This window comes from Tachypleus tridentatus, chromosome 12 (assembly GCF_004210375.1).
Source record: "Tachypleus tridentatus isolate NWPU-2018 chromosome 12, ASM421037v1, whole genome shotgun sequence".
NCBI classification, from domain to species: Eukaryota; Metazoa; Arthropoda; class Merostomata; order Xiphosura; family Limulidae; genus Tachypleus; species Tachypleus tridentatus.
In genome coordinates this window covers 6,063,640-6,291,372 of record NC_134836.1, presented here as the reverse complement: position 1 = coordinate 6,291,372, position 227,733 = coordinate 6,063,640, and the positions used below count along the sequence as shown (strand labels likewise).

At 33.6% G+C, this 227,733-nt stretch overlaps 4 protein-coding genes and 1 long non-coding RNA gene across 6 annotated transcripts; 2 read left to right on the top strand and 3 right to left on the bottom strand.

Annotated features, from left to right (window-relative positions):
• The first annotated feature begins 30,550 nt into the window (after positions 1-30,550).
• Positions 30,551-40,022, top strand: LOC143234594 (serine hydrolase-like protein). Its single transcript, XM_076472050.1, has 2 exons — positions 30,551-30,683; positions 38,929-40,022. Exons 1-2 carry the CDS (start codon positions 30,616-30,618, stop codon positions 39,893-39,895), a joined length of 1,035 nt encoding a protein of 344 aa, XP_076328165.1. The 5' UTR covers positions 30,551-30,615; the 3' UTR covers positions 39,896-40,022.
• Positions 40,023-47,007: 6,985 nt separating this feature from the next.
• mib2 (E3 ubiquitin-protein ligase mind bomb 2) lies at positions 47,008-152,865 on the bottom strand. Of its 2 annotated transcripts, none has more exons than XM_076469529.1 (18): positions 152,726-152,865; positions 115,595-115,900; positions 109,835-110,006; positions 108,235-108,341; positions 99,782-99,976; positions 96,611-96,759; positions 96,022-96,132; positions 94,456-94,560; positions 86,879-87,047; positions 77,311-77,444; positions 73,517-73,665; positions 72,922-73,078; positions 68,565-68,719; positions 64,693-64,819; positions 63,908-64,126; positions 61,062-61,240; positions 59,218-59,438; positions 47,008-52,591 (listed from the first exon to the last, which is right to left on the bottom strand). In XM_076469529.1, exons 2-18 carry the CDS (start codon positions 115,815-115,817, stop codon positions 52,362-52,364), a joined length of 2,802 nt encoding a protein of 933 aa, XP_076325644.1. In that variant the 5' UTR covers positions 115,818-115,900; positions 152,726-152,865; the 3' UTR covers positions 47,008-52,361. The 2 variants fall into 2 exon arrangements, with proteins under 2 accessions (XP_076325644.1, XP_076325646.1); XM_076469531.1 differs by lacking the exon at positions 152,726-152,865 and adding an exon at positions 152,515-152,635.
• Positions 152,866-168,871: 16,006 nt separating this feature from the next.
• On the bottom strand, positions 168,872-172,046 carry LOC143233337 (uncharacterized). The gene is made up of 2 exons (XR_013018104.1): positions 171,123-172,046; positions 168,872-170,247 (listed from the first exon to the last, which is right to left on the bottom strand). It is a non-coding gene; the product is annotated as an uncharacterized LOC143233337 (long non-coding RNA).
• Positions 172,047-182,440: 10,394 nt separating this feature from the next.
• On the bottom strand, positions 182,441-184,986 carry LOC143235452 (uncharacterized). The gene is made up of 2 exons (XM_076473645.1): positions 184,671-184,986; positions 182,441-182,678 (listed from the first exon to the last, which is right to left on the bottom strand). The coding sequence occupies exons 1-2, from the start codon at positions 184,900-184,902 to the stop codon at positions 182,476-182,478; spliced, it is 435 nt and encodes a 144-aa protein (XP_076329760.1). The 5' UTR covers positions 184,903-184,986; the 3' UTR covers positions 182,441-182,475.
• A 32,216-nt stretch (positions 184,987-217,202) lies between these two features.
• On the top strand, positions 217,203-226,933 carry LOC143234919 (uncharacterized). The gene is made up of 5 exons (XM_076472618.1): positions 217,203-217,358; positions 219,377-219,407; positions 220,675-220,774; positions 226,139-226,284; positions 226,606-226,933. The coding sequence occupies exons 1-5, from the start codon at positions 217,203-217,205 to the stop codon at positions 226,611-226,613; spliced, it is 441 nt and encodes a 146-aa protein (XP_076328733.1). The 3' UTR covers positions 226,614-226,933.
• The last annotated feature ends 800 nt before the right edge of the window (positions 226,934-227,733 follow it).

Below are 227,733 nucleotides of genomic sequence, written 5' to 3'. Positions count from 1 at the left end.
ACTTTATTTTTAGCCAATGAGCAGAGAGTATTGTGTATGATTACTAATATACCTCAACATTTAATCAGTAACGGTCACGTTACTTTGTAAAGTTTTCTGGCCATTCTTAAGATCACAATCATCCACAAATTGACATTTAAGCGATTGTCTCTTCCCAAGATTGATAAATATATAATTATTTTCATTCCATTATATTACGTTTCTTCTCTAATATTTTTTTATTATAACACTACGAGTTTTTCAACTGTGCAGTTTTAAAACATTATAAGACCGGAAGTTTTAGTATTATAATTAGGTCTGTAACTTGAACTCACAGGCGGCAACAATTTACGCTGACAGTTGATGGACGAGCACGTAGCAACATTATATTGTAAAAACTAGTTAAAGAAATATTGATAATGAATCATCAGTAAAAAATTACCCTGACAGAATTATTTTTGCTATATTGCATTTAAGTTACACGTTATTATTCCGGTCATCCCGATTTCTTTATTGTTTGTTCTTCAAAGCGGAGGAATATAACTAAAAATATTGCATTATACTACCATTTTCCTCTGAAAGTCTTTAAAATTTCATGGGGAAGAAATGGTTTGTTTTTTTTTTAATTTCGCGCAAAGCTACACGAGGGCTACCTGCGATAGCCGTCCCTAGTTTAGCAGTGTAAGACCAGCGGGAAGGCAGCTAGTCATCACCACCCACCGCCAACTCTTGGGCTACTCTTTTACCAACGAATAGTGGTATTGACCGTAACAGTATAACGCTTCCATGGCTGAAAGGGCTAGCATATTTGATGCGACACGGAATCGAAACCGCTTCCCTCAAATTAAGAGTCGAACGCCTTAACCCACCTGGCCATGCTGGACCCAAGAGAGATAGAATTTGATAATACATAGAAGTTATTGGCTGGTTAATTTTGTAATAGAAAGATATTTTTTGATAGAGAAATTGGTGATATGTTGGAATTTTAGAAAAGTTTGTAACATAAATAGTTTCGTTGGTAGAGAACTAGGTAAAAGTTTTATATTAGGTAGAGAACACCATAGTATGGAATGTTTACGTAAACATTTTGACAACAAATGTTTTAAAAAGAAGTTTCTCGACATACTTTTAAGCGCAAAACTACACATTAGGTAATCCGTGCTGAGCCCCCCGTGGGTATCGAAACATTGTTTTTAGTATTGGAAGTCAGCAGATATCCCGCTCTCCAACTGAGGTGATTTTTCAGATAACGAATTTCATGGTATAAAGGAAGTTCAAGTAGATATCTTACTAATTTTTAGTTAGAGAATTTCATAATGCATATAAGTGTTCAGTAAAGAGTTTATTGAAACAACGACCCCACGGCTGAAAGATCGAGTATGTCTGGTGTGACGGGTATTCGAACCCGCAACCCTCGGATTACGAGTCGAGTGCCTTAACCACCTGGCCATGCCCGGCCGTAAATAAATTGATTGCATAAACAAGTTTCTAAGTTTCAGGACAAGAACATTTCTCTAATGTGCAGAACGTAATAATAATATGGGGCCAGGCATGGCCAAGTGTGTTAAGGCGTTCGACTCGTAATCCGAGGGTCGCGGGTTTGAATCCCGGTCGCACCAAACATGCTCACCCTTTTAGTCGTGGGGGCGTTTTATGTGACGGTCAATCCCACTATTTGTTGTTTAAAAGAGTAGCCCAAGAGTTGACCGTGGGTTGTGATGACTAGCTGCCTTACACTGCAAAATTAGGGACGGCTAGCGCAGATAGCCCTCGAATAGCCTTGCGCGAAATTCAAAACAAACTAATAATAAAATGTTTTAACTACACAGTTTGATAACAGAAAGAATTTTTAAATAGAAAACTTAGAAATATATGTAATATTTTAGGTATAAAATTTGAAAACTTAATAATATGAAAATGTTTTTAACCAGAAACTATTCGATAACAGGAAGAAATGTTTTTATATAGGGAACTCGATAATATTCAACAAACTTAAGTGAGGAATTTGATAACAGTAAAACGTTTTAAGTACAGAATTCTGTGATGTAAATACATTTTTATAAACAGAACAAAATAAACTAAAAAATATTTTAGATAGAGAATTTAATAATATAAAAAAGTTAAAAAATAGAAAATCTTCACGTAAAAATATTTTTAGTTGGAGAATTTAATAGTGTAATGAAGTTTCTAACTAGAGAAAAATTATAAGAGGAAGAAATAACTTAGAAAAGGACATTGATAATAGACAGAAGTATTTAGATAGGAATTTTAATAATTAACTTCACAGTTTGATTAACAGAAATAATTTGTTTAGGTAGAGAACTTGATAATACACAGGAGGTCTTAGTTAGAAAATTTATTCAATTCAAGAAGGTTTTTTGGTAGAGGGTTTGACGGCACATAGAAATGAAAGAAAAACACGAAACGTATTAATTTCGTATTATTAAAACTAACATAAAGAGTCCGAAAATGCACCAAGAAATAATTACTGGAACAAAGACGATACTTAATGATAGAAAACATGTCAAAAGTTAAAGAAATCATGTTATACTAGTGTTATGTGTAAGAAACATAACAACACTCACATGTTATCATATTGTACCAGTGTTGTGTGTAAGAAACAGAAACAATGCACACGTGTTTGAATACACAAATATCGTTCTGCATCATATGTCCTTAGATTTCCATTACATTATATTAAAATCTAATGTCAAGAAATACAATAAGGCTATTCCTTATGTCTTAAGAATGTATAATTATAACCATTGTTTGCACATCATAACAATTGTTGTTGTTCCGAATGACTTAGAAAATTAAAGTTCGAAAACATGTAAACGGTAGCTAATCGTGTATGTATTTTCTTATAGCAAAGCCACATGAGACTAGCTGCTGAGCCTACCGAGTGGAATCGAACCCCTCATTTTAGGGTCGTAAATCCGTAAACATACTGTTGTAATAGCGGAGGGCATAGCTAATCGTATAAAACACATAAAAAACAATAGTTTCTTTTAGGAAACGTATCAATTTGTATGGAAAATACGTAAATACATAATTCAGTAGAGAGAGAAAAGAAAGCTCTGAATAACGAACAGAGTATTAAATACGAAGATAAAGGTTGAATCATGCATTAAACAGAAAGACGATAACTAACTTGACAAACAGAGTATTAAATACGAGGATAAAGGTTGAATCATGCATTAAACAGAAAGACGATAACTAACTTGACAAACAGAGTATTAAATACGAGGTTGAATCATGCATTAAACAGAAAGACGATAACTAACTTGACAAACAGAGTATTAAATACGAGGATAAAGGTTGAATCACGCATTAAACAGAAAGACGATAACTAACTTGACAAACAGAGTATTAAATACGAGGATAAAGGTTGAATCACGCATTAAACAGAAAGACGATAACTAACTTGACAAACAGAGTATTAAATACGAGGATAAAGGTTGAATCACGCATTAAACAGAAAGACGATAACTAACTTGACAAACAGAGTATTAAATACGAGGATAAAGGTTGAATCACGCATTAAACAGAAAGACGATAACTAACTTGAGAAATTACAAAACCCATTATAAAACTAGAATAAACGAAGTATAACACACAGAAAGCATGAAACTAATGTTTCTAATGCACTAATTTCTCTATTCATTTCTGATTCTCTGATTAATTGCCATTCTTCTTCAGTTAATAATCCTTGTAAATCAGGAGTCTTTAAGGAGAAGTATAATTAGTTTCACTTCTAAAACTGCCGACTGAAGATATTCCTTGTCCATGTTCTGAACATCTCCTAGCTAATTTCAAATATCAGCTAACCCTTAGTTTAATTATTACCGTCTGATAATCGAATTGATGAACATTAGGAAAACCTTTATTTAATTTCTTAACACTAGATTATTACTGTATTGCTTGGGAAATTTCAAGACTTACAAAATGCAGAATGATATTTTTGTGTAGAAACACGCGTGTGTTCTTCTTGTTTCTAACAGTTAACTCCAGCTTTGCATGATTTATGTAAATCTGGACGTGTTCCCTATCATTAAATATCGTTTATGTGTGTTTTTCACACTAACTTTTGATAGGTGAATTTTCCGACTCTTTTTTTTTTTTGCAGGTTTTCTACACCTAATTAACATTTTGTGTTTTTCTCTATGGTTTTGCATGAACAGTAAGGTTCTTCATGTTACGTTTATCCTTTGATAATTTTTATCTAACCTTTTACGAGTTTTTCTCACACTAATTCGTAATCTGAGGGCCGTGGGTTCGAATTCCCGTCGAACTAAACACCTTCGCCCTTTCAGCTGTAGGGGCGTTATAATGTGATGATGAATCTCGCTATTCGTTGGTAAAAGAGTAGCCCAAGAGTTGGCGGTGGGTGGTGATGACTAGCTGCCTTCCCTCTAGTCTTACACAGCTAAATTAGGGACGGCTAGCGCAGATAGTTCTCGTGTAGCGTTGCACGAAGTTCAAAACAAACCAAACCTTACGCTAATTATCTTGTTTTTTTCTGGATAGTTCAATATGTTTTCTGCTCGTGGCTATAGCAGAATATTCACAACCAACGTTTTTAATGTGTTTTCTGTATATAAGTATCTATTTACGTGTTTTCTATAAAAGTTGGTGTCTTTTCTATGGTTTTATGTCATTTCTTAATTATCTATTCTTTTACATTTATAACTCTGTTTCTCTTTCTTTCTGAAAGTTGTTTAGATGTAACATTAATTATTCCCAAGGTAAACAATGATCATCAGCTGTGGTCGAAGATAAAACAATACTCCTTCACCTGCTCGAGATTAAGGGCTAAGATTTTCTGAAGAGTTCTTGTTTTATTTGTATCGAATAAATGAATATTATCGTGCTTGTCATTATTTTCGAGCATTATTTATACAAGCCGTTTCGAACTCAACAGTTCTTATGGTGGTTATAATACTATTACCAATATACGAAGATAACTTACTATAACCAAAATTAAAAGAGTTTTATTCGTTTTCCCTCTGTTTCTCATTGTTTTCGAACACTACATATATAAGCCGTTCGGAAGAGCATCAGTTCTATTACCAACCTTCGAAGAACAGTTATAATTATACATGTTATAAGACATTATAAATAACTTTATTACTTTTTTAACACTAGATTATTTGTGTAGTGTTTGGGAAAGCTTAAGACTTACAATATTTATGTAGAGAAAGACATGAGCTTTTTACGTTTATCCCTAGTACTGCATGACATCTGTACCTCTTGACGCGTTCTCTATTGTTAAGTCTAGATTATGTGTGTGTCTTTCACAGATACTATCGTTAGATGCAATTTCAGATTTCTTTTGCAGAATTTTTTTTAAATCTCTGATTAACATTTGAAATATTTTTGTCTTGCATGTTCTTTGCATTTGGGTAATGCTTTCTAAATCGTTTGGTAGGTTTGATCTAGATAACTAAAGTTTTACGTGTTTTCTTAGGCTAATCTTTTTTTTCTTAATGACCATGACCATGACATTTGAGACCATGACCCGCAATTCAGTCCAGACAATGCACAATGACTAGATTTTGTGCATGAATTAAAGAAAACAGTCTTGCATAAAAATACTTTAAATATATTTATCGAAGAGAAGTTTTTGTTAGAGTTGCAAGACTGTTTAAATATAAGTTCGAGTATTAATTATGTTTAGAAGCAATAGTTTATTGGAGGTTTGCCTGCATAGCTGTGTACAAATAATACATTGTGTATGTATTTCCACTGTTGTGAATTGGCACTTTTATTACTCCATCATGTTACTAGAGCCTTCTGAGTTATCTCGTTCTGTTGATCGAGTATTGTTACATCATATTACCTTTTTGTGTGTAGAAAGTTGTAGGCTTCAGTTGAGTAATATATAAATATCCGTCCAAAATATAGCTCATGTTAAGGGAAAACAAGTATGTTAGCGAAATATATAGTCAAATAGATTTAGACTGCGTGTTTGTGAGTTTAGCTATAAAGAGCATATAATGGAGTTACTTAAAATGAAATTATCACAGACTGCATTGTAACAACAGAGTAGAAAAGAATAATTTGTCTGTCAAGTGTGTTCTAAAGCAATTGAATAAACCTGTATGAACTTCTGGCAAAGGCAATTATTTAAAGCTCTGGATACAATTGTGACAATCAACAGTATAACATAAGCAAACAAATTACTGATTGTGTTGTAATTTATTAATGTTAATTACTACACTTCTGACAGAAAATTGGCAGCCTTTACAGTATTCACGTATCTGCAGTTCAAGTGTTGTGAAAGTTATCAGAATAAGTTTGTTAAGCAACTTTATATGTCTAAAAGATATGCAACCTTAAACTTTATCGTTAAATAATGTATAACTATTATACTATTGATTAATTATTGATATTCTATCATGACGGGTCACGAGTCAAAGCCATACCATCGTGTTTGGGGACTTGCATTCAAAATGTTATTGAACTACTATTTTTATGAAGTTATGTCACTACGTTTAATATTAAAATGTATATTATAATTCAAGTTTTAATATTATACATTAGTTAATTTCCTAACTTAAAGGTAAATATTAAAAGAACACACCTAAATTTCAATTTTTGTGTCACATCAGTGTGTCTGTGGGGTATGTTGAATGGAACATTGGCTCAAATTATATGTTTGTGACGTCAAAATACAAAGTCTACAGTTTCGTACGAAACCGATATTAAGAATATCGAAAGTAAACTGCAAATTACCGATATTAACAAGCTATAATGTAAAATAAGAACCTCATATCTTTGCTATTTGTTGAAATATGTCTTATGTATTGAATCAAACACAGTAGACCTACTCACCTTTCTCTATTTTTGGAAACGGTTCCTTATATACACTTACTTCAATATATAGTCTTACACTGCTAAATTAGAGACGGCTAGCGCAGATAGCCCTCGAGTAGCTTTGCGCGAAATTTAAAAAACAAACAACAACTTCAATATATGGCATGTGAATAACTAATCGAAAGCTCAAAATTTCCTCCTAGTGTCTTTCTCAGCCATTTTAAAGTGTTAAGAGGTCACTGCGTTCTTTCGAACCAAGATTTCATGCAGGTAAATTGTGTCTTTAGGTTGCTATGAATTATATATTTGTTAATAGATAAAATACAGATTAGTTACTAAGCTTGAAAAAGTACGGTGGAATTCTGTGGTATCGATATAATTATTTATTTGAAATGTGTATATAAAACCTAAAAAAAATTACTTCGTTTTACGTGCAAATTTTAAAAAGGCTTAGCAAATTATGGGAAGCAGCAAATGTGTAAAAAACGTCGTCGTAACTAGAAGTTATAATTGTTTGCCATACTTATTCATTTAGTGTTCTATATTTAAGAAAAATAAATTTTAAAACATATTTATAAATGGCAATAACCTATATACATATATAATGTGTAATAAATAAAATATGACCGTATGTGAATAATTTAATATATTTTCTGTACGTGTATAATGTTTCGCGGGTTATAAACACACAGCTTTCTTTCAGCGTGATTCTCTTTTAATTTTTGAATTATGCGATTTTTATATAGCTTGGTGTGTTTCCTGCAATTTTACGTGTTTTCTCTCTGTCATTGTTTTCCAACAGTACATATGTAAGCCGTTCGAGAAAAACATCTGTTGTAAGGTTGCCGAATTTGGTAATTTTTTACCATTTGGTAAAACCTTCATGAAATTTGGTAAATTTTGTTAATTTAACTGTTGCATGGCCAATAAAAGATTTTCAAATTTAATGCCTCCTTTAGGTGAAATTTGACCTTGTGATAATGCTTTATAAGGGTGAGTTTTATGTCTGAATGTTTGAATATGCTTTATAAGGGCTCATTGCGCATGCGCAAGATAATTTCAGACAATTATGATCCATCAGTAGCTCTTTTAGTGTTTTTTTCATATACTGTAGCTATTGGTATGATTTCGTAAGTTGTAACTCGTAAGTATCAACGTTCGTTTACAGTGTAATGCATTGTTTAATTTTAAATTTGTGTTTGGCTTAATTTTTATAATTTTATTTAATTTACATTTAACCTAACCCACAGATCATAATGGCTGAGGAAAGGAGCGATAAGGATAGTAGAAAGTCCATACAAGAAAGTAAGCCTACATAGGCCTAGTTACGAACAGAAACGTGAGTTGTCACAAAAATGGCTTAATGATCCTACGTTTAGTTTTAGTCGAAGTTCGAAAACATAAATAAGTCATTTTGTAAAATATGGAGTTGTGACTTATCTGGGAGTGTTACCATACTTGAGAAACATCTTGACAGTGAAAAACATTTTAGAAATATTAAAGCAAGCGCCCAGACTTCTAAAGTAACTAAATGTTTACGGCCTTCTACTTCGTCATATACCATGTCTCAAGTGGCTTCCGCTGAACTGAAAATATTTACGTTTGTACCGTGTTTCTCCGATAATAAGACCTACCCATAAAATAAGACCTAGTGTGATTTTTGGGGATAGTTTTAATATAAGCCCTAGTTAAGAGTGGCAGGAAGAGGAAAGAAGTAAAAAATAATAATTTATTAATTAGTTTAATAGTTAGTTAATTAGTTTGTTTAAGTATTAATCAGTTAGTTTAATAATAGTTTATTTTAAATGGTTAGTTTAATAGTTTTGCTTTATAACTTCATTTTTTAATATATCAAAATAAGACATCCCCCGAAAATAAGCACTAGTGTCATATTTTGGAGTGAAAATTAATATAAGTCCTGTCTTATTTTCGGAGAAACACGGTAGCAGAACACAATCTCCCCATTTCAATACTAGATCATCTTCCAAGCTTTTTAATGCACGCCCTGATTCTAAAATTGCTAAGGGAATCAAATGTGCAAAAACAAAAGGAACAGCTATTTTTTGTTATGGCATTGGTTAGGAATACTTGAAAATTCTTATAGCACAATTAAAGAGTATTTTTCATTAATTATTGATGAAAGTACAGAAGTATCTACAAAAAAGTAACTTGTTCTAATAGCTAGATTTTATCATAGCCATATTAAAAAAAAACAGTTGACAAGTTTTAACTCTTGGAAATCAACTGCTGTACTGCCCAAGGCATTTACAATTCTATAGTAAATTTTTTTTATAAACATGGAATCCCATTTAAAAATCTGATAGACTTGGCAAGTATAATGATGGAGTCAAAAATTGGTGTTCAAAGTCTTCTAAGACAGAAAGTGTCATATCTCTTTGTACAAGGTTGTGTATGCCATTAAATGCATTTATGTGGATTCTATGCATGTTCTGAACTTTCAACTTCCTTAGAGGAGCTGACTAGAAATATTTATTCATATTTGTCAAACAGGCCAAAGAGATTGTCGGAATATACAGAATTTCAGGAATTTACCCAGACTGATTCTGAAAAGATTTTACAACATAGCTGTACTCGATGGTTATCACTTCAGAAAGTGGTAGAAAGACTACTGAATAAATAGCCAGCACTTGTCTTATGTTTTACTTCGGCGGCATTAGAAGATGGGATGACTTTAGCATCTACAATACTAGAAGGTTTACAGAATCCAACTGTAAAAATGTGTTTTGCATTTCTAACTTTTATTCTGCCATATGTAAATAAAATAAATTTAGAATTTCAACCTGAGAGCTTCAGAATTCATAGACTACATGCCTCCGTCAACAGTAGTATGAAAGATGTCCTTGGTAATTTTATTAAAATTAAAAAGTACTAAAGTACTTTTTTCAAGTACTAAAAGATGCAGATATATCGAAGGTTAACATCAATGATCCTTCAGTTTACCCCTCCTTAAGTGAAATATATCGTGGAGCAAGTACTGAAAGTATCTTTGTAGAATATTCTTCCAAAATCCAAACCAAAAAACTCGAAAAATTTCAGCTTAAGACATTGAATTTTTGTGTCAAACTAAGCAAGGAAATGTACAAACGGTTTGTATCATTTAGTACGTTCACGTATTTAAAGCTATTTGAAGCTTTAGATCTAGAAAATGTCTCAAGGACAGCCACATTCAATTATCCCATTGGCCATGAAATTTCCTAATATTATTGAGGAAAAGAGTATGAAGATATCAATAGAGAATGGAGAGAGTTAACTTTGTAAGAAAATGAAGTTTCAGAACCAAAGAAATACTGGTATTATATTTCTCAAGAAAAATGTGGAGATAGATTTCGTTTCCCAATTATCTCTAAATTAATGATAAACTTAATATCATTTCCTCTTCTTCAGCTGCAGCAGAAAGGTTGTTCTTTTTGGTAATCAATATAAAGGTAAAACATTGTTCCAGGCTAAGTACGGAAACAATAAATGCCTTATTATACGACAAAAATATCTTTTAGAAAACACGGCGTGTGAAAAATGTCAATCGTCTGAAAAACTGTGCCAAAAAAACGAAGAAAACTAAATTGAATACCAATGAAGAAAAAAAGAACACAAAGTTTTTAATAAAATAAGGTTAGTTATACTTTATTTAATCCAAGAATTTTCGGTAAATTTTAGAAAATTATTTGGTAAAATCCAAGAAAATCATCTGGCAACCCTGATCGGTTGTTACGGTGGGGACACTTCTATTACCATCCCGCGAAGATCTGTTCTAAGACATTAAAAATAACTTTATTCTATTTCTTAACACTACACTATTTGTGGAGTGTGTTGGAAACCTCGAGACTTACAAGATGCAGAACGGTACTTCTGTACATAAAAACGTGTCTTCTTTCTGTTTCTTGCAGTTAACCCTAGTATTAGGTGATTTCTTTAACTTTTGCGTGTCCTTCAAGTCACATTTATGCGTATTTTACATATTAAGTATAGTTTATTCGTGGTTTCACAGTTACTATCGCTAGGTGCATTTTTGTGGTTCTTTTGCACGTTTTCTACAATTTAAATGGTTTGTTTTTTGCTTTGCATGTTCTCTACAATTATGTAAAGTTTTTCGTGTTTTCTATATCATTTGGTGTAGTTATATAACCTTTTACACACACACTGACTTGAAGACGAAAGGCGGAAGACTTTAGAAACGTTGCCCTCTACACTTGTGTCTCCACAACAGGCAGTTGCTGTCCATTTTACAAAGTTTCATTATGAATACTCTGCCTAAACAATCTATCAAAGAAAACCTTTTACGTATTTCTGAGGCTAATTATAATTTTTGTCTGGATGGTTTAATGTGTTTTCTGTTCTTATCCAGTACGAGTAACTCACGTCAATTTTTCTTTTAGTGTTTCTTTTTTGTGTGTTTTATGTATCTAAGTATCATTTTACTCGTTTTCTATAAGATTTGGAGTTTTTTCCTACAGGTTTTGTTATTTCTGTAATTATACACTGTTTCACATGTTGTTGTTGTTATTTTCTTTGTTATTGTTATTTAAGCTAATTGAAACAACAACAATTGTTACGTAGCGTACGCAACTATTAACAATCCGCGAAGAACGTTTCTAATCATACGTAGTAAAACATTACATATAACGTTATTATATTCTTAAGATTACATTTTTTATATAACGTCTGCGAAATCGCAAGACTTACATGATACAGAACAGTATAGAAACACGTGTGTTCTTCCGGTTCATTAGAGTTAACACCAGTACTGCGTGTTTTCTCTAACTTTTGACATGTTCTTTATTGTTTTTTACCCAAACTATCGACAGATACATTTTCGAAGTCTGTTTTTAAGCTGCGTTAAACATCTGATTAACATTTCAAGGGTTTTCTCTATTCTTTTGAATGTATTTATTTTTTCTTGCATAATGGTAAGGTGTTTCTTGCTGCACAATACCTATCTTGCCTGAAGACATTTGAATACTGGTACAAATGTCATGGCTTTTTTCAACTTGCCAATCATCTCTCCATTGATGTTGACGTCTTTGTATGTCCACCCAGTGGTCATATGTGTATGGTTCTTAATCTTTTATGAAAAGTCCCTGTCTTATGAATCTGCTTTCCCCAGACAATGTTCCAAAGTTTCCACAGTGAAGAGTCTTTATCCTGTACCTCATTCAGTTAGTGTAGATCTACATTTGGGATGTCACGTTTTGAGACTTACAGGGGTTTAATGTCTTTCTTGATTTTCTTTTTCTAAGCTCGTGTGGTGAATGCTGTTACTTCATCAGTCTTTTTTCTGTCAGGTTTCTCCAAACTTCACTGCTTGGCATACTGTCAATCACCACAGACATAGATGGATGTCTTCATATACTTGGCATCAAGGTCTCTCGTGTAATATATAATGTCCATTTTTATTCTTGCTGTTGGAAACTTTATCACTGTTCCATCAATCAGTACACATGGATGTACTTGTCTGTCATCTGTTTATCAGATATTAGAATGGTTCTTACTGCTGCACCCATGTCTTAAAGGACTTTCACCTATTGGCATGTTATGGCTTGTTGGCATCTCTTGATGTTTCTCACATCTTTGAATCACTACTGGCACTGTTGACCCCTTTGCTAATTTGAACTTATAATCAGTCATGCATGGTTTAATCATGGTGATAGTACTTCCCTTTGTGATGAATGTGGTGAGTTGTTTATATTCTGCTTCTGATGACAGCAGTATCCATGGTGATAGTCGTTTTTTTTCTTGTTTCTTGCTAACACCATCTTGTAGGTAGCTCCAGCTAATTTATGTTGATATTTCTGCTGTTGCTTTTTGCCAACAGACTTCCAGTTACTCGTAATAAGCCCAATTTTATAACATGTATAGCATCTTTTCTCCTTTTTGTCTATTAGCCTCTTGTTTGTCACCATTGATGGCGTCCTGCTTCTTATCAACCACTCCTGGTTTCGACTTTATCTGCTGGTCGTACTCCCTCTATTTTCCATATACTGTTCTACCAACTTGATCACCGCTATCACGACTTTTGGTGTTCTATTTTCAGGAAAATTAACATTTCAGTATAGCACGTGATCAAAAATTGTTCGTGTGTTAGTAGATCTGCCAGTTCTTCAAAACTATCATCACACTTGACTAGGTCAGTCCACCTTATGAAGTATCATTGTACATGTGCCATACACTAAAATGCAGTTTCTCTATTGTCAAGTTTGATTACTCTGAAGTTATGGTTTGTTTACTTTTAACTTGTTATAGTCCATGATGTTATGCCCATACACACTTAAATGCCTTTTCTTGTGAGAAAGGGTCTGAGACAGTCAGTCTGTTCTGACTTTAGGGAAAAGCTTTGTACCTCTCCAGGAAAGCATCCATGTTGTCTTTGTGTTCCTCAAATATGGGCAACATGGGTCTGCTAGCCTTGACACCATTGTCACTACTGGGTCCTTCATATTTCTGTTGAGTGAGTGAGCTTAGTGATCTTATTATTTCTTTTTTTCTAATCCTTTCTCTCTCATTCTGTTCTTTATCAAATTGTGCTCTTACTCTCTTTATTTCCAGTCTCTCCTTTCTCTCTTTTCTTCTTTATCTAGTTGTGTTCTTACTCTCGCCATTTCTCTCCTTTCTTCTATCTCAGTTTGTTTTCTTATCTCTCTTCTTCTCTTCTCTGTTAACATACTTCTCTCTTTAGGTCTTGTCTTCGTTTAAAAAACTCTTGTAGATCACTATCTTAGAGCCTAAGTTTCTCGTCTCTACTCAGCTATCAAAATCAATCTACCTGGTTATATAATATGGTTGTGACCTGTTCAGTGCGAACTCATCAATTATAGTTGTGCGTATACAGGGGCGGTGTTAGTCATTCTGGAGCCCCAGGCAGAATTCAGTAAATGAAACCCTATGACGATAAAAAAAAACTCATAAGTGTGGGGCCCTGGGTAATTGCCCAGTTTGCCTAATAAGTAAGACTACATATGTGCAAATATAGGCCTATTTTACGGTTGTTTAAGTCTCTTTTACCGTCGTTTGCCCATGTAGATCCTGGTTGGCTTGCTAGTATCAGATTTTTAGGTATACACAGGTAGGATTTGTTACAGTATGTGTCTGTGATTTGTTGGCAGAAAGTTCAAAAATCAACAAACAGCACACACAATCCAGTTGTTTTAAAATAACATTAAAATAAATCAAATTTATATACAAATATTTGTTACACATTTAATTAGCACAGTTGTATCCAGTTTTAAATAATCGTCTCTTTTCGTCAAAGTCCACACATGCTGGTTAAGTTACCTTAGAACGCATCTGACAAAACGGGTTATTTTCCCTTGCTCTGTTATCGCAATATAGTAAGTGACACATATACTTAGGTTACACTTTTGATTACCACAGTAATATCTATAGTTGTAAATATTATCTAGTTTCGTTAAAATTCTACATACGCTTATTAAAATACTTTAGAACACAATTGATACGACAAATTAATCTTTTTACTCTCTTCTTACAATGCAATCTGCGATAATTTCATTAAAAAGTTTCACCATACGCTCTTTATGATTACTCTCTCAAACAAACAATCTAGGGCGAATTGAGTATATTATGTCACCAACTTTCTTTCCCTCAACTGAGGCCTACAAGTATCTACACTTTAGAGGATATTGTGAGATAGATATACTCTTATAAAATAACAAGAAAACATAAGTTTCTAGAAACGTGACGCAATAATAAACGTGCGAAATAATAACAATGGAAGTATATAACGTATTATTTGTACGCAGTTATGTGAACAAACTTGGAAGAAACTATCGCTTCTAAACCTAACTAACTTTAACATTCGCACTATACCTAAATTGAAACAGTTGTGTATATCTAACAGAGGAGAACCTGTGAAAAAGAAAATGTTCAGTTCTCTATGATGTTGCACCAGTGGAAAAGTGTTTTTAAATTATTATTTTTCGCTGTCTATAATATATTGGTGCTGTTAATCAATATGGCAGATCTCAGTAAAAACACATTACGTGATCTTATGATGTCATCCTGGAAATGTATTACAAGAAACGTTTTAATTATGAATATCCAGTTAGAATAAAATGTATATACAGAGAATGCGTTTTCCACTTTTGATGTTACATTGATATTGTTGAATTAAATATAATCAAAATGTGTATTATTTAATAAATGATATATCTTACATAAGACTTTTGTGAGTTTTGCTAGAAAGATGTATAGTTTATAAGAATTTTACACCCCAAACAAATAACACATAGGTATTAACATACAATTTCATTTGTTTAGAATCTGAGGATACATAGATCTCTCGTCCTTCCTTAAGCTGCCTCTTAATAAAATAAAGAATATAATATCTTTTATACATATTGATGGATACAATTTTGTATCCTCATATTAATATGTGGTCCAATCTGAAGGTCAACAAAAATTATAGGATTGTTTTTGAATTTCGAGCAAGGCTACTCGAGGACTATCTGCGATAGCCGTCCCTAATTTAGCGGTGTAAGACTAGAGGGAAGGCAGCTAGACATCACCACCCACCGCCAACTCTTGGGCTACTCTTTTACCAACGAATAGTGGGATTGACCGTCACATTATAACGCCCCCACGACTGGTAGGGCGAGCATGTTTAGTGCGACCGGAATTCAAACTCGCAACCCTCGGATTACATGTCGAACGCCTTAACACGCTTGGCCATGCCGTGCCAAAATTATAGGAAGTTTATTTGTTATATACAACAAGTACAATATCTGTAATGATAAATTTCCCATGACCGGTATTGTTGTAGGTTCACCCAAAAAGAAATCATAAAAGTATTATGATTAAAAGCAAATATTATTATAAGTGGAAAGCCTAATAACCCCTACAAACATTTTGCAGAAAAAACGACAAAAATGTAGGTGTTATTATTAATTTGGTTTATAATATAACTTGAAATTAACTCAGTGATATTATTGTGCCCATAATTAAATATCGCGACACACACGAAAAACAACAACATTATTTTGATACCGGCTGAGTTTTCTTGTGATTTACAGAACTTACAGTAGTGAATATATGAACATATACGAGTTCTGTTCAAAAATACGCGGACTGTTTGAATTGCGCGGCTCCAGTTGGTTCCAGGGGAATCCGCTTGGTTCGCACAGATCAGCTGATTACGACGCCATTTCTTGATTGCAGATATCTTTATTTGTGTATTAGCTACGCGGTTTTAAGTGAAGTGCGATTTTTTCGTTTGGCGGATTTCAGAATGAATGACCTGAAGGAGCAACCACTTGCTGTGAAATGTTGTATTAAACTTGGAAAATTTGCGACTGAAACCTTTGCTATGCTTAACACGGCTTACGGTGATGTTGCTATGAAGCGTACGGCATGTTTCAAGTGGCATGAACGTTTTAAGGATGGTCGACAGTCCATTGAAGATGGTGAGCGTCCTGGACGTCCTTCCACGTCAACTGACGACCCACACGTCGACAAAATCAACACCCTGGTGCGGGCAAATCGACGTCTGACTGTCAGGGAGCTTGCTGAAGAGTGTGGAATATCAGTTGGATCTTGTTATGAGATTTTGACCGAAAAATTGAAGATGCACCGCGTTGCTGCGAAATTTGTGCCTCAGAACTCGTGAGTTTTTGGCCAAACACTCGATCACGGTTCTTCCCCACCACCCCCTACTCACCTGACCTTGCTCCTTGCGATTTTTTCTTGTTCCCCAAACTCAAAAGACCCTTGAAAGGAAGAAGATTTGAGACGATTTTCGAGATTAAGGCAAATGCGACGAAGGAGCTGGAGGACATTACAAAAGAAGCGTACCAGGACTGTTTCAACAAGTGAAAACACCGTTGGGATAAGTGTGTGCGTTGGGGAGGAGAGTACTTTGAAGGGGTCCCAGACCTGTAACTTCTAAATAAAGTACGTTTTGTTTTATGACGTCAGTCCGCGTATTTTTTTAACAGCCCTCGAACGTATTTATGCACCAAGTGAGCTTCAAGATGGTCCCTAGTTAATAGTTGCTAATTACGACCTGATGTTTATACCCAACCAGTAACAGTAATTTTGAGTAATCATTCTAAGCCGACTGACTGTCAGTATCAAGTATAACCTTTCATAGTAAGTTTGAGATATGAAAAAATGAAAATTATATCTCAATTTCTCGATATCTCTTCAACCAAGAATACAAGAAATGGTCAATTTATATTAAATTAATTGACTAGTCAAGACATAAAGCTGAAAGAGTTAACTTTTGGGATGTAATGCGTACGTGACAAAGTGAAACGAGGTTGACCATGTAAAAATATAACCATGCTTAATAAAGAAAACTTTTCATATCTAAAAAAATAAGTTAAAAATAACTAGTTCGGTTTTTTGAATCTCTAGTGAACAATAAGGAGTTATCTTCAATCTAAACGTAATTTCCCAGATCATAAAATTCTAAACTAGCCTGAAGCAACAAGAACATAATAATTGTTTGTTTAAATTTCGCGTAAAACTACTCAATGGCTATCTGCGATAGCCGTCCCAAATTTAGAGTGAAATACTAAACAGAAGGCAGCTAATCATAACCTCTCACCATCAAATCTTGGGCTAGTATTTTACTAACGAATAGTGGGATTGATCGTCACATTCTAACGCTCCCACGGCTGAAAGGGCAAGCATGTTTGGTGCGACGGGGAGTCGAACACCGGGCCGAGCATAATAATATTACTTATTACATTAGACCATACGGCATCATTTTATCTATGAGGTTTTGAGTCCATTTTACTTCACCATGTAATACCTCAAATTATTTTATATATGAGAATGTTACAGCACTTTGTTACCGGCCCAGCTTGGCCAAGTGGTTAGGGTGCTCGGCTCGTAATCTGAGGGTCGCGGGTTCGAATTCCAGTTACACCAAACATGCTCATCCTATGAACCGTGAGGGTGTTATAATGGTAAAAGTGTAGTATAAGAGTTGGCAGTGGGTGGGGATGACTAACTGTCTTCCGTCTAGTCTTACACTGCTAAACTAGGGACTGTTAGCGCATAGAGACCTCGTGCAACTTAACGCGAAATTCAAAACGAAGAAGCATATCAGATAAAGATAAGAAAATACACTTCTTTTCTTTCCAATTTTATAAATCTAATATATTTATTGTGTATCATAACAGGATATACTTCACATTCATAAGAAGTTGTGATGTTCAATATACTTTACCTCTGGCAATGAAGAACGGATTTTGTATGTCACTGAACTAAAAAGTCACTAAAATAACATAATCTGTTCGTGTATTGTACATAACAATACAGAAAGCTGAACCTATATTAAGGAAATTTTAAAAATAACTTTACAAATACAACACACCAAGATTTGTAAATAGGCTAATTTCTTGAAGATGTAGTTTCTCAGACACGTAAAGCAATAACGGTATCGTCCATTATCTCATAACTTGGGCTTTATTCCTAAATTCCTCTGAGAAGTTGACAGCTCGATAACATCTGATATAATATGAACTGTAATATGCTTGTGTTATAAACGTTGAATTGCCAAAATTAAATTAACTTTCATACAAGTCTGGTATACAACAGTTAGTGTAACTATTTAAACACTCTTACTGACTTTTGTTCATTAGTCATATGACTGCTACTTGGAAAATAATTAATTATCTATCGCGTAATGAAAATAAAACATTTGTTTCATCTGATATATAACAACACAGAACAGTGATTGTGACTCTAGTATGATGTAAAGAACGGAAAATGTGTTAAATACTGTGTTATATCACTGGAAAACTAAGTACCATGGATATTAAAGTGGACGTTTTTCAGTATTGCAACATATGCCTGAATTTTTGATCTCACAACAAAAGATACTGTGTACAAGAAAAGACATATCTAACCTTTGCATTCTTGATGACGAGAAATCCACTTGAAATAAAAATGTATCTCAGAACGGCTGGTATGGGTATTAACATTTATTGATAAGGAGAGACCAACGTTACGACCTGCCTAGGTCATCTTCAGGTTAAAAACGAAAGAAAACCATGTCATTCACCAACATCATAACTTTATCTCTAGAGTCTTGTAATTAGCATAATGATACAGAAAACTATGTGTACACTTAGGAAATCATTAATATGTGATGGTAAGATATGAGACTATTTTCTGTTTCTTAGTTTCTACTTAAAACATTGCATGTTAAATACAAACGTGAAACTAATGAATTAGTGGTTACATAAAACAACAGTATTAATTTTAGATCACAACACTGTGTAACTAAATTTTTACTTTTCCTTGTTCCTGGGCAGAAAGTGTTACTTCCCAATTGCTTATGCCTAAAGTAAATGGAAAAGACCTATTTTTCTCTTCAAACTTTGCTTTTCTGACCTGGGTAATAAAACTTTCAAATTTACCCACCTTCCAGAACATTCCAGATTGATTCAGTTCTGAGTAGCTGATAGAGAATTTTCTCGAACTTACAAAAACTTTTTAGGATGTTGTAGAACTTACAAAAACTTTCTAGAATATTGTAGAACTTACAAGAATTTTCAAGAACCATTTAGAACTTTCCATAGTAATATATATATACATGAGTTCACCACTTCAGTTTAGTTCTAGCTGCCTAAGCGAGCACATAGACCTATTTAAGAAGGCTTTGCCATATTTCCCTGTTTTCTTTACTTTTGGGACAGTAGGGACACCGCAGCGCATTACAACAGGAAGCACTGGCCACAACGAACAGAGTTCTTTATTGGGAAGCACAATGTCAAGTGTAAGCCACTAGTGGACCTCCAGAAGTGTTGTTCTCACCAATGCACATAAAATTGGGTCTTATGAAACAATTTGTCACAGCTCTTGATAAGAGAAGCCTTCAAGTACCTTCGAGACTTCTTCCCTAAGTTGTGTGAGACAAAGGTCAAAGCTGGTGTCTTCGTTGGATCACAAATAAAGAAGATCCTGGCGTGCACAGAATTCCCCAAGAAACTCAGTAGCAAGGAAAACAAAACAGCTTTGTCGCAGTGGTTCGGGGCTTCTTGAGCAATCACAAGGCCGAAAATTATGTGGAACTGGTTGAGGCTCTGGTGAAAAACTACGGCAAAATGGGCTGCATGATGTCCCTGAAAATCCATGTCCTTGACGCTCATCTTGATAAATTCAAGGAGAACATGGGAGCATACTCAGAGGAGCAAGGCGAGCGCTTCCACCAAGGTATACTGGACTTTGAATGCCGCTACCAAGGAGCGTATAACTGAAACATGATGGGAGACTATATTTGGGGGTTAATACGTGAAAGTGATTTACATTACAGTCGCAAATTTCGAAAAACTACACACTTCTAAAAAAATTTGTATAACTTTAGTATAAACACATCTAAATCTTGATTCATATGTTGTTTTATTCATACCTTATGTAAATGAAAATGTGCAAATTTGCCCGTTTTTACATAGAAGATAGGTTAATTTATAAATTTCATTATCCAGGTCACAAAAGCAACGTTTGAAGGGAATAATAGCAATTTTCTGTATTTTTACAACATGAGAAATTAAGAAATAATACATGCTATACAGGAACAAAATTTGTGTTACAGAGTTTTATATTTAATATAGTATATATATGATTTTAAGCCAAAATAAAACACATTAAAATTAAACAAAATACGCTATATCTTTTTAAAAAGATCCTTAGGTGCAAGCTACCACGGGATTATAAGATGTATCCTAGGTTTTGAAGGTGATTGCGGAAGTAGAACCCACGTTTCGGTGGGTATACATCATCTGTCAGTCTCAACCTTCAATTCGCTAGTCTCACATAAGAAGATTAGATATTAGGAGAGCGAAATGTGGGTACTCAAGCCCACAACGTCCCACGTCTATATTACCCTTCACTGCCTGTAGACAGTTGTGGGAAGGTGACTGCTTTCCTAAGTTAAAATAATAATAATAAGAAAATAAACAAAACATAAAAAAATAAAATAAAAAATAAGAAAAATAAGGTACTACCATTTGGGGGTAAGTAACCTCTTGAAGTTAGCATTCCTTTCCCCAATACGGTAGAGGCACTAATTAATGCAACATTGAACCATATCAGTATACTGTTGATCGTGATGACGAGAAAACCCACTTGTAAAGAAAAATATATATGTAAAAACGGCTGGTATGGGTTGAGTAGCAACAGATGAGTAGCTACTATTCCTGTAACTTCCTATCATAGACTGTTGGTTTTTCTATTTGCCAATGCTGAATTAGTCAGCTGAACTCTGAAACTGGATTTGATAATATCATGGCTGTTGTAGTCCAGGAACCTCCTTCAGTAAAAGGTGGTTTCTCGTTAGAACTCTTTCGTTGATGCAAAAGAAGATCTGACCAATTTAGTTCGCATTTATTAATTTCATTCAGATATGTTATTTTGTCACTGATGCTGTTTTCTTCCTTTTAATGATGCTCTATCTCACTGATATATTTATTTACTTCATTCAATCTATTTTGTGTGATTCTCTTTTAATTTCTTCTAATTTGTTGCTGTATTGTTTGTTTTTAAATTTCGCGCAAAGCTACACGAGTGCTATCTGCGCTAGCCGTCCCTAATTTAGCAGAGTAAGACTAGAGGGAAGGCAGCTAGTCATCACCACCCACCGCCAACTCTTGGGCTACTCTTTTACCAACGAATAGTGGGATTGACCGTCACATTATAACGCCCCCACGGCTGAAAGGGCGAGTATGTTTGACGCGACCGGGATGCGAACCCGCGACCCTCAGATTACGAGTCGCACGCCTTAACACGCTTGGCCATGCCGGGCCAAGGCTAAGGTAAAATCAATCTTGTGTGCACAAAATAACCATGATAGTTAACACACAGACTGATTCATATTTACTGATACTATTTTGAAACAAGCTTAAATAAAGTTAGCAGATGGGTCGTTAGAATTTTCGGTTAATCTTTTAAGCATTTAAATATTTGAATGTATGATTCATTAAAACTCAAAGAGCAAAAAATAAAAGTTAATGTTTAGTTTGCGCTGGTACATTAGACACAGTTTTAATGTTGCTGGTTTATTCTATACTTATATTTAAAGCATAAATCTTGTCCTTTCACATTGGTGACAAACAAATATCGGAATAGAAGCACTTAAAATTATGAGCTACTTATAGAATATTCATGTGTGTGATTTCTCTTTTACAAGCCCCCCAGTGACTCAGCGGTATGTCTGCGAACTTACAACGCTAAAAGCTTGGTTTCGATACCCGTGGAGGGCAGAGCACAGATAGCCCATTGTGTAGCTTTGTGCTTAATTGAAAACAACAACTCTTTTTCAATTTTTAACACTCACAACCACTCAAACTTATAATCACACAAAAAATTCAATCATAAATATCTCATAAATGTGTTTATCATTTTCTAAAGTTTCCAAGTGCATAAAATTCAATTGAATAGCTGTGTGGATTCATAATCAGGTATTTAAGAAGTGTATATTAATGAACCATTTAGTGTATATTTGTCACTGTATAAATGCCCCAACAACTGTAAAAGTAGTTTTAAATTCTACTAAAGCATTTTGAAGATCTTGAAGATAATCGTTCACAGCCTGCTGTAATTAGCCAGTTACATTCACAAGACATCTCTCCAAGTAAATAAAACATTCATGTTTTGTTAGCCCTATTTATGATTCATAAACATTTGGGAACATTTTAAACTCTACATTACACTTCAAATTTACGTCTCAAACAAAGATCTATATGGACATTACAAATTTATACATATATTCATAACATAATTATTTCAGTTTTCAATTGCCTTTTCGAACGTAACTCTTACCTGATGATAACTCGATATTATGGGTCAAAGTGTTATAATTGTGAAAATCAGAATCTGCCTAGTGTAAAAGTTATTTTGTTTTAGAGTAGAGTTTATTGATTCAAACTTTATTTTGCACTGAGCTTTGTGTAGAATTTTGTCTCTCAAAAGGGTGTATTTGCTAAAATTTTTCATCATTATCATTCATACCAATTGGATAAAATTTGTATGTATATTTTTTCTGTTTGTTATTAAGCACCAAACTATACAATGGGCTGACTGCCTGTCCACTGGGAGTATCTCAGTTGAAGTCTTAACATTATAAGCTCTCAGAATGCTTGTAAAGCCAACATGGGTAAATTTCTATGATAGTGTTTTAAAGCTCAAAGCTACCCAACGGCTTATATATGTTGTGCCCATCATGGGTATCGAAACACGACTTTGAGTATTATAAGCTATAAGACTTACCGCTAAGCCACTGGTCATTATACGACATTATTAAGTAATAATATATGCAGGATTACTGAATGAGCAATCATTCGTTTAAACTGGAAGGTTCTAAAACTCAAGAGCAGAATAACCAAATTTTTATATCCTTAACACTATTCTATGTGGGTATACTCTATATATGTGAGTAGGAACAACCTCAACATTCATCTATATGGAAAAGTTCTCAATTCAAGAGTATGTCAACCTGGTTACTGTTAATAAAGTCCTCAATAATTATCTATATTTCCAATTCTAGTGGCTAATGTTGAATTAGCCTGCTGAATTCTGAAATTGGATTAGATAGTATTGTGACTGTTGTAGTCCAGGTAGGTCCTTCAGTAAAAGGACCCTTTAGATCCCTGTCTTTTTGTGGAAGAGTGAATTACCATTACAGTTCTTTCAAGAGTTCTGCTTGATTCTAAATGACCCTGGAGACACACTTCTATCGTGGAGTTGTTATATAATAAGGATAAGTTACTTTAAAGGGAAAATTCCATTTTAAATTCATATTAAAGTACATGATTTTTTTTTTTTTTTTTGATGTGCAGTAATGCAATGAAGTTGAAGAGAATCACAAACATGCTGGCATTCTTATAAGATATGACACTTAGTGATTAGTCTTTACTTAGTGACTAAGCTGATTTTGTATTTTTATGGTGTAAGCACTGGAGGACCTTGTATTTCAAATTGAATGGATACAGCAAATCACAAGAAGTCAGTATAAACTGGTATTTCTGGAATAATATAGAGAAAACTTGGCAAAAATTAAGACATATTTGTAGACCAAGTTTAACATATTTTGAGGTTATAAAAATTGTTACACTATCAGTAAAGTCAAAGTGAACTCTGAAGATAAGTGTTAAAAATAAGCTGATATTGTTATATTAAAGAAGTGAATTACACAGATCACGTCCCTGAATGTTAATTAGTTTAGTAGAGGTGTGGATCAGAGATACATTTATGCTGTTTTTATCCTTTAATACCTATTATGGCTATACGTAAAGCTCTCAGTGAAATTTTTCTTTTGAACTTTGAGCTTAATCTAATGGATAGCTCTGTTTTCTCTAAAATTCGACAACATCCATAACCCAGTACTAGATTTATGTTTTTGATAGAATCAGTCATTAAGTAATGTTCATCTAGCTATCTTCTCTCTAGTCAATCACTTTTTGAGTACTTCTAAACAGTCTCTTATAAAGCTCATTTATTTTTGGAATGGTTTTGAGGATTACACAGGTGTACCTCATGTAGCTATGTGGAAAATCGAACAAACAAGTAAGATCTACAACTGACGTTACTAGTCTAGATCTAGTAGCCTTGCTAGTTAACTAACACTAACATTTAACCTGAAATTTTGAACCTCTAAAGTGAAAGTCTTGGTTACAAAACTTTAGTGGCCCCTAGTTTCGATACCCATGGTGGGCAAACCACAGATAGCCAATAGTGTATCCTTGTGCTTAATTACAAACAACCAAACAACCGTTTAGTAGGTCTTGTATTGTCGAGCCCTGAAAATCATGTAACTAAAGTATCATGGGAGGCGGCTGCTTGATAAGACAGAAATAAATGTTCATGTTTGGTTAATATAGTATGTGTGATTAAATGTAAAGTATTCCACAAATGTGAAATGGTGAATGAGACATTAAGAGCATGGGATTGTAATTATAAACGTTAGCTTTAGAGGTAATGAAGAGAAACACGCGTATTTTGACGAAAAGTGTGCAGAAATTATACCTAGATATATTATAGTTGCTTAAATGGAAATGCAACTGTCAATCTTTGCAGAGAATAGGTTTTCCCTATACAATAAAAGAGATACAAAGAAGTTGAAGCAGACAAAAGAACTAACTCACATTGTATGACTTTTCCACAGAAACTAAATTTTCTTTTTGTGTAGGTAAAACTGGCCAACGATTCCTACAATACTTCCATATCTAGGATCCCGATGTCATAAATGAAATAAAAAGTGACAACATCCATTCTAAAACTGAATATTACATACACGTAGTGAAAGAATATTCTCTTCATTTATATGTATCTTAACAAATTTCATTAGAATGACGGTAATATTAATTGGTTGGAGTAGTGGTATCACTTACACTGCTTGATACACAGTGAATCTCAATCGGAGTCTGGTAGTTCGTGTGTCAAACAGAAACTCTGTATCATAAGAACCTTTATAGAAGCCTTGCATGTGATACTACAGAACCTTTTGTTTGATTCAGTAATATTCAATAATACTGCATGTCAAATATTTTATTCTAGCTTTCAACGAGAATCCATATTAATACAAGATTTGGTAACGGTTTACATCCTCTCAGTAGCATAAACATTGCTTTTGACTATTCGGTTTCTCAATATACCAACTTATACATATCATTATATAACGTAGAGCATCAGGTAACACTATACTAGAAAACTAATTTATCGTTTCACACATAAGTCAGTTATAAGCACTTAATGTCCAGTGTGACAGAGTAAACTATAGAAGATGTAACGTTTTGATTTTGTGTAAATCATCTATTCCTTTATGAAATATATGAAGCATCACCCAACCCTAACAGAGCAGGACTGAGTACAAAACCTTTTGGTTCAGGCTTTATGTTACATTTCTCAAATTGTTGGCGAAACCCGACTTGGACTTTGTTAATTTATTAAAGCTAAAGCAGTAACAACTACATATTTCTGATGACCTTCTGTCAGTTCTGCCTGTTTAGCTGTAAAGCAAGATATGGACAGTTTACTTTAGAGTTATCCAGTTGCCCACATCCACTGTGGTCCTAATGGTGAAATCATTATTAGCACGGCTTGTGGCACAAACATCAAAGTATCCAGTGGAGCTGTGTTGCAGCGTATTATATGTTTGGTATTAGTTAACTATTCAAAATTAGAGCCCCATATGATGTAGTAACTTTAGAACTGTGCTCTGGCATAGGTACAGAAAGGTAGGTGCCACTGTGCTCAGTTTCCTCTCATGTAACTTGTTCAAATTTACTGCTTCAAACCTTGTTGTTATTCGAGTGAAAATGTCTCTGACATCTAAGTAAATTTTTATCACTTCATTAAGTAGCCCTTCGACGAGCTTATTAATGAAGGTGTACAACTTTTCCAGTATATGCTTTCTCATACAACCAGTACAGTATCTGCATAAAGCTCTCAATGGTATCGCGCTTTGAGTTTTAAACTTAGCATAACGGGTAGCTCTGTTCTCTACAATTCGATCACATTTATATTCCAATTCCAGAGTTACACCTTCTTCGAGAGTTCTGCTTGAAATGCTTCAAAAGATGATTCATACTGTCTTTAGCTGCACCCTTAAATGTAAGGAAAGATATATTTTCATCTTATTCACAGAGACCTCTAGTTACAGCATAAGACTTTATAACATAGACGTTCAGCCAATATCAAGTTAGGATTTTCGAAATATCGATGGTACAGTTAATGAGACTACTTAAGAGCACCAACACTCAATTAATCTTTTGGCCCCTGTCTTTTTGTGGAAGAAGGAACTACCATTATAGTTCTTTCACGACTTCTGCATGATTCCATGTTTCCCTGGAGATACAGTTCTATCATAGAGAAAATTCTGATTGCCAATTTATGCTAGCTTTCTCACCTACTAGTGAAACAGATCAGACTGGAAAATATTATACACAAATAGCACCTCCAGTCGTTTTAGATGTTCCCCGCTGTTACAGTGGTAAGTCTACGAACTTACAACGCTAAAATCAGAGGTTCGATTTTCCTCGGTGGACTCAGCAGATAGCCAGATGTGGCTTTGCTATAAGAAAACACTCACTCGTTTTAGGTTGATCTCAGGTAGCATCTACCACTTGACTACTCTTTTTGGCGAAGGACTCACTTCATCATCAAGTTGATATGAGGATATCTGAGAGGTTACCGAAAAAATTTGGAGGAGCAATAAATGCCTCAGAACTGATGTGAGGCTCAGACAAATCCTGGATAATTGAGATCTGTTCAAAGCAGTCACAGGCTCATTCTGGGACTCCACGTTTCCAAAAGTAGATCAAGTCTTCGGAAGATTAAATATACGTCCTTCTGTTAGTTGTTAACGAAAGCAAACTGTTCCAACAAATCTGGGAGACAAGGTGTAATTACTTCCTTGCGTAACTGAGCAGCAAACCTCCGTGTATGAACAGCATATTAGATATTGGAGAAAAAAGTAAATATTTGCTCCCAGATCTTTCTGACATCAAGAAAGGAGTATACATAAGAGCAATCGGAGAAAGCCTCAGAATCTAACAAACATGATTGACTAACTGCAGAATGAGACAGGAGGTGACTTTTTCAAATTAACCTTTTGAAAAGCCAATCTAGTAAATGAAAGTACCAATAAAAGCCAAGCTAAATTATCTCCAGGAATCCCATAGAGACTTCTTAATTTTTTCTCAGACTTATCTCATTGCAACTCACCGCGACAATCTTAAGTTATCCATACTGAGTGTGCATTTTCGTTTTGAAATAACAGCACAAAACTTTAAAATATGTAGCAAAATGTTCACAAGAAACTGAAAACACAAAAGTGAGTTTTATTATCCTTAGACGGCAGCACGAGTGGAACAAGCAAAGCGACTTGGGATGAGCACGTGTGGAACAAGCAAAGTGACCTGGGATGATAGTTCTGTTATAAAAAGGTAATTAATTTTGCTATATTTTAGTATATACCTTTTAAATTGCACTTTGTAGCTGACGAAATAGGATTGGTATGGTTATTTTTTCCATTTCTGCTTACTTCTAACTTTGATTACTTTAATTTCATGAGATACTCTTTAAATGGCATAGTAAATAAGGAACTGATACTAGTTGACTCATTGATGCAGGAAAACACAGGGGAGTTTGCAGACAAAGCAAATTTACCTGTTTAAGAAAAACAGAGTTCAGCAGTTATATTACCAAAACAATTTGTGGTATCAAAGATAAACGCAAACTTCTGAAGACAACTATAAGTGCACTACAATGCACATCCCTATCATTGGGAAAGGGAGACAAGGAACAAACTAGAAAAGATTTATTGGTAGTTTTGGTAAGAATAGTTTTTCAAATTATAACACACAGAAGGTTACCAAGGCACTAAAAAAAACAAACGAACCAAAGCTAAGTCTACTATGGGAAGTAAAACAGATAAATAAATTTAAAAATAAATAAAAAAAACAACAACATGAAATTCCAAACGTTTGCTATGATAATGTGGTTGAATCAAATAGTATATCTGATAGTTTCAAAACAACTTTTGAACCAGGTCAACAGTTTCATGAATTATTGCAGGTCTCTGAAAATTCACAAATTTTACAGGCCACTGGAAAAGCATAGATCGATACAAATATTGTAAATGATTGGATAACAATAATAAATAGAAAAGAGAGCTGAACAGGACCTACAAAGGATATAAACACAAATATCAACAATATGTTAGAAACACGATAAACTTTATTTCAATTTGCAAAACGTATTGCAAAAAGAACTAACAGATGCTATCAAAGTAGTGAATCATCATTGAAGGTAGTTCACAGACATATGGAGAATCATCTCTCGCAAGGAAAATGCAAAACACAAGTCAAGCACCCAAGTTGCACCATTAAAACTTCTTGTCATATATATAAAAATATATATTAAAGAGGTTTTAGAGGTTATGCAAATAAAATATGAGATATTTTTTAGAAAAAGAAACATATTTTTAATCTTAAAATGAAAATCAAATTTCACTCGTAATAATTTTAAAATGAATAATCGATATTGTCATGGATAAATATTAGTAAAAATACTTAATCAAATAATATGATTTTTTCGTGTGCAAAATCCTTGTAATGTTTTATAAAAGTCTACCATGTTTTGTGAAAATACACTTAATATATTTAAGTTAGTAGTATATAAAGTGTAACGATTACAAAGAAGTCACATGGCCAATCCTACACTCCGATCCCTTAGTGAAAGGGTTTTAAGGAAAGTATGCCAGAAACTGAAACCCATTCTTATCACCAAGGGCAGGAACTACTTTCAGCCCCAGCAAACATAAACATACACATACCACATGCTTAATAATAAACCAATACGTTCGTTATTTTACATATTCATCACCACATCGCAGCGAAGACCCACCAAGACAACTTATTTTTAAAAGTCAATATATAATTTCACAACACTCAAACACACCTACAGATATCAGGAACCATATATTTCTATTTCGTATTGCTTTAATTGCCCACATTTTGGCATGTTGCAGTAACTTGCATATGTTTGAAACGCTGTATAGCAGATGGCTACATATGCAACACCTGTACATGTTCTAAAACACGTATAGAACCCATATGCTATAAGTGAAATTCAGTACGTGCAGCAACTTATCGAGGTTGAAAAATACAGAGAAACTAAACATTTTTATTTTCACAAAATTCACAAACAAGTTCTGCAATTTCAAAGGAAGAATACAATACTATCCTAACATATCACACATACACATCAAGTATAAGTCCGCCACTAACCAAAATTACATTAAACTTAATATGCTAGCATTGTCTATTGTAAATTATGCTGACGCCCTAATAGCCCAAGAAGAAACAAAAACACAGCTACGTCACCACCACTGAAAAATGACAGTTTGTTTGTTTTTCTTAATTTCGCTCAAAGCTACACTAGGGCTATCTGCGCTAGCCGTCCCTAATTTTGCAGTGTAAGACTAGAGGGAAGGCGGTTAGTCGTTACCATTCACCGCCAACTCTTGAGCTACTCTTTTACCAACGAACAGTGTAATTCACCGTAACATTAAAATTCCCTCACGGTTGAACATGTTTGGTGTAACAGGGATTTAAACCCACCACTCTCCGATTACGAGTCAAGCGCTCTAACCATCCGGCCATGACGGGCTGACTAACTTTAAGAACCAAGTATAATGTTTTATTCATAGTACAATAACAGTTTACTATTAATGATATAGATCTTTGAAATATAACGTTATTAGAAGTGACAGTATTTAGTCCTTGATATGTATACGTAATCACGATAATAGTTACAGGGTATTTAACTTGTTTTACGATTTTATATTAAGTTGGGATATACCTACACTGATGTATCATTACACGTACTAAACCTATTTTAAGGTTGTAATAAAATGTACACCACTGAAATATAAGTTAACACTTTAACCTTCTTATTTAACATTGCTATTATAATTTATATTAATTTAGGCTAAATAACACAAGAATATTTAATGATTTTCAAAAAATCTATGAGATTAACTCTTCAACGTCTGTTTTTTTCCGCGTCGCACGCCCTCTGCTGCCCATAGACCGTAAGTTACTCTATCTAAAAATATAATATGTTTGCAGTGGCAAATCAATGCATGTTAATCTATATACGTAAAAAAAATGAATTTACCTATTTTTTTATTTATTGTAATAATTTTAAATAAGAAACATTAGTACTATTATATCAGATACAGGATATTACGTATTAGGAACTAAAATATAATAACGCCACCTGATGACTACCGCTTACTTTCCGTAAAACGTTGACTGCTCAAGATTAGAGATCAGCATAATGTTAAAGATAGTACGACATATTGGAGAGGGTCGTTATTTTAAAAAGTGTTTAGAAAGAAAAATAGAGTAAGTACATACCACTTTGATTGCGTTTATATTTTGTTTATGCGAAACTAACAAAATATCTATATAATATTCAGCCGCATTTACTGCAGTGTAGCAAAAACATTTTAAGAGAGGACTAATTTGAAGTGTTTAAAATTATTAAGGGTATTGATAATACAGATCCATCAAACGCTTTGTGTTTAGTAGTGAAAACAATAGAACAATGGATCATAAATTCAAATTTTGGTAGCGTAGAAATCATCTGTAGTTTAGACTGTATTAAGTTTCATGTATTACTCTATTACTATTATAAATTTGTTTGATGTCAATGTTAGAGTAAATGAAGTATATGTTTAGAAATGTGCGTAACTTATACTGTTAAATCTGCATTGCAAATTTCCGAATATTCACTAAAGTTGTAAAATATTCTCGAGTGTAATAATCAACAATGTATATGTGTATGTAAGTACCAGTATTGTTATGCAAGCTGAAATTTCTAGAATCTCGCCTCACATCTATAAAATGTAGCCAACGAGAGGCGCAAGGAGACAGTATATATTATTTGTTTGCTACAGTTGGTATACTATATACTTCACAAGCTATAACTATGATTAGTGCTTATTAATCAGGAACTTTAGATATAGAACAGAAACGTTTATAGATTTCGAACGTTGCAAACCATTTAACTTCAACAGATTAACAGTAGATGTTGGTATTTTGACAAAGACATTATATAACTTTAGCTATGAGAAACTCACGTGTGATCAGCGAAGAACTAGTTAGCTCCCTAAGTGAATTGTACCGATATCAACTCGAAATTAATTCTCTCATCGTGAATCTTCGATAGAATATCAAGGACGTTTCAGATCAGATAGAAGATTCCATATTTGTTTGTATGTTTGTAAAACTTTTGGATATAAATCATTATTTCTAATTATTATTATTATAAATTATATTATTTGTTGTATATTAAAATGTACTTTTTAAAAATAAAACTGTGTGTATCAGTCTTGTTGACAAATATCTTAACTTTAATACGTATCAACATCTAATTAACTTTTAAATCCAAGTTAGAAATTAACTCAGTTTCAGGCTATATTATACCTAACATAATAACTTGGGATCTTGTGTCTGAGATTTGAATCAAAGACAACGTTTGTTCCAAATTAAAATTCAAATCACAATTCAATTTATATATATCTGTGCCAACAAGAGTTGACGATATCTCATTATCAAGATATTCTTCATATACCCTCTCGTGAACAACGAGAAAGATATAGCAAAACTGAGTCGCTCGAAACTGCCAAAGCTTTAGAACTAGAAGTTAAGAAATCAAGGAGAATAGATGAACTGAAAAGTGTATTATTGATATACTAGTTGATGATTATCTGTTATCTCAAAAGCATTATGTAAATACTCTAGTATTCCCACTAGCCAAATGGGGATGAATAACAAAGAAAAGCTAGAGATCCAGCTAAAATTCAAACAAATTGATCTTGAACAAGCTCATATCAAAGCCGAAAAAGAACAAGCTTGTATTGAAGCCAAAAAAGGAAAGAACAGGCTCGTATCGAAATTGAACAAGAAAATAAGTGTCTCCAGGCCGAAAAAGAAAGTAGGCTGAGAAAAATAGAAATTAGATTTAACTCTGATCGAGATACGTTGTTAAAGTACCACCATTTAATGAAGTTGATAAATGTTTCCAACATTTTGAGAAGGTTGCTCAAACCATGGAATGGCCCACCGAAAAATAGTCATTATTATTACAAAGTGTTTTGCCAAGTAAAGCAGAAGTTTATGTTACTCTCTCTCTATAAGATCTTACGGATTATGATAAGGTTAAAACAGATATTCTAAAAGCGTATGAGTTAGTATCAGAGGCTTATCGCAAGAAAGATGACACTGCAGAACAATTTTTTTGAAAAGTTTTGTTTTTTGAAATGTTTATGCTGATTGTGACAAGTACCTGGTGGGTATGCACAAATATAGTTTTGGTTTTGCTTCAACACGTAGGAACTCTGAGAAATAGACAGTTAACTGTTTACCGGCAATAATATTTAATTGCGTTTATGTTTCTAATATGCTATTAAGTTCAACATAATTAAAAGTGTTTTGCTCCTGATTTTCGTTTGTATTCAATGTCCGGTGCATCACGTTACAGTGTCCAACAGTAGTCAGCAAGCATTGACGGACTCTAGTTGCCCTGATATCGTTTTTTCATTGTAGCAAAACTGAATATTTTGATGAAACGGTACGTGATGGGCAAATTTGGATGTGATTTTCGTGATCAGCAGCCAAAAATCTTTCAGGAACACTCAACAGTGTTCAAGAAGCAAAAACTTTGTTGTGCAGTGTAATTAAAGTTACATGGAATTTGGACACGAAAAAGAGGTTTATTTTGATTTATGGAGTAATTCTACACATTCTTGGCAACTGTTTCGACAATCAAGTCTAACTTAGGAATTTAAACGTTGTGTACATTATTACCTCAAAACTTACTTGGATGAAAAGAAAGTTGAAACAGTGCAGGAAGAAGCTGCTTTTCATAAAAAGAATTTCCTACCATCTCAACAAATATGTGTTCAATTTTTTAAAGTTCAGGAATGTTGTCAAATATCTAACTCTTCTAGCATGAAATCTTCTGACAGTCGGAATAAAACTTTATCAAGGCCTCTCTGCCATTTTTGTAAAAAAAGCTGGTCATATTATGTTCGATAGTTGGTGTTTGCATAAAAAAAAAGAAAAGGAAGCAACACCAAGTGTGTAAACATATGGATGCAATTTCATCATATTACCTTATGTTTTTGATTTGGCCACTGATATAAAAGCTGGTATAGTTAGGGAGAAATTTAGAACTTTAGTGTTTGTTGGTTCTGTGTCTTTGACAAATGACACTGCTAACCCCATATTTATACATATTGTACATGATATTAGGGTAACTCAATCATTATTGTTAGAAGATATATAGCTGTTAGATTCGAGTTCTGCCACTGGTAAGTCTTTTATTGCTCAGGATTTTGAGGGTGACTTTATTAATGTTCATACCTCTTATTGGGCATCCGACCTAGTTTCAGGACCAGTTGTGCTTGAAATAAAACCTATTCTTTTAATTAAGAGACCCGACATGGCCAGGTGGGTTAAGGCGTTCGACTCGTAATCTGAGGGTCGCGGGTTCGAATCCCGTCACACCAAACATGCTCACCCTTTCAACCGTGAGGGAATTTTAATGTGACGGTCAATTCCACTATTCGTTGGTAAAAGAGTAGCCCAAGAGTTGGCGGTGGGTGGTGATGACTATCTGCCTTCCCTCTAGTCTTACACTGCTAAATTAGGTACGGCTAGCGCAGATAGCCCTCATGTAGCTTAGCGCGAAATTCAAAACAAACAAACAATCAATTAAGGGTGTATCATTATTGTTGAAAAACAGTTTGACTGGTGGAAAAGTTGTTGTCGAACTCAAGATGGTTAGCGAGTTGATCACTGTTTCATCTAAGGATGATGTTTTTGTTGTGGATAATCAAGACGTGCTGAGATTCAAGCTCAGGTGAAAAATTAAGCCAAAAAAACAAATGATAGACACTTGTCTCATTCAATTTTTTTTATTCGACATGGACCTTCTGCATAATTGTCCTACTGGCAATTTCTCAGTGAGTGGCAATAATGAAATTGAGGGATGTGGCTCACCTGGTGAAGTTTCATTTTCTACAAGAAAAACAGACACTGAGCAAGAAAAAAGATCCACAGATCTCTTTACTATTTAAATATGCACACTCGAAAGATGATCTAGAGAAAGTTCTGAATAGTTACTTTTTCAACGATGGTGTGCTTAAGAGAAATTGAATACTACGAGATGTGCCAGCTTCAGAGGACTGGCTCATAGTTTACCATATCGTTCTTCCCAAAGCATATCATTCTGAAATATTGAAAGTTGCCCATAAACTTCTTTGAGCGGTCATTTAAGTGTCAACAAGACATGTGACAAAATTATAAGACATTTCTTTTGGCCCAAAATTACTCAATATGTTGCACAGTTTTGTAAAACTTGTTATACTTGTTAGATGATTGAAAACCTAACTAGAAAATCCGTTGCTCCTTTGAAGCTTATCCCAGCTTTTGAAGAACCCTTCAGTCGTGTGATTATTGATTGTGTTGGACCTTTACCTAAAACTCGATCAAAGAACTAGTATTTGTTGACTATCATGTGCTCATCACTCGATTCCCTAAAAGTAAATTTCAGCCATTTGGGACGAAAAATTCTCAGGCAACTTTTCAGCGAATGATAAATCAATGTCTATTAATCTGTAAGAAGTTGGAATTTATGTTGATAATATTGTAATTTACAGTAACACTTGGGAAGAAGGTGGTGTTTTTGAGAGGTTTAAGAAAACCAATCTCATTGTAAGTTTGTCAAAAAGTGACTTTTGTAAAGCCAAAGTTGTTTACTTAGGTCATGTAGTAGGTTGTGGCCAAGTCTTTCCAGTTGAAGCCAAAAATGATTATATTGTGAATTACCCAACTTCTATAAATAAGAAAAGTTTGATTAGACTTTGGAGAATGACTGGTTATTACAAGAAGTTTTGAAAAAACTTTACTGACATCACTGTGCCATTGAAAAAATTTAATAAAGAAAAATCAGACGTTCAAGTGGGCTCAAACATGCCAATCTGGGTTTTAAACAGTTAAATCTTTATTGTGCACTCACCCTGTATTGATGGCACCTGACTTTGATAAGGCTTTCACATTAGCTGTTGATGTCAGAGATTGTGGCACTGGTGCCATTCAGTTATAATCAGATGACAGAGGTGTTGAGCACACTGTTTGTTATTTTTCTAAAAAAGTTTTATTGTCACCAAAAGAACTATTCAACTGTGGAAAAGGAAACTTGGCTTTAGAACATTTCAGTGTGTATGTATCGGCATCGCAACAACCTATTGTCATTTACGCTGATAACAGTCATTAACGCTTACGAACCAAATAAAGGGCAAGAACAGAATCTGTGAAATTGGATTTTAACATTACAAGAGTACGATTTAAAAATAATCTATGACAAACAGGTTGATAATATTTGTACTGATGCATTTTCATGTGCTATGTAATCTTATGATCGTTAGATTATTTGCATTGATTGTGTTATATACTGTCATGAGTTTTGTATTATATTTAATGTTTTGTTATCAATATATGTCCAATATGCAGCTAGTCATCACCACCCACTCTTGGGCTACTCTTTTACCAACGAATAGTGGGATTGACTGTTACATTATAACGCCCCCACGGCTGAAAGGGTGAGCATGTTTGGTGGGACGGGGATTCGAACCCGCGACCCTAAGATTACGAGTCGAATGCCTTAACCACCTGGCCATGCCGGGCTGTGTAATTTTATATAGAATAAGGTTTTCGTTCGTTCGTTCGAACAGGTCAGAGAGCCAAAGCATCAAACAAAGAAGACTGCGTACATACACATATGTATACATATGCAAATACACACACGCCATCAAATTTCAGGAACCAAACCTCTTACGATGTGAACCAGTGAATTGCAATATACAATAATTTTACTTAATTCATTTAAATCTCAGACTTTTAGAAAAAAAATTAATGAAACAAGATTATTTATTTTATTTTAATAACAGCCCGTTTATTTCTGTGTATATAGACTACGTATTTTTCATTTAAGAAGCCGATCTTTGAATCACTTAAAGAATTTATCACACTTGCAAACTATTTTCATAAAACAGTCAATTTTACTTGCGATTATTCGCCAACGCAGATTAACTTCCTTGATGTTACAGTTTTTCTAAAAAACGGAACTTTACAAACTGACTTGTAAAAGAAACTTACGGACAAACTATAATACGTTCATTATAAAGGCTGTAACCTCTCTCACACTAAACGAAACATTACCTACAGTCAAGCCTCTTAGAATAAAGAAAATATGCTCAAATGAAACAGACTACAGAAAACATACTATGTATCTAAAACAAACCATGTTGCAAAGAGGATATAAAGATACCGAAATCGACAAGCAAATTGAGAAGGCTAACAACACTTAGTGGAAAAACATCCTGAATCAGAGTAATACTAAACGTTCAATATAATTCTCCTTTGTTATTACCTATCAGTTTAAACTCAGAAATATGTCACGAATTTTGAAAAAAAAACAACAACAAACGTTTTCATCTACTTCAGCTAGACAGTCGTCTCAAATATATATCTCCTGAAGTTCCCATTGTTTCCTTCCGAAAAAGCAGAAATCTAAAACGTATCCTGTTCACACAAAAATAAACTACATTCCACTCCAAAATGGTTGTCGTCCATGCAATAAAGCCCATGGAGATGGGGACTACTTGTGTATAAATATAGATAAACCCAACAAGTCTTAAAAGTGTTATTGTTAATGAAGCATCAGTCTGTATGAAGTTTTTGGAAGTACGAAACGATGGAAGGAAAGTAATATGGTCATGCGGGATTTTGATGGGAGTGGAAAGGTGAATCCGTAAAGCTGCTGTGAGAGCATGACTTTCCAGAATCATAACACAATCTCATTGAGCGGAAAAGTCTGTTAACTATATAATATGATCACAAATAAGATATAGTTTTACTAAGGATTTATTGTTTGTTTGTTTTGTTTTTGAATTTCGCGCAAAAAAATCTACTCCACCATAATACAGTCAAAACCTGTCCTATAATTTACCAATAAGAATTTTCTTTATAATTAAACGCCCAAAATTGGAACTACCACAAAATAGTTAAAATCTGCACTAGGTGAAAATGGCATACTTAATAAAGTGAGCAAAAATCGGTACTTTAAAGTAAAGTATAAAATGATTTTTCTTTTGATACAGTTGCAACATTTCGGTATTTTTACAAAATTTTGTTTATTTTTGTTAAAAATACTCTGTGATTATTTATAAGTTTAAAAATGATATGAAAGAAATCATATCGAAAAAATTAAATATTATGAAGCTTATAAAATGTCTTGATGGTTATAAAGGATTTTCAGGATATTTGAAAAGTTTTAAAAAGAGTACTTAAAGAAAGTTTTGCAACAAATAATATTCCATGATTTTAAAATAGGATTAATATATCAGTAAATGCCTTCATTTATGATAAGGTATAAATTATTTGTTCTTCAAGTATAACTAGACACAAACAAAGTATGTTGATCTTTTTTATATATGATAAAACCAGTGCACACTGTTGTTTTCCAAACATTTATCTCGGTTAACTAAAAGTCATGTAATAAAGCATAAATTTAAAATATGCTCATGTAATAGATACCTATTATATTTTTATTCAGAAGTTAGACTTAAGAAACATCAAAAATACGGTTTGTTAGACAAAGGAAACTGTGAAAATTCGGCTATAAAATTCAATAATAAAAATAATTCACTAAAATTGTTTTCCTATATATATGTGTGTGTGTTGAAACTAAATTATTAAAAAATCAAAACCTGTAATACAGGCATAATTGAGAGTTATACAAATGCTTATCAAAATGATGAAGCTATGAATTTATGTTATAATATTCAGTATATTTATAGAAAAAAGTTTCTCTAGTTTATAGAGGGCCAAGTAAATGCTTAAATTTAATTCATGAAAATGCTTAAAGAAGGGTTGAAGAAATAAAAAAATATATAAAAACAACAGGATGGATAATTTAACTGATGAAGAAAAAGAATAATTAAAAAATAATGATATTTGTTATACTTGTGATATGGGAATCTTAGTGAATTTCAATATTGAAAAAAAAACAAAAAAAAAACAATAGGACATTTAAAAAGAATTTCACTACCACTATAATTTAACTAGAAAGAGTAGGGAGTCTATACATGAAAATTGTAGTCTGTTGTTTTGAAATTCTTTTTATGCCATTAATTATATGCAGTATGTATTACTACGTGGTTAGAGCGCTTGACTCGTACTTTGACAATAGTGGTTTCGAATCCCACTACTCCACTTAATGTGGTTCTATTTATTTTCCTAACAGAATGTTTTCCATCAGGAACAAATTGTCATCAGATGTGGTAGAGGCTGGAACTAAACGTTTAAAATAATTTATTTGAAAAATAATGGGTTTATAATTTTATTTATTGTGATTTTTGCCCAAGGGTGAGTGTGCAGGAACAACCTTAATGATCCAAGTGTCCATGTTTGTTTTAACTGTATGGATTAAACAGTACTTTTTATTTAGTTTCCAGTAAAGTTTTTAAGAGTTGTATTATTTAAGTTATATTTTTCTTTCTTCTATTCTATCCAAATACAGACCTGTTATACAGTTAACATTCCAAAATGATTTGAATAGTGGTATGAAACTTTGTACCACAATAATGGGTCCAGAAAAACAAAGGAAGGGTCCAAAAGAGGTACAGATACCTGTTCCATTTGGCCACATAGCAGCTCAAGAATGGGGACCCCCAGAAGGCTTTCCTGTTCTGGCTCTGCATGGTTGGTTGGATAATGGAGGAACATTTGACAGTTTGATCCCTTTATTGCTCCCAAATTTGAGGGTAGTAGCAATAGACTTCGTGGGACATGGTCTATCTTCTCATAAACCTCCTGGTGGAATTTATGAATTTGCTCATAATTTGATTGATGTTAAGAGAGTTGTTGATTTCTTTAGATGGAAGAAATTTATTATTTTGGGACATAGCATGGGTGGAGGATTAGGCTTACATTTTGCAAGTATTTATCCTTTTCTCGTTGAAAAGGTGATAAGTATTGACATTATAAAACCTGTGATTATACCCCATGATGCACTGACATCTCATGTTCTTCAAACCATTGATCAACAACTTGTCCTTGAAAAGAAACGTTTACAGCCTCCACGCGTTTACACTCATGACCAGGCTCTTCAGAAATTAATTAAAGGGTTGAAAAATCAAGTTACAGAAAAATCAGGCAAAATCCTCATGAAAAGAGGAACAAGTACGTCTACTAATGAAAATGGTGTCGTTTTTAACCACGATATATGTCTATATAACATACCTGCCTTTTCACTTGTAAAAGAATTACATAAACCCATTTTAGAAAACTTGAAATGTGAGCTCCTCATTATTAATACCAAGAAAAAACTTTTTTATGAAGATCCTGTGGAATGTGAAGAGTTCTTAGACATGTATAGAAGAAATTGTAAACACTTTCAATATGAAGAGGTTGAAGGATTACATTATGTTCACTTAAACACTCCAGAAAGGGTTGCTCCTTTAATTAATGATTTTATTTCAAAGTAGAACTTGAACACTGATGCAAAGTTATAGTTGTGTAACTTTGTATGTACTAAAAGTTCTTAGAAAAATAAGTATTACGAACTTGTGAATTTCTTATTTAAGGGATAATGGTAAATTTTTACTGTTAAATGTGTTTAATATTTATTTATTAATAGTATTGTGCATTAAAAATGGTGTGTGGGAATAACTGGGAGGTCCATACTTGCAGTTAGAAAAAATTGTATTTATTAGGGTAAAATATTCGTGAAATATATTGGTTATACTTGTGATTGATATTTATAGATGGTGTGTATGGTTGTCAAGGTAATAATAAAAATATATACAGGTTGGTTGTTTTTTTTTCTCTTTATCCTTTACTTTTGAATATTAATTTCAAACATTGGAGATACCATACATTTTTCTTTGAGGATGTAATATATATATATAACTAATTCACCATAATTATCTATGATCAGCTTTCATTGGGTAACAGCTGAGCTAATTATGTAATAATCAATCAACAGTAACATCTTTCATATTTGTGTATTAGTATAGTAAATACAAGCCTGGCTTTAGTACTTAGGCAAGGTACTCAACTGTCTAGGACAGCAAAATCAAAAAAGTGTTATATAAAATTGAAATATAATTGACTATCTTTTGCTTGCTCTAACTTTCTTCCCCATATCCTACTGGACCTAAACACTATAATATAATTAATTACAAACTAGACCTTAAAGAAATAATTCACATATTTGCAGCTAAATATAGAAAAATCAAATTCTCCAAATCTAAGCATAAGATATAAAATACAGATGTGTCTGCTAAAGTAAAGTTTACGAGAAATTGCAGCCGCTATTCATATAATGTTACTTATGATAATGGTACAGTGGTTGTACTAAGGATAGCATTTTCTAATCTTGTATAGGCCAGACAAATTCTAAAGCTAGTTTTGCATTGAGTGAAACTGTACAGATGAGTTTTTATTTTCACATAGTAAATATGGAAGAAACTATGTTAAAAATATTAGTGTAAGAGTATTAATGCAAAATCTTAGTCTTCACACATTAACGTTTTTTGTCTTTATTTGCTATTTATATGCAAAAGATCGATAAATGTGTAAGAAATATAGTAATTATTTCTTGTAAGAACTACCAAGTGTGATATATTTATATTGTGAATCATGAATCTGACAGAAAAGATCAAAACACAACAGATGTAAATATGAAAGCTACAAATAAAGTTATTTACACCATTACATGTATAAATAATTTTGAAGCAGTACTAACAAAACAGGATCACATATATTTGGATAGCAGTGCCACTGATAGATATGAACTTTTTCCTGATTACTGTTATTTTATAGGATAAATGTGTTATCTTGAACTTAAAATTTCTGTAATTTCTTCTCAGAACACATTTGGCACTTTTTTGTTATAATAAAAACTCAGCTGAAGGTTTAACTCATTTATCAATATATAACCACACTTCAATTATTATCTTTTCACACATCTTCTTTCACTCAAATAGTTGATAAATTTCTACATCCCAAGTGTATAGCTTTAATCTTGTCACTATTGAAACTACATTATAACATACTTGCTTAATACCAAAACTGACATTTCCTTTTGTACAAGAAAGAAATGTGTAGAATTAGCTTTTCATAAAACCTTTATATTGCTATATATTAGAAACTGACTTGAAATACTAGACATAAAGGGTAATAGAAAATAGTCACTTGATTAGAACACTAATAGTTGTAGTTACATAAGATAATTGTTTTTACTAGATATTCCATGTTTGACTGTTCAAACTGACTAGACTATACTGATCAAATAATGTTCCAGATGAGGCTAACGTGCAACATTCTTGGCATGCAAGAAACCTAGCATCTATCACGGGTGAATAGAGCTAACCATATGACTTTATTCTCATTACAACTTGTGTAATACCACCTGAACAGCCAACCACTGAAGGACAATCCTGGTGATTTTGTTATAGATGTTGTACTGAACAATATTTTGGAGGTAACATCTAATCTTAAAATAGCAAAGGAACAAACATTGCCTGAGAGAAAAATCAACTTAAGAAGATAAATATGCATGGTATATTCAAATAATACAGCATCAACAATGAATTTAAAAATTAAATTCAAACACTTGCCCTTTCAATTAATATGAAAAGTTACTGCCCCTTTAGTGGTTCAGCAATAACTTAAGAATTTACAGTATTTAAATTAGATTTCAGTAGCCATAGTAAGCACACTACAGATAGCTTGTGGTGCAGTTTTCTTGCTTAACGAACAAACGAAAGTTCTTAGATTTTTCATCAATTATATTTTGCCAATTAAAAACCATGTATCACTCTTTTGTTCACTTCTTGACTTTTCTATGAATTATATAAGCAACATACTTTGTAAATTTATTCTGATTTGCAAGCCTTTGGTATAAACAAATTTTTATTAATACCCTCATCAAAGAATTTTATCAAAAATATATGAATGAAAAGAGCAAAAAGTATACCTTTGAAATCATGCTAATTAAAAGTTCTTTATTAAGTGCTAACTTGTGTATACAGTGTAGTTTACTAAGCAAAAAATACTTTGAAGCATGATATAATAAAGGTTGGGAAATGTTAAAATCAAACCATGATGTAGACAGATGTTTAGAAACCACTCAGGAAACCTACTAGATACAATATAAGATTTATTGTTAACTTCTAATATAAATTGTTGAAAGGGTGGAGACTGGCAAATATCATGGTACAAATTATCATTGTTCACTTAGGTTTCATATTTTGCTGTGTATCAAGATCAGGAACAATGACATTTGTTTACAAGTTCCAAAAAGGATATTTTGAATGAAAGCAAAAATTACCAGTTGTAAATTAGGAAAGGAAAAATTGGAAATACCAATCAAATTTTATGTCAATTTTTTTAAATATTCGAGATATACTTGTTCCATATAGAAGAAAAATAAGTGGCTGCAAGTAAAAAATTCCAGGTTGGTTCACGAAGGAACAATATTAACAAAACTCATTATGAATTTAAGAAGTTTAAATTGATTGCTATGATAGAAGACTTAGTGGACAGAGTTTGTCAAAAAGGGTATATGAAATAAAGGGCAGCAGAAAATATGAAAATTAGCATAGAATTTTTTTTAAGACAAAGTAAGCAAAATATTAGAATGGAAATAGAACCTTTGAAAGGTGATAAAGGAAACATTGTACCTGATGGCTATGAAATGATTGAGTTTTCTACTTTTTTCCTCAGTTTTTTACTAAAGATGATTTCATTAATATTCTTTATCCTGAACAGTTTCTATAGGAAAAGATATTCACATTAACTTTTGGCTTACGAAATTAGGTAAAGTCCAAAAACTCATAAGTCTTACAGGTTTGATAATATTTCCTTGTGTTTTGAAGGAGGTTAAGGGCTGAATACGTGAGCTACTTGCTACTGTTTTGGTAGGTCTTTAAACAGTTGGAAGGTGTCAAAGGATTGGAATTTGGTTAGTGTTACCTTTCTTTACAAGGTAGGTGACAAAAACTGTCTGGAAATTATAATCCTCTTGGTCTCAAATTGGTGGTGAGAAATTTTTCTTTTCTGAAGTCTCATAAAAGATTCCTTGCAAAGTCATTTTACAAGTTTAATATTTATTGATAGTCAACATGGTTTTACAAGGGTAAAATCTTGCCTTCCAAATCTTTAACATCCTTTGAAAACATTACTGCTTATACAAGTGAGAGTAAGACTATGACTATATTCCATCTTAATATTTAGAAAGCAACTGAGAAGATGCCACATGAAATGCTTGTTACAAAAGTTATCCCAAAATGCATCAATTAACCCCCCATTGACTCATTAGATAGAAGGGTAGCTGAAAGAAATGAAACAGAGAGTTGTTATAAAAGTTATTATTCTGCACAAAGCTACATGAGGGCTACCTGTCCTTAATTTAGCAGTATAAGACCAGAGGGAAGGCAGTTATTCATCACCACCCACGGCCAACTCTTGGGCTACTCTTTTACCAATGAATAATAGAATTGACCATGCCATATAATGCCCACCACAGCTGAAAGGCTAAGTATGTTTGGCATGATGGGGATTCAAACCTGCAACCCACAAATTACTAGATGAGTGCCCAAACCACCTGTCCATGCCAGGCCCTGATTGAGATGTTCAAGGATGTTTATGTAATTGATGGATCATCTCTTTTGTACTTATTGGTGAGAATGGTGGGACTAGAGGACACAATTTAAAGAATAGGAACCATCTTTAGCCAAAATGGTTTTACTTTTCTAATAGTTAGAAAACTCATAAATTCAATAAATTAATTTAATACAAACATATTATACCCCATAACTTCAGAGATGGATCTTTCAAAAGAACCGAGTTTACAATTTATCACATGTTTGAGTTATTTTTCCAAGAAAGTAGTTAGTCTTTGGGGCATGGTGCCTTTAAGTGTGGTGCATGTTATAAATTAAATGGAATGCTTGATAAGTATTTTTTAAACTTTAGGGTAAAGAATGGAATGGCCAAGATGAACCAACTGCCTTCTTTCAAATTTCTGATTTTTAAAAAAATATATACTTTTTTTGCTAGTACCAATAAGAATGACAGCAAATGCATCTCATAGGTACATAATGAAGTATATTTACCAAAAGATTACTTAAAGGTTACACCTTAAACTTCTAAGGGCAGTGAAACACTAGAAACCAAATGGCTTAAACATAATGCAAACTACAGATTTGTTTTTCCACATTCCTCTTAAATTTGCACATTTCAGATTCAAAATCTGTGTGTGAAAATAGTATTTCAAATATATTTTTGTCTTCCACATATCATGGCCAAAGGGGCCTTTCATACTGTGCAGGACAGTGTGAGAGAGAAGTTTCTCTAAATATTTGAAACAAGAAACGCAAAAGGGATATTTTTTTTACTTTAAAGAGAAATATATGTAATAACGTTACAAGCTCAGAGTATGTGATGTTACATGTGTTAAGGCACTGATTGTCAGACCAAAATGACAATAAAAGTTGTGCACTTTGAAAACAGAGGAAAACATCGGATTTTTCGCCAAAACGCATTTGTGTCCAATAAATTTGAGAGATCTGCATGTTCTGCAAGTGCAACATGGGCAAAATCCCTATAAAAGTGACGGGTTCTCGGTTTCCATAGCTCAATGTTAAGCCACCGACACGCAATACAGTTACGCCAAGACTGACTGAAGCACAACGCAACAACGCCATTGGTCGCTTGGAAGCAGACGAATCTCGATCAGATGTTGCCAGAGCTGTGAATGTCCACCCAAGCACCATCACAAGGCTATGGAATCGTCACCAACAACATGGACCAACTCGTGACCGTCCACGATCTGGCAGACCTCGTGTGACCACGCCCGCACAAGATCGCTACATCCGGTTACGTCACCTTCGGGATAAGACCACCACTGCGACGTTTACTGCCTCAACCATACCAGGGCTACGTAGGATTTCCGATCAGACCGTACGTAACCGTCTACGAGATGCAGGAATCCGACCTCGACGTCCAGTCAGAGGCCTCATCCTCACACAGCAACATCGTCAAGCACGGCTGCAGTGGACTCGGGCACATCGGGTATGGCCTCATCGACGATGGAGGCATGTTTGGTTCAGAGATGAATCACGTTTTATGCTTCGTAGGCAGGATGGGAGGACCTGTGTTTACCGTCGCCGAGGTGAACGTTTTGCAGCAAACTGTGTGCAGGAAGTTGACAGATTAGGTGGTGGCAGCATCATGATGTGGGCTGCCATCGACTACGATGCCAGAACAGACCTTTTGCACATTCGAGGGAATCTTACGGCTCAATAATACGTCGACGAGATTCTTAGGCCCCATCATGGTGAACGTCAACGACGTTTTTCAACATGCCAACACCCGTCCTCACACACCCCGACTCACCACTGTCTTCTTGAGACACCACAACATCAACGTTCTTCCCTGGCCCTCCAGATCACCAGATTTAAACCCCATCGAACATCTTTGGGAGGAATTGGACCGACGTCTGCGACGGTGGCCACCTCAACCGCAGACTCTACCTCAGCTTGCAGCAGCTTTGCAGGCTGAGTGGACAGCCATTCCACAGGATGTGATTCGTCAACTCATCGTTTCCATGGGCAGGAGATGCCAAGCAGTTATTGATGCTCACGGGAGCATACTCGTTATTGACATTGAGTGACGTTAAACTTCAACTAGTGAGCGTGGACTTCGCCTTTGCATACTTTAGATGTTCAGCAGTGAATGTGCAAAGTTTCACGCACGTCATACAGAACTACCCGGAATAAACTTGTTAACAATATGTCTCAAATTTTGCCTTTTTGTGTTTCTTTTTTTGAAGAGTATATATACAGTATAATACTATAGGCCGAAAATAAAATACAGATATTTTTCTCTTCTTAATTTTTCCATTTCAGATTCAAAATCAGATCCATATAAAAATAGCTTTACATCTATCAACTCTTACAAATCACTAATTGAGAGGCTTTTCATTCAACATCAGAACTTGGGATGGATGATCAGGTGCATCTGGTTTGGAATCTGAAATTAACACATTGAAGTTCATTTTTATCACAAATTTTAGGCCAAAAAATTACTGCTAAAGTTTCTTTTCAATTTAAATTGTAAGGGAAATGTAATAACTATTATGTATAATAAATTATCTTTATTTGTAGTTTTTTTATTGAATTACAAATCGCATGTTTTAAGTTTTCTTAATAAGTCATTTTTGGTTTAATACATTGTAGCACTCATTTAATACTTTATTTTATACAGACTTGGACAAGAGCAACTATATTATTTCAAAATGGTTTATACATGGAATGCAATTTTTTTTATGAATATATTATACTATAATAAATTGATACTACCAGCATCAATACAAAAAAATGACTGTGGCCATGTTGTTAATGTATTTTCTGTATATTTATAGAAGAAATTCAACTGAACAAGTTTGTTGTTTTATCCATAACTTTTGTTCTCACAAGCTTCTCATCAAGAAAGCCACTGACCAAAACTACCTTTTGGATATGTTCTGGTAACTTTTCATCTCATCTCCTGCCATAATAATCCCTGGAAAGTCATTATTTGAACAATATAGTAAAACTGTACAAATCATTTATTTGGCTGATTTTGACAATACAGTTAAATATTACATAAACAAAAAATAACAAACACTATTTACAAAAAAAAAAAGACATGTATAGCAAATCATGGAATACAGTTAGGTGTCATATTAAAGAAATACAACTGAATATGTAAAGGAGGTGCTATTTTAGAATGTTTCTTAAGAGCAGATTGTAGTTCAAGTTTATATTAAATAACAAACTGTTTTCTGTTATTACTAATATTGCAATTTCAAAGCTTGGCAATATCTAATTCTTCCATACAGTTTTCTTTACAAATGCACTTTTAGAGCAAAAGAGTAACCTTTTGGCTGATATAAGTCAAAGTTCACAAGAACAAATATGACAAAAAAAAGTATAAATAATGCAAAGAACATCAATTATCTATTTTTATGGGTGTACATTTAACATAGCAATTGCAATCTTGCCTTCAAATAAACATACTTCAGAATATGTCTCACTATGTCATTATTAGTGTTGTACTAATATTTTTATTCTTTTATCACAGCATGAACATAGAATACAAGTTAATAAGCCCATAATATCTGTATTTTATAATTAAGTTTACCATGTCACCCAAATTTTCCAACTGAAATAAGCCTTAACACAGAATGTTTCCAGTAAGGTAGTTTTAATTACTGTTACCTCTGTATATCTGTGAACATTTAAAATCTGTGAACATTTAAAAAAATATTTTCTGGGTAACCTATCATGCTTATCTTTTATACTAACATACTGAAGAGAAATTACCGTGTAAAATAAACCTAATGATAACCTTATAAAAAAAAAGTCTAAAAATTTAAAAATATATAACTTGTTAGTCTAGTTATTTAAGTTCTTTCACAAGATTCATAATTAATTAATTTTATTCACATGTATGTACCATTCCACACTACAGCACAAGATTTAATTTTTAACTTGGCAACACAGTAATATATTTTATTCAAAAGGATTTCAAACGAATCATATTGACACTTCCCTTTATAAATTCTTTTGTCTTGAGGTTCAGAAATACATATGGAAATAAATCTTTAATTACAGTAATGTGCACTTCTATTCATATCAGTATCTTCAATATAAATTAAAAAGAATCATTATTACATAAGTGAACTACAATAAATCCATGCATCATCCCTCTAAAATATATTCAACAATTAAAATGATTCAAGCTGTGCTTGAAACATCTTACATTTTACTAATTCAGGTATACACTTATATCTTAGTCCTGAATTTTAACATGAGCAAATGTTTCTTTAAGTTTGTAGTGTCTTGCACAAACCCTCTTATCAGTGTTGGATAATGTTAAATGATGTAATATACAAATATTTCATTTGATTTCATAATTCAAAAAAGCATTAATAAAAAAATGTATTTGTGATAAATGAAATTAATAAGATAAAAATGTATTATGTGATTAAAAATCTTGCAGAAATATTGCTAGAATCACTACATAATTAAGTAGATCACCAAGTAGACTGTAACTTTATCATCATTTTCTTATTTTTAGAATATGGTTTAAAATACTGAATATGCTTCTTATCACCAAAAAGGAAGAATCAATGTTATTATACAAATGTTTTAGAGTATTTTACTATATGACAGATTTATCATAAGTGAAACATTTTACATTTATGTACGTATTTAAGTAATACACTTCACATAAAATGACACTTCTACCATAAATTATTTCTTCCAACTACTGGGCCCATCAGTTGTTTCAAGTTTGTGTTACTTAGTTTACCTATGTAATATATCACAGTGGTTAATAAACACAAATTTTAAATAAACCATTACTGATATAACACAGAAAAATTAAAATATAAAAGATTACCATAAACAATTAAATGTCATGCTTTCTAAGAGAAATCTTTCATGCAAATATGCTAAACTAGATTTCTATTAGGAAGTACCAAAGACCTTACTAGGAATACAGCATAAGTTACCAACACCAAAGCTTCATAGGTGGGAAAATTTGGCTAAAAAACAAATGTCCTTTCTCATACAATAATTAGGAATGTTACATACACAAATAGCAATGAATAAGTATAATTTTTTCATGATTACATTTGTACTACTTCATTTCAGTCTGGTCACTAAAAACAGTAAGGTATGGTCATCTCTGAATTTATAATTGAAAAAGTTAAAGGATCATATACCAAAAAGATGACTGACCATAATAAAACTGAAGCCCTACAAAATTCATAATTGCATACTAAAATAAAATGAAATAGATTTTTGGTGAAATAATTATAAAGTTAATTTTATGTAATTTAAAGGTTAGAATGAACAATGAACATCTGAGCTACTTTAGGGTATTTTATAAATTAAATTTTGAAACAAAGTACATAAAAGAAATACAATAGGTGACAACATTTTAGGTGCCTTGTTTCAGGTTGAAAGATTATGTTAGAGGTTCTTATTTTTGTCTCATTTATTTCCCAGAAATATAAATACCTGTCCCTAAGTATGTTTACTACTCAATCTCTGTACAGGTAATATGACTGAGTCGTGGAAAAGGGGTTTTAATAGTCTACATTTTTACTTTTTCAATCTCAATTATTCTCATTCTGGAGGTCTACAAAAAGTGTTTAGTTACCAATACATTTGTAAAACCAGAGATCTCATTTACAATTATTTTTTGCCTTTTTAAATGTTGGAATCTTTCTTTTTAAACATTAAAGTTTTCACTTACCTATAAAACAAGAAAAAGTTTGCTCTTGAAATAGATAAAAAAATAGTTTTCCTAGTTATACAAGTATCTTTCTTTTAGAACTTATACCAACTATAAATTACCAAGTCACAAACACAGAATCCACCTCATTATGGATTTCCTAAAACTAGACAAAATTTTTCAACAAGTTTATACCAAAACCATTTCTGAAACTTAGAGGTACTTTTTACACCTGTACACATTCTCACCCTTACAGACATAAACCTCATAATGTTTTTTATAATTTGTTTTTCAAAAATATACCAAAATCAAGCTAAGTTTACTTTGTTTTGTTAATGATTTTCCTTTTCCAATTGTATAATTTATAATGTACAAATGAGTCTATAAAGATGTTTTAACACCAAATTATAATGAATCTAAATTCCAGAAAGTTTTTCACATGCCTACCATTTCATCACTGCTTTTGCAATGAGCCTTCAAAGTACCCATCAGGATGAAACACTGGGCATGTGAAAATAATTTTTGGAGTTTATCATCACGTGATGCTTAATGTCAAAAAAATGTACAAGACAGCCAACTTTGTAATCATGCTAAGTAAATTAATTTATTTTTAAAACTGTTTTGTTTCTTTAAAATTCTAGTTGAGTTTGATCTCAAACACCCAGTTCCAATTGTTTTATATCACTAAATTGTTATTTCATTTATAAAGAATATATGCCAAGCTAATTGTTCAACAGAAGATACTACTTTAAATTTACTCTATTGGACAATTTATGTATCTTGTAACAAAATGTGTTAAAGAAAGATGAGCTACATTATACATAAACAGAGAAACATGAAATGAGTTTGAAAAATGTTAAGTAGTTTTTGCAAAATATTGTAAATAGATGACACATTCAAAACTTTACTGGGTGAAAGAAAAATTAATAATAAGTCCAAAGTCTCTCTCTCCATTCTAAATTATATTTAAGAACAACTTTGAGTAAGTGTGGAATGCTCGATATAACGAATATACACAATAAACAACACTTTAACACACTACGTTACTATAAAATCAAAATATAACAACATTCTAATATAGCTTAAAATAATCAGGTTTATTGCATAAAAAAAATCATATTTCTTGTTGGGGAAAAGTTCTAATTAGGTTACGAATGATAGAAACGTGGTTAATGATTCATGATTGAAAAGAAAAACATCTTTCATAGCAATATATGTCTAGGTGATATTTATATTAAATGAAACTAATGTTTGTACTAGAATTTGACAAAAAATAAATCAGTCATAAAATTAAATAATTTTTTTTACAATAACATATACACCAAGAGATTCAAACCTATATCAGAAGAAAAACTGAAGCAGCACATACATTTACTAATATTTTCAATCAAATATAGTTACTTAATGCTACAATTTTATATACAAATATTAGGAAAAGAAACAAAAAACTAAAAAAACAAACGAAATTCAATTCACTGGACCAAACGTTATCATTAATTAGATAAATCATAAATAATTCCCGTGTAGTCACTGAGCAAGTGTTCATGATAATTCCATAAGTTAATATTTGTACATTTCATATCATATTTTCATTGTGTTAGTTAATGTGAAACTATAATACAGAATAATTTGTTTTCAAATTTACATTGTTATAAAATATTGTATGTTATACATTTATTTAAAAAACACACCAATTCAACAGAAATTTTTCATAACTTTAACAACCAAGAAAGTCCAGTTTTAGTCATCCAAACAGAATAATTAGTAAGGAAAAAAAAAAAGTTTCCAATATTATTTGACACTTGTTATATCATTTTCTTCATCCAAGCAAAATCCAAAATATCAGGAAAGAAATCAGTACTGTTAAGAAGTAAGTTACTAGTGAGTTAGACATATTAGTTTTGAATATTAGAAAAATGTAACATAGACATATTAGAGTAAGGGAAAAACTTTAAAAGTAGGAATAAATGCATATCATGAAGCAAACAAGAGTATTTTTGAATTTGGAATTAATTAAAATGTTACAGTGGGGATTCTTTAAAAAAAAAATCTGCCTTTAAAACCATCTCCCTAATATTATGATTCACTTTTGCATATAAGTACCATGACACAGATTGCAGTTCAAATCTCTAGCTTGATCTGCCGAAGAATTACATGACTTTAAAAACTTAGTCAGTTCCTGATATAGGTATTCTTATACACACACACACACAGACAGAAATTTTTAAATTAAGAATTTGTGTGTTTATAACTATACTTCCAAGAAATTCTCTTGTAGGCTTAATTTTAAAAAATACACACACACATGTATATGTATATATATATATATTTCTTGTTTACAATAAAATCTACAATTTGACCACCAAAAATTCAAACAGTAATAATAATAAATAAAAAAAAAAAATGTGCTTAGACAATTTTCAAAACACAGAACAACTCATACTGCTAACTTCATTAAAATTACCATGAAACTGAAGATATGCATAAGTTAGAAAAAGATGTAATATGGGACAAAACATATTCACAGTATGAAATTATACGTGTTAATATCTAATAACCCTATGCTGAGGGCACAAGTTGTCAGGTTTCCCTGGTATTCTTCCAAAATGGTGACAAGAATATTTTCACAGATGGCACTTCTTAGCTGCTATACAGCTTTCAATACAAGTTGATTTTTTTTGTAATAGGCTTCCGACACATGTGACAAGTCTTCAAAGTCTGAGCGCATTTTACACAAGCTCCATGACCACAAAGAAATGCTACATTTCTTCTCCTTTCCATACAAATAGAACAACAGTGAGCCTCTTCGATCTCTTGAATTTTGGATTCAAGATACCGTAACCTCTCCACACTTGCTTGACGAGCTTTTGACGAAATTACCCGACCACCTGGAGTGAAAAAACATTTATTACATAATCCTATTTTATGAGAGAACATTTCATACACACACATTCATCAGAAGACACTGTAAGGTATAAAGTTACAGTGTAATGAAATATGACATCAATATACAGTTACTTTATTGGCACTAATTAAAAATTGATTGATTGAATGTTTAATGGCACAAAGCAGCTGGGCGATCTGTGCCAAACATCCAGTAAAAAGGTAAAAAAAAAAGAAATGTAGTAAAATATATAAAAGGAAATGAAGGTAAAACAAAACATCATTGAAAAACAGGAAAAGCATAAAACCAATGTTGACATCTAGTCTACAATGTTAAGAAAGAAAGCAGAGTAAAAGAATTTGTAAAGGACTTCCTGTAGCAGAATGGTAATGATCATAACCCGCCAGGAAGACTAACAGGTAAGTCAACCACCACCGTCAGTCACCTGAAGTTGGCCTTTCCAGTCCTGGTTTTGGGTTATGTGTCAAAACAGCCATTATCAAAAGGTAAAATAAGAAAAGTGTTAAAAGACATATAGCAAAATCGTAATAATAATTAGCGAAATGTCTGATAAAAGGTAAAAGTAAATGTAGTAAAATTCGTAAAAGGAAACAGACGTACAAACAAAACAGCAATTAAAAATAGAAAATGGCATAAAACCAATGTTGACATCGAGTCTACAAAGTTGTAAAGGACTTCTTGTAGCATAATGGTAATTATAATAACCCACCAGGAAGACTAACAGGTAAGTACAAGAACCACCGTCAGTCACCTGAAGTTGATCTTTCCAGTCCTGGTTCCGGGTTATGTGTCATTATGGCCAGTATCAAAAGGTAAAGTAATAAAAGTGTTAAAAGACATGCAGCAAAATTGTAATTTGAGTGTTACACAACCTACATACTGGTACAACAGTTCCAGATAAAACAAAGCAATGAGTTAAAAACTGTGACCAATGTGTAGTCTAGTTAGAACAACTTCCTCCTTCCGAACCTTATGGAAGCTAGACAGTCAAAGCTCAATACAGGGTTTTATTTGAAAAAGCTTGTTGTTGCATTGCTCACTCCAAGTGGACTGCCAGTTGGCACGGAGCTGAGCCTTGAATACAGGACCATAGTCCATGTACAGAATAGGCACAGTGGTGATAATGCCAGAGCAGAGAGATTTAGCTGTCGTGTCTGCAAGCTCATTCCCGCGAATACCAACATGGCCTGGTATCCAGAAAAACTGGACAAAAGTAGATGTTAATGAGAGAAATGGGCCAGTCGATTTGGAATACCAGCAAGAACAGGGTGTGAGCCAACGTGAAGCGATTCCAGGGCCAGTAGAGAACTAAGCGAATCAGTATAAATAGTACAGTTGGAGTACTGCTTAGCATCAATATGATCCAGTGCAAGAGATATGGCATACAGTTCAGCAGTGAACACAGAAGTTGCAGAGGGGATTCTACGTGCAACCACCGAACCGCAACAAACCATGGCAGAGCCCACAGAATTACCTGATTTGGAACCATCCGTATAAATTTTAATGGAATGATTGTTCGAAAGATGTTCAGTAAATAAAAGACGGTACTTCCAATTGGGAGTACCAGCCTTTTTTAAATGACTTAAAGAAAGGTCACATTTGGGGGCTGAAATAAGCCATGGTTGGATGGGCTGATCAGTGGATTCTGCAATGTTATCCACGGACAGACCCAATTCATCCAAGTGCACCTGGATGCAAAGGCCAAAGGGAGCAATGGCAGATCGTCTGTTCTGAAAAAGTATGGCCCACTGAGGAAGGAGAACATATCCCCAGGTGGTATGCTTTGGTAAGGAACGAAGTTTTGAAGAATATAATAAAGACAATTGCAAACGGCGAAAGTGCAGAGAAGGTTCATGAGATTCTACGTATAAGCTTTGAACTGGGGAGGTGTGGAAAGCCCCAGTGCAGAGTCAAGGTCCTTTATGATGAATGGGGTCCAGCATCTTTAAGGCTGAGGATCTGGTAGGGCATAGACCATTGATCCATAGTTGAGTTTCGATCGAATAAGAGCATGATATATCATTAACATAGAATATCGATCCGCTTCCCAACAGCTGTTAGAGAGGACACGAAGAATGTTCAGTGCTCTGGTGCATTTGACCCATAGCTGCTTTAAGTGTGGTATAAAGGTTAGCTTACGGTCAAAGATAAGCCCCAAGAACTTGGTCTCAGGGACCACTGACAGAAAAACTTCGCCGATACGGAGTTCAGGATCAGGGTGAGTACCCCGTTAGTGGCAAAAGTGCATGCAAACAGTTTAGAGAGAGAGAAATTAAAGCCGTTCCCTGTAGTCTACTTCAGTACAAGATTGAGGGCAGTTTGTAGTTGCCGCTCAATATATCTCATGTTCGACGACTGACACGAGATGTGAAAGTCGTCGATATACAGCCCATTCACAACGGTGAGAGGGAGTTGTTCAGTGATGGCATTTATCTTTATACTGAAAAGTGTGACACTCAAAACACAACCCTGAGGGACTCCAATTTCCTGTACAAAAGAACGGGAAAGTGTCGAACCCACACGAACTTGGAATCTCCTGTCCATTAAAACATTTTTAATAAAATGGGTAAATGGCCACGTAACCCATATATATGGAGGTGTCGCAAAATGCCATATCTCCATGTTGTGTCATAAGCCTTCTAAATGTCAAAGAATATCGACACAAGATGTTGGCATTTGAGAAAGGCTTCTCTGATTGATGTTTCAAGTCGAATTAGGTGGTCTGTGGTGGAGTGCTGTTGTCGGAACCCACACTGGGTGGGCGAGAGGAGGTTGTGTGATTCGAGGAACCAAACAAGACAAGCATTAACCATCCTCTCTAAGGTCTTACAGAGACAGCTCGTCAAAGCAATTGGATGGTAGTTTGAAGGAATCTTGGGATCTTTCCCAGGTTTAGAGAAAGGTAAGATAATAGCCTGATGCCAGGCATCAGGAAAAACATTCTCCTGTCAGATCCAGTTAAAAACAATTAGAAGAATATCAAGAGAAGCAGGGAGAGATAGCGCAGCATGTCATAGTGTACATCATCAGGTGCAACAGATGTACTGCCCGACCGATGAAGGGCCATTTTCAGTTCCACCAGTGTAAAGGGACAATTATAGTCAAAGAGACAGTCAGTTTGAAAGGAAAGAGGTGAACGCTCTGCCTGAGTCTTGATGGCCAAGAAAGTGGAGGAACAAGCAGAAGTGCTAAATACCTGGCAAAAGCTTTCACCTAGAGTATCGGTGATGCTCCGAACATCAGCTACCTCTTGGCCATCAGAGAGTAAGATCGAGAGAGGGACAGAATTGTAGTGCCCATTGACCTTTTCGAATCCTGTCCCATATGACCTTGGAACTGGTGATAGAAGATATGCTAGTTGTAAACTTCATCCAAAATTCCTTCTGGCTTTGACATCTTACCCACCTAGCATGTGCACGGGCCCATTGGAAAGCGATGAGGTTCAAAAGTGTGGGATATCTATGGAAAGTATCCAAGGCCCGTTTTTGAGCCTTCCGTAAAAGTGGCAAGCAGGATTCCATCAAGGACGAGGATATCGTGGAAAATGTGTCAAGGTTTTAGGAATACGCTGAGCAGCTGCTTGTATAATACAGTCAGTTACCACTGCCACACAGTCATCTATTGATGGCTAATTCATGATGGCAAGATCAAGTTTGCGAGGGCAGTGAAAGTGGACCAGTCTGTCTGATCCAGCTTCCGCTGGGGCACGCAGGTAGGGTGGCATCGACCACAGCCAGTCTCTCTCAAAAGTATAGGAAAATGATCACTGCCTAGTGGATTATTGTCAACCCTCTATAAAAAATGGGAGAATAATGAAGGGACCAAACCAAGAGATCAATAGCTGTAAAGGACTGACTAGGTGCATGAAAATAAGAGGAAGAACCAGTATTAAAATGAGAAAGATTGTGATCAGAGAGGATACGCTCTACAGAGCGACCCCTCCTATCAATAACAGCATTTCCCCAGAAGGGATGATGTCCATTATAGTCCCCCAAAATTAGAAAGTGAGACTTCAACTGTTCAATGAGTGCATCAAGGTCTGATTGACCATATGTCTCTCCAGGGGACAGGTAGAGAGAACAAACAGTGATGGTATGACCCAAGGAAACACAGATGGCTATGGCCTCCAAGGGTGTGTTGAGTAACAAAGACAGGGTGGGCACATGCTGATCAACCAATAGTGCCACCCCTCCATGTACTCGTCCATCACACAGCCTGTCATTTCTGTACAGAGAAAACTGCTGAATGGTGACTCTATCAGCAGGTTTTAGAAATGTTTCTTGTAAGGAAAGACATACAGGATGGTACAAAGCAGTGTTTAGACATCATCCAGATTAGAACGTAAACCTCAACAGTTCCATTGTATCAAGGTGGCCATTTTTTAATGATGGGTAGGCAAAGTGGCTGGAGAACCCTTCTGTTTATGACCATGTCATTTTGTCTTACCGTCCTTATTCGGAGGAGGTCTATCGACCTCCATGGATCCTGCCCTGGGTCGATTGGGCAGGTCTTTGTTGTTGGAAGGGGATTCCAGTGACTGAGGATGCAAACGAATGATTGTTTTGCATCTTGGGGTGGGAGAAAAAGATGTATCAGAAGAAATGCCTGTATTTGAAACCAAAGGATGTGGATCTTGAGGTTTTTGGAATGTATGGGAGGAACAGAGATGGGTGTATTAGTAGATTCATCAACCTTTTTAACCATGGAGGTCAAAAGGCTTTTCATTTGTTTTGAAAATGATTCCCTTGTAGGCACAGAGAGATCTGTTTGCACTCCCACTGTAGTTGTGGAATGAAGTGCAGCAGCATATGTCTGAGATGGAGTGACAGACAGCAATTTCAGAGCTTCAGGATAACTAATGTTATGAGTCGTTTTCAAATGCTGCACCTCTTTTTTCCTCCAACCATTTAGGGCAAGAACAAAAGTAGGAAGGGTGAGAACCATTGCAGTTGACACAATGTGGGTCCATTTCACACTCATAGGCATCGTGGTCCTTGCCACCACAACGAGCACATGATGTCTTTGAGTGGCCATACCTCTGACACTGGAAACATCGAAGAGGGTTTGGAATGTACGGTCGTACCCTGCAAATTAGATAACCTTCCTTGATGGTGGCAGGCGCACGTGGTGATGTAAATGTCAAAACGAGGATATTTGTCGGCAGTGTAACTCCATCTTTCCGAGAGGAGATGCGCCTCACTGCAGAAACTCCTTGAGTGGAGAGACCAATGAGAATCTCTGGCTCGGTGACGTTCTTCAAATCCCTCTCAACAATAACTCCTCATGATGAATTCAAGGTAGCATGAAAGGTAACCTCAATAGGCACATCCCCAATTGCCTTTGAATTCAAGAGGAGTTCACTGTGTTGGGATGTGGATGTTTCAACCAATATGTTTCCAGATCGAAGCTTCTTTACTAACTTTGGAGAGCCAGCGAGACCCTCTTGTCCCTTCTAAATAAAAAAGGGGGGTATTTGCCCTAAAGGTCTTTCTGAAAGAGAATGTAATATAAGAAAATGAGGTACGTGTGTTACAGATGTTGAAGAATGCTGCTCAGAGTCTTCAAGACGTGGTGGTTTACCTATTGACTATTTTTTCACTATTTTATTAAAAAGGAAAATTTTGGTACCCACTGACCCCACCCACCATGGAGCCCTACGAGGGGATGCACTACAATGTCATGCAAGGACATTGCAGCAACGCCAGGGTTTCGTGAGCACTATACCCAAACATTAGCATCAGACACAATGTGCACAACACCTGTTGAGAAATTCCAACACTGGTACTTGGTTGACTCTAGCCCAAGTAGACCAGCCGATTTACCCAAGGGGCCACCCAAAGACTGCCTGTCTACAGGAATGCAAGGCCAAAGTGGTGTGTTAGGGTTGCACCCCTCAACCACCAGGATCCTCTCCTCCCCTTCACAGGTCGTCACGCAAACACCTGGGTGGATGTTTAGATCCCAGAGGAGGTAAACTGAAAGAACAGAACCTTCCTTGGGAGGTCCCCTCACCATGTACAGGAATCCACACCGAGGGGGCTAATTAAAGAACTTTTAAAGGACAACTTGTCTTAAACTGCTGGAATGTAAGTATTCTAAATAACAACTAGTTCTTTCTAGTGATGTTATATGTTGATTTTTTTTTGTTAAAAGAATGAAATAACGTGTAAATAAAAACATCTGAATTGTTTAATGCCTATTTAACATAACTCAAGTATTTTGTGAAATTAAAGTTTTCCAGGCCCACTGCCAACTAATTAGTTTTCACTGACATAATAAACAACAAGTTGTAAAGTCTGAATTTAGCGCAACTACATAATCTCCTCAAAATAATTCTGTTATAAATTAAAACAACTTTTTGTAATAATAGGTTAACAAAACTTTTTATACGGGAAGATTTTCCTTCTTTTTCTAGCCTTTCATTGTATCTGGCATTCAGTAACTTAAATTACAATAAAAAAGTTACATTAAGTAACTTGTTTATTTTTAATTTTTCATAGTATTTTTAAACTGATTAAATTGTGTATCATTTTAAGTGTTATATGACTGGTAGTTTAAGAATCCTAAAGATATGGTAGTATTATTGTAAATTATAAAGTTTTTTTTTACCTAACCCAATTTTCTTAAGAATAACATCTTGACAAGATATACACTTCTTCATTCGTAAGCAGCAGTCTTCACAAGCTACCTTATGACCACAAGGCTCAAACAAAACTGATGCTGAAACTTCACAGCATATCCAGCACTCCAAACCAGCAGATGGTGTAGCCTCAGATGCTGGGCATGAAACATCTGGATTTTCCCGCAAACCCAGAGATTTGGCTTGAGCACTGCAAAAAGTACCACAGCACATCAATACATGTCCACAATACAATTTAATAAAAATTGCTCATACAACAAAATCTTATAATCAATAAAAAAAAATTAAATGAAATACATGCACTGGTTCACAAAACTTTACTTAGCATCATCATTACAATGTATATTTTTGTGATTACAAATTGTCAACTTTTTTTTACATTTTTAGGTAACATTAATTTAATTACTCTTAATTATTAAATAGGTATATCTACAAAATACAAAAATTAAATACATTGATCAATATAAGCATGTCTTTGCCATGCAGTCCCAACATGACCAATTTTAACACCATAAAAATTGTGAAGAACAAAGAAAAAATAAAAACTACCTACATCACTGTTTGGGGCTTGTAGAAAAGTAACTTTTCACCAAAATGAATGTAAATTGGCAAAAATATACCAAAACATAACTGTCAAAAAACCCTAAAATTATGCTTTTTTTTTGGCATCTTGACCCCTATAATTACTAAAAATGAGCAAGTCCAATGTTATTTTCATGAATGTGTTACCTGTAAAAAATTATCTCTGTACCAAACTCCATGTAAATTCATTAAAACAAGGCTAAGTAACTGACTAAATCTCTTAAAATTATGGGTTTATTCAACTGCTTGACTTTCATAAAATAAGAAAAAACTGAGCATTTAACACACTTTCTGTGCGCCTGTGTCTGAGACCTGTAGAAAAGTATTTTTGTATTGAATCCCATATAAACTGGTCAAACTATGACCTAGTAATTGATCAAAACCTCAAAACTTTTTTTTAATGCTCTGACCTCCCAAAAAGAAAAAGACTCAATATGGGCAAATCCAACTTTTTTGTACATCATTGTATTAGGCACTTGGAAATTGATATTTGTGAGAATTTTCAGCATAAAATGCTGTCAATATGACTGCACAAGAACCTGAAGTATACATTTTTGGGTTGACCTTTGATTCGATAAAATCTTGGAAAAGGAACTAAACAACAAAAAGCAAAAAAAATGTCTCACCATACTGGACTAAAGTACAACTATCAGGTTTTAAATCAATTGGCCAAGGAATATATGATTGAAAGTAAGGTGTAAAGGATTTGGAAGAAATAACAGTAAAACAGTGTTTTTTTCCAAAGATATGATAAAAAACTTTAAACTATTATTTTTCACTTTGATACTAGATATGTTGATCATTCTAATCAAAATGGGAAAAAAATTAGTTACAAGCTGTTAAAAACACAGAAAACAAAATATCTCAGAAAATTTGCTTTTCATCAACAATTTTCACAGTACTATTTTGTAGCAATATAATTTTACAATTACATACACAAACCTTCCAGTAATGCTAAGAAAACTGAAATGTATCTTTAAGTTTTGATTATATCTGAAAAGTCAGTTATGTTAAATAGCAATCTAAGAAAGTAAAGTTTTGTAGGTGGGAAATTGATGCAGTTTATTATAAATGATATTGCTCGTAGTCCTATTTTAAGTTGTTAACAGAGGTAAATTTTGAATAACAAGTCTTTAATAACAAAATTAGCCACATGTATAATCTTTCTGGTGTCATCATTCAATATTACAAAAACAAAAAATAATTGAAGGAAGTACATGTAAGACTTAACCTTTTTAGAGATGTATGATAACGAACTAAATCTTTCACTGCAGTATCAGGTAATAAATCAAGAGGTGTCTTCCCTTTCTGATTCCTGTGATTTAAATCCCCACCCTCTTGAGCCAGAAAGCAAGCAACAGCAAGTCCAACATTTCCTTCATGTCCTACAGACCCCAGCTGACTCAAAATCTGTAAAGGTATAAAAAATGTCACATTTCCAAATACCTCAATTTATGCATTTCCTTTATACTATCTAGTGTAATAATTTTTAAGAAAAATTTCAATCTACTAACATTCAAAAAAATAATAATCCTAGAACAAGATTACAATAAATATATCTTAAAATGGAAAACCTTCAATAATGAAATATTTGTTTTCAAACATTCAGAGCTGCCTTATATTAAAGCCTATTTTTTTTTCATTGCACTATTAACCTGCTTTTAATCTATGTAGAACCATCTGCTCAAATCAAGTAGTTTAGAGGAGAGAATGCTATTCTTTCTTACTATAGATTACAAAGGAAAAAAATCACAATATCAGGTCTATTAAAAGCTCAAATATATTTAATTCTGTGCAAATGGGAGGGTAAAAAAGCAAGTCACAATTTTTTTTATAAAGTTACATTTGAAGCATAAATAAACATCTTTATTATCAATGTACTTTAGCAAGCAAGAAAAAAAATTGTAATACAACATTCTACATTATCTAATTTTTAATTTTAAAAGGAAACATTTAACACTGCTACGAAAAGTGGGGCCTAATAGGCCCCAGAGCAACTTGAAAGGTTATTAATATTAGGCTAATAATTTTGTATTTAACTGAAATTGCCATTTAAATCCATTAATGAATGGATTAACGAGATTCCCACTGTCCCTATCTACTATCTAGCGAAACCACAGCCAGGGGAACAGGCTTGGAGAAATCAGGACTAGAAACGTCTTTTCGTAGGAGTGTTAAATAAATTTTCAATCTTCGCATGACACATCTGGTTCTGAAATACCAACTTCAGATTTTCTTGCTACCCTTGTACAATTTTCTAGGTGTACAACTACTTAAAACATACTACAGATATTAACAAGTCAAAATTTACATTTAAAAACTCCAGTTTTGTTGTTCGATTGAGATCTAAACAAAAATATTAATCCCACGTAACACACCCCACCAATGTCATTCCATATTTTAAAAAATATCAACAACTCTCTCTGACAATGACACTGAATTATTCATAAGAGTAGAAAGAGGAATATTTTCTCTTCGTCTTAAAGGTTCCTTTTTGTTTGTTTTGCTTCCTGTAAATAGATATTTAATCTCAGTTTCATTGTCCACAATTGTATTTTTCAGCTCTGAATAGATACCAGAAATTTCTTGACTTACTTAGATCTTATTTAAAAAGTCAATTAAATTACAGTAGTGTTAGAACTAATGTCAAATACACTTTCTGTGTTTTAAAATGCACATTTTACAACAATAATGATTTTGTGGAGAGCCAACATAGTTTTAAAAGGTAATCTAATCATTGTATATATTCAAGTGCAAATAGGCTAAGGTAAGTTAAGCAATCAAATTTGTTTTTATGTAGATTTTCTATTTACTGTCATACCTATTTTTTTTAAGTAACTGAAATAAAAAATTATAAACTGGTGAGATAAAATATTAATTAAATAATTTCAAAATTTATTGTAATATTTTAATGGCTAGTTCAAATAATTCACATGGTGTGAGATTTTGTGATGGAACCTGATCTATCTATTTATACTATGCTGTCCCAGTGTGACAATGTATTTCTTGCATGAAAAGGTTTGGAAACTGAAGCTACTATAATAAGTAATGTAACTGTCTGCTACAATCAGATGTAATTCTTGGAAGAAAAATCAAAAAGGGTATTTTTTTACTGTATTTCAACTTTTAATATCATTACACATGGAGGACAGTTCACCACAATTAGTATTCTGATGGACAAGGTAAGAGATAAAGTGCAAATTTTGACTAAAAAAAATTTGAAACTATCCGATAAAAAGAAATATATTTTTAGCATGAAAATCACATCTCATTCAGACTTACACAGTAAAGGCCTCATAGAATCACAGCTATGCCTTTAGTATGAATATGTTATAAAAATGTAATGTTTAATAAAAGCTTTGCCAAACTTTATGATGATAAATTTAGTATATCCATCATTATGGTATTTTACAGTTTCATGGTGGCTATATGGTTGGTCAAAATGATTAAGCCCTTATGTACACAATTAATAACAGCAGTTTTTCTCGTTGCAGATTTTACTTCTTTAAGCTAATATCATAAATGCAAATTTTGTGAGTGCAAACTGTTACTCTTACCAAAAGCAATCAAAATACAGAATAAACAGCAATGAAAAATATTATAGTAGCTCCATGAAGTGTCAACTCTGTCACTAAAATTCTAGAAACAGTTTCACTTAGGATTTAAAGTTTTAGTTCAAAACTTCCGAGATTCCAAAACTGTTCTAGATTTGAGTTTTATTTAGCACAGTTCTTCACACAAGTAAAACTGGCAAAAAAATCACTGAAACCACAATGAAATTTTTAGTTGCTATAGTAACCTAGTACCTGAGATTTCTAGAGGCCTGGCTTATACTGACAGAAAATAAATGTACATATGAATTTTAACTAATTTGAAGTAATGTTTAAAAATATTTTGTATATTTTTATTATATGAACAAAAAATAAGTACAAACTTCTCACATTCTTTATAAAGTAGTGTAATTGACTGACACTTTTATATTGCACTCAGAGCCGAAAGTATGGTTCAGCACTTAGCATAGGTTTAGACTGGACTTTCTGATCCAGTTCAAACAGGAAATTAAAGAAAATTTTTTACACTTGATATGCAAGGAGAATCAAAGTTTTCCACATCATGTTTTGGTACAAGTTTTCTAATCAATGCTAGATGAAAACCAGTATCACCATCTTCATCTTCAGCATTTACATCTGCTCCCATGGAAACAAGAAGTTCAATCAATGAACAGTGACCTTGGCTTACAGCAAGGATAAGTGGTGTCTGTTTTCTGTTGTTAAGAATATCCACTTCACACTGACCCTGTATAAAGCAAAAATGAAGAGATTTATGACAAGATTTAAAATACTACCTTATTACAGCACACTTTGATAACCTCGTATTTATATATGCAGAGTTGAGCACCTTCCAAACACACACACATACATCACAGTAATCACTTAATATTTCTAAATATAAGTTTTCATATCCTCACAAATTAAATATTGATCACTCCACATTTGTAAAAAACTTTCCCTACCATGAAAGATGTTTGTAGATCAACACTTATAAATCAGTTAAGATCACTGACAGCAGGTTTTAATAAACTGTATACATACCTGATATGATATTAGAAAATACTAGTAAATAAATAACTTGGTAGAAGCATTTTTCATTATATATGATAAGACACACAATGTTGAAAGACTTGATGTGATTACTAAATTTTAACCCGCAGTTCCTAACTATGTATATAATATAACAGAGTTCTCAGTTTTGTAATATGTCATAGAAAAACATTACAGTATTTTACTGACTGAAATTTTCAATTATGTGCTAAAACTTGGAAAAAATAATAGTAAACAACAGAGCATTAATTAAAAACTCACTTGTGTAAGTAATGTTTCTGCTACTTGATAATGACCATTAAGGGCTGCTAGATGAAGGGCAGCAAAACCATCATCTTTCTTAACATCAACTATTTGTCTGGTCTTGAATATCAGACGTTCTGTAGCACTACATAAGATAAATAGATACAGATCAATATTATTAAATACTGTATTATATTCTCACAAAACATAACACACTGTCAATAAATGAAATACATTTAATTAGTTACATATAAGTTAACTAAAACAAAAATTATGATAACAGAGATAAAGTAATAATTTACTGCCTGACAGACAGACACTTTAAGAAGTAGAGTCAAAGTTAATTAAAATCTTCTATTAAAAGTAAATTGTCTTCTCTTAATTCTATCATGTGAAGCAGGTCAAAGTGTACATGCCACAATCTTTTACACTGTTGCATTCAAAAGTTAATTAAGCAGCTTTATGATCAATATACACAAATAAACTCGGCATCAAAATATAGTTAATAAATTACATTTTAATATGTTTTAAGTCCTTAATTTTGTGAGAAAATATTTGAAAAAAATCTTCAATCTTTCCTAGTATGAGAATTGTGACATATGCTCTCTACATTTTTCCTCTTCTCTAATTTATTTACCACCCATCTGTAAATTAGTTATTATCATACAACGAATCCGCCCCCCCAAAAAAAAGAAACCCAAAACTTGAATGTTTTCAAATAATTCACTATTTTTACTCAGTAGAATAAAGGATGATGATAAATGATTGCAATATGTACTCCTTAATCACAACCCTTTTATCTCCTGCAGAAAAATAACCAATTACTTGAAAGCTCTTGAATTTTGGTTCTGTTTTTATCTTTTACACTCCTTGTACATTTTATGTGTGATCCCGGATGCTAACTCTTTAATCAGAATCTTTATATTACAAAACATTACTCAAGCAAAGCATAATTTCTGTAACCTTCAATCTTACTTATTTATGAAAGAAAAAATAAACCCACTTACCACACTGATCTGTTACATACTCTGTCACAAATAGTTGTTTGTTTGATTTTTATTTTAGACTACATTATTTATAATAAAAAGAAAGTCAAGATTTCAATCTATGAAATGATGCATTGTATTGTTTTTTTGTACAGTGGATTGTATTTCAAATTTGTTCTCATGGTAATCACACTGACGAGCTTATCGGAATTGAGGAAAGGCTTTTATTGCATAGTTAGAAAGCAAGAAGAACAATAGCTATAAGACAATTTTTTTACATGTCATTATTCTGTTTTCTTAGACAAAAATTTATTCAGTATAGTAGTGCAGGGTTACTCATTATATGTCAGTGTTGTAACTTGCAACAAAATTATTTATAACATGTACTTTTCCCTTATACAAATAATTGGAAATGAGATAGGGACTATAACAGCATAAACATTACCTATGCAACACAAAGTGTAGCAATTTCTCCTACAAGATACAATGAAATATGGTACTGAATAGGGACCATAACTTAAAAAAGTGTTTTATATCTAACAATACATTGTACCTGTTCTATACTATATGACCATAGCATACCCATATTTATAACTAATTCTGAAATCAAGGACCTTTAAACAGCATTTATATTTTCCAAACATTTCACTGAAAATTACTTTTATAAGCATTTTGAAGTGGCACTGCACACTTTAAAGCATTTTCCTTTTTTAACAGAAAAATATCTTTGACATTTTTATGCAATGACTCAAACATAAAACCATTTTTACTTTAAAAAACTACAGAATATTAAACAGCATTTTGAAAAGGTTTCAACACAACCTTTAATTTTTATATTCTTAGTTTGGAGGAGCATATCCATCATGCTTGATTGAAGAAAGTGTTAAGAGAGGATTAGGCAAGGAACAAGAATGAATATGCAGCTGTAAGATCATCAACGACACTGACTTCTGCCATCTTTGTCTCTATAGAAGACATAGGCTTTGAATTTTAGTTCACTTGAGGCCAGAAGGGTCTAACTTTGGGTTCCTTGGATGCTTTTTAAATAGAGTCCAGGGTTGTCTGCTTTCCTACTTGTATCTTATTAGTCTGTGCTCTTTGGTACATAATTTAATTAAATAAAAAATATTTAATGCATTACTAGTATTAGTATAAAAGAAGTAGGTTAAGTGTTATGAACAACCAAAACATAATTATTTGTATGTGAAAGATTTATAATGTTAACTGAAAGACTGCCAAATTTTGTGAAGATATACACATTATATTGAAAGTTAATGTATTAAATCTATAAGGAGACTAAACAAGTACAAAGAGGTCATGTGATTAGTTAAATCGATCAAGCCTATGTTGAGCTAGAGTTAAGACGAGCCAAGTCACAAACTTTGAACAATATATGTGCATGGAAATTTTATGTTGCATTCCTCTGAAAGTTAGTGACATAAGTGCAAAACAAAGTATATTACAATGACGTATAACAAGGGTCTCCTGTACCATTTAGTATTGAAAAGTAAGCTTAAGTTACCTTGTCAGTTAGCAGGAAAAAAAGCACTATTTTTTGTTTTTCATGTGGGATCTTCATTGAATATTAAAATGTAAAAGTCAGACATTTATAAAATTAGATTAAGTAGGATAAATAGCAATAATATTAAAAATAAAACTGTTCACAAGATATGCTTGTGAGCAGCTCACAAGAGGCTCATGCTTCAGGTAATTTGATAGGGTAATGTGAGCTACACATTCACCAAGTGACTTACAATTCATATGGTGCAAATATTAGTTTAAAAAAATTCAAATGGCAGTAAAACAATAATATTTAAATATAAACAGATGCATTCTGTTAAACAGTTAAATATATATTTAAGATAAACAATTGTAGTTTTGTATTACAATATGAAGTCATTTTACAGAGAAAAATGGTAATTCAGATTTTTTTCAAATTTTTTTTGGTTGTTATACAGTCAGTCAAATTTACCAACTCATATAGAATTAGAATAAGAAAATAACAGATAAAACAAAGTTTTATGAAGAAAAAGTTTGAAATTTATAAGGAGGTTTTAAAGACTATGCACATGAATTTGATATTTTTCCAATAAGAAATAATATTTTGGATCTTAATATTAAAACCACTTCACACCTGAAGTAGTCAACACTAACTCTAAAAAATTATGGAGAACTTCTCAGCAAAAATACTTCATTAAACATTCTGATTTTTCTTATATAAATGCAACTCTTAATGATTACTGAAAGTTTTAAAAGTTTCGTGAAAGTACACAAAACATTAGAAATTATAGTATGGAAGCCATAAAGGTCTTATTTGGGGTCATGATCTTGCTGATTTGACCAAGCCCATAGCTACAGAGTTAAAGTAAGCGAAATATACACATAAATATTTTTTAAATCAGAGAAGATTTTAAAAAGATATGCTACTATTAACAAAATATCATTTATTACATTCAGTTTAGGCAGATACTAAGTGAAGTATACACTCAAAATAAAAACCAACAAGTTCCAAAATAAAAAATTTAAGTTATCTATCTAATTCCAAATTGTCTCATCATATTTGTATAAAAAAATAGAGCAATTTACAAATACATATGATATTTCAATTCTCAATTAGATGCTGAATTTAACATAACAATAAAAATCACTATTAAATAAACTAAAGGGTAGAACTCGTAAATCACACAATGTAAACACAGTGATTGTTTACCATCACTGAAGCATCTGAACTAATAAAATTGATAAGAATGATGTCATGCATGCACATTTAATTGTTCAACTAAAGAAGAAATATTTAGACAACATACACAATAAAGCTTAAGTTATACTTAATTCTTTACCATACAACTTTAAGCTACACTAGGCACATACAGTATTTTCAACACATATTGATAATATACATACAAATTGTTTCCCTTTAATGCAGCATGATGAAGAACATTAAATCCTCTTTTATTCTTGAGGGAGAAGTCAATTTCTGGCACATTAATTAATAATTCTAAAATCTCCTGGCTGTCCTTTCCAATAGCATCATGAAGTGCTGTGTCTCCATATGAATCCTGGCATAATAAAACAAAAGTCTCCACATCATAATGTTTACTATTTCTAATAAGCACTTACCTCTTCTCACAAGATTAACTATTCTTGTTCAGTGTTGTCCTCAATATGCAAACATTTTCCTTGCACACACCAAAAACTTTGCATGAGAGACACATTGGAATAATCTAATTCCAATAGAGAAGGAGTGAAGAGGAAGGGTGATAGGAGGAAAGTACTGTTTGGAAACATATTTTCAGTATAGGAAAATTATAACTTTTGATATAGAATTTACCCCCTGTCACATGATTAGCTAAAATCTCACACTGACAAGGAGGAGGGATGGTGTGAAAGAATAACAAAAGCATCACTTCCAAGTCAAGTATACTACTCTTTACATATGTATAATTCATAAAACAAAAGAGCAAAATTTGCAAACTGTGGATTGGCTAAAACTCATTGGATCATACTAAGCAAGTCAGCTACATCCAAAACCTGCTTTATGTGGTACCAACATCCATGTGAGAGTAGGATGTGAATCATACTGTCTTCACCTGCAACTCAAGAACTGGGGACTAAGATCCACACCAATTCCTGAGTACTACACAAAGATCAACACCCTACAGCAATCTGGACCTTGCAATGCAGCACTGAGAGGATGAATACAACTTGTGTGAGTACTTATGTCGATTGGTTCACTCAAATACAACACCTCAATGCTGGGAACTGACATCTACACGAAAGCAGGATAAGGGTTCCCAATCAAAAGGAGTGAATCTCAAGTGCAATGGATCAACTCCAGGTGGTAAGGAATGTGTAAGAGGAAAACACATTAACTTTAAGGTGACAGACCAACTACACAGTAGTGTACATAGTATAAGGAGTTCATATCATCCAGTAAGATGATGGATCAACTCCTGTAATAGTGGTATACATAACAAGCCCACTTCATCCTGTAAAGTGACAGATCAACTCTATTTTTCTGGATAATATTAAATATGTAAATAGGAAGCTGTTGGATTAATTCCTATGGAGGCTACATCACATCTACACCAGCAGAACACCATCATTACTCTCAACTACTCACTACTCCCAATTTTGTTGAAACCCATTCAGGGTGGTGCCTCCATGGTCCACTACCCCAGAGTCTTGGAACTGGAAAAAGGCAAAGACTTCTATACACCAGTGAAAGTAGGAAGGTAAAAATGCATTGGAGAGTTCAGAGAACTTTAATCACTAGAAACAGTACAACAGGTGACCACAATACCTTATTTTGAAAAGCAAACCATACCAAATTATTCACTCAAGGTATAGCAGGAATGGGAAGCTATCCCCTCTCTGCCTTACCCATGCAGTTCATGAGTGGTACTATCCAGAACAGACATACTCATGAAACAATTAACATGAAATAGATGACCTAATAATAATATGAAACACCCCACCTCTATGGTAACAATGTGGAGTCATGGACAAAAGCATGCAAGTCAATGTGGTGTACATTGTGGATTTTGATGGATCTTACTCTTCCCACAGAGTAGGATCCATATGATGAAAGGGAAGAAAGAAAGGCCCCTCAAAAAAAAAAAAAAAAAAGAAGGGAAATAGATAAAACTTATCAGTTGAATTCTAGATTACAAACCTCAACACAGACAAAAGTGCAAGGTGATGAAGATAATAGGAGACAAACATACAGACAAGAAACAAGGGAAAATATGAGAAGACAGAGTGAACAAGAGGAAACATGGAATAAAGTACACGATGAAGAAGGTAGAGAGCAGTAGGCTGTAAGTACCAGAAGGCAGATCCTATTTGTAAGAATCTGTTTGTTTGTAGACAACTCTTGGCTACTATTTTAGTAACAAATAGTGGGACTGAACATAACATTATAATGCCCCTCGTGGCTGAATGAATGAGTATGTTTGGTGTGATGGGGATCAAACCCATGACCCTCAGATTACAAGTTTAGTGCCATAACCACCTAGTCACACTGGCCATTTCTAAAGGAGAAGAAAGACCACAAGCCAGGGAATAAAAAAATTTAGGTACCCCAGAGGGTAGCTGTGCATGCAACACCACACTTTAGGGCCCAGACTGGACACAGCACTCTACTGAAGTCTGAATGAGAGTGAAGATAGAAAATTGGTGAGAAACTTCCCAAACCACTGTAGTAATGGGGAGAAAGAAATAATTTGGAGAAAGGAGGGATAGGCAGGATGACAGAGGATAAGTGAAACGTTAACAGCAAACTAAACAGATAGGCAACATATAAAGACCAAGAGAAGAAGGAAATATGTCTTAAAGAACCAACAAAACAGGAAGCAGGTGGAAATTGGTCCAAAATGACGTAAAATCGAGGCAGGAAGGACCACATTAATGACCCAATCTGGAAAGGGAGTATGGCTAGGAGGCCTCTGAATCCAGAAGGAATGTAGGAGCAAAACAAGAAAGAAACAAGACCTTGAGATATATATGGGGTAAAGTGACCCGAATCAAAACTGAGTCCCTACCTAGATGATCCCATGGCACAAAAACCATGTATGTGAGGCCATAGTTGAAAACAATGTACGAGCTAAAGTGGAGGAGAGAAAGTAAATGGTATAGGCAAAAATACCTCAGCACATCTGTGGAGATCCTCTAATGACCAAAGATACCAGAGAAGAATGTGTATAAAACTAAAAGAAGTAAAAAAACAACATTAAACAACTGATGATCAAAAAACATAGTCTGCTCAATGGTAAGAAAGGATGAAAAGACAAAAAGTCCTTGGTGGATACATCAAGCTTATCTCCTCATGGAAATGTGAGATTAACAGAACAGCAATAACCTGAATGGTAGGGGAAGGAGGAAAAATCAAATGTGGGAAAAAGAATACGTAAGATGAAAGACAGGATGAAAAAGGAATAAGTGAGAAGAAAAAAACAACATAAACCTGAGACAGAAATTCCATGAAAATGGAATTAAATCAAGAAAAGTGCACAGGTTGAGAATAATGTTCAGCAGTTTCAACAGAAGCTATGGCAAAGTCTGGGGAGTAAGGTTGAAGACTGTAACATTAGATTTCTCAATGCATGACAATAGATGAATCTGCACCTGAGGCCCATGAAAAATGCTAGTCACTGTTATGACACCAAAAGTGGCAACATGAAATTAAGAATGCATTGCACAAAAAAATCTCACAAAACTGGAGTGCAGAAATGAACCAAAGTGAATTAACTGATAAATACAGAAAAAAAAAAATCTGGTTGAACTAATCAAATGAAGGTTAAAACAAACCACTTTGTGAGAGAAACAAAAACAGATATGCAGCAATAAATAAATAATAAAAACACATCCATACTCAAACACTCAAACAGGTAGAGGAGTGAAGAGGAATAAACCAGTCAGTCACATTAGCATGCTTTGCTGCTATTGACTGATGCATGAGAGTCATTTTGGAATATACTAATTCCAAAATAGAGGGTAAGCATGATACTTGTGTCATGTATAAAGAAAAGCTCTGCATATAGAAAGCAGCACTTAACACAAATAGTTAATCTTGTGAGAGGAAGTAAGTACTGTATCAGAAATTCATATGCATATCAGATGAATAAGTCTGTTTTTGTACACTAAAATTACACAAATTAACTCAACCTCAGTATCTAATGTACAAAAAGAAAAGGTATTAGTTTTAATAGTTTATTATAAATTAGACTAACACATTTATCTCCTAGAATATAATGACAGAATGAGAAATGCAAAAAAGAAAAGAAAAATATTAATCTTGGTTAAGAGTACCTTAAATAAATCTATTTCTATTATAAGGTTGTTTCACACTATGCATTCTCTAGTTACAGAAGATATTTCATCATAATTCCCATAATTTCTAAAAACACAATTCCTTCAGTTCAAAAGAGGTTTGTTTGTTTATTTGATGAGTTTCATACAAAGTTATTCAAAGGCTATTCATGTTAACCATTCCTAATTTTGAAGTAACAAATTAGAAAAAAAAGCAACTAGTTAACACCACTCACAACTAACTCTTGGACTACTCCTTACCAACAAATACTAAAATTACCTGTTACCTTGTAATAATCATTGTAGCTGAAAGAGCAAAGTGCTCAACAAAAGGTTTTGATCTTGTAACTTGCAGACTGTAAGTTAAATTTCGTAACCACCAGGTCACCCAAAAAGAACCATAAAAATTCTGAAATTCAGCATAAATAATGTAAGTTAATAACACACTTACCTGAATGTTAATATTACACCTGTATCTGAGAAGCACTTTTACACAATTTATGTGCTGCTTGTTTACAGCAACATGTAATGCACTGCATCTAGCTTTATTGACTGCATCAATATCAGCATTGGCTTTAAGTAGTAACTCCATGATATCAGGTTGATTCCTGATAGGAAAAGATCATAATCATAAAAAACAAAACAACTTAATGACAATGCTTCCTCACATTTGAAGTATGTGACAGTTATAAACTTGTGTAATAAAAGCTTAAAAATACAACAATACAAACAGTTGTCTCGCATCTTTTCAAAGTAAGTTTATTTATATTTCCCCCTTTTAAAGTCTTACAAAAATATGTTTTACATGTACAATATAGCTTTGAAAATTAAAGTACAGGCATAAAAATCACTTTCTTATTAATGAGCAGAATTTTCTACTTAACACACATTCACCTGTATTTCAATGATTAAAAAGCACTAAATATAAAGTTTAATTATGAGTTATTACTAAAAAAACAAATGCTACAACATTTTTGATATCACATGTTAGAAGAGAAAACATTTATACGATTACAAATGTATTACCAAAATTCTCATTTATTTACCCAAAAGCAGAGTAATGTAGAGCTGTGTCTCCATCATCATCCTGCACTTCTGTAGTAGCTCCAGCTGCTAGTATCATCTTAACTATGTCAATGTGTCCTTGATGACATGCCACTTGAAGAGCTGTTTTTCCTGAGCTTTTCTGGTCCACCTAATAAAACAGTGGTTCATGCCTAAAACTTCCTTAGAATATATATACAAAACATTATGAAAATTATATCTATGTTAACAGTTCAGTAGGATCTGTAGACATATTTATGAGTAGTGTACATTCAGTCATGCTAGAATTTTAAAATTTAATTTGACACTCCCAAAATAATATGAAAATAAATGGATTATAGGCTTTACAGGCCAATTTGTCTTGGCTCAAGTTTTGCAAAAGTCCCATTTATAAACCAATGGAGAAATAAAGCATCAGCCATAAAGCAGTTACAAATTTATGTTCTGCCTAAGCTCAATGTTAATTATAAAGAAGCATTCTAAGATTTAGGACAGATTGAACCTTTCCATGATGGGCTAAGTATAATATACACGAGTTAAGTACTTGTAACATTTGATGTACCTTCAAAACATTTGGTAGACTTGTACACAAAAAATTAGATTTCTTACATAAAGTATTTTTACTATAGATTTGTTTGTGAAAATATCAATTCTGTTTCATTAACAGTCTAAGAGCAAAATGATTTTCATGTTATGATTAAAAATATTCTTTGTCTCAAGTATTATTTGAGTAATCTCTAAACCTCCTAAATACATTTCAAATGCTTGTTTTCAGTGAAACTTTATATTTTGTCTGTTATTTTCTCTACCCTAATTATATGGGATCTGTCAATTTGACTGACATCATAACCACCACAATGAATTAGTAAATAAATATAAATTATACTTTTTTTCATTCTAGATAGACTACAAATTATAACATGAAAATACAAATGTTTAGTCTAAATAGTTTAAATCTCATAATGTTATATATTGATATTTATTTATTATTATTCTTATATTGACCTTCAAGTTGTGCCTGGCTAACATTACATAACTTCCATTAATGAGCTGCACATGCATTCATGTTACTGTATCCATTAAATTAAAACTTTATTCTTCAGAAAGTGACCTGTCTTGGCTGTGTTTTAAGTGTGGCATACAGTCACAATTCATTTATGATATATTATATATGCATATACATTATTACTATTGACAAATATGTTCTTAACATTATTTTCTTAAAACACAGAATAGCAAATAGAGAAGTATAGCAAACTATTATCTTTTCTCTAGGTTGTCAAGCCTATCAAATTTTCACAAGGATGATGTGAAACAAAATAACTTTTTTAGGTTTTGTATATACAATTGAAATAATCAAAAAAACTCAAATCTCGACTTAACAATCTTGGATCTAAAGAAACAGTTCATGTCATAATATTTTAAAATGGCCAAGAAAGTCACTACAGACAGGGAAATTCTGAGCTTTTAATTGGTTATTCATAGGACATAGATAGAACTGTGTGTACATGAGGAAGTGTTTCAAAAATGGAAAGAAATGGACAGAGACAAGACTGTGTGTGTTTTGGAACATGGACGATATCTTAGCATATTGAAAAGATATGAAGCTCTTACCTTATATTCTAGCTTGTCAATATTTTCTATTTGGACATCACAAACACATACTTTGAACTAAGGCTTTATTCAACATACCACATGATGCACAAAGAATTAATATTTAAATGTGCTCTTTTAATATATTTATGTTTAAATTAGAAAATTAACTTTTAATATAAAATACTAATATTTGAAATATAATCTACAATTTGATATCATAAAATACTAGTTAAATAAAATTTTGAATAAAAGTCAATAAACATGATGAAATAACCTTTGACCTGTGACTCACTGTGATATGGTTAATTATTATACTCATATCTAACAAGTAAAAATAATCAGAGCTAGGCAATATAGTTTATTAATCAAATACATACAAGCACTGATTACATCAACCAGTGTCACATAAACTCATCAAAATTACAATTAAATCAAGTAACTTAAATTTGTGCTTTTGATTGCTACTGTGTTTGATTGTCCTAAGACTTGATCAATAGAATTCTATCATCACCATGAAAATAAAGAACTAATCAAAATCAGTGTTTCCAACTGAACCAATGTACATGGTCTCAGTCCATTAGACATACCATGCATTGGAGAAGTATTGATTGTAATTTCAAATTTACTATGCATATACACACAAAATGTGGCAAGAATTTTGTAAAATGTCCAATTCTGTTGTACACAGCAACCAGATGATTTATAAAGGTATCTAAACTCAAGATATGCCTGTCAATTGATGACATCAGTCTCACTCAGGCTTCAACAAGTTGTAGTGCAAGGAGATCCTCCTAGGGAGAATAATAAAATATACTTTTTCCTCACATATTTTATGAACTGTATTTTCATAACCTCTAAAGGTTCAAAAATGCAAACCTACAGTTTTCAGTACCCCTCTATACTGTATCTGTAGTTTAGGGTAAAATGAATAGTTGATAACCCTGATAACAAATCCTATGTTGAATGGCAATCTGTAAAAGGCATAGCTTGTGCATATAAACCACCACTTCTACCCATAGGGTTAAACAAGTTACAGTTGCACTAACTGTCATAAAAATAATCAATAAATCAGAATAAGAGTTTCCAATCATTACAACTATCCAAGTAATCGAAACATTACTCTTAAACTTGCTTGCCTTCTATTTGCAATGGCAAAGTTGCTGTAATTTTTTTAACTGCTGTCCAGAAGGAGAGCAAACAGTTGGTAGAACTCACTGCCAACCTTTTTTGATTTTTGAAACTGCTGAGATAAGGAAGTGCAATTGTATTGTAGCACCCACTACAAATCTTTTTCATTTTCCTGAAATGTGTGGCAGCACCTAACTCCAACTTTTTAGTTGTTGTTGAACATGATTACTCAATTAACAAGTATGACTAATCACCTGTTTCTGGTACTAATGACAATATATAACAAACTTGTAGTGAACAACTGTATACTGCAGAAAGATACAGATAATGGAAGCTTACAACAGTCTTTTAAAAATGTTAAAATTTCATGAATATTTAGGGAAAATCTATTGTATACACACAATTTAATACAATAAAAATAACCAATAATCACAATTCTTTGAGAGGATACAAAAAATCAATAACTAAAACAAGAATGTTTCATACATATGATGTACAATGTTGAGTACTCTTGTACTGCATAATAAATTCAAGCAATGCCAATTATTTATTTTTAAGCAATTTGTAACCAAAATTTTTAAGTTAAACTTTTCACTAAAATTTTCTTTTATAAATGTCATCTATCATTTTTCAACTCATAAACCATACACACACTTAATTTTAGTATATCCAACTTCTCAATTGGAAAGTTCATAAACATCATGAAGTAATATATGAAAATTCTAGTAAAATACTTTTTTAATTAATAAAAGATATTTCTTATTGCAAGTAAATAACCTTTAGTTTCATCTTCACTAATTTAATTTCAACACCATTATAATTAAAAACAGATACAGGACAACAGAAACCACAAAACTGATGAGTTGATGTAGATGTAGTAGCAGAAATAACCTTAGACTAATGTATGCCTAAAGAAAATTCATCTGAATGGAGTTGTTTATTTGAACACCCTTAAATGTTTGTTGAAATAAAATATTTTGAAAAATACAAAAGGATAAACATTGATTTAAGCAATGCCTAATTAACCCATGTTATTATTTTAAAGCAGCCTACAAGTATCTGTTTTGCCTACCTTATCAGGAAAAATCTGCAATAATTCTTGAACTGTTTCCTGATGGCCTTGAGCAGCCTCTCTCACTAGACGATCAAAATTGCTGGTCTCAAGGTGTTGATGTTGATCTACCAGGAGGTGGCTCAACAAAGGATCTAAGAAATAGCCAAATGTCACTGAATTATCCTTACAATACAAAATCAGGTGCAAAAGAAAATTATAATTTAGGTTTAACAAATTCCAAAATATACATGGTTTGTGGCTGTATTTTAATTATCATTAACTGTGTACAGGTATAACCCTTTAAGAACAATATACTTCTGTCAAAAAGAAAATAACTCTTGTGATATGTTTTTAAAAATAAAACTAGCATAAAAAATCATTTGAAATTTGACAAAAATGTTCCTAAAAGTATGTAAATTTACAAAAATAAAATATTTTGTTTTTAGTATTTCTAATAAAAATTCATTATTTCATGTAGTTATTTGCACTCAGACTCTGAATAGTTCACATCGCAAGTATAAAGATACTATTTTTTATATTACGGTTTCAATAATCTATAGAACCTCATAAATGAATATCAAAAGTTTTTAAGGTGTTTATATTTCAATTTCCATTTTCTCTACTATATCACTATCTGTTATTATCAACATAAGGTGCAATGAAATGTTTAAAATTAATAAACAGATATATATACATAATTGTATTTATTAATCTTAAATTAACAAATTGAAATACATACATGCTTTTACACATTTTGTCAAAATTCACTAGAACTGTCAATTTTTTTCACATATGCATAATTTCATGTTTTAATCTTTTCCCTTATAGTTCAGTTTTCATTCGACTTTCAAATTATTTGTCTTCATTTATGCCAAAACATTAACTGATGCCTGCAGGTCTTTATGAGATTATTTCAACAGACTCCACGCAAAATGGTGTGGATAACCACCATCTTGTTTACACAGCTTTCACAACCCAGGTAACAAGTCCAACTGATAAAAATCATTAAACCGTTCACGTTCAAATATTTAATTTACTAAAATATAAAAGTACGACCTAAATACAGTTTAATTGTCTAAGTACAGCATATTTAGGTGAGAACTACCACAAGTACTATGGTCAATCAATAAGACAACAATACTACACAGTTACATCCACTCCAATACAAAAATTAACCATTGGTAGAGTAGAGTAAACTAAGCTCTTTCTAATGATTATATGCACTTGTATCAACTAACCACATGTATATTGTAAATCTTATGATAAAGTATATTCAGTGAATGCAGCTGTAAGACTATGTACCTTACATTTTAAAAGGGCACTCACATCTACACTGCCATCTAGACATTCATATACATGGCAAGCTTACATATGTACGCTCAGCTCCTGCTAAAGTAGACATTTTTCACAGCATGAGGATCAAAGGACAAAAACTGCATTTTATATGTTTTTTAAATGTTTCTTTTAAAACAAAGAAATTAAAACTTAAGGCAATATAAAAATTCAAATTATAACATATGTTAACATTTTCTTTCACTGAAAATGTATTTCTGACAGGTTCTCGTATCTTCTCACACAGAACTATCTCCATTTTCTTTCACTGAAAATGTATTTCTGACAGGTTCTCGTATCTTCTCACACAGAACTATCTCCATTTTCTTTCTGGCCTCTATGCAAAGCTGAACAAATTTTCATACTAAACACACCAACCTACATACCTCAAACATTCTGTGCCACAAATGAAAATGTACATAGCATATGACTACTCTCCACCAACAGTATTGCACCATCTCTATTGATGCAACTAGCTTCCTAAGCTATTTCTTGTCAACCCTCACTTTTGAGAATTGAAAATCTTTAAGAAGAACACAGGCAGTGGGGAGGAAGGGTGAAAAGTGTGTGAAAGGAAGCAAGTACTAATTGGAAAGATATCTTCAGTGTAAGAAAATGTAAACTTCTGACATGGTCTTACCTCCTCTCACAAAGCTAGAATCCCTCAACACAAATATGGAGGGTCTAGTGTATGCTCTCAACACAGAAACCAGGCAGAAACTTGTTCCCTATAATAAAGGGACGTTTTCTGAACTGAAACCAAATTACACATGGGGTCCAGTACTGTATGTGGAATAGGTATGCTCTTTGCCATTGAAATGGGAAATGAATCTCATACAGGCAGAAAAAGGATGTACACAACTGTAATGTGTTTAGAAAGTGCAACACATAGCAAAATATAAACTAAATAAACTGTATAGGTACCTAACCTCAACAGGACAGATTAATTTCCATAATTCGTACTCAACACTAGATGGTTGAAAATCAAAACAAACATAGTGGCTAAAGCATTTGGACCATGTTACACGTACTCATCAGCCCCAATCTTAAATACAAAGTGGTAAACATCGAGCTATTGGAATTACAATGAGAAGGTTAGTAGTCAGGTGAAACATGGCAAACTCCTTAAATCACAGCAGGAGTGAGAAGTACAACAAACTCAACCTGGCTTTACGAGGTCGTGGCATTGCCTCAACTATACCATAAGAACATGGCAATATCTGTAATTGATCTTAAAAATAAAAATAATGACACAACTGCAAATGCAGATAAGAGACATTTTGCATTTAGAATTATGAGGCAGACATGGAGCATTCAATGAAGTATAAAAACACCATAGGTACATCCTGTTGGCAATATTATAAAGCAAAGTCCTTCAAACTCAACAACAGAAGCAGAGAAATACCCTCCTGCATCTTGGATTAATAAAAAAAGTCTCTATTATACACAACCGTATTAAGAGGGCAGTATAATCTCTAATTTAATATTAAGAGGAGGATCCAACTAAGGCTGATCCTGTATCTCAAGATGGCTGGTAACAGTATAAAAACTCTATTAAACCTAAAGATGACCAAAGTAGATTGAAACATTGTTCTGTACACTATTTTGATAAAAGTTTTAATACCCATACCAGCCACCTTGAAATACATTTTTATTTCAAGTGGGTTTCTCATCATCACAAATATGCTGATCTTGCTCCAACCAAAAAAGAAATGGAAAGAAGAAAACCTGCTTTTCCCTCTTCTTACAAAGGTAAAATATCATACCAGTGGGAACCATGGTTGTGCTAGCCAATATAGAACCACCAGTAAGATTAGACACAAAGTGGTATAGATTGTGGATAGAATTCTGGAGAGGAGTTGAACAGGAGAGCAAGCATGCATATGACAACCCTCCAATCTTGACTGAACATTTCCAGTTTCAGAGTAAGAAGATGTAGAAGGAAAGACCAAAGGAAGGAAGTTTTGTGCACCAGTAGCTGGAAATACACCCACATAAAGAACAGTGGATAGAAAGACTACTCCATGGGAAGTATCCTGTTGGGATGAGATAATCAATCTACAACCAGATCCAGGGTGGTACATGACAAGCTAAAACTATAATGTAGTGATTGTGGGCCCAGAAAAAAAGATCCAGAATCTGAAAGCACAGAGGCCTGGAATTATTACATCCTTGCTTTGCAATACAAGTGACCACTGTGAATTTTTCAGAGTGCACCATAACCACCTTCTCCTGAGAAGAGAAAGGAAGGAGGACAGGACAAAGGTCGACAAACTGCTATAAGCTCAAAAATGGTGATATGGAGATTTGGTTGGTTGGTTTCATGTTTTACAGTGCAAAGCAACTAGGCTATCTGCAACAAACACCTGGTAAAAAGTTAAAATTAAAATAAAATTAGTGAAATTCATAAAAGAAAATCAAGGTAAAACAAAGTTTAATTTTTGAATTAAAAACATTAAATCCAATTTTTACATCTAGTCTATAGCAGTAAGAGAAAAACTACAGTAATACAAGTCTGTAGTATAATTGTAATTATCATAACTAACCAGAAAGACTAACAGGTAAGTTCAAAACCACCGTTAGTCATCTGAAGTTGGCCTTTCCAGTCCTGGTTTCGAGTTATTTGATGTCATGGCCATTTTCAGAAAGTAAAGTAAAAAAGTTTTAAAAGAGAAAAATAGCAAAATTTTAATTATAACTCACCAGAATGACTAACAAGTAGTTCAAACAGGTAGTTTAAACAGCAGTATTAGCCACCTGAAGTTGGCCTTTCCAGTCCTGGTTTTGAGTTATATGACATTACGGCCATATTCTATTTTCAAATCGAACAAGATGGATTTTGATTCTTAAAAGGGAATCACATTAAAAAAACATCTAACATATAAATTAAAAAACTTAAATAGCATTAAAAAGTTTAATGGCATTTAAAAAACTAAAAACATTTGTAAGGTCGACAGTGTCACCATCACCAATAACACTGTCTAACGTTACAGATAAACCTTAGGACAGAACATATTTAAAATGGTGCCGTCTTTGAGAGTCATAACAATGGCAAGACAATAAAATGTGGCTTATTCTGACCAGAGTGTTACACAGACAACACATTGGTACATCAGTCCCAGATAAAAGAAAACAATGAGTTAAAAAACTGTGACCAATGCGTAGTCTAGTTAGAACAACTTCCTCTTTCTGATTCTTATGGAATCAAGATGGTCAAAGTCCAATAGAGGGTTTTATTTGGAAAAGCTTGTTTTTATGTTGCTCACTCCAAGTTGGCTGCCAACTGGCATGGAGCTGAGCCTTGAATACAGGACCATAAGACCATGTATGAAACAGGCACAGCAGTGATAGTGCCAGAGCAAACAGGTTTACTTGTGATGTCGGAGAGCTCGTTCTGGCAAATACCAACATGGCCTGGTATCCAGAAAAACTGGATAGAATTAGATGCTAAAGAGAAACAAGCATGTCGGTTTTGGATATCAGCGAGAACAGGATGTGAACTAACATGAAGCAATTCCAGAACCAGTAGAGAATTAAATTAGTTGGTATAAATAGTGAAATTTGAGTACTGCTTAGCTTCTATATGATCCAGGGCAAGAGAAATGGCATACGATTCAGTAGTGAAGACAGAAGCTATAGAGGGGATTCTGCGTGCAACCACTAAACCACAACAAGCCATGGCAAAGCCCACACAGTCAACTGATTTCAAACTATCTGTATAAACAGAAATGAAGGGATGGTTTGAAAGATGTTCAGCAAATAATAGACAGTAATTCTAATCAGAAGTGTCTGCTTTTCTCAGATGACTTAAAGATAGGTCACAATTGAGGACTGTAAGAAGCCATGGTGGGATGGGCTGACCAGTGGATACAGTAATGTTATCCAGGACAGACCCAGTTCTTCCAACTGCACCTGGATTCGAAGGCCAAAAGGAGCAATGGTAGATCATCTGTTCTAAAAAAGTACGGCCCACCGAGGAAGGTAAATACAACCTCAAGTGGGATGCTCTGGTAAGGAACAAGGTTTTGAAGCATATAGTAAAGACAGTTGCAAATGGCAGAGGTGCAAAGAAGGTTCATGAGACTGTTTATAAGCTCTAAACTGATGAAATGCAGAAGGCCCCAGTGCAGGGCTGAAGTCCTTGATGATGAAATGGGTCTAGCATCTTTAAGGCTAAGATCCTGGCAGAGTCATATACCAGTGATCCAGAATTCCACCAGTGTAAAGGGAAAACTATAATAAAGAAGTAATTGCTCTGACTGAGTCTTGATGGCTAAGAAGGTGGAGGATGAAACAGAAGTGCTAGATACCCAGCAAAAGCTTTCACCTAGAGTATCAGCAATGCTCTGGGTATCAGCTACTTCCTGAACATCAGAGAGCAAGATCAAGAGAGAGACAGAATTATACACTGCCCACTGACCTTTCGAATCTTGTCCTATACGACTTTGGAACTGGTGGTAGAGGATATGCTGGCTGTAAATTTAATCCAAGATTCCTTTTTGGCTTTGACCTCTTACTCACCGAGCATGTGCCTGCTGGAAAGCGACGTGGTGCGACAGTGAGGGATACCTATGAAAAGTATCCCAAGCCCATTTTTGAGCCTTCCGTGCCATGTGGCAAGGAGGATTCCACCACGGACAAGGATATCATGGAAAATGTGTTGAGGTTTTATGAATACACTGAGCAGCTGCCTGTATAATACAATTAGTTACTGCTTCCACACAGTCATCTATTGATGGTTTACAGATGATGGCAGGATCGATTTCTGTGAGAGCAGTGAAAGAGGGACAGTTTTTTTTTCCTAACTTCCACTGGGACTCGCAGGTTTGGTGGTATCGACCACAGCCAGTCTCTCTCAAAATTATAGGAAAATGATCACTGCCTCTTTGATAATTGTCAACCCTCCATGAAAAGTGGGAGAATAGTGAAAGGGAGCAAATTGAGAGATCAATAGCAGTAAAGGACAGACTAGGTGCACGAAAATAAGTGTAAGAACCACTATTGAAAAGAAAAAGGTTGTGATCAGAGAGCATACACTCTACTCAGCAACCCTTCCCATCAATATTAGCACTTCCCAGAGGGAATGTCCATTAAATGTCTCCCAGGATTAAAAAGGGAGATGGCAACAGTCCAATGAGAGCATCAAGGTCTGATTGATCATAGGACTTTCCAGGTGACAGGTAGAAAGAACAAACAGTGATGGTACGGCCCAAGGAAACACAGATGGCTACAGCCCCCAAGGATGTATCAAGTGGCAAAGACAGGGTGGGCACGTGTTGATTGACCAACAGTGCACTCATCCATCACACAGCCTGTCATTTCTGTACAAAAAAACTGCCAAAATGCAACTGTATTAACAAGTTTCAGTAATGTTTCCTATAAGGAAAGACATACAGGATGGTAGGAAGCAATCAGTGTTTTGATGTCATCCAGATTAGGACTTAAATCTCGACAGTTCCATTGGATCAAGATAGCCATTTTATTTATGTGCAGGCAAACTGGTGGAGAGTCCTTCTGTTTATGACCACATCTTTTTTCTTTATTGTCTTTATATGAGGTATGCCTATTGATGTCCATGGATCCTGCTCTGGGTCAATTTGGCAGGTCTTTCTTGTAGGAAGAGGATTCTAGCAATTGAGGACATAAACGAATAACTGTTTTGCATCTTGGGGTGGGAGAAGATGTATCTGAAGAAATGCATGTACCTGGAACCAAAGGAAGTAGATACATTCCAGCAAAGAATGTATGATAAGGACAGAGATTGGTGTTGATGTTGATTCATCAATTTTTTTAATCATGGAGGTCAAAAGACTTTTCATTTGGTTTGAGAACAATTCTTTTGGAGGCACAGAGAGATCCTTCTGCACTCCTACAGTAGTAGTGGAACAAAGTGCAGTAGGATACTTCCAATATGAAGTGGTGGGCAACAACTCTTGTGCCTCAGGGTAAGTAATGTTTTAAATCATTTTCAAGTGCTGCACCTCTTTTTCTTCCAACCATTTAGGGCAAGAACAAAAGTAGGATGGGTGAGAGCCACTGCAACTGATATAATAAGATTCTGTTTTACACTGATAGGCATCATGGTCCCCGCCACTGCAACAAGCACACGTCAAGGAACCACATGATGATGTCTTTGAGTGACTGAACTGCTGACACTAGAAACATCTGAGAAGGTTTGGAATGTATGGCCATACCATGCAAATCAGATAACCTGCCTTGATGGTGGCAGGTGGATGTGGTGATGTAAATGTCAGAATGAGGACATTGGTCAGCATCGTAATTCCATCTTTGGGAGTAAAGATAAGCCTTATTGCAGAAACTGCTTGGGTGGAAAAACCAGCAAGAATCTCTGACTCATGGATGTTCTTCAAACCCCTCTCAACAATAACTCCTCACAACGAATTCAGAGTAGCATAAGGCATAACCTCAATAGGTGTATCCCCAATTGCCTTTGAATGCAAGAGAAGTTCACTGTGTTTAGATGTGGATGTTTCCACCAATATGTCACCAGAGCAAAGCTTCTTTACTGGCTCTGGAGAGCCAGCAAGTCCCTTTAGTCTCTTCTAAATAAAAAAGGGAGACATTTGCCCTAAAGATTTGTCTGAAAGAGAATGTAGTATAAGAAATCAAAGTACAGGTGTTACAGATGTTGAAGATTGCTGCTCAAAATCTTCAAGACATGGTCATTTACCTAAGAACTGTTTTTCACTATATTATTTAAGTTTTTATTTCAAGGATCCATAATAAAAAAGGAATATTATGGTGCTCACTGACCCCACTCACCATGGAGCACTACAATGCCAAGCAATGACACTGCAGCAACACCAGGGTTTTGTGAGAACTATACCCAAACACCAGCATCAGATACAACATCCACAACACCTGTTGAGAACATCCAACAATGGTACTTGGTTGACCCTAGCCCAAGTGGACCAGCTGATAAACCCTAGGGGCCACTCCTAGGGGTGTAGGTTGGTAGAGATTGTGATAACTAATAAAATTGAATAGACTGTATTTACATCTTAAGTTTGGTACACAAATATCATAGTTACAAGCTGAAATTCCATGTTACATTCTCTTGGTTATCAAGGAGAAACACTGACACAACATAAGGAAAATTTGTCCAATTGAAACACTTGTGTACAACTCTGCAATAACTTGTGTTTTACCTGCAGCACATTTCAATTTAAAAAATGCCCAAATTAAAGCTTGCTGCCTCAGCTCAGCAGGCTAACAAAACAAAAACTAGGAAAACAATCCAAAAAGAAGACCGTAAAATTCATAGTAAAATTCACTGCCTTTATCATCATAACTGATGTGTCTTTCAGAATCGGTTTTCACAGGTATCAATCTATAAGGATTAATCAGAAAAATCTAAACATAACAATATACAGAAGTCAAAACACTGATCAAATAATACTTAAAAACAAATAAAAAATGTTGATTTTATAAAATTGTAGAAAAGAAATATTTCTCCATATATATATTGTTACTATATTATAATTAATATTTAGAAAACATACATAAAATATTGATTTAAATACAATTTAAGAAAAATAAGCCATTTTTTCTTCTCATATGACAGCTTTTAGCTTGTCATAATTAACATAAAACTATAATCCATATAAAAAATAGCAAGCAAAATAATAGAACTTTTCATGGGATGATAATACAGAGCATTTTATTTATACTACATTGAATATCAATTAATAGATATTTAAACCAACTGTAAGGTTATAAATTCATCTCTGTGCTAGTAATTGCATGGATAACTAAAATGTTTTCTAAATAAAGTGTTCATCTTTTAACACACTGCAGCAGTTGGTTTCGTAATTTCAATTCATGTATCTTATTAGGTAAACTACTAGAAAGTGTTTTAATTCTCTATTAAAGGATAACACATTTTAATACCAGTTTAGCTACAGTTAGTAAGTACATTGCTCCACACTAGTAGTGGAAATATAAATCTAACCATTTAAAGTATAGTTAATACTGGTTTCACTTACTTTAATTTGCAAATGTTTTTAATGAAGTATTATTTAAAGTGTTATACATTTTAATCTTTATTTACTCATATTCCATGACTCAACTAATCAATTATTCATAAGTGCTTTAGTTTCTAATGGATGAATACATGGATTAATGTTCATTAACATTTAACTCTTTAAATGAAAGAATAATAATATTCTTATACAATATAAAAATGATTCTGATATGTTGATTAGTTACTTAAATTTAAAACAAGTCCCCTTACTAGTGTGCTCTTCTCTCTGGTTGGCAGTCATTGTGTTGTTCATCTCTGTTGTTGATCCTGGTACCAAAGTCACACATAAAGGATTAAATGTCCATGTCTGACCTTCAACATTTACTCGAAGATCCCCATCAGAATATATTTTAGTTACTTTCCCAGTTTTACCTAACACCTGGTATAAATTTAAATCAAATTTTGTTAGTTAAATAAGTAAACAAGATGTAGCTGTAAGGTATAAGATTTTCAAGTTTTATTAACTCTTAAAAGAACAGGAAAATATATGAAAATCATATATAAAAAAAATCTCCAAATCTCATGGAGTGATGCACAATAACTGACCACTTTATTATAGCCTCAATCTAAAAACAGGTTACACTGACCACCTTCTGTTGAAATAGTAGTCTGAATTCAGCATAATACAAACATCACAACATGCTATGTGGTCCAGTCATCAATAAATCAGTTTACAACTGGTTCACAGTTGTAATGTTCTTTGAACCAATGTCTGAGAATATACAGATGGTGAAATGGCAAACCATCATCTTATAAAAGCTTTTGTCTAACAGGAAATAGTTAGCACAAATGTTTCTATGTATTCTGAATGTTACTCACTAGTCTAGAGGAATAAAAAGACCCAATTTCTGCCATCAGAATACTTCTAATATAATTATACTAACGGCTTGCTCTGTGAAAACAACAGTTGTGGTTTTCTCTACACTACTAAATGTGGTAGAACACAACTAGTGAGACTACATCATACAATTATTTATTTCCACATTTTATGACCTAAATAACAATGAAATTGTGTTATCTTATTTGCATCTGAAAAACAATTTTTGAACTAGATATCAACTGACATGAAATTTTTGTCATGTCTTTCGAGCATTACAGTTAAGTAGAGAACACCGATTATTGTATTCTATCCAGTCATCTCTACTTTCTATCATCATTTGAAGCACAATTGCTTTTAACTCTAATATCAACAGAGTAATTCCAAGAATTTTTCAGCATCCAATTGAAAAATAGAAAGTTGTTTGATAATGATGTGCCTACCAGAACATGCACTTACTATACTACCACTTTTAAAGATTAACAGCTTCTTCTCATTGTCTTACAGACTAACTATAATATGGCTGTCTCTCCACAGTTACAAGGTTCAATCAACCACTTCACACAATACATGATCAATCTATTTTGCAAACCAATTGAATGTCCTGCAAATGTGAGGGATACTCTACAAATCAGCCATTCAGTGTGTTTATATAAATATATAAACTTTATTTTTACATATTCTGTATCATATTTTTGTTAAACAAAATAAAAACTATTTAGTTTTTATTGCATGTGTAAACTATAATGGTTGGTTGTTTGTTTAGCTTTTTTATTGGCACAAAGCAACTAGGCTATCTGCACCAAACAACTGATAAAAAATTAAAAATAACAGTAACATTATTAAAATATGTAAGAAATTATGTTAAAACAAAACAAAGTCCAATTTTTGAATTAAAAACTTTAATAAATTTAAAAAGGCCAATATAGCCCTTAAAAATTTAAAAACTCAACTGAGGTGGACAGTATCTCCATCGCCAATGACACTGTCCAACGTCAATAGTTAGCCCATGGTAAAAATATGTCTAAAATGGTGCCGTCACTCATGGTCATATCAATGACATGACAGTAAAATGTAAGCTATTGTTGCATGAGTGTCACACGGATCAGGCATTGGTGCATAAGTTCTAGACAAAAGAAAAACAAGTTAAAAAACTGTGACCAATGCATAGCCTAACCAGGACAACTTCCTCCTCCTTAAGGAAGCACGACAGCCAAAAAGCAACAGAAAGTTTGATCTGGGAAAGCTTGTTATCACATTGCTCACTCCAATTCAACTGCCAACTGGTGCATAGCCAAGCCTTGAATACTGGACCACAGTCCATGTATGAGACAGGAATGGACTTGATACCACTAGAGCAGACAGACTTAGCTGTGGTGTCAGCAAGCTTATTCCCTCAAATACCAACATGGCCCACTATCCAAAAGAACAGAATAGAAATAGATGATAAAGAGAAACAGGCCAGTTGGTTTTGTATAATAATGAGAACAGTGTGAGAACTAACGTGAAGCTATTCCAGGGCCAATAGAGAGCTAAGCAAATTGGTACAAACAGTAGAGTTCATGTACTACGTATGTTCTATGTGATCTAGTGCAAGAGAAATGGCATACAATTCAGCAGTGAACACAGAAACTGTAGAGGGTATCCTGTGTGTAATCACCGAACCATAATAAACCATGGCAGAGCCCACAGAGTCACCTGATTTTGAACCACCTGTATAAATAAGAATGGAAAGATGGTTTGAAAGATGTTCAGCAAATTTAAGATGGTACTTCCACTTGAGAGTATCAACCTTCTTCAGATGACTTAAAAAAGGTCACATTTAAGGATGATAATAAGCCATGGTGGGATGGGCTGATAAGTGGAGACAGCAATATCATCTGAGGACAGACCTAATTCAGCCAACTGTGCCTGGATATGAAGGACAAAAGGGACAATGGCAGACTATCTATTCTGATAAAGCTTAGCCCACTAAGGAAGGAAAACACAACCCCAGGTGAAATGCTGCAGTTAAGATCAAAGTTTTGCTGCATACAGTAAAGACAGCTGCAAACAGCAGAGATGTACAGGATGTTCATGAGACTCAGCATACAAACTCTGGACTGGAGAAGTGCTGAAAGCCCTTGCGGAAAGCCAAAGCCCTTGATGGTAAACAGAGTCCAAAATCTTTAAAGCCAAGATCCTGGCACAGCCATAGACCAGAGACCTATAGTCTGGTTTTGATTCAATGAGGGCACAGTAGATTTTTAGCACAGAATATCAATGTGCTCCCTAAGACATGAGGACATTAAGGATGTCCAGTACCCTTGTACACCTAACACATAGATGTGTGATGTGTGGAATAAAGGTCAGCCCACAATCAAAGATAAGCCTCAAGAACTTTGTCTCAGGGACCATGGGAAGCACAACTTCTCCAAGACAGAGCTTGGGATAGAGGTGAATACCCTGTTGTTGGCAGAACTGCATGCAAGCCATTTTAGAGCAAGAAAAAGTAGAACCAATCGCTGTGGTCAACTTCAGTAAACAATTCAGTGCAGTCTGTAGCTGCACTTCAATGAACCTCATGCTAGATGACTGACATGAGACTTGGAAGTTGCTGTAGGGGACAAGTTATCCACTGATTGCATTAATTTTTTACACTGAAAAGTGCAACACTTATGACATAGTCCTAAGGGACTCCAAGTTCCTGTGGGAAAGAACTGGAAGGTGTTGAACCCACACAGACTTGGAATTACCAGTCCACTACAAAAATGTTTTATAAAAATGAGCAAGTGGCCATTCCACCCATATGAGTGGAGGTCTCGTAGAATGCAATACCTCTACACAGTATCATGAGCTTTCTCAAGGTAAAAAAAAAAGTATGGAAACAATATGTCACTTGAGAAAAGCTTCCCTGATTCATGTTTCAAATCAAATCAGGTGACCCATGGTGGAGCGCTATTATTAGAATCCACACTAGGTAAGTGAGATGAGGTTGTTTGACAAAAAGACTGTTAACCATCCTCTCTAAAACCTTACAGAAACAGCTCGTAAAAGCAATTAGATAGTAGTTCGAAGAAATCTTGGGATCCTTTCTAGGCTTAGAAGAAGGGAGGACAATAGCACAGTACCAAGCATCAAGAAAAGCATTCTCCTGTCAGATTCAGTTAAAAACAACCAGAAAAATAGCAAGAGAGGCAGCAGAGAAATGGTGCAGCATCTCATAATGAAAATCATCAGGCTGATGTACTGCCAGACCAATGAATAACAAGCTTAAGTTCCACCAATGTAAAGGGACAATTATACTCATAGAGACAATCAACCCAAAAGGAGAGTGGTGATTGTTCTACTCAAATCTTGATGGCTAAGAAGGTGGGAGATAAGGCAGAAGTGCTAGATGCAAGGGAAATGCTTTTGCTGAGAGTACTGGTGATGCTATGGGTGTCAGCAACTTCCTGGCCATCAAAGAGCAAGATTGAAATTGGGGCCTAACTATAATGCCCACTAACATTCTGAATTTTGTCCCATGTGACTTTGGAACTGGTGGTAGAAAAGATGATAGTTGTGAACTTACTCCAAAATTCCTTCTGGCTTTGACATCTTATTTGCAAGCAGTTGAATTAGCCCATTGGAAAGAGATGCAGCTTTTAAGAATGGGATGCCTTCCAAAGCCTATTTTTGAACATTACATGCCAGACAGGATTCTACCATGAATGAGAATACCATGTTAAAACGTGTTGAAGTTTCAGGAATAGATTGAGCAACTGTTTGAACAATACAGTCAGTTACTGCTATCACACAGTCATCTATTGATGGCTTACAGACAACAGAATGATCAAGTTCTAAGGGAGCTGCAAAAGAGGCCAATTAACCTGGTCCAGCTTCCACCATGAAATGTGTGTTGGGTGGCATAAACCATGGCCAATTTCCCTCAGAATGATAGAAAAATCACCACTGCCCTGTGGGTCACTGTCAACCCCCAAGAAAAATAAAGTAAATGGGAGCAGAAAAGAGAAATCAATAGCAGTAAAAGACTGACTAGGTACATTAAAATAGGTATGATTACCAGTACTGATAAGAGAAAGGTTATGATCTGAGAGCATATTCTTTAAAGAACGACCCCTTCTATCAATATCAGCCTCACCACAGAGAGGCCTGTGTCCACTAAAGTCTCCCAGGGTTGAAAAGGGAGACGGCAACTGTTCAATGAGAGAACTAATGTCTGATTGATCATAGGTCTCCCTCTAGGAGGCAGGTATAGAAAACAATCAGTGATGGTATGATCCAAGGAAACACAGATGACTATGCCTTCAAGGGTGTATCAAGTGGCAAAGACAGAGTGGGCACATGCTGATCCACCAGCAGTGATACCCCTCAATGTATTCGTCCGTCACATAACAAGTCATTTCTGTACAAAGAAAACTGCAAAAAGGTGACTGTATTGGCAGGTTTCAGGAATGTTTCCTGTAAGGAAAGACACACAGGATGATAAAAATCAATCATATCCTTAATGCTATCTATATTAGAATGAACACCCTGACAATTCCACTGTATTAAAGTGGCCATTTTTAGTTATGTGAAGGAGAATTGAGGGTAAAGCCTTTCTCTTTCTGACCATATCATTTCTCTCTATTAGAAGATCTATCAACCTCTATGGATCCTGTCCTGGGTCAAATTGGCAAGTCTCTGACAGCAGATGAAGGTTATAGTGACTGAGGGCATCTCAGGGCCGAAGATGAAAAATAACTCAAGAAAATGCCGCAATCCGGAGCCAAAGGAAGTGGATCCAGTGAGTCACTAAAAGGAATAGTAGGGATAGAGACAGGTGTTTGCATTAACTTCTCAACTCCAAAAGGCTAAAGATTCTTCACATGGTTTGAAAACATGTCTGTCACAGACACAGAGAGATTTGCCTGCACTCCCACTGTAGCAAAGAAACAAAGTGCAGCAGCACATGTCTGAGATGGAGAGATAAACAATAACTTCCGAGTCTCAGGAAAAGAAATGTTGTGAATCGTTTTCAAATGCTGTACCTCTTTTTCCTCCATCCACCTATGGCAAGAATGAAAGTACGAGGGGTGAGAGCCAATATGAGTCGAACAATGAGGGTCCATTTCACACTCACAGGCATCAGGGTTCTTGCCACCACAACACGCACATGTCAAGGAACCACAACTCTGTATCTTCAAGTGGCCAAACTTCTGACATTGGAAACATCTAAGAGGGTTTGGATTATATGACCATACCATGTCAAAATTAGGACATAGGTCAGCATCGTGATTCCATCTTTGAAGTGGAGAAATGCCCCACTGAAGAAACTCCTTTTGTGGAGAAACTAGCAAGGATCTCCCAACTAGGGGTTATTCTTCAAATCCCTCTCAACAATAACTCCTTGTGACAAATTCAAAGTAACATGGGGAGCAGCCTCAATGGGTATACTCCCAGTGGCCTTTGAATACAAGAGAAGTTCACTTTATTTTGTAGTGGATGTTCCCACCAAGGTTTCCCCAGAATGCAACTTTTTGAATGATGTTAGGAGAGCCAACAAGCCCCTCTAGTATCTACTGAAGGGAGACATTTGCTCTAACGATTTGTCTGATAAAGAATGTAATATCAGAAAAGAGGCACATGTATTGAAAAAGATAAAAATTGCTGTTCAGAATCTTCAAGGCATGGTCTGTTATTTTATTATTTCATTTTGAGTTGGGAGATCCATAATAAAGAAGGAATATTTCAGTGCCCACTGATCCCATCCACCATAAAGCCTTATGAGGGGATGCACTACAATGCCACATGAGGTCATTGCAGCAATATCAGGGTTTTGTGAGCACAATACCCAAACACCAGTATCAGTCACAATGTCCACAAGACCCATTGAGAATGTCTAACACTGGTACCTGGTTGACCCTACCCCAAGTGAACCAACCAATTGACCCAGGTTAGCCCCCCAAGGTTGTCATCTACAGAAATTCAAGGACAAAGTTAGGATTGGTCCCTTCAACTACTGTGATCCTCTCCTCCCCTTCACAGGTCACCATGCATGGCAAACACATGTAAATGTTTAGATCCCAGAAGGTAAAATGAAACATCAGAACTTTCTCTGGGAAGTCCCCTCACCACACACAGGAATCTACACTGGGGTGAAACTATAATCTAAATCATACTAAATGGATATATGATACTGGAAAAACATTTTTTATTACTCAATATTCAACCCCAGCTTTGCAAAATTTTTTGTCTTGTGTACATGTAGATTTGCAATAAGAGTCACAATTTTCCCATTTCACCCTTGTTTCCCATCAGGGAGAACTTTATTTTTCTCCATTCTCAGGGTGCAAATACGATGTCATGAATATGTCACATGAAGGTCTAATGCACTGGTGCCATCTATATAAATATAATAGTACTGTCTTTTGTATGTCCATGTAAATACATCACAGGGTGTGGATGGATCTTCACCAAAATTGATATCTCCATATGGAAATACACACAAATTTTTAATTTTGCTGCTTTTATGAGTGTTTTTACCACTACTTTGCTCCTGTTGATGGATCTTAACCAATTAGGATAAACACATGCAAACTTAGTTTCACATTTTGTATTTTGCTGTTTTTATGGCCATTTTAAGATTTTTTTTTTAATTATATAGAAATGAAACAATTTTCCATGTCCTAAGATAACCTTTTATTAATCATGAATTTACACAACTTCCATCCAGGGTACTAGTATATCAGCTAGTACATTTAGTTAAAATCTTTCCAAGTGCATTCTTAAATAGAAAAACTATGTATGTGAATTTGAAGTTATTATTCTTTTAATAAAAGTAACTGAAGTCTACACATTCTGTTCAAAAGGTAAAAGGTTTTAAAATGTTACATGGGAGCTTATCAATTACAAAACTGTGCTTATAATTTATAGCATTATGAATAAATAAAATCAAGTATGTTTCTGCTTAAACTTGGAAAGAACATAATTGTTAAACTGTTATTACCCTACTCATCACATCAATCCACTCTCCATGTCCCTTCTGCAAGTCTTTCACTTGTTGTAAATCATCCAGTACCCTTACCATTTCTCCAACGGTAAAAGACACCACCTGAAAGAAGACGAGTAGTAGTTATGATACAAATTCAATAAGGCATTGGAAGGACTAGGGAGATAGGAAAACATTCAAACTTTGAAGTTTTTTTAACCAGAGAAAGGGGGATATCAAACTTTGAAAATGTGTTCAAAAGTTCAAACATTCAAAACTTTATTTGTTAATCAGGAACTTGAAGACAGTTCTAAACATTCAAGCAGTCACAGCTATTTGCTTTCTCTTGATAACAGAAACCCTAAGAAAAGGTTGAATATCTATCACACATTAAACATTCCTCACATGAAAAGTTTGCTCTTTTGATTTTTATAATTACCATAACTCAAAGAAAAATTATTGCATTAAAAATATATTTACATATATCACTAGCATGTCAAACATCACAGTTTCTTCTGTGGCAGGAGTAAGTCTGTATGGTGGATCATAGGGAGAACACTTAGCAACTGTATGGCTTCAACAAAGTAAAGTGCAAGCTTGGTGGTCAAGATATAAGAAAAGTCTCAATGTAAGATAAGGATGAAACAGAAAATATATGTTAACACTAATAATTTTAATGATGAAAGGGAAGAACTGGTGTAACAATAAAGTTTTGTCCTCCCTCCTGACAATGATACACACTCCTGCAACTTCTTGTTGCACCTCAGAATCATTTATTTTCTCTCAGTACTACTCCATTCTGTTTTGCTATTTACTTATTATTTTATTAGATGCATATAACTAATCAACAATTTTGTGTTAAAAAAGTATGATTGTCAATGTGCTTGAAACAGTGACTATTAAATAAAGATTAGTTACACTAAAGTCAGCTGCAGGTATTTTAATTGGCAATGATAAGATGCTCTTGTTCTGTAAACTTACTGTATGTAGATACAGGTGTACCAAACATAATATAAATGTGTGTATATAAACAAGATGAGTTTTAAGTATAAGAACATGATACGTGTTCAATATAACACATTCTTAATCTACACATGAATATTTTATTTCATTTATATGTACTACTTGTAAATTAAAATGGTTTTCAATTAAATATACATTAGTATTTATGTTAATATCATTAATAAGTTATGTATGTTAGCACTATCAAATCTACCCTTCATTACAACCCTATCAGAATTAACATGGATTGTAACAACATTCTCTACACATGAAAACATTCATTTCATGATATATTATGAATTTTCTTCCTTTTTAACATTCATTTAATTTTACTTATGTTCTCATGAAACAGAAGCAAGAAAGGTCATTAAGTTAATTACATAAAATGGTCAAGTTCATTTAAATTTAATAATTTCAAAAACTCCCAGAGAAATTTCCTATCATTAAAATAATACACGAATTAAAAGTAAACACTAACTGGAAAAGAAACACATACATATTATATAAGTTTATCATAATTTATTATCCCAAGACTACTATTACATGGGTCATGAATGAATTCATGTAAAAATCTCACTTTACCTTAGTCAGTGCACTAGGATTAAATGTCCACCTATTATTGCAACCCTCATACTGAACTCTAATATCTCCTTTGTCTGTAACACGATGTACTGTTCCAATTTTGTTGATAACCTATGTAAAAGAATAATTAACTTAATTTCTGACAACAAGTACAAACATTCTCTACAGTGAGGGCACATTATTTTATATTTCTACTACTTACCCTCAGAGGTTTTTTTTTATTAAAGTATTTATGGGAAAAAACAGTAAACTTCTGATGCTTTGCAATTTTTGTTTTCCAAAATTTAAGAATTTATGACTAATTTAATCAAATATTTAAATCAAAATGTTAACACTATGTATAATTATAAGCTTTCTTAAATTACATATTCTAACATATAAAACATTTTTCTCAACTATCAAACAAAACTTCCCTAAAATGAAAGGAAAAATTTGAAGAAAGCAATAATATTGAAAAACAAGCTATTAGCTTTGAGAGTCATGAATAATGAAATTCAGTAAATATAGTAATTTCTTTAATGTAACTGATTTTGTCTTTTATGATAATGGGCACTGGTATGAAAGTGAGTGGTGAATATTTTTTTACTACCTCTTCCATACGTGGATTCCAGCCTCCATGCCCTTCTTGAACTGATTTCAGGTTCTCTACATCTAATGAAACCTTGACTTTATCACCAACGTTGAACTGAGGACGATGACATGCAGGAGATATGCTAGCCACTGCCTCAACAACTTGACCTACAATTCAGTATTATTTACTTTGGTAAGATGCTCTAGTTAAACAAACAAAACACATAAAGTTTACATTAAATCAAATCCATCAAATAAACTACTATTAATGCTTTCAGATATACTTCATACAAAAGAACTTCTTAAGCCCAAATGCCAATAACTAAGCTAAGTAATAAAATTAACAAACTTTAACTGTTAAAATTATTTTATGAACTTAAAAAACTAGTAGAGAAATGTCATGATAATATGCATGTTACTATTCATTCTTCTGTTGCTTGTAATTACTTACAATTCTTCATTCAGTTTTTTTGCCACAGATTTATAAGATTTAATGTTCTGAACAGCAAGAGAATTTTCTAATGTTTCTATAGCTTACTTAGAAATCCACATAAATTTAGTACTTTTGGACCATTCCACTCAAGCATTTCACATATAGTGTTTGTATTCTAAGTTGCATATTTAAAATCTACATGTATTTTTTTGATAATCTAAATATCTAAGATTCAAAGAAGCTTTGGGAGAGTGAAAATATTTATATTTGAGTTTATACAGCTTAACACTTACAAAAGACGCAAACCTGATTTCTTCATAAAGTAGATTTCTCATTAATCCATTCATTAATGGATTTATATATTTAAATACAAAATTATTTATTTAATTGTTGTCCATTAGGCCCCACTTTTCGTAGGAGTGTTAATTACAGAGCAAACACTATAAATCATTTTATATATATTATTTATTTAATTGTTGTCCATTAAAAAAAGTTACAAAATATCTAAAAATTAAACTATCTTGAGCTTTGGCTCAGCATATAATGATAGAACATATTCTGTATGTATTTACATTATAGGTAGATGCTAATGCATTCATTTTCTTTTTGTCTTTTATGATAAAAAGTCTGGTATAAAAGTGAAAGGATTACTGTTTCAGTGGTACAAAGTATAGCAATGAAACCATAAAATGAAAGAAACCAAATTATTAGCAGTTGAAATTGTTATGATAAGTAATGTGGAGCTTTCTGATCAGTATTTCAGTCAGTGCAGAGAAAAACGTTTTATATTATTTGTTTCCATTTATAATTTCCAACTTTATACATTTCACTGTACATCAATCATTTCTCTTTACCTAATGTTATGGTACAGAATAGATTCCAAAGTTTTGCCAAAAACTGATGTTCATTTAGGAGGTTATATTAATTTTGTTCATTTGTTTTTGAATTTCACACAAAACTACTTGAGGGTTATCTGTGCTAGCCATCCCTGTTTTAGCAGTGTAAGACCAGAGGGAAGGCAGCTAGTCATCACCATTCACTGTGAACTCTTTTACCAACGAATAGTGGGATTGACAGTAACATTATAACACCCCCACAGCTGAAAGGGCGAGCATGTTTGGCGCAACAGGATGCAAACTTGTGACCCTCAGATTACAAGTCGCACGCTTTGACACGCTTGGCCATACCGGACCTGTTATATTAATGAAATATAGAAACTTTAAGATGAAAAGTAGTAGTTTTGTTTTTAGTATGAAGATCACCTTTCACTAAGACTGACTCAGTAAAGGCTTCAGACTTACATAAGCAAATCTTTAATAAAAATACTGTATTAAAAATATCTTGATTTTATGTACAATATACTTGTAATGTATGCTATATGTTTGCCAAATTTTGTAACAAAAAATAAAAGAAAAAATATATATAGTAAATTCAAAGTTTTAATATTATAGTTCCACATTTCCAAGTTAACAGGGTCTTATATGTTTTAAAGCATGGAAAATAAATTTATTGTAAATTTTCTTTATTCTTTTATAGATATATTCATTCTTGGGTTACTGATGGAGTGAAGAATTTTAGAGTACACATTTTCTGTACTTTTAAAATTAATATTATAATAATTACTGTTATATAAACATTCTTGGTAAACTCCCTTTATATCAATGGATTCCAACCACATTTGTTTGCCTGTAGTCAGCCCATGGTTAAAGTTATAATGGTCAAGGAGAACAAGAAAAAAATTTTTTTTTGAATAATTACAAAATCTAATTAATTTGTAACATGTTTACCATGTCACGTTTTTGCAATCTTGGACTTGTGGTGTGCTAATTGTCTTGTTTTTCTGCTGTGCTAAGTGTTCTGATTCACATGTATTCTGATCATCAACTGATGTGATGAATCAGACTTAAGTTGTTCTTGTATGTGAATTTAATTTCAATTCATAATTTGTATCAATTTAAATATTGTGATTATATTTTCTCTTTAGACTGTTGGTTGTTTTTTGTCATTCTAAACTGTATTAAATTTGTTTTAATTAAACTTCCAGATTGTAGGCATTTGTGAACAACTATTATGGAGGTTAAAAGTGTCTTGTTGCATAACTAGCAGCTTGCACGTGCTTGTGATGATTCTCACTACTAAAACAATGGTTGAAAACCAATGCTATATGTGACAAGAAAAAACATATTTATAAAAATGTATTTCAAACAGTACCTATACACCTGAAGACAGTCAGTCATTATTTTCTATAACTGTAATAATTTCTAAATTCTGATCATCAGAGATGTCAAAATATAGTGAATATCATTATTATTATTCCAAATTTAAAATATATACAGAATAAAATCCCAAAATTTGGAGTAATGGATAAACTTGTACTTCAAGATTAAAGACTCATTTGTACAAAGATAAATGAACTGCTTTTAAATTAGCATATTCCCTGCAAATGCTCAAAATGATAATAGGTGGGTGCTGCATTGGTTCCGTTCTGCTTTTCACCTCATTAATGTTGCAAAATAATAGAAAAATCAAAAACTTGTTAAATATACTTCACTGTGATTTAGAAACAATCATTCTTAGGAAAACAAATATTTGCAGAGAACATCACATAGAACTTAAAACTACTATGATTTCTGACATTTTGAACAACAATGGGTATACTGACTAAAAACAATTTGAGTTACAAACTCATAATTTAATAAAGAATATATAAATATATATATAAATTAAGAAAATAACCGTGTAAAAATAAGGATTTACCTAGAATAGAAAGATGGTCCCGATAATAAAAACCTCCAGATGACTCCTGTACATATTTCAAATCCACTTTTCCTTTGTGTCCCAGTCTATAAACATTCATAGAACCTGATTTCCAAGTTACGTTTGCTACACTACGTCCTGACTCACTGTCCCAGCCTCGAATATCAGTAACTTTTCCTATTTTACCTTCTCCACCTGCAGAAACACAGAAGTATATAACATTGTTAAATTTGTTAAGAATGATGAAAATTAAAACAAGTTTGTTTTTTGATGTCGAAAACTTGTTGATCAATGTAAAATATTTTCAAAAACAGCCGCTTTTGCATATAAATCAAAAAAAATCTAAAAACTGCAATTTCTTCATTTCAACAAAGAGAACCCATTATAAGATACTTTATGAGTATATATAAAGCTGTATATTTAATTTTAGGAACTAGATCTATCCATCATGCTTTTTTAAAAACGATTAAACTAGTTCAAATATTAAAGATGCATCACAAACAAACAAAAAACAGATAAACTTCTTGACATCTCATCTTGTTTGATACTTACTATTTTTTAATTTTCTATCTACTGTGCCAGATTAGTTTTGAAGGAGATGTGCTAAAGAGAGATTTTTTCCCTTAATTTAATTTTTTATATACTGTTGCAAAACCCATAATTTTTGCACATGACACACAATGTCCATCACAGCACAATGCCTTTTTTTCTGTTATTGTGATTAATCAACATACACACACCATATATATATATATATATATATCTCAAAACACTGTTTGTATGGTGATTAATTAACTTTGAAGCATTCTATTTCAAAAATACCACAACTAATATTAAAATCAAATAATGTAAATCTTTTCCTTTCTTCAATTTCCTTAATTTATTCTTCTACTAGTATGAGACCTTTTTGTTTACTCTTAAACATGTCACTATTTAGGAACACAGCTAATATAAAAATTTTTGTGAATACATTTTTAATCATTTTGCTATAAACACACAAAATACCATTTAAAATTAATCATAAAAGTAGTTAAAAAGTTAAAAGTACTAAACATACAACTAAGTATTTGTCTGTATATTACCATTTGCATAAACCTTACTCTCAATAAACAAAACACATTTCTCATAAATGACAATTAACCTAACAAATAAAATAAACAAGTGCCAAATTACAGTGTATTTAAAGGAATCATTTATATTTAATGAACAATATAATGGTAAAGAAATTTATGTAAATGCAAAAGTGTAGAAAAACATTAGTGTTGCATATGCTTGCTAGTTTATGTTGATAACTAATTAAGACACTTTTTTTTTACCCTTAAAGTGCCACCTTACTAAACAATATATCTAACATTACTCAAAGTAAGGTAAGGCTTTAATCCAATTGCCAAAATATACATTATGTTGAATCTGCATAACTTTTATGCTCAACACAGCATATATTATTTCAGCATGTTTTAAAACTGAAATGATTCTTTAAATTTGAAGAAATTATGTACTTTTCTTGACTTAATTTGATGGTAAATTGAATACATATTTAATTAGTTTCTTCTTCATAATTAAACCATTATATCCCATAAAAATATAAGGTAACATAACAGTTTTCACTGCAAACAACAGAGTTGAATCATTGTTTATAAATAGAAAACAAATTCGTATTTGCAAGTTACATTAATGAAACAAACACACCACAATGTTATATTAAGCTAAGTATGCACTAAGCTTAATGACTTTATTCATTAACACAAAAGTGAAATATCAAAAATAAATAACTAAACATATTCATGAAGTATCAATTTTTTAATTTGATCAACATACTCAAAACTCAGTTCCAAAGAATATTCATTTACAGATGTTTTTCAAAAATTCTGCATAAACTATGTTTGACCATCTGCTTTGTCCACCATAAAGAAACAAACCCTACATTTTGGCATTTTATGTTCAAAAACTTACCATTGCTTCACAAGAAGATATTATGTTGGTTTGGACCAAAATGTGATAAAGGAACTAGACAGAATTTCACAAATATACAGTAAATATAGTTATTTACTATACAAAATTTAAAGGAAAGTGAGTGCTTCATCAGAAAAACTGCTAAAACTCTATATAAAAAAAAACCTGTCTGAAAAATATGTTACAGACCAGGAATGCTTAGCAAAATATACTTGTATACTGTGCATGTGCTATTCACGTCACTTGGTCATTCCAATCTAAAATACTCTACCAGTGTCACCTGACTCACTAATGGAAAAGAAAAGTTTACTGACTTCCTGTATATAATTGCACCCTAATTAACAATGATTTTCTCCATGACAAAATAAATGTGAAACCAAAATGAAATGATCCATAGCAATGGGTAGCTGGAATGACAAGAATTTAACCACACATGTTGATGAATATTTTACTGTTAAAACTACACACACATATATGCACAAAAAATTTAAAAACTTCTAGATGTTCTGTTAATCTAATTCAATTTTTTGAAATTATTTTATTTTCCAGAATGAGAATCTATCTAATATAATTTTAGAGATCATCTTTTACTAATTTAAAAAAAATCTGTGCTTTTGTATTCCTAGTCACTTTTGAGTCATATTTATCACAATTTCCTCTACTGTACAAATCAATGAACCATAAAGACCATTGTGATGGGTCAAGGTCAAAGGCCATATCATTGCCTTTGTTGATTTACATTCAAAATTTTATTGAAATATTATTTTATGAATTTATGTCAATAAGTTTGGTATCAAATTGTAGATTATAACTCAAATTCTTGTATCATCTGTTAGTTAATTTCTTAATTTAAATATTAAAAAAGTAAATCTTAAATACTGATTTTTATGTGGTACATGGTATGTTGAATGCAGCAATGTTTCAAATTAGATGTTTGTGATATCCAAATACAAAGTCTGTTGTTTCTTAAAGACTAGGAACTCAAATTACTGATATTTACAAGCTAGAATATCAAATAAGACTTTCCTAGCTTTTCTATCTGCTGAGATAATGCACAGGTACTTCTCACTCCTTTCCATTTTTAAAAACGATCTCTTATATACACTTACTTCAATATATAAAATGTGAGTAAACAATCGACAGTTTAGAATCTCCCCTCATGGTTTTCTCAGCCATTTTAATCTGTGAAAACACTACCATGTTATTTCAATCAAATATTTTAAGAAGACAGGTTGCGTCTTTAGTCTACTCAAAGTTTCATGCTTTTTTTGGACCTAAATACAGATTAGTTACTAAGCTTAATAAATTATAGTGAAATTCTGTGATATCAGTGTAGTTATTTATGACTTTTTTTGGTTATTCAATTGCATATGTGAAACAAACACATTTTGTTTGACATCTTCCACAAGCAAAATTTTAAAAGGCTTAGAAATCTATGCTCAATAGCAACCAAGATCAAAGTTCATAGGTAGAAGAAATAATTATTTGCTTTACTTCTTGATTTATTGTTCTATAATATAAGAAAAACAAGTTTCATAACTTACTAATAAATAGTAATAATCTGTATACATAATACAATGTAAAATAATTGAAATGTTACTGTATAATACAAAGTATTAGTCTACTAAAACACAGCCAAGACTGGGTCAGTTTTATATTATTAGACATGGTAATAAGTGCACGTGCACCACACTGATCCAAGTTATGTAATGTTTGCTGGCCATGATTAGAAAGTCAATATAATAAAAAATAATAAATATATACAAAATATATAATGTTATGAGACTTAAGCAAAGTAAACAGTGTGTGAGTAAACATGTTATGTTAGATAGGCATGAATGGAAGGTCAATATAATAAAAAAATAAATATATATGTTCACATATAATGTTATGAGAATTATGCTACTTAGAATGAACATTTGTATTTTTGTTATACTATATAGTCATTGTAGCACTTAAAAAGAACAATTTACATTTATTTCCTAATTTTTATAATGGTTACGAGGTTGGTCAATTGAAAGACTCTACATAGGGTATAGAAGACAACATAAGATATAAAGTCTTACTGAAAACAAATGCTTGAAATGTATCTAGAAGGTCTTGGAAATTACACAAATACTATTTTAGAGAAAAAGAATAGTTTTGTAATCATAACATGAAATCACTTCACACTTAAACTAGTAACCAGACTCAATCTTTTCATAAACAAATTTTTCATAAAATATTTATTAAAAAATCTTTTTTTGTTTACAAAAACTTTTAATCTTTACTAGAAGTCTGCCAAATTCTGTAAAGATACATGTACTGTATCAAAAGATATAGGGTAAATACTTAATGTGTGCAAATGTGTATACAAGCTTCTGTATATTATACTGAGACCACTGTGAAAAGGTTAAACATGTTTTAGATGAGGTTTTAGCACTGCTATGCTTCCAAAAAACAACTTAGTAAAACAATTTTAATTCTGGTAGATGTTAAAATTATCTCCTCTTTTTAAATCCATGAACCAATTTTAATTTCATTAAATCAAAATTGATAAAATTGTAAATTACTTTTTATATTTCTATAGACCAGAAAGTATTCTGACAAAATGTCCATGGTCACTAAAACTTCAAAATGGGTTGATCAAAGTTTGTTTATTTGTTGTTGTTGTTTTTTTATGAGGAAAGCAAAATTGCTATCTTCTGTGTCCATCAAGGAGAAGTCCCACCCAAACTTTAACACTGTAAGTCTGTAAACGTACCACTATCTCACCTGGAGACAGGTGGATACAATACCTGTTCTGAAAAAATACAGAAGCATATTTTATTTGCATTGTTTACCAGCAAAGATACCTACTTTTATCCACTAGATGTCTTATCCTCTAAACGAATAAGCTTATTAAAAAAGTGATTAACACATGGCACCCTAACTCCAAAAGCAGACCAGCTGAAGAAAGAGGAATGGTGAAAATAAAGGAAATGTCCCATTCAGTAAACAAAAACTTCATTAATCCTTTGCAACAAACTTAATATAATATGCAAGTTCTTATATACATTTGCACATGTTAAGTGTTTATACTATAACTTTTGATGCAGTATGTATATCTTCACAAAATTTGTGTACAAAAAATCATTTTTTAATCAAATATTTTTACTTAAAGATTTGTTTATAAAAATATCATGTCTATTTCATTACTAGCCCAGGGGCAAAGTAATTTCATGTTATTACTAAAAAACTATTCAGCATTCAAAAATATTTCAAATATTATATGTGTAATCTCAAACTTCCTAAATATATTTTAAAAGTTTGCTTTCAGTAAGACTTTACATTTTGCCTGTTATTTTCTCTACCCTAACTATGTAGGATCTGACAATTTGAATGACTTCATTATTATCATAAAAAAATTAAGAAATTTTTTCATGTTTAAATGACTACAAATTATAACATAAAAATACAAATGTTTAGTCTAAGTAGCTTAAGTCTCATAACAATATGTACCTATATATATTTATTATTATTTTTTATTATAATAACCTTCCAGATGTGCGTAGCTAAGATTACATACAGTGGAGCGCCGTTAAGCCACGGTATTTGGGGTCAACCTGCTTCACCGTGGCTTAAGTGGTCCGCAGCTTAAACCTTTGTGACTGAAAAGCCAAAGTCGCCAACAGCTCCGCCAAGAAGCCTCATCCAGGCCATTGCGTGATCATTATAATATTAATGTATGCCTAACTCTCTACTAACTTTAGCGCGAGTTTTGCCATTTCGTATTCTTTCTATGACATTCAGCTTTTGCTGAACATCATACGATGCATGTTTACGTTTGGTACTCATGGGGTAGGAATTTGTCAATATGATATGCTCACTATTAATTCAGAAACTGAAGTGATTTCTATTGGGTTTGTGGTCAATATTCATACAATTCCATAAAAATATCAGATTATCGAATTAAAAATAATACTTTAATTATTGATCACTTTTTTTCACGGATTTACCACGGATTAACTTTAATGTATGAAGAGATGTGATTCGATAATAATGGCGGCCTCCATAAGGCTGGCACAGAGAGCAGATAAGGTAGATTAATGGTCAATTTCTATTGTAATATATTTTATTTATTTCCCAAATTAAAGCAAATCCTTTTTAACTATCCCCCTTGAAGTTATAAAGCCAGGATTAAATTCGTAAGCCACGTTTTTACACGTTCTTAAATTAGCGGTGATCTGCGATAATCCTCGCTCACATTTGTCATGTCAGTGTCAACGACAAGGAGAGTGTGAGAAACTTTAAAAAGCCACGTAGTAGATTTAATACACCAAAAATTTTGGGACAAGACTTGCTCCAGTGGCTTAAGCGATTTCGCGGTTTACTGGTCCGCGGCTTAATGGCGCTCCACTGTAATTTGCACTGATGTTACCGTACCCCTTAACATAAAACTGACCTTTAGTTTTCACAAAGTCTCCCTGTCTTGCCATGTTTCAGTGGACTAGTATTTTGTAATATACAGTCATATTTCAATTATTATACATTATATACATATATAAGTTATGTATAATAATTTATCTTGCACAAGTCTCTGTTTTATTAGGTTACGTACATCATACATCAACATTTTAAATAACCTGAAATTTTAATTTACAAATTAATTATATATTAATATGTATCAAATTTATAACATTTGCCAATAAGATTGATACCCACAATTTTCCTTCTTAAAACAAATATATTTTAATATACAAACAACAACAGAAGTTATAATAATGGTTATTAAAAATAATGATTAATATACAACAGTTTTGCAATCTTACAGATAATACTGAATTTTGTATCCAATTTAGAACTGAAAATTTTCAATGATCCAGGTCCACAAGTCTGAGTTGATACTGTCACACCTCACTTAAGCTAATGCTCTCTTTTCTTTGCTAGCCTCACACCCTAATAAGTTGACTTTTTACCAATGAAGCTATTTAATGTCCTCACAGAAATACTAACATCTAAAGTTAATTCACTAAAGTGGAACAGCTTGTAATATTCAAAAATCTATAAATGTTCCAAGTATTTTACTGATTAATAAGCTTTTGTCACAATTATAGCTGCAGAGGCCTATAGTATACTCCAGCAACTACACAATATTCTACTGCTGTCTTTTGATTAGTTGCTTTTATATGAATTACACAAGATTTTAGAATGTTCAACAAAGTTTAAATATGCTAGCATTTGCATAGAACAAAAACTGTTAATTTTTAATCTCAAGAATCTTCTACAAATTTAGAAAACAGGAAGAACGTAGATGTATACGCATCCAACAATATATATCACATGCATTAAAAAATATACTGAAACAAATATATATATATATTATTTGCTACAACAATAAACCTGTGATAATATTATTACTATTTAAAAATATGTTATTAAACTTATTTTTCTTAAAATATAGAACAATAAATAGAGAAGCAAAGTGAACAATTATCTCTTCTACCTATGACCTTTGAACTCGGTTGCTGCTAGAAATAGGTTGCCAAGACTTTTAAAATTTTGCACAGGCAGGATGCAAAACAAAATATTTTTTCTAGGTTTTAAATATACTGTTGAATAACCAAAAAAAATCATAAATTACTATAGTGATATCATAGTATTCCACTACAAATTATCAAGCTTAATAACTAAGTTGTATTTAGGTCTGAAGAAAAAACAAAAAAGAAACCTGGAGGAAACTGAAGATACAACCTACCTCCTTAATATCTTGGTTCAAAAGAACATGGTAGCCTTTTAACAGACTAAAATTGCTAAGGAAAACCATGACAGAGAGCTTCTAAGCTGTCACTGGTTATTCACATGTCATATATTAAAATAAGTGTATATAAAGTATTGTTTCCAAAATGGAAAGAGGTATACAGGACCATTGTGTTAAAATTCAGTATATAAGCTATATCTCAGCAAAATAAAAACATGAGGTAATTTTATATTCTACCTTGTTAATATTGGTAATCTGAGTTCCTAATTTGTTCAAAACTATAGACTGCATGTTTAAATATCACAATCATTGATATTTAGGTGTTCTATTAATACTTACTTTTAAATTAAGAAATTAACCAATGTATAATATTAGAATTTGAATTATAACCTACAATTTGACACCAAACTTGCTGACAAAAATTCATAAAATAGTATTATAATAAAATTGTAAATGCAAGTCAACAATTGCAATGACATGGCCTTTGACCCTCCACTCATTGCAAAAAGGTTAAATCAGCAAGCCTATGGAACTCTAATGCTTCTTATTCTGTAATTTAATTTTGCATTAAATTCAATACTGATTTAACTAGAACCAAAAATCTGTTTGTGTCTGCGTTACTGAAAAATTGTAACAGCAGTGTTTTAGTAAGAAAAAGTAATTATTTATCTTGAAAAGATTATATCTCAATATCCTCCAGATAATAATATTTTTAAATATTAAATATTTAATATTTTTAAATAATAGATAACCTATTCTAGTAAAACATTTTTTAACATACCATCTTGATTGCCCCAGTCCCAGTCTGGTCCTCTTGTAACTTTTGCACCAGGAAATATACCTCGAACTAGAAGTTTTACAGCACCTTGCCGTTTGGACATTTCCTGTCTAGAAAATACAAGATTAGTACAAAACCAGCTACTACATCTAATATCAAAAGTTTAGTAATTTAACACAATATTGGGAATAGCATTTTCATACAGCTGATTAATTCATGGAACTGTGTATTTTTTAATTAATATACAAACAAACATTTGCCATACTTTCAAAGATTTTATAATACAGTCATACTTTTAATATTAAAAAAATACAACTATATTATATACATATGTTATATTCAAATTAAAAGTTGTTTCAATTAAAAATAAAAATAATTAGAAGTACAAAGCACACCATAACTTTTGTTCTATCAAGTAACCACTATTTGCTAAATTGCATCACAAACACTAAAAAACGTTGTGGAAGCTTCAGTGAAAACCAATATCCCAAAAGAGTAAATGAAGTAGGTCCACTATTCTCTTCCATTACATATAAAATGGAAAATTCAGCAAGACATATTGCAAAATAATCCTAAATTTTAACAAAACTTACAAAGTTTGTACAAGACATAATTTGCAATACATAATGAAATAATCTTTATTCTTACAACACAAAGCAATAGTATATGATGGACTATCACCTTTATTGAAGACGTGGATTGGTCAAGCTGGATATACTCCCATAATGCTTCTAAACTCACCAACTCAAGATGTTCTGGACTGACTACATCTCAGATTACTTAGCTGAATCAATAGCTTCAGACTTATTCAGAGTAACTGGCACTAACCATTGATTGGTCATTACCATTTAAACATAAAGGAGCTTGTAACCTCAAGATCCCTAACCTACCACTGGAGGACACTACTGTTGACATTCATGCACATGCTACACATTTATAGCCAATCCTTTCAGCAGACCAGGTGTCACCTCCAAGGAATGACCAAGAAGAAAGGTAGTTGTGACAAAATAAGTTAATAACTTTCTTTGCCACTCTGCACTAAAACAGTACATAACATCTGCAAATGAAAATTTTGGAAAACATTCCTATATTAAAATAAGGAGGTGGAAAAGTTTATAGCATGTTTGCACATCACAATGTGAGAATGTAAATGATAAATTACTCTCTGAGCTTCTCACAGAATGCTACGTTTGCCCTATACTTAGGAACTGAACAGAAATAAGGTACAATGTTTATTCAATACTTATGTAAAATAAAACAAAAACCAGTCCACAAAAACAGAATAGCATGACAATGCTAGGCCACTGTGCTTCAAGACTTTTTGTTTTACTCTCTTACTCACAGACAGTTTTAAAATATTCATTAAAAACTAGAGTAATTAACACTATAATCTATTACACAGGTAACAAGTCAAAAATCAAATCCTACGAGGATTGTAAATGCACTATAAAGGTATTCACATTCTCACAGCAAACCAATTTAGGATAATATAACTAACACAGCTTATGTGATTTCTACTATGCAGTACTTAAAACACAAGCATATGTCGTGAAACTATGACACACAATGATTGTGAATAGAAACAGTGAAAAGACGATCTTACCCAACTGAAGCTGCACTTTCAAACCTCAGGAAAGGATGAGTTGGGTCATGTTTGTCTGCCATATAACACTGTGTGCACAAGTCAAAATCAAAGCACCTTGCACATTTCCATCTCATTCCATAAATCCCCTGTACTTTACAGACATCACAGATAATGTTGGGATGTTTGACTCCTAATTCAATTGATAAACATTTTGTAAAAAGTTATTTATCTTCTTCATATCACTGATTTAAATATTCTGAGTGTTGTTTTTATATATATTCATTCTATACTGGAGTAGTTCACACTTGACTAGGTTGTATATTAGTGATTTCTCATTTTTACATCCATTACTACTAAGATAACACAAACTTTTAAAATGTTTATCTTTCTATTCATTATATACCTATATATATTCATATACATGTTATTTGCATCAAATCAAAGCAGCAACATGAATTTCTACATAAATACACTGAAGTGTAATTCTTAGTTAACAATTTCATTCTTTCCACTTTTTTAGATATTATTATGAACCACTAATTGCACAGCTGAGTATACAATAACACACTGCATTCATTTAAAGTGCAGTACAATTTTTGTTAATTTCACAGCTTTATTATACTCTTAAAACAAAATGATGTAAAACTACTTAAATCATTGCATAAAGATTTAAAAAAGAAAATAAATTACGAAAATTTTATAAAATAAAATGTTACACAAATTCTTGAACAAAGTTTTATGATCAACAATGAAGTATTTAAAGAGTGGAATTTGCCATGACAGATAGCATTACATCAGAAAATTTATACCTGAACTCTATTTGATTAGATATTGTATATTATGAATCTATTACTTTTTGTATATTTTTTCAACAATAGATTTTAATGCCTTTATACAAGAGTACAAAATAAAGGAAGCCAAAGTAAATTTTTAATATAAAAATTACTAATAAGTTACTATTCTTATTAATTATATTACTCTCTATGCAACTTCATGTTGCAAAATTTATTTATTTATTAATTTATTTATTACGAGTTTTTTCAAATATGTACTTTATATGCAAACTATAATTAAAATTTATCAAACTGTTATCATGTTGAGCACCTGCCCTAAGGGTCAAAGTCATGTGATTGATTATAATGATTTCAACTACCCATCTTCAAATTTTCAACCAGTAATAATTTTATGATTAACCAAATCTACTACTAGCTCTAGAATACTATCCACAAGATGGAAAATTCCTTATCTGAACACTCAGAAAAAAAGAGAGAAACCAATAAGGTTTCTGGACAAGTACACTAGAACTCTGTCAAGGACAATACAATATTAAACATTAATACCATATCACCCTTATAACTGTTATTCTTTAGGTTTCCCATGAGTTAAAATATTGGTTCAAAATTACAAATGATTCAGTAATAATATACTAGTCACCCACTAATGCAATGAAAAACGTCTAAGAAAGAGTAACCTCATTTCAACAACTTCAAAGTTACCTGAATATAATATTATGATGGTTAATGAATATTGTTATGTATTAAGTAATAAAAAATAACTGATTAATCAATATAAGGTGACGAGTAGAATATTACCATTTATGATAATTCAATTTTAGTACAAAAAAAAGATGTAAAATCGTCAAACTTCACATACACGTTCTTTTCTACCATGCTTCATGTTACATCAAGTAACATGTCTTTGAGAAACATGTAGAATGATTATGTTTATTATGCTTTTAAATGTCTAATACTTTTTTTGCCTATACACATACCAGCATATCTTAACCCATGAGTCTAATCCAAACTTAAGTCGTTAGAATGTGGGAAAGGGTATCACAATGCAGTTTTTTACAGAGAAAACAAAATTGTTTCAAACAGCTTACTCCAGTAAACACCCATTACAGCTACAAAGGATACACTTTAGGATACTTCAGTGTTTCAACCGAATTAAGCAATTACGTCATGAGCTGCTGAAACCAGTAAGAGTCAACAACATTCACATGCTCTTCCTAGTCTGAATAAACATGTACTTGTACATGCATTTGTTCATTTCACACATATTTATATAACTGGAACAATTTTTACTGATAGAAAAGCTAAAACTGACTGATGGTGGTAAGGTGCTACCATAATACAAAGAGCTGTGTTAAAAAAAAATTCCCACCTACTTTCAGTATATGCAGGCAGTTTTTAAACATTAAAATTTTGAAGAAATATATTTACATATGTATACAAAAGATTTATTTGGTCTTTGGCTGACAAATGTCCACTATTTTCTAGACAAAAACAATAAGACATGAAAAAGATAATGAAACCTTACTAACAAGAGAAAACACATCAAATGTCATTTCTATCATCACACCTTTAATTTCTTTCAAACGTGAAAAGTGTTTGAAAGAATTTCTTGTACATTTCAAATTATAAACTGAAGTGTCTAAGTGTACAAACTAATGGAACATGCAACTAAATTACCAACTTCTCGAATCTCTCCAGATCTATCTTTACCTTTCAAAAAAAGGGCCAATCCACCTGTACATCATGGTGCACTATTCATTGTAATCACTATATCACACATAAATAACTCTATACTGGGGAAACTACACACAGATTAGGGTGCAGATATCATGCACATCTCCAACTTATACACAACGAGACCCTCAAACACCCAGTTTCTAAACACTTCAACTTCCCGGATCTAAACAGAAATGATGACCTGAGTTTACTGGTTTTATTACATACCTCCACAACAAATGTGGTCATAAAAGGCTAGAACATAAACTTATATTTAAATTCTCTTGCACTATATCGACTTAATGAAAGTTTTTCTTTTACATGATTACAGCTAATATTAATATATCTTTGCTATCCCCATTAACATTACACCTTCTACATATATCCCTTATTGGTATTATAATTATTAAATCATTATTTTATCTTTTTTATTCAAATTTATGTTTAGTACTTTCCTGAGTCCTAATTTCTATCACTTGAATATGCATTTTCTATTTTAAAACTATTGAGAGAACAGCTTTACCAATGTTCCTTTCAAATTTTTTTGTTAACCTACTGCATGCAGTACATACATAATTTAGAATCTCTCTATATTCTAACCCTTCAATAATTCTGTCTGAGCCTTTTTTCTATATAACACGGTTTAAACTGCATGACAAACTGCTTCTGCACGAAATGTTGCACATAATTAAATTTTTGCTACAGGTTTTATCAACTGAACACTTTTTCCCCAAATTGATTGTGTAACGGATTTACTGTTATATATTTATTTTACTATCTATATTTGTTTCAGTTTAATATATAATTAGAAATGTATGTGTGTATTGCGAAAGTCTCCCCTGTTCTCTAAATTTGTAGAAGTTTCTCCAGCGTAAAAATCAACAATGTGTATATTGGTATATATCTATGTAAATATCAGTATTGTTGAGCCAGTTGAACTTTCTAGAACCTCGCCTTAAAGTTTTATAAATCACAACGTGCAGAAAGAGAATTTAATAATATTGTTGGTTTGCTGCAGTCAGTATACTATAAACCTTGGAAGCTATAATTATGATAAATGCTTATTAGTCAGAAAATTACAAATATTTGACCAGAAACCTTTATAGATTTCAAACATTATAAACCGTTCAACTTCGGTGAATTAACATCAGACGTTAGTATTTCTACGAGGACATTAAATATTTTTGTTGGTGAAAAACTTGTGTGCTTTCAGTAAGACAGCTAACTAGCTTTCTCGTCAAGCTAAGTGTACCTGTTTATCAACATAGAATTAATTCGCTCTCCGTGATTCGTCGATAAAAGATCAGGTTCCAGGGTCAGATAGAATAGTCAGTATTGTTTATAAAACTTTTGTATGTAAATTATTATTTCTAATAAATATTTGTAACAACCGTTATCACAAATTGTATTGCTGTTTGTATATTAAACCTTAAACAATGGGAATGTTGTAGTTAGCAGTATCAGTTGATGATGGCCGCCGTTTAAGGATTAAAATATATTTGTATTAAGAGAGAAAATTATATCAATCTTGTTGGCAAATATCATAAATTTAATATCTATTGACATTCAAGTATCTTCAAAATTCAAATGTCCAGCTATTTAAAATTGTAAGTAACGTACGTAACATAAATCGGGGTCGCATCTGACATGCATTATGGTACGTAAGACATGCGGTAAAATGTTACGGTTCGTTTGAACTACACTTTTTGTTGTTGTTTTCTTTTCTTTTCACCTTCACAAGGTCTTAGCATTCTAGAGTTGAACGTAAATTGTTTTCCTTCTTACAAGGACAACCAACTAAGTATCATATTGTATGGAAAATATAAAATTTAATAATCATTGCGCATTATTTAACATTACCTTAAAATTATACAACATAACGAGAAAACGTTAAAATATGAAAACTGGTACAAAGTCGTTGGTTCTTTATTTAACTTATTAACCTTAACGAAAACGTACAATTATATAAATATATATACACACACCCAACAACACACACACACTGTTGAGACACTGCAGAAATTTTTTAGTGACTTGACTAGTATGATTCTACAGACAATACTACTGTTATAGAATCAAATACTTCTGTTTTCGACGGATATACCCTCTAAACGAAACTATAACATCTAAAAAGGGCATATATGACTTGTATTAAAAGGTATTGGGCAAACCTGTTCACAAAAATAAAATTCCACTCATATTAACCCTATGATATGTTGGGGCGACTGTTTTCAAAATATTGGCATTTACAAATAACGACTGTAAAATATTACTTAAAAATCGCTCTTTCCATATTCAAATTATTTTTATTTAGTAGACTGGAGAAATTAATCACAGTAAAGCTCAAAGTTTCTCTTATTTTTTTATCTTCGTATATTCTCTAAAGCAATTTTTTACCTTTGTTATTTTACATTATTACCAACAGACTCTGAATAGTAACCGTTTAATAATATAAAGCCTTAACAATGGCTGTTTCCGCAACACTTGATTATCTAAATTAAAACTGTTCTGAGCCAGGTTTTCAATTTAGATTGATGGTTAACTCACAATCTTGTTAAAAAACAAACTTTTATGGGTAAGTAAAGGTTTCACTACAATTACACTACTGTGTTAACGTTATGCCTACACGAGTTACGAAAGGTAACATACTGCTTACGAAATTCGGGCATTCTTTTCAGCCCACTCAATTGTTAACACACATTTTTTACTCATTCTCTATCAGCTATCTTATTATAAAGCAAAAAACTTTCGTCAAAAATACAGTAACAAAAGTAGCATTTGAAATATCATGAAATGCTAGGCTTAACCATATAATAAGATATTCAAGCCAGTTTGTCACATGTATAGTTCAATAGCCCATCACGCCAAGGCACAAATTCGTTTTTGGGATTTTGTTTTTGTACAAAAGAACCCTTAAAGCTTCCATTAGTACACCATAAGATACGAGTTCTAAACTAACACGAAACTCACATGCATAGAAGCTAACGTGGTAAACACCTTTCGCAATCTTGTTAAGGATCCGATTTCCTTTTTATACAGAAATTAATTTGTCCTGATCTTAAATTTAATGTTCGTCTACTGCCCAGTATCAACAAGACACGTTGCTCAACTAATCAACGTTCACGAAGTTAAATAAAACTACAAATGAAGATGAAACATGAATAATATATGTTACTGGTAAAACTTGCTAACATACATCACATAAACGAATATACAAATACTTATGCTACACGTAATACTTTATTATAGAAGTTTAGTTATAACTTACCAGTTGGGGCGTTGTCAAAGACCCTCAGGTCAAAAGCACCTTGGTATCCAACTCGATAATTTGTTTTTGATCCGGAGTCCCACTGAACAACTACAGTTTTATCTGGTGAAGTTGTACTTCCTGGTTTCCCTATTTCTACTACTGTGCCTACGTGACCTTCTCCGTCATCTTGGTTTCCCCATTTCCAGTCGGGTCCTCTTACCACACGTAAACCTACCTCCATCCCCAGTAAACACTATCCACCACTGCCTTGGAATTATCCGCCAACGTTCGGAACGTCCTTTGAACAAGCCATTCGTGGAAAGACTGTATTTCATGGTGAAACAGGGAAAACCATTATATGAAATCAAAAATGTTATGCTAAAAAGTACACCACAAATTTTGTAATAACACAATAACTTATAAATTACATATATGTATCAAATTTACTGTCTTTCTATTCTTTTGCCTCAAAAAGCACAATGAATATAATTAAGTTTTACACATTTATTTCACATCTAATGGTGATTGCTGCTGGAAACAATGTGAAATCTAACATACTTTTCGTGCAACATTCATACGACCATTGTTTGATTTATTTAGTTCCCCCCTCTTTTTTTTTTATCAATAAGTAATCTTTTTTCTACATAGGTGAATTAATATAATCTGGAGTTCGTTAAGTTGAAATGTACAATCTTTATTTCACTGAATTTCGTGGTTTACTACCACGTGAAGAGCAACAGGGAACAAACGTAGATAAAAACAAGACAACATTCAAACAAATACCAACTGTATTATTTCATATTCCTCAGATAAAATATCACAAGGAACTATCTAACATTAAAATTATACAAGTGTTCTGCAGTTCATTTTTTCTTCCTACACGCACGTATTTAACGCAAATTATTTCGCAGAACCTGTAAAATTGCGTAATAGAATAACAAACCCACAAAATCTCGCTCAAGAGTTATTGTTAACATAATGTCTATAAAAGAACAGCATGAGTAAATATCTAATTTACAGAGGTTGAAAAGATTTTATCCGATCGTATAACGAAGTAAAACAAGTAACGTCACATACAAGGTCATTCCACAGTGGTATCTTTCTTTCTCTGTACGAGTATTTGGGTATTGATGTTTATCTACCAAGGAAGGTCAGGTTCCGTTAACCTCTTCCTCCTTCCTTCATATTTTGGTTTTACAACTGTCAAGTGTATTTATATATGGTACACGAGGGCCAGAATAACCTGCACTTACTCAGGCCCCTTTCAGGGCAATTTCTATGCACAATCTACACATACATTTGGTACATGTAAAACATTTCTCTTATAGTTCCATATATTATTCACACTTTCACTAATTAGGTATTAACTATAAAACGTTTACATAAAAAAAAAAACCCTTTCAATGTTTTGTAATTAATCCCTAATCTACTGTGGAGTTTATTTTATAGGTGACCTTTTATTTATTTATTTTGTTTATTTAGAAAATATATATTCACTGGGGAAAGGTGCTTAGGTCTATCCTCATCACGTAAACAATACCTGTCAAGTTCGCTTACTAGTTCATTTTTTCTCCAATTTTTGTCAAAATAGTTTATTGTACTATGTAGGAGTCTATCTGCTATTGTTTCCATGTATGCGTATTTATGTATGAATTTAGATAATGTTGTTCTGGGTACTTTATAAGCTGTTGTGAGTAGTGTATTTTGTATTGTTTGTAGTTTTTTGTTTACATTTATCCATGTTCAATGACGGGTCTAATGTATGTTTTATATATTTTTATGATGTTATTTGCCGTAGCTCCACTGTTTTTGCCAGTTAGACTCCTAGCATAGTTTGTTCTTCGCCAAATTTGTGTTCTAATATTATTTATGTGGTTTACCCACGCAAGTTTAGAGTCAAACGTAAGTCCTAAAACATTTTGCTAATGTAGCAGTGTGGAGTAGTTCTCCATTCATATAGATCTGTGGTTGTGCTTTTTTATGTTTAGTTAACTTAATGAATGCTACTAGTTGTGTTTATTTTGATTCTATATTTTTGGCAATATTCACTTATTCTATTTAATTGTGGTTGTATGTTTGTGGTTGCTATTGCTGGTGTTGGTGCACTTTTCCAGATTGCTACATCGTCTTTTAGAGGCATATTAATCACGTACATGATGAATAGGATAGGGCTAACTACCCCTCCTTGAAGGACACCAGCTTCCGTAGTGTAACTCTCAGAGAAGGTCCCTTCAACATTTATTCTACATGATCTGTTTTTCAGAAAGTTTGAGAGCCAGCGAATAGTTCCCCGGGGTAGTCTCATTTCTTGCATTCGGAACCGGAGACCGTCATGCCATACAGTGTCGAATGCCTTCTCAATATCGAGAAAGCAAGCGACAGTGCATTCTCGTTTATTAAAACTATCTACAATTGCTTCGGTTAATCTAAGTGGTATGTTGTTTGTGTGAATTTTCTGAAACCATTTTGTTCTCCTGGTAATTCTGATGTTGTCTCCAGGAATATGGAGAGTTTGTTACTGATTACTCTCTCTAGAATTTTGCCTACACAACTGGTTAGGCTGATTGGTCGGTAGATATTTGGGTTATTGGCGGCTGGCTTTCCTTCTTTATGGAACATTAATATATTTGCATGCTTCCAAGAAACCGGGATATAACCAGAATATAATGATAGATTAAAATTTGCTGTGAGGTGTTCAAATAATTTCAGAGTGCCTTTTTTAAGAAAAATGGCGTGTATACCACCTTATCCTGGCTATTTATTTTTGATGTTTGTTATTGCTTCTATGAGTTGTGCTGAAATTGTGTTTGTATTGTTGATTTGATAGTTATTTAAGTCTACTGGGAAGAGTGGTTTGAATAGTTCACTATTATTCATTACAAAGTTATTTGCTTTATTATAGAAGTATGTGTTCGTGTCTGGATCGTTGCGTGTTTCAAACGCGTTTTCATGTTGTTGTTTGAATATTTTGGCTTTTTCTTTATTTGTATATACTGTGATATTGTGTTCTAGTGGTGGGTATTTTCTTGTTGTTGTATCTCAATTTGTTAGTCTTTTTAGGTGTGTCCAAAATTGTTTCGGATTTGTTTTTTTCATTGAGTTTGGTGGAGAAATCGTCCCATTTTTCTTGTTTTAATAATGTAACTTCTGCTCTGAGTTGGTTTCTTATTCTATTTATTTGAGTTTTTAATTCGCTGTCTCTTGTCTCCATGTATTGTCTTCTTAATTGTTGTCTGTGCTTGATTAGTGTTAACAGTTGTTTACGTGGTTTCCATGTATTATTTATAGTTTTATGTTATTGTTTTGGTATTGTCTGATTTGCTGCGGTTTGTAGGCATTCCGTAATTATTTGACAGTAATGATCAATATTTATTTTATTTTTAGATGTTGTTATAATTTTGTTTGGCAGTCGATGGTCTAATTGTTTTTGGTATTCTTTCCAATTTACTTTTTTTTTTGATCAAATTTTTCTTTTCTATGTACAGTGTTTTATGGGGGGGGAGGGAATCAAAGACACATCATATAGGTAAATGGTCGCTGTCTACATCTTTTTCCACTTGAAATTTTATTAGCTTTTGGCTCATGTTATACGAGCTTAGGCATACGTCTAGTATGTCACTAGTATTAGTGGCATACGTATTATGCGTAGGCGTATCGTCACTCAGGAAGGCTATGTTATGTTCTTCTATATATTGTAGAAGTCTTCCATTAGCATTTGTTGAATTGCATCCAAAATTAATGTTTCCTGTTTAAATCTCTGTAGTAACATTAGGTTTGTTTTTTAATTTCGCGCAAAGCTACATGAGGGCTATCTGCGCTAGCCGTCCCTAATTTAGCAGTGTAAGACCAGAGGAAAAGCAGCTAGTAATCACCACCCACCGCCAACTCATGGGCTATTCTTTAACTAACGAATAGTGAGATTGACCGTAACATTATAACACCATTAGGATATAAATTATTTACAAGTGTACAATTATGGATTGTCCAAATTTCCTTTACATGTTACTGGATGTAAAACAAAATTATGCTTCTATTCAATGCTCTTGTGTCTTAAAAATTATATATCACGTTACACACCATAATATTCCCAACAGGGGGCTAGAGGCCGCCTGAAGGGGTCACTTGTTTTAACCACAGAACTGTGTTGTCTGTCAGTCAGTTAGTAGACATTAAAATGTCATCACGTACTAAACTTTTAAAGTTGCAGTCTTTACCGTCGTGAAGTTAGCAAAACGTAAGCATGCCACGAATCACGAGAGGAATTATTTAGACTACAACACACTATTAATATATATACTTTAAAAGCATGAACTAAAAGCGTTTCTCACTCTTAATTTTGGTTTTATTTACACTCTTGCAACAGAATACTTCGGAACCATGCGGTAGTACATCTTATAATTTTACTAAACATGCACGTAAATATACTATTATTGAAAAGCAAAACATACAGGATCTGAAAAAACAATCCATTCATCTTGTTTTTTTTCTGAAATTAAGAAATAAAAAATTGAACGTTTTACGTAACAATCCCCCTTCGGTATCTAAAACTGTAGCCTCACCTCACTCATCCCTTGTAAAAACATGTATACATAAAATACGTAGCCTAACGTGACACACAATTTTTTAATTTAAAACAGGCAATGAATAATCAATGTTTCATAAAATATTTTTTTTATTAAACTACAGTTTGTCTGGTAAGTTGAGTGATGAGACGAATACGTATTTGTAGGAAAAATAGTCATCTACTTGTAAACAAGAAATGCAAGTACACGTAACTTAGATTAGTATGTGTTACCACTTTTTATATCGTATCGCAGATAGATACATTTTTACGTCAAAAATGGTATAGCGTGTTTAAAACTGATACATAACACCATAGGCGGGATTACGTGGGGCAAATGAAAGCAGTTCCCCACTTTTTCTGGGAGGTGTAGTATATACACGAGATTCACAATAAACTTTTTTTTTTTTTTTGCGCGCACACACTCAATTTTGTCTCAAATTTCGCGCGTGCATAACTCTAACATTTTACGTCTTTATTTAAGAGTTACTTTGTTCAGTATAGCAGTTGAGAACTTACAAATAACAAAAGAAACATATGTATTTAACCAAAACATGATTTATTAAATGAAAAATACAAGCAAGATAATATTTTTGATTTTATTATGTGTATCTGCAGCATCTGCAAAGGTAAAGACAACGGAAAAAGTCCTTTTAAGTAAAGAAACTTCTCACAAAACCTTCTGCATTATCAAGTCTAATATCAAATAGTACGGAAATTATACGCGGTAACCAACTAAGAACTAATGCAAGAGAGTGATGCTGGATACCACTACATATGATAGGTTGACTCTGTATGCCATGATCTATGCTAGCAGCAAGCAAGTTGTGCAATATACAGTACGATAAATTTCACTGGGATTTAAGATACTCCAACGAGTCCAAAAATCGTACAGGTATATATTATTAAATTAGACTATTAAGTTTTATCCAGAATCGTGCTGGATCAATTACCAACAATTCAAATTTCGTGCAAATGGTTTTGTTGCTTCCACCTTTAGTGTAACTACATTCTCAACGTGCACCACATAAACAAATTATATTTTCTTTTATTTCATATCCTGATATCATAGTTAACAGCAAAATGGCTTCGTTGGATGAGCTTCCCTCAAAGAAAATGCATGTTTCGATGGAGTGTCATACTTCAGAAGAAAGATGATGGGGTCAATGGTGCAAGTGAAATATAATAAACCTTGTTAAATGCTAAAAGAATTTGAATCACATATCACACTTAGATATTACAGAAAAAAATAACAGGAAATGACTTTCAACATCTATTCTATCATACTTTATATGGGAAGGAATTTACCACAAGAAAAAAACAATAATCCATTGGGAGGAAAAAGAGGCAAACTTGGGGGTAGTCACAAAGAACCTCAACAATACTAATTTAGGTGCAAACCACACACATCTACAATATATTAAAGTGTCTGAATACATGAAAAAGTTATTAAATATATCAAAGATTCAAGAAGTTGAATTGCTATTCAGGTGTAATACCTTGACAGCACAGATAGCATCATGTGAAGCTGCAATAAAAAAACTAGATGTTAAGATTATAGTTATCTTTAATGCATGCTGAAGTGTGTTACCATGCAATACCAATATTTAATTGGATAGAAACATGTGTATCACTTCATCAATACTGCAAGAAAATTATTATTACAACATTTAGTCTTCACATAGGTGAATTCATACACAGTGATTTGACAATTATTTCTTGTGAAGTTCCATTCAGTGGTCTCAGTGCTAAACCTATTTATCATATGTCATTGTTAGGTTGCTCAAAAATATCAAATTCCACTAAAAATTTGAGACCACACACTTAATTTTATTAAGTTATAACGAAAGATCATTTTTGGTATATCCTGAAAATATTTCAAGAGATAAATTGGTGTGTTATGGTATCTGACTTCACAAACAAGTCAAGACTATTAAGTCAAATGAACTGGATACCTTTGCTCACATTTCAAAAGAGGCAAAGACACTTGGCCATCACATCTAGTATGAAGTGATGATTTGCATATGATTGTTTCAGAATTTCTACCATGTCTCTACCATACAATATTACCAGAAATATAAAGATGGTGAAAACAAAGTAAATGATATTGTAGCAAAACAAAATCCTCCAGGCAAGATAAAGCAACATCCACCCAAAAAATATCACACTACATTCATGACCAAATCACAATCTAGAAATGTAGAACTTGTCCAGAGATTGAACAGAACAGACTTGGAAGTTGCAAGAATTATTCTGAGACAGAGGTAATAAAGATTGCACTAGTTATACAAAAGAGAGAACCAATGTCAGGAAATGAAATTACACAACCTAAAAACATTCAAACACAAATATTCACTACTCCAGCATGAAATAATAGTAATGAAATTGTGGAGAATAAGTGGAAGATAAACTAGTCATCCCATCAATGTGACAGCTCTTCAACCTCCATTTATTGATCCACAACAATTAGAGAAATTCCCAGTTATCACAAAATATTAACAGACATCAGTGGTGGACCACAGCCCCTATTACCATTCTACCATGGAGATAATCAGTAGGAGATATTGCTGTCATAACCTCTTAAAGCAGCCTAAAATAGCATGACAGTAATTTAGTTACATGGAAGAATTACATGTTAGCTCGACGAAATAAGACATCCATATACTTATGTGCTTGTATATTAAAAGCTGTCCATTTTGGTACATCACCATCTTACCAGTTATAAATATTCCTGCTTCAGAAATTAATACAGTATATGAAGTTAAAATTATTTGGTCACCATTATGAAAAGCTTGTCACCCCATGCTCTTTGTGTCTTTGATTGAGCCATATATGCCAAAACTGTTGAAATCATTTGGAAAACCCAGCAATGTTCAGTATAGTTGTCCTTCATATAGGATATTTCCATATTTGTTAAATTTCATGACCACAGTTAGCAAAAGATATAAAGATGCTGGTTTCAGAGATTTTACTATTGAATTAGGTGTCATTGTAGCTAACCCAACCCAAGGTGTGCTGAATGCTTGTTTCTACAACCCTACAGTGCAATTTCATAACTAGGTTAATTATGCCTTGCTTTGCCTGACATTGAAAACATTTTCAATGTGGCTTGAATCTTATTATCCTAGACAATTTGAACATCTTCAAAGACTTTAGCAAAAGGATAGAAGCCAGAAACTGATTTTAAGTCCTTTTTGGACATTTAGAAAAAAAAAGTGCTTATATGTGTAGAAACATAAGAAAATATTCTTAAAAGCAAAGATCTGTTTGGATAGATGATTTTCATGTACTCATCCATTAGGTGCAGCTGCTGCAAATGGCTTTTTGAAGGAAAAAAAACCTATCATTATGACCCTTGTAAACAATCTTACAAAAGATGTTCCAATGGTTAATGCTATACCAAATCCAGCAGCATACACAATAGATGATATATGCCTCTTACAAAATGTGATGGGGGGAAGTGAAAGATTCAATGACATTACTACAGATACTTTGAAAACTGCAGAGTTAATATGCCAAATATGAGAAAGTAGATGTTGTGTTTGATATCTATAATCTTAACTCCATAAAGAGTACTAAAAATTTAAACAAGTACCTGAAAAGAACATTAAATCATACACAAAGAGCAAAGTGTTCATCAATGGAATAAATTCACAGAGTGCTTTGACAATGAAAAGTTTGAATACATCATGATAGAGTAGTGCACATGCTCATATCAACAAAAACTTAAGATGCAACATGCTGTTTGTTACATACAATGATAAACGTTTGAAAACTGACTACTCTTCATCAGGATGCATAGCCCTGATCCTGACCAGGCAGACATCAGGAATTTACTACATGCTGCTGATCTAGAATTGAAGAAAAACCTTTTGTGTGCATTAAATCATAAAAAAGTGCCAAAACATGGTGGATACTTATTGAATTTCAAAGAATAGCATCCCTGATTGGATCAGGATTGTGTTAAGCACCAAATGTACAACATGCATTTACAGGTTGTAATACAATAAGTTGTTTTTCTGAAAAAGATAATGCTACTAAACTGCTACAAAGGGTACCACAGTTATGCACAATATACACAATCTTACCAAATCAGGGGAATTTCCAGATTAAATTTACCTGCCAACTAGATTTGCCAGAATCTAGCTGAAAGCACAGTAATGTGAACAAATGAATAACACCGTCTCATGTTTGCAGGGCACAAAGGATCATTACTTCCTACATGTAGGGATATACCCTATCAACATTCATTACCTGCCAATTATCAAGCTACCATTTGAAGAAGCAGTTTGAGACATGGATGGATGATGGATGACACAGTTATCTAAACAATTTGGATGACTGAGCTACCAAAATCAGAGACTGTAATGTTTCTAAATACAGATGCATTATAAATAACCTAAAATGCACCATCATATGTAACCTACGTTTAACTACTCCATATTTGTCAACAAGTACATAATGAGACCCTAAATATGAATGGAATTACATTTGTGAACATATCTTTTCATTCAATTATACATTATTGTGTAAATTTTCCAATTCCTTAAAAGTTTGAAGTAAATAATTCTGCAACCCATTAATGAATACAATATGTTATGTCTATGCCAAATATAAAATTGTTCTATTAAATGTTTTACCTACAGGAGACAAAAATGCATATCATGAAGATTTTCCAAATTTTAGTGCCATAGTTTCTATAGGATATGACTGGTAAATACACATAAAGCAACCCATGTGTCACGGCTGTTTGGGTAGAATTATGCTAGATATAAACCCCTAACAAAAAATAAACTTTAGAATTTGCCATCTCAAATGATACCCTTGACACTATTGGCACATGGATTATCATGGCATTAGTTTACTGAAGAAATTGAAACTGGTGGGAAAGTTTCTATGGTTATTATGTTGTTCTTGTTTATGCATTAGGTCATATAAATACTACAAAATTACAAATACAGAGATGCTAACTATTTAAAATGACTGAGTGTAATGATTGTAGACAGAACCGTTTATCATTTGCGGCTACTAGGCCTGACCAATGTCTCTAAGCTGTTTATTATTATATTATTATTATAACTATTATTATTTATTACTGCTATAGATTGCTCATTTATGACTGTGTTTTGTGTATTTAATAAATAAATTTTAAAAAATTCTTTTGAAATTATGTCTTTTATTTAGTTCAGAGTAACAAACATACTGGTAAATCGACAATGAACATGCACAAACAGTAAGCAGAAAAAGCCTTTGTGCAAGGACTAGTTTATATTGTGTTTATGACACTTATTGTAATAGTTTAGCAGCTGTTGCAGCCTTTGCTTTCATGAGAATGTTGGGAGTTACAACAACATTGTCCATTTGACTGCATACACATGTTGTGTGTTATATATAATACTGCTCAAAACTGAGGTGCTCAAGTTTGGTTTGAACTTGCTTTTGTTTAGTCACTAAACTAAATATCCTTTCACTGTCAGCATTAGAATGGAAGATTGTAAGAATTCCAAGCATAACCCTACACAGAATGTCATAGTTCTGGTTGCCATTTCCATCCTTAACTGTAGACAGCTGAACCCAAAACTTGTCAACATTCAACTGAAGGACAGTTTCTGAGAAAGTATCAATTTGATAGTTCAAATATTACCTTTCCATCTTGTCAATAGTGTCATGCTCATGTGTATTGACAAGGACAAGATGCCTGTCTGTGAAGAAGCGTAGAGAAGAGAAATCTTTGCTGACTTTCAGTTTCGGATCAGCAACTTCTGTGTGAATCACAAGTTCATCATTTAGAGGGAAATGTTTCATCATGTAATTTGTAGCTGCAATATAGTATTTCTTGACACTGGTGTAGAAGCTGATCAGGGCCAGGTCCTTTTCATATTTAACAATGTATTCCTTGGCAGCATTTCCAATAGAAACTGCATCATCAGATTTGTGTAAGCATTCATTGTCGTAGTCAAGTTCAGTGCTGTTGCCTTCAAGATATTCTAACTTGATGTATCTGACAAGTATATTTTTAACTTGTGTAATCAGAGTTCTATGCATAATGTGTATGCAAAGTTACTCTCTTTGCAATGTCAAATTGGCTTGCTCAAATAGAAGAATTGCAGACTGAAGAAAAAGACAAAATAACCAGTTCATTTTGTTGTCCAAAAAAATTGTTAACTTATCTAACTTACTCTGCTCATAACTTTTCTTAGTTACTTCCATGCTAGCTTTCCTTTTCTTCTCTTTTTTCATTCATTGTCTCTTCTTTAGTTCAAGTTCAGACTGCCAAAACATATATTGAGTTGTATCAAATGTTTCTTTGTCTGCTTTTGGAGACTGTTGTTTGTATAATGGCTGTAGTTTTGATTCTAGCACAGCCATATGTTTTTGCTATATCAGAGTCTGGGAACATTTTTCTGAATAGATGTCCTGCATGATCAGCTACAGCTAAGGGTAAATTATGAGCAATGACGAATTGCGTGAACATCACTTCTGCATTTATGGTTTCATATTCTGAATTCTTACTCATAAATGTCATTATCTGCATTGTTTTTGTCTTCGCCTCAGCCTTTTGTTTGTGAAATGCCGATTTTGTATGTCTGGAATAATCGTTTATCCCGCCATGGCGCCACAGAAAAATCAATGTGACAAACTGTACAAAACACATGGCTGTCACTGACTTTTGACGTAATGATCGGATATTTTGCACTATACTCTTTCCTGTGAATTTTTGATTCACAGTTTCAGTACTTTTAGATTTGCTAGAAACAAGACAATCTGGTGAATGAGGCCTCTTTTTTTCCATCTTGTGAACAATCACATTGGTGTTTCGGCCTGGCATGGCCAGGTGGGTTAAGGCGTGCGACTTGTAATCTGAGAGTCATGGGTTCGCATCCCCGTCGCGTCAAACATGCTCACCCTTTCAGCTGTGGGGACACTGTAATGTGATGGTCAATCCCACTTTTCCTCGGTAAAAGAGTAGCCCAAGAGTTGGCAGTGGGTGGTGATGACTAGCTGCCTTTCCTCTAGTCTTGCACTGCTAAATTAGGGATGGCTAGCACAGATAGTCCTCGAGTAGCTTTGCACAAAATTAAAAAAAACAAACAAACGCATTGGTGTTTCTATGCTGCTTAGAAAACGAGAAATACCCATCTATGCGAGCACTGATGACATAACTATGAATTCCCCCACATACCCAGTATGGAGAAGCACCGCACTCAAACTATTGGTAGACGTCAGAGATACAAATATTTTTTATTATTTCAAGCACAAACATGATTATCGCAAGTAGCCATTTGGACTATGTCTTTTATTTATTATCATAATTTATTTGTATCTCACTAGAAATTTTCTTTTCACACCTTTCAAACCCTGGGGGAACAATTAATCACTTTATTGTATAGGCCTATATAATATATAATAATTTGGGAGTTGCAACAAGTCCTAATATTTGTTTGTATGAGCGTATAGTCCTAATGTACACACCAAAATCGTAATGATTATGCTCAAATCGTAATGGTCGGCATCTCTGCAAATAGAGGAATCCTGCAAAAAAATACTGTATTGCAAATATCCATTTCTCACATAATGATTTGTAAAGCATTTCAATACACAACCATGAATTATTTGCAAAAAAATGTTTAACCCATTTTCAAACAAAGAAAACACAGTTAAAAGAAAAATACTGAGACTTTTTCCGTTTACACTGGTTTTCAAACAAAATAAATTAATTTGTAAATTGCATACAAATATACTACACCATGATATTTATTATTTTCTGTGCGTGCTAGATAAACCCTAACAGAGCTGAAAGTGTAATTAATACAGATACAACTTCCCTGTAATGTGGAGATAACAAAACAGCAATAAACATATTCACATTTTTCTATCATTTAAATGCCATGGTGCAGAGGTGGTGGTGTGAAACAGAAATAATTTCAACATCATTCAATACATAACTACTATTAAAAACACTGTGAATATTACAACTAATATAAAAAAATTCCCATTGCAAAACTTTATATACATTACAGTGCTTGAAATATTGATGCAATTTATGAAAATATGGCACAAAAATACTAAATGAAAATACTCACTGAAAAGCTTTTAAATTTAGCCAATGATGAATACAAGAATACAAAAATATTACTAGGCATGTCTAGGATGATATGAAGACCCAACATGCTTAGTTTGAAGAAAATTATATAACTCTTTCAATAGAGAATGACAAATATAAATCAGCAAAGCTTAGCTTCTTCAGGAACTGATGACTAACAGGAACCACCCCAAGCACAGTTAACATCTTCAGAATAATAAGAACATCAAGGAATAGTGGAAGAGGAAGAACCATATTAATCCCACAATACAAATGGAGTGACAAAAATACAAGTCAGTGAGGGAATAGAGAAATCTGTAATACATTGGTTTAGGTCTAAATCCAAAATCCAGCCACTGAGAACCAACATCCATGTGAGGATAGGATGAACAAACTCAATCAAAGGGGGAGAATTGCAATTTTGATTACTTCAATGCTACATCAGCAGAACACCACCACCCCACTCTCACAATCGAATGGTTTCATTTATATATATATTTCTCATTATCTCATTCAGAAGGATGTTTCTATGGTCCACTACCTCAGAGGCATGGAACTGCCCACTCTCACAATCGAATGGTTTCATTTATATATATATTTCTCATTATATCATTCAGAAGGATGTTTCTATGGTCCACTACCTCAGAGGCATGGAACTGGAAGGCAGTAAAAGCACCACCAGAAGAAAGGGAAGATGAAAATACAAGTGGAAAGTCTGGAGGAACAAAAACATCTCAGAAAATGCAACAGATGACTGTAAAACCTATTTTGAAAAGCAGATCATACCAATTTATTCAATAAAAGGCATGGCAGGAATGAGCAGCTGCTTTCCTTCTGCTTTATCCATGTAGTCCATTGATAAATACAATCTGGGATGGGAAAACTAATAAAACAAACATATTACAAGGACAGAGCTACAAGTGATATTGCAGAACATCCCATCTTAATAGTGAGAGTGAAGTGGCCATGGAATAACTGTTAAGTCATCATGACATTGAAGATGGCAAGAAATAAAAAGTAGCAAAAAAACTATATACCACATAAGCCCCCCAAATGTAGGTTAATAAAATCAACCCTCAACAAAAAGAATATATCAAGCCAAAACAGTTGAGGGAAGCAGACCTGTGCCAGCCAAGAAGGATCAATCAAAAAGACCTGACCAGACTGACACAGATGAACAAACAGTTCTGGAAGAAGACTCACGAAATGAGGAAAACTAAATTTATGAACTAGATCTAATCCTGTCTAAATATACTGACTGCCATATTATGTGGATGATGAACTACAGACCAAAAACAAACGTGGTAACATGAAATTAATAAAATATTCAAAATTTCACATGGAAAAGTACCCCACAGGATGAAAAGCCACCAAATATTTTTGAGGACTGAGAAATCACTTCTTGGCAGAAAGTATGATGAGTCTGGAACATCAATTAGCAATGAAGACAAAACAACCTGGAACATTAGTCAAATCCAGACAAAAGGAAAAGAATGAATGAAAGCACATTGGACTGGTAGCAATGTGAGGGTGATAACATTATTCTGTAGACCAGTGTTGAAGCCTCCAACTGAATGAACCACATCCCCAATATCTGGAAGAGAAATAATAAAAAAAAAGAGGAGGAAGTGGTAAACTTGATATAGGTGATGTGATAATCTGTCAATGCATATACATAAATAGGGAAGGATGCAAATTAAGAGGAAAATCAAACAAACAGATTGGATAACAGAAAATTCCATCAAATGCATTCAAGAAGAAAAATGGATGAAGGGTGTTTAAAAATCCCACCCAAAAGAAACTTAAATGTGATATATAGAACAAAAATAATATATCCAACTGGAAAAATCTAACTTCCCAAGCTACTGTAAATGCAGTATACAAAGAAAGAAGCTAACTGAAGATAACCATTCAATGAATGGGGTAAATAAATTCCCCCACAATGTGGAAACCAGATAAAATGCATGTCATCCCATAAAAGGAAAGAGAACAAGTAACAAGTCCAAAAGGCAAAGCATAAAATTTGGACAAAACCACATGGTGAAAAAAAAAGCCAATATAGCATCCCGAGCAATAGGAAATAAGAACATGTACTGTTGGCATTCCCAAACATGCAAAAATAACTTTCACAAATGAGATAAAATACTACACATGAAAATGGGTAAGATCAAGAACTGATTCAAATAGGACAGATTAACCTAGAATCTCAATAAGCAATGAGCATACAGTATGAATGGAGAAAACCCACAGGAAAAGAAGCTGCCAGACATGTAAAACATGACAAAATCTTGGAATGAAAAAAACAGATGCAACTAAAAAGTGAATGTGATACTAAATCTGTAGGAGGAAATCCAAAACAACTGACCAGTAAAGAGAAATATCTAACCTTAAGTCCCTATTAATAATAGATGGTAAAAAAATAAAGAAATCATGTTTGAATGGAAAGGACTGAAGTTAACAAATGTCCCTACATGAAGGAAAGAAAGAGAAAATCAAGCTTGCTCTTTGTTACACAATAAAACACTATTGTAGAATGATGAAAAACTTGTTTGAGAGAAATAAATACAAAGGTTCAGAAAAATATTAAAATAAAATATTTGAAGAGAGCATAAACCAAAATTTAAGAATACTGCCAAACAAGAAGTTATAGTTGGGTAGAATTGAAGAGGGGAAGACAAATGCATTAAGAGAGTATGTTGCACTCTTTTTAGTAAAGGGTTGTTGCTTGATGCTTTGACTGCGAGACAGATAAATCAGTCCATTCCATGTATGAACATTTTTGCAAATAGAGGACAGAACTGAACAAGAACAGCTTCTTATGTGAAAAGAGATAATGTATTGCATCTGAATTTTCTTTTTCTCAGCAAGTAATAATCAGAGTACTAATATTTCTTATACATATATAAAAACTAAAAAAAAGCAACAAAAAACTAACCAGAGCCTTTGGAACAAATGCTTTGGTTTATATGTTAATAATTTCTTACACATCCTACTCTATTGTCATAAACTAACACATACTGTAACTCTGCAGTCACAATTACATGATAGTACTTTTAATTTGTTATTACCATATTACACTACTGTTCTAGACAAAATTGTGTTATCACAGTTCTACATAATAATTAGAAGTACAAACTCTTATGAAAGATCAACTTTTTAATAATATTAAGCAATCAGTATGAGAGTGGAAAAGGAAAGATGTAACTGCAGTAAAACTTTATTTTATGATTTGATTATATATTTTCTTTTGTGTATGAAATGATACGGCTGTTTGCCAGCATTTAAACTACTACTAAAATAATGAACAGAAACTATGACACAACTAAAAATTAAATAAGTTAGGCTCCTCCTAACTAAATCTAGACTAAAATTCCAGAACACTGCTGTCAACTTGACTGAAGATATGACTGAAATTTAAAAATACACACAAAATTAACAGACTCTGTGTCAGTATTGGTATCCCTCTAAATTGATGACTCATTTTTGTTTCAGAATTTTGCTACAAACTACACAAAGAGGCATCTGCAAATGATCATCCTTAATTTTGGACTAACAGACTAGAAGATAGGCTGCTGATCAAAAGCATTCACAATCTACTCATGGGGTCCATCAGACCAAATAGTGAAATGCGACCCTCAATCTTACAGGGTACCTACAGCCCCAAATAACATATATAATTTGAGGACGACAACAGGCCCATTAGCCTATCTATGCTATCCCATTCACTGGCATTTAAAATAAAAATTGAGCATTTAAAGTCACACCTTATCATTCAAATATTTCTCAAAACTTACCTTAAATGGTTTTAAATTTATTGCATCCACCATATCTAAAGGCAACTCATTCCCAAAAAACCAACCATCCTGTTAAAAATATAGCACTGTCTTAACTGAAAGTGACTTCTACCCAACTTGTACCCTAATCCTAACAATCTCACCATTAATTACAAAAAAAGATGATGCAACAAAACTGTAGGTTCCTTTAACAATCTTAATGACCTCATATTTTTTCTAGCTCTTCTTTTTTTCCAAGAGTAAACAATGTCAGAGATCTTAATCTGTTCTTTTATTAGAACCTCTCCATTCCATGGATCATCCAGCAATTCAATATCCTTCCTATGATAAGGAGTCCAGGCTTAAAACAATACTCTAGCTGTGGCCTAATTAGTAACCTATACAATGAAGTTGTAGCCTCTATAGACATGTATTCTGTATCTCTGTATACACAACCTAAATATCATACTTGCTATGCCATACTACTACAGCACTTGTCTGGAAGGCTTAATAAAATAATTCATTAGAACATCAAAAGCCTTTTCTTTTATAACACTAACATGGTTATTCATATTAAAGTTATAACTTGTATTTTGATATACTGCATGCATTACCAAACATTTATTATAATTAAAAGTCCAGCAATTCAATATCCTTCCTATGATAAGGAGTCCAGGCTTAAAACAATACTCTAGCTGTGGCCTAATTAGTAACCTATACAATGAAGTTGTAGCCTCTTTAGACATGTATTCTGTATCTCTGTATACACAACCTAAATATCATACTTGCTATGCCATACTACTACAGCACTTGTCTGGAAGGCTTAATAAAATAATTCATTAGAACATCAAAAGCCTTTTCTTTCATAACACTAACATGGTTATTCATATTAAAGTTATAACTTGTATTTTGATATACTGCATGCATTACCAAACATTTATTATAATTAAAAGTCATCTGCCATTTACTCACTCAACTCACAAAATAATCCTTTTGTAAAGTGCAGCAGAGTCTTCACAGCCAGCAACACCTAAAAATTATTCCTTCATCTATGCCACTGGCTGATGTATACTAAAATAAACAAGTCTCAACACTAAGCTCCAAATTACTCCACTTGTGACTTGAACCAAATTTGAATGAACTCCATGTACAAAAACCCTTTGCTTTATTCCATCTAGCACTACTTTTATATATCCAACAAACCTACAGAGATGTATGACAAGATACCTTTTATATTATATCTTGCAACTGCTTTCACAAAATCCACACACACTCTTTTACATAACAAATAATCTCTTCAAAACATATCAAAATATTAGTAGGTTGGTTGGTTGATTTGGTGTTTTATGCCGCAAAGCAACTAGGCTATCTGCACCATCTGGTAAAACGTTAAAATTAAAGTAAAATTATTAAAATTCATAAAATGGAATCAAGGTAAAACAAACCAAATTTTAATTTTTGAATTAAAAACATAAATAGCATTAAATCCAATTTTTACATCTAGTTTACAGCAGTAAGAATGAAACTACAGTAATACAAGTTGTAAAGGACTTTCTGTAGCATAATTTTACTTATCATAACTTGCCAGGATGACTAATGGGTAAGTTCAAACATCAGCATTAGTCACCTGAAGTTCGCCTTTCCAGTCTTGGTTTCGAGTTATTTGACATAACAGCCATTTTCTAATTTCAAATTGAACTAGTTGTACTTTAATTCTGAAAAAGTAATCACATCAAAGAAATGTCTAATGTATGAATTTAAAAAATTAAATAACATTAAAAAGATTAAAAACTAAAACCATTTGTAAGGTGGACAGCTTCACCATCACCAATAACACTAACATTATAGATAAACTCTGGGACAAAGCATTTTCAAAATGGTGCTGTTATTCAGAGTTGCAATGATGGCAAGACAGTAAAATGTGGCTTATTGTGACCTGAGTGTCACACAGACAACACATTGGTGCATCAGTCCCAGATAAAAAAAACGAGGAGTCAAAAAACTGTGACCAATGCATCGTCTAGTTAGAACAACTTCCTCTTTCCGATCCTTATGGAAGCAAGATGGCCAAAGTCCAATAGAAGTTTTATTTGGAAGAGCTTGTTTTCATGTTGTTCACTCCAAGAGCCAAGCCTTGAAAACAGGATCATAGTCCATGTACGGAACAGGCACAGCAGTAATAGTGCCAGAGCAGACAGATTTAGCTGTGGTGTCGGTGAGCCTGTTCCTGCAAATACCAACATGATCTGGCATCCAGAAAAACTGGACAGAAGTAGATGTTAAAGAGAAATGGGCCAGTCAGTTTTGAATATCAGCAAGAACAGGGTGAGTACTAATGTGAAGCAATTCCAGTGCGAGGTGAGAACAAAGTGAGTCAGTACAAATAGTGCAATTTAAGTACTGCTTAGCTTCTATCTGATCCAAGGTAAGAGAAATAGCATGCAGTTCAGCAGTGAACACAAAAACTGTAGAAGGTATTCTGTGCACAACCAGAGAACCACAACAAACCATGGCAGAGCCCACAGAGTCACCTGACTTCAAAATATCCATATAAATAGGAATGGATTTTTTTTTCGAAAAATGTTCAGCAAATTGAAGATGGTACTTTCAATAGGGAGTATCTGCTTTTCTCAGATGATTTAAAGAAAGGTCACATTTGGGGATTGCAATAAGCCATGGTGGGATGGACCAACCAATGGATACAGCAGTGTTATCCAAGAACAGACTAAATTCATCCAACTGCACCTGGATACAAAGGGCAAAAGGAACAATGGCAGCTTGACTGTTCTGAAAAAGCATGGCCCACTGAAGAAATAAACCACAACCCCAGGTGAAATGCTGTGGTAATGATCAAAGTTCTGAAGCATATAGGAAAGTTGCAAACTGCAGAGGTATAGAGGGAATTCAAGAGACTGTGTGTATAAACTGGAAGTGTTGAAAGCCCTGATGCAGAGCTGAAGTCCCTGATGATGAATGGGGTTCAGCATCTTCAAGGCCAAGGTCCTGGTAGAGCCATAGATCAGTGACCAATAGTATAGTTTTGATTGAACAAGAGCACGATATATATTTAGCATAGAAGATCAATTCATTTCCCAAATGGTGGAAGAGAGAACATGGAGGATATTCAGTGCTCTTGTATATTTGACTCATAGCTGTCTGTGGTATAAAGGTCAGCTTATGGTCAAAGATAAGCCCAAATAACTTTGTCTCAGGGACTGTAGACAGCACAACTTTACCAATACAAAGTTCAGGATCAGTGTGAATACCTTGTTGGCAGCATAAGTGCATGCAAACAGTTTTAGAGAGAGAGAAGTTAAAATCGTTTGTTGTGGTTCACTTCAGTAAACAACTGAGGGTAGTCTATAGCTGCCGCTCAATATACCTCATGTTCAATGACTGATGTGAGATGTGAAAGTCATCGACATAGAGCCCGTTACAACAGTAAGAGGGAGGTGTTCAGTGATGGCATTAATCATTATACCAAAAAGTGTGACACTCAAAACACAGCCATGAAGGACTCCAAGTGCCTGTAGAAAATAATGGGAAAGTGTCAAACCCACATGAACTTGGAATTTCCTGTCCATTAAAAAAGTTTTAATAAAAATGGACAAATGACCACATAACCCCTATAAATGGAGGTATCGCAAAATGTCATACCTCCATCTAATATCATAAGCCTTCACAATGTCAAAGAATATTGATACAAAATGTTATAAATTGAGAAAGACTTCTCTGATTGACGTTTCAAGTTGAAGGAACCAAACAAGAGGAGCATTAACCATCCTCTCTAAGATCTTACAGAGACAGCTCGTCAAAACAACTGTATGGTACTTTGAAGGAATCTTGTGATCCTTCCCAGGCTTAGAGAAATGTAGGACAATAGCCTGGCACCAAGCATCAGGAAAAACATTCTCCTGTCAGATCTGATTAAAAACAATCAAAAGAATAGCAAAAGAAGCTGGAAATAGATGACGCAGCATCTTATAGTGTATATCATCACATCCAACTGATGTTCTGCCATATTGTTGAAGGGCCAGTTTGAGTTCCACCAGTGTAAAGGGGCACTTATGGTCATAAAGATAATCAGTTTGAAAGGAGAGAGGTGATCACTCTGCCCATGTCTTGATGGCTAAAAAGGTGGAGGGTTTGGAATGCATGACAATACCTTGAACTTAAGATAACCTGCCTTTATGGTGGTAGGTAGCAAGGTGATGCAAGTGTTAAAATGAGAACATTAGTCAGAATTATAATTCCATTTTTCCAATTGGAGATATGCCTCACTGCAGAAACTCTTTGAGTGGAGAAACCAGCAAGAATCTCCAACTCGAGGATGTTCTTCAAATCCCTCTCAACAGTAACTCCCTGTGATTATTTCAAAGTAGCATGGGGAGTAACTTCAATAGGTATATCTCCAATTGCCTCTGAATGTAAGAGGAGTTCACTGTGTTAAGATGTGGAATGTTTCTATCAATATTTCACCATAGCAAAGCTTTTGACTGCCTCTGGAGAGCCAGCATGTCCCTCTAGTCCTTTCTGAATAAAAAAGGGAGACATTTGCTCTAAAGGTTTGTATGGAAAAGAATGTAATATAAAAAAAAAAAGAGGTACAAGTGTTACATATGTTGAAAAATGATGTTCAGATTCTTCAAGACATGGTTGTTCACCTGTGTACTGTGTTTTCACTATCTTGGTATCCATAATACAAAAAAAGAATGTTTTGGCACCCACTGACCCCACCTCACCATGAAGCCTTATGATGGGAGACACTACAATGCCACACAAGAACACTTCAGCAATGCCAGGGTTTCATGAGAACTATACCCAAACTCCAGCATCAGGTACAATGTCCACAACACATGTTGAGAACATCCAACACTGATACTTGGCTGACCCTAGGGGACCACCCCAAGGCTGCCCATCTACAGGAATTCAAGGCCAAAGTGGTGTGTTAGGGTTGAACCCCTCAACTACCATGATCCTCTCTTCCCCTTCATAGATCATCATGCATGGCAAACACGTGAGTGAATGTTTACATCCAGAAGAGGTAAACTGAAATAACAGAACCTTCCCTGGGACAAAATATTAGTAAGGCAAAATTTTCCTCTAATTAAATAATGCTGGATACTTAGAGATTTGAACTTCCTTAAACAACTTTACAAATCATCTTTTATTAAATTGTCAAAACTTTTCCAACACTGATGTATCACTAAAAGGCCTATAACACAACATTTTTACTTTTTCTTGTTACTGGGCAGACAGTGTTATTTCCAAATTGCTTATGCCTAAAGTAAATGGAAAATACCTATTTTTCTCTTCAAACTTTGCTTTTGTGACCTGGGTAATGAAATTTTCAAATTCACCCATTTTCCAGAACATTCCAGGTGGATTCAGTTCCAAGACCTCAATGACTTGATCAGAGATCTTGATCTAACAAAGTTGAATGCTGAGCTTTTGACATTTAGGTTCAAGAAGTAAGATTTGTTAGATAAAAGTGTGCAAGTCGCAAGTCAGAGGAAGTATCACCGACATTTTTCAAGCTTCTTCACTCGTCAAAATGGGCTCTGCTTCTGCCACAATGTATCTGGTATGTGTGAGGCAATTGGAATTGCCTGTAACCTGAACAAGTGGCACTTTTTCATTGATAACTCATCCAGAAGCCTCAAAGTTGTGCTGCTCCATAACAGAAATAAGTATCTGTCTCTTACTCTGGCTCATTCGGTGCACCTCAAAGAGGAATACAACATCATCAAGACCTTGCTAAAAGCCTTGAAGTATGATAAGTGTGGCTGGGAGGTTATCAGAGATTTCAAAATGGTAGTATTTCTGATGGGTCTCCAATGAGGCTTTACCAAGTTTCCCTGTTATCGTTGCCTTTGGGACAGTAGAGACACATCAGTGCACAACAACTGGAAGCACTGGCCACAATGGACCAAGTTCTCTGTGGGAAGGCACAATATCAAGTGTGAGCCACTAGTGGACCTCCAGAAGGTGTTGCACTGCACATAAAATTGGGTCTTATGAAACAATTTGTCACAGCTCTTGATAAGGAGTCTGCAGCCTTCAAGTACCTTTGAGACTTCTTCCGTAAGTTGTTTGAGGCAAAGTCCAAAGCTGGTGTCTTTGTTGGACCGCAAACAGAGATCCTGGAGTGCACAAAATTCCCAAAGAAGCTCAGTACAAAAGAAAAAAAGCTTGGGGCAGCTTTATCGCAGTGGTTCGGGGCTTCTTGAGCAATCAAAAGGCCAAAAATTACATGGAACTAGTTGAGGCTCTAGTGAGAACTATGGCAAAATGGGCTGCAGGATGTCCCTGAAAATCCATATTCTTGACACTCATCTTGATAAATTCAAGGAGAACACAAGAGCATACTCAGAGGAACAAAGCGAGTGCTTCCACCAAGATATACTGGACTTTGAATGCGACTACCAAGAAGTGTATAACGAAAACATGATGGGAGACTATATTTGGGAGATGATTCGTGAAGATGATTTATGTTAAAATCTCAAATCTTGAAAAACTATACACTTCTAAACATTTTTGTATAACTTTAATATAAATACACGTAAATCTTGATTCATATGTTGTTTTATTCAGATCTTATGTAAATGAAAATGTGCAAATTTGCCCATTTTTACATAGAAAATAGGTTAATTTCTAAATTTCATTATCCAGATCACAAAATTAAAGTTTGAAGAGAATAATGGCCATTTTCTGTACTTTTACAACATAAGCAATTAAGAAATAACACATGCTATCCAGGAACAAAATTTGTGTTACATTGTGTAATTACTAGTGCAATTTCATCACATCCCTTGTAAAGAGGATAAGTATTAGCAAATTTCCATTCCATTGACAAAGACCTACTATTGAAGATCTTACTTACAATAATGGCAAGTGACTTACATTCTAATCCTCAACTTTCTAAACATAAAGTTTGTTTCTTATTAAGCACAAGGCTACACAAAGGACTATAAACCAGTTTACAGCAGTATAACTCCACATACATACAGCTGTACCATGGAGGGCACATCCTTAAAAATATTATGTGGCCCAAGAACTTTATCATTCCTTTCACTTCACAATATTTTCTTAATAAGCTTATGATTAATGTGACAGACTTTCTAACTATTGCTTCTACCCAGCAACCACTCATAATGAAGAATATTTCTTAATCATTCATCAGAAAAATTGACAAAGTAGAATTTAATAACCCAGCCATCACACAGTCATCAAATATAAGACTTTTATCATCCCCTAAAGGCCCTAGATTGTCTAATATTTTGTTTTCTCTTAATGTATTCAAAGACATCCCTACTATTAAACTGTTCATTTTCAACAACTTTTTTTCATATATCCTTTGCAGAACACATTTTTGCAGCAACAGGCAGCAGCTTAATAATTTAATTATAACTGATGAACTGTACTGTTAATTTGTTTTGTAACTGTAATGCTGATGCACTATATATTGGATCTTGGTGATTTAATCGACTGATAGATATAGTCCTTTTCCTACGAGTCCAGTTACATTGATTAGTGTCATATAAACCAGTTAGTTGAAACTACAAGAAAAACAATTAATCACAAATTGTGTTTCCAATTATTACGGTTTCTGATAATTTCAAAAACTACCTAATAAAATATAGTTGTCAATCTTGCTTGCCAAGTATTTGTTATTGCAAAGATACTAAGCTGTATGTCACTACTTTTTAACTGCTGATTAGAGAGAAGGCAACTGCATGGCAGCACTGACTACAAACCTTTTTTTTTTTTTTTCTTAATTGTATATACCATGGTTTGAGGAGCAATGTAGCAATAAACTAATCAAATATAATTTGGCTGTCAGTAAATCAATTTCCAAATACCATTAATCACCCAGTTCTACTCTCTCTCTCTCTTCTATATACACTGCTGACCAAAATCTTAAGGTTAAATTTTTTCTCATTAGAGAACAAAGCCTTCTTCCACTTTTCTACATCCCATGTTTGGTGATTTTCAGCATAGTTTAACTGAGCTGTTTCGTGGTGTGGAAGGAGGCATGGCCATGGAAGACGTTTATGGTTTTTAAAGCCTTTCTCTCGTAGATACTGTCTTATTGTTCTTGAGTTACATTCTGTGTCCATAAGGGTCTTAATCTGGTTCAAAATCAGCTGGGGTTTTGCTAGACAACCTGTCAAATCCTCCTACTCAACACCAGCAAAATTTTCTTGGGGCAACCACTTGAAATTTTCGTTCTGTATCCCTCAGGGTCTTTTGAGAAATTTGCAACAGCAGTTTTACAATGCCCAATCTCACCAAAGATGGAACGTTGAAAGAGACTTTGCTTTTGCAGTTCAACAGTTCTGCCACGTTCAAACTCTGTCAACTTTTTAGTCATGGCCATGTTTTTACCCAATGTAACACAGGAGGTGTCAGTGGGAGATGTTGACAACGCTAATGCTTAAACACAACTGACTAAATTTCATTATGTGTTTACCAATTAATGCTTCATTTCAGTATGGTCTTAAACTTTTGACCAACTAGTATTTAGGCTAATTTCAGTGTTCACATTTTCCCTATTCAATGCTAAAAAAGTTTTTATTTTCCCTTTTCTTATTTTTATCTTTTGAAGCTCTACTCAAATAAGTGGTTGAGTCTAACAATGCAAAATGCATATTTTTTTTTATGTTCATTGGCATTAAGATTTTGACCAGCAGTGTATATATTTTTTTCAGAGATAAGCTCATTCAGCCATGTAAGTGATCTCACTGTAATACTTAGAATCAAGATTGTATCACAGTATAATCTAAAATCAAGAATGTACACAGAGAGGGTTAGAGAGATCCAGACAAACTCATTGGTATTATGATGCAAACAAATTATGCTTATATAGCTACACTGCAGCTGCTTATGGTATTTAATGTTTCCCGCATCGTCTACATTCTTTTGAGGAAGAACTGGCATTTTTTGGCTTAAAACAGTCGTATGCTCCCAAACTTCAAAGCATTAATATCTTTGCATGCTGATTATGTTTCCTACAATATATTGGCATTTGATGCCACAAATTAAAACATCCCCTTTTAAAAATTCTACATAAGGGTCTGAAAATGATGACAACTATTTCATGAACAGTGCACATCTTTTGTTATTAAAGGTATTTAATTTTAAGTAATATTTCATAATTGTCTATTTTAATGTAGATTAAAAATGATATAACAAAATTAAAGCAAGATATTTTTCATCATTCAAAACTAAATTATTATAATATTACATTATTATACATGAGTTACACACCCTTTAGTCATAAGTATTAACCCTTAAACAGTGGGAATGTTGTAGGTAACAACATCAATTGATGATGATTGCCATTTAAGAGTTAATGTTCACAAATTTGTATGTATTCTTTGAATGATAGGTTAAAGTTAACTACAGCCCTTAACAAAATTGTCATTCTCTCATTTATGTAATGAACCACTCCAACCAAGCCTCTAATAAACAATCACAGATGTAACATTTGAAATTTGTGAATTCTCAATAAGTTAATATGTATAAAATAAGGATGTGTGTGTGTGTAGAAAAACATTTATGGGTGATTTTTCGATGGATTTCTGTTTTGAATTGTGTGTCGGTTCTTGTAATACTTGTCCATACTGGACTATACATTCCTTGGGACTCAGCACATGAAACAAAACAAAAACTCAACATACTAAGAAACCAAATAAACACAGCCATAAAACTATGCTCACCAGATAAAATTAACGATGAATTAGACAAAATAAAACAATACTTCATCAACATCAATAAGTTTCCTCCACAAACCGTAGAAAACATTATACGCACACACCTAAACAGAAAGCAAAATCAATCAACTAAAGTAAATATATCTCACGAATCAAAAAATCACGAAACCATATACTGCTGTGTACCATATATTCCTGACATCAGCAAACAAATAACCAACATTTGGCAAAAACTAGTAACAAAATATGACATTCCAGTTAATACCAAATTTGTTCAAAAACCAGGCACAAAACTGAGATCTATACTATGTAAAAACTACAGTGACAAACACCACACCAACATTATTTACAAAATACAATGTGATAACTGCCACGACTTCTATATTGGAGAAACAAGTAGAAAAATGGAAACCAGATTCAAAGAACATAAAAAGTCACCTTCACACATTTTTGAACACTGCAAGTCAAATAAACACAACATAACCATAGAAAACACTCAAATACTAAATAAAGAAACAAACATAAACAAATGCAAAATTAAAGAAGCCTTACTTATATAACAACTTAAACCCAAAATAAACCAATATAAAGGAACACCTTTATACCTATATTAATATAATAAAATAATAAAATTATATATTCAAACATCTAACACTGCCCTCTACATTCCGACACTCAGTTACACAACCCCTTTCAAACATGTGGTCAGCTTCCAGTCAGTTACCTCTTTCTTTGTGAACCTGACGATGACCAAAGAAGGTCGAAACGTTGTTCGCTCTTCTATGTAAAATATTTTCTCAACCCAAACGAGCCGTTTTTGCATATAAATTTCTCAACAAGTGGGTTTCTCGACATCACTGGTGGTTGTAATGTTGCACATTGTCCAAGAAAGTAGACAGCGGTTTCCTCTAATGGTAAGTCACATGGACGTACTCCATTGTTCTTAGAATACTGGATTTTACCTGAATATACTATAATGGATAGAAAAGAAAAAAATGTTGGGGTCACCACCACAGTATATGTTACTGTGAAGTTTTCTATTGATATGTGTAGTACCCTTTAATCCTCTTCTTGTGTTGAGTATAAAAAGGTTTTTTATGTCAATTAAAATAGCATTTTTTATAAATTTCAGACAAGCTGCTTGCTGAAGGAAGATAGTGTTCTGAGATTGTTGTCAAGTCTTGGATACTTCTTCTTCTGAACAATGGACTTTCACCAATGTTGCAAAAGATTTATTACTCTTTCATATTTCATCCAACAACTCGGGAAGAAAACCTGATGTTATATGGTGTACCCTACACGGCTATTTATTCTCCTCCTCTGAGAATGAATCCCAATGAAAGAGAATCATCACAGAGATGTGACATCTGGCAAGTCTGTGATCAAGTAAGTTGGTCCACAAATGCCTCCCATACCTTTACCATCCATTGTAATCTGACAACAGCTTTAGTCAAAGATACCCTGTGAATATGAATGTCAGGTTGCATGAACTGCTGGTGCATAATATTTGGCATCAGTAGCGATCTTGCTTGTAGGTGAGAAGACAAACACCAAATGGTGAAGTAGATGAATCTTGGGGCACTGTAAGCCTCTTTCAGCTGGGAGGTAAAATGCTGAGATGATCTTGAATCATAGAGGAACTTGGTGTAATACACAGATAATGGACAAGCTGCTAACTGCAACTTGTTCTGCCACCCAATATTTCAGCATGATTAGCATGCTGTACCTGTAACAGCAAGTAATAGCTAAAAGGTGATAAGGGAAATTATAGCCTCAAGCAAAGCAAAACAGAACACCCTGATATTTCAAGGGTACAGAAAAGAAAGATTTAGAACTAATAATTAAATCCATTTGCAAAGTAAGGCTTATAATGCATTGGCAGATCACAAAGATGTCCTTGTTTAAAAGTATAAGACAGAGCTACAGTGAAATGATGAAGACGAAGCATTATCTTGGTGTGAAATATCTTCTCACCTTTACCTAGGAAGTTTCAAGATGGTACAGTACAAAGTTTCTGATAGATACTTACCTCTCTACACAAAGAATGTGTGCTGTGCATGCAATAAGTCTTGAAAACACTCTCACCCTATACGTCACCATGTACTACACCAGCTTATGATCTAACTGTCATAATACTGTAGCTCATGATTCATAGGAGTGTGACACAACCTCTATGTGCAATAATATATGTAAACATTAATAGATGATCACAGGTTCATTCTTAGTAAGGCAAAACAAAAATGCACCAGAAATGGAAAGGAAGGATGAGAAGTGGTGTATCCATTTGAAATACATTTTTAGGGAATGAAAATGTTAACTTCAGAAGCATTACTTTTTTATGCACCATTAATACATAACATGTCTAATTTAATGAAATGTGAAGTTAAAAAGCAGCTGGTCTTATTCATTCACAAAGGAAAAAGCAGACATACAGGTTAATGAATCCAACCAGTTAAAGTGGAAAAGTATAAACCAATAAAGGAGGAAGTAACAAGGAAAAAAAAGTGATAGCAGTGTCTACAAAATGGGATAGTCCAAACATGATAGCAACAAACAGCCTTAATGGGACAAAAATGACAATCAGAGAGGAATCATTGCATAATAAAGGGAGAGAGATGAGAGAAAAATAACTTATCACCATCCTTGGTAGTCCAAGTCTAGAGAAAAAAGGAATGATCAGGGAACAACTGGACAAGTCCAAAGGTATAGAGAATGGGAAGAGACAAAGACAAATGTCCAGATGAAGATAATAACAAGTCAGTAGAGGGAGAAAAGACAGCAAAAAGAATGAAGTCAGTGCTGGGTGCAAAGTAAAAAATGTGGATAATAACAATTAACCAGCAATTGTTGAAACAAATAGGTCTGAGACAAAAAATCAGGTAAAGTGTAAGTCCTGAGAGTTGTTGTCTCTCTGGCAGATGATGTAAAAAATGATCAAAGAATTGTTTGAATAGATCATCATGAATGAGATGATCATAACAAAAGATTTTAGTATGCCCAAATCCTGTAGACATTGCCAAAATATTGAGAAGCATAGATCTCTTCTCTGGACACCAGGCTCTTGAGCTATTGAGATACGCCCCCTTCCCAAACTGAAACATAAAGAAGAGGAGCAAGTGTAATACTCAGTGTGATGTTAGAACAATCAAGTTACCACAACAGATAGGAAAAGAAAAATTAACAGAAAGGTACAAGGGCAGATAAAAAGATCACAGGACATATGATACAGATCTTTTAAAACCTACTGAAGCCAGATACCATAAAAGTAAAAGCACCTTTCCCACAGGAAGAGAACATATATGAAGATTTTTCAATAACATAAGACACATGAAAGATGAATGAACCCATCTCTTACAAAAATGAAGAAAATTTTCAGGCAGATGATAGGATAGAAGAGGATAGGTTAGGAAAAAGAGGAGATGGACTACAAAAGGCAAAAACAGACCTAAAGAAAGAACTTGCAAAACTTAGGAATCACTAATAAAGAAAGACTATAAGTGCACATGGAAGAGAGGTGAGCATAGAAGATTTCAGAGACAAGAATCATCCATAAGAAAGTGTTATCACCAAGTGTCTTTATGGCTCACCCAGTAGGAAGGGAAAAGCATGTGGAAGTAATAAGACAAAGAATACCAGAGTATCAAAGGAATATTGTTATCAAGAAGTCTCAGCACAATAACCAGAAACACCCACTAATATTAGTGCTGTGAGTAAAAGCACAATGAATCAAGGAAAGAAGAAGAGAGGTAGACACCTGAACAAAAAACATCCAGACCAAGGATATCCTCAAAACAAAGAAACTAAGACAACACAAAGAAAGAAACAGAAGTCATAGAAGAAAACAATTAAGAACAGATGGACCCCATCTAAACAATAAGTCATGATGAAACGAAAAGGTTAAAATCCCAGTTCATGGTACCAAATGTTTTCTAGGTAGTTAACATTCTTCTGATAAAGTATTAATATTTTTTGGCCTAAAATAGTTGCATGTTCACAGATCTCCATAGGGAAAAAAATATAAAAACAGGTGCGCCCCACCTATATAATTGGTCATGACAAAAATAAGAGTTAAGGGATGAAAGGTGAAGTAAAAGCAAAGGAGCAGAATAAAGACAAAATGAAGATGACCAGATTGATGAGGAAACTCAACTGGAGAAGTAGGAAGAAGGGAACCAATTACCTGATGCATAACAGCAATAGCATTATGTTTGAGAAGCATCAGCAGTGAGCATACCATACCATGATTTACCACAAATCATGGTAATGTAACATGTCTAGAATATTCTTAATGCCTTAACACAGAATGAAATCCAAAACCTATCACATGTCAGGCATTTACTCTTACTAAGTGAGATAAAAGTATATCTCACTGAATGTCAACACCACAAACAGATAAGGTTCCTCCTCTGGCACTGTTGGCACAGTTGGAAAAAAGAGAAATGACTGATCTTTGGGAAGTTTTTGTATTTCCAGTCTTCCAGTCTTCTTTGAAGTAGCACAAAAAATAAAGTAGTGGCTACAGAAAACAAAATTGTAATTGAGTAGATGAAACAAAAGAGGACAAGGGTAAAAGTAATTTAACATTAAATAAAAGTACCTGATCAAAACAACTAGTAACAAATAAGCACAAGAAAAAGAAATTTAAACATGGGTAGTGCAGAAGAAAGGCAACTGAATATGAAGGTTCTGTCACTCTCCTATTGATAGAGGACTACAGCATTACCATAGTTATGTCCTAGGCTTGAACAATACATGTGTAGGAGTGAGAGTTTGTTCAAAACTTGTGGAATGCACAGAAAATTCAATAGCGGTTGCATGCAAAATAATAACTCTTAATGGTGAAGAAACTGAAGGAACATTTTTGAAGTATTAATTCTGAATAAACAGCAAGAGAAAGAAGCCCTGCAGCAAAAGCTATAGTGCATGTACTTTAAACAAACTATCTTATCCAGGCACCCATGTTGTGCCAAATATTCAAGGCCAATTATGGGTTAACCCTTTCACAATGGGCTCAGTATAATATACACAGTTCACGTACACATTTGCACATGTTAAGTATTTGCACTACAACTTTTGATACAGCATGTGTATCTTCATAAACTTTGGTACTCTTTTAGTAAAGATTTTAAGTATTTTGTAAACAAAACATCAGATGTTTAATGAAATATTTTTACTAGAGATCTGTTTCTGAAAATACAGCCTGTTTCATTACCAGCTTGAGTGCAAAGTGATTTCATGTTATGATTAAGAAACAATTTTTTGTCACAAAAATGTCAAATACTAGTGTAAACTCTAAAACCTCCTAAATACATTTCAAACATTTGTTTTCAGCAAAACATCATATTTTATGTTATTTTCTATACTCTAACTATGTGGAATCTGTCACTTAACTAACCTTGTAACCATCATAAAAATATTAGGGAGTAAACACAAATTATGATTCTTCATGCTAGAATGATAACATGTTATAACATGAAAATACAAATGTTCAGTTTATGTGGCCTAAGTCTCATAACACTATATATGAACATGTATATTTATTTTTTCATTATATTGACCTTCTACTCGTGCCTACCTAACATTGCATAGCTTGCACTGACATGGTGCACATGCACTCAGGTCAGTATCCAGTAACATAAAACTGACTTAGTCTTCCCTGTGATTTAGTGGACCAGTATTTTGTAATATACAGTCACATTTCAATTACTATACATTATATACATTAAGGTGGTTCTTGAAAGTTAGAAAGATCATGCTCTTAGCCATTACAATTTTTTGTATGTATGAAAAAAACCCTTGTGGTGAAATTTTGAATCATTTGAACTAAATTTAGGGGTTGCATATGGAGTTTGCAGAGATGCCAACTATTTCAAATGACTGAGCGTAATGATTGTAGACAGAGCCCATTATCATTTGTGGCTACTAGGCCTTACCAATGTATCTAAGCTGTTTATTGTTGCAACTATTATTATTTATTACTGCTATAGATTGCTCATTTATGACTGTGTTTTGTGTATTTAATAAATAAATTTTAAAAAACTCTTTTGAAATTATGTCTTTTATTTAGTTCAGAGTGACAAACATACTGGTAAAACAACATTGAACATGCACAAACAGTAAGCAAAAAAAGCCTTTGTGTAAGGACTAGTTTATATCATGTTTATGACACTTATTGTAATACTTTTACAGCTATTGCAGCCTTTGCTTTCATGAGAATGTCTCTGGATGGTTGGGAGTTATAACAACATTGTCCATATGTCTGCATAGAATTGCGTGAACATCACTTCTGCATTTATGGTTTCATATTCTGAGTTGTAACTCATAAATGTCATTATCTGCATCATTTATGTCTTTGCTTCAGCCTTTTGTTGGTGAGATGCTGATTGTATATGTCTGGAACAATCATTTATCCCACCATGCGCCACAGAAAAATCGATGTGACAAACTGCACAAAACATGACTGTCACTGACCTTTGATGTAATGACCGGTTATTTTGCACTATACTATTTCCTAAATTTTTGATTCACAGTTTTAGTTCTTTTAGATTTGCCAGAAACAAGACAATGTGGTGAACAAGGTCTCTTTTTATCCATCTTGTGAACGATCGCATTGGTGTTTCAATGCCGCTTAAAGAACGAGAAATACCAGTCTACGCGAGCACTGATTGGCTGACAAGCACTAATGACGTAACTATGGATTCCCCCATGTACCCAGTATGTAGAAGCACCACACTCAAACTATTGATAGACGTCGGAGATACAAATATTCTATATTATTTCAAGCACAAACATGATTATCGCAAGTAGCCATTTGGACTATGTCTTTCATTTATTATCAAAATTTATTTGTATCTCACTATAAATTTTCTTTTCACCCCTTTCAAGACATGGGGGAACAGTTTATCACTTTATTATACAGGCCTATATAATATATAATAATTTGGGAGTTGCAACAAGTCGTAATATTTATCTGTATGAGTCTGTATGTAATTTTACATGTGTGACTTAAACAAATGTTTGAAGTTAATTATTTATTCTCCACTGCAAAACTTGTGATTCTGACCATTCCAGTTAACCTTGCTATATACTGCAGATTTTGAAGTTGTTTTTAATTGTGTACAGTACAACTGTACAAGAATTCTAATGATCTGCAAAGATAATGCAATTACTAAAGTAGAGAAGCTGTACAGAGTTTATCAGAGTTTGAAGAAAGAAAAAAGAGAAAATCAGAGTCACAGACACAAAAGGGGAATGGCTTTGAGGTAGAAATGTCCAACTTGTTTGACATAACTACTTCTGATGCCCTCACAATAATGATAAATCAAGAAGACCAAAAATTCCCAACTGCTCAACAGGAAGAAGGCCATAAAGCAGTGGTTCCCAACCAGGGGTACTCATATCCCTTGGGGGTGCAAGATTACACGTTTTGGCCACCTTTACCTTTATTCTTAAATAAATAATTACTGTGAGGGGTGCAAGAACATATTAAAATTTTTTAGGGGTGCAGGGCATAAAAAAGGTTGGGAACCACTGCTGTAGAGGAACAATGGGACCAACTGATGCCAAGCATCCTCAAACACAGTGCAATTGGAGTGATCTTCCAGCAGTAGCACAGATAAATATGCAAATGATGAGGAAGGTTCTGCTGTTGAAGGAGCCAGTCTTTCAAAACATCTCATGGCCAAAGAGAACATAATATCTTAATCACTGTCTATGGCTTTTGACAGGACAAGACTGTAAGACAGGGCTGCTACTTACGTTCTAACAAAAACAGTATGCTCAACTGGTCAAAATCCTTTAGAATTCAACATCAACCACTTTTCCATTCAATGCATGCATGAGAATCACCGGAAAATGCTCACAGAAACCCTGAAGGCTGAGTTCCAAGATAATGCACCTTTGATTGTCTACTGAGATAAAAACTCCTCAGGAACTTGACAACCAATTAATATATTGACCATCTACCAATTATTGTTACTGGTAATAGGGTCTTCCAGCTGCTGGAAGTTGCCAAGTTAGCAAATGAGACAAGATCAGAACAAGCCAAGCTGTAATAGCAGCTCTTAATGAATGAGGTCTGAAGGAGAAGGTTATAGGATTGTCATATGACACTACAGCTGCTAATACTGGGGAAAAGTTACATGCTTATGTTCTCATATTGACAGAAATTCATATTCAACTACAGTTGATGGCAAGGAGATAGCTGATCTCATCAATGACCCAGAGCTAGTGGCTTAAAAGTCACTGACAGAGAGAAAGGACCTTTGTGATGACTAGCAGGAATATACAGAGCTTTCAATGATCTTCATGGAAGCCACTTCTCCACAGGTATCCACTTTATAGCATTTGGTCTCATGCACCATGATAGGTAGATGTCCAAGGTAATATACTAACTCAAAACCTGGATTCTTCATGATTAGCTTAAACTGACAAAGAGGGAGAATAATGGTCTTCAGCAGATGTGTCCTTACAGTTAAGATCTACCTCAAGGCATGGATTGAAGCTCTTCTGTCTGCATCAACACCAAACATTGACCTGAACCTTTGAAGGTTCTCCATGCCTGTCAATGCCCTGTCAACACAGTTGTATCAAAAGCTACTCTAGACAAGATCTCATCATCCCTATGGTACCTGTCAGAGGAGCTGGTGACTCTTGCTTTTCTTGATCCATCTGTGTACTCTTCTACAAAGAAGCTTTGGGCAAGGGCAACAAGGGAAGGTGCACAAACAGAAGATGCTCCTAACTGACAGACAGCCAATCCAGCAGCTTCAGCCCTGTGATCTTGTGAATAGAGGGTTTCTATCCTTCTCTGAAAAGCTTCATCTGTCTACTGACTTCCTAGACCATGATCCAGACACTTGGCCAGCTAGAGAGGATTATAAGGAGACTTTCAAAGTTGTCAACAGCCTCACTATCAAAAATGATCATGCAGTGTGTGAAGTTGCTCTCGCTGAAGAGTAGAATTGTCTCCTGACAAGGGATGAACAGCAAATCCAGTATCTACTTCAAGTTGTGAAAGAACATCGTAGGAGGTTTCCCGATTCCAGGAGATCAATGCTTTTTGGGAAACAATGAGCAACTGCCAACCATGATATCTCTGCCTTTGAGTAGCTAATACTTTTTTTATAGGGAACCCAAGTGCTTATGCTTTTAGGCCACCAGAATTCTCCCATTTATTATGTTATGAAAGCATCCTAGATTGTGATATATATCAAACCATTAAAGTCAGTGTGCAACCCCTAAAACTTGATGTCTTCAAACAAGTATTTCACATGCAGAAGTTTTACCTCAATATCAAAAAATTAAAGGCCATGAGTAAAATAATTTTAAAAAACAATTTTGCCTGATGTAGCTAAGAACCACCTTAATGCATCTAGATTATTACTATTTAGAAATAAATTATTAAACTTATTTTTCTCAAAATATAAAACAAAAATCAAGAAGTAAGGTGAACAATTTTCTCCTCTCACTATGACCTTTATACTCAGTTGCTGCTAGACACAGGTTGTTCAGCCTTTTAAAATTTCACAACCATTTGTAGGAAGAAATAATCACAGTACTCTTATATACATGTGCTGTTCCACAATTTTCCTTGGATGAATTCTGGTGTATTGATGTTATATGGCACAATTACAGCATCTATTCACAAAATAAGCTGTTTCCTGTTTAGAAAACAAGCAGCATGTTGTTCTGCAATTATGCAGCTTCATACTGGAATAGTCACTGGCATGAGTAGAGTATTCAAACAATTAAACATATTTTATACGTAATTAAGTACAAATCTAAAATTTCAACTTTTTTTCTTTTTTGCAAAATTAATAAACTTTTCAAACCTACCAGAACAGCCTTTCCCCTATTTACCTTCTTTTTATATTCCCTGCTAATAGTCCTTAAAAGACTAATGAGCATGTTTATAATCATTAAAATAACCACTGCATTTTCTAATCTACAGAAACATTAGGTGAACAATTCACTGTATGGATGCATTATAGCGAATGGCAACTCTTATTATTTATCTCAGCTTAATACAGCATTTTAATTATACTTACAAAAAGTAAAAATTCAGAATATGAAATCAGTATCCATTTGTCAGGTTATTTTTGTTGAATTTGTTACAAAATTATTGGGAAAGAGATTATGTAGCATCAATATTAGTAACAATTTATGTACTATTTTCGAGTTTTTTGCACAATTCCACTTTCTCTTAAGATATCATTTAGTACACAAATATTGGTACATTGAAAAATATAACATTTTAGTTATGGTTAGATAAAAACAAAGACAAAAACTCTAATTTTAACAAACAGTTATGAAGTAAGCTTAATTTCAAATTAAATACATGTTTAACACTGTAGCTTTTAAGCGTAGTTTTAAGTTACTTTTTGCATTTAAGTCTTTTTTTTGTTTTGTTTTTAATTTCGAGGGCTATCTGTGCTAGCCGTCCCTAATTTAGTAGTGTAAGACTAGAGGGAAGGCAGCTAGTCATCACCACCCACCGCCAACTCTTGGGCTACTCTTTTACCAACGAATAGTGGGATTGACCGTCGAATTATAACGCCCTCACGGCTGGGAGGGCGAACATGTTTGGCGCGACGGGGATGCGAACCCGCGACCCTCAGATTACGAATCGCACGCCTTAACACGCTTGGCCATGCCGGGCCTACTTAAGTCTTTACTTAACTGTTTAGGCTTCATCACCACAAGAGTAGCATTACTAATAAAGTTAATAATATTTTCTCAATTATTAATGTACATATAACGAAATTGAAAATAACTTAGACACACTATAATATCAAAATACTAACCAGTATAGACTAATAGCTGTAGCAGCATTTCAAATATACTGATATTATCTGCGATTGTAAGGTTGTAGTTAAATTTAGCTGACATTAGTAGCAGTAATAATAACCGACATTCAATTCATAATACTCGCTGGTACTGTAGTAGTACACACAATTTCATTTTCAGCTAACCTGTATCTTCTGCTCTAAATAAAACTTACGCAAATAAACTAACCTTTAACTTAGATCATTTCCGATGTTCCTCAAAATAATATGTCAATAAATTATTATTACTACTAGTAATAATATATGCGTATTAGGCTTAACTAATGCTTTGTAAAACTCATCTCGCAAGTCACCAATAAATTACTAAACAACATTACACGAGATGGTAGCACATTCTGGATTTTCGATTGATAATTATAATAACAACAGCAAATCAAATTAATATATTAAAAACAAAACACAATTGTGCTTATCAAATATGGATATAAGTTTTATTACACAGGGTAATATATATGTTTTATACTTATTAGAAAAATTCTTATAATTTTTCCAGTTACATCATATTTCGTCAGGACAGGTTTTTCTCAAGACAATGGTAGCCTATGTTTTTAAATTAAAACAAGATGTTTCTCTTTATTCATTCGTTGTTCCAAATGTTGCACCTTCAGAAATTATGGGTATTTCGTTGTCTATGGATAAATTGGCTTATCTGTGCTTAATGTATACAACCCCTGTACATTTTCACCCTCTATCTGCTGAACACATTTGCTTCTGCTGAACAAACAAAAATAAAATAGTTACAACTACCTACCTAGTTCAGAGTGAAAGTTGTACAGGAAGTCTTGATGAAGTAATTTACAAAATTAACCAAGTACGACAAATTCGATATTTCTAAAGACTTCCTTAAGGTCATTCAATTTGATCCTATTAATATCATATGCTGTTGGATTTAGAAAAATCTTTGATAAAAGTAAATTCTTCTAGTGCATATACTGATGTCATTATTTGGCGGCATGGAGTGATAGATTGGATTATTTTACTCATCCCTTCAGTTCACTTTCTAGATTATAGAAACATGAACTAAAACAGGGAATTTCTATTTTGCTCTCCTCAAATACAAAGTATTTGGTTTTCTTCAACCGTCAAGTGTAACTGGAACATTATTGTTTTACTTTTTCCCTTTTTTTACAATCAAACAAACTAAACCTTTTTGACAATCGAAAGATTATAAGAATTCACCTCCTGTGGAATTTTCTTGTATTTTGTCTTGATAGTGACATGTTTTAGCTTTGATGGATCGCTGAAGTAGGAAACCCAATAAGTTGTGAGCTATTTGTGGTTGCAGTTCCAAGTTGATAAATCCACCCTCTTTTCATTGCATCGTAATTTGTTTTCATTTGGATTATTGGGTCTTTTTTATCAATGTTCATGTGCTACTCTCTCACAAAAATTAATAATACTCAGCACACTGCTTTGTACACAGTCTCCAGTGACACAACGATAAGTCTGCAGGATTATACGCTGCAAACTTGGTTTCGATACCTGTTCTTTATACTTAACTACAAACAAATGAAGCCTTGCGTTATATCAGCCAAGTCTTATCTTGATCAGCATCAAGATTTTCTTCACGGTTTGTTTGGAACTAAGCTTTTAAGTTTAAAGAGCTGTTCTCTTTCAACCAAATATCAAGTTTAGAAGCATCATAATTTTTACACCTGTTGTCGCGATCTTCTTTCATTTCCATTATATTGTGGCGTTATTTGTCCCTCTGCCGTATTTTAATAAGGAAAACGGACAGATCTTTCGATAAGTCATCAATTTCTTTTACCAACAATGTGGCCGTTCATTGTTCCTTTATAACACTATGTAACACATTTTTTACTTTTTATTGTTCCTGAGCAGAAAGTGTTATTTCCCAATTGCTTGTGCCTAAAGTAAATGGTTTGTTTGTTTTAGAATTTCGCACAAAGTTACACGAGGGGTATCTGTGCTAGCCGTCCCTAATTTAGCAGTGTAAGACTAGAGGGAAAGCAGCTAGTCATCACCACCCACCGCCAACTCTTGGGCTACTCTTTTACCAACGAATAGTGAGATTGATCATCACATTATAACGCCCCTACAGCTGAAATTACGATTCAAATACCTTAACCCACCTGGCCATGCCAGGACAAAGTAATTGGAAAAGACCCATTTTTATCTTCAAGCTTTGCTTTTTTGACATAGGTAATGAATTTTTTAAAATTACTCATTTTCCAGAACATTCCAGGTAGACTGAATGCAGAGTACCTGATAGAGAATTTTCTCGAACTTACAAAAATTTTAAAGAGCTTTCAAAAATATTGTAGAACTAATGAGAATTTTCTACAACTTTCCATGCTAATATATATATAAAGAATCTCACTACTTCAATTCAGTTCTAGCTGCCTAAGAGAACACATAGACCATTTAGGCTCAAGGAATGTGATTTGTTTGATGAAATAGTGTAAGTCGCAAGTCAGAGGAAACGTCACCGACATTTTTCAAGCTTCTTCACTCATCAAGATGGGTTCTACTTTGGCCACAATGTATCCGGTTTGTGTGAGGCAATTGGAATTGCCTGTAACCTGAACAAGTGGCACTTCTTCATTGATAACTCATCCAGAAGCCTCAAAGTTGTGCTGCTCCATAACAGAAAGAAGTATCTGTCTCTTCCCCTGGCTCATTCGGTGCACCTCAAAGAGGAATACAACAGCATCAAGACCTTGCTAGAAGCCTTGAAGTATGATGAGTGTGGCTGAGACGTTATCGAAGACTTCAAAATGGTGGCATACCTGATGGGTTTCCAAGGAGGTTTTGCCAAGTTTCCCTTTTATCTTTGCCTATGGGAGAGCAAGGACACCGCAGCGCATTAAAATAGGAAGCACTTGCCACAACGGACCGAGTTCTCTGTGGGGATGCACAATGTCAAGTGTGAGCCACCAGTGGACCTCTAGAAGGTGTTCCCAACATTTCATATAAAATTGGATCTTATGAAACAATTTGTCACAGCTCTTGATAAGGAGTCTGCAGCCTTCAAGTACCTTTGAGACTTCTTCCGTAAGTTGTTTGAGGCAAAGTCCAAAGCTGGTGTCTTTGTTGGACCACAAACAGAGATCCTGGAGTGCACAAAATTCCCAAAGAAGCTCAGTACGAAAGAAAAAAAGCTTGGGGCAGCTTTATCGCAGTGGTTCGGAGCTTCTTGGGCAATCAAAAGGCCAAAAATTACATGGAACTAGTTGAGGCTCTAGTGAAGAACTATGGCAAAATGGGCTGCAGGATGTCCCTAAAAGTCCATATTCTTGACACTCATCTTGATAAATTCAAGGAGAACATGGAAGCATACTCAGAGGAATAGAGCGAGCACTTCCACTAAGATATACTGGACTTTGAATGCGACTACCAAGAAGTGTATAACGAAAACATGATGGGAGACTATATTTGGGAGATGATTCGTAAAAATGATTTATGTTACAATTGCAAATCTTGAAAAACTATACACTCCTAGACATTTTTGTTCATTTTTGTATAACTTTAATATAAATACACGTACATCCTGATTCATATGTTGTTTTATTCAGATCTTATGTAAATGAAAATGTGCAAATTTGCTCGTTTTTACATATAAAATAGGTTAATTTCTAAATTTCATTATCCAGGTCACAAAATCGAAGTTTGAAGAGAATAATGGTCATTTTCTGTACTTTTACAAAATAAGCAATTAATATATAAACATACTATCCAGGAACAAAGTTTGTCTTTTTTAATAAATGTCTTCTTCTCTAATTTCTAAAATTCCAAAAAAACAAATAAATATTTTCGTAATAGCTTCTTAACGTTTTAAATTATAGAACTCTCTTTCATTAGTCCGTCCACTTAACCTCTACTACATCTGCCTCAACTAGATTAAAACTTTTGGTGTAAGCAGACTTATTGGCCTGGTAAAGACAAGCATTCTGCCTGAAAAGAACTGTTGCATTATTGATAAGCTGTGAACACAATTAGTTAGTTTAGTTTGAACTTCGCGCAAAGCTACACGAAGGCTAACTGTTCTAGCCGTCTATAATTTAGCAATGAAAAACTGAAGGGAAGGTAGCTTGTCATAACGACCCACCGCCAGTTTTAGGGCTGTTTTTTCACCAAAGAATAATGAAATTGATCGTGATTTTACAGTGTCCCCACAGCTGAAAGGACGAGCATGTTTGAAAGGACGGGGATTTCAACTCGCGACTTTCAGACTGTGAATTGTGCACTCTATCCACCTGGTCATGTGAGGCCATGTGAACACAGTAAAACTATTTAATTGCAGAATAACTAACTAATCGAATAATATATTAAGCATCTATGTCATTCACGAATTCTCGATTAAAATGACACCTTTTAATAACGAGAATAAAGTTCATAATTAATTTATCAGTGGTGAGCTCCTTTATATATATTAGCATGGAAAGTTGTAGAAAATTCTAAAAGGTTTTTGAAAATTCTCATTAGTTCTTCAATATTCTAGAAAGCTCTTTAAATTTTTTGTAAGTTCGATAAAATTCTCTATCAGGTACTCAGCACTCAGTCTACCTGGAATGTTCTGGAAAATGAGTAATTTTAAAAATTTCATTACCCATGTCAAAAAAGCAAAGCTTGAAGAAAAAATTGGGTCTTTTTCAATTACTTTGGCCTGGCATGGCCAGGTGGGTTAAGGTATTTGACTCGTAATTTCAGCTGTAGGGGCGTTATAATGTGATGATCAATCCCACTATTCGTTGTAAAAGTGTAGCCCATGAGTTGGCGGTGGGTGGTGATGACTATCTACCTTCCCTCTAGTCTTACACTGCAAAATTAGGGACGGCTAGTGCAGATAACCCCCGTGTAGCTTCGCGCTAAATTCAAAACAAACCACTCCTGAATGAAACACTTAAGTCTGTGAGACTGTATGCAATATCTAGGTTTTTATCTCATTTATACTGCAAAATATTGAGTGAGTGTTTCGTATTTTGAAATTGGGGACAATCTAATCTTTAAATATTTATTGTGTACCATTAAACGTAGTTCTCCTTTTATATCTGTATTATTCAGGATAGTTTTGTTTTTTTAATTTCGCGCCAAGCTATACGAGGGCTATCTGCGTTAGCCGTCCCTAATTTAGCAGTGTAAGACTAGAGGGAAGGCAAATAGGCATCAATACCCACCGCCACCTGTTGGGATACTCTTTTACCAACAAATAGTGGGATTGAACGCACCATTATAACGTCGTCACTGCTAAAAGGGCGAGCATATTTGGTGCGAAGGGGATGCGAACCCGTGACCCTCAGATTACGAGTCGAACGTCGTTATCCACCTGGCCATGCCGGGTCTATTTAAAACAGCATTTTGGTGATACAGCGTGTGTAATTATTGACAACGCATGAAAATATTAATAAACTGAAAAAGTTTATTGTACATACAATTACTTGTTGCTTACCAATTGCCTGCCTACTCTTACGAAGTCAAATGCTTATATTTATCAGTGGACGAGCAGCATTGCTTAGGTTTTCAGAGAAAAACCCAATTCTCTCTCTTTCCATGTTTTATATTTCGATATGTAGAAAATATTTTGTAAATTTATATAAAAAAAAATAACTACATAGATTTGACTTTTGAAAATAACGTATAAATCTTTTTTAAATCACGGCTTTCTTATGAACGACGTTTTTAGCTTTGATTACCTTCATTGACAAGGATAAATAGGCCCTTCTGGAGAATATTCAGATTATTTTATACACGTGTGAGTACTCTTATTAGTGAACAGGATAAGACTAGCTTTACAACTCCCTCCCATATCCTGTCATCTCTCCACAAATATTAAAATTGTAAACATAAATATGTGTGTAATATTATGTTGAATTTGCCTTAATGTAACTTTAACATATTTTTATGAATATGACACCGTATTCACATTATGACAAATAAAATGCAAAATTGTACTTTATAATGTATCAAAAGAAAAATAACCAATTTACAGGTATATAACCACCCAGAGAAAAACAAAACAAGTAGAATAAAATATATTCGCTAACTTATCTTTCATCTTATTTTACTTTCAATCGATTGGTTTGAGTTTCGCGCAAAGCTACGCGAGTGCTATCTGTGTTAGCGCCCCTAATTTAACAGTGAAAGACTAGAGGGACGGCAGCTAGTCGTCACCATCCACCGCCAACACTTGGGCTACTCTATTACCTGCGAATAGTGGAATTGATTGTAACATTATAACGCCCCACAGTTGAAAAGGCAAACATGTTTGGTGGGATGATGATTCGAACCCGCGACCCTCATATTTAGAATCGAATGCTCTAATCCTGAAGATTTGGGCGTTTCAAATACTTCAAATAATGAATATTTGTGGAAAATGTGAAGTACATGCAGGAATATATATATAATAGCTAAATAACGACGCTTGCTGTAAATGAGAACGTGTTGGGACACTTTCCACTGGAATATTTATACTGCTACAAGCTGATGCTGTCAAGATTAGAAAAGGGTATGAGAAACTGTGAAGGTCTCATTAACAGAACAGATCTGGGAAAATTTCCCGACAGCTTGGACAAGCCACAGCATGGGCTAAAGCTGCGAATGATTAATTATTATCATGTATGAAACTGCCAGAAAATGAAGGGAGTTAGCCCTTTAATGAAGTATTCATAACAAGAATGTGTGATAGATACAAAAGCAGATGACGCCAATTTACCGACTTCATCTGTAACCAGTAGTTTTGTTTTTGTTCCTAGATGTTGCACACGATTGCAAGAGAAATGGCCAATTTAGTGTCAGGACAACTTGAGGTTAGTTGTGTATATTATTTGATAAATCATAAGAATACTAAGGAAAAACTGAATAAAAACTCATGTAACGAGCGTAAAATCAGTTCTCCTACACTTAGAAGACAGCTTTGAAGACTTCACGATAGTTGAAGCAAGCCAGAATGAATACTGCAACAACGAGTCCCTTAACCATATCATACCTAAACTCTCTGTAACTAACTTATTGCCACTATTCCTAATGTTGGTTAGCATAATAAAGGAAAGTTAAGTTGAAAGTGTAAGAAATCTTTGTTTGATAATTGAACTAAAATGGTTTGTTAAATTTAGAGAATATGAGATGTTAACTGTAAACTCTTGAGATTTGGAAAAACTCATTAAAAATGCTTATTTTTGGAATCTTGGTCTCAGAGTCGAATTATTTGCTTTAACTGTAAACCTTTGAGTTAGTGCCTTAGTATTTCACTGCATCCTCAATTGAAATAAATAACAGTATAACAGGTAGTATTAGTCGAAGCTAAACTCCAATGGGCTAAGTCAAACACACTCGGCCTGCCTGAGTCACACTGTGGCACAGTCTCGAGAATTTTTGGAGTAACTAACGACAGGTTGGTTAAAGCAAAGAAAGAAGTTAGGAGAGAGAAGTGTAAGTGGAAAATAAGATTAAAATAAGTATATATGGCTACTGCAGGTGTAGTCTAACATAAGCAACATAGCATCCCAATAGGAGTGTTTGAAAGAAAGAGTACTTGTGAGACTAGTTAGAGTAACTGAAGTAACTGCAAGAAGTCAATTTATTGTTGAAGCTAAGGTATATGATTTTAAATGTAATGAAGGAGTGTTATTTAAGCCTATTGTGCTAGCAGAAGTAGAAGTTTATATAGTTGCTTGTATTAGTAAGGTGTCTCAGAGAGACAGGGTGCCTATAAACGTGTTGAATGTAAATGAAGAAAAATTTTTTTTCCCAAGCACATAAAAGTAGATAAAGCTATTAGTAGAGAAACATTAGCTGTAATAGGACAGCCTAATGTCAGAATACTAAGAGACAGGCACAACAAAGTAAGATAGATTGGGACTGTATCTCAGGAAATGTGAGAGAAGAGTATAAACAAGGTTTGATAATATTTTTAGAAGAATATAGAGATATACTTGTCATAGAAGGTGTCGTACAAACAAGGTTAAACATAAAATAGTGTTGAATGACAATAAACCTTTAGCACAGAGACCTTACAGAGTGCCAGTGAACCATAAGGTTGAGCTAAAGCAGTTTGTAAAAGAGATGCTTGAACAAGGAGTTATAGAAGACTGTGGTAGTCCTCATGCATTCACAGTTGTATTAGTTCCTAAGAAGGATGGAAAATTACGGTTCTATGTGAATTTTAGGAAAGTGAATGGAGTAACAGTCAAAGATATTTATCCATTACCTCATATCCAAGAGACATTAGACAGGTTAGGTAATAGTAAATACTTTTTGTCTAGCATTTACAAAATGGATATTGGCAGGTAAAAATAGAAGAGGAAGATAAACCACTTTTGTACTACCTTCAAGTAAATATCAGTTTAATAGAATGCCCTTCGATTTTTGTAATGCTTCTTCAACATTCCAAAGATTAATGTATGTTGTTTTATCAGGATTGCAGTATTCAGAAAGTTTGCTTGTTTTCTTTACTTAGATGATGCCATAGTGTTCGGTGCGACTTTTGAAGAACACTTAGAAAGATTAAAACATGTATCTGATAGGTTACGAGAAGCAAAATTAAAGCTTAAGCAACGCAAATGTTAGTTCTTTAAAAAAGAAGTAGAATATCTAAGTCATTTCGTCACCATAGAGGGTTTAGATCTCACCCTAAAAAGTTAGAAGTTTTTAAGAATTATCCAGTGCTAAAAACAATAAAAAATATTCGTGCATTTCTAGGATATGTAAAATTTTATAGAAGGTTTATATCACATTTTACATTGTTAGCAAAACCTTTAACTGAGCAAACTAAGAAAGAAACAAAATTTAATTAGACAGATAAAAAACAGGAAGCATTCGAAAAACTAACTGATGTCTTATTGAAAGCGCCAGTTTTAAGTTACCTAGACTTCAGCAAAGAATTTATCCTAAATAAAGACGCTTCAGGCTATGCTATAGGTGCAGTATTATCACAGTTAGATGAAAATGAACATCCTGTAGCATATCAGAGTAGACAGTTACAAAAAGCCAAAATAAATTATTCGGTTATAGAGCAAGAATGTTTAGCTGTAGTACGTGGAATTAAAACCTTTCGTTGTTATCTGTGTGATAGGAAATTTACTATCATTACAGATCATGCACCATTAAGATGGTTAATGATGTTAAAGGACCCTTCCTCTAGATTAGCCAAATGGTCATTATTGCTCCAAGACTATGATGTTGAAGTAATACATAAACCATGCAGACAATACTCTAATGTAGATGTTCTGAGTAGAATAAGAGTCGGAAGCATTGGAACCGATTAAACCCCAAAAAAACAGGCTATTAACAAAATTAGAGAAGTTAAAACAGAAAGTGAGGATGAACTAGAAGTAATTTGGGACTCAGATAATGTGATTAATGAACAAACGAAAGATGAATTGATAAATAACTTACAAAATAAAGTATTAGAGAGAAAAGATACAGAATACACGCTAGAATAAGATATTTTATGTAAAAGAGCTGATAACGACAGATCGTTACAGATAGCTGTACCACATAGTTTGAAATTTAAAATTATGAACACATATGATGACACACCATTTGCAGCATACTCAGCTTTTGCAAAAACATACAGTAGGATAAATAAATGATTCTTTTGGCTAAATATGTGAAACAATATTGAAGATTATTGCGATTCATGCATGGAATGTCAAAACAAAAGACAATTCCGCACTTTAGAAATGCTCTCTTACATCGAATGCTTTGTTTAACCCCACCCTTTCAATTAATAGCTATGGATATCTTAGGCCCATTACCTACGTCATATGGAGGAAATAAATATGTGTTAGTAGTTGCAGATAACTTGACTAGATATCCAGAAGCAATATGTTTGCCTGATCAATAAGCAAAAACAACAGCTACAGAATTTGTAAATAACGTAGTACCGAGACACGGTATATCCCAGTATTTACTCAGAGATAGAGGTGATAACTTCATCTATAAGTTGATGAAAGACATTTGTAAGTTGCCAGGTGTTAAGAAAATTGAAACAACTGATTTTCATCAAGCTGCTAATGGATTAATAGTAAAATTCAATAGAATTCTACTATATATGATCTCAATACTGAGAGAAAGATCAAAAAAGTTGGTTCCTTTACTATTGTCAGCATACAGAAGTGACGGAAATGAATCTACTAGGAAAGTCAATTAATTTCTATTACATGGTAGAAATGTAATGCTATTTATGCAGGATATACGAGCTCCTAAAAACATTAATCATGCAGTAGATTATGATTACAAGGCAGAATTACTATAGTAAATGCAGTTAGCATTTGAATTAGCTGCTGAACATTTAAGAAAAGCTGCTGAACATAAAGAGAAACAAGTAAATAAGAAAGCAAAAACGAATGATATAAAACTAGGAAATAAGGTATTGTAATATCTCCCTATTGTTCTTAGCAGATACTAAGAAATTAGCAAAGCTATGGAAAGGTTCTTTTAGAGTGCTTAAACAAGCAAGTCGAGTCGATTTTGAGATTCAAGAAATGTATGGGAAGAGAAAACAGTGGGTGCATGTTAATAGATTAAAAAAAGTGAAGGAAAGTAAGCCTTATCAGTGTGAATATATAACTGAGGAAAACAAGGCGGTTAATGAAAATATATTGAAGTGAAATTCGAAGAATTGAGTAAACTTGATCTTTCTTATGAAGACGAAGAGTTTGTTTGTTTGTTTGGAAATTTCGCACAAAGCTACTCGAGGGCTATCTGTGCTAGCCGTCCCTAATTTAGCAGTGTGAGACTAGAGGGAAGGCAGGTAGTCATCACCACCCACCGCCAACTCTTAGGCTACTCTTTTACCAACGAATAGTGGGATTGACCGTCACATTATACACCCCCACGGATGGGAGGGCGAGCATGTTTAGCGCGACGCGGGCACGAACCCGCGACCCTCGGATTACGAGTCGCACGCCTTACGCGCTAGGCCATGCCGGGCCTGAAAAGGAAGAGATAAATGAACTTGAAACAGAAAGAAACCTTTGAATTAGAGGACGCTGATACCATATTACGTGTTGCTAGTGGCGTCATTGTCCCAGTGATAGGAAAGAGTATTTCACACATTCCAGTGACGACGCAAACTGATAAAGTGACCCGTGATTATAACCTCACATTACATGGTCCTATACCGACTTAAATAGATATAACTCCTACGCCTACAAAGATACGAGTGAGGTTCCATCCTTAAGTAACAGTACGAAGGCCTAGAAATGATATTAACGCAATTACTGCCAGTAAAGAGAAAAACAGTGTTTTGAAAACCTTTAATAATACGATAAATTATTTAAGTAATTAAAACTGGAATTAAGCAGATAGTATAAGATATGTATAAATTCTGTTGTATATGTTATATAATGTTTATTATACATTTATCTTTACGCATATTAGTAGTACACATATCTGCAGGTTCACCAGGATCATTATGCTATAGATGATCGGAAATGTGGGGGGATGGAAATTGAGTATTGTACTAGTGAAGAATAAAATGGGTATTATTTTTGTTGAAGAAGGAAATTTTCTATTAGCTGGAGATAAGTGGATAATTGTCGAAGATATACCGTTTCTGCAGTGTGTTCGGTAATGAGAGGAAATAATATCATTCGGGGAATCGTTTGACGTGAATGTAAGTTTCGATGACAGAGGTTCGGAAAATATGACATTATTTCATGTGACAAATCAGGAAACAGACAATTTTCATCAAGTAAGAATGTTACAGGAAGAATTAATTAAGAATAATAAGGCGTTAGTTAGACGATATCTTGTTGAGATAAAAGACTTGTTATTATAAGGGAGGTTTTAAACTAAAACTAAACAGTGGTGAGGGCCAGAAAAACTAAACACAAAAAGAATAAGAGGAAATGAAAAATTTAGCATGGGAAGTTGGTACAGAAGTAGTAGAAAAGGATAGACTTGATCGTTACTGTTGTAATGCTAGGAGTATAAGAGAAAAAATATATGGTATTGGAAATAAATTTGTAAAAATTAGTTTTTCAAAGGAGATGTTTCTAAATGTTGTCCATAAATTTACAGAAAAATATTCATTAGGAATTTAAAGTAATTCTTCTAAATTTTAATTCTAAGTTGAAAATTTCAGACACTTTCAAAAGCTAGAGTTTACTATGGATTGATTAGACATAACTGTTCTCCTCTTTGATCACATGTATGATGTATAGTTAAGGATAAAAATGTTTAGCTTTGTTTCTTTGGTACTTGTCCTTGACCAGCATTAGAAGTGAAAGGCAAAATTCCATGAACTGTTATAATTTAATGACAAGTAGTAAATTGAATGACACCTTGGTTCATATTTATTTTAAGACTTAGAAGTTTGTTACTTATGAAGGTTAAGGTTCTTTTCTATTGTTATATGTATATACATGGTTGTTATGAAATAAATTATGTTATATTAACTGCTATTACAGTAGTTTTAATAGTTGTTGATGCTTTGAATCGGATATTAATATTTCAAAATTATTATGAAAGAAGCTCATTAAAATATATAACATCTGCTCATAACCCCATAAAATTAATAAAAATTGAGTGCTAAAACTAATATAAAGTCTGTCTTAAGACCTCTTTCAGTTAAAAGAAGAAAAATATACGTGTGTGTATATAAATAAAATCTAGGCTAAATATTTTCACAAAATATTTTTATAATGTGAAATTATTTTTGAAATTTTGTTTTGACTGTTTCCTAATCATAACTGTCAGTTGATCTTATATTGGTGTTGAAAATCAAATCATATACTAGAAAATTAGTTTCTTTTGTGTTAGGATGTGCCTTAATATTTCATGTTAAATCTTAAAGAAAGCATTAACTTTGTCTTTATTGAAGTAATTTTAACATTTTTAATGTTTGTTCTTAGAAGGGTGGGGGATACATGAAGTTAATGCAATTGATCTGATATTGGGGTTTTAAACAATATAATGCAAGATTAGTTTCCTGTTTGTGTTATTTTATGACATGCAGTATTACTGTTATTGTGCATAACGGGGTTGGCTGTGTTGTACATTTTCTACCTTAGAACCAGGGCTTATGACCTATTCCTTTTGTAACTTATTTCCTCAACTTGGATGATTTTGTTCAGCATTTCCAACAATTTGCTTTTACTTGTTATTCAGATGAGGATCAGATGACTGTATCTTCACACTTCATCACATTTAACTTGTTACATTTCTCTCAAACATTCTCTGACATTTTTCTGTTTCCATACATGATATCCAAATTTATGCAACTTTTTTTCTGTGGTATCTTCATGATGAATCTTGTTCTCCTCAACAAGCTCTGTCAGTAAAATCACACTTACATTAAATATGACAAAAACTGTATTGACTAGACAAGATTTTTGTAGATCTGTACTGTATTGTTATATTACTGAAGATTTCCATTTGATATACTTCTAATTTGTTATACTTTGTTAAAAAAAAACAGTTCAATCATGACTGGACTGTGACTCGTACTCTGTAAGAAAAACTCCTGAAGTATAAATAAGCCAGGTAGTCTTGTGTTGAGCAAGCAATGAACTTCTTTTATCACCTTCACTTGCTGTGGTGACCCAAAAATTGGTGGATAAAACACACAATGTGTTTTACATAGTAACTTCCTGTTGTTATTTTTCTCACTGCAAATAATATTTTTATAAATCTTCACTTTTGGTGTATGTAATTAGAATATATTAAACAGTCAAAATTTGTAATTCTGTTTATTTCTCTTTACTGTTGTCACAGTGTAAAGTTGTATATTCTTCAATGAGTAAATTTCTGGGGGTATTATAGCTCCACAAAATATAGCACGTTTCTCAATATAATTATACACTGATCAATATGTCAGGAATTCTTTAGTTATCTCAAAGTATAGGCTCTTACTTGTTAAGAAATTGTCATCCATTAAGAATACAATTAACCAACTCTTGTTTCTTTTATGGTTTGTTTTTGTATTTGAAGACTCATTATTACACATTTCAAGTCTCATCATATGATGCAAGACCATAAAAGGGTAAGAGCTATAAATAGAGAACAGCTTTAGAGATGAATAAAAGTAAAGTTTAGTTATAACTGGATAAAGATTATCAACTAGTTACATGAAGAATAATTTTATGCTTCCGTGATAATGTGATTTAAATGTAACTTCTCTACTGATGAACAACATTATTTAGTGGAAAGTTTAAAAGACATCAACATAAGTCACAGTCTTAGAAGTTTATTATAGTATTTTTAGATATTGTCTTCATTCCTGTAAATATTTTCGCATTAGGCCTTTTTGTATATGTTGATGTCAAAGCTCATGTTTTTTGACATTTTAGAGTACCATTCAACATAGTATAGTGTATTTGATGTCAGTTATTAAATATGTGTTTATTTTATACTTTATTATGCAATATATATGATAGTGGTTCCATGCATGCGTTGCTGCAGTGTCCTTGCTTGACATTGTAGTGCATCACTCATAGGGCTCTTTGGTGGGTGGGGTCAGAGACAATCGAAATTTCCTTTTTTCTTATGGATCCTCCAAACAAAAATTCAAATAAAATAGTGAAAAAACAGTCAATAGGTAAATGACCACGTCTTGATATTTCTGAGGAGCAATCATCAACACCTGTTGTATCTCATTTTCTTATCCTACATTCTCTTTCAGAGAAACCTTTAGGGCAAATGTTCCCCTTTTTTTATTCAGAAGGGACTGGAGGGACTTGCTGGCTCTCCAAAGTCAGTAACGAAACTTTGATCTGGTGACATATTGGTGGAAACATCAGATATTCTCGCTGGTTTCTCCACTAAAGGGGTTTACTGCAGTGAGACGTATCTCCACTCGCAAAGATGGAGTTATATTGCTGACCAATATCCTCATTCTGACATTTACATCACCATGTGCACCTGCCACCATCAAGGCAGGTTATCTAAATTGCAGGGTATGGCTGTACGTTCCAAACCCTCTCTGATATTTCCAGTGTCAGAGGTTCGGTCACTCAAAGATGTCACGTTGTAGTTCCCTATCATGTGCTCCTTGTGGTGGCAAGGACCAGAATGCATATGAGTGTGAAACGGACCCACATTGTGTCAATTGCAATGGCTCTCACCCTTCCTACTCATAGCTCCGAACCAGGACTAGAAAGGCCAACTTCAGGTGACTGACAGTGGTTCTTGTACTTACCTGTTAGTCTTCCTGGTGGGTTATTATAATTACCATTATGCTACCTTTACGACTTCACTTACTGTAGTTTCTCTCTTAACGTTGTATACTAGATTTCAACATTGGTTGAACAAATTCACAAACATGTCTCCCAGTGGAACAGCGGTATGTCTGCAGAATCACACTGCTAAGTACCAGGTTTCAATACAAATGGTGGGCAGAGCACAGATAGTCTATTGTGTAGCTTTGTGCTTAATTCTAAACAAACAAACACATATTATAAATTAATAAAAGTACAATTCTCCATTTAATATTCCTAAGACATCCACATATTTTTCTGAAGATTTTTTTTCACAGCTTTAGAATGACCTAACTTCTTGAAATTGTATGCTAATTCTGTAGTTGAGAGACAATTAAAGGGTTTTGGGCACCTACAGTTTCTTTTCCATTGGTTTGTTTTAGAATTACACTCAAAGCTACTTGAGGGCTATCTGCACTCTTTTCCTTTGGCATTTCATATTTTGCAAATGCTGTCATTTTTGCATTTGTATGAGCTTTGAAGAAAAAGAAATGTCTTGTTTCAGATTATCAAACATTTTGTAAGACGAACCTCAATGTCAAGTAAAATTGCTCATTATATTTCAGAGCTAGATAGAAAAGTAGTCAGTTACAGATAAATATATTTTAAACACAGCATAAGATGTAATACTGTGATTGTATGTCTATTAAGTAATGATTTTCATTCTATGTAATTTTCATCACTTGAGATCTCCGTTTCAAGATGTTAAGTGTGTGTGTGGCTATCACGAGTGTTTATTGAATAATCAGATCCAAAGTCAGATATCACGACTTGCTTGTATTATAATTTATTATTAAGTTCCTGGCTAATGACTAGTAAAGAGACCTTTAACCTTTCTGTTCTGTATATTTCCACCCTTATTTAATTTTTTTTCTGTGAATGTCATGGTATTTTAGTGAATTACATTTTTAATTTAATTGAACTACTTTCTTATCATGGTATATGAATAAGTTTGTCATAGAAACATAGTTAATAATCCAAATTTTAGTAACACATCAGGTTTCAGTCCTTAATTTTACAAGGCAACATTAGTACAAGAATTGTGACTTTTCTTCTTGACATCCTTCTTCTCTAATGTATTTACCATACCTCCAATAAATATTAAATTTGAAATAAATTGCTTATGATATTAACAGCATTGAGGCAAAGACTACTTTTATAGCTTTCAATTTTATTTAGTTACAGTGCTACAAAAATATAATAAATCATACCCCACCTTCACACTGACCCATCAAATCATGTTTTTCAAAATTGCCGTTAATTTTCTCTGTGTTTAATACTATATTTTTATATTCGATAGGAAGCGAAGGTTTTAATCTATCAAATGAGATAAATTGTTTTCTGTGTTGAGAATTGTCTATTTTCACTTGCAGTTCAAACTTTATTCCCATGCAAACACATCAATGAGCTTAGCTGATTATAACCTTTTTAGGTTAGAGTACATAAAATAAGAAATAATAAATTTTTATGAGGTATGCTTGGAAGAAACTCATAAGCAGTCTTATGTGATTCAGTGGGGTAATTTGATCTTCATATTTACCAAGTAAATTACAAATTTTATGGTGAGAATATCAGTTAAATATGATTCAAAAGGACAATAAAACTATATGTATAAACAGATATATACTGTTGAACATTTCAAGATATTTAGAATAAAAAAATGTTTCATGTTACAATCTGAAGTTATTCTAGAAAGAAAAATGTAATTTTTTTATTTGGTAGCCACAAGGTCACTCAAATGGGACAACCTCATATAAAGTTACAGTAGAGAAAATGACAGATAAAATATAATGTTTTACTGACAAAAACACTTAACATTTTGTTAGGAGATTTTAAGAGGTTATGGAAATGAAATTTTAGATTTTTTCAGATAAGTGGAAGTACTTTCTGTAGATGAACAAAACATATAAGTTATTGAATGGACACAATAAAGATAAAATTGGGGTCACGAACTTAGTTAACCCTTTCACTGCTTGGCTTGGTATAACATACATGAGTTTGTCTACACTTTTCTACGCATTAAGTGTTTGTGCTATAACCTTTGATATAGCATATGTATTTTTGCAAAATTTGGTATACTTTTAGTAAAGATTACAGATTGTTTAATGAAATATTTTTACTAGAAATGTGTTTGTGAAATTAGTGTATGTTTCGTTACTAGTCTGAATGTAAAGGGATTTCATGTTAGGATTAAGAGAATAATTCTTAATCTTCAAAATCTCAAATATCAGGAGAATTTACAGGCAAAGTGAGATCATTTGTGAGACATGTGCCAGTTCTGACCTTGAAGTAGACAAAGTGGTACTTGTAGGTGTGGAGCTTGGTTCAACTTCAACCTTGTCAGAGTCAGATGCAGTACAAGTGACTTCTGATGGCAGAGATGGGTTTTTATTTGGAAGATCATGTTGTGTATCTTGAGTGAAAAAAATTAGTCAGCTTTCCAGTCTTGGCCATTAAATCCAAAGCCTTTTGCTGGTTCTTTTTTGTCAGTTTGTATCTTTTGTGCACCATTTAATTGAACACGTTACATCTTGCAGAAACAAAAATAAAACAAAAAGCAAAAGAATATGGATCATATATAGTTATAATGATTAGAAAAACACTGAAATTCATAAAGAAAAACGTTGGTGAGACAGTCAAACATAGCAATCTCTAAATCTACATTTAGACAAAGAGTGTCAAAAAGTTATCGTAGGACCTAGGTACATCAGCATATAAACATGAATTCACAAATACCTTTATTGATTTGCTGCATTCTGATGGGTTGAAAACCATTCGAGACTGGCTTCAATCCATTTTAAGAGAATTAGTTATCAGTCATTGCAAAAATTTCATTACGGTTGTTGCTATGGTAGCTGTGTGCAAGAAGCAATGCCAATGGTAATATATAAATCAATTATGAGCCAAAAAGTATTCCAAGACAATTTATGATGAACAACTCATAATGTAGTAGCCTATATACACAGTGATCATTCTTTACTGGTACACAAACGTAACATATAATCAATTGTAAACTGCACTGCACATTGAACTACTAAATACTGACTTAGGCTTAGGCTAGAATACCTTAATCCCAATAAAATATCTTAAGAATGAGTTGTAACCTCAACTTTGAGCTCAGGTTTGACCTGGGGACATTAGATGAGCCAACAAACCATACAACAACAAAATAGGCATATGTCTGAAACTTTCTCTTCATGCCTGGATGCGACGGCAAATTCAAAACGTACAGCCTTAAATTCATTATTCCAGGCTACACTAGCGTTTCCAGCGTACTTGAACTAAACTACTTACAGTTTTTAGGCCTCATGTTATTGTCACTCAGCAAACAACACTAACATTAGACCTAATGCTAATGAATTGCAAGTCAAGCCACTAACGTTAAGCCTAGTACTCAGTACTGACCTTGCTCACGTGAACTTGTTCAATTGATGCACTTTTTCAAACAATCCTAAATTGATTTTGTTGATTTGTCAGTTCTTTACAGTATCTTTTTATGACCACGGTTCCACAGTACTATACTACTACTAGTTGCAGTGTATACATAACAACGTTAAGAATCATGTTGTCGTACATGTCGAAGGCTTGAGCAATTTAACCTAAAAGGTCGAATTATCACCTTTATACCGCTCCGATCAGTCAATTGTTTTCCCAGCTTTTCAAAAATATAACAGAACACATACTTATCTGAATTATAGTCGCAAAATAGTTGAATTTACACCTACAAGTTTGTGTTTCTGTCTCTGATCGTTCGTTTGTGTCATAAAAGATATCACCAGAGGACCAGGCCTGGTCTAGGCATTATGACGTTAGGATAGTATCGAGGATTGTTTGTTTTCTTATAGCAAAGCCACATCGGGCTATCTACTGAGCCCACCGAGGGGAATCGAACCCCTGATTGTAGCGTTGTAAATCCGGAGACTTACCGCTGGAAAAGCGAGGGGCAGTATCGAGGAAGAAGTAAGGAGAATATAATTGTGATCTCCATTTTTGGGTCTAAAAATGGCATATTTGACAAAATTTTGTTGGCTATTTGTGAATGGAGATAAACAATAAGTAAATGGGGATAAAACAATAAGTAAATCTCAGCTTCTGATCTGTTTGTATTGTTATAAAATAACAAAGGAATACATACATGCCCAAATACTTTTATAGGTTACATGTAATCTATGAATGGTGGCATTCCTTTCTAATATTTTCTTGCCATGATAAATTTCAAAACACGTACTCACAATCAAAGGAGGTTTTTTTTTTTACAGCAAGTTGTTTGAAGCCAAAATATTACGGCTCAGAAAAGCTTCAGTGAGATACACACTCATAAAAATATCACAAAACACACATGATGCACTAGTAACGCAAATAAAACTAAAACAAACGAAACAATAACCCAAATACAACGTACGAAAACAAAAGCCGAAAAAACATAAATTAGCCTTTTCTCAATACACGTCTGTCACCATTTCGTTTGACCTATGTTTCTGTGGCATTATACTCTTATTTTTCTGTAGATGTGACTGAATAAAGCAGAAAAAGGTAAAACAAGACAGTTCAACTGCCTATATAATTTCTTATAAATAGCCACGACAGAAGGAATGATTGAGAAAAATATTTCATCTTCAAGGTCAGACATCATATCATCTTTTACCTGAAGTTTTATCAACATTTTGCACTGCTTTTTCCAGTAATCTTTCGCAAATCAATGACTTCTTACTTCAGACACATAGTTTAGTAGTTTCTCGAAACTTTATTCACTTATCGAGCCAAACAAAATTTTTTTAAACAATTCAGAGTAAAGTTGAACACAGCAGATAAGGTTTGTTTTGTTTGTTTTATTTTTTTTTAATTTCGCACAAAGCTATTCGAGGGCTATCTATGCTAGCCGTCCCTAATTAAGCAGTATAAGACTAAAGGGAAGGCAGCTAGTCATCACCACCCACCGCCAACTCTTGGGCTACTCTTTTACCAACGAAAAGTGGGATTGACCGTCACATTATAACGCCCCCACGGCTGAAAGGGCGAGCATGTTTGGCGCGACGGGGATGCGAACCCGCGACCCTCAGATTACGAAGCGCACGAAGCCAACACCCTTGGCTATGATGTTGTTTTGAATTAAGCACAAAGCTACACAATGGGCTATCTGTGCTCTGCCCACCTTGGATATCGAAGCCCGGTTTTTAGCGTTGTAAGTCCGCAGAGATACCGCTGAGCCACTGAGGGGCTATAGCAGTGTGTCTGTTTTCTTATAGCAAAGCCGCATTGGATTATCTGCGGAGTCCACCGAGGGGGAATCGAACCCCTGATTTTAACGTTGTAAATCCGAAGACTTACCGCTGTACCAGCGCTGAACAGGCAGATAAGGGCAATTATTTAAAAAAAATCGACTTAAGTTGAGTGTGCCCCCTTCCCTTGGTGCTTAATGGTGAATCCAGGGCTGTCAAGGAGTTACAATCCCCTGGCCATTCCGGACCATCTCGCTTTAGACAAGAAGTATTATTATGCGACTCTTACTCATTTCAGATATTTTATGGTAAATAGCACAATTTTTATCTTATAGACTAGACGTACTATTTGCTTTTTCACACACAACATTCTAATTCTGCATACAACTTTCTTGAGTGTGAGGTTAAATATAATGTATTAGTACATGTATAATTAATAATCTAAAACTTAATATCCCTGGTAATAATGGTAATAAAAATACAATTTATAGACTCCAACTCTAACAGTTACGCTGACTTGATTTCAGTTTCATTGTACACGATAAGTATTATAATTTGAGCCTTACTCTTTTCACATAGTCTATTTTATGTCAGACGGCATGATTTTATTTGTAGACTAGACCTACTCTGAGCTTTTTCACACACGACATTCAATTCTACATACATCTATTTTCTGCGTGAGGTTGAAGTTGGTAGGGGCTAGAAGGTGTTCAGCCCCAGATCCCATGGCCTTAATGAGGGCTCATTGATAATTTTATTCTATGTAAAATTACATTGACTGTAGGGCCTACAAAAAGTATTAGCTCCTGGACCCGCACAACCTTAAATCTGCCACTGGGTTAAATATATGATGCATTAATAGATGTTTCGTTAATTATCTATAACTAAATAGGCCTAAAATGCTATATTTTAAGTTAAATGTTAACTCAAACTAACCAAAAAATGTTAAGTCTACGTAGAATTTATTCGTTTAATTAGTTGAAATAAGCAAGGTTTTCTAGATTCTCTGTATAATTATTTTATGTATACAACATCCCTTAATTGAAGAAAAATGACTGTATCACTGCATGTTTCTTATCATCCTTCATCCGTATTTGCAAATCGTTTTATTCCTCTTTTTAGTTCAGATTTGAAGGGTTTATTTTTTAACGTTAAAGCGGTGTTTTGTATAAGGTTCGCGCATTTGTGCATTTTTCAAATATATTTGGTGTTTTCTGTAACGATTCCATGTACAGTATTATTTAATCGCCATTCATGTTCAATTGATTTCATTTGTTTTGTATCCAAAAAAGATCCAGAAGCCTAGGAATGAGGTACAGAGCATGATCTAAGGTTAATTTTGCAGTATGAATAGTCATTAAGGTGTTTCTGTTATACTAAATCGGCCATCCATAGTGAAGATTGTGCTATTTTTCAGTAATTTTCTCCCAAAAGAGTGCTGAAGGTCGCTAGGTATGAGTCATTTATTTTATTCTCACGTAAAAGTATACGGTAGTGTGCTATCTGTCAGTCAGCCAGTAGACATTAAAATGATGTCACGTAACGAACGGTTTAATAGTACAATTTGTACTGTTGTGACGTTAGTAAAACATCGGCATGCCATAAATCACGAGAATAATTATGCACTTGTCACGTATTATAATTTATTTCGGACGAGTTTCCGATTTATTATGTTAGGTATGTTATGTATTACAATTTCTAATAACCAGACATTTCAATTTGGAAGTTAGTTTAAAGCCAATATGTGTCAAATTTCTGATATTTGCCAACAAGATTGATGAAGACAGTTTTTCTTTCGTAACACAAATATAGTTTAATATACAAACGACAATACAATTCATAATAATGATTCATATACAATAACTTTACAAATTCCCAAACAATATTCGGTATTCTCTCTGGTCTGGAACAGGATATTTTATTCATTCCACGACGAGTGAAATAATTCTGAGATGCTATTGTTGCATTTCTCTTGACGGGAAAACTAGCTAGCTCTATCCTAAGTTGCCCTCACGCAGTTTATAAGTTCACTTTTTACCGAAGAAGATATATAATGTCCTCGAAGAAATACTAAAGTCTAAAGTTAATTCACTGAAGTTTGTAATGTTTAAATATATAAATGACCTGGTCAAATATTTGCAGTTTTCCGATTAGTAAGAGTTTGTCGCAATAAGAGCTTCCGAGTCTTATAGCATACTTTTTGTAGCAATCAAACAACACTCTATAAACTGTTTCTTGGCTCGTCCATTTATAATCTTCAAGCGAAATTCTCGCACGTTCACTATTCACAGATATGGCAGTATTTACTCTCTGATTCTTACTCTCGAGAATCTTCTACAAATTTAGAGAAAAGGCTTGCGCAATACACATTTAACAATATATATGTCACATACATTTCTAAATGTATATAAAAAACAAACAAATACTGATATTAAAAAGCAAGGAATGAAAATAGTTGTTACTTTTAATTTTAGCTTTATTTACTCTTGAAATGAACACTTTCTGAAACGCTGCGGAAGTACATCTAGTATTAGTCTTCTCTTATCCATGTGATATTCCTACACTTCATTAAGAAAAAGTCTTTGTACCTTACCTAATCTTCAATCGTTCTCCTCTCATTCCCATTTGAAAACAAATTTTCTGATACCTCTGTAAGTTTACCTCTAATGTGTTAAAATGTACTTCTCTTTGGGCGCTAAGCAACATCACTTCCACCAAAGCTTTTTTGACCTCTCTTACCGCTAATGTTTTGAATAACTGATTTGTCTTCGCGATCACATTCACCTCTGTCACACTTATGGTGACCACGTTTTCAAACAAAAAAAAACTGAGATAATTCAGTATTTAGTCCTAATTTCGAAATGTTTATTGCAGATATGAAGTTTCAGAAAGTTAATTTAATTTTAATTTATTTATTTCTTCCATATCATTTCCAAATATATTAATATTGCATCCCTCAGTAGCCACGGTAGAGTTTTATATTGTTTCAAGTACAAACTGTTAGCTCGTAACTCCATCGTTTCTTGACCAATTAAAGATATAATTACATTTTTGACTCACGTGGACAGTTCTTTCGATTGATGCATTTAACCACGCCTAAGGTTTCATAGGTTAATTTGCTCTAATCCTGCATAAATAATTTCAATTTGAGGATATGCAAGTAGAGATCTTTAAGACTAATAAAACTGAATAGGGTATAAGCGCGAACAACTCTGGCGCACAAAAATATAACTAATAAAAAAAGTTAGATTAATTTACTCTAATTCTGTCTAAAAGAATTTCAAGTTCCGCGGCTTGTTTTTGAAATAATTTAAACTTTTTAATTTTTAATAGTACCTAATATAAGGGTTACGAATTTTAAATTGGCCAGGCGTGAATACATGCATTATTACCAAGCTATATTTGAAAAGAAGATTAATTTATTGCCAATTATACGGATTATTCATAGCATATTGATTTTCATCGTGACATTTCCACGCTACATATGACGACATAAACGTTTCGATTTTGCCGGGACAATTCTGTTATTTTGTTGTTGTTGTTGTTTTGGTTATCCATCCTAGCAGGGGCGTAGTTCTAGGGGGATGGGTAGAATACATCCCCCCTTCATTTTAGATGAGGGGTATGGTGCATACGATCATCCAATCTACAGTTTGGTCTGTTGAATTGTTTTATTGCATCACAGGCCTACAAATTGTGTGTTTGTTCTTCTGATTCTCATGTTCCTACCAACCGAATTACATAATTAGGCCTACATTAGGCTTTTTCAGTAGCCGAAATGTACATCTTTAAAATAGGCGTGCTTCTAAGCTTTCGATCTAAGCGATAGTTCGTACGTATCAGTCAATACGCCTAAGTATACATGCAAGGCTTGCAAGCACTATCACAGAATCTACCTACGTCTTGTACATAGTGTAAGATTAAGTAAAATTTTCATCACAACAGATTGAACAGAGCATGAAATTCGAAAATATTACTCCCAAGCGTAAATTCCTGTGATCTAGATCTGGCAGGCCATTTGAAGCTTGTAGTTGCATCGATCTTATGTGAAAATTGTGCGGTTTTCTTACGCCATTTGTTCTTATGCACGTATAGTCGGTTTTATTGTCGAACGCCTTACTCTCCTTAGCTGCCGAAGTCTGTTTGTTTGTTTGTTTTGGAATTTCGCACAAAGCTACTCGAGGGATATCTGCGCTAGCCGTCCCTAATTTAGCAGTGTAAGACTAGAGGGAAGGCAGCTAGTCATCACCACCCACCGCCAACTCTTGGGCTACTCTTTTACCAACGAAAAGTGGGATTGACCATAACATTATAACGCCCCCACGGCTGGGAGGGCGAGCATGTTTGGCGCGACTCGGGCGCGAACCCGCGACCCTCAGATTACGAAGCGCACTCCTTAACGCACTAGACCATGCCAGGCCCCTGCCGAAGTCGCTGACCATAGTATACGTTTACTGTACAGTTAACGACAGGTTCGGGTCGCTCGGATCCAGACGCGCCTTACATCACCCCCCTCCGCTTCCTTTAATCTGAGCCTCGATTTTACAACAGGGCTCATAAGACCTGTGTTTGTGGCCCTCATTAATCCATGAAATTTCAGATTATCACCGCCCTCTAATAAAATGCCGGTGCTTTATGGTAAAAGAACAATATATTCTCTTATCAGAGATAGTAAAAATATTGAATTTTCTTGTATAATTAGAAACAAAAGAAGCGATTTCAACGGCCTGAAGCCTCTACTCGAATTGTATTGCTAGTTTTTGTTTAGGTGTTTTTATTTAATAGACGTGCTTATAGACATTATATCACAACGTGTTTGCCTTTTGATGAGCTTTAACAGGAATATAATATATTTGTGATTGTTTAAGTATTTTTCGAGAAACTTGCAATTACTTGTGTTGTAACTAGCACACATTATTGTCCCAGTGATGCCCAGGCTGTCAGTCGGCTCGGTAGTCACTGTGAGGTTTGCGCGTTCGACTTAAATATATTGTACAGTTCAGTCCTACGTCCATTCTGTTCTATCTTCGTTCGTTGTACGTTAGAGTTTTTCAATAAAGACTGTATTTTAGCTTATTGAGTCACCTGACAAACAGATTCCAATTACGACAAGCAAGCGTCTGAAACTTTCCGATATTAGACAGTTCTACAAGCCAGTTACTAGTACTACAAGTGACATTGCAGATGCAGATAATCCAACAACCTCAAGCAAAGGAATAGAAACTTGCCATACAGAGGAAATACCATGTTCATCAGAGGAAGAGTCTGAAAATGCTTGTGCAACTATTGCATATCATGAACCACCAGATAGTTCTGAAACAAGTTTCTGCAGTAATGAAAAATCTGACACTCCACAGATATAGTGTGGAAAGCCATATCATCCGGACGCACAACTAATACCACAAGAGAAAGCAAAATTTCAAAATATCAACTTCCAGGGCATTGGTTTGATGAATTCCCATGGCTGCACTTTAACAATCAGACTCAAAAAGTCATATGCTTTCATTGTGCTAAGGCAGAAAATAGAGGCCTTTTCACAGGGAAATTGGAGAGGCCAGTGGAGTATACAGTCATATCCACCGGTTTTTGCAACTGGAAAAAGGCAAAACAGAAATTCAAAGAACACCAATCCTCCTCTCAGCACAGATTCGCTATATCTTCAGAAGGTTCACTTGATGTAATTCCGGTGACTGTCTAGCTATATGATGGAAAAAAAGAAGCAGCAGGAAGAATGCAAAAGTAGTTTAGCCAAAATATTCAGAAGTTTACGTTTCTTACTGCGTCAAGCTTTAGCATCACATGGACATACTGATACGGAGGGGAACTTCCTGCAGTTAATGAAGCTCCTGGAAGAGGAAGATCCTGAGTTGACGGGCTACTTGTCATAGAAAACCACATTCACATCACCCCAGGCTCAGAATGAAATAATGGAGATGTTCAGCCATCAAATTCTGAGGAACATAGCACACTAAGTGCAGCAAAGTAAAATCTTTGCATTAATGGTTGATGGCACTCAAGGTGTTACAGGTGACGAACAGGAAGCAATATGTGTACAATACGTACATGAGAACCTTGACGTCCATGAGACATTTCTTGATTTGTACAGTGTTTCCAATACAACTGGTGAAATAATATCCTCGACTATACTTGATGTACTGACTAGACTCAATTTACCACTCTCAGGATTAAGAGCACAAACTTATGATGGAGCCGCCAACATGAGTGGAACGTACAGTGGATGCCAGGCAAAAATAAAAGAGAAGCAACCGTCAACTTTGTTTCTTCACTGCGGAGCACACAAGGCTAATTTAATAATTCAACATGCAGTTGAAGCTTGTGAATGTGTTCGAGATTCTATCCAGTGGGTACATGAACTTGGTGTCTTGCTTCAGAGGTCAGGCAAATACAAGACAATGTTTGAAAATATTGTGTCGTCAGACAGCCACAATGGTCCAGTTAAATACATCCGACTTCTGTGTCCAATACGCTGGTTGTGCCGCCTATCTACAATTACATGTGTTAATGATCACTACAGAGACATTGTTGATTCTTTGTCTGAATTAGCAAATGAAAAATCAGATGTAGCAATGAAAGCACGAGGTCTGCTGGACAGATTTGACAAAGGAAAGACAGTTTTAGGATTGTTCATGGCTCAGCATCCATTAGCTACATTAGAGAAATTAAACCGTGCATTCCAAGCAAAATCAGCGACAGTATCAGGCATGATTGAAGCATCTGCAATGACAGTTGAGCAATTGCGGGTATTACGAACAGAGGAAAATTACAACAAGATATTTGATGAAGCTGAGAAAAAGGTAACTTCCCTAGATCTGGTGCCTATTGAACTACCACGCATTCACAGACCCCCCAGAAGAATCGCAGGTGATGGTTCAGCATACCATTCTGCAACAGCTGGAGATTACTACAGAAGCCAATATTTTGAATTTTTGGACACAGTCATAGAACATCTCACTAGATTCATGTAGACAATAATGACTTGAGGCAATATCTGGCGCTTGAGAACATGATCACATCTGGCAAGATTGACAATTCGATTATAAACTTCTCTCCAGAAATCTCTGCACAACTGCTCGAGTTTCAGTTGCCCATTTTCAAAGGAACAACAAAAGCAGTATCTCTGAAAGGTGCGAAGGATGCTTACTGTAAAATGCATGAAACAAGCCAGCAGATGTTTAGTGAAGTGTTTCTTCTCATGAAATTGACTAATACTTTCCGAAAATGTTATGTTACAACACGTGTCATTGTGTGCATGTCATATTGAAAAATCTAAGTTGTTAGAAAATTAATACATTGTTAAAAAGAAATATGTCTTGATTATTTCATTGTAATCATGTAACAGAAAATCATTATTGAGTTAATTTAACATCTAAGAGCTCGTTTTAATTATTCTACAGTGTCATCCTTTTCTATGATGGTTTAATTGAATGGTAAGGAAAGTTAATTAACTGGTAAATTACTAATTTAAACTAATTTTATTAATTATATTTATATTAATCAAATATGTACTATCCCGACTTTGTGGAACAATGACATTTATGTCACCCGTCATAGCAATCTGGTAACACTTCGTCTGGTGACATAAGCAAGACATATAAATTTCGCACATAATGATGCTAGATAGGAAAGAATATAACTGTACAACGATATGAATGCATTCAAGTGACACCTGAACCAAGTATATAAAGACAGTTACAATCCGTGATGACGAGATATCCCACTTGTAGAGAATAATATATACGTACAAACGACAGGCATGGGTACAGAAATGAACATGGTGCTTTCTCTACCCATACCAGACGTTTTTACACATATAAAGATAGTTACATTTTGTAATCAAACTGTCCATCAGGGCTGAAAAAATGTTATATTTAGTGAATTTTTCATCATAAGTTATATCTCTATCCAGATTGATTCCTCTGTAGCTAGTCTGTCTTGATTCTGTTGGTGTTACTTCATCTTTTACTAATAAAATCCAATACACATTTTTTGCAATAGATTTAATGCAATAAGAAATAGAATTTAAACTTTTCTTAATTTATAATTTTACAATATTAAACATGAAATGTAACATAAATAAGTACACAGATAATTACAATTTTAATGAAAATGTCATTTGAAGTAATTTTGCATACAGTCATGTTAAAAAGTTAGGACACCCTATGAAAGCCTGTGTATATTCGTAACATTTTTGGATATATAGATACTTAATCTCAATTTTAACAATACTGAGAGATTATAGGAATATAGCTAAACAATTAAAACTGAAGAAAAGACCTTTCAAGATCTTCGAACTGAGAAAAATGACAGGACACCCTACCCCCTAAGGGTACCCCCTTCTTGTAGCCATCTATCAGTCTCTGATTTAAAAAGAGTTTGAAATTAGCCATTCCACTGTCCGGAAAATAGTCAACAAGTGGAGGGTTTTCAAAACAACTGCCAACATGCCCAGGTCTGGTCGTCCAAGCAAGTTCACCCCGAGAGCAGACCACAAGTTGCTAAAAGAGGTCTCCAAAAACTCTAAAATGTCATCGAGAGGACCTACAGCAGGCTCTGGCTACTGTTGATGTGAAAGTGCATGCCTCTACAACAAGAAAGAGACTGCACAAGTGTAACTTGCATGAGAGGTGTGCAAGGAGGAAACATTTACTCTCTGAGAGAAACATCAAGGTCGGACTGAAGTTTGCTAGAGAGAATGCAGACAAAGACCATGACTTCCAGATTAATGTTCTTTGGACAGATGAGTCCAAAATTGAATTATTTGGACACCAGAACAAAGGACATGTTTGGCGTAAACCTAATACAGCATTCCAGGAAAAGAACCTCATGCCAACTGTAAAGCATGGAGGCAGAAATGTCATGGTTTGGGGTTGTTTTGCTGCAGCAGGACCTGGACAGCTCACAATAACAGAATCCACCATGAATTCTACTATATATCAGAGGATCATGTAAGACCATCTGTAGGAAAATTAAAGCTGAAGCAGAACTGGACCCTGCAACACGACAATGACCCAAAACGTACCAGTAAATCTACTAAGGACTGGCTGAAAACTAAGAAATGGAGAGTCCTGGAATGGCCGAGTCAAAGCCCAGATCTTAATCCCATTGAGATGCTGTGGGGTGACTTGAAACGGGCTGTACATGCAAGAAACCCCTCAAACAACTAACAGCTGACAGAATTCTGCATTGGGAAATGGGGCAAACTTTCTTCAGACCGATGGCAGAGACTGGTAGATGGCTACAAGAAGCGTCTTACTACAGTTATTTCAGCCAAAGGGGTTAACACTAGCCATTAGGGGGTAGGGTGTCCTAACTTTTTCGTCGGTTCGAATATGAATTTTTGTAGCATGACATTTACAAAAGATCTTGAAAAGTCTGTTCTTCAGTTTTAATTGTTTAGTTATATTCCTATAATCTTTCAGTATTGTTAAAATTGAGATTAAATATCTTTATATCCAAAAATGTTACAAGTATACACTGGCTTTCATAGGGTGTCCCAACTTTTTCACATGACTGTATATTCAATTGTGTTTCTGGTCCGAAATACACATGATTGTCAAATATACATTTTCAGTTTTTATAATTTTGTCACTGAACTCCGTGGTGTTTTCCACGCTGACGTTGGCGCAATTTACTTCTATAACGACGTCACCCGGATGAAGAATCGAGGAGACCGAAATCAATGTTTCGTGATCTTTCTTCAGGGTCACGGACACTCCTGGATCTATTAAAACAATATATGTACAATATACACTTTGTAGTGATTTCTACATGTTGGTACGTCTGTCACTAAACTAAAATTCATCTATGAATAGCTAATTTGCTTTGTTCAACAATGTTAGTGTGGTTAGACACGAATACAAAATATCTTGAAAAAAATATTGTCCGTATAAGGAAACAAAATGTTTGAAGATTTAGATCGCGTTAACCAATTGAAATCCTTCTTCCATTAAATTATATTCTTCTCATTGATGATCCGACAGTTGCGGATGGTAAAACTGATTTTTTCTTATTACTATTTATCATTTTCTCTCGGTAAGTGTTTCCCAAACTGGCAGTTCAGTGTTTCTAACAATTAATTATAACAGTTATATTGAATGTTGTTTAACTATTTTTGGCACAAAAAATAACAACGCATTGCGGCTTGTTTTTTCTTTTTCTCTTTTTACAACATAAACAATCCTTAAAGTAACAAGAAATCAATGAATAACATGCGGAACAGCGACTTACAACTATGAAGGCGTGATTACGCAATTTTTTTCCAGGCTTTGTTATCTAACTGTTGATGTTACAACGTACCCTGAGCAAATGGGTCCTTATTGACTGTGCTCAATTCGCATATTTATTACCTGACTTATCCCTCAAATTAGAAACTTGTTCTTGGTTGTTAACTACAGGTGGGGAGACAACATATCAGGTCATATTGAATAAATTCTCTGTTTTTCCTTGTTGAAACTGTTAAGTGGGTAGGGTGTGGGACTGTAGCAGGCTAAAAAGGACAATGGTTTTATTCAGTAATTAACTTCCATCTTGTTCATCAGTTTAAAACCTAGAAATGCTATGCGCAGTTATTCCATGGGTGACTTTGAGTGAAGAATATGCTAAAACATAAATTAATCAATCTGTCATGACACTTCTATGTAAATCTGTGTGTGTGCGCGTTTAATCTTATCAAAGGTCTATCTGCACTATGCTCACCCTAACTATTTTATAAACTTTATTTTTCAAACCTTTTTCAGCGCAAAGTGTAAAACTAATAAAGTTTATCTGTTTGTTTTTGAAATTCGCGCAAAGCTACACGACGCCTATCTACGCCAGCTGACCCTAATTTAGCAGTGTAAGACAACAGGTAAGGCAGCTAGTTATCACCACCTACAGCCAACTCTTGAGCTACTCTTTTACCAACGAATAGTGGATTGACTGTCAGTTATAATGCCCCCCACTCGCGACCCTGGGATTACAAGTCGGCTCAAAACTATTGAAGTGAAATTTAAAAACGTTAAGATAAAATTGTTTCAATTACGATGCAAAATCTGCTAGACTAAATAATTAAATTCAAAATACAATAACAGCAACTTCTACAGTAGGTAAATCCTGACTTTAATAACTACATCATATTCATTTGTGAACATTTAATAACTACATATTCATACAAATGAATATAGCATCATCATCATCATTAGTTCACAATTGTTGTTATTGTAATTTTAAATTAACTGTCGCCTTATTTTCTGCTGGCTTATGCCATGATAATTTTGTTTCTCCGATAATTAATTAACCTGAAAATAATATATTGAGCACATAGTCCTTTCATCTTTGTTTAAATTTGCACTCACGAAATGCATTAATAATCTAGATGTTTGGTGAAGGGACCTCTGACGTGATTTGTATCAAGAGCAGGTAAAAACAAAATGAATAGTAACAAATATGTTTATTTTTCGCCTTTCAAGTTCATACGTCATACTGTTTTGTATCCTACAGAGTGTATAATTATTCTCGTGATTTATGGCATGTGCACCATTTACTAACGTCACGCAGTACAGATTGCAATGTTAAGCGTCCCTTAAGTGACAACATTTCAGTGTCTAGTAACTAAATCATAGAGAGACATCATAAAGTGCTGGAAATGGTTAAAACAGGTGATATCTCCAGGTCTTTTACTGTAATAATAATAATAAAAGAAACGCTGTTCTGATACACACAAAAGGCTGCTTACCTTTCCTGTTCTTCAACCTTCCCTGAGCAATGAAGAATCTGAATGGTTTCTTCTTTGGTTGTACTTCCTCCTCTGTACGTTTTTCTTCCGCTTGAATATCGATCACTCGACCACACATTTCGCTTTGTTCAGTGTTGTTTAGACTAGAGTATGGTTTGGAGAAAATAAATGTTGTTAAAGCACAGATTGTTGTTTTCCTTTTATACAAGCATGGATTAAAGAAGTAAGACATCTAATTAATGTCATGCCACGCGGATGATAGTAAGAAACAAAAAAAAAATTCACGACCTGGTTGTTAAAAGAAATCCAACGAAGCTGTATGATATACAAACTCAATACAATTTAATGTTTACTATAAAATGTATTTTAAATTAGAAATCGTCGATTACCCAAAAGTCATGTTAAAAACTGTTGCATTTTTCACATCTAAAAATCACTCTTTCTTCAAACAGATCCGTACTGAGATTAAAAGCTAACATTATTTTATACTTATATTTTACCTGGACGAGCCAGCAGTGGCCGATATTCAGAGTGCAGGATTGTGTTTCTCTGTGTCTAAAATACGAGCCACAATGCAGCTAAATACAATCAGTATTTCGGTTTCCTCGCGCTATAGTAATGACAGTCAGTCCCATTATTCGGCTCTAAGAAATGGCTAAAGTTTCTTATGGCAATGAGTGGTTAGTCAGTTGTTTAGAATTAGGAATGTTAAGTGATTCTGACTTGCCATTTAGCCCTTGTGAACATAGAATACCAATCAATTGAAAATATCGGTATCCAGTCAAACCATGGCTTCTCCACTTTTGCACGGTGAGAATTTATGTATTAAAACTTGGTTTTTGTTAAGGAATACATTACGTTGAGTATATGTAGTATGAAAATAAAGGTTCCTATTGAAATCATAAAAACCTAAAACTTACGAGTCGTGACACCAGGAGGACTCTTCCTCGTCCATGGGATCTTTTATGCCTCTTATCGTCTCCTCTTTGAACGGCTCGTAGCTGTGTTGGAAACAAAACACATTCCTGAGACCGTTCCACATCCGCTTCCAAAGTGACATTTTGTTCACGGCAAAGGCGCTGGAATAGAAGCAATACTTACATGTGATGAATATATCATAGTATATTTACACATAAGTGACTTGTATGAGAGAAGATCAATATTTATTTAAATGAATAGTGTTATATTGATAAATCAGAACCTTAGTGTTAATGATTAACAACTTAGATAAAATTGGTAAATATCACGATTCACTCTAAAACAGTTATTGCTCAGACAACATGACAACAGTATTTTAACAACTACTAGATCTGTTGTGTACCAGCGAAACTGTGGAGTACTGGTATTGTACAGAAGTCCTCGATAACAGTGGATATAGCAGATGTAATGGAGTTGATATATTCTTCTCTACTTTCATTCACAAGTTACTATAATACCCACACTAAAGTTACTTAGAATGAAAAATGGTTGGAAATGTGTTTAGAGAAAAACAGTAGTTGAGGTTCGTCAAATGATTATTAAACGTACTTGAATATTTATATGGTGGAATAGATAACGAATTATGGTTATTTCAGAGTCACATATAACATATGTTACGAAATTGGTCTGCTTGAATAAAAAATACAAGAATTAAGGGCTTAAAAGAAATTATAAGTGAAAATGACTCCACAAGATGTTGACGGCAAAGATGATATGACAGGTAGCGTTTAACTAGTTTTAGCCTAGCAGCAAAGGTGCAAAGTATTGAAGAAATACATAGATTATATAAGTAACTATGAAACCTAATTATATTATTGGATTACATACTTTTCATTGCATTTCAAGTTAACAGTTTTTCTGCTTGATAACAGATTATAATCATCAATAGTACACATTTTTATCAAAACATAAGTTCACCATGGTGAGATGAAGACAACTGAGAACAATAGTACATGAACTGTTACGTATTTATCTTATACCATTTGTGTCCTATTTCATTAAGAAACTATATTAACACATTTTTTATTGTTTTAAAATGTTTATTCGATATTCAGTCAATTTGATTTGGTTTCTTTCAGATTTTGCGTGACTCTACTAGTAGGCTATATACACTAACCATCCTTTCAGCAAAAGAAAGACACCTAGTCAACACCAAACAAAGTCAACTATTTTTTTACTCTTTTTATCAAAGAATAGTGAAATTGACCGTCATATTTTAGGTTTTCTTTACAGCTAAATGAGTGTATGTGTTTGGTGTGATGGGAGTTCAAAACAGCGTTCCGCACATTGTGAGTAAAGCGTCCTGGCAACCATTTGAGCTGAGAGTCAGGACTTACTTGAAAATACATACCTTTTGGGTATGGAAATCTCCGGAGTCATTGATCTTTCTCGTTCATCACTGATGGTGCCAATTGTTTCCCAAGATTCATCTACAATAAGATTAAAAAATGATGATTTCTAGAAAACTAAATAATATCTAAACTAGCTTTGATTTGTTGTCTCGTAAGGAATCTGCTAGATTAAATAATTAAATTCAAAACACAACAACATCAGCTTCTACATGAGGTAAATTATGACTTTAATAACTACATCGTATCATCCTTTGTTTTTTCTTTAATTTCGCGCGTAGCTACACAAGGGCTATCTGCGCTAGCCGTCCTTAATTTAGCAGTGCAAGACAAGAGGGAAGGTAGCTAGTCATCACCACCCACCGCCAACTCTTGGGCTACTCTTTTCCAACGAAAAGTGGGATTGATCCTCACGTTATAACGCCCCACGGCTGAAAGGGCAAGCATGTTAGGTGCGACGGGGATTCGAACCCATAACCTACAGATTACGAGTCGAACGCCTTAATCCACCTGGCCATGGCGAGCCTCGTCCTTTAGTATGGCATCATCATCAGTTCAAACTGTTTGTTATTGTAATTTTAATTTAACGGTTACATTATTTTCTGAGGGATCATCTCATGATATTTGCCTCAATAATTTTGTTTTTTCTGTAATGAATTGAACTGAAAGTAATAAACTGAACATATGATCCATTCACCTTTAGTTAGATTTGCACTCACGAACTACATTAATAAACTAGACGTTTGGTGAAGAGTCTTCTAACGTGTTTTGTTTCAAGAGCATATAAGAACAAAATGAAGGTTAAAAATATTTTTATTTCTTGTTTACAAGTTCGTATCTCATACTGTTTTGTATCCTATAGATTGTATAATTTTTCTCGTGATTCATGGCACGTGCACGTTTTGCTGATATCATGGCATTATAAATTGCAATGTTAAGCGTCCCTTATGTTACAACCTCTGGAGGAACTGATTTCTCTTAGAGCTGACAGAGGATGTCACTGATTGCCCGAGGAACAAAATGTGGTATCCTGACAAAGGCAAGAATTTATTTTTTCAGTGACATCATGGTCGATTTTGTGTGATTTTGAACCTTGAGAGAAAATATTATAAAGGTGTTTTCATTAACAATATGACTTCTAAGAAATGTTTAACTGATATCTTTACGAATTATTCCATGTTATACGAACACAGATATTTAAATACATATATGTAAGATATGAAGGGAACGATTATTTTTTGGTTTTAGGAGAATCCTAGAATCACAAACTCCTTATTATATTTTGTTACACGCTTTAAACACCAAGAAGACTCAGAATTGAATTGCATTACTTAGAAAATGTAGTAGTATCTAGAGGTTTAGCCAAACTTATACATAGGGCTTGTATTAACGTTCAAAACCATACAATATATCATCATATTTGTATGCAAAAACGGCTCGTTTGGGCTGAGAAAACACTTTACATAGAAGAGCGAACAAAGTGTTTTCTCAGCCTAGTCGTTTTATCACTGAATATATCATAACCCTAGTCGTTCTACCGACATACCATTTCATGCTCCCTCTAGTCTTACACTACTAAATTAGGGACGGCTAGAGCAGATAGCCCTTGTGTAGCTTTGGTGAAAACATTTCTTTTACTATAGATTCTTGTATCTCTTGTATTTGAACTTGTATATAAACCATGTACTGCTTTGCTGAAGACCATATCTGAAGAAGACAGACCAATACTCTTTCGAAAAGTGTTGTGCGTTCTCCCCAAACTAAATCACTTTATTGTGTTTATAGATTATTGTTAACATTACATACTTTCGATGCTTGAATTGAAGTTTTGCAATTGGTGTAACTTTGGCAAGTGGGAGGAAGAGGCGGTTTTCTTTTCCGGTCTAGTAATAAATATTTTAGGAAAACATTGCACAAATTTTAAATGATTGTGCTAGTATTTTTAATACGAGACAAACAAAAATAAAGTTATTTTACCTTTTTCTTTGGAGATTTCCTGGGCGTAATTCAAGGTTTTAGGCTTGTTCTTAGCCATTCTTTTTTTGTTATCCTAGTGAAACAAATATATATATATATAACCACACCTCTGTCTGTCTATAAAGTTAAGATAAAGCTACACAATTGTTTCTCCGCGTTCTGTCTATGACGGGTATCGAAACTAGATCTCTAATATTATAAGTCCATATATATACCGTTTGTCATAGGGAGTAATATCCAAAATATCGAAAAGATTTTAATGTGGCTATGAATAAAAAAATACTGTATTATATGCCTTTTATTTCCTTCTTTTACCGGTTTCGTAATTTTCACTGTTCAAGAAAGAGTTACACTGAGAATCTTCGATATCCGTTGTGAGCATAGCAAAGATAACCAGTTGTGTAAATTTCCGCTTAATTTCAAAATATCAATCATTCAATTAACGTTTGTCGCCTTTTTAAATAGCTAGTAGTAAGGGAGCAGAAGAAACTGGTTACGTACAGCCACCAGGAACTGTGAGAAGATACTAAGACTTATAGATATCAAAAAGTAAGTTAAAGTTTGAAGTTATATCATAAATAAATTATATTTTTATTATACTAACAACAAAAATGTAATTAGAATAACGTATTAATTTAAAAAGGAAAATATAATAAGTAGTTATTTTTTAATAAGTAGTTTATATGTGGATTGTATGATGTGTGTACATATGGCCAGCATATGTATTTATTATAGATTGTTTATGTTTAGTTGAGAAAACGATATTTGCATGTTTTATTCTTGTCGCAAATTCATGGTAAAATGGCCCGGTTTGGTCATGTGGTTAAGACACCCGACTCGTAATCTGCGAATCACGGCTTCGAATCTCTGTCACACCAAAGAAGTTCGTTCTTTAAGCGGTGAGGGCGTTATAATGTGACGGTGAATCCCGCTATTCGTTAGTGAAAGAGTATTCAAAGAGTTCTTAATACTTTTGCATAGCAACATTTAATGTGAATATTAATCTGTCTTTGTTATAAATCAATAAATATGTGCCATTTCTACAATCTGCTGCTGGTGCAGCGGGAAGCATTCAGACCTACAACACCACAAGGAGGTTCTCAAATCTCACCGGTGGACTCACCAGATAACCCGATGTGGCTTTGTTGTAAGGAAAACACATGTTTAGAGTTTAAGGTTGATTCGGTAAGTATGAAAAACAGAACCACAGTTATTAAAATGTTAATATTATTTTTAGCGAAAATTAAATTTATGAATATAATTTTCGTTCAATTCAAATTTACAGCTGATTTCATTTTGTGATAACCGAAAAGAAAATCCGTTAACAACTTTGTCCAACAAAACTTGTAAGGCAGGAATGGCCAGGTGGTGAGGGCGTTCAACCCTCTATTCATTGATAAAATAGTAACCAAGAGTTTCACATATGGTATTTCCCATAATGCACTTATTAATGTTTATCTTAATGTTTTGTTTGTGTTTATGGCATAAAATTCGTAAATTTATTGTAAAACTTAATGCAACGAAAAGAGAAAAAGGAGGCTGATAAAAACAAACATGGTGACAAAACAATATAATAACATGGACAGCCTTCACGTCTGTAATAAGTGAAGCGAGAACAGGCATGGAAGTGTTCGAAGTAGTGACCTCACGACACAAGATATTGGCGATGGTTGTGAGAATAATAATAATAAACTTTTCTTAACAGACAGTTTTTAAAGCATCCGAAGTAATGTCTCCAAAACAAAAGCTGAAGAAATGGCACATTATAGAACAGAAAGTACAAATATCCATTTCAAATCCTTCCTAAGTTTTAGACAGCTGCTCTTTATTTACAGCTGTTAAATAGATACGGACAACTATCAGCAGTAGTTACCACTCTTAAGTAACTATTCTTAACCGAATAACGACACTGATTAAGGTAGTTAAAACACCCTACAGTTAAAAGCATGTAAGGTGTTTAGCGACACATTAATGGTTCGAACATGGGGCCATCAGTCAATGACCCCCAACACTCGACATTAAACAACACCCAGCATTACTATCACATATAGTAATTTGTAAGACCCGGAGAAATTTTACGTAACTTGTGATCTTTCATGTCATGATGTAATTAGTACAGGTGTTTTCTTCTTGTAATATTTTCTTCTAACTGAAATTCACAAAAAATCTCATTGCATATATTACTTACTTCGCACATTATAATAAAACATATTATTTCCATTTGTTCCAAGTCGTTTTGTGTCTCTGTGTGAGGAATTTCAAATTGGTAGTCGGCTTTTAATTACCGTCTCGTGTAAAATATACTTAAAAATAAACTAGCAAAAACACTTCGTTTTAGTAAAAGTTTTAACGTTGAGAAGATTCCAAATGCATTTCTAGTTTATCTATAGTTTTCTCATTTAATTACTATAAAGACATATTTCTACAAAACAGATTATGTCCCTCAAATTTTTACATCAAAAGATGAAAAGAATAAAAACCAAAGTACGTCCATATTCACAACTTACAGCCATGATTTTCCTTAATATGTATCCACAAGGACAGTTGATGGTGTTTTGGTGTGCCAAATAAACTGAATAAAAAATTAAATAAAACTGTAAAAAGTACCAACATAACCATCTTCATGAAAATATTTAAAAAGGTGTTTTATTTTAATGACGATTGGTAAAATTCTACAATCTTTTTTCTTGTTGGTTTCATTTCCACAATTTTTTTTTTCTAGTATACAGCATTACATTGGAAATGGCTCATATCAAGAACTCATACAACCCAAATTAAAATGTCACCTGTATAAGTTTTACACTGTTTTTATCTCTTACAGATACAATCGTACCGTTTTAGCCTCTCTAATCTTAATTAACAGAAGCAGTGACTAAGGGTTTTTCGGTTGGAAACGAGGGGTGTACAAGGAACTGCTTACTATTTCGTTTCTGGTTATAATAGAATATGTTTTTCACATTTTTTAGAGATAAAATAGATTTTTCATACATTTGAGTTTGGGTTTTGACAGCAAATATAATTAAGCAAAAAAAAAAACTTCTTAATGACAATTTTGTTACAATAACTTACTTCTTAGTTTATGAGATGAAATGACAAAATCTGTTAAGCATTGAAGTACTTGCAAAATTTCTGAAATTCTTTTCCTAACATTTTCGTTGCTAAGATACTCGTATAGTATAATCGTTATTGGTTGAATTCTACTCAGTAGCTGTCCAATCACAATCGTAGTAAGTATTCAGGTAACGACACCTATATGTTATTCTTTTTTTAATGAGTGTTTTCACGCAAGTCATTAAAAGAAAAAAATTGGATAGATGTTAACAAAAAGTCGTGAGTTCGAATCTCTCCGTCACTTAACATGGTCGTTCATTTATTCTTTCTAGTGTGTGTTATTTCAACCATAAGGACGCTATAACGTAAGGTAATTCACATTTTAGCCGCTCAAGAGCATAGGCGAAGAACCTTAAGAACATAGACATGCGGGGCCGCTACGTACTTGTGCTTGGGAAAACTTGTGACGAAGCTGCACGATTTTTACATTGAAAACATTATATTAACTGCTATTACAGTAGTTTTAATAGTTGTTGATGTTTTGAATTGGATATTAATATTTCAAAATTATTATGAAAGAAGCTCATTAAAATATCTAACATCTACTCATAACCCCATAAAATTAATAAAAATTGAGTGCTAATACTAATATAAAGTCTGTTTTAAGACCTCTTTCACAGTTAAAAGAAGAAAAATACGTGTGTGTGTATGAATAAAATCTAGGCTAAATATTTTCACAAAATATTTTTATAATGTGAAATAATTTTTTAAATTTTTTAATTTGATTGTTTCCTGATCATAACTGTCAGTTGATCTTATATTGGTGTTGCAAATCAAATCATATACCAGAAAATTAGTTTCTTTTTTGTGTTAGGACATGCTTTAATATTTCATGTTAACTTTGTCTTTACTGAAGTAATTTTAACATTTTTAATGTTACTAAAATAACACAAACAGGAAACTAATCTTGCATTATATTATTTTATTATATGCAGTATTACTGTTATTGTGCATAACGTGGTTTGCTCTGTTCTACATTTTCTACCTTAGAGCCAGTGTTTATGACCTCTTGCTTTTGTAACTTATTTTCTCAACTTGGATGATTTTGTTCAGCATTTCCAACTGTTTGCTTTTACTTGTTATTCAGATGAGGATCAGATGACTGTATCTTTAGACTTCACCACCTTTAACTTGCTACATTTGTCTCAAACATCCTGACATTTTTGTGTTTCCATACACGATATCCAGATTTATGCAGCTTTTTTTCTGTGGTATCTTCATGTTGAATCTTGTTCTTCTCAACAAGCTCTGTCAGTAAAATCACACTTACCTGAAATGTGACAAAAATTGTATTGACTAGATAAGATTTTTGAGGGTTATATCTGTACTGTATTCTTATGTCAAACCACAGTATTACATTGCTGTCACAACTTTGAATAGTGAGCAATTTTAATGAAGATTTCCATTTTATATACTTCTAATTTGTTATAACTTGTTAAAAAAAAAACAGTTCTATCATGACTGGACTGTGACTCGTACTCCTGAAGTATAAATAAGCAAGGTGGTCTTGTGTTGAGTGAGCAATGAACTTCTTTTATCATCTTCACTTGCTGTGGTGACCCAAAAATTGGTAGATAAAATACACAATGTGTTTTACACAGTAACTTCCTGTTGTTATTTTTCTCATTGCAAATAATTTTTTTATAAATCTTCACTTTTGGTGTATGTAATTAGAATATATTAAACAGTTAAAATTTGTAATTCTGTTTATTTCTCTTTACTGTTGTCACAGTGTAAAGTTGTATATTCTTCAATGAGTAAATTTCTGGGGGGGTATAATAGCTTCACAAAATAAAACATGTTTCTAATAAAATTATACACTGATCAATATGTCAGGAATTCTTTAGTTATCTCAAAGTATAGGCTCTTACTTGTTAAGAAATTGTCATCCATTAAGAATACAATTAACCAATTCTTGTTTCTTTTATGGTTTGTTTTTGTGTTTGAACACTCATTATTACACATTTCAAGTCTCATCATATGGTGCAAGACCATAAAAGGGTAAGAGCTATTAATAGAGAACAGCTTTAGAGATGAATAAAAGTAAAGTTTAGTTATAACTGGATAAAGATTATCAACTAGTTACATGAGGAATAATTTATGCTTCCGTGATAATGTGATTTAAATGTAACTTCTCTACTGATGAACAACATTATTTAGTGGAAAGTTTAAAAGACATCAACATAAGTCACAGTCTTAGAAGTTTATTATAGTATTTTTAGATATTGTCTTCATTCCTGTAAATGTTTTCACATTAGGCCTATTTTTATGTGTAGATGTCAAAGCTCATGTTTGTTGACATTTTAGAGAGTACCATTCAACATAGTGTAGTGTATTTGATGTCAGTTATTAAATATGTGTTTATTTTATACTTTATTACTGATTTAGAAACATTTTGTGGTAGGTGAAAATAAGTAACAGATGCAATATATATGATAGTATTTACAAAACCTTTAGGTATGCATTTCAGAAGCTGTTTAAATACAATGTGGAGGTTATACAATGACAAAAAAGAAACCTTATTTTTCACATGAGCATTGACTTGTGCTTTGATATGTTAATCTATGTCAAACAGATATAATCAAGTTGCAGACATATCTTTGTAACTCATCTAGTTTTTTGTGCATAATAAACTTTTATGTTTTATTGAAAGCTTGCTATGTTTCTTGCACATATATATGATAGATTTTGAATTTTATTAAGTATTCTTTTTTCAATATCAGGTCATTCGATTGGACCAGTTCCATGCATGCGTTTCTGCAGTGTCCTTGCTTGACATTGTAGTGCGTCATTCATAGGGCTCTATGGTGGGTGGGGTCAGAGACAATCGAAATTTCCTTTTTTTCTTATGGATCCTCCAAACAAAAATTCAAATAAAATAGTGAAAAAACAGTCGATAGGTAAACGACCACATCTTGATATTTCTGAGGAGCAATCATCAACACCTGTACCATCTGTTGTACCTCATTTTCTTATCCTATATTCTCTTTCAGAGAAACCTTTAGGGCAAATGTTCCCCTTTTTTATTGAGAAGGGACTTGCTGGCTCTCCCAAGTCAGTAAGGAAACTTTGATCTGGTGACATATTGGTGGAAATATCAGAGATTCTTGCTGGTTTCTCCACTCAAGGGGTTTTCTGCAGTAAGGCGTATCTCCACTTACAAAGATGGAGTTACATTGCTGACCAATATCCTCATTCTGACATTTACATCACCATGTGCACCTGCCACCATCAAGGCAGGTTATCTAAATTGCAGGGTATGGCTGTACATTCCAAACCCTCGATATTTCCAGTGTCAGAAGTTCGGTCACTCAAAGATGTCGCGTTGTAGTTCCCTGATATATGCTTGTTGTGGTGGCAAGGACCAGGATGCATGTGAGTGTGAAATGGACCCACATTGTGTCAATTGCAATGGCTCTCACCCTTCCTACTCATAGCTCTGAACCAGGACTAGAAAGGCCAACTTCAGGTGACTGACAGTGGTTCTTGTACTTACCTGTTAGTCTTCCTGGTGGGTTATTATAATTACCATTATGCTACAGAAAGTCCTTTACGACTTCTCTTACTGTAGTTTCTCTCTTAACATTGTATACTAGATTTCAACATTGGTTGAACAAATTCACAAACATGTCTCCCAGTGGAACAGCGGTATGTCTGCAGAATCACACTGCTAAGTACCAGGTTTCAATACAAATGGTGGGCAGAGCACAGATTGTCTATTGTGTAGCTTTGTGCTTAATTCTAAACAAACAAACACATATTATAAATTAATAAAAGTACAATTCTCCATTTAATATTCCTAAGACATCCACATATTTTTCTGAAGATTTTTTTTCACAGCTTTAGAATGACCTAACTTCTTAAAATTGTATGCTAATTCTGTAGTTGAGAGACAATTAAGGGTTTTGGGCACCAACAGTTTCTTTTCCACTGGTTTGTTTTAGAATTACACTTGAGGGCTATCTGCACTCTTTTCCTTTGGCATTTCATATTTTGCAAATGCTGTCATTTTTGCATTTGTATGAGCTTTGAAGAGAAAGTAATGTCTTGTTTTAGATTATCAAAGATTTTTGTAAGACTAACCTCAATGTCAAGTAAAATTGCTCATTATATTTCAGAGCTAGATATAAAAGTAGTCAGTTACAGAGAAATATATTTTAAACACAGCATAAGATGTAATACTGTGATTGTATGTCTATTAAGTAATGATTTTCTTTCTCTGTAATTTTCATCACTTGAGATCTCCATTTCAAGATGTTAAGTGTGTGTGGCTATCAGGAGTGTTTATTGAATAGTCAGATATCAGGACTTACTCGTATTATAATTTATTATTAAGTTCCTGACTAATGACAAGGAAAGAGACCTTTAACTTTTCTGTTCTGTAGGAGTTTGTTAGGAGATTTTAAGAGGTTATGGAAATGAAATTTCAGATTTTTTCAGATAAGTGAAAGTACTTTCTAATTTTAACATAAAAATCATTTTGCACTCTGAGCAGCCAACACTTTGACTCCATATGTTCATGGAGAAATGCTTCATTACAAATTCTGTATTTTTCTCAAAGCATGGTTCCTGATGACTACTGAAAGTTTTTGATATTTAGTGTAGATGAACAAAACATATAAGTTATTGAATGGACATAATAAAGATCAATTTGGGGTCACGAACTTAGTTAACCCTTTCACTGCTTGGCTTGGTATAATATACACGAGTTTGTCTACACTTTTCCATGCATTAAGTGTTTGTGCTATAACCTTTGATATAGCATATGTATTTTTGCAAAATTTGGTATACTTTTAGTAAAGATTACAGATTGTTTAATGAAATATTGTTACTAGAAATATGTTTGCGAAATTAGTGTATGTTTCGTTACTAGTCTGAATGTAAAGGGATTTCATGTTAGGATTAAGAGAACAATTCTTCATCTTCAAAATCTCAAATATCAGGAGAATTTACAGGCAAAGTGAGATCATTTGTGAGACATGTGCCAGTTCTGACCTTGAAGTAGACAAAGTGGTACTTGTAGGTGTGGAGCTTGGTTCAACTTCAATCTTGTCAGAGTCAGATGCAGTACAAGTGACTTCTGATGGCAGAGATGGGTTTTATTTGGAAGATCATGTTGTGTATCTTGAGTGAAAAAAATTAGTCAGCTTTCCAGTCTTGGCCACTAAATCCAAAGCCTTTTGCTGGTTCTTTTTTGTCAGTTTTTATCTTTTGTGCACCATTTAATTGAACACGTTACATCTTGCAGAAACAAAAATAAAATAAAAAGCAAAAGAATATGGATCATATATAGTTATAATGATTAGAAAAACACTGAAATTCATAAAGAAAAACGTTGGTGAGACAGTCAAACATAGCAATCTCTAAATCTACATTTAGACAAAGAATGTCAGAAAGTTATCGTAGGACCTAGGTACATCAGCATATAAACATGAATTCACAAATACCTTTATTGATTTGCTGCATTCTGATGGGTTGAAAACCATTCGAGACTGGCTTCAATCCATTTTAAGAGAATTAGTTATCAGTCATTGCAAAAATTTCATTAAGATTGTTGCTATGGTAGCTGTGTGCAAGAAGCAATGCCAATGGTAATATATAAATCCATTATGAGCCAAAAAGTATTCCAAAACAACTTATGATGAACAACTCATGCCTATATACACAGTGATCATTCTTTACTGGTACACATACGTAACATATAATCGATTGTAAACTGCACTGCACATTGAACTACTAAATACTGACTTAGGCTTAGGCTAGAATACCTTAATCCCAATAAAATATCTTAAGAATGAGTTGTAACCTCAACTTTGAGCTCAGTTTTGACCTGGGGACATTAGATGAGCCAACAAACCATACAACAATAAAATAGGCATATGTCTGAAACTTTCTCTTCATGCCTGGATACGAAGGCAAGTTCAAAACGTACAGCCTTAAATTCATTATATCAAGCTACAGTAGCGTTTCCAGCGTACTTGAACTAAACAAGTTACAGTTTTTAGGCCTTACGTTATTGTCACTCAGTTCTCAGCAAACAACACTAACATCAGACCTAACGCTAATAAATTGCAAGTCAAGCCACTAACGTTAAGCGCTTATCCCAGCTTCCGGTCAGACTACAACCGAAGAAGGTGAGCTTGCTGTGGGTTTCGTCAAGATTAAATTGCAAGTCGGTAACCTTATCCCGACTACAACGAGCCGCTGAATTTACAAGACGAGGGTTAAGTCTGTACTTGTTTTCAAAGTCCTAATGCTTTCATTGATACGTGCCTCGATATGAATAAACGGGCAGTAAGGACGAAATAAGAATTTTGCTATTGGTTAAAAATACGCGTGACAGCCTTGTTTCTTTTTATCATAACGTCTTGTGTTTGTCAGCGTAAAGCGACCATCGGTGTGATTTAATTTGTTATGACAGTCGGACATTTGATGAAATGTCACTTTTTATTTCCAATCGGCTAGCTGCTGGCAGGCCGGACAAAATGACCTCGAGGGCCGTAATTTGGTGACCCCTGCTTTAGATAGTTTCTTTAAACTCTAGTGTACTAAATCGACTCGTAAAACTAGACATAAGATATAAAAATCGTTTCCGATTAATATATTGATTGAAATCTCCTTAAACAAACTTAATAATAGGCATTTTACATCCCAATTTTAACTATCTTATTCGATTCTGAGAGACAAATGTCGTTAATTGTATACGGTTTGATCGGGAAATGTAGAATATTTTCATCATATTTTCAAGTGCAGTTGGGTCAGCTGAATAATCGATAGCAGGCCGGACAAAATGACCTCGAGGGCCGTAATTTGATGACCCCTGCTTTAGATAGTTTCTTTAAACTCTAGTGTACTAAATCGACTCGTAAAACTAGACATAAGATATAAAAATTGTTTCCGATTAATATATTGATTGAAATCTCCTTAAACAAACTTAATAATAGGCATTTTACATCCCAATTTTAACTATGTTATTCGATTCTGAGAGACAAATGTCGTTAATTGTATACGGTTTGATCGGGAAATGCAGAATATTTTCATCATATTTTCAAGTACAGTTGGGTCAGCTGAATAATCGATAGCAGGTCCAATGACTTCCTTATTTCGTGTTTAGGGACCGACTTCTAGCCTAAAAACATTGATTTTCAAACATATTTCTTTAATATTCTTGCGACTTACTAAATAGTGTACACATCTAATCACCAAGATCTGACACTTGGTTGGATAATTTTTGCAAACTAATTAGAATTCTGGGAAACAAAAATACTTTAATAATTGATCATAGTCAAAGATGGTAAATTGACAGCCTGGTTTCCTGTAACTCTCGTTCTAAACATCAAAGTTCCGTTTAATCCTTCATATATAAGTTGTGTTCAGGTTAGCTTTTCGCGTTGGTTTTCACAGCCACGGTGGCGTCAGTTGATAGATAACGTAAACAGTTGCTTTTACTGTTATCTGGACTGCATCTTGGTCTATCTATACTTGACATATATATTTTCTTTAATTGTTTGTTTGTTTTTGAATTTCGCGCAAAGCTACTCGAGGGCTATCTGCGTTAGCCGTCCCTAATTTAGCAGTGTAAAACTAGAGGGAAAGCAGCTAGTCATCACCACTGCCAATTCTTGGGCTGCTCTGTTATCTACGAATAGTGGGATTGACCCTCACAAAATAACGCACCCACGGCTGAAAGGGGATTCAAACCCACGACCCTCAGATTACGAGTCGAACGCCTTAACACACTTGGCCATGACGGGCCATTCTCTTTAATTGTCAAGCATCATTGTGTAATTTCTTTTACGCATTTATTATCTGTGCTCAATTTTTGTGCATATTACATGTGTGTGAATCCCGCATGTAATTTTATAAAATTATAATTTTCTTCTCTTCAAGAATTTGAAAGTAGTGTAAAATACATCAATTCTTCTTTCTTAAATAAATTTTTATCATTGATAAACAACGGTTGTATTAATCCAACCTTAATATCGACCGAATAATAGTTTCACGACGAGTTATTAAACCAATCACATAATAATATTGTTTTACATTTCCAACCGTATTTAAAATTAGGTGTCGTCAATATAATGTACTGCATAATTCGTACATAATGAATGTTTCTGAAAGCAATAATTCTATAATACTATCACTATTTCATTATCATAATCATATATCACAAGATATACTACTTGATATATTACTATATCCAATACACTGGAATGGTATTGTAAATCAGCAGACATCCTGCTGTGCCACTGTGGTGTGTAAAAGTTCATTTCACATATCTTTATCCTGTTTGTCTGTTTTCCTTCATCAGTTAAACATTCATACTGATACAGTTGATAATCTTTTACTGTCTTTGACCTAATTGGCCTTCTTTGTTTTATGATTCTATGTGGTTCTTTCCACAATTTTGCCAGCTTTATAATGTTTCTTCTTTGAACTATTGGAATGCATTATATGCATTAGCTAAAAAGGCGTAGTTAAACTTGGCATTCTTCTTCAGTTATTCCAATTGTTTGATTGTTTGTTTTTGAATTTTGCGCAAAGCTACACGATGGCTAACTCTGCTAGCCATCTGTAATTTACCAGTGTAAGAATTGAGGGGAAGCAGTTACTCATCATCATCCACCGTCAACTCTTGGGTTATTCTTTTATCAATGAATAGTGAGATTGACCGTCACTTTATAACGCTCCTACGGCTGAAAGAGCGAGCATGTTGATGTGACGGGTATTGACATCTATAGTCCTATAGGACGAGCAGTGAATTCTTGCTTCAGTGATGCATTATTTATTTGTTAGGTTGCAGTACCTTCACTTGTTGTTTTAGTCACTATGTTGACTTATATGTTAATAGTACTATTCTGTTAAGGCATGTTTTGTTTAATCGATCTGTTATGATCGACATTAATATGCTGGGCGGAGTGTTTTGAGCGGATAATAAACGCATAAGTTATTGGATTATATATATGGAATGATTTATGCGAAATGTTTATTTGTTAATGTAACGAACAATAAAACTGAACCTCCTTAGCCCCTATCTAAATATTCCACTGCAGCTATGTTTACAAGTTGATTTGTATCTGTTGTGAAAACAGTTTTGCAAACACTACTGACACACAAGAAACGGTCTGATATTTCTTCACTTGGTGTTCCTTGTCGAACTTCGCTGCTTGAAAAATGGGAATAATAAGATAAAATCATAGAAGTTCATTCAGAAGAACTGCTGTCCGTAGTTCATTCAGTATTTTAATCTCATACATCTATGGCTTGCGTGAGCAAGTCTTGATTCCCTCAATCACCGAAATTGGAAAATGAACATTATTACATTGTGTTGTTAATATTCTTGTCTTTAGTCAGTGTGCTTGAACTCGGTACCTTTCCGCTTAGTACAAACACACTGACTCGGTGGTTAAAGTGTGTGTAACCACAATGCCAGTTGTTTTTGTTTTTTTTTCAATCGTGCTATTCATTGCACAACCATTGCAATCCAAGAGTACCTATTGACTCGACGATGGCCAGAATCCTCCGTCAAGGCGGAAGTTTCTTCCAGCACTCTACCTTGATCGACGTCACTTATCTCTGTGGACCTTGGGATGTCAACATAAATGTCAGGTGTTCCTCACGTAAAAGCAAAACTAATCTCTTTTCTGTTTTTATTAAGAGCGTCCACCCTTCCACATACCATTAGATATTCAGCATTCTATCGAGACAGCTACTGAATCTAATCTCTATATCACCGGATCCTGGCTAGAATTACAGGCCTCCTTACCCAGTTCATGAAAGTAGTAACCGTCTCGAATCCAGTGGCTAATTACATTCTAGCTAATGCCTGTTTATTTCACTTTGGAGTCAATAGCCCACCATCATCTATCGTCACTACATTTCTACAAATCCAGCAAGCCTAACTTACAACCACATCTCTCAAGGAGAACCACGCCGCGCACAGTCTCATCTATCACTAATACAACTTTATTTGTCCCACAGGTTAATAAATCACAGTTTGTTACCTCGTGAGCTATAACCACATAATCAAAGAACTTGCTACTTTGCAACAGCCTTGGTCTCCTTCGTCTTATTTGGAACACTAAGTTACCATTGCCGATCATCTGAACCTTCTTTCCTTTCACATGTTCCGTCCTGGTTCACAGCTCTCCTCACCGTTTATAATGTTAATAGACACTTACTTCAATCCCAAGTAATACTGTATTTACCATCTCCTGCTAGTATTATCATTACTGTTTTAGTAGCACTTATCCTTAATTCCGCGAAGAGAAAGTGACATATCTGATCGCCTCTGTTCGTCCCGCAAGTCCCTTCGGAGATTCAGAGATCTAAAATTAAAACTCTGCCAAGATTTATTGAAATTATGTACCCATTATATCTACAGAACTGATTTTTGGAATGAAGAATATTCTTCTTTATGACAACACGAAATCACTTTAACTGTCTTCTGATAGGTGTTGGGCCTGGCATGGCCTAGCGCGTAAGGCGTGCGACTCGTAATCCGAGGGTCGCGGGTTGGCGCCCGCGTCGCGCTAAAACATGCTCGCCCTCCCAGCCGTGGGGGTGTATAATGTGACGGTCAATCCCACTATTCGTTGGTAAAAAAGTAGCCCAAGAGTTGGCGGTGGGTGGTGATGACTAGCTGCCTTCCCTCTAGTCTTACACTGCTAAATTAGGGACGGCTAGCACAGATTGACCTCGATTAGCTTTGTGCGAAATTCCAAAAAACAAACGAACAAAAGCAAACTGATAGGTGTTGAATTTATTTCTAAGTATTTTTTTATTTTATTTTTCACTGTTGAACCCTATTTATAGCGGCATATTCATTTCAGACAGTTAGATCACTATTTATTGGTAAAGTGTAGTCAAATAGTTGGCAGTGAGTGGTATTGGCTAGCTACTTTCTTTCTAATTTATCATTTCAAAATTAAAAGCGACCACATTGAGGTGGTCCTTCAATAGGTTTGCGTGAACTACATAACATTCGTGACAAAACACTGATTTTCATGCTAACTGTTCAGAAAGTAAAAACGCTCCTTTCTTTTCTCCGTACAATATGTAAAACTTTTACCATACACTAAATAATTACAGCAAACTATAATACAAATCTCTCTGCGACAAGTTGGATCTACTTCTGTACTGACTGACAACACCAGAAGTGCCCAGACGTTTACTTTCTTTGTGGTTTTTTATTAATTTTTAATAATTTATACCCACGACTGATCTTATCCTTAAAACAAATGTGATCAATATATGGACTGATTACTTATCTTCTTTAAAACCTTAAAATATAAAACATCAAAATAACTTTACAAAACTTTTATTGTGATAATGAGCTCAAATTTAAAATCTTCAGTAAGCACGTGAGAAAAAGTGTTTATGTAACGTGAGACTCGTTTTTTTGTGTCGGTTTATTTTAAAATAAAGAAGGCTTCACTAAAAACGCTGTAAAGAATAGTAGTTAAATATAACCAAAGTAATTAAACGATCAATCAAAGATGTAATGTAGGTGTTTTAAAAATTTATCAATTTAATTTGTCTTTACATATTTATCAATTATATTAATGAGTGGCTATATATTTTTACCTTATGGGTTTATATTTATCTTTGCATCACAGTTTATAGTGCTTGTCGTTAAAGCCATGTTTTCTAACAAAGTTTTCTTCTCATACTATAATGGAACTTTTGCTATAATGATACTGGAAAAACGATTTTATTACGCGATGTGTAACCTCCATCTTCGCGAATTTCTTATCCTGTGTGCATGTAGATTCTCAATAGGGGTGACGATTTTCCAGTTTCGCTTCTGTTTCCTTTCCCGGATAAATTTATTTTTATTCATTCTCAGGGTGAAGATATGACGTAATTAATACATCATACACAGATCTAATGCACTGGTGCGATATATATAAATGTAATAGTGTGTGTTTTCTTATAGCAAAGTCACATCGGGCTATCTTTTGAGCCCACAGAGGGGAATCGAACCTCTGATTTAAACGTTGTAAATCCGTAGACATACCACTGTACGAGCTAGCGGGGGGGGGCAAAATATAATAGTACTGATTGTTAAATGTCCATGTAAATACTTCTGGGCTTGTATGGATCTTCAGCAAAAATTGGTATGGACGTTCATTATGTCCTTTAGGAAATACACATTTTGAGTCGGTTTAATCCCTTGAACATGGGAGTGTTCTGAGAATTGTCCCAAACGCAGTGTCTGGAGTGAGGTATAAAAACCACGAATCTTGGTGTTACTTTCGTACCCTCCCTGTCGGCGACGCGTTTTCAACTCTGTAAATATTCTAGACATAATGCTAGGTCCTACTAACGTAGATTTGAGAAATAAGATGGTCGCTTACAACAACGCTGGGTTGAAACAAGGCGATATTGCAAGACGACTTGGTTTGTCCAGGCAGACCGTCAACAGAGTTCTCAGAAGAAGAGCTCTAGCAGAAAGCGCGAGTCTTAGCAGACCAACGGGTCGTCCACGTACCACTACAGCACGCGATGATTCCCGGATCCTCACCATTGCTCGTCGAAACCGTACGATGTCCTCCAGGTCTATTGCCTCTGCGTTACGTGCGCAACAACTGATCTGGATTTCACTCCAGACGCTTAATCGACGGCTAGTGCAAGCTGGATACAAAGCAAGAAATCTAAACTGACAGTTATACATAGCAACAACAGACTGCAGTGAGCTCAGCAACACCGTAATCTGACGATCACACACTGGAATTATGTAGTTTTTGCTGACGGATCCAATTTTCTGCTATACCCCACTGATGGACGGGTGCGCAGGCTTCCTGGAGAACAGCTGAATGATGAAAATGTTAAACCCAACGTCGCGGGAGGCGGAGGTTCAGTGTAGGTCGGGGGGGGTATTCTGTTCTACAGCTGTCAGCCAATTTGTCATTCTGATTCAAAACGACACTGGTGCTGTGTATCAGGATATCTTGGATCACCACTTCCTGTCAAGGTATTTTCCAGGACAATGCACAGGCTCATACTGCTCGCAATGTGCAAAAAATCCTTGCAACAACGTGGTGTGTTGGTCCTTGAGCAACCTGTAAGCCCAGATACCAACCCGATAGAGCATCTCTGGAATGAATTTGGCCGCACAGTCAGGAAGAGTAACAAATACCCTTCAGCAATTACGCCAAGCACTGACTGAAGAGTGCAATAGAATTCCAAATCAAAGACTCGTGAAGTTAATTGCGAGTATGCTACGCCACCTAACGGACATTATTGCAGCATGTCGGAGGCATTTGAATGTAATTGTTGCACGTTTACTGAAAGTTTTAGTTATGGTTTGTTTTTTCGTTTTTTCAATGTCTCATATAAATTCTTCGTTTTCTGCCATTGCAGCAGTTTATGAAGGAAGGAAGAATGGATAAATCAGATGTGTACATTACAACTGTGTATATTGTTTTTAGTAATACGAAATGTTGGATGGAAGGAAAACCAAAGGGTCAGAGAAAGATGTAGAAGATAAGTAGACTATCAGCTATAGGTGATTACTACAAAGAGGGGGACAATAATCAATGTTGTGAATAGGAAGGAAAAAGATTATACTACCTAAGGGAACAGATGGAGAATGTAACTAACAAAGCAGAAAATTTAATATGGAGAATTATCAGAAGTGTAGTGAGTTCATGAAATAATTTAAAGAAAAAGAGCCATGAAGTAATTTTGTCAGAGATACTCTGCAAAACTACCTGTGAGATGAAGTTATAAATAGGTCACTAGGGCTAAGTGCTAGGCTGAAATCTGTACGTAAAGATGAACACATTGACTAGATAGTAACATTTCAATAGGATAGGAGCTGACTAAGTGTACTTACTCGGCTTTAATAGAATATTTAAAAATGAACTAGATAGTTATGAGGACCAAAAGAAATTAAATTGAAAGAAAATAAAAGGGAGACACATGTTTATTATAGGAAATAGGAATTATAATTACTAATAAGATTAATTGTTATTATTATTATAATGCTCAAAATATAAAACAAATAAAATAGATGAATTTAGGCCACTGGCAGGAATAGAGGATTTACAAATAATGGAAATAACTGAAACATAGTTAAACGTAAATGTTTTTGATATAGAATCTTTCTAAAAAAAGAGTTTTGGCTATTTAAAGTGAATGGAATGTTAAAGAGAGAAGAAAAGAATGGGTTTATGTGCAAGTATGGTTTACATTCTGGTCACATTAAGGATAATAGTTTGGAGATAAAATCCATTTTGGTCGTTATTAGTGGATATAAAAGGAAAGGTCTTTTCGTGGGAATTTCTTAAAAACCACAATACTACTGATGAAATCAGTGAGAATTTTTACAATCAGATTAAGATTTCAGCTCTTAATAAAATCATAATGAACATATATATTGGGTAATATAAAAGTCAAACTATGAAGGAGAAATGATTTTGTAAACTGTTGAGTTTCTTAAGCAATTAGTCAATGAATCTATTAAAACAATGTTATGTTAAATTTATTCTTAATTTCAAATACAGAAATGATTATGAAAATTGTGGAACATCTGGATGGATATAATAAGTGCTCCATCAGATGCAAACTTTTGTTGTAAATAGAGGTAAATAACAGCGATATTTGGGTCATAATTTAAAATAAAAATTGAAAGGATGGAACAAGAATAATCTGTTCTGAATTGGTCACCTGAGTTATTTGGCGACACTGATCAGATGTATAAACTTTTTAAAGGTAAATTCTTTAATATTCAAGGTAAACATATTCCTTACAGAATGAAAAGGATAGCTGTAAGGAAACAATAAACAAGTTGGCTCATACAGAGTTTAAGAGATAAGATTTACTAAAATCATCATAAATTTAAGAAATACAAATTGACTGGTATGACATAAGATTCATAAGATCAAAAAGTTGGTAAAACAATAAATCAAAATATCAAAAAGGATGTATGAGAAAGAAGTTCTGTAGATTAATTAACAGTAATGATTTTTAAAATTACATTAAAAGAAAATGTTTTGTCATACGTGGAGATGCTGAAATTTATCAAACTGTTTTCTCGACATGAAACAAGAGTTGTATTGGTCTGATGAAACTGTTTGAGATGAAAATAAGGTTGTTATTGTGCTGATGCATGATAGTTTTTTCTATATTTGCCAATGGAAATGAAAGAACTAAGGGACACAGGTGCAACTTATGGAAGGGTAGGAGTCATTTTTAGCTAAAGCAGTTTCAATTATTTAAGAGGTTGGTTGGCCTTTGGGATGGGTTATCTTCAGACGTTGTAGAAAAAGTAAATGAAAGTTCAAACAAAACGTTTGATAAGTATATGAATGATAACAACTGGTTGGAATTCTTTTTAAATTATTCTAATTTAGTTTAGACGATGGCACAACCGAGATTGACTAATACTTTCCGAAAATGTTATGTTACAACACGTGTCATTGTGTCATATTGAAAAATCTATGTTGTGAGAAAATTAATACATTGTTAAAAAGAAATATGTCCTGATTATTTCATTGTAATCATGTTACAGAAAATCATTATTGAGTTAATTTAACATCTAAGAGCTCGTTTTAATTATTCTACAGTGTCATCCTTTTCTATGATGGTTTAATTGAATGGTAAGGAAAGTTAATTAACTGGTAAATTACTAATTTAAACTAATTTTATTAATTATATTTATATTAATCAAATATGTACTATCCCGACTTTGTGGAACAATGACAATTTTGTCACCAGTCATAGCAATCTGGTAACACTTCGTCTGGTGACAAAAGCAAGACATAAATTTCGCACATAATGATGCTAGATAGGAAAGAATATAACTGTACAACGATATAAATGCATTCAAGTAACACCTGAACCAAGTATATAAAGACAGTTACAATCCGTGATGACGAGATATCCCACTTGTAGAGAATAATATATACGTACAAACGACAGGCATGGGTACAGAAATGAACATGGTGCTTTCTCTACCCATACCAGACGTTTTTACACATATAAAAATAGTTACATTTTGTAATCAAACTGTCCGTCAGGTCTGAAAAACTGTTATATTTAGTGAAGCTTTCCTAATAAGTTATATCTCTATCCAGATTGATTCCTCTGTAGCTAGTCTGTCTTGAATTCTGTTGGTGTTATTTCATCTTTTACTAATAAAATCCAATACAATTTTTTTGCAATAGATTTAATACAATAAGAAATAGAATTTAAAATTTTCTTAATTTATTATTTAACAATATTAAACATAAAATGTAATATAAATAACTACACAGATAATTACAATTTTAATGAAAATGTCATTTGAAGTAATTTTGCATACAGTCATGTTAAAAAGTTAGGACACCCTATGAAAGCCTGTGTATATTCGTAACATTTTTGGATATATAGATACTTAATCTCAATTTTAACAATACTGAGAGATTATAGGAATATAGCTAAACAATTAAAACTGAAGAAAAGACCTTTCAAGATCTTCGAACTGAGAAAAATGACAGGACACCCTACCCCCTAAGGGTACCCCCTTCTTGTAGCCATCTATCAGTCTCTGATTTAAAAAGAGTTTGAAATTAGCCATTCCACTGTCCGGAAAATAGTCAACAAGTGGAGGGTTTTCAAAACAACTGCCAACATGCCCAGGTCTGGTCGTCCAAGCAAGTTCACCCCGAGAGCAGACCACAAGTTGCTAAAAGAGGTCTCCAAAAACCCTAAAATGTCATCACGAGACCTACAGCAGGCTCTGGCTACTGTTGATGTGAAAGTGCATGCCTCTACAATCAGAAAGAGACTGCACAAGTTTAACTTGCATGGGAGGTGTGCAAGGAGGAAACCTTTGCTTTCTAAGAGAAACATCAAGGCCAGACTGAAGTTTGTCAGAGAGAATGTAGACAAAGACCAGGACTTTTTGGAATAATGTTCTTTGGACAGATGAGTCCAAAATTGAATTATTTGGACACCAGAATAGAGGACATGTTTGGCGTAAACCTAATACAGCATTCCAGGAAAGAACCTCATGCCAACTGTAAAGCATGGAGGCAGAAATGTCATGGATTGGGGTTGTTTTGCTGCAGCAGGACCTGGACAGCTCACAATAACAGAATCCACCATGAATTCTACTATATATCAGAGGATCATGTAAGACCATCTGTAAGAAAATTAAAGCTGAAGCGGAACTGGACCCTGCAACACGACAATGACCCAAAACGTACCAGTAAATCTACTAAGGACTGGCTGAAAACTAAGAAATGGAGAGTCCTGGAATGGCCGAGTCAAAGCCCAGATCTTAATCCCATTGAGATGCTGTGGGGTGACTTGAAACGGGCTGTACATGCAAGAAACCCCTCAAACATCTCACAGCTGACAGAATTCTGCATTGAGAAGTGGGGCAAACTTTCTTCAGACCGATGGCAGAGACTGGTAGATGGCTACAAGAAGCGTCTTACTACAGTTATTTCAGCCAAAGGGGTTAACACTAGCCATTAGGGGGTAGGGTGTCCTAACTTTTTCGTCGGTTCGAATATGAATTTTTGTAGCATGACATTTACAAACGATCTTGAAAAGTCTGTTCTTCAGTTTTAATTGTTTAGTTATATTCCTATAATCTTTCAGTATTGTTAAAATTGAGATTAAATATCTTTATATCCAAAAATGTTACAAGTATACACTGGCTTTCATAGGGTGTCCCAACTTTTTCACATGACTGTATATTCAATTGTGTTTCTGGTCCGAAATACACATGATTGTCAAATATACATTTTCAGTTTTTTATAATTTTGTCACTGAACTCCGTGGTGTTTTCCACGCTGACGTTGGCGCAATTTACTTCTATAACGACGTCACCCGGATGAAGAATCGAGGAGACCGAAATCAATGTTTCGTGATCTTTCTTCAGGGTCACGGACACTCCTGGATCTATTAAAACAATATATGTACAATATACACTTTGTAGTGATTTCTACATGTTGGTACGTCAGTCACTAAACTAAAATTCATCTATGAATAGCTAATTTGCTTTGTTCAACAATGTTAGTGTGGTTAGACACGAATACAAAATATCTTGAAAAAAATATTGTCCGTATAAGGAAACAAAATGTTTGAAGATTTAGATCGCGTTAACCAATTGAAATCCTTCTTCCATTAAATTATATTCTTCTCATTGATGATCCGACAGTTGCGGATGGTAAAACTGATTTTTTCTTATTACTATTTATCATTTTCTCTCGGTAAGTATTTCCCAAACTGGCAGTTCAGTGTTTCTAACAATTAATTATAACAGTTATATTGAATGTTGTTTAACTATTTTTGGCACAAAAAATAACAACGCATTGCGGCTTGTTTTTTCTTTTTCTCTTTTTACAACATAAACAATCCTTAAAGTAACAAGAAATCAATGAATAACATGCGGAACAGCGACTTACAACTATGAAGGCGTGATTACGCAATTTTTTTCCAGGCTTTGTTATCTAACTGTTGATGTTACAACGTACCCTGAGCAAATGGGTCCTTATTGACTGTGCTCAATTCGCATATTTATTACCTGACTTATCCCTCAAATTAGAAACATGGTTGTTAACTACAGGTGGGGAGACAACATATTAGGTCATATTGAATAAATTCTCTGTTTTTCCTTGTTGAAACTGTTAAGTGGGTAGGGTGTGGGACTGTAGCAGGCTGAAAAGGACAATGGTCTTATTCAGTAATTAACTTCCATCTTGTTCATCAGTTTAAAACCTAGAACTGCTATGCGCAGTTATTCCATGAGTGGCGTTGAGTGAAGAATATGCTAAAACATAAATTAATCAATCTGTCATGACACTTCTGTGTAAATCTGTGTATGTGCGCGTTTAATCATATCAAAGGTCTATTTGCACTATGCTCACCCTAACTATTTTATAAACTTTATTTTTCAAACCTTTTTCAGCGCAAAGTGTAAAACTAATAAAGTTTATTTGTTTGTTTTTGAAATTCGCGCAAAGCTACACGACGCCTATCTACGCCAGCTGACCCTAATTTAGCAGTGTAAGACAACAGGTAAGGCAGCTAGTTATCACCACCTACAGCCAACTCTTGAGCTACTCTTTTACCAACGAATAGTGGATTGACTGTCAGTTATAATGCTCCCCACTCGCGACCCTGGGATTACAAGTCGGCTCAAAACTATTGAAGTGAAATTTAAAAACGTTAAGATAAAATTGTTTCAATTACGATGCAAAATCTGCTAGACTAAATAATTAAATTCAAAATACAATAACAGCAACTTCTACAGTAGGTAAATCCTGACTTTAATAACTACATCATATTCATTTGTGAACATTTAATAACTACATATTCATACAAATGAATATGGCATCATCATCATCATTAGTTCACAATTGTTGTTATTGTAATTTTAAATTAACTGTCGCCTTATTTTCTGCTGGCTTATGCCATGATAATTTTGTTTCTCCGATAATTAATTAACCTGAAAATAATATATTGAGCACATAGTCCTTTCATCTTTGTTTAAATTTGCACTCACGAAATACATTAATAATCTAGATGTTTGGTGGAGGGACCTCTGACGTGATTTGTATCAAGAGCAGGTAAAAACAAAATGAATAGTAACAAATATGTTTATTTCTCGCCTTTCAAGTTCATACGTCATGCTGTGTTGTATCCTACAGAGTGTATAATTATTCTCGTGATTTATGGCATGTGCACCATTTACTAACGTCACGCAGTACAGATTGCAATGTTAAGCGTCCCTTAAGTGACAACATTTCAGTGTCTAGTAACTAAATCATAGAGAGACATCATAAAGTGCTGGAAATGGTTAAAACAGGTGATCTCTCCAGGTCTTTTACTGTAATAATAATAATAAAAGAAACGCTGTTCTGATACACACAAAAGGCTGCTTACCTTTCCTGTTCTTCAACCTTCCCTGAGCAATGAAGAATCTGAATGGTTTCTTCTTTGGTTGTACTTCCTCCTCTGTACGTTTTTCTTCCGCTTGAATATCGATCACTCGACCACACATCTCGCTTTGTTCAGTGTTGTTTAGACTAGAGTATGGTTTGGAGAAAATAAATGTTGTTAAAGCACAGATTGTTGTTTTCCTTTTATACAAGCATGGATTGAAGAAGTAAGACATCTAATTAATGTCATGCCACGCGGATGATAGTAAGAAACAAAAAAATTCACGACCTGGTTGTTAAAAGAAATCCAACGAAGCTGTATGATATACAAACTCAATACAATTTAATGCTCACTATAAAATGTATTTATTAATTAGAAATCGTCGATTACCCAAAAGTCATGTTAAAAACTGTTGCATTTTTCACATCTAAAAATCACTCTTTCTTCAAACAGATCCGTACTGAGATTAAAAGCTAACATTATTTTATACTTATATTTTACCTGGACGAGCCAGCAGTGGCCGATATTCAGAGTGCAGGATTGCGTTTCTCTGTGTCTAAAATACGAGCCACAATGCAGATAAATACAATCAGTATTTCGGTTTCCTCGCGCTGTAGTAATGACAGTCAGTCCCATTATTCTGCTCTAAGAAATGGCTAAAGTTTCTTATGGCAATGAGTGGTTAGTCAGTTGTTTAGAATTAGGAATGTTAAGTGATTCTGACTTGCCATTTAGCCCTTGTGAACATAGAATACCCATCAATTGAAAATATCGGTATCCAGTCAAACCATGGCTTCTCCACTTTTGCACGGTGAGAATTTATGTATTAAAACTTGGTTTTTGTTAAGGAATACATTACGTTGAGTATATGTAGTATGAAAATAAAAGGTTCCTATTGAAATCATAAAAACCTAAAACTTACGAGTCGTGACACCAGGAGGACTCTTCCTCGTCCATGGGATCTTTTATACCTCTTATCGTCTCCTCTTTGAACGGCTCGTAGCTGTGTTGGAAACAAAACACATTCCTGAGACCGTTCCACATCCGCTTCCAAAGTGACATTTTGTTCACGGCAAAGGCGCTGGAATAGAAGCAATACTTACATGTGATGAATATATCATAGTATATTTACACATAAGTGACTTGTATGAGAGAAGATCAATATTTATTTAAATGAATAGTGTTATATTGATAAATCAGAACCTTAGTGTTAATGATTAACAACTTAGATAAAATTGGTAAATATCACGATTCACTCTAAAACAGTTATTGCTCAGACAACATGACAACAGTATTTTAACAACTACTAGATCTGTTGTGTACCAGCCAAACTGTGGAGTACTGGTGTTGTACAGAAGTCCTCGATAACAGTGGATATAGCAGATTTAATGGAGTTGATATATTCTTCTCTACTTTCATTCACAAGTTACTATAATACCCACACTAAAGTTACTTAGAATGAAAAATGGTTGGAATTGTGTTTAGAGAAAAACAGTAGTTGAGGTTCGTCAAATGATTATTAAACGTACTTGAAAATTTATATGGTAGAATAGATAACGAATTATGGTTATTTCAGAGTCACATATAACATATGTTACGAAATTGGTCTGCTTGAATAAAAAATACAAGAATTAAGGGCTTAAAAGAAATTATAAGTGAAAATGACTCCACAAGATGTTGACGGCAAAGATGATATGACAGGTAGCGTTTAACTAGTTTTAGCCTAGCAGCAAAGGTGCAAAGTATTGAAGAAATACATAGATTGTATAAGTTACTATGAAACCTAATTATATTATTGGATTACATACTTTTCATTGCATTTCAAGTTAACAGTTTTTCTGCTTGATAACAGATTATAATCATCAATAGTACACATTTTTTATCAAAACAGAAGTTCACCATGGTGAGATAGAAACAACTGAGAACAATAGTACATGAACTGTTACGTATTTATCTTACACCATTTGTGTCCTATTTCATTAAGAAGCTATGTGAACTTTTTTTTATAGTTTTAAAATGTTTATTCGATACTTAATCAATTTGATTTAGTTTCTTTTAACTTTTGCGCAAAACTACTCGCAGACTATATACACCAACCACCCTTTCAGCAAAAGAAAAACACCTAGTCAACACCAAACAACGTCAACTATTTTTTTTACTCTTTTTATCAAAGAATAGTGAAATTGACCGTTATATTTTCGGTTTTCTTTACAGCTAAATGAGTGTATGTCTTTGGTGTGATGGGAGTTCAAAACAGCGTTCCGCACATTGTGAGTAAAGCGTCCTGGCAACCATTTGAGCTGAGAGTCAGGACTTACTTGAAAATACATACCTTTTGGGTATGGAAATCTCCGGAGTCATTGATCTTTCTCGTTCATCACTGATGGTGCCAATTGTTTCCCAAGATTCATCTACAATAAGATTAAAAAAATGATGATTTCTAGAAAACTAAATAATATCTAAACTAGCTTTGATTTGTTGTCTCGTAAGGAATCTGCTAGATTAAATAATTAAATTCAAAACACAACAACATCAGCTTCTACATGAGGTAAATTATGACTTTAATAACTACATCGTATCATCCTTTGTTTTTTCTTTAATTTCGCGCGTAGCTACACAAGGGCTATCTGCGCTAGCCGTCCTTAATTTAGCAGTGCAAGACAAGAGGGAAGGTAGCTAGTCATCACCACCCACCGCCAACTCTTGGGCTACTCTTTTCCAACGAAAAGTGGGATTGATCCTCACGTTATAACGCCCCCACGGCTGAAAGGGCAAGCATGTTAGGTGCGACGGGGATTCGAACCCATAACCTACAGATTACGAGTCGAACGCCTTAATCCACCTGGCCATGGCGAGCCTCGTCCTTTAGTATGGCATCATCATCAGTTCAAACTGTTTGTTATTGTAATTTTAATTTAACGGTTACATTATTTTCTGAGGGATCATCTCATGATATTTGCCTCAATAATTTTGTTTTTTCTGTAATGAATTGAACTGAAAGTAATAAACTGAACATATGATCCATTCACCTTTAGTTAGATTTGCACTCACGAACTACATTAATAAACTAGACGTTTGGTGAAGAGTCTTCTAACGTGTTTTGTTTCAAGAGCATATAAGAACAAAATGAAGGTTAAAAATATTTTTATTTCTTGTTTACAAGTTCGTATCTCATACTGTTTTGTATCCTATAGATTGTATAATTTTTCTCGTGATTCATGGCACGTGCACGTTTTGCTGATATCATGGCATTATAAATTGCAATGTTAAGCGTCCCTTATGTTACAACCTCTGGAGGAACTGATTTCTCTTAGAGCTGACAGAGGATGTCACTGATTGCCCGAGGAACAAAATGTGGTATCCTGACAAAGGCAAGAATTTATTTTTTCAGTGACATCATGGTCGATTTTGTGTGATTTTGAACCTTGAGAGAAAATATTATAAAGGTGTTTTCATTAACAATATGACTTCTAAGAAATGTTTAACTGATATCTTTACGAATTATTCCATGTTATACGAACACAGATATTTAAATACATATATGTAAGATATGAAGGGAACGATTATTTTTTGGTTTTAGGAGGAGAATCCTAGAATCACAAACTCCTTATTATATTTTGTTACACGCTTTAAACACCAAGAAGACTCAGAATTGAATTGCATTACTTAGAAAATGTAGTAGTATCTAGAGGTTTAGCCAAACTTATACATAGGGCTTGTATTAACGTTCAAAACCATACAATATATCATCATAACCCTAGTCGTTCTACCGACATACCATTTCATGCTCCCTCTAGTCTTACACTACTAAATTAGGGACGGCTAGAGCAGATAGCCCTTGTGTAGCTTTGGTGAAAACATTTCTTTTACTATAGATTCTTGTATCTCTTGTATTTGAACTTGTATATAAACCATGTACTGCTTTGCTGAAGACCATATCTGAAGAAGACAGACCAATACTCTTTCGAAAAGTGTTGTGCGTTCTCCCCAAACTAAATCACTTTATTGTGTTTATAGATTATTGTTAACATTACATACTTTCGATGCTTGAATTGAAGTTTTGCAATTGGTGTAACTTTGGCAAGTGGGAGGAAGAGGCGGTTTTCTTTTCCGGTCTAGTAATAAATATTTTAGGAAAACATTGCACAAATTTTAAATGATTGTGCTAGTATTTTTAATACGAGACAAACAAAAATAAAGTTATTTTACCTTTTTCTTTGGAGATTTCCTGGGCGTAATTCAAGGTTTTAGGCTTGTTCTTAGCCATTCTTTTTTTGTTATCCTAGTGAAACAAATATATATATATAACCAAACCTCTGTCTGTCTATAAAGTTAAGATAAAGCTACACAATTGGTTCTCCGCGTTCTGTCTATGACGGGTATCGAAACCAGATCTCTAATATTATAAGTCCATATATATACCGTTTGTCATAGGGAGTAATATCCAAAATATCGAAAAGATTTTAATGTGGCTATGAATAAAAAAATACTGTATTATATGCCTTTTATTTCCTTCTTTTACCGGTTTCGTAATTTTCACTGTTCAAGAAAGAGTTACACTGAGAATCTTCGATATCCGTTGTGAGCATAGCAAAGATAACCAGTTGTGTAAATTTCCGCTTAATTTCAAAATATCAATCATTCAATTAACGTTTGTCGCCTTTTTAAATAGCTAGTAGTAAGGGAGCAGAAGAAACTGGTTACGTACAGCCACCAGGAACTGTGAGAAGATACTAAGACTTATAGATATCAAAAAGTAAGTTAAAGTTTGAAGTTTGATCATAAATAAATTATATTTTTATTATACTAACAACAAAAATGTAATTAAAATAACGTATTAATTTAAAAAGGAAAATATAATAAGTAGTTATTTTTTAATAAGTAGTTTATATATGGATTGTATGATGTGTGTACATATGGCCAGCATATGTATTTATTATAGATTGTTTATGTTTAGTTGAGAAAACGATATTTGCATGTTTTATTCTTGTCGCAAATTCATGGTAAAAGGGCACGGTTTGGTCATGTGGTTAAGACACCCGACTCGTAATCTGCGAATCACGGCTTCGAATCTCTGTCACACCAAAGAAGTTCGTTCTTTAAGCGGTGAGGGCGTTATAATGTGACGGTGAATCCCGCTATTCGTTAGTGAAAGAGTATTCAAAGAGTTCTTAATACTTTTGCATAGCAACATTTAATGTGAATATTAATCTGTCTTTGTTATAAATCAATAAATATGTGCCATTTCTACAATCTGCTGCTGGTGCAGCGGGAAGCATTCAGACCTACAACACCACAAGGAGGTTCTCAAATCTCACCGGTGGACTCACCAGATAACCCGATGTGGCTTTGTTGTAAGGAAAACACATGTTTAGAGTTTAAGGTTGATTCGGTAAGTATGAAAAACAGAACCACAGTTATTAAAATGTTAATATTATTTTTAGCGAAAATTAAATTTATGAATATAATTTTCGTTCAATTCAAATTTACAGCTGATTTCATTTTGTGATAACCGAAAAGAAAATCCGTTAACAACTTCGTCCAACAAAACTTGTAAGGCAGGAATGGCCAGGTGGTGAGGGCGTTCAACCCTCTATTCATTGATAAAATAGTAACCAAGAGTTTCACATATGGTATTTCCCATAATGCACTTATTAATGTTTATCTTAATGTTTTGTTTGTGTTTATGGCATAAAATTCGTAAATTTATTGTAAAACTTAATGCAACGAAAAGAGAAAAAGAAGGCTGATAAAAAAAAACACGGTGACAAAACAATATAATAACATGGACAGCCTTCACGTCTGTAATAAGTGAAGAGAGAACAGGCATGGAAGTGTTCGAAGTAGTGTCCTCACAACACAAGATACTGGCGATGGTTGTGAGAATAATAATAATAAACTTTTCTTAACAGACAGTTTTTAAAGCATCCGAAGTAATGTCTCCAAAACAAAAGCTGAAGAAATGGCACATTATAGAACAGAAAGTACAAATATCCATTTCAAATCCTTCCTAAGTTTTAGACAGCTGCTCTTTATTTACAGCTGTTAAATAGATACGGACAACTATCAGCAGTAGTTACCACTCTTAAGTAACTATTCTTAACCGAATAACGACACTGATTAAGGTAGTTAAAACACCCTACAGTTAAAAGCATGTAAGGTGTTTAGCGACACATTGTGGTTCGAACATGGGGCCATCAGTCAATGACCCCCAACACTCGACATTAAACAACACCCAGCATTACTATCACATATAGTAATTTGTAAGACCCGGAGAAATTTTACGTAACTTGTGATCTTTCATGTCATGATGTAATTAGTACAGGTGTTTTCTTCTTGTAATATTTTCTTCTAACCGAAATTCACAAAAAATCTCATTGCATATATTACTTACTTCGCACATTATAATAAAACATATTATTTCCATTTGTTCCAAGTTGCTTTGTGTCTCTGTGTGAGGAATTTCAAATTGGTAGTCGGCTTTTAATTACCGTCTCGTGTAAAATATACTTAAAAATAAACTAGCAAAAACACTTCGTTTTAGTAAAAGTTTTAACGTTGAGAAGATTCCAAATGCATTTCTAGTTTATCTATAGTTTTCTCATTTAATTACTATAAAGACATATTTCCACAAAACAGATTATGTCCCTCAAATTTTTACATCAAAAGATGAAAAGAATAAAAACCAAAGTACGTCCATATTCACAACTTACAGCCATGATTTTCCTTAATATGTATCCACAAGGACAGTTGATGGTGTTTTGGTGTGCCAAATAAACTGAATAAAAAATTAAATAAAACTGTAAAAAGTACCAACATAACCATCTTCATGAAAATATTTAAAAAGGTGTTTTATTTTAATGACGATTGGTAAAATTCTACAATCTTTTTTCTTGTTGGTTTCATTTCCACAATTTTTTTTTCTAGTATACAGCATTACATTGGAAATGGCTCATATCAAGAACTCATACAACCCAAATTAAAATGTCACCTGTATAAGTTTTACACTGTTTTTATCTCTTACAGATACAATCGTACCGTTTTAGCCTCTCTAATCTTAATTAACAGAAGCAGTGACTAAGGGTTTTTCGGTTGGAAACGAGGGGTGTACAAGGAACTGCTTACTATTTCGTTTCTGGTTATAATAGAATATGTTTTTCACATTTTTTAGAGATAAAATAGATTTTTCATACATTTGAGTTTGGGTTTTGACAGCAAATATAATTAAGCAAAAAAAACTTCTTAATGACAATTCTGTTACAATAACTTACTTCTTAGTTTGTGAGATGAAATGACAAAATCTGTTAAGCTTTGAAGTACTTGCAAAATTTCTGAAATTCTTTTCCTAACATTTTCGTTGCTAAGATACTCGTATAGTATAATCGTTATTTGTTGAATTCTACTCAGTAGCTGTCCAATCACAATCGTAGTAAGTATTCAGGTAACGACACCTATATGTTATTCTTTTTTTAATGAGTGTTTTCACGCAAGTTTTAAAAGAAAAACTTGGATAGATGTTAACAAAAAGTCGTGAGTTCGAATCTCTTCGTCACTTAACATGCTCGTTCATTTATTCTTTCTAGTGTGTGTTCTTTCAACCATAAGGACGCTATAACGTAAGGTAATTCACATTTTAGCCGCTCAAGAGCATAGGCGAAGAACCTTAAGAACATAGACATGCGGGGCCGCTACGTACTTGTGCTTGGGAAAACTTGTGACGAAGCTGTACGATTTTTACATTGAAAAAGTTGGAGGCAATGAAAAGAATTGTAGATCATGGGAAATGGAAGCAGTATTCTGAGGGAGCATAATTTATTTATATGCAAGGGATATTTCAGATGACAGTGACTTTCAGGAAGATAGACCATTATTCGTTGTTGAGATATAACCAAGAATTAACTGTGTAAATGAAGTTATAAGTAGGTCACTAGGGTTAAATGTGATCAGACTGACTGGGCTTGTATTGAGTAGTTCAGAGGAGGGAGGGTGCTTTTTGTAATGGGTGTTTTACTTTTAAATAGTGTAGCAGCTGGCTTGTTTTCTAAGACTATTGACTCAGCTATAAAGGAGGTTTTAAACTAAAACTAAACAGTGGTGAGGGCCAGAAAAACTAAACACAGAAAGAATAAGAGGAAATTAAAAATTTAGCATGGTAAGTTAGTACAGAAGTAGTAGAAAAGGATAGACTTGATTGTTACTGTTGTAATGCTAGGAGTATAAGAGAAAAAAATATATGGTATTGGAAATAAATTTGTAAAAATTAGTTTTTCAAAGGAGATGTTTCTAAATGTTGTCCATAAATTTACAGAAAAATATTCATTAGGAATTTAGAGTAATTCTAAATTTTAATTGTTGTCCATAATTTTACAGAAAAAAAATTTCATTAAGAATTTAGAGTAATTCTTCTAAATTTTAATTCTAAGTTGAAATTTGTAGACACTTTCATAAGCTAGAGTTTACTAGGGGTTGATTAGACATAACTTTTCACCTTTGTTCACAACTAATTATATAGTGGACATCTTTTCACTTTTATTAAACTTTTTTGTTACTGTGGTGTCTTAATGGACTACACCAACTATGTAACAACACGTTTTAATTCTTCTTGTTGGTTTTCCTTTGTCTTTAAAGAAACAATGTGTGGGTGATGCTTCCACTGAAGCTGCATTTTTTCCAGAATCTAAAGAGAGAAACATCTTTTTCTTTTACAGAGCCTGGTGACCAGAGTCAGTTAAAGGTCACATCCATGCTTTCCTGCAAAAGTGATGTTGTTATTTTAGAAATGGCCCTGTCTAAAATGAGGATCTATACGTAAGCATATCCAAACCTTTTTAACAACTTCAAAAAAATATTGATACTGTGTGTCTGTATATTGTTCCATTGTATACAATGTCCCATGCTATTGGTTCATTTTGAGTGCTTCCTGAAGGGGATTTATTTATATAAGTAAATTTTGCTTTTATGATCCTTTCACTGTTTCAGTGCCGGATTATAGTTGTATGCAAATTGAATTTAACATTCAACATTTTCTTGGACTGAAATGTATTTCTAATAGACACTTCCTTTCACACTTCTCACCCTTCCTTTAGTGCATCATTTCTTGCTCTCATAATGATGGTTGAATACAGAGGGAGTGCGCTGTGCTATTAATAAGTCACACTTCATATAGTGGAGGATTTTCATGTACTTATTAGTATGCAGCAATACCATGTATAAACATGAGCTTAGATGAAAGCCTTGAATATAGTGGGAAGTATAAAGAGGGCAGCACTGAATGAGAAAATTATGTGTGAACAGTCACTTATTTGTCACCAATACAATTTCAGTGTATTTGAGCAAATTGGAAAATCCTTACATTAAAATGAAATTCCTGTACCTCAAATTTGAAAGCTCTTAATGCCCTGTAGTTTAGTATTGTGGAAATATTTTGTGTTTTCTTGAGTAAGCCTTCACAAAAATAAAAATTTGTGCAAGCTGATTAAAATGTATGTCAGTGACGTAGGAGTGGGGTGGAATGAACATGGCTTTGTACATATGCTGACATTATAAGGAGGTCAACTTGCAGAAAGTGTAGAGAAAACCTGTGAAAGGAATTGTTAGTTTCATTTTTAGTGTTGTAAATTTAACATTTTAAATGTTTTTGGTTTTGGATGGAATGGTTGAACAGTGTTAAATTCAAGTAAATGACTTATTATTTATCACAAATGTGCTTTTGTTAAAATGTTTGTGTATGTTGTTTGGAAAATATTTCTTTTGCATCATTTAATCAGAGATGTATTACATATTTTGTGTGTTGCAGTGTGTTTCTCTTACTGTGGCTTATGTGTCATGATATGATAAATATAAAACTATAATAGATCTACCATCCAACATTAAATTCAAATTTTTTAGTGGTCTTTTGTCAAAATATCAGAGATTGCCTGTTGTTACTCAAGAAATTTGATGATCATTGATGCAAGTGGGTCACCCAAATAAAACATATTTAACCAAAATTACTACAAATTTAAATATGCAAAATGATATATAGAAATATGTTATGATAGTTATGTAATTATGATGTTGCATTAATTTTGTTCTTGAAAGTCAAAAGGCCTCATTTACTTAATCTGATATTAATATATTATACTTGTCTATAACAGAGTTAAAATCAGTTTATTTATAATACACATAGGTATATATATAACAAGCTTACACTTAATTATAATGTTAGTTGTAAAAACTATTCTGCAGTATTTGTAGTGCTTATTTCTGTAGCTTAATGTAAAGAAACAACAACATTTAAGCAAATATTAAACATTTTCATAATTACTTGTTTTTGCATTGAAATTATTCCACTTATATTTATTTTAGTATGAAAAACAAAATGTTTGATACTCAAAAGAACCTTGTTCTCCACTGTAATATAGAGTGCACTAGCCTTGGTTTTATTAGCACTGACAACTGTGTTTTAATGCTAAAATACCAATATTGTTTTGCACACATAGACCTTATGATTAAATATAAACCATAAGATAAATTTTAAAATCAAAATCTAATCATTCTGATAAAACTTATTCATAAATTTTATACAAATACATATTTGCTATGGTTGAATAAGAGACAACTAAAAAATGTCATATGTATGATGTATAGTAAAGGATAAAAATGTTTAGCTTTGTTTCTTTGGTACTTGTCCTTGACCAGCATTAGAAGTGAAAGACAAAATTCCATGAACTGTTATAATTTAATGACAAGTAGTAAATTGAATGACACCTTGGTTCATATTTATTTTAAGACTTAGAAGTTTGTTACTTGAGAAGGTTAAGATTCTCTTCTTTTGTTTTATGTATATACGTGGTTGTTATGAAATAAATTGTTATATTAACTGTTATTACAGTAGTTTTAATAGTTGTTGGTGTTTTGAATTGGATATTAGTATTTCAAAAGCATTATGAAAGAGGTTCATTAAAATATCTAACATCTACTCATAACCCCATAAAATTAATAAAAATTGAGTGCTAAAACTAATATAAAGTCTGTCTTAAGACCTCTTTCACAGTTAAAAGAAGAAAAATATATGTGGGTGTATATAAATAAAATCTAGGCTGAATATTTTCACAAAATATTTTTATAATGTGAAATTATTTTTGAAATTTTGTTTTAATTTGACTGTTTTCTGATCATAACTGTCAGTTGATCTTATACTGGCATTGCAAATCAAATCATATACTAGAAAATTAGTTTCTTTTTTGTGTTAGGATGTGCTTTAATATTTCATGTTAACTTTGTCTTTACTGAAGTAATTTTAACATTTTTAATGTTTGTTCTTAGAAGGGTGGGGGGTACATGAAGTTCATGCAGTTGATCTGTGTTTGCAGTCCCTCTTCTTACTAGCAGCTGGATGTCAATTCTTGTCAGACTTGACATTGGTAATAGCTGAATGCAACATATTTCTGTGCTTGTGTATGACCATATATTCTCCTACTATCAAGGACTGGAAGAACCATGCCAATTGCTGTAAGGTTTTGGACTGGAAAAGTTGTATTGGGGCTTTCACCTTCCTAACATTTGTTTTAGTGTTTGTTCCACATGGAGCTGGTGTTCATTGTGTCAAAAATGTCTACAAATGGAGTTCAGTTTTGGGGCGGGAGCTCTTTGCTAAAAATTTCCATTTCTAGTTGAAGAGATAGATGATCCTCTGACTACAGCAGATCTGATATACCATTCCAGGTGCAGTCTGTTACACCCTAGTTGCTTGACATCTAGGAGTTTCGTTCACTGGTCATACATATTCTGGCATTTCTTCACATTTTTCCACCTTTTATGGTCACTATTATAAAAGATCGAAGAGTATATGTGAATCAGATTTTATAATTTTTCCTTTTGGTTCCACACTTCATATCTCTCTTTGAATGCTACTTGAAGGGGGGTTCTATTTTAGAACTCCACCATATTAATGTGGGATTCCTTCTATTTGGAGAGTAGAGGTAAGATATAGTATTGGAAGTTAGCATTTTCCTACACTGAAAAAGTATTTCTGTTGTATACTTACCGTCTCTCACATTTCACATCCAGTCTCTCCACTTCCAGTGATGCATGTTGTAGATCTGACCAATCTCAAAGAGCACAGATGTGAAGAGGGCACTGGTTTTAATACAAGTGGTGTTACACTTCTATTGGTGGAAAGCTGCTGCATGGTAATTGTAAATGGATATGCAGAAGCAGGAGGTGGAAGACTAGTGGTATGAGTTCAAAATTTGCTTCAACAGAGTTCAGTGCTAGTCTAGAAAAGTATTTTGTGAGAGGAGTTGAGTATCTGTCTGAAAGACATTTTTAGTGTAGGAAAATGATAACTTTTAAAGATTACAACTAAGCATTTTCTATTCATTGCATTAAACACTAGGCATACCTGCTTCATGTGGTTAAACTTGCACATTTATATTCCATTGGGTAAAATGTATATCAGGGTGGTATTACTAAGTTAAATTAGTGAGAATCCCATTTAAACAATTTATTTATTGACCAACCAAAACAACAAGTGAAATTAAATCCATGGAGTGCTTCTTCACAAATCGTACTCACCTACACGACTTGTTGAAAGTCTTGCTTAACGTATAGGAAAGTCCCAAAGTGTATTATAACGGTCACATTAGCAACACGGATGTAAACGGAAATAAGCATTAGGATATTAACGTTTCTGTTAGCTATTAGTAACAAGATATGGTGATTAAGCCAGTAAGTAATATTTTTATTATTGCCATTAAAATAATGTAACATTCAGTATATACCTAACATAAATAAATATTTTGTACATACATAAACATACCTAGTGTTAATGTGTCTTCAATTATGAAACTACCATTTAATTGCAAGAATATTTATTAACAAAATCTTGAACTGAAACAATTTACAATAATGAAAATGACTGGATATAAAAGTGTCCAAAGATACTCACTTTTAATTATTTATGCACTTTCATGGTGACTTAATGAAACAGTTGTGCTTATTCCACTGGTCAACACACACTGTGGTATTACAATAAACTGGCTTTATACATTTCACAACTCAACACACTTAGTATTTTCATGATCTCTTACAAAGCTAACAGTAATTACTTCAATAGTCAACACACACAGTAACATTTGCTATATAGTAATAAATTAACAATGATTTTTTAAACATACAATATTTATTTTACAAAGTAACTACTTGTTTTATTAGTACATTTTTCATGCTTTTGAGAAAAATTTGGGGAAAGTTTGGCTAACTTTAACAAGCAGTAACAGCTTTAAAAAAATAGAAAAAGCTAAGTTTTCATCATTTTGTCGTTATCTTACCTACTCCTAGATTACGCTATTTACCCATTTATACTTTCATATGTGTAGAACGTTTTGAGCATCCATTACATTCTGTGTTTTGACAAACTGTAAATGTCAGATATTGGTAAGATGTAGAATTTGTACTTCATGAAACGGTTGCTTATGTATCTAGATATTTTGGACATAGAAACTAATGCTTGTTGTCCATTAATGAATTCTGTTTGGTAAGTGCTGTTATTATCTGTTTAGAAATGTTAAATGTTTTTCATGCAAAATGACAATATTGCTATAACGTATGTTGTTTATTTAGTGAACTAAGGAAGATTTATTTTAATCACAATTAACACCTGAACACACTGTCTACTCAATTTGATTCTTACACACAAGAATGCCAATAATAAAAAGAACAATTTTTTACTTTTCTCTGAATAACTTTGTTAATAATTCAAAAAGTTTGGTCCTATATATACAGTGGCAGTGTCACTTCATCCTCCTAATGTGGTTGAACTCACTAGCTTGTTTATAACATAATGTTTTTGTAGCAAAGACTTAATAGTGAAACAGCAGAAATGTTTTAAGTTACACATAAAATTAATAATGTGCACATGCTGAAAATGTGAAGTGTCAGTGTCTCTGTAAACAGTAAAGTGGTTGAAGTTTTAGCTGAGTAGAATTTTTCGTGTATTGAACTGTTGACCATAAAATGTTTTTTTTCCTTAGGATGATTCTAATACTCCTATGTATTTTTAGTATATAATTTACAGCCAATTGTATAAGAACTAAATTTTTATTTTTACACTTTCCTAAAGAATTTGTAACTGTATAAAGTGTTTTATTAAAGATATTAAAAGTAACAGAATTCTCTGTATATTATTAGGTGCCTGGAGCTTCAACACAAGAAACTTCCTTTTCATTTGGTTCACCAGTACAACTTGCTGCCTCTGTTGCACCCACTCCTTCATTTTTCAATTCTAATGTCACCCCATTTGGATTCTCAACCCCTACACCTTCATTCCAGCCAACGTAAGTCTAATCTGTGTGTTTTTAATTTTCATTGGATGCGACATTTTGGACATTAGAATTAGATAAAGTTGTTCTTCATTTTAAATATGTGAAAAGCCTTTAACAATGATTATTTACACAAACAAAACTCATATTTGTTGTTCCTATACAAAAATTAAAAAGGAATTGTTTAACAATGCATTTAGTATTTTTAGAATTACAACTATGTAAAATTCCTAAGTTGTTAACTTTGAAAGATAGGTTGAATATTACTGAGAATTGCTAGATGTAAGAAGTTATAATTTTTTATGGGTGTTGCTAAGTAAACTTGTTTTTTTCCAGGTCTTTAGAAAATCCCTTCAGTGTTTCTGCAAACAATAAAAATCCTCCTCGGAAGATCAGGCGAACTGTAAGAAGAACGGCTCGCAAATAATGAAAAAGCAAATATGTTAAATGTGTTATGTTACACAGCACAAGGAAGCACAGTGTACTTTGTATTGTACAATATGTATTTTAAGACAGACTTTGAGAAACATGATAAAAATTATATAATGGTCAGATTTGACATATTTTAAAGTGAAAAAAAACTCCCTGTAGCAGAGTGTAGGTTGATTTTTGATTTTTTTAACCATGAAAAATTAGCCAGTATAAATAAAACTTTTTTTTTTCATGTTTGTCTCTTTTGGTTGTTCTTTTCATCATTGTATTGAGAAAAACAGTGAAATTTATATTGTTTATTCCTGGCCATGGAAACCTTAGAATTTCATTTTACAGACAAAAAGTAGGAATAAAAAAAGGGTGAATTATATGTGCCTCAGTGATGCTTCTAAGAGATGGATGGAAAATATATATAATTATCATGATGCTACAAATCTGCATATGGGTAATTTTGGCTGACATAACATGTTTACATCACTATTTGGGTTTGTTATTAATTGTCATAAAGTGTTAAGGTAGTCATAATAGGTTCAGTAAAGAGTAGCATTGCACCTATATAAACAGTATAAGGTCTCTACACACGTCTTTGATTCTTCATAAACACTAATTAGGAAGATCATTTCACTACAGATTTAAATCTCTTAAGTTACTATTTAGAGATAAGTTACTATTAAAACAGTTTGTTTGATAGTAATTATAGAAGGAACATAGTACCATGGGTATAGCATTGTTATATTAAGTAGGGCATTTTTTTAAATACCTCAAAACAAAAATTAACAGAACATTATTTCACTAAAGCCTGACAATTCAATAGAAGAATAAATGTACATAGGTGTGGTGAGTTATTACTCTTATTTCATATCTGTACTTATATTTATTCAATTGATTACTGAAAACTAAGTACAATAAGTATATGAAATAATAATTTATTAGTAAGGGACCTACCTTGTAACCATTCTGTTTTAGTTATAGTTTTCATGCTATATCTTTTAAATTAGTAATTATACCTTCACAAAATTTGGCAGATTATTA

Bases quoted from the DNA above. Each gene is read 5' to 3' on its own strand.
- LOC143234594 (XM_076472050.1), top strand. From the start codon at position 30,616: ATGTTAAAGATAGTACGACATATTGGAGAGGGTCGTTATTTTAAAAAG. The intron at 30,684-38,928 runs GTAAGTACATAC...ATCCAAATACAG, and splicing joins TGTTTAGAAAGAAAAATAGA to ACCTGTTATACAGTTAACAT.
- mib2 (XM_076469529.1), bottom strand. From the start codon at position 115,817: ATGGAGGTAGGTTTACGTGTGGTAAGAGGACCCGACTGGAAATGGGGA. The intron at 110,007-115,594 runs GTAAGTTATAAC...CAATTGAATTAG, and splicing joins CTTTGACAACGCCCCAACTG to GAGTCAAACATCCCAACATT. The intron at 108,342-109,834 runs GTAAGATCGTCT...TGTATTTTCTAG, and splicing joins GAAAGTGCAGCTTCAGTTGG to ACAGGAAATGTCCAAACGGC.
- LOC143235452 (XM_076473645.1), bottom strand. From the start codon at position 184,902: ATGTCTTACTTCTTTAATCCATGCTTGTATAAAAGGAAAACAACAATC. The intron at 182,679-184,670 runs GTAAGCAGCCTT...TTGTTTTAATAG, and splicing joins AAGGTTGAAGAACAGGAAAG to ATCCAGGAGTGTCCGTGACC.
- LOC143234919 (XM_076472618.1), top strand. From the start codon at position 217,203: ATGTGCCATTTCTACAATCTGCTGCTGGTGCAGCGGGAAGCATTCAGA. The intron at 217,359-219,376 runs GTAAGTATGAAA...TCTACTCAGTAG, and splicing joins TAGAGTTTAAGGTTGATTCG to CTGTCCAATCACAATCGTAG. The intron at 219,408-220,674 runs GTAACGACACCT...TTTCTTTTACAG, and splicing joins CAATCGTAGTAAGTATTCAG to AGCCTGGTGACCAGAGTCAG.